The following is a 269,041-nucleotide window of genomic DNA, read 5'->3' as shown; positions in this document are numbered from 1 at the left end:
CGTCCAATCTGTCCTGCTTCCTGCAGACACCCAGTACACACAAACCTTCTAGATTCCCAACATCGACCATCCCCCCAGCTCCTTGCATCCATAGAGCCACCTGTGTCCCCTACTTCCTGCAGCCATCCTCAACCCAGCTCCCTGCATCCTCCTAGATACACAGTGCACAGCCCCCTGCATCCTCCATCTCTCGCAGTACCTAGCACCCTCCTTCCCTCAGACCCCCGGCATCCCTCCCCCTTTACACCCCAGCCTCCCCCAGACACCCAGCACCTTCCCTCAGGCACTGGGCACCCTGACCATTTTACAGAGCTCCTGGCACCACCCACTTAAGCCCATAATCCTGTCTCCGACACACAGCCTTTTGCCCAGCTCTCAGCCATCCAGCATTCATAATGTTTCCACAGAGCTCTCTCCACCCCCAAGCACGTAACCCAGACCATTTACATCTTCTTACAGTATATTTAAAAAGTGAAGCATTTGCAGCAGAATCGTCAGAATTGTCCTTTTCAGCAAAAGGACCTGTCTTTGTATCCATGCAGAAGAAAGGGAAGTGGTACTCTGGTAACCTGTATGCACTTTATTTAAAATTCAGTGTTTAATGATTTTAAAACACCCATTAACTGTTTCTTTAGCTGTCCTAATGTTTGAAGAAGCAACTTTTCTTTTTAGCTTCTATATTTTTGGATTTTTATTGCAAACCACATGCTGCAATAACATTTAAAAAGTGTGACTTTAAAACTGCTTCCACCACAATTTGAGTCAAACCCATACTGAATAATTCAGGGTTATCCTGATGTAGTTCATATGTTAACCATGTTTTTTCCAAAATAATAAGAAAAAGAAACAAAGAAGGAGGAAATCGTTCATTAAAATGTGCCCCTGCAAACAATTCTGTGAAAGCTGAACAAAATATTCTATAAAGCTTTGCCAAATATCAAAACACTACAGTCATATGCACTCTAGTTTTGTTGTTGGTTACAACACTCCTCTGTTTAGGCTGCTCCAACTCAGTAACTTCAATAGCAGTTGAATCAGGCATAAAATCTAGAAAGAAATGTGGAGTTGGGGCATCTTTGTACCATGCGAAGACAGCGACCGATAGAAAATAATCATGCAGTTGGCCAGACTCTAATAACACAGGTTCCCTGGAGTTTATAGATATTTTGCACTGTCAAGAGCACTGGTTCTCAACTGGGGGTTTGTGAGCAGATTTCAGTGGGTCTGCCAAAATAAACTGGGCTTCAGCCCTGATGCACGGGGCTTGAGGAAAGAGTGCCAACTCCACCCCCCACGACTTACCTCAGTGGGCCACTGGGGGGTGAGGGGGAGGGGCAAAACCAAATACTGCAGCGTCTCTGCAGAAGAGAGATCTCCCTGTGGCATCAGAAAGGGTTGCCTCACAGCCATTGACTCCATGAGCGGGCCACAGCTAGCCAAGGAGAGACACCACTGTGCTGCCCCGCTACATCAGCACTTTAGGGAGCAGGGCCAAATGGAAGGCAGAAATCTGGGGGGGGGCACGTGACCCTGTGTGCCTCCCCATCCCCATGCATTGCCTCTGGTTGGGAGTCTGTACGTTTGTCTATTTAAGTTTAGGGGTCCCTGGGTAAAAAAAGGTTAAGAACCACTGGTCTAGAGACTTTCCAAGGTCCATCTGGTTCACTAAGTGGCAGTTGGCAATATTGGTACTCTCTGCACATGTGCAGACTCTGAGAAGACTCAGCTAAAATCCATGTCTTCTCCCCATTGCTTCTCTCCCTTCCTTTGGGCTTAAAAAACAATAACATAAAATGCTGCATATACTGTCTGTCTTGTCTGATCTTAGGGCTTTGTACTGTCCACGGCAGGATCTTAGTGCCTTCCACATAAAACTAATTAAAGCAGTATATAGATTCTAGTATCTGTTCAAGTATTAGCTAAGCGTGTACCCAGAGGCTCCCCAAAGTTGGCATATGGGTCATAGTTCTCCAGTGTGCCAGTGTGCCTGACTGATTGTTCTGCTAAAAGGAAGTCTGAAATGAAAACAGCCATCTAAAAGAAAATTAAGTGACAAAGGTGAGTAAAAACTAAGAACATTTCTAAATTGTTAAGGTGATTTCCGAAGAGCTCTCTTCACAACCCATCTGCAGAGTCACAGCCATACATGCAACTGTAAATATCAGACCGATCAACATTTTATCTTGTATTTTCCCTGCAGGAGCCATATCAGTCTGTTTATATTGATGGGAGTTAGGAATGGGTAAAGGGGAAGTCATGATCACCAATGGCTTTTGCAGATAGAGATATAAGATAGTCCATTAGCAATACTCCTCCACAGTTTGTTTTTGTGTCATATTCACTACCTTTCCTCACCATGCAGGGGTTTGTTTTGGCTGGAACTAGATGAGCACTGTACCTTAATGCTAATTACCTTGACCTACAAAACAGCAAGTTTTTATACCTACTTGAGCTCCTGTTTGTTCTGCTGGAGGATATAGTACAGTGGGGTCTTGCTTTTTTCAGGTCAAGAATTAGCACTGACACAGGCAGCGCATTAAGAAGTGTTGTTTTGAATCATGGTTCGCCAATAACACTGGACAGAGCAGCAGCAGAAACATCAGCCTTGGATTTCTGCTTTTTCAATATGTTTTGAAGATCAGCTGAGCTTTGTCTGAGGCCATTAAGCTATGGAAATGTATTAGAGAGCGGAGAATTTGCTGAGGTATGATATTTTGCAAAAGAAGGTTAAATTGGAAGTTCATGTAATAATACAACAACATCACAGTCTCTAGCTAGCTATCTCTTTCCCTCACTGCTGTTGTAGCTGTAGAAACTCATATACATCATTGCCAAAGAGCTATGTGTGGGTGATATTAAACAATGAACAGTGATTTCCCAGATAAAAAGCTTAATTAAACTAGAGCTAAAGCTGTAAATATATATCAGAAAATGAAAAGGTAAAGGCCAGAACATCAGAGAACTAAGAAATGCAAAGTTAAAATTACACATTAAAAAATTTCTAGCAAGGAAATGCACATTTAAATAACCTTAATTGCTCACCCTTATCTTGCTCCAGGATGAATCACCTCTGTAATATAGATACTGGGGGGAAGATTTTGAGCCCCTGATAAGTGGGACTTAAAGCTGCCCTTAAATGTCAGCTGGGGATCCCACCCATGTAGCCAGCTCCTAACCTTCCCGGTTCTGCCCGGGTTTAGAGGCATGGCTGGAACATAATGGCCCATGCGGAGGTTATTCAAATAGCAAAAATGTAGATAAGTCTTGAGGCTACTTTATCTTAAGCCCCAGGATCAGAGGGTGGAAAGGTCTCCCAGTAATTAGTGTCATCAAGGTTCTTCTATATATTTCCATGTCTGTAGAAATTAATCATAGAATCATAGAAGATTAGGATTGGAAGGGACTTCAGGAGGTCATCTAGTCCAACCCCCTGCTCAAAGCAGGACCAACCCCAACTAAATCGTCCCAGCCAGGGCTTTGTGAAGCCGCACCTTAAAAACCTCTAGGGATAGAGATTCCGCCACCTCCCTAGGTAACCCATTCCAGTGCTTCACCACCCTCCTAGTGAAAAACTTTTTTCTAATATCCAACCTAAACCTCCCCCACTGCAACTTGAGACCATTGCTCCATGTTCTGTCATCTATTGCCATTGAGAACAGCCTAGCTCCATCCTCCCTGGAACCTCCTTTCAGGTAGTAAAACGCTGCTATCAAATCTCCCCTCATTCTTTTCTTTTGCAGACTAAACAAACATAGTTCCCTCAGCCTCTCCTCATAAGTCTTGTGCTCCAGCCCCCTAATCATTTTTGTTGCCCTCCGCTGGACTCTCTCCAACTTGTCCACATCCTTTTTGTAGTGGGGGGCCCAAAACTGGACACAATACTCCAAATGCAGCCTCACCAATGCCGAATAGAGGGGAATAATCACTTCTCTCGATCTGCTGGCAATGCTCCTACTAATGCAGCTCAATATGCTATTAGCCTTCTTGGCAACCAGGGCACACTGCTGACTCATATCCAGCTTCTTATCCACTGTTACCCCCAGGTCCTTTTCTGCAGTACTGCTGCCTAGCTCATCGGTCCGTAGTCTGTAGCTGTGCACGGGATTCTTCTGTCCTAAGTGGAGGACTCTGCACTTGTCCTTGTTAAACCTCATCAGATTTCTTTTGGCCCAATCCTCCAATTTGTCTAGATCACTCTGCATCCTATCTCTCCTCTCCGGCATATCTACCACTCCCCCCATCTTAGTGTCATCTGCATATATGTATATAGATAATTTCAGTACACATTCTGCTGCACCTAATGCCATGGAAAGATCTCTCTAGGGGACAATCCTATCCAACTCTCAATGAAAATGTAAGCTAAATTTTGATTCATAGTAAATCATTTGAAATGCATGACTCAGTACTTTGCCATATTGTACTATACGCCAACATTAATTTAATGAGCCACAGATTATTCAATTAATTGCTACAGTGTGGCTGAAAAAACATGGCTTCTGACAAATTCTAAATTTGCCTAGATCTCATAGGCCTGTTTGTGACCTCACGCTACTTTGAAACCCTAATAATGGCTCTGAATTCAGTGAAGTTACTCCTGATTTGCGCTGGTGAAAATGAAAACAGAATCAGGCCCCAAATGTTATGCCAAATCAAGTTGAATTACTTGTGACAGGAAATTTCAACTTTATAAGATAAAAAGGCAGATATTTGAGTTTTTCAAATGCTTGTAATTAGCTTCCTCTGCAGGAACTGTATTCTTTTCCATATAAAATAATGCCAGTCACTTTGTTAGACTATGAAGCCTTTGTTCTCCAAAGCAAAGTATGAATGTATTTGGTTGAATACTGACAAGATTGTGTCAAGTAACATTAAATAGCAATCAGACAAAATCACATGGCATTATTAAATAGTAACGGTGCTGCCAGTGCAACAAAAAAGGTGACATTATTGTTCTATTCTTCTTATATCAGAGTTCTTGCAAAAATAAATTCAGTAAACAACTTCTTTCAAATATACACAATCTAAGCACTCAAAAAAGAAAATCACCTTTAAATTACTGATCGCTTTATGAAAATGCCTATTTAACTGCCAAAAAATCTCCTTCACTAAACCCAATAATTGATTTCAATCAAGACCATCAATGCCATCTGGCCGAGGTTTTAGTCACTGTGCAGCTGGGATATCCCCTCTTGAGCAGGATATATCACTGTGCAGTCCTGACCATTTTATCTTCTTTCCTCACCTTGGGCTGGCCTGGTTTCTGGAATGCCTTCAACACCGAACAGAGATGGCTGGAAACAAAAGCCATGATGGCTTGCTAGTCTGGTCACTGCCCCAAAGAACTAACTATCTCAGGCTCCATTCCTGCAAAGATTTATTTATGTGCACAACTTTACTCATATGAGCAGTCAGAGGGACTATTCATGTGCATATAATCAAGAATGCGCATAAATCTTTGCCCAGTTGAGGCCCAACTTGAGTACCACCAAAACAAGGAAAGGGATTCACTTTCCCCACTCCCTATACACCTCTCTGGCATCCAAGGGCTGAGGGAGAATTTCCCTGGCTCAGGGACAGCACATTGCTGGCATAATTGGCTGTACAAACAAAGCAAGCCCTGATATTGGGAATGCTCTGGAGGCATGCTGGGGCAGAAGGGGCCATCTCCATGGTGCATGGTCCGTTCGAGCTTCTAGGCTGTGACCGTTGGAGCTGCTCTCATTTATGCTGGTGGCTGCACTGAACCCTAGAATCCAAGCAGCACAAAGGTGGCTTAAGGCAATAATCTGATTATGAGGAGAAAGGAAAGACAGGAGACAAGCACACCAAGACTGCAAATATGGGGAGCAAGAGGATAGTGGAGTTACCTAGCAGGAGGGAGGAGAGGACTTGAGAGGAAAATAGGCCATTCTGCTTTTACCATATGGAGTTTGGGCTGAGACATTCAGGAGATGCCAAGAGAGATGGCTGCAGATAAGAATGAAAAATCAGGGTGGGAGAAGTCAGGGGTGACAGGATAGCTTTGGGAGTCATCAGAATAAAAGTCATTGAAGCCATGAGAGCATATGAAGTCTCCTAGAGACAAGGTGTAGAAGGGCAAATGGATGATGGCCAAGGATCGAGCCCTGTGGATGCCAACAGGAAGCAGGAAATGCATGCACCCATCAAGGGCAATGTTGAAGAAGTGGCTGGAGAGGTAGGAGGAGAACTGGTCCAGCATGGAGTCAGTATTGTCCAGGGAAAAGAGTGAATTAAGGAGGATGGAGTTTCAAAAACAGGTTGTATGTCAAGGATGATGGGGGTGAAAAAAAAGAACCTTGGTCTCGCTGGGAAGATGACATGGAAACTCAATGACACAAGCAATATAATAGGTTGTGTCCCCTATTATTAAGGATGCCTGAAGCTTGTCATTCTAAGAGCCAGTTTTCAGTTGCTTATATCTTAGCTTGAATGGTTTATGTTTGGCAGAAGTTTTCTATGCCAGGTGTCTGTCTCAGGCTGAAATTTTTTGGGAAAGTTTCATCTAAAAACATCCTGCTGCTTCTCAGAATAAGTTTAAGGAAAAATACATTGTTTTATCCATGTTAAAAAAAACCACCTTAAAACCATGTATCTGAGAAACTCTAGCATCCCGTCTGTGCTTTGGAGCAGGGACTTGAAATTTGGCATGGGAGGGAGCCATGTGGGATGGTGTCATTTGTGTGAAAATCTGCCCAAATTTGCCCAAGTTATAAGCCTCTGAAAAATCTCAGTTTGCACATGCTCAGTGGAGGTTTGTCACTTTAGCAGCTAAACTTGACAGCACATACTCCATTCTTCAGTGCTCCTGCCTCGTTTAGTAAATGGGACACACTGTTCTGAGAACGAATCAGGATTAAGTAATGCCGGAAGCTGTTCTCTTTGGGATTCCAGCCTCATTTGTTGCAGAAATTGGGAGGTATTTAGTGACTGAAGCAGGGGATTCAGAAAGAGGAAAGATCGTTTTTTGGATAAGGCAGTTGAATGCTGCCCTGGAGAACTGGATTTCATCCCTACCTCTGCCACAGAGTTCCTGTGTAATGCTAGGCAAGCCATTTAAACTAAAATGGTCAGAGTTGGCCACTATTTGTGTTTTCTCGTTTTCTGAATGCCCAGCATGAGACATTTATTTTCTATCTACCTATATATCTTGTGTTTTTATATTGCCGGCTATCTGAGTGCTTTCTATGTAAAATGCATAGCAGCAGCCAAGTAGTTAGTTGACTTTATGAAGTCTCTGGCACTTCTGTCAGTTCAGGATGAAAACTCTGCTTGGGGCAGGTTTTGGTTTTTTGGTGGTTTTGTTTGTTTGGGTTTTTGAAAGATTTTATTAATTTCTTTTGTTTTGGTTGGTGAGGGTTTAGGCGTGGAAGGGACTTTCAGTGTTATACTTGATTTGCAGAAGTACTGCAAATCATAACTGCAGCTGAAGTCAGTGGAAGTTGTGCTTTGGACATATAAAGAGTTATAAAATGCTAAGAATTCTGAAAAATCAAACCCCAAGTGTCCCACATTGAACACCCAAAGTGAATGGACATATTTGGCCCTACTCTCTCTGTGCCTCCATTCCCCAGCTAAATAATAATACTCCCTAATCTCACAGGGTATTGTGAAGAAAAATTCATTACTGTTTATGAGGCACGCAGATATCTTGATGAGAACACTAAAGAAATGCCTATGAGGAAATTAAGAATTTTGTATTCAGTGCAGGGGTTGGATGTTGTGTGGTAAATAAGGCCTCCAACCACACATTGAATGAGAGGGATAAAAATAAATATTGACTAACTACTCATTCTCTAAACGAGGCAGGAGTCCTGTGGAAAATATAGTATGTAATCGTGTAATTAAAGACTATATCATAACACATCGAGTCAAGGGGGCTGAATTAAGGTTACACAGGCAACCTTAATTCTTGCATTTCCTAACTTTTGAGTGCTTGACTTTGCAACCTTAATGTTCTTTTAATGGGGGGCAGGGAGGTTGTTTGTTAGTATGTTTTGGGGTTTTTTGACGTAATTATTTATATAGTGCCAAAGGTATGACTAGTGCTTTACAGACCTGTAAAAAAGACATATCCCTGCTTCAGGGCCTAATCCTAAAACTTATTCACCCACAGCTTCCATTGTTTTTAAATATCTTCAAATAATTGATTCACTTTAATGGGAGTTGCAGTTGCTCAATCCCAAATCAGACATGGCAATATGGTAAATTATTGATAAACAAAGGGTGGTGGTGGGCTCAGGAGGAAGAATAGTCATAACAGTAAGATAAACATGAAGATAAGCTTTGTTATGCAACTTATTAATGAATGTATTATTTATTATTAATTATTATTATTTGTACTACCAAAGTTCCTAGAAGCCATAGTTGTGGACCAGACCCCACTGTATTAGATTCTTGTTGGTTCCTTTTCTCTTCTTTTGTTTTAAATTTATTTTATGCGAGTGCATTATTGTTTGAAGAAATAAAGTTGGGAAAGAGACCAGAAGTACAGGTTCATGCTCAAGGACTTCCCAGAAGAAATGAGCCGTAAGTATTCATAAGAATACATACAACATACATCAATAGGACAACATTTAATCACAGTCAACAATGATGGACCTTAAAAACTGGCCATTTGTCTCAGTTATATCTGCAGCTAGATAACCTCAGTATTTGCAGCATTCCAGGCATTTCCTCTAGCAAGTGTAGGAAACTAGAGGAAACTTAGGTAAAACTGTGACAGACTGACTATTTCCTGTAATATCCTGAACAAACCTCACTGAATTAAGCATATTGAATTAGGGCTAATACCTTAGGGATCCACTGTATTAAACATGCAGTTATGTATGTGTTATTGTGGAATTGTAGGTATTTCCATGGGAAAAATAAATAGAACAGGGGGTGACTAGGCAAATTCATTCAGGATGTCCTCACCAGAGACGCCACCCCTGGAAAGGTGCACATATACTAGTTCAAACTGGATTCTCCTGAGACCGATAGACAAAGAAAGGGTTTTTGGATAAATCACTTGGTTTTAAACTGATTCAGGGCCTTCTTCCAGATCCAGGTAATGGACAGGATCCCTGGACCATGGAGGGCCCCAATCCTTAGAGTTGGGGTAGAAGGACTAGGCCTACAGGGTGTTTGTTCTGAGCTGAAATTGTGATGAACTTGTGACCACAAGGACTCTTCCTTGGGTGGGGATTTGAAGGACTGCTCCTGTCAGAACCCATGTTAGAGCTGGGGTGAACCCTGACGAGCTTGTGTGTGTAGGTTCTTTTATTGTTTTGAATGTGTTTTCTCTGTAACGCTTTTTAACTTAAGGATAAAGCAAGCTTGCATAGGAAGTGCTGTGTGGTACCTGATAACTGTAGCAATTACACCTGTTAACCAACTCTGAGGAGAAAGGAAACAGGGATCCTGGGGCAACCCGTCTGTGCTGGGAAATACACAGTGCAGACAGGGAACTGTGCAGCCTGGAAACACCCCACACAGAAGGGAGAGAGGCACGACTCGGAAAGGCAACTGCTGGGGAGCCAGAAGCCTGAGGGCAGGCACCCTTACTGGGCCACTGAGGGGAAATACAGGTGCAGTTGCCCTGAACTGTGACAAAAACTATTTAAGTAGGTACAGGGGAACTCATATACAAATGGGCACCATTCAGGGAATGGCAAGTTCCTGCACTCTCCTATTTCATCATCATTCAAATGAGAAATGCCTCAAAGGCCACTGCAAAGATGACTGCTACAGGTGAGGAATGTCCTGGTTTCAGTGACACACCCTGTATCAGGCCAACGCTGTCTAACTGGGGTCACAGGCTAACACAACTGCTGTAACCCTGCCTAACACCAGGCTCGGGTTAAATTGACTCGGGTATCCACTAAATCTTAGGTTGCCCTGGAGATATTCAGTAAGGCTGGGGAATATTTTTCCCAAGCTTATCAATCTATTTTTTCACCTGTCAGCCAAGGTCCAGCCTGGTTGTACATGTGCTCTCAACCATTCCACTCCCTTGCTGTCAAGCACCGGCAGCTTAGCACCTGCCCCCCACATAGGGGCAGAGGTACAGCCAGTTGGAAAATGGAGTGTTTTTCCCCCACAGAAAGTGTTGACCTTTTTGTTGGAAAATTGAAAATTGCCACAAAGTGAAATATTTTCCGCCAACATTTTTTTTTTTAAAAAGCAGGTTTTGAGTTGTCCGATGAAAAATTTTGAGGGACGCCAACACATTCCACAACAACTTTCAGTTTGTCAAAAGCCCAATTTTTTTCTCAAAAACAGTTGCAATGAAAAATTTTTGACCAGTCCTAGGTGGAAGCTCCAAGACTTCACATCTTTCCATAGCCACTACTGCTTCTCCTGGCTGGCAGAGAGGTGCCTGTGATTGCCACTGGTCATCCCAGATTTTATCTTGGCCCTCCCTTCCAAATCTTTGGGGGAATATAACTCTTCCCCTACTTCCTGGCATCCAAGACACAGCACATCTGAGTTGACCTAAGATAGGAGAAGGTCAGGAGCAACTGATGTTGGAGGGCTGAGGAAGAAAGAGGCAAGAGATGGGATAAGGAAGAGGTAAGCACCAAGGGGAAAAGACTGAGGAGAATCTGGGGGAATGTGTGAAAGGGAATGAATGTGGGGGAAATAATAAATGAGGCCATGGTGAGTGGGGTAAATGAGTGCAGGGAAGAGAGTGAATGAGAATAGCTGGGTTGAATTTAGGGGTGAGTCAAAATGCAGAGAACAAATAGCTAGCGAGCATATGAATGTGACGGGTGAAGATGTGTGCTCCTAATTACTAAACTGGTGCTCTGTGAGCCTGGCATTAGCCTGGCATCTCAACTATACTGTAAAGCAAGAGATTGAACTGGCTGAGTACTTTCTACATAAACTAAGAAAAAGTGCTATGGAAAAAAAAAGAGAGCGAGAGAGACTCTTACACCAGAAACAAGGCAGCGCATGTTCCTCACAAGGCGATGTTTCTGTGAAAGAACCAGCATGGATTGTAACTTTTTCAAGCTACTAAAATATACACACACACACACACACATCTTTATGACAAATCCCCAAGCCCAGGCAGTGCTCTGGTATGCCGGCCACTCGGCTGAATCTGTGCAGAACATTATACAGATCTACAGACCCTGGAATGACAGGATTTTACAAGGGACATATACACACACAAGACCCTGAGGCCTAATAAGGCAACCCTTTCCCGTTTGTTTAAAGACCTCGTAATTTATGTTTTTCATCATCTGACCAGGCAGAGAAGGGGGTTTACTTTTATTTGTTGATGCAGCAATTTTTAATGGATGTTGGAGTCTCTTTGAAAAGTGACACACCTTATTGACTAGATAGCAACCCCAAACACCTAGCAAATGAGGAGGAAAACTCGATAGGTAAAGGGCAGACAACTCAAAATGTCTGATTCATCTTATACAACACCATATTTTATTTAACGTTCATGATCACAGAGCACTTTGCAAGAAGGATCAATGACAAGCAGAAATGAGGAAGGTGATGTTACTGACTGATTCAAAGTGGGGTGGGGAGCATCTCAATGGCTTGGAAGGAGGGGAAAGAGTGTGCCAGATAGACAAGTCAATACGAGATTTAAAAACCCCAAATTCAATGGATTATAGGACGGGAATGAAGAGGAGTGAAGAAACCTAGCAGGTAAGATACAGAACATAGCTGTGAAGTCAGGGAGGTATGGTGAAACAAATCCATGAAGAATCTAACATGATAAACTGTTTGTTCTTAACATAAGCACATTCATAAACCAATTTGATCCCCCATCCTTGAGAGAGAACAGACACAGAAAGCACATTGGAAATCATACCTGGCGATACTGACCCAGGTATAGTAGTGTGTCATATATCATATAATATCTCTTCCTAATACTCATCGTGCTAGAATACCCCAGCATTGTCATTTATAACGAAGCTCACAGTTCTTTCTGCAGGTTGAGCTGCTTTTATTTTGTAAGTACATACATGTGCTGTCTCGGATGTGCCTAGTCTGGCTAAGGGCACTTCAACAGCTCTGCACAATGGCTGCTACCAATGCTCTACAATATTTACTGTGCCACCAGAAAAAATTATATCAGCCACGAGATTGGAAATACCCTCGTGTAATAGAAACCCTCTTGTAATAGGAACTTTTAAAATTATGGGACTTAATGAAACTTACTGTCCCCCGGTGTGATCTCAGTGGGAAAAATTCCTTGTGTTTGTTTAGTCGCCACACGAGAGGAACTTTTGTGGACTGTGCTCCAGAGACCTGGGCTCAACTCTCAGCTCTGCTACAGACTTACAAGTCATTTAATCTCTCTGCACCTTAGTTCCCATCAAATGGGCATTACAATGGTGCTTTACTCCCACGCTGTGTGTGTTTTGTCTATTTCTGCCACAAGAGACAGGAACTTTCGTTGCATTTGTACAGCACCTATCACGGTGGGACGTGATCTTGCATGAGGCCTCTACATGCTACCATAACACAAGTGACAAATAATAATAAGAGCTAGGAATGATCATTAATAAGCTGAAACTTAATTTTATTTTTAAAAATAAAATCTTATTAACATGTGGCCATTCAGACACGTTTACATAAATCATCTCATCGTCACACGTCCTGGGTGCTGAGCGAGTTAAAAAAGCAGCTCCAGCATTTCTGAACAAAAATCCAACACCAGGGCATATGCTTTCAGCAGACACATTATTTCATTTTTGTGTGTGTGTACATTTTGTCACCTGGTGATTTACAGCAGACAGGTCTCAGCCCTAACAGTGAAGAATTTAAAGTTCATGCTTTCACTCTAGTATCCTGGCATCTCCTCTTGTTTTCATTCAGGATATACAAGTGCACTGGTGATTATAAGTGGGGACAGCAGATCTACAATTCTTCAAACTTTTTACGAGAAAAGAGTGCACTTTGCCTAATATGGGCTGCTAGAGGGGCTCTTTGCTTACAGAGGTAATTTTAAACAGGAGGCTCACGGTTTTTACCCCCTGCTTGATCTCATTTATTTCACTACAGAGAAAATGTAGCAAAGTAGTTTCAAGGGATGGGCTTCCCTGAACTGATGAGAAGCAACGGGTCAAGTTTGACGGACCATTTGCCTACGTACAATTTGTAAATAGTAGCGTTACCTAGAAAAGTCCAGATTCTGCTTTCAGTCACACCAATGTAAATGTGACATAAAAAGTCTGACTGAAAGCACAATTTGGCAATGGTAAAGTTGCTGGTGTGCTGAGACCACAGTTATCATGCTGACCAATGTTATCTCATTGTTTCCTTGTAGTCCCTCATTGATATGTCTGTATTCAGCTGTTATCTCTTGTCTTGTACTTAGACTGTAAGCACCGGGGGGCAGAGACTGTTTTTGCTGTGTGTTTTTAAAGTGCATAGCACAATGGGGGTATTTGTCCATAACTAGGTGCTTCTGCAATACACATAATAAATAGTGATCATAACACCACAGCATAGTTTTACACTTACGGACGAGATCCTGCAATAAGCTTCACATGGGTGGACCCGTGAGCCTGCATTACAGGAATGAAGTCTTAGGATATATAAACCAAGGATGAGATTTTCAAAGCTGACTGGAGGATTTAGCCACACAAATCCTGTCGACATCAATGAAACTTTTGTAGCTAAATCCCGTAGCTGGCTTTGAAAAAATTCAGCCTAACAGCCTTAAAATAATTCAAAATTCCAGTAGACTTTAATTTCTGGGTATTCCTGGCACCTATTTTTAATGTCACAATTTCTGGAGCACATTTCTAATCCAAACATCTGTCTTTGTCTATAGCATCTGTTTTCTTAGCTCTTAATGTTATAAAATGTTTCTCTTTTATTTTTCGGGGTTTGCTTTTTGTGTTTACATCCCAAATGCAGCTGGGAACTTCTTGGCAATATCTGATATCAGACCTTCTCACACTGTGCCAAATGTTTATTCAGTACGGTTTTGTGGAGAGCTGAAATGATAAAATTGGGTAATGTGTACAGCTCTATTCCCTGGCCCTGTACCTTTACTTTTAATAGGAGGTCAAGAAAGCAAGACATATCAAAGAAGAGATCTAGCTAATAGCTGAAACTGATCAGGAAATTAATACTTCCCCCCTAAGAAAATTTGACAAAAATGGAATATTTATTTGCATTGAAATTTTTCAGTGTTTCCATGGAAAACTTGACATTTGTTTTTTCAGGCTCAGATTTTTTTAGGCTCAGCTCATTAAATATCAATCTTCTTCAGTTATGGAACAACCCTTTTCCAACTTGAAAGATGTATTTTCTTTACCTTCAGTTCCCATCTTTTCTACTGAAGGCAAGAACTTACTGGTTTCAAAATGTGTATTGTATAAATAAGAAAATATTCCACAATAGTCTACTGTATATATTCCACCGATCCCCAGTGTATCAATAAATAAACACGCCATCATTGTAAAATTATATATACTCTAGTGTGGCTCAACATAATGGTAATGTAAACAGCAATCGCTAAGGGAAGGTTATCAGGAAGGCTTTCTGTGTGGAAGACATCAGAACATACTTAATTTTTTTCTTAGATTCATAGGCCAGAAGGGACATTGTGATCAACCTTCTATATCTCCTCCTATATCACATAGGTCATAGAACTCCCTCAAAATAATTCCTAGGGCAGATCCTAAGAAAGCCCCATCTAGTCTTCATTTAAAAATAGTCAGTGATGGAGAATCCAACATGACCCAAGGAAAATTGTTCAATGGTTAATTACTTTCATTGCTAAAAATGTATACCTTCATACCAATCTGAATTTGTCTAGCTTCAATTTCCAGCCAGCTCATGTTGTTATACCTTTCTCTGCTATATTGAAAAGCTCGTTATTAAATATTTGTTCTCCATGTAAGTGCTTACAGACTGTAATTAAGTCACCCCTTCACCTTCTCTTTGTTAAGCTAAATAGATTGAGTTCCCTGAGTTTATCACTATAAGGCAGATTTTCTAATCCTTTAATCATTCTCATGGCTCTTCTCCGAACCCTCTCCAATTTTACAACATCTTCCTTGAATTGTGGGCACCAGAACTGGACATAGTATTCCAGCAGCGGTCACACCAGTGCCAAATAGAGATGTAAAATAACCTCTCTACACTGTTAGCCAACACATATATATTAGGTGTAGTATACACCACAATAATGGGTATTATGCACTCAGTATTAATATATTATACGTTAGATAGATAAGTATTGGAAAGTTATGTTTTCACCAGCACCAAGTATCCCACAACACTTTGCAAAGCTGAAGTCAGCTTTGGCATGAGATAATAGGAAGTCTAATCAAAACACAGTATAAAGAAAGGGACAGAACAAGTAATTAAATGCATATTGCAAAGCACAACTTCTGTGTAAGGCAAATGTGTGGCAAGACAAGAACTGCTTCCTAGAAGGAAAATGTGTAGGTCTCCTTTTCATATTGTAAGGTTTTGTCATTAGACAATAAATTTGGCTAAGTTATTTGGGCTCTTGAACATTTTTAATAACAAACCCTGAGTACAGTCAAAACAATTGGTTTTACAATTAATCAATAACTCCTAGTGAGAGTCTGGTCTGTGCATCCAAGGATCGCATTAATCCCTTTGACCACAGCATGTGCTTATTCACTATGACCCACAAATCTTTTTCGGAGTCACTGCATCCCGGGACAGAGTCTCCCATGGTATAAGTATGGCCTACACTCTTTGTTCCTAGATGTATACATTTACATGTTAAAATGCATGCTGTTTGCTTGCTCCCAGTTTACTAAAGGATTCAGATCACTCTGTGTCAGTGATTCTGTCCTCTTCATTATTTATCACTCCCCCAATATTTGTGTCATCTGCAAACTTTATCAGTTTAATCGCCACTCTTTCAACCTGCTGGGTTCAGCAGAAATCCTGCACTCCACTGCATATCAGAGTAGTCACTGATTTGATGTACAAGACCAAGTGACGTGTTACCTGTGATGCAATTTGCTGGCAAAATTGGGGTCAGTGAGAGGAGCAATAGTCTAGTGGCTAAGGCACTGAGTTGGAATTCAGAGTACAGCTGGTCAAAAATTTTCCCATCAAAACTGTTTTTGATGGAAAATTGGTTTTCAACAAATCTCTCCCTCCCCCCCCAAAACAGTGTCCGCTTGCCATGGAACATATAGTCTTAAGAGATATAGGTCAATTCAAAAATGGCTCCACGGTGTTCATGGGACTTGTAGGTTCAAGTATCTTACACTCCCATTCTCCTCTGTGGGACAGGCTCTCTGACTGGACCACATTTCCTATCATGCATGATTACCAGAAACTCTTGTGATGCATCCATCCCTCACCAAGAGGGAAGAAAGGGGGGGCATTATGGGAGATGTATTCCAGCCAGGAGAGAACAGGAGCATAAGGCATTCAAACTTCAAATTCTATGAAGCACGATGGCATCATTTTGAATCAAAATATTTTGGTTTTCAGCCTAACTATTTTAGTTTCAATGAAAATGAAAAAAAATATTTTTGGTCAATATTTTCCATGGGAAGAAAAGCTCTTATTTTCCAACATGATGTATTTAAGTTTGGGTTAAAATCCCAGCTCTGCCATAAACGTCCTGTCTGACTTATAAAGCAGTGTGTTATCATTTAGACCATAACTACTTATGTTGTCTTTAAAACGTAAGAGCCATGTTCTTGGCAGGCTGCAAACATCTTGACATCTTGCCTCGTGTTGATCATCTACTGGAGCTTTTGTTTTGCCTGCCCTCATCTGTACAAATAGCAAATACAATAAAATGTTTGTTTCTATAGAGCTCAAATCCCTGCTCATACACACAAACCTCTGTAGCACAGTAAGACAGCCCTTCTGAAAGCAACAGAGTGAGATCACTCATTCCATTACTTTTAATGGGTTAGTCTGCAGTGGCCCACCTGGTGCTCATGTTGCTAAATATAGCAGGGTTGAGTGGCACCAGCAAACACATCTAATTGTCATGTAGCAGATTTTTACAGTAGATGTCTCATGCTGATTTACCACACTAGTCATTTGAAAGATAAAGCATGTACAGGATAAAAGCCTCAGAGATGCCTTACAGACGGTTCACTTACAGCCTCTGAACTTGTCTTGGAAACAGTTGGATCTGAAGCCATTGCAAATGTTTAAAATATCTACAAACATATTTATCTTAGCTCATGGCTTCAGCACTTAGTGTGTTCTGCAGTCAGAGGGAGGGCTTTTACATCTGCCTGTTGGAAAAATGTCCCAATGATCTTTCTCATGAGATTAATGTAACAGAAAATGTTATAAATATATAAATATCTTTATGCAATAGGACAAATGCATCTTTGGAACAACTCTGCTGGCTGTGATGGAGTTATGCCTGGGATAAAATTGGACCAATGTCCTTAACTGTGGTGAATTTAACTCATGGGAGTATAAATATAAATGCTTTGGGTTTAATGCAGTATGGAGAAGTAACATTAAAATAGCCCCGGTCATGCAAAAAAATCTGTTGGATCTCACATAACTAGTTACCACAAATGAATTCAACCAAGAGACTGAAAACAATGTGCTAAATTGATGACAAGGAATTAAGTTAATGGGTCCCACTCCTTAGGGTGAAATTCACAGGTTTGTACTCAAGGGTTGAGGTAAGGACTCTGCCCCACAACCGGGAGCCATGGCAAAGAGAAATTGGATGCAGCAACTCCATGACTCCTTTGCAGACTGTGCTCTGGATCACAGTTTGAATATGAGTCAACAATGTGATGCGGTTGCAAAAAAGGCTATTATCATTCTGGGGAGTATTAATGGGAGTGTGGTATGTAAGAGACAGGAGGTAACCATCCGCTCTGCTTGGCACTGGTGAGTCCTCAGCTAGAGTACTGTGTCCAGTTCTGGCACCACTCCTTGGGAAAGATGTGGACAAACTGGAGAGCCCAGAGGACAGCAACAGAAACGATAAAAGGTTTAGAAAACCTACCCTATGAGGAGAGGTTAAAAAAACTGGGCAGGTTTAGGGCTAGTCTACACTATCGCTTAAGTCGATCTAACTTACATTGCTCAGGGGTGTGAAAAAGACTCCCCCTGAACGACAAGTTACAGCAAGGTAAGCGCTATCCACACCGGCACTATGTCTCCCACCGACATAGCTTCCGTCTCTCACGGAGGCGGAGTCAGTATGCCAATGGGAGAGCGCTCTCCCATCAGCACAGAGCATCCTCACCAGACACGCTACAATGCTGCAGCTGCACCCTACTGGGAATTACATTTTGTGTGTCTGATCCTGCAGTGCTTTGGGCACGCAAAACTCACTTCAGTGGGGACCATATGGATGTAGAGGGAATAGGATTAAGCCCTTACCAAATACAGCCCTCTGCCATTTATACTCTCCCCCTGCATCAGACCACAACATCTACAGCATAGGAGGGCAAAAGGGCATATCTTTACCTCATAAAAATAAACAATCTCTGCTACATTCCTGGATTTATTCATTCTGAATAATGCTTGCCAAAATGATATTTGCCTGGGCTGCTCAGGCAAGCAATAGCTGGATCAATATCAAGTGGGCTGCTCTGACATCTTCAGTAACAATGAAAGTGGGAAGGGGATTGTGTAAAACTGGAGTGGTTCTGTGTAAACTGAAGTATTTAGTAAGAAATCATAAGATTTAACCTTTACATAGCACTTTTCATCCACAGATCTTGAGGCACTTTACAAAGACAGGAAAGTATCATCACCCCCCATTTTACGGGTGGGGACACAGAGAGGCTAAATGGATTTACCGATGGTCACTTTGTCAAGACAGTGGCAGAGTGACGAATAAAGCACATCTCCTGGCTCCCCTCCAGTGCACTAAGTCATGTGCCACACTGTCTCCCCTAACATCTTTGAAGCCCTTTAGGTTTTAGAAACTACCCCTAGCTGGAGGGAATTCAAAATAAATAATTAAACTCCCAAGTGATGTTAATGGGAGCAGTGGATGCTGAGGACTTCTGAAAACCAGGTCAATAGAGTTCACTATGATAATGTATCGCTGAGGTTGCCAGTCAGGTCCCTGTGGCATGGGTTAATTGCATTTTGGTGATGCATATGGCTGACACATTTAACTCTGCCTGATCATTTGGTAAGTGAATTACAGCTCCAAGATAACTGTATCATATCAACCTCCATTGTGATCAAATGGTTAAAGTCTCTACCATCGTCGAGCCATTCATTACCCTGTTTTATGTAAAGGAGAACAACAGGAGCTCTTAGGAATGGTGAGTAACAACCTCTTGCTTGGTTCAGCTAGCAGAGCTTCTGTTTTAGCATGGAGCTGCATAGCCCTCATTTCAAGTTAATTTTTTTTAATTGGAGTGCTCCCTGTTTACCTGCGTAGTTACACAACAGCCTCCCTTTATATATTTTTCTATAGTAAAGGTCACAGAGAATAATTCACTCGTTACTAGTGTGTCATGTGGATGAACTTGAAAGTCTCTCAGGACTGGTTGTCTCCTGCATGTTTATTTTACTCAGCAGTATCATGTCAATGTGTCTGCCTAAATATAGCTTCTGTGAAGAGCATTTGTAAGTTTCCGGTTACAGTCTCACTCCCAGTTACCTTACAGTAAATGGAAGAAAATCAATGTAATCCCCATTTCAGGCTGCATGTTACTGTGGCTAACTGGAAACTTTGGCCAGATTGAGTCTCTTTGCTTGGAAGTCCTTCTCATTTGGGACTGGGATTTGGGGGGGAATAAAATCTAATTTGATCATTTAAAAACATTCTTTTGCCTTTTGTTTCATGTGCACTGGAGATACGTCTCACAGGAACTGATGGTGCAGAAACCATGGCGCCCATGGACATGTACATGTAAATGCAAATGTAAACTGTAGATTAACTGACTTTATATTGGATTTGGATGTGACCATATCAGCAGCTTCGATGAAGCAAATTAAAAGGAGGGTTCTGATTCAAGGTAATCTTTGAATGGAAAACACTAACTTAAAGCTTGCTGTTTGTCTTTGTATATTATAGCATCCCAGTTTACAAATAGCACGAAAATATCTACTTTTAAAAAATGTATTTAGTTAATGGCATTCAAATGCACCTCTCTTAACAGAGACCCTCAGCTGACAGTAGCACTTAAGTAAAGATAAATTGAAAAATGCTGTTACAATATTATTGCAATGTTAGTATCAGTCACTGACAAACAGTTACAGCTTTAAAATGATCCATCAGATGTTATGCCACAGACACAGATGAGTAATCTAAAATAGTAAATCTAAAAATACACACACAGGACAAACTACACACCCTCTTTTACTCCATGGACTGCCATTTTTGGCCCACCGTCTATAAAATACAACTGGTTTCTCAGCTCTAATTCAGCCAACACAGTGGTCAGTAGCACATAATGATACAATGACAATTCTCACGCAGCATTGTAGAGCCCGCATAAAGGGCTTGCTGCTGTCTAATGCGAGCCTTTTCACTGACATCCGTCAGAGCTGGATCAGGCCTGACGTGAAAATCTGGCTCAGAAATAAAAATGAGGTTTATCCAAAATCTGCTTTTTTTCACTTGTACCACAGGTAACAACTGGCATGAAATTACATGGGTATGCCAATTTTAATTGATCTAAGAAACCAAAGCTGTTGCACGTTTTTTGTAAGACCCTTGATTTAAAATATAACTTATGAACCAGAAAGTTTGGTTTAGCATAAATGTTTTACCGTAGAAGATAAGGAGAGGTTGTGTCAAATTCTTAGATACTCATATTCATCTAATAAAGCAAAGAAGCCTGGTCAAAGTGCATGAGATTTTCTGTCACTTTTGCAAGCTTAGATTCCAGTGCCAAGAGAAAGAACATGCAGCTTTTAAGGATTCAAAAGCAACCTTGTGTAATAAACTTAATTGGAGCAGAGAGAGAAATATACTGTTATCCTGTGCTTCTGCAACAGAAGAACCAAAAATGTGTAAAGTGGTAGCAGCAGCATGCTCCCTACAGCAAATGGCAATACAGTACAATACCTGAGAGGGCCACACAGCGTTTCTACAGAAACCAAATCAAACGGATCTGAGCTGAGTCTTTGCTGCATCTGTTGATAAGGTTCCACACTCTTGTTTTGGCCTGCCGCCATACTACCTCCAACTATGATATCATCAGATCTCACAAGCTAAGTAGGGTCAGGCCTCATCAGCAGTTGGTTGGGAAACGTCCAAGGAAAAGCTAAGCGCTGCAGGAAGGAACACTGGTGATTCTTATGCCACCGTCTGTTCTGATCCCTAGCTGCTAGGGGGCACAGTGCTGCTGCAGATGCCATCTTTTGGCTGAGATGTAAAACCAAGGTCCTGACCATGTTTAAAGTCCCGTGGAAGAATTTTGCAAGAGTAAAGGTATTAACCCAGGAATCCCAGTTATATTCAAATAGGGTGACTGCAGCCTGCCTCCTTATGGACCCTCAGCTGGTGTAAATAAGCATAGACTCATCAGCCATTGATTTCAATGGAATGACATCAGTTTAACCTGCTGAAGAACTGGCACCATAGCATTCAACAGTGTGTAAAAGGAATTGTGCACATAGCTATCTGTGTAATCGTGTGCTCATCCTTCCTCCATTGCCTTCATTGGTTTGTGAAACCGGCTTGTCTTAAGGTAGACTGTAAGCTCTTTGGGGCAGAGGCTGCCTCCTAGTACGTACAGCACCTAGCACAATGGGCCTAGAGGTACCTTTGCAATGCAATTACAGAATAATAATACTCTTTTCAACTGTAAGCTCCAGGGACTACCATTTATGTTTGGACAACACATCGTACATTGCGACACAACCTAATGGGGGCCTTTTGTGCTACTGCAATAGAAATGTTAAATGAGAATAACAATAAATAATAATTAAGTACACCTATAAAAATCATGTGACCCTGACCCACAGCCAGAAGACTAGATTAGGAATTAGCGGTAACAGCCATAGTACTTAAAGAGTGGCTTTAAAGAGAAATGAATGAAGTTCCAAAATACTTATAGCAATTACAGTTTCCATAGTTTCTCGATGAGCTGATTCCTCCATGGACTGAGAGAGATGAGAAAGAACTGGAGGCTGTTTTAGCCTAAATGACTTCTCAACTATTTAAAATACACTTTTAGGGACAGATGCTGATACCCTTCCTGTCATCTTGCTCCAAGATCATTTCCATTTGGGTTTTATTATTTGCTGCTCTCCACCATGGGTGAAATCCTGATTCCATCGAAGTCAATGGTAAAACTTCCATTGATTTCAAAAGGGGGCAGGATTTCACTCCTTGCATATAAGTCATTTCCACATGTGCAAAGTGGTTGTCAAACATTTCACCCCCACTTTGTATTGGGGTAAATGATCACACAAGCAACAGACAATTAAGCCTATTGCCTTAATGGGGTATTACACAGGGCCAGGCACTGCTCAGTGTGAGTGGCTGTTTTCAAATCCAGACTCTATCCAGTGTTTAGGAAGTAAGTATTTGACTGGTAAGAAGTTTTCTCAAAAGGATACTAGCAAAACTGCCATATCTTTAATGCCTGTCTTACGTTAGTCAAGAAGACTAATAAAACTGGACATAGTTCCAAATAATCTGCGTGAACTGCACTTTTCTTTTGAAAATATGTACACCGCTCTATTATTTCCCCAGACTAATTCTGCCTTTGTAGATTCTTTTTCATTTTAGTAAGGTGTTAAATTGGGCTCATTTGTTCTGCCACTATCAAAAATGCTTCTTGTTTAGGTTTCCTGACACAGTCAAATCAATGAAGTTAACATTTCTTTTAAAAACTTCCATTTATCAAAGCAGTTTCCTCAACATTCCTGCCTGCTGTTAGTTTTTTCACGGTTATTTGCAATACCTCAGGTGTAGTAAAAGAATGTTTCACAATCTTCTTTGCTTCCAAAGACCTTTCTAACAAACCCTGCAATGAGGATGTAATTCATTTGATGACCTTGGTCAAAAACAAACATATGCCACATGGTGCAGCAGCTGCAAATGAGTTGACAGATTGATAAAAACATTTTTTTTTAAAACAAAAGCTAATTTTGACCATCCTTAGAAGTTATCTGCAGCTCAGTCAATGGAGCTTGCTGTTTGCATACTCTACACTCTTAAAATGTATTCTGTGAAACATACCAAATATCAGCCATGATTTCCAAAACAGGATACCTACATTTAAGATGCTCAATCCATACTTAGGCTCCTACATAAGGCCCAAATCTGGCAACCACCTATGCACACGAACAAATTTACACACACTAGTAATCCCATTGAGCTCATGAACTGACTACTCATGTGTAAAGTTACTTGTATATGTAAGTGATTGCAAAATTGGGTCCTTTGTAGCCTGATTTTCAGAAGTGCTGAGCACCCAATGTCTTCCACTGAAAATTCCCAGTACTTTTGGAAATCAGGTCACTTATTTGGAGGCCTAAATATTGGAGCCTAATTTTAGACACCCTGCTTTGAAAAGCATGGCCACAACTTCCCAGCTTCTCAGCCAAACCTTCCATTAGTTTGAATCGGAGTTTTGCATGAGAAAGGTTTTACCGACTGGACTCCAGGTTTGTAATGGGAAAATAAAGCTTAGTGATCATAAATAGAATAGAATTAATCACTATATTCTGAGAGGATGGTCGATACAAAATAGAAAGAATCCTGTCACTTCAGCATAGGATTTGAGTCGAACACTAGACCCCTTCGCTTTCCTTCTCCCCACTGTCCCACGCCTGTAAATGATTGCAAGTTAACACCACTTTCTCCAGACACAGGAATTTACACAGCAGTCCACACAGGTTCTTTGTGCCAGGAGTAATTTGAGAGGAGGAAGGTGCATGGCGGCTGCCTGTGTTCCTTGGCAGAAGACAGTTTGCACTAAAATACATGAACTATGTCCTCATTTACTCGGAGCTCCTTAAATCAACGCACTGTGATTCAGTAGCAAAATATATAACTATGGGCTTTATTAATCATGTCTATGAGAATGCATACAGCACTGACTAGAAACTCCTTAAGTCCAGTCTCAGCTTGTTTTGGGCTTAGTGTAAAACCTGTAAAGGAGTCTCTGGGGGTAGACTTTTCTTCAGCTGCTCCGAAGTCCTGGCGAGGACTCTCAAATGGACATTGCCCCTGGTGCGACTTGGGCCACACTTCTCCAATGCCTGCTTTTTGCTTCAGGAGGTCCTTCACCAGATCAAGACAGAGAAGACCCGGAGACTGTCAGTTCTGCAGATGTTTGGGATGCAATGGTTGTGTCCAGTAATTCCAGTACAGACTGTAGCGTTTCAGGCTCATGTCTACACAAAGCCAGAGGGTCCTGTCCATACTGGTAAATAGGAGTTTTGACATTAACTTCAATAGAGCTACAATTTCACCCAGAATATGATCCTTAATTTCAACTATGATTAATAAACTTTTTCTATTGCTGGCTGAATCCTGAAGTCCTAAAGCAGAGCTAACCCAAGCAAAACTCCAGTGGATGGAGAAGGATCTCAAGGTACTTTACATGCTTTCTATATAGGGATCACTCATACTTATTTGAAAAGTAGCCACTTTGGTAGTGGAAAACAGCAATAACACCGCACCATGACTTTTAAAGCTGCAGTTTCAAAGGAAATTTCAATGTCAAACTTGAATTTTCCCTCACTATTTGTGTTTGTGATGTTACCAACTCCTGAAGGGGGAACAATTAACCTGGAACGAAGCCTTGTGCAATATTTGAAGGGACTGAGTTTTCAAGGGGTTCTGACTGGATATTGTATTTATTTTTAATTGCTAGGTTTAGACCTATATTTCATAAATGAGGTGGGCTCAGGAACGTCACAGATTTTGTTGTGCAAAGTTTACCTCCAAAGCCAAGAAATGAAATTCTGCACCGCATTTGAGATAACAAAGCTGAGATTGAGAATCAACTAGCCAGAGGTAAGTGAGGGCCTGTACTAAACACAGCTGGCTCATCAAGACAATTAAAGAAATACCTTAAGCCCTATCAAATTTATGGTTGAGAAGATAAACCACAGAAGTAGCTTTCAGGACATATTTCTAATTGAGAGAAAAAGCTCAAAGTCTAAGATCATGACTTACCAGTGGAAAACTCTACATCTACTGAAGTCTGCTTGATAAGCCCCTAAGATGTAGGGATGTCAGTGTTACCACATGGACTTTGAACTTTTTTTCTTTTTAAATTGGACCTTTATATAAAAAAGGTCTTGGCTGTGGATGAGTGGGTCTGTGAATGCCTGTAGTCAAGATGACCTTAGATAAGGGAGGCAATTAGCTTGGAATCCACATCAGTGATTTTTGGGAAACAGGGATGTTTGGGAAAGTATGGGTTGTTTTTACCTAACTCTGGGACTCAAAAGAGGAAATGATGCCATGTTATTGAAAGCTTGCAAGGAATTACTGGGGCAGCCCCCAGGTAAGGCCTTTGATAAACTGCAGCAACAATACAGTTTATAAAGAAAGGAGAAAACATCTAGAGAAACCTCAGGTTGGTCCATTTCCCAGTCAGAGCATGTCCCCACAATGCTTGAGATGGTGAGATTGTAGAAAGTGAGGAGCAAAGATGTACAATTTATGACTGATGCCGGAGACAACTTCCTCACTGAAGAATGTTGGACTGGAGAGACTTACGGGAAGAATGGAGAAAGATAACCCTGAGGCCAGAGCAACTGCAGGCACTGTTTCTGAATCAAGAATGTACAGTAGTGGTGGTAGAATCAACCCACTGGGCAGGGAAAGGACTATCATGTGAATGACAAGGTTCAACAGGAAGCAGAAGAAATGTCCTTGGTTTGTTGAAATAACCTGTTGAGCATGTGTCTGAATCAGGAAATGGGGATAAGGTTTCTGTTCAGAGCTTCTTAGGATTGTGGTACATACGTCCAAGATAGTGTTCTTGGACTTAGTCTTTTGTGACAAATAAAACTACTCCTTTCAGTGTATTCATCCTAAAGAAAAGAGGAACAGGAGGACAAAATGGGGGCAGGGCAGAAGAAGGGATAGACTGGAAGATAGCTGTCTATTAGACAGTTTTGTGTAGTTCCTAAGTGGAGAGGTCAAAAACCTAGACAACATGTAGAAACTCACACCTCTTCAACAAGTCTAATTTAATTCCATATATTTTAAGGAGTTCAGGGAATGAATATAAAGTCTTGGAGCATAAGACTGAGACAGACCTGCTCCAGAACTGTGAAAACGTCATTTTCTGTTAAGAATTTTTTCACCCAAATCCCTTTCCTTTTCCAATCAGTGAAGAGAACTTTTTAAATGCTGCATTTATGCTGTATGCACTCCAGCTACTGAAGCAAGAGACCAGGGATTCATTGTAAGTAGAGGAATTCGCTTGAAGACTTGCACCAAAATGACTGAAAAAATGCTCTAAAGGACATGGAGAATTATGGGGGTAGGCCCCCCAGGAGGCGTAAGGTGGGATAGTCCTCTTTGACATCAATGGAGCTATGCTGATCTACATCAGATTAAGTTTTGGGCCAATGAGTGGAAATAAAGCTATAGAACTGTGAAAGGTTCCTCTGTGACAGCACTCTGTTGAAAATTAAACATGCACTCTCTAGTAAACCTGGGCAAATAACTGACTTTTCAACTGAATGCAAGTTCCAAGAAATAAAATATAGTATTCATTTTGGGTCCACCAAAAAATGAAATTTTTGGTGAATTGAAAGTTCTGAAAAAAATTAATTTCAGGTGGAATGAAACATTTCATTCTTATTTTGGGCATTTTTAACTGTTTTTACTAAAGGAAATTTGGAAACAAAGGGCTAGATTCAGAAGGGAACTTGGGTGCCATTCATAAAAACAGAGGAGGAAGACGTTTTTGTTGGTGGTAACCCCCTCATACTCAATAGTCAGGGCACTCAGCTAGGTCTGTCCCTTCCCAGGTGAGAGCCGTGTCTTGAGGTGGGCCTCTCTTAATCTGAAGCTGTTCTACTTCGTAACTAATTGGAGCAGAGATTGTAAATTGGGAATCCCTAATCACCAGGTTATAGAGTCATTCTTACTCTTTCTCTCTGGCCAATAAATATTTAATTATGAAACAATCAAAACATCTAATTTCAGAAATGTCAAAACGAACTCTTTTGACATTTCTGATTACTATTATTTTCTGACTGAAACAATTGGCTAAAATCAACATGAATTCGCAGAATATTTCACTTGACCCAACTCTGCATTTTTCTGTGAAAAACTTTTACCCAGCTTCCTCCCTTGCTTTGGCAGCAGATCTCCACTAGCCTGGATTCCACAATAACTAAGAAAACTCACTAAACCCTAAAGGATTAAGCTATGACTCTTGGCCAAATAGGCCTTAACATCATGGTGTGGGACATTCTGACTTCCATTAAGAGAGTGACTAAAAGCATATCATCATAGCAAATCAGCAATTTGATCTATCTAGGCATCCGAAGAAGGAACTCACCTGACCTTACACTGAAGGTGAATGAGGTTGGTGCAAACTGAAGAGAAAGAGAATACGTTCCCAAATGGAAATGAAATTTATGAAACTTGCAGATCATAGGCACCAAAGAGCACTGAAACTATTATGAGCTCCGCTTTGCCAGATGTCTTTTCAATCTGTTGGTGTATTCAAGGTCTCTCACATAGTCTCTATGAAAAAAAGACCCTCATTAAGTGGTCTAACATCTGAAAATCCCCCTAAAACATTTACAGCAAACAAACAATATTCTTGTTATTCTTAACTATTATTCGTATTACAGTAGCATCCAGACATCCCATTGCACTAGGTGCTGTACAAAGACATAGTAGAAAACAGCTTCTGCCCCAAAGAGCTTACAGTCTAAATAGAAAAGGAACCAGCAAAGGGAGGTACAGTGTGACATAACATACAAGCAAAGTGGTTGCAGTGATGGCAGTAACACGGGAAGGGCAGGTGAGAGAGAGGAATAATCAAATGACGTATATGTTTCACATGCATTTGTTATATGCACACTGTGCAGGGGATTGTCAAAGAATTCTAATGGGGTCAGGCAGCAAATCCCAATAAATGTCAATTGGATTTCGGCACCTAACCCACATAGGCTCCTTTGAAAATCCCACCCTTTATACACACACATGCCCCATTGTTTGTTCTTGTTTTAAATATCCTAATGTAAACATACACCGGGCTACATTCTGTTCTCAGCTACCCCACTGTATCTCTATGTAATCAATCCATCGCACTGGAGTTATTATACGGGTGTAATTGTGAGCAGAATCTGGTCCTTCGGATTCGGAAAAAAGAAGAGGGCCTAGAATGAGTTTTCCCCTCCCAGTTTTCAGGAAACACGTAGCTAGTCACACTGCAGGACTGGGCTAGCCAGCGCGGGAGCTGACTTTGTAGAACATTGGCTAGGGAGGAGCTGACGTCACAGGAGCAAGCCAGGCAGCAAGCAAGCTGGTGGAACTCACTTCATGGAGCAGGCAGCCACACGCTGGAATGAGCTCTTGTCCTACGGCCTTCGCTGGACTGGAGCAAACAGCCTGAAGGCACACAACAAAGGCCCTCACCAATATGCAACTGCCAGGTGCAACCCTACAAAGTCAGCTCCACTGTCAAGCCCAGGCCTGCAGAGGCAGCTCTGTACAGGGCCTGGACTCTCTGGGAGGGAATCGCACAACAAAGTGAGAGGCCGGCAAAGAACTTGTGGTGTTTCAGACCAAGTTCATCTGCTCCTCTTGCTGCAATTGGGCTGCCTACCTACGCAAAGTCCATGATTTGTCAGCTCAAGAGGAGTCATTTGCCCCAGTCTATGCCTTTTACAGTATCTCCCCCCACCCCCCAGAAATACATGTTCATGCATCATATCATGTCATTTCCAAACACAGAACACGAACACTAAACAATGCAATAGAAAACACTGCACAGAATTGCACTGGGGCAACATTATAATGTATGTAAATGAAGTCTGTCAGAGGTCGCTTTTTGGTCCTTTTTCCCAGCGGGAGCTAACTCTTATCTTTCCCTTTAAGCATTCCAGCTTGAGGGATCACACCAGGTACGTACGACATACCACAGTGGAACAGACCAGTGATCCATCTCGTCCAATATCCTGGCTCCCACAGTGGCTACTACCACAGTTCCTGCAGAGGAAGGTAAAAAAGAAAATCTTTCAATGGGTAATTATAGACTAGCCTGTCCATAAGGGGAAGTTAATGGTGTGGGGCTGCTGTAATTTATGCTGGGGGTTGAATCAGCCCCCCTGCTGCTCTTATGATCTGGGGACAGAGTGTCAGAAAACCACTTATGTCCCCAACTTCACCCCAGCTGTGCCTGGGCAGATCTGGCCTTTGTGTTTAAGTGTCTTGTTTTTGGTAGTTGGTCTCACAAACAAAGTAATAAAATGCTGAGTTCAGTGTTGAAATGTTCACTCCACTATGTACTGTATAAACAAGCTGCCATAGGAGAAATTCATGCTTTAAAAAAAAAACCCAAACCCTTTTAAAGGCAACTTGGGTTTCATCCTGTTCTCACTGAGATCAATGGCAAAGCTGCCATGGATTGCAGGGGGGAGCAAAATTAGGCCTTTGGTTTTTGAGAAGAATTATATAATTACACTGTGCAGAAAATGAAATATTCCACCATGACAGCTTCAGAGTTAAAAAGAAATAGATCTTATCAGATGCTGATCTGCCAGATAAACAAATTAATTCAATTCAATTCAGCCTCCTCTACAGTTGTACTCCTTTGTTCTGTGATTTCAAGTGCCAAATCCAGCACTTATATGGCATACATGACAAAAAACACATGCCAGTACAGACACATAAATCTGCAAATAGAAAACATATCCAGTTGTCCTGTAGCTCTGTTGTATTTGTCTATCATCCTTTAACCTTTAGAACCTTGGCTTTTATCCAGGCTGGAGAGCTACAAAAAAAAAAAAAAAAAAAAAGCACGCTCCATTTTCAAAGCTTTAACAGCTTGTAAGTGAAATGATTGCCTTTGATGCTAAAATCTCTCAGGATTACATTAGTGTATTAGGTTGTACTAAGTAAGCAGATTTAGCTTTGTTAGTTTAAAATCTCAGACTCCAAATGAAAAAATAAAAGCATTTATTTAAAAAAAATTTTCAATGCAATGTTTGCTATCTTGCTCTGTGCCTGTTATGGAATCGCTCACTCATAAGCATACATGCTTAGTCACAATCTGAAAAATAGCTCTTCATTATTGCAATATTGCAGGCTAAGCTCATTGAGTTAAGATAAATGCATGGGATGGATCCTCAGCTGTTGTGAATTGATGTCATGCTACTGAAACTAGTAGACCTACTTCAGTTTACACCAGCTGAGGTCTAGCATTGGGGAGTGATATTTGTTTCTTAACAAAGATTACATTTCTGCAGCCAATGCAAATTCCCCTTAAGACTTATGTGATGGGTAATGTGGCAAAGTCAATACCACAAGATTTCCTTATTTGGGCAAAGTTAGGGGCTTTATTGATCACCAAGTCAATGTGTGTGGGTTCCCCCCCTAATATATGCAGACACTCTGCAGTCTGACTTCTGGAAATGTGCCAGGCCAGGGAATTGGTCAAAATCCTTCCACAGACAAGTAAACTTTATCCAGAAACACAAAGCATTTAACATGTCATTTGGTGCAGTGCCCTGTGCTAGCGTCTGACTTGCCTATAGTACAGCACCTTACAATCACAGCATCTTACCTGAAGGTATCCTACTTTTTCCACATTTAAGACCGTAATAACAGAGTCATTTCTTCCATGCTACTGACAGTGAAACAAGTTGATTTTATATACAGGGCCTATTATTGTTCTCCTTCCCCTAACCTCATCTATTGTCTGTCCTTGGACAGTAAGGTCCTCAGAGCTGGGACTTTCCTCAAGCAATTGGGAAGGGACAGGCACATTGTGGGTATTACCATAAATAAATAATTAAGATCTGGTTCACAAAAGTGGCAGTGACACAATATTGGAATTAGGTTCAATTAAAAAATAAATAAAGGATCTCTTATGGAGATAATCAACTTTTTGGGAAAAGAACATATTTAAACAACAGTGTTTCATTTACAGTTCTTAGGGAAAAAGAAGCTCTATGACTCCTTTGACTTATTTCAAGTTTAGAGCATGACATAATTCAGATCCTTTAATAATTAAAAGGCTTTTGAGTCTTCTTAGCCTAAAGAATCAGATAAGCAGCTTTCAGAGTACTAGAACTCAGACTGCTGTTAGAAGGGCATTTGTGGAATATTCTTCCAGTGTTTATTAATGTATTTAACAATTTCATACCCAGATAGGAGTATTAATACAGTTGCAATGCATAAATAAATGTCTTAACATTTTAGCTTGAGGCCTTTAAATCTCTTTAAATGTAAATTTTAATCTATTATGAACCAAGATCATATATGCTCTGACTATGTGAATACATGGAAAAATTCAAAATAAAACAGCTAAACAGTTTAATTTTGCACACAAGATGCAAACAAATTCAAAGTCAAGAGTGAAACACAAAACCCATGTGAAATGCGATTCCTGATTCAAAGAAAGGGACGGATATAAACAAATTTCCTGACTTCTTTCTGTCCTAGAATTTCCTATGACCCGGTGTGTCAATGCTGGCTTTTAATGCTAATCTTATATAAAATATTTAAAAATCACAGGAAATTTACAAGATCTAGTCTGATCTAAAGCCTCTGTAATCTGCATACAGATACAGATGGCTGGCTGATGTGCTAAGTACTATATCAGTTTATAATGCTGAATACCTTTGTGCTGTACCATATCAGCTGCTGCTGCAGTAGATTGTAATACCTCCATGTTGCATGAAAGGATTGTTACACTTTTGTGACCTAGAATAATATTGTTGGTTGAAAAACAGGTTAAAGGGAAGGAAATATTTTGTGCTTAACCTGCACAGCTGGCTTCCATCAATTCCGCTACATAATTCCAATAACTCAGTGTCATGTTACATGACAAAAATCGTTTCTTTGCTAATAAAACGAGACAAATTGTGAAGAATACAGGATATTTGTTGCATTCTGCTATATTCTTGAAAAGAAGCTGTTTGCATTTGTCTTTCACGTGTCTTGTTCAAAACAATTCTGCCTGAAAAATTTCAGTAGCATTTAAAGCCATCATACAAGAGACAAGTGAGATTATTATCTCTAGAGCTTGCTGGGTCTGATTTTCAGAAGTGTCGAGGTTCCCACGGCTTCAGCTAGATTAGTGGGTGCTTCCTCTATTATTTTTTTTTTAAATAAAAAATCCTCCTTGTGGAAACCTCCTTGCTGTGCATAAAAAAATATAAATACATTATCTGGTACTAAATATTGTGTATCAAGGCTAAATTGTCAGCATCAATCCTAATTTCTTATATTATTACTTGAAATTGATCAGATTATGGTGTTTTAGACCGCTGTCCTGCAAAGAGGTATGCATGTGCTAAACTTTAAGCATGTGGTTGGACCCACTGACTAATGTGACAGTTTAGCACAGGATTGGGGTCTTAGACTACAACACATTTTACCAGAAAATAATTTTAGTTCACAAAAGTGAGGTTTTTTATTTAATATTAAAAAAATATAGTGAATATCTGGGTCTTTTTGGCCCTGAATGATCATTGAAATGGGATCCAAACTATGTAACAATCAGAAAATGGATTTGATCTCAGTCATGAGCAACCTTAATGATGAAGTGTCTGACATGAAGTAGCATTTGGCAAGAAGTTAAAAAATGGAGCAGCAGAGGCATAGGTGCTAGAACTAGGGGTGCAGCTTGAAATGGTTTCCATTCTATCCAGAGTTTACAGTTTGGTTCAATGGCTCTCAGCACCCCCAGTATACAAATTGTTCCAGCACCCGGGAGCAGCAGTTTGCTCTAGTTTTATTCTCATAAATTATACCTAACAGGAAAGCATAAAGAAACTGAACTAACAGGTACAAGGGGCAGAGGAATACAACACTGGAATCAAAATTCATTGGAAGTATACAAAAAAATAGGAAGGAAAGATGTCCCGTTGAATGCACTTGGATCTGTTTACAGACAAGTTTGTTGTGCACCATGGTGGACATAATTTGAAAACACCAGTATTAAGAACCTTAAGACATGGCAATCACTTTGGGGCCGCAGTGTAGCATTCGGACCCAACATAGGTAACTGAAAGTAGCAAATGGTATACAGAAGTTCTGATCTCACTCACAATTATTTGACATTAGTCTCTGTGGAATTACTCCTGATTTACACCGGTAAGGAAGTGAGATCAGAATCAGGCCCAGAGTACATGTGAATACCCGCCCTCCCACAGGAAAAAAATAAAAAATAAAAGAGGCAGTTGAAATCAGAAAGGGGCCACATGATGCATCACTTGTGTAACTGGAGCCACCTACTATACAGACCAGAGGACTAGAGCCCAGGGCTGCAGATGCTTCCTCACCACCACCTTGCAGCCATAGCAGAGCTCCCATCCATGTCCCTGCGGGGACTAAGCACCACAGGAAGTACGGCCCATGGAAGACCCAATTGGCAGCAGCCCTCCATGACCTCTGATTCATCCAGGTGCACTATTTAAACACAGAGAGAATTCCCGGAAGCTGTGTCTGCAAACTGACAGCACCTGTTCTATTGACATGACAGACCCTGCTCTTGGTTTCTGCTTTGGACTCTGGCTGTGCTCTCTGGCTCCGATCCATGGCTAAGCTCCTGGTGCTGACTCCTGGTTTCTGAATCTGGCTGTGCACTGGCTTGACTCCTGGCGCTGACTCCTGGTCCTACCCACTAGGCTAGACTGCCCAAATCCCAGTTGCAACACCTACAGCCACTGACACTGGTTTATAGTGGGCCCCTCCTCCTTTTTGACCCAAACCACACCCCCACTTAGCATGGTGATACAGAACCCGCCTGCACAGAGTGCTTTTACCATGCTATGTTTGATTGGACATTATGCTGCATCAACCTACACTCTGAACCCACACAGCACAGTAACATCAGACCTATGCAGAGCTCTTTAAGGACTATTGGAAGGCCCCAGGAGGTAAGAAGGAGGATCTAGGAGGTCTCAGTTTCTTTATCCTTTGTAAGAGGTTTGTGCCATAAGATGATATCTTACTCCAGAGTAGTCTGGTAAAGTGGAAATCAACACTAGTTAAGTGAACTCTCATCATCCTACTTAGAGATTTGAATTAAAAAGCTTTGTCAAGCAGTCTTGAATGATAGACAGAGGGCAAGGCACTAGGGATCAGTCATACATCACTAAAAGGCAGGACACTTTACCTTAAATTTCATCTCCTTTGTATTTTTACTGTCCCTACATGACTTTTGCAGCGAGCAGAGCCGTATTAGTAACTGCAGTACATTTACAGAGGAAAATGGCTGAGCCTCATATTAGCGTTCAGTTGTGTGCCAAATTCTGTACCAGAGTATGCACTGTCATGGTGCTCTGATCTCTGCATCAGCAAATGCTCACACAGCACTTTGAAAATCTAAAACGCTCTTTAAGAAGGTATGTACTATATTGATATATTATTCTTTTCAGAGTGCTCACCGATGAAACCAGGGTGTCACATTATACAGGAAACCAATAGCTTAAAAAAAGGAATGAAAATAAAGAGAAATAAACTAGGTGAAAAACACAAAATAGTCAAGATCATTGGTGATGGGCCAGAACACACAGAGCAGGCCAGGGAATTGGCCTGTGCTCCCTCTCTGTATTCTCTCAATTTCTGGGGCAGCTGCGCAGCACTTTGCTCCCCCACTCTAAGTTTAGAGCAGCTTGAAAGCTGCTCTAAGTTACACCAGCTGCTCCAGCCCCACCCCACAGAGATGGGGTAGAGATTTTCCAGTCGTGTCCCCTTTGCTCTGGCCTTAACCCTTACACTAGCATCAGGCAATTGCTTTGCACCATCTGAGGCTTTCATCTGCACTGGGATGAGTGTCCCATGGGGGGTTACACCAGCTCTGTGTCCAGAACCTGCTGACAGTGCAGTCTGGGGCTTGAGCTGCGCCAATGTATGCACTGACCTACAATCATAAAGAGCCTGATTTTCAAATGAGGGCTCCACTTGGTCTTCCCTTATGCACAGTTTTGCATGCACATGTGCACTATCAGATGGCTGGGAGGGCAATAGGTTTTGCTGCTTGTGCTCCAGCATGCTAGGGTTTTACCCACAGAAACCCGGTGTGTATAAAAACGGTTGATGTGGGAACATTCTGGGTGGGATTTTCATAAACTCTCAGTATCGGACCAACTCTGCTCCCCCTGGAGTCATTGGTCAGATTCTCATTCCCTTTGGTGGGATCTGAGGTAAGCCCACACTGAATGAAACTGCCATCCTTTATCACTTGCACAAGCAGGTGCTAGTGCACAAAAAGTGCAAGCAGGGTGGGAGGCAGGGTGTGTGCTCAAGGGGAGATCACCATTTGAAACTCAGGCCCTAAAATTTACTTAAAAAAATAGAGAGAGAGAGAGAGAGAGATATCAATGTTACACAGGCAGGTTTGCCCAAAACAGCAGGATGGGATTTTCAGAAGCACTCAAGTGACTGAGGAGCACAAGTCCCATTCATTGTTATATTTTACAAGGAAGAGGAACTGGAGGTGATTTAGGGCTTGTATACACTTAAACCACTACAATGGTGCCACTGTAGCACTTCAGAATAGACACTAGCTATGCCAATGGAAGGCATTCTCCCATTGGTGTAGGTAATCCACCTCCCTGAGAGGCTGTAACTAGGTCAACAGAAGAATTCTTTCATCGACCTAATGCAGAGTTAGGTTGGCTTAACTTTGCTGCTCAAGGGTGTGGATTTTTCACATCCCTGGGCAACTTAGTTATGCTGACCTAATTTTCTAATGTAGACTGGGCCTTTCTCTCCTCACTTTTAACCCACACATAAATCTGAAGCTCTTGTTTTATTACCATGAGCAATGTCCTAAAATCCCTGAAAATAAAACTTGCAAGAAGAAGCCCATTAAAAGTGAATGAGGATGTTATTAAAGAAGCAAACCTGGTTATCAGCACCACAAGTGCATTCTTCTGGGGTCAGGTGCTAGTGGGAAAAGCAGGGCCTCTTTCAGAAATCCCATAGAGATGTTTGCAGAATGACTGCCATTTGTCATAAGAACATTTCTTAAATTGTTCTTAGCTTTTTCAAGTGCCTGATTGTGACGTGCCTAGTTATTTTACTGATTAATGCACAAGTGAAAGTGTTAATCAAACATCACATCCATACAGAGTGTAGTTCCAACAAAGGAACCAGAATTGCCTCTTGTCTGGTAGTGGTGGGGAAATTGCAGCATGTTTTATTCAAGGCTGTGCCATTTTGCCATGTTAATCAGCAATTCTATTTGTAGTTTTGGCCCTTGAAACTGTTCCCTTTCCTCACATGAGCAGGTGGAGCAGCTGCAGATAGCCAGTTGGAGCTCATCCTTTCCCGTGGAGAATCAGCATAGCAGCCATTCTGTGCTCAAAGCAACTGAAGGAGGTAAAAACAACTGGTTACAAGCAGTAGCCAAGAGCAAGGCTGGTGCACCTGCCAGAGGTTCAAGGGGAAGTAGCTTCAAAGATAGCAGATGGTTTGTCCCATGTGCAAGTCACTGACAGTGACTCGGGCGCTTCTCAGCCAGATGGAGCCAGTTGCTGCTTTGGGGATGGGTTTAGAAGCCCCTGAAACTACAGAAGTGACGTGGAAAGATGGAGGAAAGCTAGATGAAATAATCCTCAAGAGGTTATATTAACAGCTCACTCCCCTGTTATATTAATTGTCCTCAAATAGTCCCATCCTGTCCTCCGATGCCAAGGTTTATCAGAAATCAGAATTCCACTTCGGAACAACGTCAAAGAAAAGCAATAATAATGTGGCGGTGGGGGAGAGGGGTAATTATCAGTCAGATCAAACAGAACATTCACATGTACAGTCAAAGGAACATGTAATCTAAACACCAGAGCTGTGCCAAATGCTCACAGCACAACAGGAAACCACACAGAACGGACCTTGTTCAGTATTTCATTACAAACCTGAAACTCAGGCCATGGTTGTGGAAAGGTCCATGAAGGTTCTGGTACTTCTCAAGTGGAGCTGGTCCAAGGTTTTTTAATGTTCTATTTATTCGTTTACTTTTGCATGAAATCGTGTTTTTGATGTAAAATCAGGTGAACCTCTGCTTTTTTTTAATCCAAGCTTCTCTTTAAAACTGAGGGGGGCAAACCCCTGGGGATCAAAGCCAGAGACATTATTTGCTTTTTGCTGAGCACTGAGCGTAACCAGCACTGCACATTCCCAAACCCATTTTCACACGAACCCATGAACAGCAAAATCGCTGGTTTCTGCAACGGAGAGTCTGAAAATGGTTACTTAGAACACCATTGGTATTGAAGATTTTATAAGATACCAAAGCCAGCTCAGGATAGGGAGTGTCTGAACAGGACAGCAATATATTGTTAAAAATCTCAGAGCATTGCTTATGACAGAAACACACTTAGAAACATTTATAAGCCAGATCTGGGAGCTCTGAATATGAGAGCACTGCAAAATGGGGCCAGTTGCTGGCTTTTCCTTTCTCCAGCATTATTTACTTGAAGCATGGTTAAAGATTCTCCAGCAATACCTTTTAAATTAAAGAATGTGACCACTAAAAAGGATTAAACAAACCAACAACTGACTTGACATGGCAGTGCAGGAATTTGTGTAAGCATCACAATTAGTACTATCTTTTTATTGATTATGATACAGTGAAATTCTCATTCCTGGCACAAACCAGTGGAAATGATAACTGCCTGTTAAGAACCTGATACAAAGACTATTGAAGTCAGTGGCAGCTAGAGCTGGTGTGAATAATTGATCTTTTTAGTTTGGTGGCTGAACTGAAAATAAAATTAAAAAATGGTTTTGGGCTGACATGAGATTAATTTTTTTTTATCCTTTCTGCAAACCGAAAAAATTAAAAAAAATAAACTCGTTTCAGGTCAAATAAAACATTTCATATGACTCAAAACAAAATGTTTTATTTTCAATATATTTTTTAACCTTTTTAAAAATAAATAAAATGGAAGTAAAATTCAAAAAGAAAAGTCTTTTTGAACTGGAAAATCAAAACGTTTTGTTCTGACGTTTTCTAAACAAAACATTTAGATTTTTTTGTTGGCATTTTTGTTTGGTTGGTTTTTGTTCCTGACTGAATCAATTCAGTGAATTTGATATGAACGCATGAACTGTTTTGATTGACCCAAATCTGCATTTTTCAGCTGGAAAATTTGGCCCAGCTCTAATTGAAGCCTTCCCATTAACTACAATAAGATTTGGATCTGGCCTGAAGTGACAGTCCTGGCTTTCAGAGGCTCCTAGAAATACATTGTACTGTTGAGTTCATCTTTGTTTCATCACTTGTTTTAACAGTAAGGATCATACAAAGCATTAAGGGCCAACCCCAAAGTAGCTGGCCTAAGCCTGAGCAAGAATGATGGACTGGAGAAGGAAGTCATCTTCCAGAGAGGTCATGGATCCACTCTGTAGCTGCTACTGAAGTCCTGGCCTCTAGGATCTTCTACCACTTACTCCACCCACTCCAGCGGAATGGAATTTAGCACAGGGTGTTTGGTCTCTTCTAAACTCTGCCCGTCAGCAGCTCACAACCATATCAATGCTGCTGACATCACAGAGGAAAAAGCACAATTTCCCCTAAACATTAAAAACCATACTACTCTTTGATCTGTGCATTTATCATCAGTCACCCTAGAGACTGAAAACAGCATAGGATGTAGTCCGTCAGTATGGTGAGACCTACTGCTACAAAGGCCAATTCACACCTGCTAATTGTTGTGAATACACAGGCAAAGAGGAGCAGGTGTGTCATGTAAACAGATTTTACAACTGGGTGTGCCTTTCACCTATGTATAGCGCCAGCCGCAGCAATACCTAGCATTGTTCCTAGAAATTGTTCTAATTGAGCAAAAATACTGTTTATCAAGCAGTTGAATAAGTGGATTCTTCTGCTGTATTAGTATTCCCCTTTTATGCAATGGGATCCAAATCCTGGTCCTATCGGAGTCTGTGGTACATTTGCCTTTGTTGTTAGTAGGACCATGTTATGTGCTGAGGCATAAGACTGAAGGGCTGAAGTGACTTTGACCCCCAGAGAAATGTATTAAACCCATGGAAAGCAATGAGGTAACTTATCTCATGGTTGTCTAGTCTAGTAGATAAAGCATTAGTCTGGGTTCTAGTCCCACTGCTACTACTGACTGGTGTGATCTGGGGCAGGTCACTTCCTCTCTCCCTGCCTTTTCCCTCTCTCTTGTCTTTTTAAAGTATAAGCCCTTTATATCAGGGATTATCTCTAATTATGGGAATGCCTAGTACCATGGGGCCCATGTCTCATTAGGGGCCTCTACGTCTATCCTTAACATAAATAATGATGGTAAAAATAGGGGGAAACTGTAGCTATGTGTTTACAAGGCATTGATAACATCTTAGGATCATGGCTAGTCTAATAGTTACATTTTGCCCTGTTTTGCAATTGTGTGCATGTTTATTCCAGTTGGATGATACACATGTCCCAGAGCCACACCATAAATATTAAAATATATTTAATACTACAACTCTGCTTGATTAAAGTTTCCTTCTTTAATTATAAATGTAACAGATTTAACTGAATAACAGAATGATGGCCAATCTCATTTTGAGCAGATTATATGAAATTTGAATAAATTATGTTATCAAAGATTTATAATAATCATTTACAAATTAGGAGGGACTATCTGGGTTTTGGGGTTTTTTTGGTTTTTTTTTTTTTTTTTAGTTTTTACTCTCCAAGGATCAAAGCTGCATGTGTGGCAACCTGGGAGGGGAAGGGGGGGGGGAAGGAAAGAAAAGAAGAGGTATTTAAAATGCAGATGTGAATTTAAAGATTGCACTGCATCACTCCTTGCTCTTGGTACTTTGCCCAGACTTGGCAGATGTAAATCTAATTTGCCCAAATTATGCATTTCTAAAAGAATACTAATTAGAGAAGCTGTACACTAGTCTCTAGAGTTGCTTTTCTATAAATATGAATCATCTATCATTTTGAAACAACTAAAACCTTTCCCATGTGTTTTCAAACCTTCCCGTTTATTTCATAAAAACACTGCAGGAATTAACAGTTAAGAAAAAGAGACATTTTAATTTTTCTTAGAATCTGAATTTCTAATGTTGAAGATGCAAAATGCAGGCATTTGAAAATAAAACAAGGTATTATTAAACTGTACCTGTTGAATACAAAATTGCATTACATCTAGAGTATGGTTTATTTTATCTCATCCACCCTCTGCCACTACTGATATTTGTGGTCAATAGTGCGTTTGTTGCACAGATATAAAATAAATACAAACAGCACAAAACTCAGAAATAATCCCTGTGGAATTAACCCCCAAAATTTAGAAACCATGTAGCCTCAAACACACAATGGACAAAAAGTGTAGGGGCCAAATCCGCAACTGGTGTAAATTGGTTGTCTCTCCACTGAAGTGAATAGCTCCACCAGCTGAGGATCTGGCGTCTAAGTAGTGAGAGTAGCTAAGGAGCCAAATCAGGAACTATAGTGAGGAAATTAAATCAGGCACATTTTCTGCCTCTCGTCCCAAAACGGTGATCGTACATCTTTGTATGTACTATGTAATGTATTATTTAGCTGGGGAGATAACGTGCATGCCAAACAACCAAGTGGTGTGTGGTTTTGTTGGTGGTTTTTATTTTTTGTCCTTAATATGGAATTAGAATATATTTTCATAACTTCTTTTTTTAACTGTGTTCAAAACTGAGAGGGTTGGATGCTCCTAACAAACAGGTGGCAAACTTGGAGCTCTACCTTGATAGAACTTGAAACTAGAAGAATTCATACTGGTAATAAGACGCCAACTTTAAGTAGAGAGTATAATTTGCCAAGGGATGTGGTAAATAGTCCATCAATAGAAGTCTTTAAATCAAACTCTAAGGGCTTGTCTACACATTAGACCATGGCAAGCTGGGGTATGACTCTACCCCACACTAGCTTTCCATGAACTGTCCCTGTGGACTCCGCTGACATTAGCAGTTCGTTAACACACTTTGAACTGGTCCCATTTCAAAGAGGACTAGATCAGCATTAACTGGCAATGTGTGTCAGCAAGGTTCACCTAGATAGTCCACAGCAGGCTAGGGCAGGATAAATTCACACTCCAGCTTGCTATGAATTAAATGTTTATGTAGACAAACCCTAAGCGATATGCTGTAGTTCAACCACAATGCCAAGCTGGGGTGATGTTGAGGGCACTTCACACCTATCAGGAGTAGGCTCAAAATTACATGGATTACAGAACAAGCGATAACAGACCTGTGGCAGAGAAGGAAAAGAGAGGAGATGAGATAAAGGGCCAGATTTCTGCTAGTGTAACCACTAACGTAATTGGACCTCCACCAATCTGCACCATCAGAGAATATGGCCCAAACTAAGGAAAAGGAAAATGTCTTTGGAGGAAGTGCTAAGCTGGGGGGAGTGGTAGATACCCTGGAAGGTAGGGATAGGATACAGAAGGACCTAAACAAACTGGAGGATTGGGCCAAAAGAAATCTAATGAGGTTTAACAAAGAAAAGTGCAGAGTCCTCCACTTAGGAAGGAAGAATCCCATGCACAGCTATAGACTGGGGACCGACGAGCTAGGCAGCACTTCTGCAGAAAAGGACTGGCGGTAACAGTGGATAAAAAGCTGGATATGAGTCAGCAGTGTGCCCTGGTTGTCAAGAAGGCTAATAGCATATTGGGCTGCATTAGGAGGGGCATTGCCAGCAGGTCACGGGAAGTGATTATTCCCCTCTATTCGGCATTGGTAAGGCCACATTTGGAGTATTATGTCCAGTTTTGGGCCCCCCACTACAAAAAGGATGTAGACAAGTTGGAGAGAGTACAGCGGAGGGCAACAAAAATGATTAGGGGGCTGGAGCACAGGACTTATGAGGAGAGGCTGAGGGAACTGGGCTTGTTTAGTCTGCAAAAGAGAAGAATGAGGGGGGATTTGATAGCGGCCTTTAACTACCTGAAAGGGGGTTCCAGGGAGGATGGACCTAGGCTGTTCTCAGTGCTAACAGATGACAGAACAAAGAGCAACGGTCTCAAGTTGCAGGGCGGGAGGTCTAGGTTGGACATTAGGAAAAAGTTTTTCACTAGGAGGGTGGTGAAGCACTGGAATGGGTTACCTAGAGAGGTGGTGGAATCTCCATCTTTAGAGGTTTTTAAGCTGAGGCTTGACAAAGCCCTGGCTGGGATGATATAGCTGAGGTTAGTCCTGCTTTGAGCAGGGGGTTGGACTAGATGACCTCCTGAGGTCCCTTCCAACTCTAATATTCTATGATTCTATGATTTATAGACAATTCAAATTGATAATTTAAAAAACATAATCAGTTGTAAGAAAGGGCACAACATGTCGCAAATGAGGTAAGTGACAGAAACCAAGCAGAACAAAGTGATCTTAGAAGTGGATTAGGAGCCTGATTTGAAGCTCATTGAAAGCTTTTGACTTCAGTGGATTTTAGATTAGGCCCTGGCAGAAGAAAAAAGGAGGCATTTTCAGATATAGGAACAAGCATTTATAGCCTCTTTAAAACCAACCTGCAAATCAGGTGAGAGATTTAAAGATAGATAACTAATGCATCATCACAAAATGATGCTGGTGCAGGAAAGCAACATGGAAGTCTATACTATAATCTCATGATTCAGATGACCCTTTCAGAATTATCAAAAGAGAGTACTTTTGGAGAGGAGACATTTTTATGTCAAAAACAACATTACTTACAGTAACTGTGGTTTTTTTCAGATGTGTTGTGCACACATGCCTCATGTGTGAAAAGCTGGACTCTGTTGGCCAGTAGTATCCACCCTACCTGCTCCCTAGATACCCTCATGCCCCTCACCTGAGGGAAGGACAGAGCAGGCCCAACCATCCCTCAGTTCTTTTGCCAATATACAATTCCAAAAGACTAGGACTCTATAATCGTGAGGAAAGAGGACATGTTGTGAAATCCACAGGGACATTTTGAAGAACCGGTTACTGTGAAGTAAGTAACCGTTCTTTCTTCTTTGAGTGATTGTCCACATGGATTCCACCCTTAGTGGTGAACAAGCAGTTGCTGGTTTGCTTGGAGGTGGGTAGTCGGAGTCCTACTTAAACAATGACTATGTAACATCTGATCTGGAAGCCTCTGCCAAAGAGCAGTGTCTTGTAAAGGCATGGCCTGAGCTTCACATAGCTGCTATATAGATTTTAGAAATAGAGACATTCTTTAAACGGGCAACAGAGGCTGCCTGAGCTAGAGTGACATGAGCTAGTGATGTGGCTAGATGGATCTCACTTGGCTAACCCATAGCACGTTATACAGCTGGAGACCCACTTAGATAATCTGAGAGGATATTGTCTGCTCCATAACTCTCTCTGCAAAAGGCACACCCATGCTAAGTGTGTTCCTGAATGTTTGTGTCCTGTCAGTGTAAAAAGACAAGTGCCCCTACTACATCAAGTGTAGTTTCCCTGAGGCTGAGTGAGGCGTGGGGAAGAATATTGGAAGATGAATACATTGGCTCAGATGGAATTCTGAAACAACTCTGAGCATGCAGTTGGAATGGGGTCTGCGAATGACCTTGTCCTTATGAAACACTGCAAAACATGACTCAAGGTGAGGGCCTGAATCACCCCTACCCTTTGAGCTGGGGAAATGGCCACTCAAAAGGCAGTATTCATAGATAAGCGGTAAAGGGAACAGATTGTTAAGGGCTCAAAAAGACCCATCAACCCTGTTAATACTATACTGAGATCCCAACAGGGATGAGACTTCCAAACTGGGGGAAAAACATGAATAAGACCCTTAAGAAACCTTATTCCTGGTGGCTGGGAAAATATGGCCTTGGATAGGAGGGAGATATGCAGATATAGCTGCTAAATGAACCCTTATGGAGCTGATGGAAAGTCCGGATTGTTTCCAGTCTAGCAAACAGTTCAGTATTACTGAAATGGGTGATGTCAAGGAAGACAGCTGATGCTGACATGCCTAAATAGAAAACATCTTCCATTTAGATTATAACTCAATCTAGTTGAAGGTTTCCTGCTTTAGAGAAGAATGTTCTTTTATCGGAGGTCATCCAGCCAGCATCCTGGCAGTCTGATGTAATGCAGCTGGGTCTGGGTGTGAGATCTGACCATTGTTCTGGGAGACTATGTTGGGTACAGCAGGTTAGGTAATAGGGGGACTTAGCTGAGAGGTTCATCAGCTCTGAATTCCAGAATTGCCAGGCCCATACTGGGGGTTATCATAATCATCAGTGCTACCTTTTGTTTTAGTTTCCTCAGAATCCTCAGTAACATAAGGATCTGTGGAAAAGCAGACAGTCATAGTGACCCAAAGGAGGAGAAAAGCTTCCATCAGTGAGCCTGGGCTTGAACACCCTGGAACAAAAAAGACGGTTACCTACCTTGTAACTTTTGTTCTTCGAGGTGTGTTGCTCATGTCCATTCCATTCTAGGTGTGTTCATGCATCCATGCATGGTTACCGAAATTTAGCAGTACCCGTAGCAGAATCTGTAGTTCCATTTAGCAGTAGGGTCAGCTCTGGGACCTTCTGGAGTCCCGCGCACTGCTGTGGTATATCAGGTGCCACCGGCCCTATACCTCCTCAGTTCCTTCTTGCCATCAACTCCAACAGCGGAGACGGGGGGTGGGTAATGGAATGGACATGAGCAACACATCTCGAAGAACAACAGTTACAAGGTAAGTAACAGTCTTTTCTTCTTCAAGTGCTTGCTTATGTTGATTCCATTCTAGGTGACTCACAAGCAGTACCTTAGAGGTAGGCCAGGAGTTCACAGATGAGCTGTTCACAGCACTGCTCTGCCAAAGCTGGCATCGTCCCGTACTTGTTGAACGATGGGATAGTGGGACGTGAAGGTGTGCAGTGATGACCAAGTAGTGGCCCTACAGATGTTCTACACAGGTATCTGTGCCAGAAAGCCTGCCGAGGAAGCTTGCGCTTTGGTGGAGTGGGCTGTGACGACCTCCAGCAGAGGCATATTTGCCTGCTCGTAACAAAACTTGATGCAGGAAGTTATCCAAGAGGAACTTCGCTGGGAGGAGACAGGTAAGCCTTCCATCCTATCGGCCACCACAACAAAAAGTTGTGTGGTCTTCCGGAATGACCTAGGGCATTCAATGTAGAATGCTAAGGCACGCCTAACATCAAGAGTGTGCCGCCACCATTCCTCTTCCAAGCCATGCAGCTTGGTAAAGAACACTGGAAGAAATATATCCTGGTTGTAGTTAAATTGAGACACTACTTTGGGTAAGAAAGCAGGATGAGGCCACAACTGGACCTTGTTCTTATAGAAGATCGTGTATGGTGGTTTTGAGGTAAGTGCCCTAATCTCAGAAATTCTTCTCGCTGAGGTAATCGCTACTAGAAAGGATACCTTCCAGGAAAACAACAGTAATGGACAGGTAGTCAAAGGCTTGAAGGGGGACTCCGTGATCCTGGACAGAACTAGGTTCAGATCCCAAGCGAGTAGTAGGTCTCAAACTTGACGGTAGAGCCTCTCTACTCCTTTCAAGAACCTAACCATCATAGAGTGGGAAAAAAACGATTTCCCGTCTATCAGAGAGTGAAATGCTGAGATGGCCGCCAGGTGAACCTTCAACAAAGCAATAGCTAGGCCTTGGAGTTTAAGATGCAGTAAGTAATCTAGAGTAGCCTGAATTGATGACAGTTCAGGCGGAATCTCTTGGGACGCTGCCCATATTTCGCAAGGTATGATGCCTGAGTGGAAGGCTTTCTGCTGCCCATCAGAATCTGTTGAACCTGTGATGAACATGGCTGTTCTTCAGGGGTCAGCTATGCAGTCTCCATGCCATCAAATGCACAGACTCCAGATCTGGGTGCAGGAGCTGACCCCAGTCCTGGGAGAGGAGATCTTGCCACCGGTGCAACTCTAGCAGGAGGGTGATTGACAGTTCCAGCAGCATGCTGAACCAATGCTGGTGGGGCTACGCCGGTGTGATCAGGATAATATTCGCTCTGTCCCTCTTGATCTTCAGCAGGACTCTGTGCATTAATGGAATGGGTGGAAATGCATACATCAGAACCCCCGTCCATTGTAAGAGAAAAGCGTCGGACAGCGACCCCTCGTCAAGCCTGCTAGTGATGTTTCTTGTTCAGCTTGGACACAAATAGGTCTACCTGGGGACAAACCCACCACTGTAAGATCATACCAGCCACCTTTAGGTGGAGCGACCACTCGTGGTAGGGTAAGGAGGACCTGCTGAGGCAGTCTGCTGCGTCGTTCTTGATGCCCGGGAGGTGGGAAGCTATGAGGTGAAAGTCATGGCTCACTGAGCAGTTTCACAGACACACTGTCTCTCGGCAAAGGGCCGGCAAGAGAGCCCCCCAGCCTGTTGATATAGTACATTGCGGCAGTATTGTCTGTCAGAACTCGCATTACTTTGCCCAAGATGAAAGGAAGGAACATGCCGCAAGCTAGGCGTATTGCCTGTAGCTCTCTTACTTTTATGTGCATCTTTCGCTCTTCCTACGACCAAATCCCTTGAGTACTGCGGCTGGAGCTCATATGGGCCCCGCACTCCAAGTCTGAAGCATCTGACACCAAAGTGATCAAGCGGGCTAATTCCTCGAACGGTATAACCTGCAGTACTGAGCAAGGGTCTTGCCACCATTCCAGTGAGGACAGAACGTGGTGGTGGTGGGGAACCGTGACCACTCGGTCCAAGGAGTGTCTGCTTGGGGCATACACTGAAACCAGCCACGACTGGAACAGTCTGAACCCTAAGTGTCCGAACTTCACCACATAAGTTCAAGCCGCCATGTGGCCCAGCAACTGCAGACAAGTTCTGGCTGTTATGAAGGGACTCTTGCAGAGGCATGTAATAATGCCGGACATGGCTTCGAAGCGAGGCTGGGGTAGAAGAGCCTTGGCCAGAGTGGAGTTGAGAACCGCTCCAATGAACTCTATCCGCTGTACCGGCGTCAATGTTGACTTTTGCTTGTTTATTAACAGACCCAGATGGTAACAGGTGATGCATACGAGGTCTATGCTGCTCCAGACCTGAGACTGGGACCTGCCTTTGATCAACCAGTTGTGCAGGTATGGATATATCTGCATGCCTGTTGCCTTAGGTGCGTAGCCACCACTGCCATGCACTTTGTAAACACTCTCGGGGCAGAGGAGAGGCCAAAGGGTAAAGCCGTAAACTGGTACTGGGAACGGCCACCACAAAGCAGAGAAAACTTGTTGAGATGATGCAGGTCTAGAATGGGCCTGAGACTCCCTTTCACCTTGGGGATGAGGAAGTACCAGGAGTAAAACCCTTTCCTCCTCATGTCTGATGGAACTTCCTCTATAGCCCCTAGGATGGCTTGGAGGCCGGTCTTAGCGTTGCCTCCATCAGAAAGGCCTTCAGTCAGATTTCTCTCTCTCCTTTTGAGTCGCAGCCTGAACACCTTACAGATCTTACACTTCTCCTTCCTGTGTGCCTCCCCCAGACACGTTAGACAATTGTCATGGGGGTCACTAAGAGGGAAGGGCTTGCTACAGGAGACGCAGGACTTGAAACCCTGAGACCGGGGCAAAGATCCCTGTAGGGACTAAACTTAACTACTAACTATTTACAGCACTTAACTAACAAAAGAACAATAGTACAAACCACCTAACGCTACTTAAGGAAACAATGGGAGCACTTGCAATAGCAAGCAGTACAGTTCCAGCAACCATCACTGACAGAAAGAAGGAACTGAAGGGGCGTATGGCTGGTGGCTCCTGATATACCAGGGCATGTGAGCGGGACTCCAGAGGGCGCCCAAGCCGGCCCCACGGGTACGGCTAAAGCAGGGATCCCCAAACTTTCAGCTCCGAGGGCCACACCACTCAGTCTTGCTCTTATGGTGGGCCTGAGGGGCTAGGCCCATGTCATGTGGGAGAGGGGTGGGGAAAGGGGCTGGGCCAGGAAGGGGGAGCGGCCACCGCGCAGCACTGCTTGGGGCTGGGAGTGGCTCCTGGCCAGGGCACTGGGCCCATGTCACGTGGGAGGGGGCGGGGCGAAAGGGGTGTGGCTGGGAGGGGGGAGCAGCCACTGTGCGGCGCTGCCTGGAACTGGGAGTGGCGTGTTGGGCCCACGTGGGAGGGGGCAGGGAGAAGGGGTGGGGCTGGGAGGGGGAGCAGCCACCGTGCAGTGTTGCTTGGAGCTGAGAATGGCACGACTCTGGCCAGGGCGCCACTAGGCCTACATGGGAGAGGGTCGAGAGGGGGGAGCGGCTGCCACGCGGTGCTGCTTGGGGCCAGGAGTGGCGTGCTGGGGCCCTCGTAGGAGAGGGGCAGGGGGAAGGGGTGGAGCCAGGAGGGGGGAGTGAGCCAGTCAAAATGTGTCAGCAGGCCGGATGCGGCCCATGGGCCATGGTTTGGGGACCCCTGTGCTAAAGGGAAAAAAAAATCTGGTAACTGTGCATGGAGGTGCGCAGACACCTAGAATGGAATCGACATGAGCAAGCACTCGAAGAATGTCAGACATTTGTTGGTCTGTGGCAAACAGATCTATTTCTGGGAATCCCCTCTTGCCAAAGCTGTTCTCTGGGACTCATGGTCTTTAGCTCCTGTCGATGGTCATGAGGTAGTCTGTCCATAAATTGAGACCGTTTGTCCCAATTCAAATAATCATATTTGGACAGCAACACTTCGTCATTAGACACGCACATCTGGAGGCTGGCAGATGAACAGACTGCATGTAACACAGGTCAAGTCTCTTTGGGCCTTTGTCCCTAGATGTAGACTCGGGAGGCCCGCACTACCTCTCAGCTGTTGAGTCCATGACAAGTCAGGCTGATACGTCTTGTGCCTAGAGTCAGTAGGCACCAAAGATGGTGACCCAGGCTTCAGCTTCGTTCTGGAGCAGTGCTCCTTCCTAGGCCTGCCAGAGGTCACTGAAGCCAGAATGCAGATGGACAGCTGGGTCCTCTTGATCAGTGTAACCTGGGAGCTGGAGGTGGAATCTCAGCTCTTTGGAGTGCTCGCGAAAGAGGGACTGATTAGAGGATTGAGATCTAGCTGCAATCTTCCTTTCAGTACCCAAGGAGGATTGTGTAGAGGAACAATTTTAGGCAGGCTTCTCTAGCAGTCTGAGTCTTTCTAGAGAAGGAGCAATATATGGTACTTCACTCAGGAATCCATCCCTTTCCTAAACAAAATACAAATCTAGTGTGCCTGTCATTAAGTGGCACTGAAGCTTCACTGGAAGAGCAAGTTTTAAACCCCTGAGATTTTGCTTCTGCCACTTTGCTACCTGCAAGAGTCCCTGTACTGGGGACAAGGAGGAGGTTACTAGTCTAAAAAAACAGAACTTGATTAAAATAAGGTAAGTGTGTATGCATGTGTGTTGCCAGTGGGGACCAACATTAACACCTAATACAGTGTGCAGAGAAGCAAATACTGCTGGCCAAAATAATCCAATCTCACTTGTATGTGGCACATGTGCACCACAAAGGGAATCTATGTGGACAATCACTAAGATAACTTTGTAATTTTGAACCCATCCCTACACTGGGGACATGCAAGTTGAATGGAAGAATTTTACAGCTGTTTTATTAAAGTAGGGGAAGGCTTTAGTTATGAAAAGCAACTCTCAATAATTTGAGGTAACACACATATCCAGTAACAAGTCCAATTACTGTGAGTGTGTTAGACCTAAGGCTTGCCATGCAACCATCACCAAGGTGACTGAGTAATCTGATCAAATGTATCTGTCAGTATTGGTTAAACCTGAGTAAATATGTTCATCTTCAGTTGGACGCAATGAACAGCTTCTTGCTATGATGATGGTTTACAATATCTTTAGTTTCATGTAGAAACTATTAATTTGCATAAAAACTGGTTACCTACCTTTTGTAACTTGTTTTTTGAGACATGTTGCTCATGTCCATTCCAAGTAGGTGTGTGCGTGCCGTGCCACTGCACAGTTGCCAGAAGGTTTTTCCTCTAGTGGTACCCATCAGGTCGATGCAGGCGCCCCCTGCAGTGTCTTGGTGGTGGCTTGAATCACCTTTATCAGGGGCAGAGCTACCCTAGATGGGTCCTTTGGCACTAGGATATCTACCATGGGGTCCTCTGACTCCCACACTTCCTCTGCTTGGAGTCCCAGGTTTTTGGCCACCCTTCTTAGAAGCTCCTGGTGAGCCTTACTGTCCACTGGTGGCAGTCCTGTAGAAGTCCCTGGCACCACCTCGTTGGAGGAGGATGACGACAACGCCCTAGGCAGCCCCAGGTCTTCCTGACCAACCGGTATGTGGCGCTCTTCTTGTGCTGTGTCACCAATCTCAGTGCCGAGGTCAAATGAGGTGCCAGACTCCACACCATACTCCACACTTACCTCAGTGCCAAAGTTGTCACCCGCTTTGGTGCTGCAAGGTGATAAACAGATCCCGGGTGATTGAGGGGCCCTTGCTTGAGAGGCGACCAAAAAGGAGTGCCTGGAAGAGGTTCCTTGGGCCTGATGGTATGGCCACAGAGTCCAAAGGGGCCATTGCGCAGGCATCTGCCACTGAGCTTGTGAGGGTTCCATGAAGGTGGCTTGCCCCATCTCCTGCCTGTAGCAGCATCCCTGAAACCAGCGCCGGCTGCGCCTGGAAGTGTACAAATCTGCCTCTGAGCAGGAAGACTGCGACTCGGAGGGCGGGGACCACAGCAGTGCCAAGTGGGAAAATGCCAGAGGCATCATGGCAGGTTTGCCGCTAGATGGCACCACACTTTGCTGTGGTGTTGGAGGTCTTAGGTTCTGCTCCTCCACTCTGGCTGGTGAGTGTAACTCCTCCATATGGCTCTCCCTTATAGGTGAGTCCATCTGCACTGGACTCAGTAGTGCCCTCTCAGGACCGAAGTCAATCATGCTGGCCTCAGTGGGGATGGTGCCCAGTGCCCCATCACGGGACACACATGGTTATCACCACTCCCGCAGCCTTTGTCATAGGCGAGCACCCTCTGTCTGTTTTCTTTCGCCTTTCGTGAGGGACCGGAGAGTGGGATCGGTGCTGGGTCTTCGGTGGCAGGGAATGCCGGTGTATGATTCTTTTGGTGCTGAGTCCTTCTTTGGCACTGTAGCCTCTCTCAGAGAGGCCAGTGCACTCTGCAATGAGGTAGGTGCTGGGTACCGAGTCCGAGGGGCCGGTTGAAGGCAGAGAGCCTTAGAGCTTTAGTCTAATACTTCTGTCAATTTTGGTCCAAGGACAGAAGTTCCTACAAATCTTGCACCTGTCTGCCTGATAGGTTTCCTCCAGGCACTTGAGGCAGAATTCGTGAGGTTTGCCCATGGGCATAGGTTTGTGTCAGGTCCCACACAGCTTAAATCCTTGGGACTGAGGCATGCCCTGGTTCCTGGAACTTAATGCGGGGGAACCCCCTCAAATGGAAACTTATCTATTTATCTAGTACTCAACTAACTAGCTCTAATCTAATCTAATCTATTTACAGGTTTGAAGGCTAGAGGTTTGTGCTAGAGGAAAAGCTTGCCAAAATGAGAGAAGGCAAAAGGTTCCATCGCCAATCACTGGTGGTAAGAAGGAACTGAAGAGGTGGCGGGTTGGCAGGGCCCTATATACAGTGCCATAGAGACGCCACTCCAGGAGGTGCCTGCATTGACCCAATGGGAGCTGCTAGGGGAAAAACCTTCCAGCAACTGTGCACGCGGCATGCACACACCTACTTGGAATGGACATGAGCAAATAGTCGAAGAAGAACTTATAGTCTCTGGATTCAGAGTCATTGTAGATTCTTTGTAGTCTTTGATTTGTTGACTTTTCTTTTTCCATTTTCCTGTAACAGGTTCTTTAGAGAAGTCCTTATTATGCAAGTTCAGAGCAATTACATTACCCAATAATGCACCTGACGCTACATTTCAAGCTCTATGCACCTTGTACAGCCTGAGTTCACATGGTAAAGTTACCAATGATCAAAATAGTGCACATCCTTTTGCTGTTGTCATTGCAAAAAACAATGCTCCCAGAATTGATCCAATGAGGTGAACAAAGAATGGAACCAAGGAGAGTCAATCTCTGTAGAAAGCAGCTGCTCACCACTGGGTTCAGATCAGAATCTGATGTAAAAACTGAAGTCCAGCATTGAAGACTGAGAGACTTGACTAGGAGATCAAAGCCCAGTTATTCTGACTGCCAAATGGGTATATGGCAACTAGTATAAATGAAGTATTATAGTGGTGGCAATGAGTGGTATTATAGGTAAAACTGTGTCAGCATTTCCATTATAAAGCCCAGATCCAACTCTTTTTTGAAGTCAATAGAAAGGATCCCACTGATTCACTGGGAGTTGGATATGGCTTAGTCTAAATCATGTTTTTCAGGGGGTTGTAATCTGGCCACACAAATTGCTCTCATCTAATGCTTGGCAAACAGGCTATCAACCTTGGATTAAACATTTTTGAGAGAAGGTTTAGAAAAAAATATTTTGTCTGTAAATTCTAGAGTGCATAAAGTTAGTAAATAAGTCTTACATCATTATGCTTGCATTTTTGTATTTTAAATTTTTTTCGAATCATTGTATTATATGCTGTAAACCAGGCCCCAACATTCTGCACAGACATTTTACAAGAATATTTTCAGATGTACATATATTTATTAGTAGTATTAGCTCCACATTACACAAATTGACAGGCTGTTGTGTAGTAACATTGAAGGAATCAAATACATATTGTGGTCACACAGCAATCTTAACAGAAGACATTAAAATCTATACAAGATACAATAATTATTTATGATTTGTATCACTGTAGTGCCTCGCTTCCCCAACTGAGACCGGGCCCAATTGTGGCATGCGCTTTACAGACTCATAGTAAGAGGATCCCTGTGCTGAGGAGCATATAATTTAAAATCTGAAAGGCAGACAGAGTGAATCTAGTGCTCATGACAACTCCAGAAACCCAAGTCCTCTGTTGATCCACAGAACAGGCACAACACAGGCAGCAACAATACAAATGGGTTTAACCCTAATGAGAAGGTTAGATTTACCTCTAGGGACAATTGGATAGTTCATTCTCCATTGACTTCTCAATAGTTAAACTCTCTTCTATGACAGCCAGCAACACTACCAGTAAGTACCAACATCGATGGTAACGTCTGTGAATTAGACACCTATCAATTTAGAATGAAACTAGTGCCACCAGCTAATTTCACATCAGTCAGTGGATACAGTTACTCACAGTTAATCACTGCAATGCATTTGAACAAGTTATCTCTATGCACAAGGCTGCATATCCTACTGCAAGTCTTCACAGAATGTCATTCCCCTCTAGTCCTCCTAGCACACATAATATTGCTAGGGTAATTAATGATTTTTTTTGTTTGTTTTTTGTTAATGTTAAGAGCGTGAACAACAAGAACTGATGCACAGCCAAGTGGTAAGATTTATTCTCTTCCATTCATGCACTTAGCAGATTCACGTAACAACTGGCCCATGTCAGATCTATGACAGAATAGATATTTTATAATCATATCCATCTGAATTAAGAGATGAATTCTACTCTTGGATACATGCATAAAGCTCCCACTGACTTCAATGGGAAATGAGCATATATATCAGAGGGTAAAATTTGACCCTAAATAATCAAGTAATTATCCATAAAACAAACAAGAAAACATTTGTACACACATTTTTAGATCTTTAATTCATTATCATTTAAAGTATTATCACTGCACTGCACAGCATTAAAACAGAATCTCTTTCAGTTGTCTATCAGTTGGTCCATCATCAGATTTAAAAATGAACATCGTTAGGGTCATTTGCAAATGTCTCATTTTGTACATGATTATGAAATAAAACTTCACCATATTTAGAAATATATGAAGTTTCTTCCCATTGGGCCTGTGCCTGAGGGAGCAGCTCTCTCTGTGGCACTGTGCACAGAGAGTTGGGAATGTGACCAGATATGTGTGTGATTTCCCAGGCCTACCTAGGCAAAACCCTGTTTGCAAGGACAGCAGCAAATACTGCAGTGAAGAAGCAGCTACCAGTACTATATCTCATACTGAGGTAGTAGCTACACTGTTGCGCTGCGGCTCTGGGGCATGTTGGTAAAGGACTTCCATCAAAACAGAGATCCTTTGCACAACACATATTTACATATGTAGAAATATTCATACAGGAGACCAACATTTGACCTGTAGGGTGAAATCCTGGCCCCACTGAATTCATTGTAGTTTTGCTATAGATTTCATCGAGGGCAGGATTTCACACAACATTTTTAATTTTAAGATTCAAAGAGATTCTCTCAGTGACCTGTTTTCTTGTGTGTATCACCTGCTCCTGCTCCAATAAAGAAGTTTTCTCTACCCATAGCTGAGTGATCCATGGAACAAACAAGAAGACATTTATCAAGTTAGTAAATCATGGTGGTCATTTTTATTTTTCCAGCAGACCTATGGCAACATTGCTTTGGAACCACATGAAACTGAAGATAACTCCCATTGTCTTAGGGAAATGCTCATCAAAAGCAAATTTCATGGAGTCCTGTAAAGGTATTTCTACAACTTCAATCAGCTCTCCCTCTTCATGCTGGCCTCCACCTTCTCCGGTTTTCATCTGATCTGTTACCTCTGCATAAAATAAAGTTTGCTTAGAACCTGTCACGCCAACTCCAGACCTGTAAAAAAAAAAAAAAAATAGAAGAAAAACTTCACATTCATTTAAGAAAAATGTTATTTCATGCCTGGGAAACTGGGTCCCGGGTCCCCAATTAGGGCCCCTAAGCAATATAAAAATAAAAATGATTAACTATTAATGGATTTTAAGTATTCTGAGTGACAATGTGAAGCCTCTTTTTAGTCATATAAAGTTAATTAAAATTGTCATGCAGAAATATTAGTGCACTTTTGAATTCAGTTCCATTTTAGCACAGATATGTTTATAGCTACATTCTGTGGCTGCACTGAATGTTTATTTTGAAAGTAGATGGAATAACTGATATAACAAATGGAAGATTTTTCAGTTGACTTCAGTGGGAGTTAGTCTGGGCCCTTATCCATAGAAACTTGCAAACAACAGGGTGAAGCTCCCCAGGGTGTTTGCATATTACATTTGCTTATTTTTACAAGAATATTTAGATTTGTGATGCTCAAGAAGATTAGGTCCATTCACAGCTGGAGTCCTCTATTCACATACTGGATAGGTACAAGAATGGATTGGCAGCATGGGATTCTTTTCTCCATCCTGCCTAACCCTCTAGCCTTGACCCAAATGGACCACCCTAAGAATGCATGCATCTGAAGTAATTTAGCCTCCCAGATAAATTTGTTATCGTGGATTTAGTTGAGGATATTTTAGATTATGTACTCTTTCTTCAGCTAGACCACTTGCTGTGTGTTATACTTCTTATGTGTTAATCCTCTATTTCTTAAGAACTATTTCATTTAGATTTTTTAAAAAATAAGAGATAAGTACATAATCCACTCACTTGGTCCTTCCAAGAAAATAGTCACATTGCAACTGCAACTTCTGCATTTCCTGTGATTACAAATGACTTTTAAAACATATTGGGGGCTGATCCGAAGACCACTGAAGCGCTGGATTAGGCCATGAATGCTGAAGAATTATCCTCAATATTATTGTACATAGGATTCTAAAATTTGTAGTAGATTAAATATTATTTATTCAATACTGGATCATATTATCTCTAAAAAATAAAAATCTTATAGCATATAACCCTCCTTACCCTATCTCTAGATAACTAAATCTCCCAGTTAATCCAAGGTAAATCATGTCCCACGCAGGAATTCAAGCCAGGCAGTATTCCTTCAATCTTTTAAAACAAATCTAATTATTTCAGCTGGACAACTAATACTAGTAAGTTTGTTGCTATATCAATAAACACAATCTTTTTTCTTTATGAAAGCAGTCTTGGGAGTCAACAAGCTGGGTTCTTTTCCTAAGTCTTCCACTGATGTGCTGCGTGACCTTGCACAAGGCACTTCAACTCTTTGTGCCTGTTTCTGCATTTAAAAAGTAGATAATGAAATTTACTTATCTTTGTGAAGGGCTTATAAGAGACTAGGATGAAGGGTGCTAGGTAAGTATTCGATCTATTCTGTGCTTTCTCTGTGTCTGAATTATTCTTCTGATACATTCCTTGGCCAAAAGATAATGTGACCTAGTGGGAGGTAGCAAGAGAACAGACTAATGGGCTTCCCCCCCTTTCTCTTCCCACTCTTCTTGAAGGATGTGACCTGCTTTCTCAGTAAAATGTAAGTAGTATTTACTGTCACTAGTGATCTGGACTTTGCAGCCATTATCCTTCGCACTCGTATCCTATTGGCTATCCTTGTATCCTATATTGGTGGCTATCACTGCAGGCTTGTCAATAAAGAAGCTATTCAGTGCTGACAATGATTCGCAGCCTTGATGTACCACTGGCACAAGATCAAATGCCTTTTCCGGACTCCCCCGCTGCTCCTCGCACCTTTTTTCCTTCTCTAATGGGAAGCTGCTTGGAAGAATAACCCTCCTCATCAAGCATCATCTCAGTTGTACATGAAGATCCAACTGGCAGAAGACACAATAGAAAATTGCAGCCTTTGAAAGCAGCAGGATTTATACACAGGGCCCATCATGCTGGTTTAATGGTTTTAATCTCATTATAAAGTAAGGTAGACCCATTTTTGTCAAGTTGCTACGAGCACCCTAAAGTTGGAATGCCATTCTAAAGTTGGAATGCCATTTTTTGTGCTAATATGCTATCAGATTTCTGTCTGCTGTAATGATGACGACACACTTTCCCTACATTTTCTTGGCATTAAAAAACAATATATTTTCGTGGAACTATAAGCAATAATGCATGGGGCTAAAAAGCAACACTGGAGATGAATCACTGATTAAGAACAAACAGGTTTATTTCAGAATCCACCACAGGCAAGCCCTTTAAGTCCTAGGCGTGTAAATTGTTCTGTAAACATGACGGTTACAGTTTGTTCATCTTGCTTTTCGTCACTGATCTCTACCCTAAGTGCTATCATCTTTTCCCTATCCTAACTCAGTCTGTTTAACAAAATTGTAACTTAAAAGATTTGTTTGCTATGCAATATTACATTGTTTTTATATCACATTTATTTTAATCCTTGCCCCTCATTTTCCTATCCCTTTCTATTGTCTGTTATCTGTGTGCTGTATGTATGAAGGGCACTCTGTTTTTCACAGTCTATAAGAGGAGGGGAGATTCTTTTTTCTTGGTGTTCTTTATACAGGTGGGATTTGTTCTTCATCAGTTATTTTTGGAGGAATTATGTTTTTAATTATTACAAAAGCATACAGTGACAGAGCCTGGGATTTGGTATTTTTAAGGAGAAAACTAAAGAAATTAAATTAATCCAACATTTATTTTTTACTTTAAAAATCTTCAGAGCCGGGAATGTGCCTTGTTAATCTGCGTAGGTGTTATGGTAAGTTACAGCACTATATAGGTGTTTAATAATAAATGAACAAATAAATAAAAATATTGCTGGTGGCTCTCTCTCCTTCAGTCTTGATTTGCTCTCACCTTAACCTGATTTACACAAATTGTTTTTAGAACCAATTCTAGCAGTTTGTTTCATATTGTATTTCATCCAAAAATAACAAGTGAGAAAACAGTTTTGAGTAGTAAAATATATCCCTTACACCCTTTTAACCTGCTTCTGAAGTTCATGACCTTTCTCAAGAAACCAAATTGGTATAGATCTGTAGTTAGACAATGAAAGCATTGGATATAACCTAGTCGGTTTGATATTATGCAAAAATCCAGTCTGCAATTCAGCATGTTTAAAAACATATGACCTTTCTATAAAAGTCCCTTCCATACAAATACTCTACCTTAATTATTTACAGGGTAATCTCTTCCTATTCTACCCATGACCTTTTACTTTTGAAATAGTTGCAGCTGTGGAAATCACAGAGTTCTCCCACCATGCATCTTTTCTTTAGTGCAGAAGAAAATTGTTTCCTGAGGCACAGCATCACGAGATTTTGTTTCTTGCCACAGTATCTCAGATAGCTTATTGATTTCACTTCAGGATATTATTTACATATATGATACTTCTACTTAGTAAACTCTGAACTCAAAATATCATGGCTGGCTGTTATTTTCAAACTTAAAATGTTTTAAAATGATGTTTGTCCTGGATCTCCTAATATCTTTCCTATACTATACTGCCCGGAATTGCACACAGTTTGGGTCGTATTTCGCCATCTATCTATTCATAGAGCTTGCCACTGAAATCAATTAAAAGTTTAGGGTAACAAAAATTTGTGGTAGGATATGATCACAGATTTATTTTGTTTGTTCTTTTCTTTGTATTCTCTCCATTCAGTTTTACAGTGCAATTTGAGCTTGACTTGAATAATTAGTTTTAAAATAAATACCTGCCTCCAAATAAGCAATATAGAAGAACAAACAATCTGATAAATGCTTTTCACTGCAGTCTATTTTACTCCTTTCTCTGAGATTTTATATTTTTAAATCTATTTATATTCTAATTCAACAGCTCCTCTCAATATTTAACTGGATAACTTTGCATACTTTGTATAATTTTACATTATCTTTTATATAATATTAAATTGACTAGGTTATGTCTAATGATTTCATTGTTTATAGATCTGTCTCAGTTTGATTTCCAAAACAGGTCATTTACTTTGGTATGAGATCAAAAGAGGAAGGAATATATTTTGCTGCACAAAAAGGGTCTATTTCCAGTGTTTTCCCTGTTGTTATTTTTTGTCTGAATGATTTGGCTTTGTTATCTTCTGATTCAGTAATATATCATCTTCTTCTCATGAATCTATGCTCACTGCCTTTTACTAAATCAGACATTCCTGAATACTGACCACTGCCATCTTTTACAATATTTCCAACCTGTCTTGCATCCTCTTGTACTCTCCCTGTCCTTAGAGAATTATCAAAAAATTGCCACCAAAAATGTTCTATTTGCTTTGCGACTTCCTATAGAATTCCCAGATGCAATTCACTTGTAATGTAATATATATAAATATAAATCTTTATAAGTCATTATAATATAGTGATTATTTTAAACTGTTTCCCTGTTGAGACATTTGCAGTACTGTACAATGAAGGTAAACAGGTTTTGTTAGCAATGATGAGATTCTGTCTAGAATTTAATTCATAAATCTAGTATGCAGTACTTAAAAGTAGAATGACTAACTTTGTCTTAAACAGTGATTCATTTTAATTTTATAAGCATTCAAAGTTCTACACATTCACATTTGAACTGGCACACAGTGACTTTTTTGTACTTTAAATTTACATAATTAAGGTGAAATTCTCTACATGGAACTTATCTATTTATAAAATGCAACTTTTATTTGGATGCAGAATCTGGTATGTAGAAAATACATAATGTCATGTTTACAAGCAAATATGGTATCATGATGGCCATTGTCCTGCAGTCAAAATCTACTCAGACATTCAACAGATAAGCTGATGACAAATTGTGTGCAGTTTTCAATTTCTTAAAACCTTTATACAGTTCTAATGTTCTAAGCAGCAGGTGCAGGAAAGAAAAAGAATAGAAGCAATTAACACAAAATTATATTACACTGTACTGTCCACAAACAGGTCTACTAGCAGGTGATCTTTCTAATTATAATACATTTTATTGTACCACAGCTGTCAACCACAATGCAATGAGGTAAAATGGATTGTATCCATAGGTTACTGTATAGAAGTAATAATGGCTTTGAAAATATTACAATGCAAAATATTAGCTCTATATTATAAGGGCTGTGTTCTTTCTTTTACACCTTCTACCTACTGTAAATGTTCACATTTGAACTGACTAAAGTTAGGCACATATTCTGATAGGCCCCTAAACAAAGTGGCCTGATTTTCTGCAGAGCTGAGTACCTACTGCTCCCATTGCGCCACCGTGTACAGTTTATTACATCCTCTGACAGAAAACTAGAGGGGGAGGGGAAGGTCGAATATGCAACAAACAGTAATTTTTATCTTGTTCTGCTGTATTTTTACATCTAAAACACTCTACAACTATTCTTGGTGAAGATTTTGAAATGTTAGAACTCATGTGAGTACTAGAAGTTAATAGATACTTTGCAATCAGGAAGAAAAATTTCATTATATTTTCTTCGGTAGTGTAATAAAACAAACCTTGAGCAGAGCACTGGGGGTGTTGCACCCCAAGAAGTTAGCTCACAGGTGAGCTTCATACAAGTTCAAATTTGAAACCATAGCCACCTAGGGATAGGGAGGAAACTTGTCATCATCTAATAAAAAGGTAATCCCAAAAGACCTGGTCGCTCACAGGACACAGAACAACTGAATTTTTTTTATATACAACAATAATCATACTGCTTTTTGCTGCATCCAATGGAATACAGGTCTTACTTTTACATATCTATAAAATGCCTAGCACAGTGTTGAAGATAAAAATAATGACAGACAAAAACACTATGCTAAAGTAACATTATTAGGGTTGCAAAATCAAGCACTCATTAGGAAATGAGTGGGAGAAGTCACTTTGCAAATGCGTTTCACAGATACTGCTGTCAGCAGAGGAATGGTGAAACTCAGAATCATGTGTTTCATTCAAGGCTCTGGAAGGGACTGTGATCTAGTGTCACTGACTCCTGCCCATTTCCCCCAAGCTTGGCCCCTTTTACCCAATTCCCTCGTAACTGTCCCTCCCACTCCTGGTCTTTTCCCTCCCCCAGTTCCAGTCTCCTTATCCAGGTATTTCCAGTCCTTCTCCCAGGGCTTCTTGCCCCGAGTCTACCTGCCCAGCCAGTTCCAGTTGCTCCTCTCCCCCACTTCTGGTTCCTCATGCAATCTGTCCCTCCCCAACCTTGAACTCTCGTCACCCCCACCGCCCTCCATCACCATCACCTAACTTTCCTGGCTCCACTGACTTCCAGTCCCACTCTTCTGCCCTGTGCTCCTTTGTTCAATCTCCTCCTCCTACAGCTCTTTGTCTTGGTCTCTTTGCTCAGCCAGTCCTAGTTCTCCTCATACACTCTGGCTCCTCCTCCAATGTCTCCTCTGCCCTCCTACTTCGTTCCCTCTGCCCCAATGATTCCAAGTCCCAGTCTCTTTTCCTAGCCAGCCCCAGTCTCCTCATCCAACCTCAGTCTCCACTGCCCTACTGGCTCCCAGCCCCCATAATCTCCCAGCTTCCCTTGCTGGCTCCCAGTCTCCTTTGAGGTCAGTTTCAGTTCTTCCCCTGCACTCCAGCTCCTTGTTAGGCCTTCCTCCCACCACTTCCTTTCCCCTAAGGTCAACTCTTATCCCTTTCTGAATTTGAGTCAGGCAGCTTCTTTCTCCTCACTGCCTGTGTGGCACCAGGGCAATTACTGAGAGCATAGAAAAGAAAAGTTTTGTGCTCTCTGTTCTGGTGCCTAGCCCGCAGCAGCCCAAAGCTGAAATGCAGGGAGAGTCATACTCAGTGCACATGGAATCTTCTGACTTTTTAGCTGCAAAGCTTCAGGAAGTCTCCAGTGAGCACATGCAAACTGTGATTTTTCAAAGGCATATAATGTGGCAAAATTCGGGAAGTTTTTCACAGGGATGGCAAATAGCACGTTTATGACACAAAGGCCAGCCCTTGACAAATGTCAAGTCCTTTCTCCAAAACATCAGGATGCTAAAGTTTCTCCAAGAAGAAGGCACCAGACTTTTTTAAAACATAGTCAAAACAACGTATGTTTCACTACCCTTGTTCTCAGAAATTGTTGAAACATTTTGGCTGTAAAAAAAAAAAAAAAAAAAATCAATCTGAGGCAGACACCCAGCATATAAAATTTCAGCCCAAATGTTTAAAGTTTGGTAAAATTATAAATAACTGAAAACAGAATCTTTATAATAGGAACTGTCGGGCAAGCTTAGTAATAGTGGGGCTACCCACCCCAACTATAATACTTAGATAGCATAAAGCTAGACTGATTATGCTACCCTGGGCAAGGGGTGACATATAACTGCAAAGCCCCCAGAGCGGAGCAGACAAATTATGTCTCTAAGAGCCATAATTCACTTCCTGTTACCTTCATGCTCCTGGACTATACCAAGAGAAGGTTACTCACCTTGTACAAGTAGCTGAGGTTCTTTGAGATGGTTGTCTCTGTGGGTGCTCCACTTTAGGTGTCCATGTGCCCTGTGCCTGAGATCGTAGATTTATGGTAGCAGTGCCCCGTTGGGTTGCACAAGCGCTGACGCTGCCTTGTGCCGTCTCCGGCGGTTACACAGTGCAGTGTGACCAACCGTCCTCTGTTCCTTCTCTATTGCAGAGTGTAGTTCATATTTATATAACTCCGAAGTAGAGGGAAGAAGGGAGCATAGTGGAGCACCCACAAGGGCAATTATCTCGAAGAACCTCAGCTACTGCACTAGGTGAGTAACTTTCTCTTCTTCTTCGAGAAGCGTCCCTGTGGGCGGTCCACTTAGGTGACTGTTGAGCAATGCCCCTCAGTGAAAGGAAGGCGTTCGGAGTTATGCTCTTGACAGTTGATAAAACCGTAAGTCCGAATAATGCATCTGAAGATGAGTGCTGTTCTGTAGTGTAGTGTTTTGAAAACGTGTGCACAGATGCCCAAGTGGCTGCTTTGCAAATGTCCATAACTGGTACATTGTTGACGAAGGCAATGGATGTTGAGAGTGCTCTTGTGGAGAGTGTGCAGGTCCCTATTGGCACCTGTAACTGGTGTTTTTGGTAACAAAAGTTAATGCACCCGGATATCCATTTGGTAGTCTCTGTTTAGAGATAGTCTCTCTTTTTGATCTCTCTGTTATAGAGATAAACAGCCTCAGTGATTTTCTAAAGCTTTCTGTTCTGTCTATGTAGAAGGCCAGTGCTCTTCAGACATCTGAGCGTGGAGTGCTGCTTCTTTTTTATTCACATTAGGCGTTGGAAAAAAAGCAGGTAAGTGGATGGGTTCATTTAAATGAAATGGGGAAGCAACCCTGGGTAAAAATTTAGGATGTGGTAACAGGGTGACCTTGTTCTTAAAGAAAATTGTGTATGGGATGTAAGCCATTAAGGCACCCAATTCTTCTACTCATCTAGCTGATGTGATGGCAATGCAGAAGGCCACCTTCATGGAAAGATATAGTAAAGAGAAAGTGGCTCAAACAGGGGTTCCATGAGTCCATGTAAGACCAGGTTGAGGTTCAACGTTGGAGTTGGGATTTTTGACTCAGGGTAGGTATTTTGAATGCCCTTGAGGAATCGTTTTGTTGTTGTGTGGGCAAATATGATGGCCCTGTCCACCTTATCATGGAATGCTGTAATAGCTGCCAGCTGTATTTTAATGGAACTTGTGGCGAGTCCCTGTTTTTTTAGTTCCAATATGTAGTCTGTACTTGTGGCAATTGAGCACAATTTGGAATTAGTTGTTTGTTGTGGCACCATGTACAGAATCTTTTCCATTTGTGGGTGTATGCCTTTCTTGTGTTTGGTCTTCTGCTATTTAATAGGATATCTTTTACCTCATCCGAGCAGGCTATTTCACCTTCTGTGAGTCATGGAGTAACCATGCCTTGATATGCAGGACTGTCAGGTTGGGGTGATGGATGTGTCCTGCATCCTGAGAGAGGAGATAAGGTATTTGAGGGAGACTTTGCAGTGGACACACCAACATTTATGAAAGGCATGGGAACCAGGCTGTCTGGGCCATGTAGGTACTATCAGAACGATTCTGGATTTGTCCCTCCTGATCTCGTGAATGACTCGGTCTAGTAGAGGTATGGATGGAAAAAAGTACATTAAGGGTCTGTCTGACTTGATGAGAACAGCATGGCCTAAGGAGTTTGGACCTAGTCCTGCTCTGGAGAAGAACTCTGGGCACTTGGTGTTTTGTGCTGTTCCAAACAGGTCTATCATAGGGAACCCCCAATATGTGAATATCCTGATATTCCCATTCGTGGTTTTGTGAGAAGTCTCTGCTTAGTGCATCCGCTGTTGTGTTCTGGCAGCCTGAAAGTTATGATGCCACTATGTTGATATTGTGACTGATGCACCAGTTCCAGAGAAGCATTGTTTCCGTGCATAGTGGGTGTGATCTTGCTCCCCCCTGGTGGTTTATGTAGAACATGCATGCCACATTGCCTGTTAGAATCCTGATTGATTTGTCTTTGATCATTGGAAGAAAGTGCTTGCATGCTTTCCGAACTGCTCTTAGTTCTAGCAGGTTTATATTGAGGCTGGATTCCGATGTGGACCAATGGTCTTGGACTGTGTTGTTGAGCAGGTGTGCTCCCTAGTCTATGAAAGAGGCATCTGTGGTGACTGTCATCGTTGGGGTCCTTCGTAGAAAAGGGACTCCTGTACAGACATGCTTTGGTTGGGTCCACCATTTTAGAGATTTACTTTGGGTGGCATTGTGAGGAGTCCGTTGAGGCTGTGCCTGTGAAGTGTGTAGACTGTTCGAAGCCACACCTGGAGGTATCTCACATAAACTCATAGACTAGAAGGTCAGAAGGGACCATTATGATAATCTAGTCTGACCTCCTGCACAATGCAGGCCACAGAACCTCACCCACCCACTCCTGTAATAGACCTCTAACCTAAGACTGAGTTACTGAAATCCTCAAATAATGATATAAAGACTTCAAGGTACAGAGAATCCACCAACAAGTGACCCGTGCCCCATACTACAGAGGCAGGTGAAACCCCCAGGACCTATGTCAATCTGCCCTGGGGGGAAATTCCTTCCCAACCCCAAATATGGCTATCAGTTAAACCCTGAGCATGTGGGCAAAACTCACCAGCCAGATACCCAGAAAGAATTCTCTGTAGTAACTCAGAGCTCACCTCATCTAACATCCCTTCACAGACCATTGGGCATATTTACCGCTAGTAATCTAAGATCAGTCAATTGCCAAATTAGGCTGTCCCATCATACCATCCCTTTCATAAACTTATCAAGCTCAGTCTTGAAGTCACCTAGGTTTCTTGCCCCCACTATTCGCCTTGGAAAGCTGTTCCATAACTTCACTCCCCTGATGGTTAGAAACCTTCATCTAATTTCAAGTCTAAACTTCCTGATGGCCAGTTTATATCCATTTGTTCTTGTGTCCACATTGGTGCTGACCTTAAATAACTCCTCTTCCTCCCTGGTATTTATCCCTCTGATGTATTTATAAAGAGCAATCATATCTCCCCTCAGCCTTCTTTGGTTAGGCTAAACAAGCCTAGCTCTGCGTCTCCTCTCATAATGCAGTTTTTTCATTCCTCGGATAATCCTAGTAGCCCTTCTCGGCACCTGTTCCATGTTTAAGAAAGATGAATTCAAACTGGGAGACCAGAACTGCACACAGTATTCCAGATCAGGTCTGACCAACCCCATGTATAACGGTACTAACACCTCCCTTTCTCTACTGGAAATACCTCGCCTGATGCATCCTAGGACCACATAAGCTTTTTTCATGGCCACATCACATTGGCGGCTCATAGTCATCCTGTGATCAACCAATATGCCCAGGTCCTTCTCTTCCTCTGTCACTTCAATCTGATGCATCCCCAGCTTATAGCAAAAGTTCTTGTTATTAGTCCCTAAGTGCATAACCTTGCACTTTCCATTATTAAATTTCATCCTATTTCTATTACTCCAGTTTACAAGGTCATACAAGAGATCTTGTTGTATGATATCCCAGCCTTTCTTTGTATTAGCAATACCTCCCAACTTGGTATCATCCTCAAACTTTATTAGCACACTCCTACTATTTGTGCCAAGGTCAGTAATAAAAAGGTGAAATAAGATCAATCCCAAGACCGATCCTTGAGGAACTCTACTGGTAACTTCCCTCCAGCCTGACAGTTCACCTTTCAGTATGACTCGTTGTAGTCTCCCCTTTAACCAGTTCCTTACCCACCTTCCAATTTTCAAATTAATCCCCATCTTTTCCAATTTAACTAATAACTCCCCATGTGGAACCATATCAAATGCCTTACTGAAATCTAGGTAAATTAGATCCATTGCATTCCTTTTGTCTAAAAAATCTGTTATCTTCTCAAAAAAGGAGATCAGGTTGGTCTGGCACAATCTACCTTTTGTAAACCCATGTTGTATTTTGTCCCAATTACCATTAACCTCAATGTCCTTAACTACTTTCTCTTTCAAAAATTTTTCCAACACCTTGCATACTAATGAGGTCAAACTAACAGGCCTGTAATTACCTGGATCACTTTTTTTTCCTTTCTTATAATAGCAATTTTCCAGTCATACGGTACAACCCCCGAGTTTACAGATTCATTAAAAATCCTTGCTAATGGGCTTGCAATTTCATGTGCCAGTTCCTTTAATACCCTTGGATGGAGATTACCTGGGCCCCCTGATTTAGTCCCATTAAACTGTTCAAGTTTGGTTTCTACCTCAGATGTGGTAATTTCTACCTCCATATCCTCAAACCCATTAGCTCCCCTGCCACTATCCATAAGCTCTTCATTAGTCTCATTAAAAATTGAGGCAAAGTACTTGTTTAGATATTGGGTCATGCCTAGATTATCCTTAACCTCCACCCCAGCCTCAGTGCTTAGTGGTCCCACTTCTTCTTTCTTTGTTTTCCGCCTGTTTATATGGCTATAGAACCTTTTACTATTGGTTTTAATTCCCTATGCAAGGTCCAACTCTACTTGACTTTTGGCATTTCTCACTTTGTCTCTACATGTTCTGACCTCCAAGAGATATCTTTCCTTGCCGATTCTTCCCATCTTCCACTCCTCGTAAGCTTTCTGCTTTCTCTTAATCACCTGTCTGAGATGCTCGCTCATTCAGCTTGGTCTACAACCCTTGTCTATGAATTTTTTCCCCTTCCTTGGGATGCAGGCTTCAGATAGTTCAGATAGATATGAAGTCTGGCATGCTTGACTACAAATGTTGCTGCTGACGTGTGCCCTAATAGTTGTAGGCAGGTTTTGGCAGATATTTGAGGGCTGTCTGTAACTGTTGATATTAAGTTGACTAGAGTGGTGAAGCGTTGTTGAGGTAAGGAGGCTATGGCTTTTGGGAGGTTGAGATAGGCCCTGATGAATTCTAGTTTCTGGATTGGTACCAGTGTTGATTTTTGTTTGTTTATTTGTAACCATAGATTCATGAAGAGGGTTATCGTGCTTTGAGTGGCCTCTAACACTTCGTATTGTGTTGGTGCCCTTATCAGACAGTCGTCCAGATACAGGAATATCCTGATTCTGTGTCTGCATAAATGTGTTGCCACCACTGATAGAACTTTTGAGAAGACCCTCGAGGCAGTCGACAGTCCGATCGTAAGTACTTTGTATTTGAAATGTTGATTTCCTAAGGTGAACCTTAGGAATCTTCTGTGTGATGGATGTATTGTTATTTGGAAGTATGCACCATGGAGATTGAGAGCAGAGAGCCAATCTCCTTTTTCTAATGCTGGAATTTTCATTGCTAATGTCATCATCTTGTTGGTTTCTGACAAATTTGTTCAGTTTTCTTAGATCTAGAATGGATCTCCACCTGCCTGACTTTTTTTATGTTAGAAAGTAATGTGAGTAAAAGCTCTTCCCTCTGAACTGTGGTGGTACAGGTTCTATTGCACCCAGCTGTATAAGGTGCTGTGCTTCCTGTTGTAACAGTTTATTGCAAGAGGGATCTCTGAAGAGGAATGGGGAAGGGGGATGGGTAGATGGGATGGAGATAAAAGAGATGGAGTAATCACTCTCTATAATTTCAAGAACCAATTTGTCTGCTGTAATGTTCTTCCAGAACTGGTGGAATGGTGACAGTCGGTCTCCAAATGGTGTGGAGATGGCATATGTTTCTGGTGTTAGAATTTCTTATTCATGCTCTCGACCATGCCTTCAAAATTGCTGTCTCGATGTAGATTGTTGAGACGTCGAAGGCTGATTTGGTGTTTGGCATCGCCTGGTTTGTCTCTGTTTATGCCTCTGATCATACTGTCTGGGTTATGCATAAGGTCAACAGAATCTCTGGGAATGATACCTGCCTTGCCTTTTTTTTTTTTCTTTTTTTTTTCAGGTGTATAGATGCCTAGTGATTTTAAAGTCTGTAAGAGTGTGGAGAAACTCATCAGCTTTTGCCACAAATAATTTTGAGCCTTTGAATGGTAGATTCTCCCCGGTCATCTGCAGTCCTCTGGGAAACCCTGAAAGATGCAGCCATGATGCACGACGCATGACTATTAATGTGGCCATGGAGCATGCAGCTGTGTCCACTGAATCAAGTGAGGCTTGCAATAGGGTCCGGGCAATAAGATGGCCTTCGGTAATGTTAGCCACGAATTACGCTTTTTTCTCTTCTGGCAAACTATCAATAAATGCTGCCATTTTGGAGAAGATTTTGTGTGTGTATTTGGATAAGAGGGCCTCATAGTTAGCTATCCTGAACTTCAGTGTTGTGGATGAATATACCTTATGGCCAAAGTGGTCCAGCCTCTTCCAGTCTTTGTCAAAGGGGTTGTCCTGTTATGGTGGTGTTTCCCCCTCTCACTTACCGCCTCCACTACCAGGGAATTCGGTGCGGGGTATGTGAACAAAAATTCATTTCCTTTGGAGGGGACATAATATTTTTTGTCTGACCTCTTGCATGATGGTGGTACTGTCACTGGTGTCTGCCAGATAGTCTTGGCAGGTTCCACGATGGCATCATTTATAGGTAATGCTATCTTAGCAAAACTAGCTGTTTGCAATATTTCAAACAGTTTTTTGTTGGGACTGAAATATTTCTTCAAGAGTGTAAGGCGGTGGGCTGTCCCTTCCTGTTCATCTGGGAAGGAGGCCACGCCCCCTCTCACTCCAGTGCTCCTGTGCGGGCAGAAAACTGGCGAGGAGAACAGCTCGTGGGCCGGGATCCTGGCCCCTTCTGCCGCTCACCGGTACTGAAGTGTTCCTAGCCCGGGCCCTCTGGCAGGGCGGGCAGGAAAGGAGTCTCTGGACCTGGCCCTCAAGCAGGGCAGGGCAAGTAAAGCAGTCTCTATCCCTATGGAGGGCGAGTCAGCGGTCTATGGCCCAAGGCAGGGCAGACAAACAATCTATAGCCCTGGACAGGGCAAGTAAACGGTCTCTAGCCCTGGTCAGGGTAAACAAACATGCGATGGCCCTGGTCAGGGCAGATAAGCAGTCTCTAGCCCTGGTCAGGTCAAACAAACAATCTCTAGCCCTGGCCCTTCCAGCAGAGCGGGATGGGCAAATAGTTTATGGTCTCCAAGGCTTCACCAGCTGCTAGGAGGCGATCACCCCGGGGTGGTGTGGAGAGGGAGGAGGGGGATGTAGGTCCTGCCAACTCCACTGTGCTCCAGCCCAGGTCCCTATCAGTGGCAGAGGCATCTGTCACTGAGTCAGCAGGGCTCCAGCTGCAACTCACTGATCCGGCTGCAGGCCACAACATAACTGGACTCCCCTGGACTACTTCCTCCCCCCTTTCCCTGGAGTACCTGGCTCTCTGGATCATCTCCGGTGTCCGGATATTTAGCTAGGGATAGGTTCCACAGCCCTTCGGCATCACTGACCGGCGGCAGGTCTGGGAACTCCTTGAGGTCACTGGCGGCAGGCAGCTCTTCTAGGTTGAAGGTGACCGGGGGCTGCTCTGGGTCACAGGAGGCAGGCAGCTCCAGCAGCCCCTCTGCAGGGTTGTAGGCGGCCGGTAGCTCCAGCAGCCCCTCTGGGGCCCAGGCCGCAGGCAGCCCTTCAGTGGTGCGGTAGTCAGACTGGGGCCTCAGAGAGTGGAGAGCAGTCCTTCCTCTCTGGCAGCTTGGGCCTGACTGAGCGGGAGGCCTCTCCTTTTATACTTCCTGCTCTGCCCCCTGCTTCTGGTGGGGTGGGCAGGGTTGTTCTGGCTCCACCTACCCAGGGTCGGGCCGTTCCTCCCTGTCCATCTCTGAGGGAGACCATGCCCCCTTTCTACAAAGGGCTATGTCGAGAGACTCTGCTACCCTTTTGCAGAGGTCCTGGAATTGCTTTACATCAGATTATGATAACTTTGGTGGAGATGGGTCTTCTTGATCAGAGACTTCCCTCAGTTCTTTAACCACTTCCTCTTGGGGTTCAGAGGGTACTTGTAGAGTTGATGTTAGTGATCTTGGTGGGCTTAAGGTTTTTTGCTGTTGTGCCCTGTATATAGCCCAGGGCAATACTGCCATTGTGGTGGGAATGGCATGGAGGGTGGCACCCAAGGGTGACCATACCAGCTGGGTGCTCGAGAGGCTGAGTGGTGGTTCAAGTGATGTGCTGGTCCTGGTCTGGATGAATGAACCACAGAGGAGTAACGGATAAATGTATTTGCCCTTCCTCTTCTTCCTCATCATCACTGGATAGTGGGGGGGCAGACCTGGGTGGAGTGGTCATGTGACTTGGTACTGAGTGAGTTGGAGTAATGTCAGTACTGAAGAGAGGAGACTCTGGTGTGGCTGAGACTATTAGGTCTCTCTGTCTCAGGAATTGCTGTGGTTCCAGGAGGGACAGTACCGATATCAGTGTAACTGGTGTACCGACATAATGTGTAGCTGTCGTCGGTGCTGAAAATTTCGTGCTGTGCACCGTTGGTATCATGGGGGCACAATTGGCTGCCACGTATTTCAGGTGCTCAGTGCTGAATGTCTTTTCGGCTCCGTGGGTACTGAGGCTGTGGGTTTTGCCTTGCCCTTAGTGCCTTTTTCGAAGCTTAGCCTCTTAGGGTCTTTAGCTCTCTGGGTACCGGCAGTACTTGATGGTCCTGGAGTATCGGAATCTGAAGCGCTCAGTGCCGACAGTACCGAAGAATTCACTTTTTCTTAGCTGATTCTCTCTGAGGTGATGTTGGGGAGTGCTTTTTCATAGCCTTTTTGGTCATAGACTCTGTAGTAGGCCAGCCCTGTATAGAAGGCTGCCGATGGCAACCATTGGCCAGGAGGGGACTGTGACTCAGGCTCTGATGCAGGTCTTAATGATTTCTCCATCATCAGGAGTTTAAGTTGAAGGTCTCTCGCCTTCCTTGCTCTGGCCTTTAGATTGTGGCAATGTGAACGCTTCTGAGGAATATGTGACTCACCAAGACAACGGACACACTGTGCATGATCGTCTGAGAGAGGTATGGAGAGTCTGCACATAAGGCACCACTTAACCCCCGAAGAGCCGGACATGCCAGGAGTTTTTCTGCCCCAAGATGGAGAGCGGTAATAAAAGTTATACTAGAGTATAAATTCAAATTAAACCTATTTTCTACTGATTTATTATTAAAAAATTTTTTTTAGGGTGAACAGAAAATAAAGATAAGCTATCTAACTACTAATTAATTCCTAATCACTAATAACTTTACACTCTCTAAATTCTAAATTTGAAAGAAAGGCACTGATAAGGGTTCCAACTCAAGCCAAAGGTGGTAGAGAAGGAACTAAGGAACGGTTGGTTGCACTGCACTATCTAAGTGCCGGAGACAGCATGAGGTGGTATCAGAGTATGTGCAACCCAACCGGGCACTGCTATCATAAATCTCCGATCTCAGGCACAGGATGCATGTACATCTAAAGTGGAGCACCCACAGGGACAACCTCCTTGAAGAAGAAGAACAGATTATTTTCCCTTTTGTTCCATATCAGCTGTGCTGGTGAGCATGTCAGGAGGGGCAGAGTGAAGGCTCTGCTCACTAACCCACTTGTCCTCCTATTACCCTCCCACCTGTGCAAGTGTGGGAAGCGCAAGCATGGGTTTGAGGAGAAACTTTATAACCTCTGACTGCCCTGTGCAGGCACATAACACAAGTTGCAATCTCATCCCCAACTGCAGTCATACTGTTGAGTAAGAAGGTGTCACTCTTACATAGTCACTTTTCTAGTCATAACCAAATTTTTAAATGTTCCTAATTTTATTGTATTAAAATAGTGGCTTCACTTATGAAAACAAATAAAAACTACATTAGATTACTGTTAATCATGTAATTCAAACTTCTACAAGAAGAAAATTCAGAATGAGCACTGACATGTTACTGCTTACTGTATGTCCAGACACCTCCCTCTTAGTTCACATCAAACAGATTTCACAAGTACACGCCTGTTGCGAGTTTGTGTACCATGATGCTTCCCAGGAACACTGCAGTGGGGACTAAAAATGGAAGGCTGCACAATGTGAAGAACTCAGCACAATACAGACCTGAAATACCGGATCAATAAATACTTAATGGAGAAATTCTATAGATCACTGAAATGATAGGACTATAATAGTGGATCTGATTAATAAACTATATGTTAATCCAGAAATCACTGAAAGAACACAAACCAGCCATTATAATGTCTTATGTCAGCATTTTGTAATGGCTGTTAGAGGGTTGATAAAGATACTATCTAGAATGCACTTCAAAAATCTGAAAAAATTGCTGTTCTTCAAACAGTGATATTGGTATTCTTGGTGTTCTCCCCACTACGTGAGTGCTCTGTACCGAGTGGTTCATTAGGAATGTGTTTGTTTGCCAGCTTCTGTGAACTCACAGCCTGCTAACTTTGCTTTCTAACAGCCGGGCTTTACTGCTACTTTAGCTCAGGCCTCATACCTGGCCTGTTATACTAGGCCTCATGTCTCAGGTTCTCACTTTCTACTACACCCACTTCCTCCTGAGGGGACTCAATGCCCTGACAGAGGGGACCAATTCTCATTTTCTGCCTTTACAACAAATACTCACGGCTCGTGTTGGGCCATCACCCTTCGAGCTGAGGAACAGTGAACAGGACACAGACACGAGTGATGCAAAAGCACTTCTCCCTAACAGGAGCTGAACATGCTCCTACTAAGGGAGCAAGAACACAGGATTTGGAATTAACTCTTTGTCTCCCACGTGCCAGTGCAGAGAATAAAAAATCCAACAACAGGCAACCTAAATACATTTTTTAATTAAAGTTTTTTCTTAATTGAAACCAACACCCTATTCCAAGGTGCAAAATAAATGCTTGAAAAAGATCATCTTTAAAGCCTCAATCCTGCATTTTTATTTATAAAAGTGAATTACTCCATCTGCCTGGTGCCCTACTTGGTGGGCCTCCGCACAGGCTAACTGCTGTGCCCATAAGGACCACAATGCAGGACAGAAGCCTTAAAGATTAATCACCACACTAGACGTATTTTATTTGGGACTAAAAACCGGGCAACTCAACTAAAAAAAATTATGTAAAATTAAAAAAAAAAATTTAACAGAAAATTTATGTTGTTTCAGCCAGATGTGAACTCTTACTATTGAGCCATAAACCCTAAAAATGTGGTTTACAATGGAAATAATGTTGCAACTTTTTTTTTTTTTAAAGATATCTGTGTCACTACAGCACATAAATGTCACACAAAATACAGAATATTGTGAACAGCTTTTGTTTCATAATTCTATAAAGCGATGTTTCTTTTAGTAGAACAGACCCCTAATCTAGCTTCAAGAAGTTGCAAGAGACAACTCCTGTGATTCACCCCCCCCTTCCAACAGAAGCGTTGCTTGTTAATCCAGCAGGAAATAACATTTGCCAGGATTGACAGCTGTGGATTTGTATTCTATTCTCAAATTAAAAAACCAATGACAGGATCTAGTTCAATAGAGCTGTCAAGCAAAAATGAAGTAAGTAAAAAACCTGAAGCCATTCTCTGTTAATTTGTACATGTATTTTGGATAATGGTGACAGATGCCTTTAACAATGCTACAGCCTGGTAGGGAGATATAATGGCAATAAGTCTGTGAAAACATTTTCTTCTGAAATTATTTAATTCTTGACATTTCTTTAATTCCAAACAGCCCAAATATATTCTCTTATTCCTGATGTAATTTATTAAAATACCTTACAATGAAATTAAAAACACATGTAAAAATGTTCATAACAGAGCCAGCAATAAAGTGATATAAAATGTATCCTAACATGTATTTCATAGAAGCTTCTTTTACGGCCCTGGTCCTGAAAAGAGATTCAGTAGCACGTACCCTCATGCTGGGACAGTCCCATCAATGCAGGATCAGCGTCCATGTTGTGCGGCTCATTTTTAATCAAAATAATGGAAATCAGAGATGGAAAAGGTCTAATACATAGGTCAGCTAGCCTATCATCCTGCGAGTATAGGATTGTTTCTTACAGTACACTTTCTATCACTCCAGCCTCTCTACATTTTAAAGCCCCAAGCAATGGGTTTTCTACTAATTCCCTTGGGGTTCTCTATTCCCCAGTCTACTAGATCTCACTAGACTAATTTTCCTCAGTTTGAATTTCATCCCATTAATCTCAGTTTATAGCCTTTTATATCTTCCTAAATAATTCCTCTCTGTTCTTGGTGTTTACACCCTCAAGCACTCATGGACGGCTGTTTCTCCAAGCTCATTGCTTTGGAAAGGAAATTAATTTACCCTTAGGCTATTCCAACAATGGTCCTTTGAAAAAGATTAAATACAAAGCATCATTTTGGCTGCTATTTACCTGTATGAAGTGATTCTCTTCAGGTTTGTAATGGGAACATCATAACCACACTCTTCTAAGACTTCCTCGCATGCAATTTCCTCCAAAGAAAGGTCTGGCTTGTCTACTATGCCAGCACAGAGTTCATAGGTCACTCCTGCTGTAGCGGGTAAGGGATCCAGTAGAGGACGCCAGCTATCCTGGTCTTTACTTTGAAAGTCTTGAGGATGGTGCCGTTCCATTTCACACATGTAAACAGCTAAAAAATGCAAAAGAAAAAACAACTGTACTTGAAAAATCTACTCTTACCATCCCCATTTCAGGTCGCATAAAAGACCCCTTATTCAAATGGAATTTCACCATCTAATTTATAACAAATCCAACTAACAAACACAATAAATCACGTAGGGCCACATTTTAAAAGGTGTTCAGCTGCCTCATTGGTGTGCGTGCAAAAATCACATTAATACATAACTTTTGCACACTATCACTTTCACACACAAATGATGGGTTTTGCATGGATACATTCTATCATTTGCACACAAAAGTGACAGGCCACAATAACTGCTCACATAAGCAACTGGAGCATGCAACATTTCACACCTTTTGAAAATCTGTTTCCACAATATATCATAAAGGTACACAAGTGCTACAAGATGTGGGTATGTGAAAATGTTTAATTGTGAAGTATTTAATGCCAATGGGGAAATCAATAGATGGTATTTAGCAAAACTGAAAAAAACTGAAACAGTGGAATTTTTGTTTTTATATTTCATTTCTGTGAAATGGTCCTTTGAACATGAGTTCTGTTAATATTGATATAGAAGTCTCATACATGCTACCAAAATTAAGTGAACTCAGAAATCTATTGTTCAAAACAACTTCCATTTGTTGGCTAATGTGCATATATGGGTTTATTTTAATCTATGCATTCATCTTTGCCGGGAAGTTGGTCTGTACATTGTGTACCATGTGCACAATGATGAGTCTTTCAGCCTGTCAACTCAGCTGTTATTTGGACAGGGTTATGAAAAGCATGTATGTTTGTTTGAAAAATCCTCTTTTGAACATATAGTTCCTTGCACAGATTATTGAGTGGAATTTGCAAAGGACCTTTTGCATTCATCTAGAAACAGCTGTCACTGTAATACATGCCTAAAGGAAAAACTAAGGGCCAGATTCTACAGTCTTTAATCAAAACTCTCACGGATATCAATGGACATTTTGCATAAGTAAAGCCTGCAGGATTGGGTCCTAAAACAAAGAAGTACTGCTAAAAATATTAGAGCCATTCAAACTTTCTTTTATAGATGTAGCTCCATTTGTCTCTTCTTTGTAAAGTTTCCCATCTTCACCCCTTTTATTTTAATAACAAATCTGATACTAGATTAGGAAAAACATTATATTAAAATGTTATAAGATATCGGACATGAAAACAGTTACTCTATTTAAATAATTTATTATAGCCAACCTAAAAACTGCTGTTTTATTAATAATCTGTGATAGTTATACCTTAATAACATTTAAATATATTATATAAGTGTAACATAGGTTTCACGTAAACAATAAACATGCACGTTTTTTTTCTAAGTCTCATTCCAAATGTTAAAGCTCTGTTACATAAGGGAGTACAAATTTAATGGACAACTATGTTCTGTTAGCAATTTTGTCCAATGTTTCTTTAAGCCTTTTAAATTGTCCCTTTCTATATTTGGTTATAAAGGAATATTACTCCCAAAGAAGCAACAGACTATTGAGGCACTTGGCTTAAGTCAAGGAGATTCTGAAGACAGATCCTCAACTGGTATAAACTGCCATAGCTCCAACCGGTCTGACAATTTACATGAGTTGAGGATCTGCCTCTCTGGTTTTATTTGTTGGATCTTACTGGGCAGATTTGGGGGAATTGTTAATGCGTTTGCTCTAACATCCAAAAATCTGAGCTTGACTCAGATGGTTAATATGGGAAAATATCCAAAATGTTTCCTTCTTTAATTGGGAAAATGCCATGACATGCTTAGTAATGTCAGATTCCACCAGTCTTGATTTCAGACAAGGCAGCTAATACCTGCAATACACACAATCGCAGTTCAGCTCAGAATTATCCTGACAAATTTCACAAAACAGTTAGGTTTTCGATCAAAAGGAATGTCAGTTGTTTGCAGTGTTGGTCCCAGGATATGAGAGAGAAGGTAGGTGAGGGAATATCTTTTATTGGACCAATTTCTGTTGAGAAGGTGGTCCAATAAAAGATATTATCTCACCTACCTTGTCAGTTTCATATGCACATGCAAATTTGAAAAAGAATTTTAGCAAACTTGACAGCCTGAATGTTCTAATATTTTGGTTTAAATCTGGTTGGTGGGCTAGGTATGGGGGTGGCTTGGTGTTGTTCAGTGATCTATAATATACAGGAGATCGGACTAGATGATCTGGTGGTCCCCTCCGGCCTTAAACTCTAAAACTGAATAATTTATTGCTTATGTAAACTAGCAATATTATCATTTCCATAAATTGTTAATTTTACCCATTCGGTGTTACACAGGCATTGTCTATATAACTTAATTTACAAGGACCAATTTGTAATCATGTGTGTGTTATAAATGTTGAATTATTTTCTTTAGAAGATGTTATTGTTGTCAACACGTCAGGTCAATAATCCCTTATAAGGTGAATAAATTGATGGGCCCCTTCCAGAACCCAAAAAAAGAGTTTGGGAAGGGTTGTCGAAAACTAGAAAGGTCTTTCAATAAATATCAGGCATCCTTTTGTGAGGCCCTAATTCTTCCCACAGGGTTAGGCCAAGACTTTGCTGTGTGAGTTACATCTCCTGGATACTGGGCCCTGGGTAATGTTTTTTCATCTTTTGGGCATGGTACAAGCATGACCACAAGGTCAAATTTGTTGGGTACTTGTTTAATAGTACTACCATGGGGGTAATAAAAGCCTTTTGGGGCGATAATAGGTGATGCCTCTTGGGTCAGAACCACCCATTTTGTTTATTATAATACGGCACTCCCTCACCATCCTTGACACAATGTTGAGATGTACACAGGCCAGAGGCAGTAGCTCCTATATAGCTGTTTTGCTTCCAGGGAACATGAAGCATTCATCATGAATCTTGATTAATGATCCAGCATCTAGGCAAGTGTTGTGGATTCTCAGAGTGGAAAGTCCTAAATATGTGAGTTCCTTTAAGTGTAGCTGAGGCACAGGGGAATCAGCTGAATTGAACTCTTACTCAAAACAAGCCTGTTCAAGTAACTGAAATGAGAGGCTTGCTTGCTCTCAAAGGAGTAAAAGTGGGAGAAAGCAGTATAGATTTGGAGAGTCTCCTGGAGTTTAGCAGATCAGGGAGGGAAGTGGTTTGCTGTTTACACTTTTGATTTCTTTTTGTTTTCACCAACTATTTGGGAGCTCTGTGAGGTAAAACATGGCTGGTAACTCAAGCCTTGGGCCACTGGAACAGCAAATACATGCAACCTACTGAAAGTTTGTTATACTTCCATCTGAAAAATCACATGGTGTATATTTATTGGTATTAACCTGAGTCTTCTCCAGTTACATACTGTTTAATTGTATCTGGAAAGATATGGTCCATTGACTACCAAAATGAATGATACTGAGAGTCTATCTCAATGGGGCATCTGTGAGGAACTAATGTGGAAACTACTACAGCATTCGTTTAGACTTTATTTTACCAGAAGAGTCAATCAGTTCTACCCTCTTCTCTGTCAGAGGAGGGATAAGTACATGTATACAACAGTCACACTTATAGTAGACACACCTAGTGATTTAAATTGCTGTTGTTCATTCACAAATTCTCAAATATCTAGAGATGTGCCATCCCCCCATCCTCTTTCTGTTGGGATTCTGACAGGGAAGCAAACAGGACAGAGAAATAGAATCATAGGGCTGGAAGGGACCTCCAAAGGTCACCTAGTCCAGTCCCCTGCACTCATGGCTGGACTAAGTAATATCTAGACCATCCCTGACTGGTGTTTGTCTAACCTGCTCTTAAAAATCTCCAATGATAGAGATTCCGCAACCTTCTTAGGCAATTTATTCCAGTGATTAACCACCCTGACAGTTAGGAAGTTTTTCCTAATGTCCAACCTAAACCTCCCTTGCTGCAGTTTAAGCCCATTGCTTCTTGTTCTGTCCTCAGAGGTTAAGAACAACAATTTTTCTCCCTCCTTGTAACAACTTTTTATGTACTTAAAAGCTGTTATCATGTCTCCTCTCAGTCTTCTCTTCTCCAGACTAAACAAACCCAGTTCTTTTAGTCTTGCTTCATATGTCATGTTTTCTAGACCTTTAATAATTTTTGTTGCTCTTCTCTGGACTTTCTCCAATTTGTCCACATTTTTCCTGAAATGTGGTGCCCAGAACTGGACACAATACTCCAGTTGAGGCCTAATCAGCGTGGAGGAGAGCAGAAGAATTACTACTCTTGTCTTACTTACAACACTTCTGCTAATACATCCCAGAATCATGTTCACTTTTTTTGCAACAGCATTACACTGTTGACTCATATTTAGCTTCTGGTCCACTATGACTCCTTATTATTAAGTATCATCACTTAATTTATGCATTTTTACAGACAGCATGGCAGACCATCCCCAGGCAATGGAGCTCTAACCCTAACATAAATACTCTGATGGGAGTGGGTATGGATGATAGCTGCCCTGGAATGTTTAACTGCCCATTTGCTCAGAAGGCCAGCCACTCTGAGTACATTCAAGGCCCTCTGTGAGCCTAATACCAAAACAGCAGGCTTTCTGGGAGGCTAGGCTCTGTAGAGTCAACAGAATCTGACATTTCCATGGAGATGGCATACTGAAGGTATCCACTTGGCCAGAATATTTAGGGCTTGTTCACACTTACCCGGAAATTCGGCAATAGTCGACGGGAGTAGTTTGCGTAACTGACGTCGACTGCTCAGCTTCCCTTCTGCACGCTGGTCACATTGCGCTGAGCCTATGCTAGTTGAGGGGGTGGACTTATTCAGTCGACTCCCTCATTGATTGAGCGGGTCTCACTGACCGCTCAATCGATCATGAAAGTGTAAACATAGCCTTATAATGAATGCTCCATTTATTCAATCTTCTCTACTTCCTTTGCTTATGGACCATCCTAATTTCATATTGCCTAGCAGCTTAATGTGTTTCTCTTATCATAATAAATTCATCCTGGAAAACATCTTTTATTACACTATTTATTACATTATTTTATTTGCAAAAATAGTTAATTTTATTATGCATTAGTCCTGATTGAAAGACAAAATGTGTCCAGCTTTGTCTTGCATAGTACTAAAAGGCTTATGTGTGCATTGAGCCCTGTGCCCTCAGCACAGGAGTGAATTTCACACAAAAGTCATTTGAAAAAAGGCGTCATGAAACATATTTGTGTTACAGCCACCTAAGAATGACTCAAAAAGAGTAATAACCATGCTAGCAGTTTCTATTTGGTTGCAAATAGAAGACATAAGGATTTTAAATAAGCATGTAAATAAACCCTATTGCTTAGAATAGGCAACAGAGTGCTGAATGGAAACATGAGCTACAAGTTACAATACTACTGCATTACACTGAACTGCCTTGTCAATCACTCCAGGCAAGTGCCAATGGTAAGACACTGCACCAGAAAGTTTCCAATGACATCTACCAGAATGGTCTTGAAACGGTCTCTTAGCAACAGAGAAAGAAAGATCTTTAATACTTTTTTTTTTTTTAGGTGGGAGAAGGGGGGGTTAAAACCAACATGCTGAGGAAATATACATCTTATTTTTAACCTCCAAAAATACATGTTGTCAGAACAATTTATACAAAAAGAATTAAATGAATTTTAAATAGATTCTCTCTTAAGGTACCAACACCTCTTACAACTAAGAGAGCCAATAATCTACCTATTACTTTGCAATATATAATAAAAACAAAAATATATTTGTGCACAGTATACCACTATTCCCTAATTTGGGGGTTTGTTTTAAATTCCCATGTATATATTGCCTCACATTAGGTAAGAGTATTTTTTTTTTTAAATAAGGAACATAAAATTTAAAGATTCAGGGCATAAGCCATCTGATAACTACCATAGGTCAAGAAGAAACTTGATTTTAATCACCACAAATATCCATACATTGAACAACTTTTAACTGCTAAACCCTTAATAGCTTGCTTCACTTGTGAGCAAAAGTGAAGCTAAAGAAGAGGATTACCTGGGCGGAACTGCTTCACCAAAAGAAAGCACTGCCGAGAAGAATTAAAGATCAGGACTGAGACACTAAGAAAGAGGGGGAAAAACAGATCAATGCACTCTGAATAAACCAGTGTGGATTAATGCAGCATTATAAACCTTACATCCCACAAATTTTATTTTTCACTATATAGACGTGTATGACATTTATTAACACTGCAATGCAACAAGTGTTTGATCCAAAATCCATTGATTTCAGTGGGTTTAGAAACAGGTCCCAAAAAACATAGGTGACTTTATCCACTCTTAAGTCACTTTGCAGAAAAAAAAGACTCAGGATATGGTTATTAATTATATCAGCAGGAAGAGCTTCCAAAAATCAAGTTATTTCTGATATCAGGGACAGATATAGGCTGTAATCCTGGAATCAAATCTTCATGGATGCACCCTAGCACTTGCAAATAGCGCCACCGAACTCATGGGCAAAAAAGTCTGCCTGCTGCTTGGGACCAATAACTACGCTCTGGCCTTAAAACAGACACCATCAAACGGAAATCTAGTTATTTGCAAAACCAAGTTATAAACAGTTTCAGCTATTTACCAGTTTTTTGTGGTTTCACAATCAAATTTTTTTAAAAAAATTCTCCCGTTTCTGTATGAAAGACTCACATGCAACTGACTAACAACTCACCATACAGGGGAAACAAACTGACTCTTCACAGAGCACTGAAAAAGTAAGGAATTATTTTTCTGTCTCTAATTTCTTTCCATTACAGTAACTTAGGTTTTACTTGTAACAACTTAACATTTTCAGACAAAAGTGTGATTTCTAAGTTAGGGTCCCTTTAAAACTCACAAAAGCAAATTTATACTACTCTCATCGTGGTTTCAGCCCCTCATTTGCAATGCCTTGATGCAGTACATATGACTGGTAAAATCATTTATTATTCCATGGATCATACAGTTTTTCAATCCCATAGATTAAGTTAATGATTAAGTTATTTGCAGGCTGTAGTCAAGTCTTCAACAATATTTTAATTATAGTTCTGATGTATATTCATTTTTATACTATTTAACCTACTAAACGAACAGTTTCTAGTAGGTTTGTTTAAACAACTACTTGGAATATAAATAACTAAAGGGACAACCAAAGTACAAAATCTTTATGAAACTTTAGCAGTATTTTAAATTTCATTTTATGTCAAAATGATCATTCAGAGCATTTCTATACCAAGAGTCAGTTATCCATATAGAAATCTATTTGAAAATAGACCCTAATGTACATATTGGGGCACTGGATGCTGGAATTTGGCTGACCCCTGTGAAAGCACACAAGAGGGCAAAGACGACTCCTCATCCAGGATAACATAACTCCAGCAACTAATGCACCCTCCCCCCCAACACATCTATAATTTTGTGCAACAAAGAAAGAAAATATGTGCCCAGTCACAAAGTCCAAACCTGGGCAAAGTGCACCTTTGCCATTACTCTTAAATCCATAACTGGGGAAACCCACCTGAAACATGCAAATGCATATAGAGCAACCAGAACGTGAACACACATTTACAGGACATAAGTGGAAATGTTCAGCTGTCATTGGAGAAAGTTGATGGTTGGCCATAAAGAGAGACTGCCTACAATGAGTGCTGCTGCTCCCATTAGAAACGTGCATTTGGCCAAGCTGATGTCATTCACAGTGCACCCACTGAGAAACTGCTCATATTTTAGATCTAGATGTTAAAATTCATATTATGGCTTCTGCTCCCAAATGTCCCTTTTGGATACTGATGGCTCCTGCCCCAGATGTCATTTGCAGGGGAATTTAAACTGAGACACACAGCCCTTTTGTGCTATTGTGCATGAATGGATATTTTTTCTGTTTACACATAGAGATACCTTCTCTGGTTGAATATTAGTCTGTAATTAACCAAATGTTGTATGTAGTCAGAAGGGCTGAACTTAAGTGTGAGGATGTAAAATATTTCAATCTGTTGGCATGCAGTATATTATATGACCTTCCACAGCATTGTTCTTCAATCATTTTCAATTTCTCTTTTATTTTTTTTGGATACTGTTGTGACTATTCTGTCCCTATAAGAGTAAATTTTTGTTTGTTTGTTGCTTTATTGAACTTCCCTTCTTTTGTACTGTGGCTTCAAGACAATGTAAGTCACCTGAGAAGTTAAATCAACGGTGTTAAGTTTGATGGGATGGTGGAGACCCCTTGAAGGATAGACTAGTCTCTGAGGTTGTGTACCTTTCCTTCCACCCCTAATGCAGGTCCAACCTTTACTTTGGCTGAGCCTCCTTAACATCTGGAGAGAAAGATATCACATTAAATAACTTGCACTGACTCAGAAGGATTAGCTATTAGATATTTTTCCTAAGATTCAATCATCTGAGATATCTATGGAACAGATGGGAAACTTAAAAACAATCTGTCAGAATTAAGGAACAAGATCAAATTAAACTGGAATTGAGTAGCACCAAGTTATTACAATTGTCTATCTCTCACACCATATTGAGAAAAAACGGTACAGAGATGCCAGAGATCTGTAGAACATTTTTCTTAATTACATTTAATTTTCTCAGGCTGACACAATTCTGAATGTAATGTTTATAACTTTTTTTAAATTATAACTGATGAATTCTAATGTTTCCTTACACAGCTTGAGAGTCACAATCTAATAGGTTAAGATTTAAATCTCTCAGAGATACATTTGCTACAATCAGAGTACAATTTGGTTTTTGGGTTTTTTCTTTTTTTTTTAAATCCATCAAAACTCATCCATGAGACCATGAAATATACTTTAACAGCTTATGATGAGGCTTTTACTTTTTTACTTGTGAAACTCCATGCCACTAAAATCAGGATATCAGGTATTTGAAAAATCCACTAAGTGGGCACCAGATCATCCAACTGGATCTGCATGGGTGGATCCCTGAACCCACAAAGAGCCCACACTCAGTTCAATGGGACTCCATGTGCATGCAGTAGCCAAGTGTGTGGATTCAGATGCAGGATCTGGCCCTCTCAGTATACAAAAACATCCTTATGTTCCTGATTTCCAAATCAGCTAAGCATATATAGAGTATTGATTTTGAAATCTGAAGATGTTTTTGGATGGTATATATATGCTTTGGAATGAGCCTAATATGTTATAAAGGAAAAACTGGAATGGTCTTTGATTGGTCAAATAATGCAACACATTTATATGCATGTTTGATGTTTCATAGCAATTTCTTAAAATGGCATTATAGTTAACCTTATTTTAAAGTAGTCTATATAATATACACTTTAAAATGATAAAAAGTAAAATCAATAAAAACAGAAACATACACAGTAAACCTTGGGAAAAATTGTTGGCTGCATAATACACAAAAGATTAACCCAGCCCAAGATTTATCTTATCAAAGCAATGACACAGACCCACAAGAACAGGAAAACTGGAGACTTTCCTTGGAATGTATGAGGCCTGCACAGAATTTAATCTGACATTAACATCAAAGACTCTAGTCTAACAATAGGTTTTGTATGCACACATGGCAAAAAAAAAAAAAAAAATGCATAGGATTTATTTTTGTTGTTCCTTTCCTGGAAAATGTAATGGCCATTCACAAGGAAAGCTCATTCAGGTGTAATGGGAAGATGGTAGCTCCCGGACCGGTCTCTATAATTTCAAAAAGAGCTACAGAATAAACATACGAAAAAAACCACTGCCCTCTCAAACCCTGTGAAAGAAGGCTACAGAAAAAACTCCTCAAAATGCTGCCAGGATCATTCCAGGAGAAGGCTGTTTGCTTTGCCTCAGAATGTGATCTCAAACCCCACAGACCACCTTGGATCTGTATCAGGGTTAGGATTCTCTACAGTGACTGTGACGGCAGCTGCCCTAAGGACTAAACTTAGCAAAGAGGGATGGTAGAAAAGTATCACAAGCTAGTACAAGTGATGATCACAGGACTGGTGGGGCATCACATGCCCCCTTCAGCCTGCTCATACCAAGTCTCCATTTCCCTTGTGGTACCCAGGAACCAAAACTGTGCAGGCAGAAAATCATCTGTTCTATGCAGGACAAATGAGTTCTGCCCAAACATAGTTCCCTCTGGGCAGGGATCTGAGTCACTGATTTTATTTTTCCATAAATGTATGAAGAATTGGTGGTGGCTTTATCATGATCTAGGTTTATTTGGTCCTGCCTCAGCATAAGGGACTGGACTTAAAATAAATGATGATGTGGACTTGGACTGTGTTTAATATGACATTTGTTCAAAGAGAGACCACTTCCTATACTGGCCTATACTGACACTTTTGTAGTACCATTCAGCCAAGAATTTTAAAGCTCATTAAAGTCAACCACGTACATTTCATACCATCTGACTGAAACAGGCAGGTATTATGCTTCCCATTTTAAAAAATGGATACATTGAGGTTAAATTACTTACCAATGGCCACACAGAGCTGGGAACAGAACACAGGAATCTAAAGTCCCAGTCCCTTGGTATAACCATTTTAAAAAAAAGTTACTTCCACATTTAAGAATCTCATTGATAAGAAGGATGTTCACTGTAAATGCAACTTTTATAACCCAAGAACTTCAGCTATAAATTTTATAACTGTGCTATTGGGCTAGAAAACCTTTTGAGTTACCACCTTTACAAAAAAACTGGCCTAACTCTAAATTCCTTGAAATGGTAGGAGCTGACATGTTTTATGACATTCCTAGAAGTAGCATCTCCAAAGAACTATATTAAAAAAAGGTAAGATCTACTGATCCAAGCACTAAGAGGAACAGAAAGTCTGCTTAGTCCATTCCACTGAAATGTTATTTTCAAGTGCAAAACTCAAATTTGCATTGCCAAATCCATGAGTACATATATTTCAGAAGTGTCAGTATATTTTTTTGGTATGGGCAAAATTTCACCATGTAGTCATTTGCTTCATAATCTGCTATCTTGATGACCTCGGTTACAGTTAATCCATAAGCAATTGCTAGCATTTACTAATTGCTTTTCATGTGTTGGAAACAAAAGCTTGAAAAATCTCTTAATGGAAGAATGGCCCTTAATGGCCCTTACGAATCATAGCAATGGAACTTTAAATGCATATATGAACAAATATATAATAAATAATAACGGCAGCTAAAAGCAGCAAGGTTAGCAACAGGATTCCCTGGAGACCAGGCTTCCATAGGAGCTTTTACTAATACTATACTATATTAAGTAAGTGATGAGGTAATAAGGGCAAAGAAACTGACCTTTCCTTAACTCTTATCAAGGCACCTCAACATCACATCCTGTAGACATCTAAGATAATCTGATCAATACGGAATGATGCAAGCTCCCCCAGTACAACAACATTAAAAGCAACCAATTACTAGTTGTTATCCTCAGACACTCATGACTATTTTACTAAAGGGTTAAGAATCCAGTAGACTTTTGAACTGATAAGGAATATGATTCTTGCAGGCCACTTGCAAATAATACACTGAAGCACATGGTGAGAGCGTTAGGCAGAATACATTACTTGGAGTATTACTGAGCATTGGTCTGAGAGGGAGAACAAAAAATCGTCGGAATTGAAAATGCCTAGGAAAGAAATACAAAGACGACATGCAGGAATAAATAGGGCAAAGAACGGAATCAGTCAGAATCCCTGATTCTCAAGTGATACCCAGTATTAAGAATCATCTTGGTACTGTCAAAAGAAAAAAGCCAAGCACAACATGCAACCACAGAGATCTTTGTAGAAAAGACTTTTCATAGACTTGATCCTGCTAGGGAGCTTCTGGATACAAAACGCGTATGTAAAATGTTTTGTTTTGTTTGGGCGGAGTTGGGGGGGGGGGGGGAGGGCATGGGAGGACATTGCCTCCCCAAACTTATGATGGTTTTTTTTAGGACTTATCTTTTGGCAAGGCCTGTGGCTGACTCGGATGGGCCTGGTGGAAAAACAAGCACTTTCGGCTTCCGGTCACGGCACCAGAAGCCGAAAGTTCAGGAAAGCAACTGGCTGAGAAATTAAGATGCCTGCTCCAGCTTATATATCTGCTCCAGACATATATATCTAACCTCCCTACCTCATGCCCCACAAAATTAAGCAGTCAAACTCTGCTTATGCCTTGATCAGTTTGAAAGGGAGCCAAGATACCAGCACCAATAAACCAGACAAGAAGCAAAAACAATGGGGAAATAAACATTTTAGTTTTGCTTCAAATATTTTAAAGCATAATCTTGCTTTTTCTTGAAGTTTTAAGACTTTGGCTTTCTTCGCTCACACCATGTCAGAAATCTGAGCCCAAATTCTGCATGTTCTTCTCCTTATTGAGTCTATTTTTTACTAAATTTAAAGATGAAGTAGCTTTGAGAAGTAAACTATAGCAAGAGAGACGCAGATGAAGAGAAACTGCATAATTTTACCATTCAACTAAGAAATGTCTACACGTGCAATTTTAGAACTCTGTCGTTAAAAATGAAATTAGAATTTTTTTGAGTTCTAACACAACCCAAAATCTGTCACATTCATAAATACTTTTTGGGGTGCAGACTTCAAATAAGCTCAGTTTATCTAGAATAACCTGTCCAAAAAACATTTTCTTTGTGAATATAAAAGAAGGCAACTGCATATAGACCTTAAGTTACTTCTCAACTCAAATTAACCCTTCATTTCTTCAGAATAATATTTGGAATTGCCCCTGAAACTTCTTATGTGATATCTGAAGTGCTATCTTCTTTCTTTTATCAGGCATCTAGTAGTTTAAGCCAGAGAAAATAGTCTTTAAATTTTTAGAAGACATTGTAATAAAGCTGGAGCCTTTGATTTATCCTTCGATGCAATTCCTTAATTTCCCAGAGCTTTAACTGTAATATAGATAGACTTGAGAATGAATGTGTGTGTGCTTGCATAATCTTTATTGGTTCGTTTAAGTCTTCTTTCAAATAATTTTACATTTTTCAAAAGGCCAACACCAATCCAAATGACTGCTTAAAATACAGCCTATCACAAAAGCAAAACTATAAGCTCCTGACAAAACCATTCAACCTTTCTTACTAATCACAGATAAAATGGATTTGGCAAAGGATTATTAGACAGGTCTAAAAGACTAATGTATTCTGATGATGCTTCCAAGCTACTTTTGAATATCGTTTAAATGTAGTTAATGTTAAGTAAACTCTGCATAAAAAGATGAGACAAGCACATATAAGAAAACGAACATTGCTTTGGAAAAATCAAAAGGAAGATTTGTTTCACTGTAAATCTAACTGTAGCAGAAAGTTGCACATGACACTATAAAGTAGGAAGTATATATTTGGTTAATCGCCAGGCAGGTGGAGAATGACTTTTAGCAATTATTTAGGATGTGTTAATAGTTCCATCAACATATACTTTTGAAATATAAACTCTAGCTACAGTACCTACTTGTTAAGCACTAAGTTATACACTATTTTTTCAATAACTCCATCAAATAATGATTTGCAGCAGAACTTTTTAAACATAAGCAGATGCTCACTACCACCCAATTCCCACATTATAAAGGAAAAAAATACAGGATACATTCAACAACAAAATTAATAAACAATTGTGGGTGCAACTTTACCTCATTACAGTGACTGAGACTGACCTGAGGATGTAATCAGGTACTTAGATAGCTAAAGCATAGCAATTGTCCTGTAACATTGCTGGCACATAAACAGGAGCCCTATCAAGTCTGGGCTGAACATCAGGCCCTAAGCATATGTTATTTGAGAATACCACAGGCAAACAAATAATATAATTATCTGGGTTGAAAGGATATGTTAACAAGTTACTTAGTTCATTCCTCTTTATAATGGTAGGAAAAAATTCATTATCTCTATATCATCCTCAATAACCAGGTGTCAAGTTTAGGATTTAATTGCTCCAATGATAGTGATTACACAATGTCCCTTGGTAGGTTGTTTTATTGCTTAACTGGTCTTATTGTTAAGAAGGTTTTCATAATATTTAACCTGAAATATTCTTTCTTCAGCTTAAGGACATTATCTTTTGTTCTTCATTAATCAATGAGAATAACTAGTTTCTGCCTTCTTTAAAATCTCTCTTTACATATCTGTGAAGACAAAAAGTAATCATGTCTTCCCTCAGCCTCATCCTTCGCATGAACATGACCAGCTCTCATAATCTTTCTTAGATATTATTTCCTTAACCTTTGTATCATTTGGGTTGCTCTCCTGTGAGCTCTCTCCAATTTGCGCGGTGTTGCTTGTTTGTTTGGGTTTTTTTAAAATATGCACTACCTTTTGTACCATCACTTCAAACATGATCATGAAAATACCTGTTGCCATAATTTGGCAAAACTGAAGGCATTAAACTACAGAGAAAATATGGTTGTGGTACAGCAGCATGACATGGCACACAGCAATACATGCCAGCCAACAAAAACACATAATTGTGGCGTATCATATTCGTTTTCATGTTATGATACGTTAATTCTTATAGAAAAAAAAACATTCAAGTGAAATTTCACAATATATCACAATACATTCGGACATAACCTAGGAACTACACATGGGATGACTTAATTCACAGACATCACCAGTGATTTGGCACAGGGAACAGGCAGAAGAAGGGTAATCTGCTCCCATATTGTGGTCAGAACATATGGCTACAATGCAGTCTCCACAGCTGGATTGATTCCAGCCAATGGGCTGGGAAAAGTGACCACAATTCATCCATGCCACTTGTGTAGTTCTAGTGACCCATCATCTGGCCTACCCTCAAGGAATGAAAGGGGTGCAGATACCTCCTAGTGCAGCTGCTCCTCTGGCAGGCCCCCTCCCTCCCCTTGCTCAAGGCCACTGTGGTACTTGGTAATGCAGAGGGGCCAGGTCAGAGCCCCTGCACTAATTTAAAGCATACTATAGTGAAATGAGTACATACCTATTTTTTCTCTTCCCATCTATAATATCTTTAAGAGTATGTTTCAAGAACCTTTTTCTCCATATGTGAGAGCAGCTGAGAAATGCAGACTATTTCTGTGGGATCTGCAGGAGACTATAGATTGTAATGCAGATTTCTTGGATTCCCTATAGACCTTGCAAATCCCTCCCTGCAAACTCTTCAGGAAAACTGTATTTTTCAGCTGTCTTTACAATACCTAAAGGATGAAGACTTTTTATTAAATATATCAAGTAACAGAGATTACTTTTGTAACCATAAAGTAAATTCAGACCTTACTGAATTCTAAAAGAAGGTGACCTTTTTCTCTCCCTTTTAAAATGTTTGGGAATGACTTCATACGCTTTTCCATTGAGAACGTATTTTTAATTCAGGAACTATAAATAAGCTACTGATTAGTGCCTTTTGACTGTTGTTTAGGATTTCGATAGCAGCCACAAGAGTACTGGTAAGAGAATGGTCTTCATTGCCTTTCTCCAGTCACATGACATTGTTCAGGGTACAAAAGATTATAATCCTGTTACATGGCAATACCCACAGACTTAAGTGGCGAATATTACAGTGACTTGAAAGTTTTTCTTTTTACATGAAGTGTGCTTTATGTTGATTTTTTTCATCTGTTTAAACCTGTGAACTTCCATCACCTTTGCTTTATACCAATTCACATCATAACAGAAAGCTATTCTGTTACTTGTCAACAACTGGGCTGTATGCTTATGTTCCAATTTGACATCTCATGGACTATTTCTTGTTCCTGTTTTTATTACTGTGTATTGACCTTAATAAATTCCTAAATTATATCTTTTAAAAAAATCTTTGATCAGTTTCAGAGAAGCTGTTGAAACCTGAAATGAACTAGGTATATTGTTCTACAAAGTTGATGAACAAAAACTGAGGTATTACATTTCAAACTCTGAGTGTACTAAATATAGCAGAATGAGGGTGAGGGATGATTTAAATGGGGACACCGATTTAGCTTTAGTGGCTGAAGATAATTTTAGTTTTATTAGTTCTGTATATTTGTATAGGCATTAATTATTCATTTGTATTATTTTAGCTCTTTATATTTCTGCTAGGAAGCCATTACACTTTTGTAAGAGGGACACTATCTAGTCCATTTATGGATTTGGGAGCCTAACTTTACTCACTCTGGGTGAAAGGCTGACTCCATTTTGCCATTAACTTCAATGGGGCCAAGTTTTGAAAATCTTGTCCTTCATTAATAATAATGAGCCTTACAAAAACCCCTGGGATACCTCCTAACTACAAAGATCTATAAGCAATGCTATTTTAGCATAACAATGCAGACCCTGTTATTTTTTTTAAAAGCAATCACTTCTGATAAAGCCTCCATTAAAGAGTATCCTGAAATATGAACAAAAAAATCCCATTTAAAAAAAACTGTGTATCTGTTTTTCTCCATTGATCTCCTGTTGATGCTTATAAGTATCTTTTCAGAAAAGAAAGGGACTGACTGACAGACAATACAGAGGAAAAGTGAAATGACTACGAATAATGTTACATGCACAAAGACTAATTGGGCAGGAATTGTCATTTACTGTATGTGCAATGGCTAACACAATGGGGCCCAGATGTAGCTGAGGCCGCTGAGCCCTACCACAACAAAAATGTTAAATAACAACAATTGAAAAAAATTAAAGGAATTTTTTAACTTAACTTCTTTCTGTTATTGTAAACTTGGATGTTATTTCTAACTATAGGATCCAATCTTGCTATGAGATCTGCTAACACTGACCCTTCTGCCTCACAATGTTTATCTTCAATGTAACTCCACAGGAGTTTGCATTAGCAGGTCTCACTGCAGGATCAGAGCAATAGTAGATTACAAGATTTTCAGATAGAAAGATGGCTTACCAGTTGCTATGTTCCATTTAATAATTGTCCGTAAGGAACTGGTAATATTGAGTAAATACATTTAAATACTTGCATCAAATACACATATGTACACATCGAACTCATGCTTATCCTGATTTCAGTAGAAGCCAGTGGAGTTCTCTGGGCCCCAACTGAGCAAAACATTTAAGAACATACTGAAGTCCAGCCCTATTCAGCAAGGAACTTAGCTTTAAGCACATGTTTAAGTGCTTTGCTGAATAGTGATGGAATGACATCTGCCTATGTGTTTGTACAATGTCTAGCAGAATGGAACCCTTATTCTGAATGGAGCCTTTGGGTTCATCCACAATATAAACAGAACAACTTCCTTTTATATTTAGTTTCCAACAGCTTTAGAGACCTCAATCAGGGACCAGAGCCTCACTGTGCAAGGCACTGTACACACACATAATCTAAATAAGTGTCTTGACTTTTAAAAGTGCTGAGCATCCAACAGCTCCCACTGACTCTGATACAAAACATAAGTTTGCAGCACTATGGAAAGTCAGGCCCCAATTTTAGAGAGCACTGAGTAATGATTCTTTCCTGAATCAGAGCCATTTTTGGGTGCCTACATATTGATTTGGGAGCCTAATTTTACATTATTTGGGTGAAATCATGACCCCACAAAATCAATAGGAGTTTTGCCATTAACGGGGCAGGATTTTGCCCCTAGTTTTGAAAATGTTGTCCTTCATTAATAATGTGTCTTAAAAAATACTCAGATTGTCCTCTAACTACAAAGATCTATAGGCAATGCTATTTTAGCAACATAACACATCCTGTTATAACATTTTGATCTTATTTAAAAACGACCTCTTATAGTTTATATCTATTTTCCCCTCACGCCACTTTTTACAGTTTATTCCTGCTCTGAGCATCTGCAAAACAGCTTGGTACAGTTTGAAATATTAGTATTCAAATTTAAATGTACAGGGACTAGCAAAGGATTCTACAGTTTAACACAGTAATCACTAATAAGTTAGGATGGCAGCTGTTGTCCATGTTAAGCTAACAAATGTTACGTGACCAGAGATGACTGGCATGACATGTGGCTGTAGCCCTTTTATACAGTCATGTTCCCAACTATTTTAAAAATGTCCACAAAAAGTCCTTTAAAAAATAATATTCTCAAGAAGTTAATGGAAAACTGGTCCTATAGTATTTATCCCCATCCAACTGTGTATTGTTTTGTTAGTATGTGCAATCTAAGATTTACATTAAAAATAATCAGATAACAAGCAATTGCCTTCCAGAAAAGAAATGTATTAACACTATGGCCTGAAGCTGGACTAGGTTGTCTGGAACCAGAGGGCAAGTATTACAGTTCCAACAATCAATTATCAGTCCAACCTTTTGTATCTACGATCATAAATCTACACACACACGTAAGTACAGATGAAGTACAGAGAGAAATCTATTCGTCCTCTAGCCAGATTCCAACTGTCAGTGTGAAAAGACTGTTACTAACCATCTGTAACTGTTGTTCTTTGAGATGTAGTCGCTCATGTCCATTCCAAGTAGGTATGTGCATGCCACATACGCAATTGCCGGAAGGTTTTTCCCTTAGTGGTATCCATAGCGCTGGCTCTGGTGCCCCCTGGAGTTGCGCTTTCATGGTGTCCTATAAAGGCCTTTGCCGAACCCCCATCTCTCCAATTCCTTCTTACTGGCAGACTCTTACAGAGGGGTAGGCGGCTGGGTTTTGGAATGGACATGAACAACACGTCTCGAAGAACAACAGTTACAGAAGGCTAGTAACCGTCTTTTCTTCTTTGAGTGCTTGCTCATGTCGATTTCAAGCAGGTGACTCCAAAGCAACCCTGTAGAAGGAGGGGTCAGAGTTCAATGCTCTACAGATTGCAGCACTGCCCTACCAACAGCCACATTGTCTCTGGCTTAATGAGTAATAGTGTAGTGTGCCGCAAATGAACTGAAGAGGCGGGGTGTCATCAGAGCCCTACATAGGGCTCCATGAAGACCCAACTCCAGGGGGCTCCAGAGCCTAACCTACAGATACCACTAGGGGAAAAATCTTCCAGCAACTGTGCACATGGTGCACACATACCTACTTGGAATCGACATAAGCAAGCACTCAAAGAAGAACTGTACTAGTCAAACATCAATCCCTTTTATCCTTATTTTCAAGTATTGCAGAGACTTTTTTTTTGATGGATCCAGATATATCTGACTTTCAATATTCATACCTTTGTATCTTCTATTTTGATAAAAATTAATATATGCAAAAGGCCTGCCTAGTTGCTGCTACCTCTTCATTCATCTCTCAAATAATTACATATGAAGCCAGTCATATTGACCACTATAAGGGTCCGATGAAGTTTAACACTGGATAATTTCCTGACAGCAATTGTTTTACCTGATGATCTCCTACTCACACAAAGAAATCCCCTCCCCACTCCTTTGACTTCCAGTAAGGTCAGTTCAATAAAACATTTAATACCTAAAATAGAGCTGGGAAAACTATTTGTAAAGAACAATTTGTTAAGTATAATTTCACCCTTATTTTCTATTCATGAATTTTTGAAAAATCTGATCTAAATTTTACAAATTTGTTGTTGGAAATTACTCAATGAATGGCTCATAAACTGGGTCTGCTGCACGTATTCTTTATTTGTTATTAGCATTACGTGAATTGACCCTTTAGTCATATAGTATTAATTCTCCTTCCACATTAGTAGAATGCAATTGTTATGGAAGCCGAAGGATCTGATAAAATCACCGGGCCTTCAATTGTCTCGGGGGGGAGCGGGGGTGGGGAATTTTGTGGAGTTGGAGGAGGTAGGATGGCAGGATTAGGGAATTTTTATGACATTTTAATCTTTTCTTTTCAAGGTCACTTGAGGTAGGCCTTGCCTGATACATCATTGCTAGATTAATTAGGCTACTGTAATAACAGGACTTGATCAGACTTAAAATAGAATTTCTCACATCACACATAAACCAAATAATTGCATATGGCATATTTCAAACAGCACTACATTAACACACACCGTTAGTGTGTACCAGCTGCGTCTACAAGGACCAAAAGTGTGCTTCACAATTCACACCCCCATAGAGCGCATTACCCCATTGTGTAGACAAAGTGTTAATAGATGTTTTAACTTCTTTCTATTCTCTGTCTTAAACTGTGGGTCTGAGAGGGCATTTGATTGAAGATGGCCAGTATTTGCAAGCACCACAGAAAAAGTAGGCCTTTAGGAGGGATCTGAATAAGGAGAAAGAGGGACCTGGCACACTGGGATTGGGACTATTGAAGATAATATCAAATGAAATAGGACACATACATAACGAAAATAGATATGAGTTCATTTGTTCAGGTTTACCTGTCATGTGTCCTCATAAAGTCCCAGAACTTCTTGGTGCCATTCTGCAAAAAGAAAATGATCAATACAATTAGTTCCCAATGAAAACTGGCTACACTGAAATCAAACATCATTTTAACAACAGTAACTTCCTTCCTTGGCAAAGCTAGCTGTATCTGAAACATACTTATTGAGTTTTGACCACAATAGTAGTGTTACAGGAACAACTATTTAATTTAATTTTCAACTAGAAACTGGAAGGGGTTGTGGAAGGGATTAAATGATCACCTACTATTTTTTAAGAGCAAAGGCAAAAATGTTGCAAACGTGTGCCTAAAATAGGCACCCACCTCTATATTTAGACACATAAATCAAAGAGGCCTGATTTTCAGAAGTACTAAGAACCCATATTTCCCAGTGACTTCAACATGAAAAATCAGTCAGTTTCGATTTAAGTATCCACATTTGGCTTAAAGGAGACTGGCTTTAGGCACCCACTCCTTGGAACTCTTTACCAGAGGATGTTGTGAAGGCCAAGACTACCTTGGAGTTAAAAAAAGAACTAGATATGTTCATGGATGATAGGTCCATCAGTGGCTATTAGCCAGGAAAGGCAGGGTTTGCTGTTTGCCAGAGGCTGGGAATGGGCGAGGGGATGGATCACTTGATGTTACCTGTTCTATTCATCCCCTTTGAAGCACCTGGCATCGGCCACTGTCGGAAGACAGGATACTGGGCTAGATGGACCATTGGTCTGACCCAGCATGGCCGTTCTTATGAACTTCAACCCTAAAAGTAAGGGGTGAACATAAAGGGTCCAGGTGGGGAGAGGCCCAGGAAAGTTTTAGCAATTAATTAAAGGAACAGTATGTGGCTGCTGTTTTTAGAGTTCCTGGGTTAGAGCCTGGAGTAGTGGGTGGGCCCAGGTTCTCCCACTGGCCACTAGAAAATGGCCTAAGCCCTGAGAAGGGGACAAGGCTTCTTTAGAAGCCCAAACAAAGGGCTGGATTTAAAGGGCCCTGCAATGGGGCTGAAGACCTTGGTGAGGGCAGACAGCTTGGTGAACTCTTTGCTATCCTGGAAGGGATCCATTTTGACTGTGTGACTGGGCTGGAGGGCTGAGCCACTGAAGACTTGCCTAGAGAAGTCAGCAATCTACCAGGTGTCAGGAACAGGAAAAAGATTGCATTACCAAACCCAGCTACTAGGAGGCACTCAGGAGGCGAGTGCCCCCCCGCCACCATCACAGATGCCTAAAGTGCAAGTGATGCATAGTCAAGAAGAAGAGATTCTATAGTAGCTATTTGTGATACATGGGGAGGAGGGAGCAGCAAAATATCCCTGGTGGTTTTGAGTAGATAATTAAGGATGTGGGCTACATAGGCATGAATGTTGAAGGAAGTGAGCTCAGTTGGTAGGTAAAGATAACACCCACTACAGACAGAGCCCTAAAGCTCCATTATGGACACCAGGGCCATTGAATACAGAATATTTGGTGGGGATTAGACAACATACACTTTGGTTTGGAGATTAAACTCCTCAACTTTGAGTTTACCAAGCTTTTTTTTTTGGAAGAATGACTGTTTGCCTACTAGCTGGGTTTTCCTACATTGTCACAGCTCTAATTATAAAACAGTTTTGCATTTCAGGAGAAACTCTCGTCTACTGTCCCCTCAATGTGTAAACATAACTCCTATTAGCACTGACAGGAGTTCCATGCATGGATCAAAGGGAGAAGACATGTCAGTGTGTAAACAGTATAATGTTGAAACAGAAATATTCAGTCTCAGTCTGTGAGTGGACAGATTAAAATTCTCATTCATTAAACCGAGCATATATCCATCCTGATTTCCCTTTGGGATAGATGCAGAAACAGATTTTGAAAGTCTGACAGAGCAAGTGTCAAATTTAATGGGATGGCCCAGTGTTTTGTAGCAAGACAATATTTAACATATTAATTATATATGGTCATCTCACAGCCTTTGAAGATTAAGCCCATCTATTGAACTGGAAACTGTGAGCTTGTAGTCATGGAATTTCCCTTCTACAGTTTATTGTGGAGAAGGTTGTATGCCCTTTGGTGCACATGACTGGGGGGAGAGCAGATTTTGGGAAGTCTACTAGAGGCCAGAGTCATCTGCATGAAGCCATGGGTCTTTAACTGGCTCCCCAGCACCAGCCTTCCCCTGCCTCAAATTGCAGTACACCTTAAATGGAGCCATGCCACTATTTATGCCCCCACTATTGTTGCTCACCCCAAGAATCCCTTTGAGGAAGGTGGATATTCCTGTTCCTGAATTAATGTTTATGAAGCCTTAATTTAAATTTAGGCAATTAATCCCTGCTGAATTGCTGAAATTATGCCTCAAGGTGCAGCAATCATCTTGGCCTCAACTCCCTTCCTGTGCTTTTGCAAATTACAGAATGTGACTGTCATGGAACACTTATGGAAGGATTCCCACAGAGCTGAGGAAAATTATACTATGGAGATGGCACCATGCTCTCCTGTGCCCCCCGCACAGATGCACCAGATTTGAATCCCCTCTGCTCATATATGCCCCATTTACAGTAATGGCCTATGAACTACAGAACTTTCAACAGAAAATAAAAAAAGTGACTCAGAAATAAAGAAGTTATCAGGATATGAAGTCCATGTTTTCTGTGAAAATGCTTTGCATTTGCCCACATACAGCTCATTCATGAGATTGTAAATACACTGAAAGCTTTACTTATTATTACTGACTTTTTAATATACAGTATCAAATCCATAAAAGGGTTAAAACTAATTTGCATTGGGTCCTTCATGGTACTGTTCATCATCATGCACTGATCAGATAATGCTGTAAGTGTATCTTGTGGCTATATCTGAACAATAATCCATTTCATACGGCCAACCTGCACCTGTCCAAATAAATAAATCAATCAATAAACATATGAAACATTCCAACATCCTATTGTTTATAGTGGCAGAAACTCAAATGAGCACCATTCACTCCTATTGTCCAAGTGTAATGTAATTTGAACCCAACTGCATGGAGTTGAGTTTCTATTGTGCAAAACGCTGGTTCTCTGCTAACAGAGTAGCATTAAGGCTGCTAATTATTAATAGCATGTAAACAGTTACCAATGGTTCCTATACTGCTTTATTTACTTTACAGTACATTAAATCTAACCAGCTTTGTCTAGCAGTAAGTAGTATCACTGTATTGATTTCTTTCCTCTGTTTAATGTAAGTTGCATATTCACAGCATAAAATGATGCACAGTTTGTACATGTAGAAGTCATTTTAAACAGACTGACTGTATATTTTTAAGTTGCGCCGATGAAGTAGGTTAATTTATTCTTTCTTCTCTGTATGTGTGTGAATAACTTGTTTCTGCCCTTGGTGGCGTTCTGCTACCACTGCTGCTGTGGAGTTTGGGTGAACCGAAACACTGATAACAATGTTCATTGTCATTCCAACAGAACAATCTTTCCATGAAATTAAAAATACATCAAACTCATTTTATTAAAACATATAAAAGCATTTCTAAAATAGTCCTATTTACAAACCTTATCAAAGAATGATCAAAATATCCCTCAGTGAAATGATGATACAGATTAATTATAACAGACTTATGCAAGTTTTAAACACAGATGCTAGGAAAAAGAAATGAGTATATTAAATCTGAAATAGATTTAAACAATTATTCTTAGATCAGGAACATAAGAATAGCCATACTGGGTTAAACTTTTCCATTGACTTCAAGCAGGCTTTGAATCAGGCCCATATTCTTTGGGAATGTTCCCTATTTTCCCTCAACCTTCATGTTTTTCCTTTCTCTCTCATGGTAGTCTCACACAGGCTCTAAAAGTATTCATAAACCCAAAAGGAAATATTTATAGCAATGGGAATATAACCACATATATACAATTATCCTTGCTTAAATTCCCAGGCAGACTGGCACAGTATGCATGAGAACTTTGCTTTTAATGATAAAAATGTGTCTAGGTAATACACTTTTATAAATACACAGATTTAGATTTTCCTTCTCTCTCTACCACACCACTCTGTTACAAGGGAAAATTTCACACATGGGTCCAAATTCTGCTGTTATCTCCGTGCAACCCTATTATGGGCATTGAACATGGGTGTAACAGAAAATAAAATGTGGCCTATTATATTTATAACATCTACCCCAAAAGTTGTGTTGCACTGCATTTTTGTATCTTTTTTATCTTGAAATATGTAGGAGAACTTGAGATATAACCAACATTGATCATGGTATAGCAGCATTTTCTTCCAGCACTTTACAAGGACATTCTAAACCAAATTTCCTAAAAACTGTCCAGTCCAGAACTAATTAGTCACAGCTAACTGTAAGACTCAGACCCTCCTTATTAAACACAGTAGAGCTGTTTTGTTTGGGAGCAAACAAGGTGGGTGCTCATTGGAGCCTTGTGTGTTAGCCCTGTTGCTTGACTGCTTTGCTACACACTGGGGTAAAATACACTTTTAAAATGTATTGTTCAAGAAAATAAAATAATTCTGTACATCTTTAAATTATGTTATGCAGATTTATTTCTTTTCTATCCCTTCCTGATATCCCAGATGATAAATGTTGTTCATTTTACAATGTAACTTCTAGTGACACCTGCTAGAAGAGGGATACGCTGCTATTACTGTTCTTAACTTAACAATGTGTGCCCAAACCTGCAGAGAAACTAAAAACACATAAAAAATGCCATGGATAAATACATTGCACAATGAACTGAATCAACTATTGGGCCAGAAAATCAGTACAGGTTGATCATATTCAAAAGGTGTTTGGTGACTTATGTGAAATGAGTTTGATGCTCTGAATTCAGTTTTCACTGGACAAGTACCAAAATCACAAAATTACAATCGCCATTAGCTGGCAGGCTCCGTACAGGCATGAAGGATTGACTGAGCCATGTAACCAAGATAGCAATTTTGCAGCACAATTGCTGGTCAGTGTGGGGAAGCTTGCACTGATGCAGCTCATGCTAGCCTGTTCTGTGAATAAAGAAAGAGATGCAGTCTTTAAGCACCTTCATAATAAACAAATACGTAGTCTGAAAGTGAAAATTAGAATTTCAAGTTTAAATTTCTTAGTTTTTATTGGAAGTTCTATCCTTGTGTGTAAATTTATAGCAGTATGTACAAAACAGGCTTAATTAAAGGTAGCATTTTAACATTTAGCATTTAACATTTAGCATTTTTAAGCTGCGGCTTGACAAAACCCTCGATGGAATTATTTAACTGAGGTTAGTCCTGCTTTGAGCAGGGGGTTGGACTAGATGACCAACTGAGGTCCCTTCCAACTCTATGGTTCTATGTTAAATGCCTTATAATTGCTAAATATTATTAGTGTCTATAATCTACTATATTATAACCCTAAACATTTAGAGATGAGACCAAACTCCTCTCTCATTTGCTCTGGTGGAAATCAAACACCAGCACCACTGAAATCAAGAGTTATTCTAAATTTCCACTGGTTTGTAGGAGAGCAAAACTTGCCATAATGTGTTTTGCATAGACTGTTAAACAATTTTGTTTCAATCACATTTAGTCAAACGCTAGTGAATTATTTGGGGCTTCTATTTTATGTGATATATTTATAATATTTAACAATCAGGACAGCTATTGGATTGAAGGCACTTGACTATTTAACTCTCTGTTTAGTCACAGGACGTTACTGCTTGCACAGATGAACAAAAAACTTCCACAGAATGTTCTCTCCTACCACTCTGCTCCAACAACAAGGGTTCATACACCATACCTATTCAACCCTTGGCTTCTTTAAAGAGGCTGACAATCAGAGTTACAGATAGTGCTGCTTAAGATGGCAGGATTTGTTGTGATGTGGACATATGTCCATAACAAATAGCCAAATTAATTCCACATACACCACAGAGAAATATTCCAATAGAAATGGTTATGTATTGTTTGAATTACAGTAGAATCTAGAGACCCAAAGACTGAGGCACTAAACAAATATAGTGGGAACAATTCCTGCCCCAATAACCTTACAATCCAGCTAGAAAACAGACACAAGTGGGTATAAACAAACAGAGAGGGTGGAGAAGGGAAGGCAAATATATTATGGTACAGATAGCTGCCCTATATGGACCAGTTGTGAGTAGTGAGCTTCTTATGACAGAACCACTGGGGTCTTCTGGTCTCTACCAATCTGGACTGGATTCAAACAAGTGATCTAAAGATGAAATACTCCATATTTCTGTAAACTATCTAGTCTTTATGAAGTTCATCATCATCATCATCATAAAGTGTGTTCTCACTGATCCACTTACTCTCTTTGCAAGGTTGTAAGACATAAGGGAAGGTAATATACCTGCTGCAAGGAAATCATGGTAATCTTTCCTGAAATAAAAGTAACTCTAAATTAAAGAGAATGAATTGCCAAATAATGGTCTCAAGGCAAAGTCAGTGGTGCCAAACCACTGTGTAGTCCCTGGTAATCCTCCTTCTAGAGTTTTAGAGCTTTGTTAAATGTAAATGATTAATGGCATTTTGCTTGCAATGTTTCACTAAGGTTTAGAGTCATACTTCTCAAATTGTATATATTTGAGCGCTCTTTCTTGCAGTGCATTTCTAAATGCAAGCAGTTTCTTCTAAAGAAAAAATCCCTTTCCATAAAGTTATCTACACTATAGCTAGTGCACAGTTTGGGCTTTTCCTATCAGGACACTTTAACTAGGCTCCTGTGAGAGTGCTCCACTTTATATACAGAACTGCCTGGACCCCATGCTAAACCACATTGCCCTCTGTGGTAGGAGCCAGTGGCAGAGCAGATGAGTGACTGTGCCTATGTGGCCAGTCTCAAAGAAAGCCAAAATCCACAGCAACAGACCCAGTTAGTTCCTACAGAACAAAATCATTCAGAATTCCCTAAGTATCCATAGGGCTGCGTTTGCCACTTGCCATGTTGATTCTGTCTGGGGTTTCCTTCAGCCATATCCATCCCTTCTGTGATGTGTAAAAGATTAAAAGAGTCATGAACTCAGTAACTGAGTGAATGCTTTTCGCCTTGTGACTTATGTGCTCCCTGAGAGGGGAAAGTGTTGCATAGAATATTCGTTTGTGCTACCCCTCCTCCAGTCCCACTATGCTGGCCATGGAGAGCTGAGTTCCCATGTACCAACAGATAAGGAGGATGCTACAGTTTAATCCCACTCCCCGCTGCATGACCCCGTTGTCTACTTTCTTCTCACTACTATGTGGTCAGCACTTCAATCAATTAAAAATAGTTTAATATTCCTTTTTGTTAGCTTGATGGAAATTGATGTAAATGTCACAATTACAGTGGGTTTTCAATGAAGATAAATCAAGATTTATAATCTACTATGGAGCATTTTTAGCCAGGTGTAATATTAATATCACCTTTATTGTTATCTGAAAATCAATATGTAGTATTTCCAATGACCATAGCAATGCCCTTGCATGCTCTCTACTTCTAGGTCAATCTGAACTTTCCATACTTTAGTCTTATGCATTTACATTTCTATGTCACCTAACTATTTAAATTACCTGTATGAATTGTTTTGCATATCATTTTCAATACTGCTTTACATAATTTAAGTAATGAAATAAAGATGCAGCAGGTCTTTGGCTTTAATGCCAAACAATCATACTTAAACCATCGTTTTGGGTGTTTTTTTGAAGGAAATATAGTTAGAATGACACATGCTGTTGTGAAATTTGTATAATCAACAAATTATATACTGAAAGAATGACACAGCAAGTCTGGACTTGTATAGATGTGACGGAATACACCCTGTATTCACACCCTGCACACTATTATTGTAATCTTTGTATAAGGCAAGTCTCATGAGGTATCATCTGAAAACTCATAATTTGCTGGTCAGTATTGTCCGGATAAAATGCGTGGCAACGTTCTATGTGAAGTTATAAGATTTCCCTGTATGAGGCTAACACATTACAAAACCCATCAGAGTTTGGCAAACAGGTCTGTTCTGAACAAAGGAATATGTGTTTTGCTTAATATGCATTTAAGCACTAAACAGAGTCATCAAACAAGAAGGGAAACAAAGAAAGCTCAAACAAGTGAGAAAAAGCCAACCAGGAACATCCTTCTGCGTAGTGAAAATATAAAAAGGAAGGACAAACACCCCAAGGCATCTCTCTCTCTCTATGTCCATTGCATTCACTGCACCTGAAAAGATAAGGAAGCATTTGTTGGACTCTGGGGCGAGGGATCCTGACCTACAAGGTTTGGTCAGTAAAACTGCTGAAAGCATGTGATGAGAAACTTTGCTTGAATCTGATATAGTTTAAGTTTGGTATTAGTAAACATCTTACCTTTATTTTTCTTGTAGCCATTTCTGATTTTTATGCCTCATTACTTGTACGCACTTAAAATCTCTCTTTCTGTAGTTAATAAATATGTTTTACTGTTATATCAGAGGGGAAATCAAATCAATATCTTAGATATTTGTATACTAATGCAAGAAGTATGGGGAATAAACAGGAAGAACTAGAAGCACTAGTGAATAAACACAACTATGACAATTGGCATCACAGAGAGTTGGTGGGATAGTACACATGACTGGAATATTGGTATAGAAGGGTACAACTTGCTCAGGAAGGACAAATAGGGAAAAAAGAGAAGAGGCGTTGCCTTATATATCAAAGATGAATACACTTGCACATTGAGATGGAAATAGGAAACAGACTTGTTGAGAGTCTCTGGGTAAGGATAAAAGGGGTAAAAAACAAGGGTGATGTCATGGTGGGGTCTACTATAGATGATCTAACCAGTTAGAAGAAGTGGATAAGGCCTTTTTAAACTATTAACAAAATCATCTAAAGCACAGGACTTGGTGGTGATGGGGGACTTCAACTACCCAGATGTCTTTGGGAAAATAATTCAGTAGGGCACAGACTATCCAATTTTTGGAATGCATTGGAGACAATTTTTTATCTCAGAAGATGGAGAAAGCAACTAGTGGAGAGGCTGTTCTGGATTTGATTTTGGCAAATAGGGAGGAACTTGGCTGATACTTTGAAAGTGGAAGGTAGTTTGGGTGAAAGTCATCATGAAATGACATAGTTCATGATCTAAGGAATGGTAGAAGGGAAAACAGAAGAATAAAGATAATGGATTTCAAGAAAGCAGACATTAGCAAACTCCAGGAGTTGGTAGGTAAGATCCCATGGGAAGCAAGTCTAAGGGGAAAAACAGTTTGAGAGAGCTGGCAGATTTTCAGAGACATTATTAAGGGCACAAGAGCAAATAATCCCACTGCATCGGAGAGATAGGAAGTATGGCAAGAGACCACCCTGGCTTGACCTGGAGATCTTCAATGATCTGAAGCTCAAATCTAAATCTAAAGCTATTAGAAGTGGAAATGAGGTCAAATTACAAAGGATGAATATAAACAAACACACAGCATGTAGGGACAAAATTAGATTAAACTAGTTAGAGACAAAGGATAACAAGAAAACATTGCATGAACGCACTAAAAGTAAGAGGAAGGCCAAGGACAAGGCAGGCCCATTACTCAATAAGGGGGGAAAGAAATGTGGAAATGGCAGAAGAGCTAAATGCCTTTTTTGTTTCACCAGCTTTCACCAAAAAGTTTAATAGTAATCTGATATCTAACATAGTGAACATTAGTGAAAACAAAGTAGGATCTGAGGCTAAAATAGGGGAAAAAAAGGAAGTTAAGAATTACTTAGACAAGTTAGATGTCTTCAAATTGGCAGGGCCTGATGAAATACATCCTAGAATACTCAAGGAACTGACTAAGCAGATATCTGAGTCATTAGTGATTATCTTTGTAATCTCATGGAAAACGGGAGAGATTCCAGAGTACTTGAAGAGGGCAAATAAAAAGGGGAATAAAGGACAACCTGGGGAATTACAGGCCAGTCAGCTTAACTTCAGTACCTAGAAAGATAATAGAGCAAATAATCAAGCAATCAACTTGCAAACTACTAGAAGGTGGTAAGTTACAGACAACATGGATTTGTCAAGAACATATCTTGTTAAACCAAATTAATAGCTTTCTTTGACAGAGTAACAACCTTGTGGATGTGGGGGAGTGGTAGATGTCTCGACGTAGTAAGGCTTTTGATACCGTCTTGCATGACCTTCTCATAAACAAACTAGGGAAATATAGCCTAGATGGAATTACTATAAGGTGGGTACGTAACCGGTTGGAAAACCATTCCAAAAAGGAAATTATCAGTGGTTTAGACATGATGGAAGGGCACATTAAGTGGGGTCCCATCCTACAGGGACCAGTCGTTGGTCCAGTTCTGTTCAATGTCTTCAACAATGATGTAGAGAATGGCATAGAGAGTACACTTATAAAGTGTGAGGATGATAACAAGCTGGGAGGGGTTGCAAGTACTTTGGAGGATAGGATTAAAATTCAAAATGATCTGGACAAACTGGTGAAATGGTCTGAAGAAAAAAAGGATAAAATTCAGTAAGTATAAATGCAAAGTACTCCACTTACGAAGGAACAATCAGTTGCATACAAACAAAATGGGAAATGACTATCTAAGAAGGAGTACTGCAGAAAGGGATTTGAAGTTATAGTGGATCACAAGCTAAATATGAGTCAACAGTGTAACAAAAATGTCTAAAGGTCTAAAAAAATGACCTATGAGGAAAGACTGAAAAAAATGGGTTTGTTTAGCCTAGAAAAGAGAAGACTAAGAGGGGACATGACATAGTTTTCAAGCACATAAAAGGTTGTTACAATGAGGAAGGTGAAAAACTTTTCTCCTTAACTTCTGAGGATAGGACAAGGAGCAATGGGATCAAGGGAGGTTTAGGTTGGACATTAGGAATAACTTCCTAACTTGCAGGGTAGTTAAACACTGGAACAAATTGCCTAGGAAGTTTGTGGAATCTCAATTGGAGGTTTTTAAGAACAGGTTAGACCAGTGGTCCCCAAACTTTTTACCCCGCATCATCCCACCCCTGTCCATGCCCCCCACCCTCCCTCACGCTGGGGCTAGGTCAGGAGTAGGGTCACAGTAAGGACTGGGGGCTGCAGCTGAGAGCAGATCCACGGTTGGGGGGCTGCGGTTGAGGCAGAGGGCTGACGCTGGGAGCGGGCCATGGCGGCCAGGGACCCCAGCAGCCAATGCAGGCCAAAGTGGTGGCTAGAGCTGTGTGCCACGACTGGGGACCAAGGCTGAGCCAGGGGCCGGATGCCCAGGCTGCTGCCGAGCCAGGGGCTGCGTGCCAAGGCTGTGGCTGAGCCAGGGGCCGTGCGCTGAGTCAGGGGGGCAGAGCCGGAGCAAAGATTGGGGCAGAGCAGCGCTGGGTGGCGCTCCTTCCCCATCCCTCATGAGAGCTGACCCGGGCCCTCCGTGGCCCACGAACGTTCCTTTGCACCTTCTAAGGGGATGCGCCCCACAGTTTGAGGATTCTGGGTTAGACAAACTCCTGTCAAGAATGGTCTAGTTACTATGTAGTCCTGTCGTGAGTGCAGGGGACTGGACAAGGTAACCTACTAAGGTCCCTTCCAGTCCTACAGTTCTATGATTATCTAATTCAGTGTGTATAAATCAGTGTCTGAATAACTATTCGAGATAATAAAACTGGCATATTATTCTCTTAAAGGAATAACGGACTTAAAATATTTTGTACTGTCCAGGAGAGTGCTGGGCAGTACAGGACATATATTTCTGGAGAGAAATCTGGGACTGGGGTGTGTTTGGGTCACCCTGCAGCATAGCCAAGGCTGGTGAAAGCCAGAGTGTAACCCAAGCATTGCTGGCAGGCTGCAGTTATACACAGACACTCAGGGGTGGCATATATACTGTTTGTGAGAGACCCAGGCCTGGTTCACACTGGGGACTTAGTTCGATTTAAAGTCCCTTAGTTCAAATTAATTACTCCCGTGTTCACACTGGCACCACTCTTAATTCTAATTAAGGTGCCTGTAAAATCGAATTAATAAGACCACCTCTGCAAGTGGCGTAGAGCCTAATTCAAACTTGTTAATTTGAATAAGTGTAAGTGTGAACGTAATGCCAGATAGGAGCTACTTCAGCAAGGCATTGTAAGCCATCAGGGTTGCCAGGCAGGGGGACATAGCTGCTCATTAGTCTGGATTATACCCTGGTATGTCACGATGGGTTGCTGCATAACAAAACTATGTAACACTTTATTTCACTTTTTAATGGATTAATCACAGCAGTCAAATACTTTTAGATTTCAAACTTATTTTTTCCTTAAAATGTACAGTTTGTACCATATGTTTATAGATGATAAAGAGCTAATAGTAATAGGTTCCAAAGAGTTCTTGTATTTCATAAACACAGTTCAGCAAAGGAATTTGTATTGAGGTTTGGGGTAATCCCAAATCTCTTTGCTCTTTCTCTGAACAAATTATTTTGTGTTATGGAGCAGTGATGTGTATTGTAACTCTGGTTTTGCTTACTTTTATGGGTTTAATTTGTGACATGAAGTGTGAGAGCCCTTCACTGTGTTTAAAACATTTTTGTATGGTAGGAGTCTCTCCACTTCAAAACCTCAGGATGGGTTCTTAGTGGGCATAAATCAATGTAGCTCCATAGAAGTCAATGGAACTATGCCAATTTACACCAATTGAGGATCTGACTCCTCATCTTCCTATGTTTCCTTTTGAAGACATGTATCAGAACTAGGAAACTTACACAATTAGCAGCCGCTTAATTAAACAAGAAAATCAATTAAGTTCATAATGTTCTTATGGAGCTTGCTAAATCTGAAAGAACAATTCAATAACCAGATGTATTGTTTACATTCTTCCGTAACCTATTTCACATACTTAAAAATTACTATAGTATGTCTGATATAAGTTTGTCCTTTTTACCCTCAGAAAACCGTACATGACATATTAATAGGCTAGTTTTTTGAGGGAGCTTATATTAAACAAGTACAGTACTCTTGACTTATCTAAAAAGACTTCAGAGTGACAGGACACCTCAGACCAGAAACAGAATTGTTTAAATCAGAGTTGTGAAGAGGCCCAAAGGCAGTCTTCACCCTCTGATCTATCTGCATCACACCACATATGCTGGGTGAATTAAGCCTCATCTTCAAAAGCAGTTTGCACAATTAAGTGCTGTTATCAAAGAACTTTTTCCTAGTAATGATTTTCTAAAAATCAACAAACTTATTAGGAAGAATCGGGAATGTGTTTCTCAGAAATATGAAGTGACAATGTATTTTTGTTTAGCATGTAATGTAAAAGTCAGAGGAAAGGGGATTTCCAAAGTTTCTCTGATTCCATTAATGGACTACTGAGAACCATTACTTTAAAAAAAATCATACTACTAACAATAGAAAAATGTGTTTTGGATGCAAATTCCATACAAAAGAGCAAGCATGCTAGAATGGTGGAACTGAGAACCCACTGGAAATTCTCTCTTATAATCGTAACATTTAAGCAACCTAAGCTATACACTATAAAGCCAATGCAGGTGAGTGACCTAGAGGTTTAAACCAACTCACTGATGGTGATTCAGCAATCTACATGAAATGAGCCTAGTTCACATCCAAATCACAAAATCTTCTGCTACAACTGGCACTTATTGACAATTATAAATTATAATGACAGAGAACCAGGGATGGCATAGATTTTGAAGCCTGAACTATCCCTAAGGGCAGTCCCACCAGTTCAGTTGAGACACATTGGCATGGCAGTTTTGGGCACGCTAATGCTGTTGTGACCTGTGCAGTACCTATTTTGTGTATAAGTAACTTGACCAGGAGCTAAGGGTGCTCTGCTCCTTACTAAATCAGGCCCAATATAATGCATGGATTTGATTCTGCATCTCACATTAGTTTGAAGCCTTTAGCCAGCTAAATTACTTTTTAAAGAAGTCATAGTATACATCACTAGAGACCTCATCAGAGGAACACAGAAAAGCACACAACATGAGGTCAGAGGCTATAAATTTTTACAACCCATATCAATTTTTCTCTTCAAAGTGAGAGTTAGTTTGGCCGGAGTTCATAATGAAACTGCAGCCAGATTGTTATAGCAGCAGAGCTTACTGTTCAAAGGTGCTTTTTTTTTTCACACTTTAGGAGGTAAAACAAACAGTTGAGAACACACATTCATTTATTCAACTGTTAATGCAATAGCTGGGCCAAGCTACTTAGTTTATTTGATACATATCAACTGCCAGTACAACTAAGATTTTTGATGTGTATGTAAAGCTTCCCTTCTAATCCATGGAAAGTTTGCTTTTCAGATACATAATTTGTCTTTTGTGTGTACCTTTCCAACAATGTAGTGGCTTAAGTTTAGTTTTGCATGTGTCGACTATTGCTATCACTTAAATTTGAATGACATAAAAACATCAGAATTGACCAGGTTCATCTTTCTTATATTTATATGCTAAATTCAGTCACATTTGTAATATAACCCTGTTTCATTGCTTTTAATAAACATTGTAATTAAAAGCAACTGCACCTTACATAAAAAACATGCTTAATTTCCAAGCAGATATATAGTAGCATATTGAAATCTATATCAGGAGTCCGGATGTGGTGCGTGCACTAAGAAACAGGATATGTTCACAGGTCAAATTTAGGACTTTCCTCACTAACATCATTTTACATCACCAAATCAGCATATAAATTAAAGTTATAACTTGGAATACAGATGTGGTTCTTTTGGGCCCATATTAACTCTGATTAATTCCAGCAAAAGCCACCAGCTGCAAAGTCACATAGTTTGCTTTGGAAAACTGTAATGATATTTAATATATAGGACAGAGTTTAAATTGTATATTAACCTTTCTAGTGTTTTGACTAATTTCCTAGGGTTTAGAGCTTGGTTGCAAACAGATTTTTACCCCATTTTCATAGTTGCATGACTTTCCTATACATTTATTTTTGGTGCTGACATTATCCATACTTGCTTCCCTCCGCAACCCCTACCCCCAAAAAAATTCTGAGCAAAATACCTGCAGCTATTTTTTTTATTTCTGCAAGGATGGATCAGGGAAAATTACATCCTCGTTTAAAAAATTTCTAGCCACAGATTTTAGACAAAGCTAAAGAAAAACAGCTGAAGTTTGAAACTTGGTCTGGACATAGTACTCATATGAAACAAGTATTCATAAGGAACTTTGCATAGTTTGAAATAAAAAAAAGATTTAAGAGATAACCCTTTGAAATCAATGCACTGAACATGTGATTTAGAACAGAGTTTCTTTAAATTTACAGGGGCACACTAAAATACAAATCTATTGCATATGTGTGGCACAGTTAGTTACATGTGCATTTGCTTTACAATTGCTTTTGCATTTGCTTTACAAGCTCAGTTGCTGAAAGGCTGCAAATCAAGGGACTTTCAGCTATTGCCTTCATTCAGAACCTCCCTCTTCCCACCCTTTATTTTTTTCTTGACAATAAACAAAAAATTAAATACAGACTAAGATTATTTCAATGTCAGTTTGCAAGATTATGTGCTCCCCCCAAAAAAAACAAACAAAAAACCCACACCAAAAACAGGAATTTTCAAAAATTAAGATTGCTCAATAATGTAAAGTCAGTCCCATTACATGTATGAGAATTTTCAATTTTTTTGCCAAGTTAAATGTCAGCATTAATACTAACCTCCACTGTTACACACTGTGGGCCCGATATTGCAAGTAGTTAAGCAAAAGCTTAATTTTTTAGTCAGTTCAATAGGACAATGCACATGCATAAGTTAAGCATGTTCTTAAGTGTTTGCGAGATCAGGGCCTGTGAAAGGCTGAGGAAAATGCCTGTGAGTATCTTTAACAGACTTTTGGTGTTTTGTGCTCAATCTTCATGAAGATTGCCTGTAACCAATCACGGTGAGCAGAAATGATAACCAGGAATTCTCACATTAAAAGCAAACACTTAGTCCCTTTCTGCTCTACAGAAAGCAGCAGGCAAAGTACTGAATCTGTTCTGGGGTGGAGGATTTAAAAAAAAAGTTTATACTTTCCAAGATTCACAGTGGTCATCTTGTCTGATCTCCTATTTAACACAGGCCATAAAACTTTCCTAAAATAATTCCTACAGCGTATGTTTTAGAAAAACATACAAGCCGAATTTTAAAAACTGTCACTAATGGAGAATAATCCACTCTTGCAAAATTGTTCCAATGATTACTCTCACTGGTAAAAACTTACACCTCATTTCCAATCTGAATTAGTCACTGGATTGTTATAACTTTGTCTGCTAGGTTGAGGAGCCCATTATCAAATATTTTTTCCCAATGTAGGTACTTATACACTGTAGTCAAGTCACCTTTTAACCTTTATTTAAACTAAATCGATTGAGCTCCTTGATTCTCACTATAAGGCATGTTTTCTAATCCTTTTATCATTCTTGAGGATCTTCTCTAAACCATCTCTAATTTATCAACATCCTTTTTGAATTGTGGACACCAGAACTAGACATAGTATTCCAGAAGTGGTCACCCCAGTGCAAAATATAGAGGTAAAATAACCTCTCTACCCCTATTTAAGATTTCCCTGTTTATACATCCAAGGATCCCATTAGCTCTTTTGGCCACAGCATTGCAGTGGGAACTCATGTTCAGCTGATTATCTGTCATGACCCCCAAATCATTTTCAGTCACTGTTTCCCAGGATAAAATGCCCCATCCTGTAAATATGGCCTACATATTCTGTTCCTAGATGTATACATTTAGCCATATTAAAATGCATATTGTTTGCTTGCACCTAGTTTTCCAAGATGAAAAGTCTCATTCTTATTAATCTCTCCTCAGATGGAAGCTTTTCCATACCCTCTAATAATTTTAGTGGCCCTTTTCTGTACTCTTTCCAATTCCAATACACCTTTTTTGAGATGGGGTGACCAGATCTGCACACAGTATTCAAGATGTGGGCGTACAATGGATTTATAAATAGGCAATACAATCTTTTCTGTCTTATTATCTATCCCTTTCCTAATGATTCCCAACATTCTGTTAGCTTTTTTGACTGCTGCTGCACATTGAGTGGATGTTTTCAGAGAACTATCCATGACCACAAGATCTTTCTTGAGTGGTAACAGCTAATTTAGACCCCATCATTTTATATATATACTTGTGATTATATTTTCCAATGTGCAATACTTTGCATTTATCAACACTTAATTTCATATTATTGATGCACTAGTCGTAACTCCCTAGTTAAAATGAAAACTTCTGACTCAACCTTAACAGGAGCTTAAATCATTTTATTTTGTAGAAATCTTATGGAAATGGCAAAAACAAGAACCAAGACAAAGAATACGAACTGTGAATATTTGAATTTTTCCTGGTAGCTTGAAGAAATTTAATTGTTACAGGGAGAACAAGCATGCAAAAATCAGCCCCCTGGAAATTCTTTTTTAACTGGATTTCTCACTTTTCTTTGCAACCCTTTTCCAAGAAGTCTAACACACTCTGAAACCTGTTCTTTGTCTACATTATTGCTCTTCATGTGCTAGTTGCCCAATATATGATTTATATGCTAATAATATTTGTCTGTAGAACATTTTTTAGTCCTATCAAAAATACATGCACCAAGTTGAACTCGCTGGCATGCAACAGACAGGAACTCACCCCTTTTAACTTATTCTTTAAATTCCCATAACATTTACTACCCTTATTATTGCTTAAAGTCATGAATCTCAACTAAGGCTGCTGTCAAGTATAGCTACTGAACAATCTCCCTCCCCATTTTGTAAGTAAGCTAGCAAAGGTGTATGCAAAATCACAGCAGGCAAAAAATCCATGTAACTAACATCATCAAGGCAAATCCCAAAGAGACGCTACCTTCTTGCACATAGAGTGTGATTCAGATCAATCTTTAGTTAAGTCCTTAAGATGGACTGTCTGGATATTCAATCTATGTTGAGTGGCACTAATTATATTACCCTCCTTTAATACTTATTGAGTCCATTATCTTGCATAGGATAGATGTCAAACTGATAGGCTTACAATTACCCAGGTCATCCCACTTATCCTTTGAAAATATTAGCACATTAGCTTTCTTTCAGTCTTCTTGAACTTCCCCAGTGTTCCAAGACTTATTGAAAAATCAATATTAATGGTCCTGCGAGCTCTTTTTAAACTCTTGGATGCAAGTAATCTGGACCTGCTGACTTTAAAATGTCTAACTTCAGTAGCTGCTGTTTAACAATCTCCTAAAATAACACTCTTTCCATTCCACTAGTACCATATGATACTACTACATCATCTCTTTTTTTTTTTAATAAACCAAATAGCAGAAATATTCATTGAACACCTCTGCCTTTTCTGCATCATTATTGATAATTCTACTCTTCCACCTAATAATGGATAAATATCATTGTATTTTTTTTTATTCCTATCTACTTACACTCTTTCTTATCCTTAACTCTGCTGGCTACAGACTACTCCTTGTGTCCCTTTGCTTCCTTTATCAATTTTCTACAATTCTTAGCTGCTTATTTATATTCAGTACTATCAACTTTCCCTTTCTCATTTGTTATAGCTATTATTTTTATAGCTACCTTCATTTTCCCTCTAAACCAGGTTGTTGGGGTTTTTTAATCAATACAGCCTTCTTTCTCAATTTGTGGGATTGTGGCTTTTTAGGCATCTAGTAAAGTGTTCATAAACAATTCCCAATCATCATTCATATTTTTCTAATTAAATTCTTTTTCTCACAGCTAATTTAACTCATAGCTGTTTTCAGCTTTGTGAATCTAGCCCTTTTAAAGCAGCAAGTATATATATTATTGGTCTGGATTTTACTATGTTAATACATTACAAATGTGATCAAGTCATGATAACTTTACCTAAATTACCATTAATTTTTAGTTCTGTGATCAGTTCCTTTTTATCTGTGAGGACAAGGTCTTATATAGAATTCTCCTGTGTTGGATGCAATGCTTTTTGAATTACAAAACTGTCATCTATAATATTTACAAATTTTAGAAGTTTATTGAACACGTCCACAGTGAGCATAGTAAAAAATAAAGATGTAGGGTAACATTTTCAAAATCTCCTAAGTCCCATTCACTTTCATTGGAGCTTAGGGGATTTGGAAAATTTTACCCACAAAGAATAAAATCTCCTGGGTTCTTTTTAACAGGCATTTCTGTATCAGGCTATGTCCACACTAGAAACTATGTCTACACTACAGACTTTACAGTGGCACAGCTGTACCATTTCCCATGTTGCTACTCTATGCTGAAAGGAGAGAGCTCTCCCATCGGCATAATTAAACCACCCCAATGAGTGGCAGTAGCTATGTTGGTGGGAGAGCATCTCCTGCCGACATAGTGCTGTCCACACCGGCACTTTTGTCGGTGAAACTTATGCTGGTCAGGGGTGTGGTTTTTTTCATATCCTTGACCAACGAAAGTGCTAGTGTAGACACAGCCCCTCAGTCTCTTCTGTTTCCACTGGCAGCATGCTCATTCTTGATGCAGAACTAAAGAGTCAAAGAGTGCCCTTGGAGAATCTCAGAATAGTGATACCCAGTGACAGAGGAAATCATTTTACACTTGACATAACACATCAAGGCCTGCCATAGATAAAGTGTAGAGTGAGAGACAACAGCAACTATCCACGCAGAAGTAAACAAAGACAAAGAGACCACAGTGAAACAGAAGCCTGTCTACTTTATAGTCCGAGATGTGCGCTCCCCAATCAACACTGTCTTCCCTTTTAAAGGAGTAATCTCTTCAGAATCATAGAGTTGGAAGGGACCTCAGCAGGTCATCTAGTCCAACCCCCTGCTCAGAGCAGGACTAACCTCAGCTAAATCATCCCAGCCAGGGTTTTGTCAAGCCGCAGCTTAAAAACCTCTAAAGATGGAGATTCCACCACCTCCCTAGGTAACCCATTCCAGTGCTTCACCACCCTCCTAGTGAAAAACTTTTTCCTAATGTCCAACCTAGACCTCCCCCACTACAACTTGAGACCGTTGCTCCTAGTTCTGTCATCTGCCACCACTGAGAACAGCCTAGTTCCATCCTCCCTGGAACCCCCTTTCAGGTAGTTGAATACTGCTATCAAATCCCCCCTCATTCTTCTCTTCTGTAGACTGAACAAAGCCTAGTTCCTTCAGCCTCTCCTCATAAGTCTTGTGCTCCAGCCCCCTAATCATTTTTGTTGCCCTCCGCTGGACTCTCTCTAACTTCTCCACATCCTTTTTGTGGTGGGGGGCCCAGAACTGGACACAATACTCCAAATGCGGCCTCACCAATGCCAAATAGAGGGGAATGATCACTTCCCGTGATCTGCTGGCAATGCTCCTACTAATGCAGCCCAATATACTATTAGCCTTCTTGGCAACCAGGGCACACTGCTGACTGCTGAATGATGCACAAAGGGTCAGACTCTGGCTCTGTCCAATTTATACCTCTGCAGCTTTACTCTGTTGACTCTCCTGGGGCTTCAGGGGTGTAATATAGAGAAGAAACTGTGGATGCTGAAGGATAAGACCCCTGCTCAGAGTCTGATCCAGAGCTCCTTTAATTCAGCAAGTCTTTCCATTGATTTCTATGGGCTTTACTGGAGGCTCTCAGTGCATTTGAGTGGGGGTAGCTAAGAACAGCCTGGCAAGCAGCAGCAATGAGAACAGTTTGTAGAGTGAGAAAATCAACCTTAAAATGATCAGTCCCAAGGCAACTACTACACACATTTAATCTCTTCTTTCATTCCGTCTTTGCTGCCCAGTGTCAAGACCCTCATTCAAGAGAAGGGAAGAAACTGTCCTTTCATCATTAAGCCCACTTACTGTGCCATCCAAGTTTTACAGATCTGCAATGGCTTGATCACATGAGGATGGAAGTAGGAAAACAGCACTGAACACAGTAAATCCATGGGCTAAGCTGCCACTAACACTTTAGGAACAGGTCAACAACAACCATTTATTAATATTTCTTATTCCTTTTTATTGTCATTTTGCTAATGAATGCCATGGTTTCTAAATGGGCCTATTTTAAGAATTCTTTGTCAACTGCTCTTTCGAGAAGTCTCTCTCGAGGTCCTAGCTTTCTCCCAACTGGTCTCCCTTTATTCATCTCCCATTAGCCCAGTCCATCAATTTAACCTAAAATGAACCAATCAGCCCTTAAAAATTCCAGGGCTTGCAGTCATCCTTTGTCTCCCTCTCAGTTACCTGGAGGCAGCCTTGGTGTGGGGCTGTTGCCCCTCTGCTATTCCAGTCTGCTTTGCATCCCCATCTCTTTCTGTTCTCCTTCCTTTATAGTTGGGCATGTTTTCCTTATTAGTTCCAGTCGTGAGTGCATGCCTCCATGATTGGCAGTTCTGGCAGATGTGCTGGGATGGGGTCAGCCTGGTTGCTTGTAAGTGGGGAAAGACTCTCCTCTTCCTATGCTCAGTAAATCCCATTACATATTCACCATTCCAGGCTGAGGCCCAGCCTTGTCTGACAAAGGCTCCTTCTCTTGACAGAAAATCAGCATTGCAATGCAAACTTCCTGCCTGCTGTTGTAACGAGAAGGCAAACGATGGCAACAACAGGCACCATCTCATGATCCTTGGGTTTGTCTCTTCCAATACATTCAGCCTGCACAAGAGAGCATGATCGGTAACTAATGTGGATTCATTCTCCAAAAGATAGTATCAGAGGTTCTCTATTGCTCACTTGGCAGCCAAGCATTCCTTCTCTATCACCAAGTGTACCCTCTCTTGAAGAAAGAGTTTCTGGCTGATGTCTACTATCAGGTGCTCTTCTCTATCTACATTTTGGGAAAGGACCATACCTAGCCCTATCTCCAATGCATCTGTTTGCAATACAAATTCCTTCTCCAAGTTTAGACTATATAACACTGGGTGTCTGGACAGCATGTCTTTGAGCTCTTGAAATGCCCTTTTGCATCTGGGTATCTGTAAGACTCATCTTGAGGCAGTGTCCTTAGCTATCTTGGTTAGTGGGGCTGTTATGATGGCAAAATGCAATATGAACCAATGATAATAGCTGACTAGACATAGGATGGACTAAACTTGCCTTTTGGTGGTGGGAGTTTCATATGCCTGTAAGGCATGAACCTTATCCACCAAGAGGTGGACTTTTCCTCTACCGACCAAGTAACGGGCTTCCTGTTTTCCTATCATGCACTGGCTTGGGTTAGCTATTAGCCTGGCTTCCCTCAATGTTTGGACAATGGTAGCTATTTTGTCCAGATGGGAATCCTTGCTATAAATGGCTACATCCTCCAAGTATGCCACTGCATATTGATTATGCTGTTGGAGTAATTGATCCATCAAAAGTTGAAAAATAGCCATTACATTTTGTAATCTGAAGGGTAAGCAGCGTTCACCTTTCTGAGGTCTATATAGAAATGCAGTAAGTTGTCTGGCTTTGGAACCAGCACAAAAGTACACCTCAAGTCACTTTGGAATTCATCTATTATCCCACGTTCTAACATGGCCTTGAGCTCTCTCAAGAGCCCATCAATTTGGCAGGAATTGGTTGGAGTTCTCGTATTACTTTACCTGGTTCCATATTAATGTGATAGTGAGTCATGGACATCTCCCTAGAGTGGGCTGAGAATATCTTTGTGAAAGCGGCCCCCTGTTGGAGTCCCTGTTCCTTTTGTTTTGGTTTAGGTTCTCTCCGAGGTGTATTGAGCTTTCTTTCAGGGAATTGTTAATTGGGAGTCCCATTTTTGATTTCTCAGGATATGGCATGATGAAGAGACTTTCAGTGGCTTTAGCAAACTTACATGGTAAATTTGAGGGGGGTGGGGGCGTTCCCTCCTAGTTGTCTGATTAAATAGTTCATGGTTCCTACCTTCTTTATAACCCTCATAAGGGCCTTGGCCATCAGCTTTGATCCACAGCTTGGAAGAAGCAGTAGAACTCTGTCACCTGCCTGAGAGATGCATAGTTGCATTCCTTTATTATAATGTCACTGTTGTTGTTCCTGTGCTTTTTTGAGGTTTTCTCTAATATAGGGCTCTATGGCCTCCAGTCTCACACATAACTTTAAGACATATTGTACAAGGTTTTCAGCTCTTGGACCCTAGCTTTCCCATATTTACCACACCAGATTTAGTATGCCTCTTAGCTGTCACCTATATAGCAGTTAGAATGGTGAAAACCTTGTAGAAGCCTGCAGTACTTCCCTAATGGTGAAGAGTAGGACTATGAATAATTGATCCCACTGTCAAGAGCCCATAGTAATAAATTTCCTGAGACTTCCCTTTAGCATCTGATTAAATCTTTCCACTAGACCATAGTTTCTCAACCTGTGGTCCGCATACCCCTGGGGGTACGCGAGACACAGGCAGGGGGTACGTGGCAAAAAACCCAGTGAAGGGAGGCTGGCGGCAGCTTTCCGTCTGGTCCCAGCTCCCAGCTGGGAGCCCGGCAGCAGCCACCACGTCGTGCTCAGTCCCAGCTCCCAGCTGGGAGCCCGGCAGCAGCCTCCTGCGAACTGGGCTCACAGCTGGGTGGCTGCCACCTGTGCCCTGGCCCTGAGCCGAGACAGCCTACCATGCCTTGGCTTGAAGATGGGCAGCAACTGCCTGCTGCATGCCCACATCCCTGCGCGTAAGCCTCCTTCATCCCAGCTCAGAGCAGGTGGCAGTTACCCACCTCCCGGGCTGGCAGCTAGGCAGCAGCCACCTGCAACTTGCCTAGGTGGCAGCTCCCCTACCCGGTTCAAAGCCCAGTGCCCAGTAAGCCAGGCAGTGAACCCAGCGGCTTGCCCCATCATAGAGCCGGGCTCTACCCGCAGGCTTACTTGTCAATTTCACTGTTCTAGCTGGGCAGTGAAATTGACAACTATGACAGCCCCAGATTTTACCAATAAAAAAATCTCAAGGGGGCTCCACACAGTGTGATTTGCCCCAGGCCTGCACTCCCCTAGGGACGGCCATGGGGAGTGCTGCTATCCACTCTGGTGGGCTGCTAGTGCCTGCTCAGACCTCATAAGTTCCCACCTGCCTGAGGAGAACACCACGTGACCCTGCCATCAGGCCATAGTGATTGGCTGGCGTTGACCTTTGCTCCTATATGGAGGAAGGGGAGGAGAAAGGAGGGGAGAAACAGCAGGGGATTTTGTGATCTGCCACAGCTGCACAGCATTGCAGAACTCAGAACTCTCCTGCTTTACGAGAAATGAAGTCGTCCAGTGGTAAAGGGGAAAAAGATTGTATTTTTCAGACTGGAAAATTGAGTGTTGGGGTACTTATTAAAATTTTCAGAAGCTAGGGGGTACTTGAGAAACACTGCACTAGGCCATCTGTCCGCAGATGGTACACAGATGTACATAATATTTTTACCTTCAGTCACACAGATCTCTCATCAGCCGGGACGTGAAATTTGTTCCCTGATCAGTCAGGATCTCTTTGGGAATCCCTTCCCACATAAATACTCTCTGCTGCTCATTAGCAATAGCCTTAGCATTTGTTGACCAGAGTGGTATGGCTTTTGTGTATCAGCCAGCGTAGTCCAAGATAACAGGTATATGCTGGTTTCTGGAGGCACTTCTCTAGGAGGCTTATAAAGTCGATGTCTATTTGTTCAAGGGGGATCTCCACCAAGGGGAAGAGGTACTAGTAGAGCCCATGGGACTCCTTTGGGGGCTGGTAATTAGCATTCAAGCCATGATGCACAGAAATTCTCTACTTCTTTGAGGATCCCTGGCCAAAAGTATAGGACCAGGGTAATAGACTTTATCTTATTCTTCCCAAGGTGTCACACACATAGGATTACATGTGCTAGGTATAGGAGCTCGCAATTGAAAACCCAGGGCAGTAATCATTGTGTCTGAATCTCCTGCTCTACTTGTCCTGATCTACATGATAAAATAAGGCCATTTTAAAGGCAAGATGAGGTTCTACCATGCCCTCAGAGGGTCTGTCACTGCTACTTGCTCAAAATCTCATAGTTTATTTGCTCCATGCAGAAATCCTAGAAGCCTGTTAGCCTCTTCGGGGCTGAGAGGTTTGAGAGGGGTTGTCTCATTTTGGACTTTCCCACACATCTTCTGCACTGGATGGACTACAGTCTGTGGTCTCCATTATGCCTATGGAGAGGGTTGCCTCTCACGTCTCTTTCCTGTCTATCTACTTCTCTCTGTGACTTTTTCCTTCTAGGCTGGTACATAAGTAGGTTGGGATCCTTAAAAGGACACAAAACCCCTAATGTTTCTTCTGGAGTGTCTACTTCAGGCTCCTGTTTTAAGGGAAACTTCTGTAAGAGTTCTAGAAAATATGGCCAGTCTGTCTAATTTCACTGGGTAGGGTAGATCCGGAGACACACATACCTTCATCTGACCTTGATCCTGTCAACAGTAAATTTTACTATCATGCTGGGATACCACAGAATATCTCCATGGATGCATTTAATGGCAATTTCCTCTTCTGACAACTTCCCTACTGTTCCCACTAACTGCTCCCACGCAAACAACTGGTCATACCCCGAATCTATGAAGGTCAGTGTTTCTTGGCCATTCACTTCTACTGGAATATCGTGAATTTCTCAGGGTTTTTGCTAGGACCTTGTAATTTCCACACCTCCAAAATTACATTTCATGGAGGGGCAGTTGCAAAACTTGTGTCCCTACTGTCCACAGGAGTAACAGACTATCAAGTGCATCCCTTGTCTTTTAGTGGCCTTGTCATTGTCTTTCCAAGTTTAATTGAACCCTTGTTCAGTTGTTTGTGTGGGGCATGAGGTAAATGGATTGTTTAAAGTTGTGGGCCTGCTGTCTCAAGGGAATCTTACCCACAGACCGTGAGAGGGGTGCTTGTCACCTCTCAGGCCCAATGACCAGCCAGGTGTTTGGCTTTTCTTGGGGTTTATCCAAAATGGATCACCCTACCCTTGGATACTCTGTTTCCTTCTCCCATGTATATGGAGGCAGCAGAGGGCCCCCAGACAGTTTGTGCGGTCATGTAGTTCCCATAAGGCAGGTGGCATCCGCTAGGGTTACTAGTCGGTGTCTTCAAATCCAGTCTTGACCTGCCAGTGGAAGAATCTGTACAAACTGCTCCATAACTATGTGTTCCGCTATCTGGGGTCCCATTTGACACTCTGGCTTTAACCAATGCCAGCAAAAGTCCTTTAGTCTTTATGCGATTGCCTGTGGCTAGTGCTTTGGAGGCCAGGTAACACTTGTAGCAGAAATGCTGACAGTAGGTTTCTTCATTTAGACCTAGCTAATCCAATATGGCAGCCTTCATCTGTTCATAGTCCTGGCCCGTTGTGTCTTTAAATCCCCTTTATGCTGCTTGGGCTTCCCCAGTAAGGAATGGAGGGAGCTGGATTGCCCTCTACATTGCCATTGACAGGTCATGACCACACTTTCAAAAGTTACCAAGAATGACTCCGTCATCATCCGTCGTCATCTAGGGAAGCGTCAGGGTCGGAGTGGTTCCCTGAAATGCAGGATGCATTCCCTGTAGTAGTAGACTCTGAGGAGTATCAGGTATCAAGTCTGCCATCCATTGCAACAACTGTTGCTGGTGCAATGCCATCTGTTCAAACAGTTGTTGCCTCTGTTGTTGCTGTGCTTGTGAGTCAGCCAGCCAGCCATTGCAGAAACTGATTCACCTCCATAGCTCTCGTGTATGTATCAGCAAAAAATTAAGAGGTGCTTTGTTGACTTTTTTTTTTTTTTTATTTTATTTTTTTTGAGCTTCTCTTTTTTGCAGGGACCTTTAAAGTCAGTCCTTCTTCTGGTACCACATTGTCAACTGCTCTTTTGAGCAGTCTCTTTAGAAGTCCTAGCTTTCTCCTAACTGGTCACCCTCTATTCATCTCCCATTAGCCCAGTCCATCAACTCTATCTAAAATTAGTCAATGAGGCTTTAAATTCCAGGACTTACAGTCTTCCTTTGTTTCCCTGTCAGTTTCTTGGAGGCAGCCTGGCATAGGGCTGCTGCACCTTTGCTATCCCAGGTTGTTTTGCCTCCTTATCTCTCTCTGTCCTCCTTCCTTTATAGCTGTGTTTGTTTTCCTTATCAGTCCCAGGAAAGGGTGCATGCTTCCATGATTGGCAGCTCCCAATCAGCTGTGCTGGTGTGTGATCAGCCTGAGTTGCCTGTAAGTGGGGAAAGATTCTCCTCACCTTTATACCTATGCTCAGTACAGGTTGCAAACCCCATTACATCTTCCTCAGCCAAAAAGTAACTATCAGGGAAAGAAACAACTCCTTCCATGCCACTGTTCTATAATCTGTTTGAAAATATTACTGAGTTGCATTCAAGGGCCATGAGACAGGCGGGTAATAGTACTAGTTTCAACAGCAATATTACATTTTCATTGTAGCCAATAAGCGCTGTATTGATTTAATCACTTTACTATATCAACTGCAGCAGAATGTTTAACTGGGAAAAGCGTGGTGTTTGTCTGTTTAGTCATGTATTATTAAAAACTGGATTAGGAAACAGTATCTGATGTGTGGATTTTTCATAAGTCACACAGTTTTGTAAATTCACTTGTAAACAGTCAACATACGATATGTAAATGTAGTTATTAAAATGAATGTTTGCTAATTATTATTTAAGTCCTGTAAGAGACTAAATATTTTTGGATACAGAAATCAAGTCAATACAGGAATGCAGCTCAATGAAATATGCCTTGCATCAAATACAGATCTGGTTTTGGCCAACAAAGAACAAGTAGTAACAAGATTAGCAAAGGTTATCAAGCAATACACAGACTCCTGTAGGTCCCTAGTGAATTCCAGTGAAGTTGGGAACAAAGCCAGTTGCTGCACCTAGATGTCTCCATGGTGCAAGGAAGGCAGAGAAGGCTGCCTGCTCTGCTTTAGAACCTCAAGGGAAGTCCAACCAATCAATTCTACACCACATCATTTTATAGAGAAGGCTTAGGAACCTCCAACTAACACTGTAGCATTCTGTACATCTCCTCAACAACACAGGCTACTGCACGCACATCAAACCTGTCCTCTGCTCTCTACACTGGCTTCCAATATACTAGTAAATCGAGGTCTCAGTTCTTATCTTCAAGGCATTCAATGACCTAAGCCCGGCATACTAAAAGAAGTCTAAAGTTCCACAATGAAGACCATGGTCATCAACTCTGCTTCTCAGGCACAGTGGACCTTTCTACCATGAGGGTAAAGCTCACCATGCAGGAGATAAGAGATTTCTCTGGGGACCGACAAGGACAAAGTCCACCAGGAATTAAGGACCGTCACTAACCTTCAACTCTATCTGCAAGGCATACTTCTTCAACTTACCTACTCTAACACACACACAGCATGCACATTTGAAAAAAATAAAAACAAAACTCTCAGGGAGATGATGAAAGAGAAAACAAACCACAACAGACAGATGTTCATCACATCATTCAATGCAGTAATAAAAGGCACTCACTTGGTATAGAGATCTGGGCTGTACAAGTGCCTATATAGAATAGAGAGAAGGAGATCACATTGGCAAAATGGTCACTAGCTTTTAATTTCCCTCTTTTTCACTTTATCATTGTTTAATAAAAAGTATGTCAAAACAAAATGTTCTAGTTTGTCTTTCTTCTGATGAAACATTTTCCCTGATTAGGCTATTGCCAGTTTTAAACTGCTGGGTCTGATAAGATGATCTTTAAATTTTCTCTCATTTAACAATGTTTACATTGGACCATTAATATCTCTTTTATAATATTAATGCTGTGCATACTGGTACATTGGAAACTCTTAAAGCAGTTAGTAAGATCAGTGATAAATATCCAGTAAGCAGTTATTCTGATCATTCTTTTGGACTGTGATGATGGGTTTGCTTCTGCTCCAACTTGAGAGAATGTAAGATTCTCATGGTCCTGCCATTGACTTATCTAAGCACTCCAAGTCAGTCAAGTTATTGATCAAGCTTCAAACTATATAAAGCATCCATGGAATTAAGTCTTTTAAAAAAAGAAACATAAATCTTGCAGACAAAATAATCTAGCAGACACTCCATTTTAAAAAAATCACATACATGCAAAGAATTGAAAAACCTCCATTGGTAGAATCATCAAGAGTTAAGTCTTAAGATAGCGCTGAAAGCTGCCTACAATAGTTCACTTATTAAATGAATCTCAATATTTTACTAATGCCATTATTGTTATAATGCCAAAAGCAAAGAGTCCTAAGTGCAGCTGCATACATAAAGAACAACTATAACAGACCTGCCAGAAAACAAGACTTCCACACATACTGTTACTCTATGTTGCTGCTTCAGACTCAATATGCTTTTAAAAAGCCATCAAACAATCACACAGATTTATGCTAAAACTAAAAGAAAACTGAACCAAAGCCAGCAGTTTTATTTCAATTTTATTATATAAAGGTGATTTTCAATTAGTTTGCAATAAGTTAAAAGTACCTTTAATAGCAGAAGCATCTGTATATCTTATAGACTTCTAATAAAATAATTATTGAGCGTAACATTGTTAGTAACATTATTTAAGAAGTTACACTATTTATTTTATTTTCTCCAAGTGTTGAATTAAAGCAAACGTAAGTGTACTTTCTGGTCACTCCCTAAAGACACTGATGATTCCAATGGCAACAATTCTATATTTGCTTTCTGAAAAAGAAATCCATTAGCTAAACTGTTTTGGATTTTGCCTCAGAAAGGATTAAGTAAAATCGTGGCTCCATTGAAGTCAATGGCAAAAATCCCATTGACTTTAACAAGGCTAAGATTTCAATGAGTATAAAGTAGACTGTATAGAATATATAGTAAGAACCTCATGTTTTGGACCTTAGTGCATTACACTTCTGTTATACGAAGTAGTGTTTTTTAAACAATACGAAGCTCCATAAAAACATCCTGTTTACTACTTTTCAAATTACGTGTACCTATTCCCTAATGATAAAATACCTACTAGGGGTAAGCAAGTTTTAAAGGTTCGAGTTACAACCACAGAAGATCTGTGGATTTCATAATTAGTTTCACACAGATTTTCAGAATACATTTAACACATCTTGATGGGGGAAGGGTGGGAGAGAAGTGATACTTAACGATTATGTTTAAGGTCGAATACTGGATAAAGTGATATAATTTGTAATATAGATAATTATTAAGCTACTAATGCTAAATGTTACCGAACTCTCAGTAATCTAATTTTCAACAAGCTGCCTTCCTATTTCTTCCTCTAAATATGAGACTGCCTGTCACTGAAGTCCTTAAAGACTTTTTACTATAATAATATTTTAGGACTTTCAATACCATTTCTATTTTCTTTTTAACCACAGAATGTGCAAAAATCCACTCACTGCAATGGCTAAACATCAGGTTACTGACAAGAACTTTTTTTTTAATTAAGAAAAAGTCTGTGTATAAATGAAATAAATCACTTCAGTTGCTGAAACTCTACAAAAATCTGTGAATTTAGATTGAAACCACTTTATAGGAGACTTTTTCAATTGAAGTATGAAGCAGGACTAATGAATAACATAATGCAACAGGTGTTTAAATGCTTGCTAATAAAGTCTTCCACAAACCACTGTTTTCATACTGTAGAAAGGTATTGAAAGGCTTCTGTATTAAATTATGCTTGTTTAATAAATGTATACAATGATCTTGAGCAGCCTTACACTCTACAGTATCCATCTTGCTTTGAAGCAGAAGGCTGACTTTTAAACTCTCAGTGTAAGTGTTATTTTCTATATGCATTGAATCCTTTTTTCTATTCAGAAGGTATCAGCTGTATTGCTCTAAAACACATTATGACATCCAGAGCACAATTTTTTTTGAGTGGGGGAGGGTTGAAAATGGAGAGAAGCAGGTTCTACAGAAAATTTTTACAAGGTTATTTACTGTGTTTGACATACACAATATCCATTTGTGTCTCAAACAGAGTACACACACACACAATATATATTTTATATACTATATTACACACAGATGAACAACAGCTAGATATTTAAAAGATACATAGATATCTGAATTTGTAGGTTCAGATATCTTCAAAGACATCTTTGAATATATGTAAAGGGATTTTTGAAAAGCATATTCATTTGAGATTTTATTTTGCATTTTTAAGGTTTTTTTTAAATACATGTCCTTCATTCATGCAAATATAAAGAACTCTAAAACATATAAAAGAATTAAAAAAATATGAAAGAGGTACTTTTAACACAGCAGATGACAAGCCATTAAGCTTTCACCTTTGAGTAATTATGATGACTGTGATGTCTCTTTTATATCTCCATTTTTTAATTAGAATCTTTAATGTGTTTAACAAGCAATTCTTCCATCAATCTTTTATGTGTTTTACTTGTAAAGCAATGACAGTTTGTAGTTCAGTCTCCTTAAAGTTCCAGAGAAACCATTTTCCACTCACTTGCTTTGAAAGCCATTAAAATAACTTGATGAAGAAAGCAGCAGGGGGCTAATGGAAGCCAAGGCTTAGTAACAATCTTTAGATTTCCCCCTAAGACTTTCTCACAAGCCATTCTCACAAAGATCCTTAAGACCTTTCATCCTCCTGCCCTCCCCCACCATGAACAAAACCAGTACCCATGTGACAGATGCAACTGGGAGTTCTTCAGATTGCGGTGTTCGGTCCAAATGTAATCATGGGGTTGTGTTGGGCACTGAAGCTAAACAGTACTAAAGCATACTTGGATCTGTCTAAGTATGTCGTACTGTGTTCATCGCCATTGTATCTGAGCACCATTTTTTATGTTACTACTCTAATATGACTGGAGTACAATTCTTCTTGTTAGTTACAGCTTCTTAGGAACTCCTGGAAGAAAATGTTTAAGCTATTGCTCCACTCAAGATACAGTATATACATTTTGGCCACAGGAATGCCTACTCTCTCTGCAACAGAGCCTTGGAGCATGCATCCCAGTGTTCCTGTTACAGCCCTTGGGTCCTTTAAAACTGGGAGGTGTAGTTGCAGGGCATATGACTAGGAGCAAGCATGTGACCTACAGGATACCAGATATAAGACTTCTTGTCTCTAGGACAGGGGATAAACATGAGAGACTCAAGGTCAGGGAAGTTCTAGTATGGGTTCCTCCATAGTAGCTAGGAAGGGGCTAATAAAGGGGAAGTGTGTGTCCTCTCCCCTCCCAACTTGGTAGAAGCTGGGAAAGGCTGGGGTGATTAATATCTAATATTTCAAGTTTATTTGCATTTGTTTTGGAACTCTTGTTTGAAAATAAAGCCAACCGCAAGGAAAGGGTCCTGGATGCACAGTTGTTCCCCAGTCGTTGAGTTTGCTCGCAGCTCACACTCTCACATCTTCCCAGTGTCTATCCTGGCTTAATGAGCCTGTAACGCCTTCTACAATCTGGGGAAATATTTCATTTAGTGGGACAACTGCCTAGAAGTTTGGAAACAAGCTTTACTGATACCCTCTCTGGGTACCAGCATATATTTCACACATTTCTTTTTATTTGATAAACTAATACATTACTACAGTTTCAACTTTCAAAAATTTTTTCAGGCCTCAAATGAAAGTGGCAAAAGTACATGACTCAGCATCCAGTTTTATTAGAAGCTGCACAAAGAACATATTTGCCAGTCACTGGCTTTGGCTGACTGGCTATAACATGAACAGAAGAAATTAATTTAGCAAGAAATGGCAACAAAAATAATAGTTTTGTGGTGCAAAAAGCCACACAGTTATTCTGAGGAATAATTGTAGATATCTGTAGCATGCCCCACCACCGTGTTATGTAGGTACCATATACTGCAAACAAATTAAAAAGCATCAAAGCACCATGTAAAATAACCACGACTTTCATCTCTTCATCATTTTAGGCTGTCAAAATAAGTACCTGTGATATTATTATTGGTTTAGTAGTAAGTTTGCTGCATCTTGTTAAAAGTATCACTGAAGAACAAACATTTAATAAAGTCAAAATCAACTGCTGTATTCCCTCCCTTTCTGCATTATTTTTCAAACAAACAGGAGTCTTCCTTTTTTTACGGAAGGGTGAATCTTTCCCACATTTATATTTAACATTTTCAGGGAAAGAATAGCCCTCACCTTTAGGAGTTTTGCCCTCATTTCCCTATAATGTATTCAGCACCACTCAGCACATCTGTCCTACCAAATCCTATTTCCTGTTCTATTCATGAGGCTCAGCAACCTGGAGCTTTAGTGATTGCTGCCACACTTTTCCCATGGCCTTCTCACCTCTCAACCCCGGCCTCCCCCCTCCCAAGGACCCAGCTCCCATTGTTTATCATCTGTTCTCCCCTGCTGCAAACTGCTGTCAGATGTTCACTTATCCCTAATCTTACTCACTGCCTTTGATATTCTTTCTAATCCAACAACCTGTCAACTGGGGCATCAGCCCATGTCCAGACCAGCTGCTCTGTCACAGGCCTCAAAGTTCCCTCTCAGCTTCATGAGACATTTAAATGATTTTGACACAGCAAGCAAAATGTGAAATAGATAATTAATGTTGTTTTGATCAATGATCACGGCTTTCATGTGATGTTAGTTGACCACTAATGAAAACTAAGCTTTAGTTTGTTTAAACTGTAGTATTATTATATTAACAAGACCTCTGTCTATGTTTAAGGGACAACATGTTGGAAGCTAAGTTCTTGGAGACCAAGGAGTGCTGCTTTATTTAGCTATAAAGTATGAAGAAAAACTAATTCACTCAAAAATTTAAGTCAGTTAGTTATTTTACTTAGTCTGTTGAATGAAAAAATACAATGTCCCTGTTGTGCTAAATCATCATTTTTACATACATTTTCAAATTATTTGCATTGAAAACACTAAACGTTGTGGCTGAAAAAAGTAAAATATGCATATTAAATATGACAAGCCACTTAAGTAATGTCTTATTATTAAAACTGTGTTGTCCAGCTACTGTAGTACAATTACTATGTGCTATACTCATATCATATAAACCATCACCATCTGTTTTTTGTCTTTACATTTCACACGATATTCCCACTTAGAGAAGATTTTATAACTTCCATAACATTCAAATCCACTATAAATGTTTGTAGACTACTGTTCATCATTTGTATTAAAACATACACAATATGTATACTGCTATATGCTACACTGCTTCCGAGGACAGAATTTTTTGTACTAGGAAATTATCTCTAACCTGAAATGTATTTTTTAATCTCAATTGAAAAATTACAGATATATACTGGTATATTTCTCCGAACCAGCTCAATTTATTTTAAAAAAAAAAAAGTGTCATAATTTAAACAAAACCAAATTAAACAAAGATTGTACAAAAAATGTGATGAGAATACTACTAGGGATTTTGGTTTTTATTTATTTATTTATTTATTTATTTTTTACACATCAATTGTAATAAATATCTGCAACATTAGATTTGTAAAATGATTCATTCTCTCTAGATCTGGTTATTTCCATCCTGGGGCCTTTGTACATGGGGACACTCAAATATTAATTTGAATTAACTAAAGGTGTGAATGTAAAGTGGATTAGTTAAACCTCATTAAACCTGTGTGTACACTTTCAGCATTTAAGTGGCCTTAATTTGGTTTCATTTAAGGTATGTCTACACTACACCTGCTATAGTGGAACAGCTCCGATGCTGAAGTTGTGCCACTGTAGCGTAGATGTGTGTAGATGCTTCCTACGTTGATAGGTTTTTCTGTCTCTTTAGTCAATCCACCTCTCTGAAACGTGATAGCTAGGTTGACAGAAGAATTCTTCCATTGACTTACCATGCCTACCCCAGGGCTTAGGTCTACCAAATCCTGGTACTAAGGGCACTACATTTTTCATAGTTCTGAACGACATAGCTAGGTCGATCTAGTTTTTAAGAATAGATAGGACTTAGTTTGGAAGTGAATTAAGATAAATCGAATTAACACCACTTTAATTTTGAATGAGAGTATCCACACAGGAGTTTAATGCAGTTTAACTAATCCATTGAATTCACACCTTTGGTTAATTTGGATTAATTTTTCTATACACCCCTATTTAGACAAGCCCTTAGCAATCATTATTCTGAAGTGGAATAACCTGAGCTAACCACAGCATAAGGCTGAAGTACATTTACTAGCACTCAACTGTGCAGTCATTTCACAGTTATTCTAAATTTTGAAGTCTGATCTGCATAAGTGCCTGGCTGTTTCTCAATAACCAAACACAAGTTCCTGTGCTCTGGCTATTAATGGCCTTTAGCAATGAAATCAGAACACAGTATTAGCTTAATTAATTTATTTCTAAAATGTAAATACACTTGTAAAAACTGTATACAGAGAATGTATATTTTACGCTTGAACCTACATTACTGTAGTTATTAGCACCTTTGCTACTGACATCAAAGAGCACAAAGTGAATTTCTGTTCTCTGATCAGCTGTTGCCCTCATAACTCCACTTCCATATATCCACAGCAAATAAGGCTACCTCAGTTTCTCACTGCTTTCCCAGCCTATTATTCCCCCCAGACTCTCAACTCCCACATATCCTAAAAATCCTGGTTCCTAAGGAAAGCTAATTTTCCCACTAAACTAACACAAGTACACTTATTTTGTAATTTGAGATTGCTCCCTGTTTGTAGCTAAGTAACATGAAAAATGATTGGACTACATTTTATGCAGATTGCAGTCTCTTACATGTGGAGGTTGTCTTATTGTTCTGTAAAGTGCCTACCATTCTCTTGGAATTATATAACTAAACAGCCACAATAGATAGAATTCAGTTAATTTATTTCATTTGATTGAATATACAAAACCATTAGGAGCACGGTTCCTAATTTAAAATATTTACTGTTAAGAGTTTGTTAAAATTAAGATAAAGTCTATGCTTAACTTAAAAAGCTTGAAATTTCTGTCACTGCTAACCAATCTCTACATTCCCAACCATCATCTCTAACTGTTCCTAATCTATTTCACACTAGGAAGAGATGCAAGCCTGACGGCCCAAGTGTGTTGAATGCAAAAAAAAAAAAAAATCTTCATTACAGCACCACAAATTACGTTTAAAAAATCCCCAAAAAACTTGTCATTTTCCTTTTATACTACTTCTCTGACTTTCCACGTTTTCTTCATATCTTTCCTTCAGCAACTCCCAACCACATTTCACACTAAAATAATTTTGAAATTTGAATAGCATTACATCAGAAGTATGTGGCAAGGCCATGAAGAGGGCCCTACCAAATTCACGGTCCATTTTGGTAAATTACACCATCAAAGCATTTTAAAAATCTTGAATGTCATGGTTTCAGATATTTAAATCTTAAATTTCATGGTGGTGTAACCGTGGGGTCCTAACCCAAAATGGGGCCACAAAGGGAGGGGAGGTCACAAGGTTATTGTAGGGGGTTGTGGTATTGCTACTCTTACTTCTGCACTTTCTTCAGAGCTGAGCGGCCGGAGTGTAGTGGCTTCTGGCCAGGCACCCAGCTCTGAAGGCAGTGGAACTGCCAGCAGCAGTGGAGAAGTAAGGGTGGCAATACCGTACACCATGGCACCCTTATTTCTGTGCTGCTGCTGGCAGCAGTGCAGTCACTACTATCTGGCCACCCAGCTCTGAAGGCAGTGCAGAAGTAAGGGTGGCAATATCACAGCCCCCACTACAATAGCTAGATTTCACCGGGGAGAGCAGATTTCATGGTCCATGATGTATTTTTCATGGCCACAATGTTGGTAGGGCCCTAGTCATGAATAGATCCAAGTCCCCTGAGTTCTAGTCCCAATCCTGTGCCTTACCACCATTCATCTAAAATATAGCGTATGCTCAGGCTGCTCTGAAAACTATAACTTCCAGTTTCCTTATGTTTATGCATATTAACTGCCATATGTCATTTCAGCCATAATACTGTCTTAATTTTTTGTTTTGCATTTAATATTTTCATAAGTGCTAAAAAGGGTAAAGGAACTCAGAAAAATACTGCAAGAGAACTAACGCAACCTTAACACAATTGCTTTGACAAATGAACTCCATGTATTACTTGGAAAGTTACTTCCTACTACTGGAGTCTTTGAAGATTTAACAGACGAGTGTTACCTGTTTGAACAGGTTACTTAAAATTCTGTTTATTACTTTTACAGCAGCATTTTAATTGTCAAACTAGAAAAGAATGCTCTGTGTTTACAAAAATGCAGAAGGAAGCTTCAGAGAATGTTTTAGGCAACTGGGAACACTCATGTAAATATATAAAAATTATTTCTGAATGTGGAATTAGTTGGTACAGTATAATTATATATATATATATATATATATATGTATATATGCTTTTCACCTTCAAAGTTCTCAGGCCATTAATTAGGCCCCAATCTTGCTTTCCCTGCATGGAGCTCATTGGGTCTTAATCCTCACGTCCCAGCGAGATAGGTAAATCTTAAATCCCATTTTAAAGTCGTAGAAACACAAAGACTAAGGGGTTTGCTCAAGGCCACAGAAGAAGTTAGAGTCAAATCTCTTAGAAATCAGGAATCCCAGTTCCCAGTCCACTCTTAAATTGCACCCAACTCCCTTATTACATGGGGCATTTCCTGCTCACTATACAGTACACAGTACACCTACAATATTCTCTAAAAAAAGCTTTTAGAATTTTAATAACTTTAAATATGTATTCCCTTAAAACTAAAGGAAAAAGGCCACACATTAAAAAGATTTTTTCCCTTTTCTATTTCATTTTTATGTACTGAATGTTTAACTCAAAAGTGAATGACTGGGAACATTAGTTAATCAATATAGAACAAAATGACAAAGCCAAACACTGAACCATCTGAAGCTCTGAAAATAGAGTAAAGCTCACGTAACAATAAAAAAAAAGTTTCCTGTTACAATTGCTCCCCTTGTTTGATTAAACTTCACTAGATCCTAACTGGCAACATAAAAGAATTTTTCTGGTTTGTCACAAGAACATAAGAGCTGCCATACTGGGTCAAACCATGGTCCATCTTTCCCAGTATCCTGTCTCCAACAGAGGCTTGCACCAGAGCTTCAGGGGGAGAGTACAGAATAGGGCAATTACAGAGTGATCCACTTGTCTTCTATTCCCAGCTTCTGGTAGCAAGAGGTTTAGGGTCACCCTGAGCATGGGGTTGCATCTCTGACCATCTTGGCTAATAGCCACTAATGAAGTTTTGAATTTATCTAGTTCTTTTTTAAACTCAGTCATACTTTTGGCCATCATAACATCCCATGGCAATGAGTTTGAATGTCCTTCCATCATTCACAGAGATGCTTGTTTGCCATTCCACTCTAGCACAGGCTTGAACATTTATACTGTGAAATTTAATTGCAATTTATATTAATCTAGTCTGTGCACTTCCAAAAGTTCCTTGACAGATCACATATTTACAATTAAATGATAGGAAGCAATGATAAAAGCTGTCTTGTCAGAACAGGCTTCTAAAACAAAGCCTGTATCATGGAGCCAGTATCTGAATTAGGATTATAAATCAAGAGATCCTGGCTTTCAGTCATTTGCTTAGCACAATAGACCACACCACTCTCTTTAAAAAAGTCAAACCACTATGACAGCACAATTTTTCTGCAAATGCTTACAGGAGATAATGGAGAATAAGAAATAAGTACTGAATAAATGTACTACAGTGAAGTGAATATAGTTCCCAAGGGAAACTCGATTTCTGAAACATAACAGCATCTTTCTGCATCAGATATTTTTGGTTACATTATGAAAACAAGCAAGTTCAACAATAGCTTTTGAGCACATTTGTGGTCCTACTGATTTAAAACTAAAAGTGGTCCAGCCTGCATGGACACACCTGCAGTCTAAATTGTAATTTAAGTAATCTAGACAGTGGTTCTCAAACAGAGGTACGCGTACTCCAGGGGGTATGTAGAGGTCTTCCCCGGGTATATCAACTCATCTAAGTATTTGTTTCGTTTTACAACAAGCGACATGAAAAGCACTAACAAAGTCAAGTACAAACTAAAATTTCATACAACTTGTTTATACTGCTCTACATACTATACACTGAAATGTAAGTACAATATTCATGTTCCTATTTATTTATTTTATAATTATATGGTATATTTCAGTAATAGTGTGCTGTAACACAGTGTCTACATCGACCTAAGTGCTAAGCCTCTCGGGGAGGTGGAGTTACTAGGTCAGTGTAGTGGGTGACTTACATCAGCGGGAATAACATTGTAGTATAGATACTTACAGAGTTAGGTTGACACAAGCGCCTTACATCAACCTAATTCTGTAGTGTAGACCAGGCCTAAAACAAACAAAAGAAGGGATAAAAGAATGAAATAGAATGAGGTAAAGTAACTTGGCATTGCTAATTTCTGCAGTGGCTGGGTTCTGCTGTATTTGCTACAGCGATGGAATTGCAATAAACTAATCATAGAATCACAGGACTGGAAGGGACCTTGAAAAGTCATCTAGTCCAGTGTTCCTAAACCTTTTAAGTAGCAAGTACCCCCTAATGTCTGAAAATTTTAATAAGTACCCCAACACTCGATTTTCCATGGGCTGAGTATAGAAGGCCGTGATATGACAGATGTCAGATCTAGTGTGGGTAGGGTTACCACCTTTACACCAGGGGTGCGCAACTCAAGTATGCACCTGGGCTAGAGGTGATGTTGGCCAAACCTTGGAGGCTTTGAGCAGCATGCCAATGCTGGGGAATATAAAGCACCGTGCCAAATTTTATGCCATAAAATTGAGAGGAGGAAGGGGTGAGAGAGAGACAGGGAAGGAGGGCGAAAGAGAGAGAGAGAGAGACAGTAAAAGAGGGTAACTGGTGAATTCTGGGGCTGTCATAGTTGTCAATTTCACTGCTCAGCTAGAGCAGTGAAATTGACAAGTCTTCTGGGCACTGGGCTTTGAGCCAGGGAGGGGAGCTGCCACCTGGGCAAGTTGCAGGTGGCTGCAGCCTGGCTGCCAGCCCAGGAGGTGGGTGACTGCCACCCAATCCGAGCTGGGACAGAGAAGGCTTCCATGCCGACTGGGACCCAGGGATGTGGGCAGGCGGCTGCTGCCCGTCTTCAAGCTGGGACGCTGGAGGCTGTCCCTCCGCTCGGAGCCAGGGTGCGGGTGGCTGCCGCCCAACTGCGAGGCCAACTCATGAGACACAGGAGGGTGCCACATGCCTCCTATCTAGGAGATGGGGCCAGCCGGGGTGGCTGCCGCCCGGCTTCCCCAGAAGTCGGCAGCTGCCACCTGCCTCCCCTTCATTCTGTTTTTCCCCGGGTACCCCCTGCCTGTGTCTCACGTACCCCCAGGGTACGCGTACCACAGGTTGAGAAACTATGATCGAGTCCAGTCCCCTGCACTTATGGCAGGACAAAGTATTATCTAGAACATCTCTGGTGTTTGTCTAACCTGCTCTTTAAAATCTCCAATGATGGAGATTCCACAACCTCCCTAGGCAATTTATTCCAGTGATTAACAATCCTAACAGTTAGGAAGTTCTTCCTGATGTCCAATTTAACCCTCCTTTGCTGCAATTTAAACCCATTGCTTCTTGCCCTATCCTCAGAGGTTAAGTAGATCAATTTTTCTGCCTCCTTCATGTCCCCTCTCAGTCTTCTCCAGACTAAACCAACCCATTTTTTTTAATCTTCCCTCACAGGTCATAGAATATTAGAGTTGGAAGGGACCTCAGGAGGTCATCTAGTCCAACCCCCTGCTCAAAGCAGGACAAACCTCAGCTATATCATCCCAACCAGGGCTTTGTCAAGCCTCAGCTTAAAAACCTCTAAGGATGGAAATTCCACCACCTCCCTAGGTAACCTATTCCAGTGCTTCACCACCCTCCTAGTAAAAAACTTTTTCCTAATGTCCAACCTAGACCTCCCGCCCTGCAACTTGAGACCGTTGCTCCTTGTTCTGTCATCTGCCACCACTGAGAACAGCCTAGCCCCATCCTCCCTGGAACCCCCTTTCAGGTAGTTAAAGGCTGCTATCAAATCCCCCCTCACTCTTCTCTTTTGCAGACTAAACAAGCCCAGTTCCCTCAGCCTCTCCTCATAAGTCCTGTGCTCCAGCCCCCTAATCATTTTTGTTGCCCTCCGCTTCACTCTCTCCAACTTGTCCACATCCTTTTTGTAGTGGGGGGCCCAAAACTGGACACAATATTCTAAATGCGGCCTCACCAATGCCGAATAGAGGGGAATAATCACTTCCCGTGACCTGCTGGCAATGCCCCTCCTAATGCAGCCCAATATGCTATTAGCCTTCTTGACAACCAGGGCACACTGCTGACTCATATCCAGCTTTTTATCCACCGTTACCCCCAGGTCCTTTTCTGCAGAGCTGCTGCCTAGCTTGTCGGTCCCCAGTCTACAGCTGTGCATGGGATTCTTCCTTCCTAAGTGGAGGACTCTGCACTTTTCTTTGTTGAACCTCATCAGATTTCTTTTGGCCCAATCCTCCAGTTTGTTTAGGTCACTCTGTATCCTATCCCTACCTTGCAGGGTATCTACCACTCCCCCCATCTTAGTGTCGTCCGCAAACTTGCTGAGGGTGCAATCTACTCCATCCTCCAGATCATTAATAAAGATGTTGAACAAAACCGGCCCCAGGACCGACCCCTGGGGAACTCCGCTTGTGACCGGTTGCCAGCTAGACATGGAGCCATTGATCACTACTCGTTGAGCCCTATGCTCTAGCCAGTTCTCTATCCATTTTATAGTCCATTCATCCAACCCATACTTCTTTAACTTGCTGATAAGAATACTGTGAGAGACCGTATCAAAAGCTTTGCTAAAGTCAAGGTATATCACGTCCACCGCCTTCCCTACATCCATCCTCATCATAGAAAGCAATCAGGTTGGTCAGGCATGACTTTCCCTTGGTGAATCCGTGTTGACTGTTCCTGATCACCTTCCTCTCTTTCAAGTGCCTTAAAATGGATTCCTTAAGGACCTGCTCCATGATTTTTCCAGGGATTGAGGTGAGGTCATATTTTCTAGACCTTTAATCACTTTTGCTGCTCTTCTCTGGGCTTTATCCAATTCATCCACATCTTTCCTGAAATGTGGTGCCCAGAATGAGACACAATAATCCATCTGAGGCCTAATCAGTGCAGAATAGAGTGGAAGAATTACTTCTCATGTCTTGCTTACAACACTCCTGCTAATATATCCCAAAATGTTTGCTTTTTTTTGCAAAAGTGTTTCACTGTTGACTCATTTTTACCTTGATCCACTCTGACCCCCAGATCCCTTTCTGCAGTATTCTCTCCTAGGGAGTCATTTACCATTTAGTATGTGTGCAACTGATTGTTCCTTCCTAAGTGGAGTACTTTGCATTTGTCCTTATTGAATTTCATCCTATTTACTTTAGACCATTTCTCCAGTTTGTCCAGATCATTTTGAATTTTTATCCTATCCTCCAAAGCACTTGCAACCTCTCCCAGCTTGGTATCATCTGCAAACTTTATAAGTGTATTCTCTATGCCATTATCTAAATCATTGGTGGACCTCCCTAGGTCAATACTGAGACTAGACTGACCACTACAGTACATTTAGTTAGAGAAACAACTGCTCTTTGTACAAATATAAACCTATTTGCAGAACACATTCTGCAGGGAAAACATAGCACGTTAGGGTAGCGGATACTAATCTCGTTTTACCATGTGCATTCTTTGTATTGCTGAGGGCTCCAATTCTCAGGGATCATCTGAAACTTGATTCATGTTTATATCAACATTATAAGGAAAAGGACTTCCTATTACCACTTCCATTGCTTCCCACATGCAGGTGCTGTAAAGTTGGCTGTACATGGCAGTTTCATAACTTTTGATGGTCTAGACAATCATCCAACTTTACTTCAATTACTGCAGCTAAATAACTATGATTTTGCATGATAGTACCCAAGAAGAGAGATCCTGATTAGTTAGTATTTGGAGAGATCTGCAAAAAAACCAAGTTGCTGCAGACAGAGGGGTTAGTGATTAAGCACTAGTCAGTACCAACCAATCCCCAAGCACTAGCAATAGGGAATACTGTAATGTAGTCTTTCTGATGAGAGATAAAACCCAGGTTCTCTGAGTCTGACCTCTGCATACATAACCACTTGCAGTCATTTATAAAACCCAAGGGTACTCTTTGCAAAAGCAGGTGTGTTTTGGCCAATTTCCAATTTATATCTAAAGTACCACCTTCAATTTCAATCAGATATGGTATCTGCCTTCATTTCCAGTCCCAAACTACTATGTAGGTTGCTGTGTGCTGTTAAACAGCACAGCAGCTGCGCTCTACCTCAGAGGTGACTGCATGTCAGTGGTGGGTAGGTCAAGTCAAGCGGTTCCTGTTTACACAGCAAGTGTAAAAGTACTTGGGGATGAAAGGTGGTATATAAATGGGCAGATTCATATAAAAGATCATAATTATCATGCATTATAAGACAACTACTGCACTCTTCAGGGTAATATTAATGCTGCTACATAAATACTGTACCACAAATAATCACCATCATGAAAAACCTGCCAGAGAAGAAATTGTGATGGGATACGCGTGCCTTGTTCAGCGATTAGAAATGATGTAGAACTAAAAGTCGACTCCCCCGGTGTTTTTTAAGCCCCTTCAGATGTCAGTTATTCCCAGCCCTCCCCACCGCCGGATTTCTGACACGTGTAGCTGCGAGAAGGGGACCATGCACAGAGAGAGGGGGGCCCAATGTCCGCAGGTGCAGGAGTGGCAGGGACGCGGAAGGGGAGCGCAAGAGAACCTGAGTGGGCCTGGGACCCCAGGGGCAGGGAAAGATTTAGGATGGGGCTCTACTGCGACGGGGGCACTGCTGAGCAGCAAGAGGCCTGGTCCCACGCCAACGGCGCCAGGGGCAGGGCAGGGCCGGCCAGGAACCGGCAGAGAATAGGGCGCCCCTCCCCCACGGGCCAGGAGGCCAGGCCCAGGCCGCATTTCCCGGCACAGCAGCGCTCCGGCGCGCGCTCCCGGACCTCGGCCCGGGCCGCATCCCGGGCTTTCGCCCGCAACAGCTGCCGCCCCACCTGCCGCAGGAAGCGGGACTCACCTGCCGGTAGCGGAGCCTGAAGGGCCGCAGGTACTGGGAGGAGCTGCAGGGCCCCAGCTCCAGCTCCTCTATGGCCTCCATGTGCGGCAGGAGCGCCGGCCTGGCTGGCTTCGGAGCGGCGCCGGGAGCCGGGGCGTGGCTGCGGGCAGCCTCCGGGCGCTCACCCCGGCCTGCAGGGAGTCAGCGCGGAGCCGCGCGCGGCCCCTGCGCCAACCGTCCTTGGCTAAGGCGGAAGGAACCTTCCTCCCCCAACCGTCTAGCTAAGGGGGAAGGGACCCCTCCCTCCCCACAACCCTATAGCTAAGGGGGAAGGAGCTTACTCACCCTTCCCCCCACCAGCCAGGGAGAAGGGAGCCCCCAGCCACACATGCAGTGGTGAAATCCTTGCCCCAGTGAGGTCAATGGCAAAAATCCCACCTCACCTCACCTCACCTGCTGAGCTTTCCAGGCCCTCTGTCTTCACTGAGTAGGGGCATGTCTACACTAGGGAGGTATGCCACTGCCCTTGCCCTGCTGCAGTGTAGATGCTGCTTATGTTCACGGAAAGGATTGTTCCATGACTGTAGGTACTTTTACCCCCAGAAGAATTCTTAGCTGCATCTACACACGGGTTAGCTGTGGCATGCAGGGGTGAATTTTCCGCACCTCTGAATGATGTTGCTAGATCAAACGAAATTTTAACTAGAGCCGAGACTTCACATGAGTACTCCCACTGAAATGGCCTCGTGCTTAAAGTGTGTGTGTGTTTAGGGGATCAGGTCCCAAACATTCACATATTACCCCCTGAAAAATATATCTCCACCCAAAGACACAACGTGTCACCTTCCCACAAACATCTCCTCAAAACACACACTGTCCTATGCACCACTGATTTCGTGTCACTAAAAAATAAAAATATGTCTCTGCACATTTTCCTTGGATGTAATCGCTGTGTCTCAGGATACATTGGTTTTGACCATTCTAACATAGATATATATCTTGACAACGTATCTTTTAAAAATTGCCTCTGTCTCTTGCTTTCCTTGATCTGTGATCAGAGTTATGAATATCCATATCCTATATGTAAAACAGGGATGTAATAGAGACACTCGGGAGCTTCAATCTTATACTCTTCTGGTTCACGAAATGTCGTCTTATATTTATTTGTGAAGTAATTTTTTTAAAATTGATGTTAAACTTTAAAAATTTTTAAATTTAGAATTTTTGAAATCCAGATAGATTTTGTCACTTTTGTATAAAACTGGAAACACAGGCCCTGAACCTGCAAAGATTAGGGCACATGTTGTGTTTAACTTTAAACACTAAGTATAATGAGAGTATACATAACATATTGGGAAATACAATCAGTAAACCGTAAGATGTAATTACCTAATGAAAATTGTAGCATTTAGTTAAATAAAACAAAACTATAACCCATGTCTGTGTCCTTAATTATACATACCCAGTAAAAATATAGATAAGAAGGTGACAAGCTATCCTTTTGTATCCAAATGAGAAGAGCAAAAAGATAATTACAGCTCAGGTCCTGCAATTGAGAACACTTGCACCCATTCAGAACCCCATTGACTTCATTAGGATTTGTGGGCAGTTACAAGGGCCCACTCATACAGATCCAGTTGCAAGGTTGAGGCTTAAAGTACTAATCCTGCAAACACTGCTCTACCAAGCATAGATACCAATCCTGCAACTACATCTATGCAGGCCAGCTCATGTGCCTGTACAGAAATCTATAGACTTCATGAGGCTCTAAGCAGATGCAGGGATGTGTCCATGTGGATACAACAGTGGGATCAGAGTTATAATGCTTACTACAATGAATAATACTACTGAAGTCAATGGGGCTATTCACAGTAGTTGGCAGTATGCTTGGTAGAATATGTTTGCAGGGTTAGGCCCTAATTCAATATCCTACCCAGTATTTCCAAACTCAAACATTCAAAAGTCATAAGTGAGGCCTGCAAAAATCATGAGGTTGTTTTTTAAAATCATGTTAAAAATAATACATTTTTGGGCTCTTTTATTTGCTTTCTGGTATTTGAATTTTCAGGTCACATTTTCCAGCTTTCCTCCTCAACCACAAGGGCTAGACATTTATTTTTTTTAAAATTGAAAGCTGAAATTCTCACAAAATAACATGACTCCAAAAGCTGGAGTTTTAAGGAAAAAAACACCACTTGTGGTAAAATAGCAAAAAAACAGTAATACTACTGGTAAAATGTAACACTTGTAAAATGTGTTGTAATGTGTAATGTTGTAATGTGTTGTAATTTAATTACAAGATTTATTTAGCCAAAATCCCATTGCCAGTTAGCCAAAACGCTACATCTTATAACTCAGTAGACTGTACATTTCATGCCCCTGACATCTTCACCTGAGCCTGCAATAAATTCTGTTTGGGTACAGGTGTCCTCTTAAACAGAGTTTATTGCAGGGTTAGGCCTTTTGTCATGAAATACGATTATTTTAAGTATTACCAACACCAAAACCAAGACTTATGTTTTAGCCAATAAGAATGAATTACGCAAATGACCTAAAGTCAACTGTATAATTTGCTAGTTTACTTCAATGTCATAATCTGCATAACTGCCTTTTTAACCTATCTCATTTATTACATTTTTGTAAGTAATAGACAGAAAAATTGATGATCTTGGATGCTTCAGTGCAATGCAGTGGTTAATATATATACACATTCAATCAATCAATAATAAATTCAGAACTTAATTTCCAATTTATCAGCCTTTTTATATGCTACAATGTTGTGATGGTGATTGTGGAATAATGACAAAACTTTATCAGTAATATTACTTGTCACTTGTACTATACAGTGATTTTATTTTAAAGCATTTTACAAACAGAAACTTTTTTTCCCCTTTATCTCTATTTTGTCTTATTTTTTCTTTCTAATTCTAAGGAGATCTCATTGATCTTATGGCCTATATACTTTATAAGAGTGCCCCATATTTACTCACTCTTTTTATTGTTGTGCTTTGGAATTGTAAGCTATTTCAGTGATACCATCACCTCCAATTAATTTTATTTTAATTTATATAAATATATTTATAAAACATACTATCTGAAGCCTGTGTGATATGTTAAAAGGGTTTACATGGATGACGCATGGTCCCCACTAAACTATATATCATCCTTAGACTCAATACCTGTTGGCAAATAAAGAAAAGGGCCCTTATACAATGCTTTTGAGGTCAACAGGTGGGTTTCTGATGCTTTTGCAATTATGGGCTTGTGGTTCATATACAAGACTGGGAGTCAAGAGAGCTAGATTATTATATTCCTAGTTCTGTCGCAGTCTTCTGGCAGATTCTGAGCTGATGTAAATGGTCATAACACCATTTACTTCAGTGGCACTATGACAGTTTTACCAACCAAGGGTCTGCCACCCTGTGTGAATTTGAGACAGAAGGTAGGGCCTAGTCCTATTCCAATTGAAATCAGTGGCAAAACTCCCATTGACATCAGTGGTGCAATGAAATGTCTCTCAGCCTCACTATGCTCATGAATAAAATGTAGATAATAAGACTTGCCTACAGTGCAAGGCTGTTGTGAGGCTATATTTGTTAATATTTATAGAGGGGTTAGGGATCTTTAATTGGAATATGAACAAAAATATTATCATTGTATTTGTACTTGCTTGCAAAAAAGGCTGAATCTATTTATAGGGTAATTCAAAAATACATTTTTGTGAACATTGAGTAATCTGTTTTGGAATAAAAAAACTATAACAATATTTCAAAAACTAAAATATTTTCATATTCCCTGAAGTGTAAAAGGAAAGGTAAATAAAATTTCATTGTTATTAAATATAAAATATCCTCTTGTTGCAGTATTTGCTGCATGTGAAATGGAAGTAACAGAAACACCAATCTTCTCTGGTAGAAGAATAAATGGAAGGTTTATTTTATTAATAGATTCCAGTGTCAGAAGGGACCATTGTGATCATCTAGTCTGACTTCACTATTCCCGTCTACCAACAATGTTCTTATTAATCATCCCTCTCATGTTTTTTTAAACAGATCATCATTAGATTTGATGGTCTGCTAGTTTTACCAGGAGTTTGGCTATCAACACAACATAAGTCGTGGTTCTCTTTGATGTTTTCAATACTCCCAATACTGATTTAACACCATTAGGTTTTTGAACAATAGAAGCTCACAATTTGTCATGATCATTATCTCTGTGATTTGTGTTCACTTTCCATGCAACTTTAAGGCAGATGTCTGTGTGCACAACTATTTGGCAATCACCACAGAATTCAAACTATTTTGTCAATATATTGATTGCAGTAGGGCAATATTCTAATATGCCAGCCATCTGTTTCTTTTTGCCTTCTAATCTAATAGTTTTTTTACATCATCTACAAAGTTTATTGCCATCTCGTATATTAATAAGAACCCGACCAATATGACTAAAATGAAGGGAGTCTTAGCTATCATAAAATTTACTTAGCGATAAATTAGGTGTCATTTATATTACAGAACAGTTACCATCAGTTCTAATAAAATCTTAATCACTTTGTCACTCATATTATGGGACTGAAAAGTATTATATTTTAACAAATATATGTTGTAATGAATAAACAACAATGTATTAGTTGATTTACCTGGATTATATAATTTGAAAAACATTGGGTTAAATTAATCCCTGTTATAACTCTATTTTCATAAATGGAGTTACACTAGATATGAATTTGTCCCTATATATCCCTTTTGTCAGTATAATCTTCAGATCATTCAAAACTCCAGGGAACTGTAACGAAACTTTTATTTTAAAATTATTTCAATTTTCCCATCCCAGCTGGAATATAAACACAGTTTAAATGTGCAGTAAGTTTACAGTATCACTGTTCACTTATATTAAAAAGTACAGGGTATCTAAGTCTGTTCAGCCAATCAGATTACTTTGCTAAATAAACTTTCTGATCCCACTTTACATTTTTGTTTTGCTTTGTTTTCTTTTAGAGAGATATCATGGTGTATAAAGGATTGCTCATGCCATTCTCAGTAATGTACAGAAAGCTGTTGGAATTTTAAATTTTAAAATACATATTTATGACTTGTGATAATTCAGAGACCAAATCCTGCAAATACACATTCCTAACTTTATGCATGAGTGTTCCTATTGAAGTAAATCATCTTTGATGATAAATGGAAGTTAGATGGAAAATATATTTTGAGTAAATTCTCACTGTAAAGGCCATATGGTTTTTGGAGTTGTGGAATTGTTGTAATCCAAAGAAAAGGAAGTCTTCTGATAAGGAAAGAGGTTTACAATATTCTTTGTGAAGGTACTAGCTGAACTAAGGATCTAATGAACAGAGACTGAGTAGGAGACTTTTACAGAACATGCTCAGAGTTAGCATTATGCAGGCTGAAATCTGAGTTAGAAAATGAATAGAAAAAATATGCAGAGTACAAGAGCTATGTGTGGCTTGAAAGCTTGTCTCTCTCTCTCACCAGCAGAAGTTGGTCTAATAAAAGATATTACCTCACCCACCTTGTCTCTATTAAAAATATGGCATGAGCGGCAGAACTGGTACAGAGCAGCTGGGCTTGGGTTTCATTGAACTTCTTCATTAAAGGGTTGATTGAGCCTTTGGGCTCAGCTGTGGGTAGGAGGAGGTATGTAATGTTCCTGGCCCAAGAGCAGTGCTGGGAAGAAACTGTGATTTAGAGTCACAGTTCATCCCCTAGTCCCACATATTCCTTTGGAGGATGGGAGGAGAGAAGTAACTTTCTGCAGGCCTTAAAAGGATGATGTTTACTTTCCCCTTCCCCCACCCATGTTGTGCTTGGCTAGCTACTTTGGCCATGAAATTGCAGGGAGTGGAAGATCCTATCCAAAACTACACCTCACTATCCACCCACTTGCTGATAAGGGGGAGTCTCTGGGAGCATGGGCTGCACTCTGCACCAGACCTGGACTCAAGGCCCTAGTAGGCCAAGAAAGAGGAGGAGATGAGTTTCACTTCCCCATATGTGAGTAAAACACACAAGCTAGTTGTGATTAAGAAAATTCTGTGGACCTGTAAATATCAATGTGCATATACCTCTTCAGCTTTAAAACACCATCTCTAAGGGGGGCATACTCAGCCTGAGGGGAGGAGGAAGTGACATATGGACATTTCCAGCCACTACAAGACCCCTTTGCCTTCTCTGGACCAACTTTGGGGGCTTTGTAGGGAAGTGAATCCATTCAGCCAGCTCTTGGCTGGAAGAAAAAGGCCTTTCATATGCAGTTTCTGGGAGGAATAAAGGGAAAAAACTGGAGCCATCTTGAAGGATTTGCATTTGTACCCCCCAAATGCCACTGATACAACAGCAGACATATCGATCAGACATTAGGTTTGAATAACTACTAGATTTAGTCCTCACCAGAGTGCCTCACTCACTGTGTATGTAGTAATGCTCAAAAGAGCACAGCATCACAAGCACTTCTCTGTCATTTGGCCAGTAACATTGATTTGAACACAGCAGAGTAAAAGAGACAGTGGCAAGCACACTAATCACAAGTAAGCTTTGAGCGTGGTGTAGCATATGAGTCTGGGCATGGGAATCTGCATTTGAGCGCCTGAGTTCTAATCCCAACTTCTTCCTCGGCCTTGACCAAGTAACATACCCAGTCCTAAAACATACTGAGCACCCCTTAACTACCATTAGTATGAATGCCTTGCAGGTCAAGATATTTAGCCACTCAGTTTCCTCTCCTGTAAATGTGTATCATACTACTCAGTTATTTCACAGAGATGCTGAGGGTTAATTAGTTATTATTATTTGTAAAGTGATTTGACAATAAAACTGACCATTGTAATCTGTGATTCTGCAAATGTAGACAGGAAGGATGCTCCTGTGGATAGAACCTAGCCTGGGATTTGGGATACCCCCGTTAGATTCCCTGTGTAACCTTGGACAAATTGCTTGGTCTCTCTTTATCTTAGTTCCCCATTTGTAAGTAGGAATAATAGTGCTTTTCTTCTTCAGCGGCATTATGAGGATACATGCATTAAAGATGTAAGGTGTTCAGATACTTTAACTTTGATACTGGGAGCTACATGAATGTCTAAAATAGATGTGTTTAACATTGATTTCAATGGGATGGCTCATATGCTTAAAGTTAAGCACGTTTAAATGTTTGCAAGATCAGGGCCTTAGTTTTTAATTTGCACAAGCTACACAATGAATTGTTTACATGCCTGTGAAATATGTACTGTGTGTTATCCAAGTATATGTTCCATTGTTAATCCTTTTCCCAAAAGTTTGTTCAGGAAGAGGTCAGAACAGGCAGATTGCAATTTGCAGTAAGAATTACATTTCTTTTATTATCGTATTTAAAAGCAAAGCAGTGTATTATATGCCACATTCCTGGCCAGTCACATTTTACATCTAACTTTCCAACTGCTTTCCCCATAAGCTTTTTAATTTACTGGGCCTACAAATTAAAAAAGGAAAAAAGAAATAGGACAGACTGTGGCACTATTGTATATATATGTAGGAACTGCCTATTTGTTACCCAGCTCTTTAGTCCCAGTGCAGGAAAATATCCCATTGAAAATGACAGGAGTTTTGCCCACATAGGTACTGGAGGATCAAAGAACTGAGTGATGTGACTGCATCAAAAACAAGTAGGCAATGAAAGAGGGGTGCAGGCATGCATTTGTCCTGGAGGGGACATCAAGAAGATAGGAGTGGGTGGGAGGAGAGGAAAGGAATTCTTCCTTCTCTCCCAGTAATTGCACCTCTGGAACCAAGGGAGTTTTAGGAGGGACTTCCGAAGCACCTCTCCTCACAAAGATAAAATCTCAAAATCAAAGAAGAATTCTCTCTTTGTGGCAGGGACTGTGCTCTTTGCTTAACACATTCTCCCTCTTGCAAAGCACAGTGTTTTATGGTGCCATGTAAATCACATTTGTTGCCAGGAAATACATCTAAACAATAGTATTCTTTTTGTTAAGCCCCAAAGTGTGCAGTTTCAGCAAATTCGGATCTCACCCCATCCCAGTGCTCTGCACGCTGTTGCTCTGTAGAGGGCCAGGTTGCATCATTATAAGAAGTGTCTGTTTAATAACTGTTTGCTTTGGGACATAATGGGTCTTGCTGCTGGGGAACGTTTCCCGCGCTAGATATCCTGCTGCCTCTGCCCTTCTCCCGCCTCTGGCAGCTGCAGGGCTTGAGTGTACCCCACCCATCCACACCTGTGTGTGAGTGCAGTGAGTCAGCGCAGCCCTCTGCTATCTGCCTCAGCCCACCTGCTCAGGCAGCAAGCAGCCTGATGTTTACCTTGGACACAGAGGAATGTCCCTTGCAGCGCACCACTGAGCTGCCCATTTCATTCATGCACAATGACAACTCAAGGTTCACTTTAACTGCAGCTTTTTATTTTGTTTTTAACTCTAAGAGTGAAACGGTCTCTCTACCTGTCTCTCACTTGGCTGGCAGGCAAGCAATTACATAGGAAAACCATGTCATTGTGATCTGGGCTTTCCTTGTATGTCAACTGAGGCCTACGCAGTGTGGTTAATTCTGGTGATTTCATTTGGTGTTTTTCTCAAAGCCTTAGCTCCTGGAGTCATGTGATTTTAGAAAGAAAGTACATTTCTAATCCATATGGTTGCAGAGAAAAGATGGAAAACATAATCCCTAAAAGATCAAACACCAGAAGCTGAATAAAAAGGCTAAAAACTATCTAATTTTTTAAAATCTCATGATTTTAGGAGATCCTGACTCATGATTTTTGAATACTTGAAGCTGGCAATACTGAAGCATCTCACTGTGTTTGGGGCCTTCTGTGCATAACAAGAGGCATCTGCTAGAACAGCTTTCTGGGAATCAGACACAGCTTCTTTCCCTAGCTCGTTTCAATAAAGGTGCTGCTCTAAAGCTTGCTTACCGAAGTTTACCCCTTAGGCTGCTGTTGAAAAGCATGCCCAAAGCTGCCAATACCTAGATTTTAATTATTCTGTTCTGGGGCGTAACCACCTTAAAACTCAAGAATCATGTTTACACAATTCCTCTGGCATTGTAAATAGAAACCTGGAGCATCCTGGATTTGTTTTAGTGGTGGTTCTGGTGATTTTATTTTTTTAAATTATTTTAGTTTGTAATAGCTGTTTCTTTTCCATTATCAAGTACAGGATCAGAACTCAGCAGTACAGTACACACCATTATATTTCAACAACTTCATAGGTGTCTAGTCCTGCTTACGTTAGTCACATGTCTAATCCCCATCAGAAGAGCAGCAGGACTACTCATGTAAATATTTGCAAAATCAGGTTCATAGGAACTGGAAGCTTGAGTAAGGCAGATAGTATGTGTGGCCTTTGCCATGTATGACATTCTGAGCTGCGCCTGCTTTAGCTAGAAGAATAGTGCAGCCTGACCTTATTTTTATGTTTGGGCAGTTTAAATTCATAGGATTTAATCAGCATACTAAAAATGTGCCTTTTTAAAATAAGCAAAGACCGTTTAGTTCCCCATCCTGCAAAGATTTATGCATATGCTCAATCTTAGATGTCAGTAGGGTCCTGCTGATTTCAAATGAACTACTCAAATGCATAAAGTTAAGCAAATATCTTTGCAGAATAGGGGCCTTAATTTGTCCATCAGTCCACTGGGAATGATGCCTGATGCAAAACTGATCACTATAGTACATATGGCTAAAATTCTTATACCAAATGAGTTAAGAAAGAAGAAGCTGAAAGCCATACAACATAAATATAAATATTGGTGTTATTATACAGAAAAACTCAATCCTGCTCAAATTTATCAGAAAAAAAATGTCCTCAACATAAATATATATTTCAACCAATCAATCAAATCATTTAAAGAAATTATTTAATAAAATAATATGACAATTTATAATATGATACTACCTAGGTGTAGGGAGGGGAAAATATAAGAAGCAAAATCCGATTACTGTATTTATCATGGCTAAGTTTTCTTGCTTTTTAGTGAAAGAACAAAAACATAGCTTGTGAAAAACTAAGAAGCAATATGCATGTAAAATTCAGATGCTGTTTTAATGATTTTAATGACTATCCAGCAAAGGTAGCCTGCAGTTATCAGAAGAAAATTATTACACGGAAGACTTGTTTTTAAACAAACACCTCTCTAATGAGAGAGAAAAGAAAAAAGATAGAACAGCTTCTTTTTTAATTTTGTATTACAGCTAGAGGACCTCACTGTACTGGTCACTGTTTAACCACAGGTTAAAGGATGGTCTCTGCCGTTAAAATATTATAATCTAATTAAGACTAAGACACAGGCGAAGGTAACACACAGAAAGAAGTAGCAGACTAGGGTGCCTGTGTTTTTCCAACAGTGATGTTGCAATTGAGAGTCAACATCAGAAATAGAAGCTGCATTTTATATCTCTGCCGTTCTTTTTCCCTCTCCCTTTTGTATGTGTTTGTCTTGTTTTATCCAAGGGAGGGCAAGGGAAACAGTAATGAGAATCTGCATTTCTGTTGACCAAATGTGTACCCAGTAGAGGTGGGTGGAGAATGATAAAGACAATGGAAGCTGGCATCACAGGTGCAATGGGAGACAACAGAATACAAGAATGGTTAATAGGAAGGGGCAAAATTGTGAAGCAACTTGAAAGTAAACTCTGGAAGCTTGTATTTGATACAGTGGGGAAATGGAAGCCAATGGACGTACTTGGTAAGGAGAGATATCATGGTCAGAATGATGGGCCTGGAAGATGATCTTAAGAGCAGCATTTTGAATGGACCTGTTGAAGTAAAGTGAGAGTCAGGAAGGCTAGAGAGGAGGAGACTGCAGCAGACAAGACGGGATGAAAATGATTGTGATTTGGATGAGAGAATGTTGGCAGTGTGGACAGAAAGAAAAGGCTGGAAATATTATGGAGATTTGGACAAGATCTGGATTTATGAGCTTGAATGACAGGAAGTAAAATGGTGTGGACAGTGATGAAGAAACAGAAAGGGATGAATGGGGAGAGTTTGGGAGAGAAGAGAAGGAGTTCAGATTTGACCGTGTTAAGTGTAAATTGGCAGGAAGGCATCCAGGAAGAGAGATTAGACAGATGGGCCAAAATACAAGACTAGACTGAAGGAAACAAATTAGGAGTGATGTGGAAGCTCTGTAAGTTGTCAGCAAAGAGATGGTAGTTAAAGCCATGTGAGCAGATAAGTCACCTAGGACTTGCTGTGGGAATGAATCAGGGGTATGTACTGAAGACTTGTCTGTAGGAACCCTGCTTCATTTGTGGCAAAAGTTAGAAGATGTGCACTGAATGAGGCAGGGATTGCTGGAACAGAAGGGAGGGTCTCATGATTAAAGTAGTTGACTTCAACTGCTGCTATGGAGAATTGGATTCTATCCGTCTGCCATGGAGTTCCTGTGTGATGCTGTTTTATGCAAGTCACTTAAACCAAACATTTCGCGAATCATTTTCTGGATACCTGACTTGAGACCCTGGGGTCTGATTTGTAGATGTGCTGAGTATTTACAGCTGCACATGAAATCATTGGGAGCTGGACTTTGACCATACAAAGTGCTATCGGTCTGGCTGCGCTGGAGCCATGGACCCACGAGACACTAGGGAGGCCAGCTCAGGGGCAGTCAGCCCTGGAAGCCTAAGCTCCCCATCAGCCCACCCGGTGAGCTGTCAAGGAGCTGGGCAGGTAAATTGGGCAGGAAAAACCTGCCTGGTTTCTGGAAGAGTTTTATCAAAATCAAACCATCTCTGTGAGACAATGTACTAACTACTCTGAAAAACATGTCCCATATGGGGCACCCAAAAGATGGCTTTGCTTAGTTTCGCATACATGGAACACCCACTTAATCCATTAGACTGCAGCCTGTTGAGGACAGTTGAGCAAGACTGCCAAGCCACCGTCCAGGGGGTTTGCGTCAGAAGGGGGGGTGCACTCCCACCAATAGGGTGTAAGTGGTTTTAAAGCTACAGGGGTCACCAATCTTATTGCATTTTTGCTAGTACTCGTTCTGAGACCCCTGTGGCTTTAATAATAATGAAGTCAGCTGCGCCGAGAAGACATCTCCCCTTCACCCGATCCAGGTAATATACATTATTTTAATATCAACTTCTAAAAAGTGACTATTATGGATTTTTACTACTTAGCATTTTAAATATATTTAATCCATGGTCTAAATATGTATGTGCATGAGAAACTGTAACAGCTCACACATAAGCAAATCAGGGAACCGCAGGAGGAGATGGTTTAAATGTACTGGATGCATAATATATATTCATTTTTAATTACTGCCTAAAGGCCCAATCCTGCAGTCAATGAAACGCTGTGTGGAAGTAAATGTCTGTGCTGATGGATCCATTGCAGGACAAGAGTCTAATTAAGTATTTCTCTGACAGAGCCATTCTGTTTTGTACCTGAATTAGCCATTCCAGTCAATCAGGTTAAACCAATAATACACGATTACTCATTTCTCATAATAACAGTTTTCTCTCTTGTTTTTACATAAGGAAGGAAAGGAAGTTTAAAGTGAATGTTGCCATGCTATCCTTAGGTCACATTTGACCAGATTCTGATCTCATTTATCCTAGTGTCAGTCCAGAGTAACTCCTTGAAGTCAGTGAAGTTAGTGAAGATTTGCACCAGTGTAAATGAGATCAGAATTGGGACCTGTTTTCTGGCCTTGTCATGACAGCAAGAATAAAGGTTGGAGTGTCCGTTACTGAATTGCCTTGCTTTGCTCAGTTTGTCACAAAATGAATGTATTTTAACCCTTTTCACATTTTTATTTAATAGAAGGAAACTTTGATTTTTTTTTACAGGAATATAAACATTAAAAGTCATTTTTCTTTTACACATGAGTTAGGAAGCATAATTTACTTGAAAGGACCCTATTATATACTCAGCATCGTATTTGTTTACCCAATTGAATAGAAGTGCATTTGCTTCAGTTTCAAAGTTAAGCCAATAAACATTCATCTTTGTATTGTGGCAGCAGTGTTTGACAACTGGTTTGGGCAACCTATTTCAATATGAGATTATTTTATGGCACTGGCAGAGGAAAGATTCCTAGTTCATTTTCACTCTCTCACTCCTACTTTTGACATAACTTGGATATTCAGCTATAGATGCTGAAATCATTTATTATAATTTAATCTATAGTACTACTATGGCCCCCATTTCTTCTGTGGGAGGACATAATGGAAGAGGACAGAATCATTTTTACTTTCTAAGTCATTTGCAAATCAAGCACAAAATTAAGTTCTCTGAGCTAGGTCATTTGTTTGTTTAATTTGAAAGATCTTTGTTAATATAAGGAGTGTTGTCTGTTTTTTCCTTAAGACTGAAAACAAACAGCCTCTACCATGGTGTAAGAGCGAATATTTGGTGCTAGGCAACTTGAGTAAAGTATATCCCTTTTAATGAGTGGTTCCTCCCTTATCCTGCCATTGTTGTCATACAAAAAAAGGGGGTGGGTGGGTCTGCCCTTTCCCATTGTATAGTCACATTTTCCGAGTTCAGCCAAAAGGATTTTAAAAGAGCTTTTTCTTTTTTTGTTTTAAACAGATGAACTTTGTCGTTTTGCAAACCAGTGAGAATATTCTTAAGTCAAAGCAGTTTTTAATGTTTTGCATACTGGAAAACTGCTATATGTAGTGTTTGGCCAAACTAACAAAGGAGGAAGATGATAATGATAAATGATAAATAATATGGTGGGTATAAATGTAATATTGTGGCTGGGACATCTGGCACTGGGTATACACATAGGTGCTGGAAGTAGGAGCGTTGGGGGTGCTCCCGTACACCCAGACTTGAACTGGTTCCTTTATATACAGGGTCTACAGTTTTATTCAACAGCTCTCAGTACCCCCACTATACAAATTGTTCCAGTAACCCTGGTTGTAAACTAATAAATAATAATAATAGTAATAATAATAATAATAATATAATAATCATTAATAATAAGTGTAATTCGATTGACTTTAATGGGGTAGCCTTATGCTGTCTGGGTCAAATTTGTCATTGTCCTGCCCTGCGTGTAGTCACCATCATAGTGCATTTTGGGCGTAAAAAAACAAATCAGAAGTACTTTGCACCTTGCACTGGCCTTAGTGACGACACAAGGTGAAAGCCAGTAGAGCAGTGTTTCTCAATTGGTGTTCCCGCGGAACCCTGGGGTTCCATGGGAACACTGTTAGGATTCCGCGAGAAAGTGACATTGCGCTGCCGAGAACAGCTGTTCTCCGCACCGCCGAAAAAGGGAAGATGTCTCGGATTTTTCGGCGGAGGGTATCGAGTATGAGTGTAATTTCCCCGCAGAGCCTAAAGGGTTGCATGGGGAAATTTAATTGAGAAACGCCGACCTAGTTCTTTGTATATAATTTGCTTATTTTGACTTTTTTTTTGGCCCCATATGTAAAAATACTGTTAAGAGTTTGGGGAGGTTCCGCAATTATTTATCGAGTTCAAAAGGGTTCCGTGGCCAAATTTAATTGAGAAACACTGCAGTAGAGGATCAGGCCTCATCTTGGTCTGAAACTGCCCTTCATTCTTTCAAGGTTTTTCTAACTTGTTTTGATTCACCATAGTCCAGCTTCTCTGAGCCAGTTGATCTGTGCTCAGCTCAGGTCTACTGAGGGAGGAGCAAATTTGGCATTGAGCCATCTTTGCCATTTTCCAGCCCTGGGGCTGACAAATGCCAGCTCCAGTCCACAGCACAAGTAGAGAAGCCCAGCCTCTAAAATCCTTAGTCATTCCTTGCCTTGATTACTGCAGGTGCCTTCTCTTTTGATCCCTCCAATCTCCCCTGGTACCTCAGGCTATAGGTGCATGTATAAAGTTGATAAGATGAAATGTTGCTTCTTTTTAGCCTTAAAATCTCCTTTTTGCCACCAAAAAAGAAATACGAAGAGGTACCTCTCCTCAGCAAGGCCCCCCAAAATTGAGTTTCTAGGCCAAGCCATTTTGAAGATATGGGACCTCATCCTCAGTCCTATTCCATCTGCTTCATAACACCTAAATCAATCTTAAAGGGCCAGTAAAGATACTTGGCTGACATAGGGTTGCTGTGGTGGCTTTTACGCCACTACCACCCGTTCTCCCTTAGGGGGGATGTAGCCAGTGAAAAGGAGATATGACGGAGACACCTCTGTCTTTGGCCAAACCCTGGCTGCAGGATTGGCTCATGTGGGCTTCTGGCAGCCAACATAAAATAGAGCAGTCCATAGGACAAGGATTTGAGAGGAATGGAGGAATTTTAAAGATGTTATAGAGGAAGAATGGACAAGATCTGGCAAAATCCTGGACATGGTTAGAGAAAGAGACAGCAGTATCAAATATGACAACTAATTAAAGTGGCCAGTTGACAGGGTGGGTGTCGAGAGAGAGAAAGGAGGATTTAGGAAGCCAAATAGTAGTTCAGTTTTTTCCATGCAGAGGCAGAGATGACTGAGGAAGATCCAGAAAGAAATATCAAAGCTATAGGTCTAGACAGATTCAAAAAGTGAGGTAAAGAAATGGACTTCAGTTCTTTGGGTTCAATACAAAAGCAAGGCACCGAGCCATCATTAATTTTTAATATAACCAAAGGACCAATAACAGCTAACGCTCCCTGAAAATTCTAAGAAGAATGTGACATTTTTGACATTTCCATTGAAATGGACTTGTTTGTATATTTTAAATAACAGCGCCCTAAACATTGCACTGCCTTTACTAGTCATCCCACCCGCTTCTGCCAGCAGCACAGCGCCACTGGAGGAAGTGATGGTGGGAAGTTTTTCAGAAAGAAAAGAAAAAAAAAAGCCGAGTGCAAAGAAGTCCTTAAGGTGTCACATGAAGTCTAGTACATTTCCTTTTCCTAGCAACATCCAGACAAGAGAGGGTGAACATCTCAGGCCAGGGACTTGTCTGCACTAGCAAACTTCATAGCAGTAATTCAAAGCTGGTAAAGCTCCACTGGTGGTAGAAATGGTTGAAGCTGTAGTATAGGCAGGGGTTCTTTTGGGGTGAGACAACATCATGGTAAAAATGTCTGACTCCTTCCTGTGTTACAGCTCCTGCATTGCTGCCACCTGAGGAATTGCACCAGTAGGCAATTACACACTATAGGAGTCTTCATAGTGATTATAAAGGTCTCTGAGCCCTGCAGTGCAGCAAAACAAGATGTAGAAAAGTTCCAGAAGCCAAAACAACATCATGTTTTAACGATGGCTGTTTATTACTGGGTTTCTCCTTAGATAGTATTTTGCACAAACGGTTCCAGATTATACCAGGTCTATACTGCGGAGTTAGGTCGACGTAAGGCAGCTTACGTCAACCTAATTATGTCAGTGAACACACTACAGCCTTGCTCCTGTTAATATAATGTAACTCCATCTTTATGAGAGGCATAGGGCTTATGTTGGTGTAGTTAGGGTGACGCAGTGTCCATGTTGACACTGAATTACTTACATCAACTGTTGGCTGTCATTCTTGTCAATTTCTTGGCTCCATGCTTGGGTAGCTATGCTCCCGCAGCAGGGAACATGGAGCCGAGAGCCTGGGGGGGCAGCCAGGCTCCCGGCAGTGGGTAACAGGGAACCGAGAGCCCAGGGGGCAGTGGGGTTTCCAGCAGCGAGCTGTGTGCAGAGCTGAGAGCCCAGGCTCTCAGCCCTCCACACTGTCTGTCTGAAGTCGGTGGATGTGTCCCTGGTGAGTATGTGCACCACTGATAAAAGGAGGGCAGTGTATACTTGAACCACTGCAGTCATTACCTAACATAGGTCAACTGAAGTTTCTAGATAGACATGCCCAGAGAAGTAGAGTTGCATCATTTCATTTGACACTTGCAAATTTTTATACAGAATGACTATCAAAATAGTTTCAACCTTTTTTAAAAAAAAATATCATGGGCTAAGGCTAAAATTCCAACTATACACAGTACGTTTTGCTCTATTAATACAATGCATCAAGAAATCCTGACTCTTGGCATGAAATAGTTAAGTTACAAACTATTGGAAACTAGAGTCATAAAAAAACTACTTGCTTTGATCTTGTAGTTAAAAAATGATTAAAGTATAGAATTGCGTGTGTCAACATCAGACCTCCACGCACAGACAGATGTAAAGCTGTTGGGAAAAAGAAAAAGGTGAAAGACATCATAAATACAATAATTCAGAAATCAAGCTCCTTTGTTTATTTCAATGTCTTTGAAATTAAAGGTAAAGTTTGTTAAAGTCTATTTGTAACACTAGATCTAAGAAGCCTTCCCCAAGATAATTCTTCCTACGTACAACCTGCAAGCTAAAAATTACTGAAAAGAACTAGGGTTCTGGATAGCTGTCTTGAAATGTTTCCTGTAAGTCTAATAAATGAAACAAATCTAGAACAGAGAAAATCACAATTCACTGAATTTAAAACTTTGCGAGCATCTCTCCCCTCCTTGCTTGAAGTGACCTTTGCACACCCTCCCCTTCTGTGTTGCAAAGAGAATGGTCAATAGTGTGCAGTAATATAATATAGTTCACAAAGATTCGCTCTCCTCTCTCTTCTCTTCTCTCTTCTCTAACTGTGAACATATGATCATCTCCCAGGCACTGGCGTTAAAGGAGTACTATTTGTTAATTTACTGTTGTGTTATGAGCTGAGCCACTGATTTAGCTAAATGTTAAGGAAAACAGATGTGTTGAGTTGGGTTGATGGTCCTGATCCTGAAAGCAGCAACATGCAGGTTGCACCCTTACACCAAGGTGGAGCCTTATGAAAGTCAGTGAGGTCTCTTATGTTTGCTTTACCATTTTCCAAACAAGTGTAAAACACATCAGAAAATATATTAGCTTAGTCTAAAGACCAATGTTCATGGCATCCTTTCATCCCTGCTCAGGCAGGCTCTTTAGGTGTTTTTGCAGAAATTGGAGAGCCTATGCAAAGGTTGTATTTGATCTTGCAATGTCCCTGAATATCTTTAATAATTTGGTTTCTTGATCTTATTACGGTCCTCAAGCCTTACAGTTCCACTGTTTGAGAGAAAAGGAGAGTCTTATTTTACAGGAACTCAGTGATTCAGTGAAATCAAGCCTTCAGATCAGGAGGGATTTTAAGGTTTAAGGACCACATATTTCAATATTGTTGAGAACAATATTCAAAGTTTGACATTTCTGATCAGAAGTCATAACTGTGTTTTGTTACACAGTGTGTAATGGTCTTGCAATACAGACAAGGAAAACGCACAGCATCATCCCTGTGACATAAGATACAATGAGAGAACACCACTACAAAAGTCAGCTTTTTGGAGTCATCTTTTATTTACATATAAATGAACTATTTTTTTCACATGTGCATTAATCCCATGTTTGCATGTTCCTGCTGTTACTATCATTAACTCCACAGCTGGTTGACTGTCACTCAAGTGTAAAATATTCTCCGTGTTGTTTTTAAATAAGCAGTAGGATAAATGCTACTTTCTGTCTCTCAGGCTACGTCTTCACTGACAGCGGCAAATTTGCTGCCGTCAAATCGATTTCTCTGGCTCGACTAAGCGGTCAGTGAAGACCCGCTCAGTTGATCCAGAAATCGACGTATTAAGACCACCTTCTCAAGTGGTGCAGCGTTGCGTTGACGGAGTGCAGTGAAGACGGCGCGCAGAAGACAAGCAGAGAAATCGACAGGAGTTACACAAGTTTTTTGCGTAGCTTGCGTAACTCCCATCGACTGCCGCTGAATCTCGGAGGTAAGTGTAGACAAGCCCTCAGTGTTTTGGTACATTTTACCCTTCCTGATATCAAAATTGTGCATGATCCACCTGACGTTGAGAGTAAAGAGAGAGACATGAGAATCACCACGGCTCTACAGCCAATAGAGATACATTTTTCATTCTAATAGGACCTACCTGCTATATGAGAAGGTACCTAGAAGACTGTGTTGGGCAAGTTACATAAGCCTCCCTGCACTATAGCTTCCCCATCTGTAAAATGGGAGCCGTACTTACTTTCCTGAAAGGCATACCGAAGGGCTTAATTAAATAGTTACAATTTGTAAAACATGATGAGATCCTCAGTTGAAAGGTGCTTTAAAAGAACAAAATATTATCAGGGTTTTAAAGCACCAGGCTATGCCACATCAAGGTTGCAGCTTTCAGTACAAGTAAATCAACATGAAGGCACACTGGTATCCGTTCCCTTTCAGAATGTGTAGAGCTCTTGTGCTGGGTCCATCTCTGGTGCAAATTAATTGCACCTCCTTGTTCCAGGGAGAACCAGGGCTCTGGAATCAGGACTCTCTTCCAGGGCGGGACAAGTGGGTTGTCTCCAGCATCATTGTTTGGTGTGGGCTATGCCATTTAGGGGCAGCTTGAGCAAAAAACGTAAGCACAGTCTTAAAGTTAAGTGTGTATTTAAAGTGGTCACCTGAATTGACATGCTCTGCTGAGTTAGGTTTTAAGCTCTGGCAATGGACACATATGAGCACTGCTAGGAGAGGCTGCTGAAGGATGCAATGAATCGGTGCATCTTCTGGCCATGCCCCCTCTCCAGTCAGCAACATGCCCACACGCATGGATTGGGTGGGTGGAATAATGATTGCCCACCTCCTCGCCCAATATAAAATGGGTAAAAGTTATTAGTTCTCCAGAAAAAGGAAGGGATAAGGAGTTCTCCAGGCCTCCGTGGGCTGATCAAAGGTGAGGAACATGCTCTCCTGGCAGAAGACTATACTACAACTACCATGTACCCCCATTGTAAAAGGAAAGTTTTAGGCTGTCATTTTTAAGGGGGCACCTAACTCCCTTAGGCTCCTTTGAAAATTCCAGCCTAATCATCTGATCTATTCATTGTTAATTTCAGACTGTTACAGTGCCCCTTGGGTATTTTTACAGCATGATCACTTTATCATATATAGGTATTTGTTTAAGGGCCAAACAATTTGTGACATAAATAAATGGAGCCTCTTTAAATTGGAAGTGATAAAGCGCTTCTTGGAATATGCTGTTTAGGATACTAAATCCTTCCACTAATAGTAAATGCCTGTTTATTATTTCCCGTTGGGATGCTTGGCATGGGGTTGTTGTAACAGTAACATGACACCTACATCTGCCTGCTTGGGAAAAAACACATGGCAGGAGAAAGGGAAATACTAAATTTCTAGGAACATACAAAATTAGAAAAAAGAAAAAAAGTAAAAGCCCATATATACACGACTAGGAGCACATTTCAATGCTTAAGAGAATGACATTTCTCTGCCACCAAAACTATATATATATATAAAAGAGAAAAGCTGTTCCAAAACAACCCCGCAGCATTCCTTATATAAAGGCAAACAATCTTTTCTTTAACTGTTATTTCCTGCATTTGTGATTTTCATTGAAGGGTGTTTCAGGATAAGACTTTCCGAACATAGGAAGAGAAATTTTGTTTTAATGGCCTTGGCGCCTTCTTGAAAAAAGTTACCCCTCCTCTCCAAGGCCAAGAGTAACTATCCTGTCAAATAACCATGATTGAGTTGGAGACTAGTCCAACTGGAGCTGTCGAGACTTGAATAGTGAGAAGAACTTTCCTTAGGTAACATTTGTTAAAAATCTATCCATATTCTAAGTACCATCTGTTCAAACGATTCTGTCTTTGGAGGGATGTTTTAGGCTAAAGAATGGAACCAACCATGAGTTACAAGGAGTTTTTTTGTTTGTATGATATGTGATGGGGTGGCCTCCGTGCTCCCCTGGGCCGAGCGCTTTTTCACTGTGGTAGGACACAAAATGGCCGCCCGGGACTCCCACTAGTCTCAAGATGGCGTCCGTCTCTCTTCGGACCAGTCTTCCCGCAGGTCTTCGCAGGCCGATTAGTGCCCTTGGGACCTTGGGTTCTAGGGTTTGGGGGGTAGGGGGTGTCCGAGCCCGCCCTCTCCTTCGGACACCAGCCCAGAGGCCCTGGCTGACAGCAGGGGCTGGCTGCTGCTTTAAGGAAATGCGCAAGTCTTTTCTCTGGGCTGCTTCCCTACCCTGGACCCCATCGGGGCTAAGTGGCCACTCCACCGGGGAAGCCCCCCTGCTTTCCTCTGGCTTCTGCCACTCACTGTTCTCCTTCTCCTTCTCCTAAGCTCCTTCTCCTTTTCCTTCTCCAAACTCCAACTCCAACTCCTCCTACTCCTACTCCTACTCCTACTCCTACTCCTACTCCTACTCCTTAACTCCAAACTCCAAGAGCACACTGCCTGGCTGGCAGGGAGCTCATATCTGCTCCCAGGCAGTGCTTAATGGGTCTCAGCTGGCTCTGGCCTCAGCTGACCCTAATTGGTCCCAGCTGGCTCTGGCCTCAGCTGACCCTGATTAGCCTGGAGGGAGCCTTGGGCAGCTGCTAGGGGAACAGGGCCTTGATCATTCTTGGGCTAACGTAGCGCCCTGCTACCACCCTCCGGTAGCCCCTGTCACAGGTATCAAAATAGGTCACCCATTATTAAGCTTCATCTATTATAGTGGTTTCCAAATTTTTAAAGGGAACTATCAATTTACCAGGCTAAGGGCCTGCTCCTCCTCCATTTACACCACGGTAAACTACAGTGAGGATAATTAACCATCAGAACAACTTTCCAAGGGATATGGTGGATTCTCCACCATCTGGAGTCGTTAAATCAAGAATGGATGTCTTTACTCTCAACCACAGGTGACTGGTCTTGATGCAGGAATTACTGGGTAAAATTTACTGGATAAAATTCTCTGGCCTGCATTATACAGCAGGTCAGACTAGACTATCATAATGGTCCCTTCTGGCCTTAAAAATCTATGCATTTATGAATTGATGAACTCCAACGATGCCAGTGTGTCGTCCCGCAGCCTATGCTGGTGTAAGTGAGAGCAGACTCAGGGTGTGTCTACACTACAGCTGGAAGATGTACATTCCAGTTCCAGTAGACATACACACACTAACTTTGATGGAGCTAGTGCACTAAAAATAAAAGTGTTGCTGCAGCGGTGCAAGCCACCTGTAGGGGTGCGGGGCTTGTCCCTCCTTGTCAGTCCGTGAGGGAGGACATGCCCCTGCGCTGTCAGACTTGTGCAGGCAGGCTCGAAGCAGGGAATTAGCTCGCTCTGTGACCCCGGGTCCTGAGGCAGGGCAGGGTAGGGATGAGCACCAAACACAGTCTAGGGGCCAAGATAAAGGGCTGAGCATCAAGCAATCTAGGGCTCAGGTCTTCAGTGGGGGTACCTGAGATTCTGGGTCATCAGTCTCCCCAGGGTAAACGGCTAGCAGCAGCCCCAGCAATTCCTCGGTGTCCAAAGTGGCAGACAGCTATGGCAGCTCCTCGGCATCCCTGGCAGCTTGGGTTCATCCTCCTCCTCCGACAGCTTCCTCCCAACTGAGCAAGAGGGCCTGCCCTTCATACTTCCCCTTCCTGCCCTCCACTCTGCGTCTGGCAGGGCAGGCATGGATGCCTTGGCTCCGCCCAGCAGGGGGCAGGCGTGGGTGTCTGCGGGTCTGTCTCAGAGGGAGGCCACGCCCCCTCGCTAAACCACCCCAAGTACCAACCAAAGGTCTCAGACAGAATCAGACTCCGGGGAGCTAAACCCTGCCTCTGCGGCAGCTACACTTCCATTTGTCGTGTGCTAGCCCATCTGTGCACATGGGGGTATGTCTACCTAAGCAGCAGTTTACACCTTCTAGCTCTGGTGCAGACAGGCCCTGAGATTGTTCAAGCACGTGCTGCCGCACGTTCATTTCATTTCAGTGCACGCTCATCCAAACTGGAGCGTGGCCTGTTCCGCATCCAGTCTCAACTGCTTTTCAGGTGCTGGAGTGTGGCACAGCCTAAGTTCTATTGTGGGGACAATCCAGTGTGGGGGGAAAACCAGAAGAACAAACAAAACTCAAGGTCCACACAGCGACTTGCCACTAACGTAGAGAGGGAAGCCAGACATCTCACATCACTTTCTCTCAGATGTGACTCCATTGACGTCAGCAGATTTACTTCTGATTTACAATGGTGCGAGGTCAGAATCAGGCCCGTTACATCTAACATTCAAAAGACTAAAGTTTCAGTGGTGTTTCACACACCCGGGGGCTAAGATCCACCAAGCTACTTCTCTATGCTATTCACAGAGAAGCTTGAATTTTACCATGGATTAAAGTAGATTAAAGTACCTTTGAAAGATTTATCTGTTTGTTCACACTCACATTTCTCTCCATCATCTGCAACTGTCTACAGTCTGCATTAAAGCATTAGGGGAAGTAGCATAGGTTAGTTTACTGGGAAGTCAGAGTTCTAGCATGGTCTGTCATTAACCTTCTATGTGACTTTAGCAAAGTTACTTTACCTCCTGGTGTCTCTTTCTTGTCGATTTAGACTTTAAGCTCTTTGGGGCAGGGACTGTCTCTCATTAGGTGCATGCACAGTGTTATTAGAGCCTGGCCCAGCGAGGCTCTGATCTCAACAACAATCATTAGAAAATTAGAAGTAGTGTTTACTGGAATAAGGAGAGCCAGTGATTCAAATCCTTTATAGCAGCTGTCGATTTTGCAAAATAGTGCCAGATTATGGAGCCTTTACTCACACTGGTGAGCATTTAAATAATCTTATTGGTTTCAGTGAGGCTGTTCACACAAAGAACTGCACTCCAGTGTAAGCACAGCCCAGTGTGGATTATTACTACAAAACTGATTGGGGGAAATGGAGGCTCCACGTATCCTTTCCCAACTGATTCTCCACTCACTGCTACTGAATTCCAAATCTTGTTCGGCTTTTATATAGCATAAGAATCTCCTCCATCCTGCTGCCTCCAGACTGACAACTGTTTCATTCCATCCTTGAAGTAATAAAGGAAACATATGACTGCCTTGTAATTCTTCCTCTCCTCAAAGTGAATGACAAGGTTGCACGGCAGTCATATGTTTCCTTTATTATCCTTTTGTTTGAAGAAAAAGGAGTTGCACCTGACTGGGACTGTGGACATTTGACTAAACAAAGACGTGTTATTTTAGAAACAGTATAATTAAGAGGAAACCAATAGACAGTCTTTTTTTCCTCCGGTTGAGGGGCAGCGTCAATGAAAGATATATTTAGTTATGAACTATGCAACTTGCAAAAGGATGTCATCCAACTGACCAGGAAATAACTCCTCCCGCTCCCTTTAGTTTCTAATAACATGAACCACAGGGAATGTGCACAGGGTCATACAAAGTTGGAATGCATGTGATGAAAGGTGTAACTTGTATTTCTAAATGTATGTGGGGGAAAAGAAGTGTGTGAAAATGGCAATTTTACACACAACAAATATGCCCCCAGTGCCACATTCCGATTTACATCTGTTCAGTTTAGTGAGAAAAAATACATTTTAAAAATACTTATACTCCTGTCAGTGCTGCAGAATTATCACCGCAGTAATGAGTGAGCTGGATTCTACTTTGAATTGTGCACCACAGTTTTAACTAAACTCCAACTACAGGACCAAGTGGTATGGTTAAATGCAGAATAACCCATTGCAATTGCTGTTCCGTTATATATTTATGGCTGTGGCTGATGCACGAGGCATTTAGAAGACAGCTTGATTTTTAGATCCCAAGGAGAGGTTGCAGGGCTGGAAGTTGTACTTGTAAACTGAGCTAATTTGAGCTAACTTTTTGTCCGCAGCAGGAAAAATTGATAACATCGTTATGCCTGAATAGAGAGAAACTGGTGATTTTTTCTGTGTGATGTGCACTGTTTTAGGTGTTTTGGACATCATTAAGTGTTGCAAAAAACCCAATACATGGCGGGGAAGTGAAGAGGAAACTGATTTCCAGTGTAGGATTTTATTAATGATTTGGGATTTTAAGCAGCAGTTTTATTTTTAAATTGAACAAAATATTTCACTTTTCTATGATCTTTTCTGCCTTTCTCCCCCCAGACCCTATCTGTAGCCTGTTATAAGGGGTCCTGAGAAGCTGTGGAAACAATTTCACCAGCCTATCTTTACGAGACGAGTCCAGGGAGCACCAATGAAAATACAATTTCAAATGCTCATTGTGTCAATCAAAATTTGCAGTCCTTCTTCCATCAAAACTCCCATTGAGCACAAAGATTAGGAAATTAGGGCCAGATTATGGCCAGATCCTGCCCAAGTAGACAGGTGTATGGTTTAGGGGTAGGGAAGGAGGACACAAGGAGCTGTTACTTTCTTATATCCCTCTACTGTGTTTAGCCTGATTATCCTTAGCGAGAACAGTTCCTACTATGGACACTAGCTATCAAGTGGTAAGGGCAGAGCTGCAGTCACAGAGTGGTTCCTATGCACTTCTCCCCCATCCAAGTGGGCCTGAGACATGGACTGCAGGATTTCATCTGATGCAGCCTCATGTCACGTGGCCATTACTGCATCGCCGTGCCTCAAGTCTGCACATGCCAATCACACTTCTAAATATTGATTTGGAGAAATACAGGAATGTAGCACACACAGCTGAATAATTATTACATTATAAAATGGAAGTCTGGTCTGCCCTAGTCACTGAAAGCATCCTGATCCCCCTACATGTTAATAGCTAATGAGCTCAGGGGAGCCATCAAGGCAAGGCTAGGTAGGAGGACAGCTTTTAAATATTATGAAACATTGCAGGTTTTTCAGATGCAATTAACCAATGATAAAATTCTAGTGGGCGAACTGTCTGCTAAGAAAGAACAGAACAAATAAACATTAGTATGTCAGTGACAAATCACTGAGAAAAATGTTGTGTCGGGAGCGTCGTCCAGCAGAATTACAGCAGCAGGGGATCTTTATTAGGAGACACGTAAATCTGTGTCCGTTATGGCATTTTTCCTAATCTTGTGTTGCTCAAGCAGAAAAGAAGCCTGTGTAGCAGGACCTAATATGTTTGTTCTAACGTAGGTGTGGTTTCATGTAAAAAATACAGTCATTCTAAAGCCAAGGTAGAATGCTGCTGGCAAGTTAAAGTGGTGCATATCTCAGTGCTTCAATCTGCTCCGAGCAGCTTCCTGTCACCATCCGCCATTATGTATCAGCAGGAAATTACACTTTTATGAGTGATTTACTTCTAAACAAACACCACTACACAAACAATATGGTATTGAATTTGGTTGTTAGCCTTTTAAGTATTACTGTGAAAGATTGTAACAGCTGTCTAAGCTGATAACTACCACCTAGGATAAAGAATGTTGTCAACTGAGTTATTAGTCAATTGTTTAACTAAATCTAGCTACATCTCTCTCTCTCTCTTTCATAAACTGTAAATGTTACAGTTTCTTTAAACAATATGGTTTCTTAGGACAGGCATATAACTAGTTCCTTGGGTGGAAACTTTATGGGAAAAGGATTGTCTCAGAATTCAGATCACACTTTTTTTTTGTTGTTGTTGTTGTTTTGCTCTTATCTCATTCATGGTGGGAAGAGTCTCCAATTAGAGCGGAAACAAATTTCCACGTAGCTTTCTAGACATCGGAGATGGGCCCAAACCCAAAGCTTGGATCCAGAGACCACTGAACTTTAGATCCAGATCCGAACTTAACAGGAAGTTCCTATTCCATCTTACACTGGCTGGGGAATGGGCAAAGTCAATATCTATCTATCGATCTTTAGTAATTATTGTGGTTGCTACGTACTCCAGATGAACCGAACCAGATGAACTGCAACTTAGAGGCAAGCACTGTAGGTGTTTCAGCAGCTAGATCTTGTAGGTGCTAGTCCTGGTGGGTCCAGGCCACTACTCAGATACATGGCAAAGGGAAAAGGTGTTTTACTAGGGCTGGCAGGAAAGGGAAAGACCGCAGATCCCTAGGCACAGAGGTTTAAACAGTTACTGTTCAAAGTGAGCCACAGCGGTTCTTGTTTGAGTCCCTGAGCCGACCAATCAAGAGTCAGGGTTCTTCAGGCCTAGTGCCTGGGGTGTCCTCTCCAGTCCAGCCTCTTTCAAGCAAATATGCACCAGTGGGTTTCAAGGCCAGGTTCAGCTAGTGACTCTCTTTGGGGCCCCTCTACCCAGCCACTGCTGCTCCCCCATAAGTCCCACACAGACCGGCACCCAGCTCTAATGTCCAGCACTCCTAGTCTGTTCCACATCGGCTCAGTCCAGAGTTCCTGGGGCTTCTCTCCAGCTCCTGCTGCTATGTGTCTCCCACTCCCCATCCAGAGCCCAACCACTTCCACTTACCTGACCAGATGGGAAGGGGATGTGCAGTGGGAAGAGGGCTGATGGGAGTTGTAGTCCCCTGCCTTGCAGAACCATCTCATTATCTTGGATATTTATAGAGCCTCCATCACCATGGTATCTGAGCACCTCCCACCCTTCAGTGTATTCATCTCAAAGCACCTTTGTGAGGTAGGGAAGGGTTATTATCCCATTTTACAGATGAGGAACTGAGGCACAGAGACATTGAGTGATTTGCCCAAGGTCATACAGGAAGTCTGTGACCAGGCAGCAAGCTGAACCTGGGTTTACCACATCCTATGCTAATGCCTTAACCACTGGACCGACCATCCATTTAATAGATCTGGTTTGTATCCATTTACTACAATTCTTTAATAAAGAATGTAGCAATTGAGCCTCATTTACCCTGACATTGGGCTTTATCTTGCAACGTGCTGAATGCCTCAGCACCCTTACGGAAACACTGAGCGCCTCACAAGATCAGGCCCATAATATGTGAATGAAGTGGACCTTGCAAAATTCTTTGTTTTTGTATAATTAGGACTTAATTCAACCCCAAACTGATTCTTCCATGTTCCAAAGGGTCTGAACCAAAGCCCCATGCACTCAAATGGAGCTTTTCCACTGACTTCCATGGGCTTTAGATCTGTCATTTTAAAAGGCTATTCCCATGAATGCAACTGTGTAATGCCAAACTTGGCATCTGAAGAAGAGCTCTGTGGAGCTCAGAAGCTTGCCTCTTCCACCAACAGAAGCTGGTCCAATAAAAGCTACTACCTCACCCACCTTGTCTCTCTTGTACCCTGGGACCAACATGACTACACAGCACTGCAAACTTGGTTTTATGAAGTTGCAAAAATCAACCCTTCTGTAGGGATGGAGGTTGCTCCACTGCATAGAAATGGTGATTCAGAATTACACGGAAAGGGCCACATTTTGCTTTCATTTGCTCTGGTATAAATCTGGAGTAACTACTAAGGTCAGTAGAGTGGCTCCAGCCTTACACCACTGAAACTGAGAATTTTTAATGGTATCTATTTAGAGTCAATAGTGAATGAATACCTTTTATACATACAAATTTATTCTATTCAATCATTCCGAATTACAAATCCTTTCATGTTTTCTGGCGCTGTTACAGTAACGCTTGCCATGGTAGCCTAAAACAAAAATGAAATGTTTTAATATTTTGGGACCAGAATTTTTGCCTTTTGTTGAACAGTTTTGCTGAGCTTTATAAATCAGCTAATTTATTTACCGCTCAGTTGATATTCTTGAGATCGATCTGTATCAAAGACTAATGGCAGTTACACATTCTCATCAAATTGCTTCCAATGACATTTGTCCATATCATGACAAGATCTAACAATATCCTTAAGGGACCAGTCCTTTTCTGGGCTTCTATAGTAATTCAGCTGGTAACTGCCTGAGTTCAAAAGAGCCTGACATTTCTGAATTCAGGTATGATCTCCAAATAAAGGAAATCTGATCTCTGAGCTTTGTCCCATGAATAGTTTTTCAAAGCAGTTCCCCTTTGCCTATGGTAGCCCTTTGTAACAGAAAACCTTGACTTTAATGAAGGGCTTTTATTAGATCAAGCTAATATTGCTGTCTTCATCTTTGTTCTTTTAGACAAGGACAATTTTGAAAATTAACATTTGAGCTTAAAAAAACAAAACAAAACAAAAAAACACACTGGTCATAATGTGAGGGGCAGAAAGCATAGAAAATTCTACCCGGAGCACAGGCTCTTCTTTTCATAGATATGTGTTAAAACAAAACAAAACAAAAAAGGAAGCTTACAAGCCAGCCCACAAAGCTTTTATAGAGCCTGGTGGGCATCATGAGCTGCCTCTGTTTGTTTCCTACCCCTATCTCAGCTCTCCAAGATAGCTTTCTTTAGTATGGGCCTAATTATCTTAGCTGGTTGGCTGAGGCAGAGATGCATATGGGCCAAGAATGCTCATTGACTATTATCCAGCAGTCTGAAGATTGATTCTGATCTTCCCTACTTTGTGTAAATTAGGAGTCATTTCCTTCAGCTAAATGGATGTAAAATGGTCTGAGATCAGAATCAGGCTCTTTTACTCTGGCAAACCGCTTCCTGAAGTTCTAGCCCTTCTCACTTAGGATTCTATAGGGCAAGATTCTTTCCAGCTGTTCTTCAGGTGTGCCAGGAGTATGGGAGGCACAAATACAATCATCGTGCTCCATAGAGTGTAGGGATTGCCTTTACCATGTGCCAGGAGGGTTTAATCTTGCATCATTGAAGTCAATGAGAGTCTTTCCCCTAACTTCAAAGGGAGCAGGATGGAGCCACAAATGCACAAGAGTATTTATAAACCCACTTCTTTACTGCTCAGGATGTGTGTTTGGAAATGTCAGTAATTGCTCACTGAGCAAGGGAAAACCCTCTTCTAGAGACAGTATCCCTGTTTGGGTCTGACCTGAAGTTAGAGGAACTGCATGAGTGTGAAATTCGTTAGCACACCGAAAAGCAATAATCTTGTGTACAAAACTGAAATGGACCATTTCTCTGAAAAACTTGCTGTGTAAAACATGCCCACCCTTTAATGCAAAGCAATAATACAATGTTTTAAACCAGTTTAATGACCCAAGAACAGCAGGATGAATGAATGAACTTGTGTATGCTTCACGAGTGACTTGATTACTGCCAGCTCACATGCCTGTGCTACAGTTGTTGTAATACATTAGAATTTGAAATAGGATGTTGTTAGCAACTCTTTGCATGGGGTGGAATTTGAATCAAAAGCCATAAGTGAACTATGACAGCAAAAAATGAAAGAGCCATTGCTTTTTCACATGGCCTGTTTCTTTTACTGCCATTAAACTCAATCAATAATTAACCTATGGTTTAACAGTGCTGGCCATTTCATAGCAAATCAAGTAGAAAAAAATGTTGTATACCTGAATAAATTCCTAGAAAGGTCTCTAACATGCATAAATAGATTGAGATGTAGACTATAGCAATTAACAGACACATTTCTACTAAGGACCTCTAAATTTGCTCTCACAATTTTGCATATGCAATAATTTCATCTCCAAAAAGATAGAATTTGTGCATGCAAAAAGCATCTGTAGTACAAAGTGCAAATCAAGAAATTAAGAATGTCTGACTACCAAATTAACATGCATCAATCCTGTTTGCATGCCCAAGTTTTGGGAAGGCATCATGTCTCCTTGTATGGATAGGATGGCATTGAACTCACTGACAGTATTCTTATCATCAAGTTAAAGAAGTATGGGTTGAATGAATGGACTATAAGGTGGATAGAGAGCTGGCTAGATCATCGGCCTCAAAGGGTAGTGATCAACAGTTCGATGTCTAGTTGGCAGCCAATAACAAGTGGAATACCCCAGGGGTCGGTGGTGGGCCCGGTTTTGTTCAACATCTTCATTAATGATCTGGAGGAGGGGGTGGATTGCACCCTCAACAAGTTTGCAGATGACAGTAAGCTGTGAGGGAGTGGTAGATACGCCGGAGGGCAGGGATAGGATACAGAATGACCTAGACAAATTAGACGATTGAGCCAAAAGAAATCTGATGAGGTTCAACAAGGACAAGTGCAGAGTCCTGCACTTTGAATGGAAGAATCCCATGCATTGCTACAGACTGGGGACTGACTGGCTAGGCAGCAAAAAAGGACCTGGGGGTTACAGTGGACAAAAAGCTCAATATGAGTCAACAGTGTGCCTTTATTGCCAAGAAGGTTAATGGCATATTGGCTGCATTATAGGAGCATTGCCAGCAGATCAAGGGAAGTGATTATTCCCCTCTATTTGGCACTGGTGAGGCCTCATTTGGAGTATTGTGTCCAGTTTTGCCTCCCCCCCCCCACTACAGAAAGAATGTGGACAAATTGGAAAGAGTCCAGAGGAGGGCAACAAAAATGATTAGGGGGCTGGAGCACATGACTTACGAGGAGAGGCTGAGGGAACTAGGCTTGTTTAGTCTGCAGAAGAGAAGAATGAGGGGGGATTTGATAGCAGCCTTTAACTACCTGAAAGGGGGTTCCAATAAGGATGAAGCTAGGCTATTTCAGTGGTAGTAGACGACAGAACTAGAAGCAATGGTCTCAAGTCGCCGTGGGGGAGGTCTAGGTTGGCGATTAGGAAAAGCTTTTTCACTAGGAAGGTGGTGAAGCTCTGGAATGGGTTACCTAGGGAGGTGGTGGAATCTATATCCTTAGAGGTTTTTAAGGCCCGGCTTGACAAAGCCCTGGATAGGATAATTTAATTGGGGTTGGTCCTGATTTGAGCAGGGGGTTGGACTAGATGACCTCCTGAGGTCCCTTCCAACCCTAATCTTCTATGATTCTATGACAGCACTTAATGAAATAATAATAATAAATAATTTCAGATAAATATTTATCCAGTTTAGATTGCTTTTCTCTTCTTTTGCACAACAGCTTCATATGGCAAAGATACACTTCCAAGCCACGTTATCCGGAGAATACTTAGACCAATTCAGAAGATCTGAATTGTTGTCCTCTTTGTTGTCTGCTGTGTTGTCCACCTAAATAGCGGGCCATATCCTCCACATGTATAGCTCAAAAATCAAATGAGTTACACTGATTTCCATCAGCTTAGGATCTGGCCTTGTGAGTGCAAAGTTAAAGGTGGGGGTGAGTTGCCTTTGGAAAATAAGCCTTTTGAAGATGAATTTTTTTAAAAGACTAGAAGCGATTCCCTCTTATAAATGGTGCACACATCTCCTGTGCTCATAAATATCTATGCATCCTAACAGGAATTTCACAGGTAAGTTATTTGTCTCTGTGCCTAATTGCTATTCATATTCATAGTTAGTATATTTGCAAACAAGGTTTTTGCAGGTACAGTGGTTGCACATACATATTAATAGTTTGTCCAATTATGCTAGAGTCCATGGTGGATGAAAAAACTGATTCAATTTATTCAGTGTATTTTTGTGTGGTCAATCTTATTTAAGAATAAAAATGGCTAAATTGATTTAGCTAAAGTTGTTAAGAAACCAGGTAATTATTATTTGTATTATGGTAGTGGGACTTGGAACTTCATTGTTCTAGACACTGTATAGGCACAGAACAAGAGACTGTACCTGCTCAAAAAACCTTACAATTTAAATAAATCAAGCTACTAAACCAACGTCAGCCACCCTGATTGTGAAAGAAGAGTATCCACAGACAGACTTGCACGGAAAGAATAAAATCAGTTTTAGGAAGTTGATAGAGTTAAATTAGTGTAAGGCTGTTTGTAGATGATGCCTATATTTGAAAATTTGTCTCACTATGCTGGTATATTTCAGAAGCCCAGCTGTTTATCAAATGGTCATAGAAAAATAAATAAAACAGCCACTCTTAGCCTGATTTAATCCAATTTATACCAGGAGTAACTTCAAAGTCAGTGGAGTCATAATAGTGCAACAATGGTGATGAGATCAAATGAGATCAGATGAGATCAAAACTACGCCTGTTTCCCCTGATTCAACTCAGCTTACTCCTGATTTTATACCAGTGTATCCCTAATGAAGACAAAAGACAACAGTGTCAATTTGGTGTGATCACATTATAGGGACCTCTGAGTTGACAGCCATTATGCAAAGCATCAATAGCTTACACGATTACTGAAAAAAGTCCTGTTACAAAACCAGAATGGTGACAGCTTGGGAAAATCTTTTTTATATGTAGTAAAAAGCTTGTTCAATTCATTAACCCAATGGTAGTTTAATTAGTCAATGGAAAAATTAAAAGTGGAGAAAAAATTAGGGCAGCAGGGAGACAAAAATAGAAATGTAAGAAGGAGATAGTTAAAGGATAGTGAGAAGAAGAACATGTTTCTTAATTACTTTGCTGGCACTCTCTCTCTGGGATCTCTCTTCCAAATCACTCTAAGCTAAGCAACTGTCACCTGCAGCTTGCTTTGCAGATGGATTGGTAGGGGCACATATTCAACTTTACATGTTTGGCACACTTACAAAGTGTCTGGTGATTGATTTTGTATTTGCTAGCAGCTAGGCACTGCAGAGAGATTATCCGTAGTTATATACTTATTATTTTTATTTATTATTTTTTCAATATTATGGTAGCAACCAGAGACCCCAGCTGAGATCAGAGCCCCATTGCAGGAGAACATTGTAAAAATACAGGGTGAAAAATTGTCGTCGACAATCCCTCAATTCAAGGATGAGTGCTATCACGTATTTACATATTAGTCCTGAGATGATTCAGGAATCCAATCCTGGAACTACAGATCCACCTGCAATAGGTACAGACATTTAGCGGGTCAGCTGCCTGCTGATAGAAAGTTCTTTTTTTTTATCCTTCCTTCTCTCTGTCGTTTCAGTTTCAATGGCAAGGCTCTTCTCCTCGAAGCGGGCCACTGTCGGATGGAGGATATGGTGCCATTGAGGCCAGTTGGTGGCTTGCTCCTCCCAGCTTATGATGTCCACATCAGTTTTCTTAAGATGCGCTTTCAGTGTATCCACTGACCGCCACTAAATCTCTGACCATAGGCAAGCTGTGAGTACAGAACTTGTTTTGGGAGACTAAAATCTGGCATCTGCACACAATGTCTAGCTCAGCCTAGTTGGTGCATAGGAGTCATTGCTTCAGTGCCGGTGACATTGGCTTCAGTGATGATGCTGGTATTAGCGTGGCGATCTTCCAACTTGATGCGAATTATCTTCAGGAGGCATCATTGTTGATACCTCTTCAAACTCTTATGGTGTTGTTGGTAGGTCACCCAGGCTTCGCATCCATAAAGGAGTGTAGTTGTCTTATAGACCTGGATCTTGATGTCCTCCCATAGGTCACGATCTGTGAGAATGTGTCTGAGCAATTTCCCAAAGAAAGCACTTGCACACTGGATTCTGCGCTGAATCTCAATGTCAGTTTTTGCATTTTGAGAGAGTTGGTTACTGAGGTAGCAGAAATGCTCAGCTGTCTCTAACGTCTGTCCCTCAACAGTAATTTGTGATGGATCATGTGCAAGGCCTGAGGCAGGCTAATAGAGCCCGTTAGTCTTCCTGATGTTAAATGAAAGTCCTAGGCTTTGGTAGGCGTGTGCAAAAAATCCAGTGTGGACTGATGGTCATTCTCAGTATGTGGAAGGATAGCACAAACATCAGCATACTGCAGATCAATAATGGACACCGTGAGGATTTTAGACTTCGAGTGGAATCAAAGATTAAACAGCTGCCTATCCCTTCTATATTGTATGTCAACTCCAATGGGGAGATGGTCTTTAACAAGGAACAGATGACTGCTAAATAGATGGAGAACAGGGTTGGGGCAATAAAAGAACCTTCGTTAACCCCAGTTTTGATGACAAAATGGTCTGTCTCCAAGCCATTACAAAGATAAGTAGCAATAATCTGATCATGAAGAAGCCTTAGGACCTTAATAAATTTTGGAGGACAACCAAATCTGGCAAGCACCTTCCACAGGGCTTCACGCTTGACAGAGTCGAAGGCCTTCATTAAATCGATGAAGGCCATTACAGGTCCTGATTTTGCTCCCAAGACTTTTCCTGGATTTGGCAGGCAATGAAGATCATGTCAATTGTCCCATGAGATGGTCTGAAACCACACTGAGATTCCAGTAATATTTCCTCAGCAAAGGGAAGAAGTCAATTTAAGAGAATACGAGCAAGAATTCAAATGGTGAAAAATAGCCCTTGCTCCAAAGTGCTGCCTTGTCTTTCCTGAGGAATTCACCAACTAACCCAGATCTGGTGATTTCTGCCTTAATAGTGCTGGGTAAGAGAGCCTCACCAGATTTCCTCAGCTGTGCTGCTGCCTTCTACGGTTTCAGCAAAAGCTCCTGCCTATCTCCAGGCTGCTTCTCCATAGTCCTTAGAGAGCAGTGAGTGGCATATAGAGTCCTTGCCACTGGGACACACTGCTGCCAGAAGAAAAGAGCACCTTTCTTCTCTCTCTCCAGTTGTGTCCCAGCAACATAACCCAGCATTTTATTACGCCCCAGTCTCAATCTTTAAATGCAGTGCCCAAAACCCTCACATAACTGAAATACTGGTGATTTTGTCATTTCCCCTTGCTCACCAATAGATGCAGTCAGACAGCTCCTTCCCCAATGGAGCTCCTGTCCATTTAGTGTTCCTATGCAGCGCTGGGCCACTATTCTCCCTGTTCACCAACAGGTGTCAGTAGCGAAAGCCCTACCCTTCAGGCCTTCAGGCCACAGGGCTTGCACCACTTTTGACAATATTGCATCAATCCGAAGCCCACTGAGCATCTCGAGTGAAGACTAAAAAGGCAGCTAGGAATCTGTGCCATGGAAAAGATGACCAGCCTTCTGAATCATTTGTGTATGAGTTATCTGGACACATGGCTGCCTTTCATCACTTATGTTGAAGCCAAAAACTGGATTATGAAGCCAACATGCTTCTTGAAACACCTCTGTACGTTAAGCTCTTATGAAGATGTGTACTTAATATCCTCCATGTCTTTTTGAGCCATGTGACCATTTCTCTCTTCCTCTTTCTCTCTCTCCCTCTCTCTCTCTCTCTTTTTTTTTTTTTTTTTTTTGTTACTTTTCTCAAGACAGTCTGGATATTTGTCTCCAGAAGGGTGAAATCTTGAGGTTAGACATAAGGAAGAAGTCCATGTAGTCCTGTATAATGTTTCACTAGTAAATAAAAGCAATTCTGCCTGTGAGGGGGCATGCCCTCATCCTATTAATGAGGAAGCTAACGAGCCTTTCTGGGCTGAGCCAGCACTAATTAGACACACCTGCAGGGCTTGCTCTGCCTGGAGGGAGGAAGCTTAAAAAAGGACAGCCCCCCTCCATCCCAGGAAGGGGTGACAGCTAGGAGAAGGCTGTTGTGCCTCTGAGACAGCTCGTGACGAGGTTGGATCTGCAAAGAGGGAGACAGTTGCAGACCCTGCCGCCCTGAGACTGTCTCGCTAGACACAAACTAGGTGTTACAAAAAGTGGGGGCAGGGTCTAAGGACAGACTCTAACCCTGACCCTGAGTATATAAAGCCTCCAGGGAAGCCAGGCCTTGAAAGGGTAACCAAGAGACTGCCCAAGAGAGCGAGTACCTTCTTTTCTTTACTTTAATGCTCCCTGGGAAAGAATTTTGTTTGGAGAGACTCTGGTATACCCAGAGTAAGGGAAGGACTCTGAGTGCCTGTGAAGGGATGCGACACAAACCATGGTCTAACAGGGCCTTAAGAGGCCCCACCCACAATATTGCCACAAACCCACATTTCCTTTTGAAAGTTATTTAAGCAAGAACCCGCCCCAAGTGGAAATAAGGACAAATATCCAAGCGGCTGTCCTTCCAGAAACCAAACCATTCCTGGTTAGGAAGTATGGAATCTAGAATAGCATCATCATCACCATTACTGGGGCATTCAAGTGAATAGCAATGGCACTATCATTTCTTTGGTTTGTTGTTCATGGAGCTATGTTGATTTACATCTGTTGAGGATCTGGCCGTGTAGATTTTGGTCTCCAACAGAATTTGGCAGGAAAAAGTGCTAAAACTTGAACATCTAACAAAAGAAATATTTCCTGGCACGCCTGGGCAGCCCTGACAGTGTGTGGAAAGATTTGGGGACTTGATTTTTCCACGATCTTGCCCCTTGTGGAGTCATTTCCACCTATACAAAGCAGACGTAAAGTGCAGAATGGGAATATTTTCACACACACTTTGCAATCGCTTTCAGCCTCATTAGTATATCCATTTTATGTTTTAGAAAGCCTGTGCACTCACTCCCACACTGCCTGCCTAACTTAGTTCAATTGTCAGGTTTGCAATCTGTCCCGAGTAAGAAGTGCGTAGTTGTGATGTCCTAGGAAGACAGCAAGGACTGCGTTGTGATGGTAAGAATCACAACTCAGCCTTTGGTTTCCATTTGTTCCATCAGGGGTGTGCTTTGCATCAGCCTCCAGGAGCAAAGGTTACTTCCCCTTCCACATCAGCTCAGCTGTACCGCTTGGCGCAGAGGTGTATACAGAATCAAGGCTCTGCCCATTTCCTATCCCTTCTCCCCCACCCCTGAACGAAAGGAGGAGTATCCCCCAGGATGCTGCTCTATTTCTAGAATGTGGGTAGGCCACAGAAGGCAGTAAGGATACTCCTTAAGCACTTTTCACAGTCTTACTCCCCATCGCAGGCACAGAGAGGGCAAGATTATCATTCACTCTACCTCTAGCAATAATAGATATAATAAATGATTAATTATGAATAAAAATTGTAATTAAAATCCTACTTAGAGTACAAGTTAGGTGTGGCAATAGGCAGCATATTCTTCAAGGGGAATTAAGGGTCTAGAGAGAGGGAATAAATTAATTGTGTTTTCAGAAAAGTCTAATTACAAATCTTCCACAAGAAGGTTATATGCCTCAGCATTGTTTTTCAATAGCTCAGCTTTGCTCTACAGAGAAGCATGCTGTTTGATGATCACAGCAGATATGGCCATGAGACTTATCATTCTGGGTTTGAAGTTCTGCAGTACTATGTTCCAGGTGATGGGTAACTTCCCCAATTGTTTATGTTAGTTTCCATTACAAAAACTGAGAATATTTAAATCCATGGTCCCAACTGCATGGCCCTGTAGACATAGCCATAGTTAAACCTGGAGCCGGTTCAATACCAATTGGTTCAAGGATCACTTTACCCCTCCCCTCAACCCATGTCCTGCAATGAGTCCATCTTATAAGTGGGACACAGTAATTTGGAACTCAGTGACACTGAAAAGGATTTAGAGGTAATGGTAGATAGCCAGCTGAATATAAGCTCCCAGTGCGACGCTGTAGCAACCATGATCCATGGATGTACAAGCAGGGAATATCAAGTAGGAGTAAAGAGGTGGTATTGTGTATACGGCATTAGTGAGTCCATCACTGGAACAGCGTGTCCAATTCTGGTGTCCGTACTGCAAAAAGGATGTCGCCAAATTAGAAAGTGTTCAGAAAAAGAGCTACAAGGATGATTTGAAGTCTGGAAAACAGCCTTATGAAAGACTTAAGGAGCTCAATCTATTTATTTTATTCAAGAGAAGTGACTTGTTCATGGTCTATAAGAAGGGACATGGAGAAAAGAGGATAGTAGATGGCATTAGCAAAAAAAGCCATCACAAAATCCAATGGTTGGAAGCTGAAGTTAGACACATTCAGCTCAGAAGAAAGGTACACATTTATTAACAGTGATGATAAATTAATCATTGGAACAACTTATGTAGGGGAGGTGGTGGATTCTCCATCATTTGAAGTCTTTAAATCAAAACTGGATCTCTTTCTAAAATATATGCTATAGCTCAAAGAGATGTTGATGCAGAAATGACTGGGTGCGGTCCTATGGCTTCTGTTATGCAGGAGGTCAGACTAGGTGATCATAATGGTCCCTTCTGGGTTCAAAATCTATTAATATGATTTACGCTAGTGGGAGATCAGAATCAGGCCCTCTATACTTATGTCCTTTAGACCTGTGTACTCAGACATACTAGTCCTGTATGCACTTAGAAATATATATTGTCAATATTCCCATTACATAAGTACATAGGAAAGCCAAACAATGATTTTGCCGTGTAGTGTACAAAGTCACTTATCATTGGATGTAAGACATTCACCAGCCTTGGAAATTAAGATGTGGGCAAGACAATTTTAAACCAAATTAAAAACACACAAACAAATAAACAAAAACACAACCGACCAACCCAGGTCTTGTTTTACATAGATATTGTAGCTATTCTGTCAAAATGGGTACACTGAATGGGTATAGTTAACCCAACTACCAATAAAAAGATAAAAGAAAAAACATTACTTGTGTGAACAGATATTCCATTCAGATTTAATGGGTAAATACTGATAGAACCAGTAACATCTTTTGTACTGGTAAAAAGGAATATTTAAAATATACCAGACATGTTGAGTTGAGCCCAACATTCTACGTGTACTTTAAAAGATTATTTGGAATGAAGTTCTCTTGAGCCCAAAATAAAAACAAGAAAGAAAGAAATGCGCTCCACTTCTGACTTCTTCAACTGGTTTCTCATGTCAAGAATGAAATCATTTTCACTAACTCATTCTGTAGTGACCTCTGCTGGGTAAGGGCAGGAGGTGTAATATTTCTGAAGATACCATTGCATAATGGACACCAGTAAGCGCTTTTTAATCAATAGTTTTATCTGAACCTATCACTTTACAGTCACTTTCATTAGTGGGGAGTCATCAGTGCTGTGCAACACAGTTTTACAATTGCAGAGCTGTCATACAAGTGCAAGAAGTTATAGGGGGCATAAGGTGACAGTTAAATAGAGACAGTGAAATCTGATTATTATAGACCAGTGGTTTTCAATCTGTTGTCTGCAGACCCCGGGGGGTCCATAGATTATGTCTAAGATCTCCAAATGGGTCTGCATCTCCATTCAACATTTTTTAGGGGTCTGCAAATGAAAAAAGATTGCAGACGACTATTATAGACCATAAAGAGGTGTCAGATTATCCAAATCTTTCTCAACTATTCTGCCACCACAGGTAGCTGGAAGTTAGCAATTATTATGGATAGTTTAAGGATATCGTTAACCTTTTGAAACATTAAGGGACAACATCTGACAATGGAGATCAAAAGTTTATGGGGAATTATTATTACTCAACATATCAAAAAAGGTGCAGCTTGTTCTTCTGGCATAGTTAATTCTGCTGTTAACCAACATAGCTCCATTAACTTCAATAGAAGTTATGTTGACTTACACCAACTAAGAATCTGGCCCCAAATATCTGAGCTATGATTGTCCAACAGCACCAGGTTAGCTTTGGCCCTTATTCAAATTCCTAGCAGTAAACTCACTGTTGCAACTTGCCTTTTTATATCTGGTTTGTGTGGGATTTTTTTTAAAGCTTGTTTTTCTTTTTGTGACCACCATTAATCTTTTCCATTTCAGAAACCTGTTTTGTTTTGTGAACTCTCTAGTAATCAACAAAGCCTTGTTTACTTGAACAGTGCTGAGAGCAGTATAATGTTCCTATGTACAGTATTTCACTTGAACTCAGATGAACAGTGCAAAAGAATATACTGTCACAATAATTTACATCTTGCATGTTAGTGACAGTGCCTAAATTTACATAGCTTGTGATAAGCATGAAACTCATAGCTAAAGGAGGGGATAAATAAAGCAGAATTAGATTATAAATTAACACAAACGGTCATTTAAAATAAAATTCCAACTAGGACTGAGGGTTTGTCTACACACAAGTTGCATCAGGGTAATTTAAATCACAGGGTAGTTTCAAAACTGATTCAGTTAAAATCTGGTGCAAAGCCCTTTGTGGACATTCATATCAATTTAAAACTGGTTGTATCAGTTAAACTTGCATCTATAAATTTAAAAGTGGGTATATGTCAATTTAAGAGTCCGCACACAAAGTCACACCAGTTTAATTAAATTAAGCTAAAAAGCATTAGTTAAACTGGCTCAATTGTGTGTGTACACCAGGTCTTAAATTAATCCAAGTAGTTACACTACCTCTATTTTTCAGTAAGCTGTTCTAGGGTGAGACACATGGCACTTTGACCTTTTGGCAGAAGTTAGAAGCAAAACTGAATTCATGGAGTACTAAAAACAGCTATCCTTACTCAACACATGTTCATGATCCAGTGACATTAGCATGCTACCCACCTCAGAGAACCAGATCAAATGGGGAATGTTTACTAGTCAACTAATGTTGATTAGAGATTAGCAATGCTCAGTAAACCATGATAAACTCTAGGTATCCCTTGTATATCAGTGTGTGACAAATACTAGCTTCTTAGAAAAGTTCTGTCGTTATTCTAAGGCAGGTATCTGGAAGAGACGAAGATTTTTAAGTAGTCCATTCCTCAGAGGGTGTGGCCTGACTGGAAGAGATTGTGCCCGATTCCTGCATAGATTCCCTAATGGAGAGGGGGTGCAAGGCATCTCTCTCATTCCACTGTATGCTTCACACAACAGCCAAGCCATGACTGCATTCCTTGAGCATACTGTACAGGACTAAATGCTGGCAGACAGCATAAAGTAGCAGAAAGTCATGACCATCTGGATCCCCATACTAGCTAGTACACCCTCCACCAGCTGTGCTCCATCTGCCTATTGATGAGTTCCCAAAGTCACTGTGATTCAGGAAGATGTGATTCCTCTTTCAGCTCTCACTGAAGGAGTGTGGCTTTTGCCTCCAAACTACCTCCAAGATGACTCCAAGTCACAATAGACACTTTTGGGAATAAGCACAATATTTGTCTTACACATAGCTCTTTGGAAATTCATTGTACATGTATTGTCAGCACCTAGTTGCCAAGCCCCATGTACTGGGGGGGAAAAAGCCATCATCTCAGCTGCCTTTTCCATTTTTCATCTCAGATGGCTCGCTGTATATTACCTGCATCAGTGACATTCTCATCTAGTTAATGCTCCTCCTCAGGGAACAAGAATGAATGTTACAGTTCTTCAAGTTTTTTTTAATGAACTCTTGGGACTAAATCAACTCACCAGGCTACAGCTGAGTATGCAGTAGGATTCCATAAATCTTCTCCAGTCTTACTGGATGTGATTCTGAACATAGTATCACCCTGGGCATCTCTAGTCTGAGTAATCATTTCAAAATGAGCTTCTTTAGCCGCTAGGCCGGTAATCAAACTTCGTGTTCCATTAGCAGCTAGCCATAAAAATATCTTTGGTTTCCTATTATTAGGAGTTCCACTTCATAAACTCCCATAGGTTAAGTTCCCCATGGCATTTAGAAGTTCTTGATGTATTTTCCTGTTCTGGTTCCCCTAACAGTATTTCCTTACGGTTCAGTAGCCACACCTGCCCTAAAATGACTGATCTCTTCTAATCTCATTGATATTCTTGCTGAGGAAAGAATATTAAGTGGCCTCTTAGTAGCATCTTAGGAGCATTCCATCAAGCGATGGGATCCGTTTCAAGTCCTCTGCCCAACTTTAAATACTGGTGCTGGTCTTAAGACCTATATCACCTGATAGATTCTGTAGCAGATATCAATTTGTATCTGCTTGTTAGATTGCAAGGGTGGGAAATCCCAACTGACAGTCACTGATTAGAATACAAGGAGTACAATCAGAGTAAGTGAGTAAGTGAATGTTACAGCCTTTGATTAAAATTCCCTTCCCCATTAATGCCCTGATCCTGCAGAATACATGTCAAGGGAAGTTTTGCCATTGGCTTCAATGTGAATAAACTTAAGCCCTAGAATCATGGTGAAGACTCTTATGTGATAAGAAAAAGGAGTATAATTTCACCTTTGAGTAGAAATAATTTTGGATTCAGATAAAGACTAGGAAATAGTCCAAAAATAAAACTGAAGTTTAATATTTCTTAGGTGGACTTGTATCCTTATTAATCAGACAGCCAGTGATATATCTGTGAATTATGTAATTAAAGCTTTAATCTTATTAAGAACTGGTATGTTGAGACTTCGTGTGTCATAACAATGTTCACTCATTCAACAGCACTGAACTGACTGGCTAAGCCTGGTAACTTAGTGTCTATTACACTGTAACTTGTGCCATTCGAAGAGTACACTTCATACTCACATTGTATAATATGGACTTGATTTTTTTCTCCCTGAGCTAATTCTCTTTTTATTTTTAAATCAAGCAAGTTAAGTTAATTCTGGAATATTTAGGGAAGCAAAATAATTGTAAGAAGTCATCAGCAAACCACATTTGCCCTGACATGCAGGCAGAAAGCATGTTATCACAATTACAGTCAGCGCAAAATGAGGTCAGATTATAGAGGCCTCAAGCATGATTTTGAACAAGATAACTCATAGTGGAGATTAGGTGTTTAACACTGAGGGCCAGTGATGGTATGATTTTAATGACTCTAAAACAACACTGCTACAATAAATTGAAATGCTTGTCTATTTCAGGGTTTGCGAAGAAACTAGCATTTCAGGGCAAGTGAAGGAAGGACTTTCTGTTCAGTTTTAAGCCTGGATCCAACAACGTGCTTAAGAGCATGCACAACTAAGCATGTAGAGTTGTCCAGTGGTTTTGATGGGATTACTCGTGTCTAACGTTAGGCATGGCTGAGTGCTGTGCTACAGCAAAGCCTTAATCTGAGTTTTTTGCAGTTCTGCATAGGCACACTGGGAAGAAGGCCAAGGATTCAGGGATCCTTCTCCCTTGCTTTAAACCCCCTGCAGGACCCAGGCACGTACTGACCTCGGGCTTGATCCTGCAAATTGTGTACTGCCTGAAGCACAAAGCTGTTGCACTTTGGGGTAAGCATAAGCAGGGCTTCTGTTTGGTACAAGGTAGTTCAGCAGTAAGCACAGTCCATCCCATGGAGCCAGACTCAGTCTCAAAGCTTTTCTGCACCCCTGGCATTACTCTAAAGCAGGTAGGGTTTAAAAAAAAAAAGCTGGTCTGTGGGTGCAGTTTGGGCATGTTTGAGGAACAATGGGTTAAAGCATGATCCTCTGCATGCAAATAAAGTGCTTAACAGCATGTTACCCTCTCTGGCTTTGATCCTACTATCAGGCAGAGGTGTCTTGTAGCCATACACAGAGATCTCATTAATGCAGGATCAGGTTCCATTGCACTTCCTGTCCTGCTTAGCGCTTTTCTGCACTTTTCACTTCTGTCTAGTACTTACCTGCATGCCCACAATACTGAACTCTACTGCTCCCTGGAGCAATAGGCTGTGGGTTTATGGGCCTGAATTATTATGTGCCTTGGTTCTGAGATGCCAATGGGTTGTGGCCAACAAGTCGTCCGTCGTCCCCCCCCCCGTGCCCTCCCCCCAAGCCTGATAACACCTGGCCATAGGCATAGATCAATCCACACTGACGTAGCCACAATTTAATTTCCCAAATTGGACTTTAGGCCAGACATGATGCCTAATACCACCGCTTCCCTTTCCCAGAGTGCTATGGGACACAAGTCATCAGGACTTAGGTTTTGTGCCTCATCTGAAAAGATTGCACCTGAAGGACCCAGACACATACGGTACAATTGTACACTCATCTGGCTTGTGTATTGGTACAATTGGTACACATACGGTACACTCATCTGGCTTGTGTATTGGTACAATTGGTACACATACGGTACACTCATCTGGCTTGTGTATTGGTACAATTCTCACTGAAAGGGAAGTGGGTCACTCATGGAATCACCCACCTACTGAATCAACAGCACCACTTCTTACAGCATCATGCCATAGCAATTGTTAAGTTAGAATTACTGCTTAGAGATTACTGTAATGCCCACTCTTAGGGCTGTACTTTAAATCCAGCCAGAAACTGGAGCTGGTACAAATGCGTGGCATGTTTACTAAGAAACATATCTTGGCAGCAGTACATGACACCAGTGCTCTTGGATCCACACTGGCTGCATATTGGTTTCCAGGTGAAATTTAAGATATTAATTTAGTCTTAGAAGCCCTAAGTAGCTTGGAACAGACACATATTTGAAGAAATGCCTCTCTTGTCACACTGTGCTGCCATAGTTGCAATCAGTGGAGGTGCCCAACTTGCAGCCTGTTGGAAACACAAGAGAGGGAGGGGATGGAGATGTTCTCTCATTGATTGGAACCTCCTCGCCACCATGATTTGAAGTAGCTGGAATTTGGATATCTTTATGGCATATGGCGAGGACCATCATTTACTTCAATTTGTGGGAAAGAAGGGCCATGATAGAAGCTGAAGTTTATGTGCAAGATGGGAGAATTATTGAGCTTGGACTTGACTGTGTTTGGCTATTTGTGTTTTTGGGTGGTTTTACTTTGATAGACTGTATGGGGAAGGGGCCAATAACCTCTACCAAAAAGGCACCGATCCTAGGCTATAGTTCGAAATAAAAAGAAACGCAAAGAGTAAAAGGGACATGTATAAAATATAGAACTAGCGAAATTCCAACAAAAATATTCATTGGCTATAATAGTAAATATTGCTGTTACTCATGAAATAATTTACTTAGCAAATAGTATTTGACCCATTTTAGAGTGTTGCAAACTGTTACTGATGCTCTGAGATCTATGGATGAAAATGGTTATATAAGTGCTAAGCAGCATGATATAATGAAGTATGCCTTTAAGAGATGTCTATGTGCCCAGGCTTATGCCCACTGATGTTAACAGGAGATTCCATTTGACTTCAGTGGGTGCAGAATTGGAGCCTATGATAGGACTTCCACCTGGAGGACTATTGTGGCGTATTGATTGCAGACAGCTTCCAGTGATGTATTGACTAGTGTAAAGCTGGTGGTAGTCAAAGGATGTTAAATTGCGTGTAATCATGAAAGCTCCATATCTGCTTATCTAACTGAGTCATGAGTATCACTCAGAAATAGCCCATCCCCCCATGGAATCCCAAATTTATTGCTTTATAGTAGAAATGATAAGTCTGCATGGACCTTTGGTTGAAAGACCAATGGCATAGTATGGTATCCAGCAAATTTGTATTGTACTACACTAACAGTTCACTTAGATCTAGTATTTTATCCCTCTGAAAGGCTGAATTCATTTTTTTTATTAATAACTGCTATATTACCTTTGTGCCTCAACTCCTAGGGCTTTATTTTCAAAATCTAAAATAGCAAAACTATTGTCAGTTGTAGGTTGGTGACTCAGAATGATATTTTCAAAACTAGGTACGTGAGGTTGGGACTTACACTTCTAAGTCACAAAGGTGCTTTTGAAAATGTTATGCCTAGATAGAAACTAGGTGATTTTGATGTCAGTGGCTACTGGATCAAGCCATTTGGGACCTTTAAAAATCATTTTTATTTATTTGCCTAAATATGGAATTAAGAATATATCTCTGGGAATCCAGGTTTTAACATTTTGCCTTAGGTGCCGTATTTTCATAGATGAGTTTACAGCAGCCGTGCAAACTTGCCATGAATCTATACCAGTTCAGGCACAAAACCTTCCTTTAAAATGAGATGGATTAGAATTTATTCACCAGTTGAAAGAAAATATGTGCCCTAGGTGAACAGAATTTTGCAGGGCTGGGATATAGTCTAGTAAGACTAACTTTTAACATTAGTATCACCTAATTTGTAAGAAGAAAGATAGATTTGTATAACTAGAATCAGAAATGGTGCTAAAGAAAAATCACTGCAGAAGACCAGAGAATGGACTCTTATAATAATATAGTGCAAGTGGAATTGCTGTTTTCCTTTAATAGCTGCCTTCTTCATTATTTGTTTATATGGTGTCTGGGGTCAAATTCTGTGTTGGTGTAAAGTTAATGCAGCTACACAGTAAAGAATTCAGTTCTAGTTTTAACTGTTGCCTGCCTGTATATGCTTTTTAATTCAATAAAATGTCTGAATTAAAAAAAACCAGAAAGGATTCACTGAACACAGGCCTGGATCCTGTCATTGGATCCCTGAATCTGGCTATTTACAATGTTTTGCATCTGGATCCAATTGCAGATTAGGGCCATGCAGTATAAATTATTAGAGACAGGGCAGAAGGGATACACTGGATTTATGAACAGAAGTGGTTCAGATTTTGCTTCCTGCTAAAAGCCATATTCAGCCAGATCATAATTTTTAGGTGGGGCCACAAGAGACAAGAGTATTTGTTCAAGGAAAAAAATAAAAGCTTCCAGTTGGTGTCATAAAAAATGTTTGTACATGGGAGTTTCAGTAACCAAAGTTACTGAGATACAGCAATGATCTGAACACTGATGTGATGTTGGAAGGCAGGATTAAATATCTCTGTACTTGAAAAGGGAATGGCCAGCAAGAAATAAATAAAAATAAATACAAAAAGAAAGGGGTGAGAATTCAAGTTGAAATGAATATAATACCATGGACAACCATCTCCCAGTAGAACCTAAGAAGACCTTATTATTAACTGAAATATAAAACTAACTAGCAACTACAGGTGAGCTCACTGTAACGCAACTCCAGACCGTAGAATATGTTTAGGTTTGGCAGAATCAATGTTTATTATTAAATATTTAAATGTTCACAGTTGTGGGAAATTATGCGGGGTCAGACAATAATGTACTGACAGACACTGAGAATAAAAAATGGAAGCCTTATAAGGCATTAAACAAATTGTTATCACATATCAACATATCAAATAAATATCCTTAAATAAAACTTCAATACATCTGCAAGCAGCATATTTCGCATTTTGCCTATCTGTAAATTTAAATTATTATTGATTTAAAATGTTTGTTCATCTGATTGTGTGTGTGTTGTGGAAACATTTATCAATAAAACCTAATTTATAATAATTTATAATAAAACCTAATTTGTAAGCCTAAATATAAGACCATAAGAACGGCCATACTGGGTCGGACCTATAGTCCATCTAGTGCAGTATCTTGTCTTCTGACAGTGGCCAATGCCACGTGCTTCAGGGGGAATGAATAGAATAGATAATCATTAAGTGATCCATCCCATCAGCCATTACCAGCCTCTGGCAAGCAACAATTCCTACCTATCCTGGCTAATATCCATTGATGGACCTATCCTCCATGAACTTATCTACTTCTTTTTTGAACCCTGTTATAGTCTTGGCCTTTACAATATCCTCTGGCAAGGAGTTCCACAGATTGACTGAATTGTGTGAGTTGTGTGAAGAAATACTTCCTTTTGTTCATTTTAAACCTGCTGCCTATTAATTTCATTTGGTGACCCCTAGTTTTTGTGTTATAGAAGGGGTAAAGAACACTTCATTATTTGCTTTCTCCTCTATCATATCCCCCTTTTAGTCATCTTTTTTCCAAGCTGAAAAGTCCCAGTCTTATTAATTTCTCCTCATATGGAAGCTTTTCCATACCCCTACTCATTTTAGTTGCCCTTTTCTGTACCTTTTCCAATTTCAGTATATCTTTTTTGAGATGGGGTGAGCAGATCTGCACGCAGTATTCAAGATGTGGGCGTATCATGGATTTATAGAGGCAATACAATATTTTCTGTCTTATTATCTATCCTTTTCCTAATGATTCCAAACATTCTGTTAGCTTTTTTAACTGCCGCTACACATTGAGTGGATGTTTTCAGGGAACTATCCACAATGACTCCAATACCTCTTTCTTTAGTGGTAACAGTTAATTTAGATCATCATTTTATATGTATAGTTGGGATTATGTTTTCCAATGTGCATTACTTTGCATTTATCAACATTGAATTTCATCCGTCATTTTGTTGCCCAGTCACCCAGTTTTGTGAGATCCTTTTGTAACTCTTTGCAGTCTGCTTTGGATTTAACTATCTTGAGTAGTTTTGTTTCATGTGCAAATTTTGCCACCTCACTGTTTACCCCTTTTTCTTGATCATTTATGAATATGTTAAACCTGTGTAGAGAAAAGTGTGGAGCTATTTGGCAGCAGGTTGAAGGATAGGGATTGATCTAGCTGTTGGAAAACAACATCCTCTCACTTGATATGTAATTCATCATCACCTGCTCTTAATACTAAATTATAGTACAACTGACAAAATTTACCAAATGTTATGGTAGATTCCCAGTAACTGGAAATTTATAAATCAATATTAGGATGTCCTTCTAGAAGCTATGATCTTGTTCAGACAGGAATTAATTCAAGGAAGTCCTATGACCTGTGTTATACTGGGGGCAGACTAGATCACTACTGTGGTCTTTTCTGGCTTTATAATCCATGAATCTTCCTAATTTTGACATGCAGTTTTTTGGAAACAGAGCAGATATGGGATCCAATCATGCAGTGAGTGCTATGTAGATGTAGGGGTCCGTCCACTCACACATTGTAGCAGGATCTTGAACAATCAGGTCTAGATGTGGAAATCCCTGAGAGAACATCAGTATAAAATCCTGTGGTTCCATTTCAATAAAGCCACTCTTCAAAGTGGGCCCACTCTAATAATACTTTGCTCACAAGACAAACTGAGTTGAAAGCTTGTGAAACATTTTCATCATTAAGTGATTTATTTTGAATCCGATGCGGTGTTTCACACAAAGCATGCCTTTGTTTAACAGAATGAAAAGATTCTCCTTTTCAAAGAGTCATCATGGGCAAAGATGATTTTTAAAGAGACTTGGATAATATTAAGGAGAATGAAGGATTTCTCTAGTTTGTGTGTTTTTAAATAGGATCTGTATGGATCTCCAAATAACTTTTCTGCATCCTACACTCACATATGCCCAGCTAGTCCCTCTTGGGGAGCACATCTCTGCAAGAATCCCCTCAGCAAGATATCTATACACACACACACACATTGTCGCATCATGGGAATGACATTTGCCTCCTCACTGAGATGGCCACAAGGCCAGGCTCAAACCCAACAGGTTTCCAAGGACTCACGCAATTCCCAGAGGAGCCATGGGAGGGCGGTGCTATCCACACAGAAGCCCTGGACCTCCACACTGGGTCTGGATCCATTCCTGGCAGTGTAGCTTTATTGGACCTGTGGTTGTCATGCAGTAGTGAGAGTATAGCCTTAGTTGGCTTTTCCAGGTAAGCTTTGTGGGGCTGGAGTTGGAACAATGTACATATCCCACGATGGCCCTGCCCTGGGCCCACCTCATCCTCTCCTGCCTGCCTAGTCTCCAGACTCTCATCCTAAATTGACCCAAGGCCCAGGGAGCAGCCGTTCCTGAGTCCCGAAGAGGATGGGGGTGGTATTGTGGCTGCAGTTTCACCCCATTTCCACTTGGGAACGTGCACCTGAGCTATCAGTCTGAAGGGGTGAACCCAGTCCATAGAAGTCTCTATGGGACTACGTCTACACTTGCCACCAAATTCGGTGGCAGTCGACGGGAGATACGCAAGCTACGTAGAGTACCTTGCGTATCTCCCGTAGACTTCCTAACTCCTGCTTACCACGGTGTCTTCAGTTCTGCTGCGCTGTCAATGCCCTCCCATTGACACAGCGTTACTCCAACTCGCGGAGGTAGATGAATAGCGTCGATTTCCAAGTCAGTTGAGCAGCTCTCCACTTCCGCTCAATCGATCCGGATAAATCGATCTGGCAGCGGCAATCTCCTGTGTCAGGGATACAGCTAGAGAAGAGGCCATTTCATTTCTTGCCCTGTGGCGGGGTGTACAAGCCCCACACTGCTCTGGCCAGGCTTAACCCCATTCTGTGGGCTGAGGAGGCCACGCCCCTTCAGATCTACCGGGCATGCTCCACCTGCAGCCTCAGCACAAAAGAGAACAGCCCATCTCAGTTGGGGCAGACCGCTGAGGAGAGAGGATTCCCCTTGCAGGCTCTGGTCCTCGAGCGGGCAGAGCCCCAGACCACGCAGGCTGAGAGCACTGCAACCCAGACGGACGCCACAGTGCCCAAAGGAGGCCCAGACGGAACAGAGTCGCCAGGAGCTGCAGCAGCTGACGACCGCAGAGACCTGGGAGAGCTACGGACTTCACCATTGGGGAGAGGGTTAGGCAGTAGGCCAGGGGACTTAAACTTTACTACAGTGGGGGAATTGGAGAACTGGCCAGTATGTTTTGGGAGGATCACTGCTGATTTGGTGCTGAGCACCCCCTCCACTTCCAGGGCCCTGGGATGGGGCTCAGAGGAGCAGGGAGGGCCCAAGCCCCCTACCTCGGGGGCCACACACTTCTGGCTGGTGCCCCACTCCCCCGACATACCAGTAAGCCACAATACCCCACAGAGAAGGGCTGCTTTACTGACTCTGGCCCTTAGGTCCCACTGCCAAGACCGAAGGGGCCTCTCTGCTGACTCCAGCCATTAGGCCACACAGCCCAGACTGTAAGGGCAGCCACATTGACTCGGGTCACTAAACCAGACTACCCTGAAACGCAGGGCGGGAAGTTAGACTCAACCGCCGGGTGTACAAGCACTGCAAAATGCCCCACGCCCCCCAAGTGTTCCTTAGACACATTTGAACCAATAAGCAACATTCCACTTTCAGATACCAGTCAGTGTCTGTCTGTACTGCATATCTCTCCCATGCCCAGCTACTGGAACAGGAGCTGTCTTAGTGCAGCAAGCAAGGGGTGTCCACACTCGCTGGAGTGACACACTGTCACTGAGAACAAGGAAACTGAAAATGTTGCTGACTGTGGCTCAGTTTGTCTCATGGAAAGCATGAAAACCTTTGAACATCCTGCAAGGCGCATCTCTGTACAGCAGCCCTTCGGCATTACCATTTAATCAGGTAGGTTACAAGATGCAAGCAAGTAGAACATAAGGATATTTCTTTCTTAGCTACAGTTGCTTAATCGGTTTTACTATTTACATAATTCATGGCTGGCAAATAATGAGGCTGCTCTTAGAGAGTAGTTTTTGTGCCCTTTTTACTTGCCTGCCCGTCTTGCAGGTCCCTGATTGCACATCAATAATGCATTGGAGGAGATGTGTCATTTCACATGAATTAGTTAAAAGGTACTTCTTGGGTTTCTGAGTTGCTGTACGCTGCAGTTCCATTTACAGTATGTGGTGTTCCAGTCCATCAGAGTAAAGACAAATATTTTTACATGTGCAGGATACCTGATAGTCCAAGCAAGTTCTATTTAACTTAGCTAGCAAAAGACCTCATTAAGAGAACACATTTAAGTATATTAGCCCCTTTGGGTTAGTCTACACAACATATTGGAGCCGGCTCCCAGCTTGGGTCAGACTTGGGCCAGCGGGGCTTATGCTACCACTTTAAAAATAGCAGTGTAGACAGTGCTTTGAAGTTGCCCCTCTCACTCTGAAGCTGGGATGGGGTGAGTTCCCCACACTAGCCCTGCAAGCGCTGAGTTGGGCCAGGTGGGCCCAATCAGTTAATTAGGCTGTGAACAAGGGAGTTTTGGGCGGAAGGCAGCTCATTAGAGAGAGATGCTCACCTGTGCAGGAACAGGCAGGGCCTATCAAGCCAGGAAGCTGGCTACAGACAAGGGCTGCTGGAACACAGGCAGCGGTAACTCCCTGGCAGAAGGGTTCTTGGAGCTGGCACACCCAAAAAGAGACAGGGCCTCTACCTCAAGAGCTAATTCCCAAAGTGACCAGGAGGAGGCACCAGACCAGAGGCGAGTGGAGCACCCTATGACAGACGCCAACACCCCTCCTTAGGCTTCAAAGCCCAAGTGCGAGCCGAACTCGCAACTTCAAAGTGCTATTTTTAGAGTGCTAGCACCAGCCCCGCTAGCCCAAGTCTGTCAACCCAGGCTGGGAGGCTCGCTCCAAAATGATATAAAGATACACCCTTTATTCCCCCATTTTTTTTAGAGTGCTTGGCAACTAACTATCACCCTGGAGTAATTTTTGCATCCAGCTTTGCTCAGGGCAGGTGAATAAAGGCAAATGATTTCAGCACAGATAGATAAGTTCACACATCCTTGAAGTAGACCCCCTCAGTCATGACTCAGTAGATACGGAGGAAAACTTGTAGCTGGCCACACTTGTTATGTGATCCTCCTGGCAGGTTTGTAGACACTAGCACAAAAGGACAAGGACGGAAATCCACTACACGGGCACAAGACAAGGAAGAAATATGTGAAAGTGCGACTTCTCTGCACTGAAGTACTGTCTGGGGACCACGTCCTCAAGTGCTGTAAACGGGGGCAGCAGCTTCAAGGGAGCTGCACCCATTTACACCATCTGAGGATTCAGCCATGTGACTTCACCGGTTTCCAGTGCATCCATTTCCACAGCCAAACCGCTGGATACACTCTGGTAAAGGGATGGCCGCACCAGCTAAGAATAGAAAACATGACAAGGGGCCCCATTCCTCTGACTGAGAAACTGTCTATAGCTATCTAGTTGGCAGAATTTAGATGCTTTGTAGCTCTCACAATCCAATTCCATCAATCAGCATCTTGCCCTTTTACAAAGGCCACCCAGTTCAGTACCAGCTGTGCAAAAAAGCTGTGTTCATCACAAGCAACTGGACTGCATAAAAATGGGGTGACACGGCAAATAACGAACTTAGACAGAGCGAGCCAGCTCCTTCGTCCTCCCCTGGCGGCTTTGCATGGTTGCTGCAGCACAAAGCAGTCACAGGCAACCTACCTGCCATTTGAGAATTCTCTTGGCACAAGAGAAGCCCTGAATGGCATACAGCCACGATAGCGGCTCGTGCACCATCCCACCTTCTGGCCCCTGGAGGTCCCTGAGAGCTGTAGCAGCACCTCAGGGCTGTGAGCGGCAGGCGCAATGTAGAGTAGCCCCAAAGGCCGCTGCGCATTATGCCGAGGGACTGACACAACAGCCCCAGGATCGAGGAGAGCGCTATCTTTCTACAGCCCCCATGTGACTCCTGACGGCACTGGGGACATAAAAGCCAGGTTAGAGGGTATGGCCAAGTCTCATTTTCCAAAGAAATGAAGATGGAATCGGAGTCATTGGACCGTGTGATGCCCTCCATTTTTAAATAGAACTCTCCACGGAAATTAAATCATAACAGCAGTCAAATAACCCGTCAGCACAGCTTCCATGTGGTAGGTAATATTGACTTCAAGGCCCAACAACCAGAAAGTCAAAAATATAAAGGAAACCATAATATCTTTGTACATCCCCTTGCAGACATTCATATTAGTGAAGGCTTGGAGTAGAGAGAGCACAAATCAAAGCCCTTTGAGAAGGAAATTTGGATACAGAACCTCAGCCAATGGCACCAGTGCTATTTGGTGTCAAATCAAAACCTCAGTTCTGGTCTTCATCCTTGAATTTTGGAGTTGTCCAGACTGGACCCGAATTTTGCTGCTCCAGCCCATACTGGGTTTGGAGTTTCAGATAAAATGCAGATACTTCTCTGAACCTGCTGCTCTACCCGGCCCAAACAAATACTTTGTCTGAACCTCAGCTTGCTTTTGTCACTGCAAACAGGTCCTTGAAGATCCCCAATTCTCAGTGGCCCTCAACAGGCCTCCTGTGTCCTGCCTCTCCAGCTCTTCCTTCAAACCACTAATCTGATGGCAATCTGCCATGGGGTTTCATTGCTGACACAGTTTCTTCTGGGCTCTGGTTCTATTCAAATCTAGTGTGGTTTCTGGGTCAGACATAGCTGGGAACTCGTTGCCCCCTTGGCCCAGGGGAAAAGCACTCAAGACTTGGAGACAGTAGATGACCCAGCAAAGTAGCCAAACCTACGGCTTCCTTAAGATGGATATCAGTGACTGTATGGGTATGGCTATGCTGCAATCACAGGCTGAGAATGCGGCTTGAGTAGACAGGCCTGTACAAGTCTGCCTGGAACCCTGGACAATGACTCCCGGGGCCAGCCTGTGGTGAAGTGTGGAATGCTGCAGCTTCACTGGGCCAGGACCTGAGCTAGTTAGATTTAGGCTAGCTTGGGTCTGTCTACGTGAGCTGCCCTCTCACCTGGTGACTGCAATGTCGACATACCGTAAGAGGCCTTGAGTTGGGAGAAAGAAGGTTAAAAAACACTTCTGGTTTATTTCTGGTCAAGAACTGGGCTGATATTCAAGTTGGCTCAGATGTTTTCCCAACAACAATTCTCTCCCAATTTGTATAAATTACTTATAAATGTATAGAAAGTGTTGGGAGAAAAAAGGGAAACATTATGATCTTTTTCCCACATTCTTCCTGTCCCTGACTCCCACCCAGAATTTTAAAAATGGCAACCGGCTTTACTTATAAACATCCGAAAGTAATCTCCTGTGGGCTTTATCAACAACACTGCCCCACTCTGAGTGAGTGATGGTATGGGCCTCAAGATTTTGTACAGTGGATGAGCACAGCAATGTCTCCATGTTGTGCACTTAACACACTCTTGTGTGGAGTGCTTAACAGCTCATGAGGAATCCAACTTTTGGATGTTGACTAGCTAAGAGGCATAAACACAGCCTCTTAATATTTAGCGCTTACATAGCAATTTTCATCAGTAGATTAGTAAAATAGGTGCTTTACAAAGGAGAATCAGTATCATTATTCCCAGTTTACGGATGGAGAAACTGAGGCACAGAGTGTTAAAATGACTTGCCCAAGATTACCCAGCTGACTAGTGGCAGAGCCAGGAATAGAACCCAGGAATAGTACGGAGAACACAGACACTCCCTGGCCCAGAGACTCCATAATCTATGATTCAGTTAATACTCAACAGGTGAATAGTTGGATAAAGGGGGAGGGGGGGGGGAAGGGTAGGAGACAAGTGCATTTGTAGGAAGTGGTCTCAATACTCACACAGGTAGATACTAGCTGAACCAATGGTTAAAACACTTTAAGAAGTTTAGTCCAAAAATTATATAGTTGCTCCTTGTAAGCATGATTCAAAGCACTTTAAAAGTCAGTGGAAAGATTCCCATTGATCAGGTCCCACAAGCTGAACTATTCACCTTTAAGTTTTAATCACTAGCTATTCATGAAACATTGAAAAAAGAAAGTCTCAGTGTCACTTTTCTGGTGAGGATGTTCCAAATATGAATCAAGCCTGATTCATCTCAGACCAGAGTAAATCAGCAGTAACTCCACTGAAATCAAACTGGTGTGAGATCAGAATCAGGTCCAGTACTGATTTTTTATTAAGAGACACCTTATTTCATGTTGATAATGCAAACCATTGTGGCAAGGGAAATTGTCAGAAGAAGGAAATAATAAAAAATTAGGACCCCTAACCTGCAAACTCATGAATAAGGCTCCCAATGCTCTGAACCTGAATTTGTACAAGTACATATTATCTCAGTATATGTTAGATCAGTTTTGTTGCAGTGGACACTAAATGTAGAATGAAGAAACTCACTAATACGTACATTTAATTTAAGCACACAGATTTAGATTTAGAAAATCCAAAAATAGGTCTGTAGACTCTTATGCCAGGTCTATACCACTGAGTTTTGCCAGCATAGCTATGTTGGTCAGGCATGTGAAGAGGTGTGATCCTGGACCGACATAGCTGGGGCATATAGATGTAGTTATACCAACATAACTGTGCTTTTGCTGGTATAGCTTATTTCTCTCAGGGTGTGTGCGGGGGAGGGGAGCTTGCTGGAATAAGTTATACCATCCACAGTACAGTTTTGCTGGTCTGCGCTGGACTCACACTAGGAAAGCTTTGCCAGTGTAATATACTAGTATTGCTATACCAGCAAAGCACTCCTAGTCTAGCTTTGACCTTAGAGAAGCTAGAAAGTTTGCATATTGTGTATTACCCCTTTCTTACTGTCTCTTCTGAATAAAAAAATGGTGTGGAATCTAATTTTCTCTCTGAATAAAACATGCATAAAGATAAGACAAACAAGGATCCAAAGACCACAGCAACTACTTCCTTGTGCTTCTTATTATTCAGCATCATGGAAGCTCAGAGATAGAGCAGCCTAGAAACCATCTGTCATGGAGCGGCTCTTTATTCAAATGAAATCAACTGTGAAGTAATCATGCTTCTCTTTTTTATTATCCCTCCTTCCAGTGGACTTGATTAAACTCCAGTACACGGTATGCAAACAGGCTGTTGTAAATTTGTGCTCTGAAAAAGGTGAAAAGAAAGTGATCTGCCCACATGCCCTAAACTTTTTCATTATATACGCAGACAAAAAGGAGAGTGCATGCCAGGCTGCATAAACAAGTTTGCCTTGACACAGACGGTGCCTATCTCACACAAAGGCCAAATCTACTGCATGACACTGTGAAAGAGACTGAGGAGATGCTATTAGTTTATTAGCTAATATAATAGACAGAGTCGATAGTGAATATGTTGGAGATCACTGCTTTAGAAATGTTTATCAGCATATACTTTAAACATCTGTAGCCTGCAGTGATGATCCAGGATTTTGTAGAATTTACTCAACATGGATATAATTCTCCTTTCCCTTATACTGGTGTGAGTTAGGAGTGACTCCATTGTAAGGCTAGTGTGAGAGAGATTGGTAATCAGGCCCAGTCAATCAGTCAGTCATTTGCTGCTTTGTCTATTCTTTAAAGCTTTCCTACTCTCTGCACAGATGGCCACTGTGTTCTTGCTCTGTTAGAGGGGGCCAATTTTTTTTTTAATTCCTGGTAACTCAGACAAAATGGTTATTTCAAGTAATAAATCTTAGTCAGCAGGTTCTTGGTGATTCGGAAAATACTTAAAACAGACACTGGGTTTGCCTCAGGAGGTTCTACTTTATGGTTTTTTGCTGTTTGTGTAGAGTTTCACCCCTGCAAGTCTAGTGGCTAGATCAACAGGAGACCTGGGTTCTAATCCCAACTCTGCCACTAGTTCAGAATAGGATCTTGGTCAACCTCTGAATGCAACTGGTCTGAATTTCCTCTCTCCCCACAGAACAGGCTGGGACAGGAGCAGGAGTACTCTGTCAGACCTACCAGGCTGCAGGGAGTATCCCCAACAAGGTAGCAATGTGGAACAGAATGGCATGGCTGCTTTCAGTAGGAACCTGTGTACCTGCCTTAGGGTCACCTGGTAAGCCCCTTGTTTGTGAGCCCTTAAGACTTGCAAGTAATTATCTCAGATGGTTCAGAGCACTCATCTCATCCACCCCCATCCCCCCACACATCAGGGGTGTTGTGTAGCTTCGTAAAGCAGGTTCAGATTTCGTGGGATTTCAAATCAATTTCAAGTTCTCGGTCCTTATCTTCAAAATGCTCCGGGGCTGGGGGCCTGACTATCTAAAAGACCATCTAATGCTCCAAAATGAAGACTGTGGTTGACAACTTGGCTCCTCGGGTGCAATGGAACCCTCAACAAGAAGAGTAAAGCTTGGTTGCGTGGGAGACAGGGGTGGTCTGTGAGGGTGGAAAGAGCTCCCCCAGGAGCCAAGGACCAGCACAAACCTCACCACTTTCCCCTCCAAGTGCAAGTGCATTTCTTTGCCTTGCCTGCTCTAGCATGGAAAAATAGCAACCGGCGTATTTATAAAAAACAAAACCCTACCAAAACAAGATCTTCCACTGCACCCTCTTCTCCCTCTGGGCAGAGGATGAGAGAACAAAACATGCAACAGATGTACAGTCACATTGCTTAATGCTCTACAGGAAGGAGCTCAGATACTATTGGTGATGAGTGTGGTATAAGAACCTATACAGAACACAATACAATGTTGCTATGGAAGTGTAAAGTATTTTTGTTGTTCAGTAAACGATCAATGCGATAGCTGCCCCAATTTCACATGCTGGGCCAGATTCTCAGCTTTACTTCAGCCACTTTTTTAACCATGGATGGCACAAATCAGTCACAAAGCCAGTTTGTCTAAGCTCCTGAGGATTCCCTCAGCACAGGGCAACAGGTGTGATTTTTTTTAGGTCACATAAGCTAACACGTATTTAAAAAACCCAGCAATCTTTTTATCCAAGTGAAGACATGGCCGTAGAGGCTAATGTGGCTGGAGACTGCTGGGGTATAGACAATGTAACTTGCCCAGGTCACATGGGGAGTCTGTGGCAGAGCCAGGCACAGAACTCGGAGCTCCCAAGTCCCTGTGTAGGGTCTGAATCCCAAGACCAATTTTGGACCTATCTTTAATATTTATAACACTATAAAATAGTTACATTGGGCTTAGTAAAGATATAGTGCTAATTTATCCCAGAAGTCAATAGTGTTACATCAGTGATGATGTTAGCTCATAGCATATACGTTTATTATAAAAATATGGTCCCCAGTGAAGTCAATGGTGCTTTGAATGGGCACAAGGTCCAGTGGATAACTGGGTGATCCAACATGTTGTGTATGCTTGTGTTAATTAAAATACCCTGCAGCATTTCTACAATAACATAGTGCTTAAGTAGCGATAGGGTAATCTGAGTTAATATTTAACTGAAATGATATGAGTGCATTCATTATTTGTATTTATTTGGTGGCACACTGCAGAAATTTACTAGTTAGCATATAGTATTAGTTAAGAGAACATAGTGATGGAGGATAATTTTATTAATCTCAAAAGCATGCCTAGGCTGCAGCTTCTCTGAGAATAGCATGTCTACTGTCTCTGCTATCAGGCAGAGACTATTAAATTAAAGATGCAGGACATAGAAAACAAAGTCATTTTTCCCTAGCAGTACATCGAAAACAAAGGTCGTTTCATAGCTACATACATGTGCTGAAATTCACATGCAAAGATTTATATCTTAACTTGAAGCACTATCTGGTTTTATGTACTAATGCACACCTTCCTATGTCTTGCAGAGGCTTATGTTTTGTTCTCCACTATATACACAAGCAGAGGCAACCCACACAATCCAGCAACAAAAAGTCTTTCCACGTGGAATCATATCTCCTATGTGTTTATTGTCTGGAGTTTACATTTAACATGAATAACCAAAATAAATAAATTAATTAAATAATAGCATTTGGAAACATCCAGAAAATGAGAAGACCTGTTTAGGTTAAAGCAAAAGTCAGTCTGATGTATAGTAGTGTGCAAGCTTGCTTCTTCCTGTATCTGCCTGCTCCCTGCTAATCTCAACTCACCCTGCTGCCAACTAGGCCAGCTTTTATATGGCTCACTCACACAAGTCCCGAGCTTCTGATTGGTTCATCACGCTGGGTCTGATCCAACGCTCACTGAAGTCAGCGGACATCTTTCCATTGACTTCAGTGGGCTTTGGATCAGGGCCTCATGCCTCTCTGCCACATGTTGATGTGTGGTCTCCTAGAGAGAGTTAATTCTGTTTGGTCCAGGTTACAGCAGAAACTCTGCACGCAGTCAAGGTTATAGGGCCTTATGAATGCTGGAAATGCACAGCTGCTGGATGGTCTGTGGGAGAGGGTTTAGTGTTTGAATAGGAAGCTGAAGAATTTTCATGCCTCTTTAAGTATCTGAAAACAAAGTTTGAGTGTTGCCTTTTACTTTTTAGTGTATATATACCGGGTGAAATTATTGCTCATAAAAGGGAGTGACTCAGAGCACTGGCATGAGCTAGGCACAAAGCTGGGAGGCTCTTCGTAAACATCCCCTCAGAACTGGGACAATACACGTCACTCGTGACCTGAAATATTCTGTTATCCCAGGCCTGCCGTCTCCCTTGAGCAGACATTGCCAGTGCCCAATAGCAATGAACCAAGAGGCAGTTTTATGAGCTGTGCAAATGGAGTTAGGTAAACTGAACTTAAACCTGCAAATTAAACCAAGTTTAAGTCCAGCTTGTGGAATTTACCATTGTTCCTTATTCTATTTAAAAATATGGAACAACTCTTTCTGTCTGCTCTTTATAGACATTACTTGCCCTATGAGCTCTCTGCTAAGAGCACAGGATTGCTCAGTTTCAGACAGCTGTGTCCTCTTCTCCAGGGTAATGCAGTGTACTGCATGCCTGCCACCCACCAAGCAAGTTTTCAGTAGTACTGGGTTTGCTGTAGCAATGGCTCTCAACCCTTTTTCATTTGCAGACCCCTAAAAATTTTTGAATGGAGGTGAGGACCTTTGGAAACCTTAGACAGTCTGTGGATCCCCATAGGCCCCTGGACCACAGGTTGAGAATCACTGTTCTATAACACCTGTCGCTGTACTAAGTTCCCCCTGAGTTTTATCATTGACTTTAATGGAGCCAAGATTTCCCCAGTTGTGCGCTCTTTTGGGATGAAAGCTGACAAATTAATGCCTAGTGATATGGTATATTTAGCACATTTATGATGGACTTAAAACATCAATCTGATCATAAGCCTGTGAGGATTCTGCCTGAAAAAGCGAATAGCAGGACCTGCTTCAGGAGAGTGAGCAAATAAAGACTAAATACAAACTGCCCATCCATTACAAGTCCTCCAGCCCTACGTCATAGCTCAGATTTTTAAGATTAAGATCAAATTCTTCATTTTCTAGAATAATTTTTTATTTGTGTGACAGAGCCCCATGGACCCTCCATTTTGCCATGGTTTAACATTTCACCTTTACCCTTGGAACCACAAAGTACAGGCCCCATCATTCTAGCTGCAGGTAATACTGCCTGTGCAGAGCCATGCAATGCTGCTCCTGCATCCTGCGGAGTGGTCACTGTTAAACAACAGTGAGATACTTCCTCTGTCATGTGGCAAACGAATTAAAATAGAGTAGCGTGGATGACACAAGCTGCTGGTGCTTTTTCTCCACCTTTGCTTCTCATGGCTTAAGTAAATATTTCCTGCCAGTTTGTCTGAGAATTTATATTAGATAATTTTTCTGCTGGGTAGAAAGAGTAACAATAAAAATTCCAAACACTTGAGCTATAATTAAAACCCATTATAAACTGGAAAAATGAACCTCAGGCAAGAGCACCATGTGCTTAATCCAAAGACATCCTGTCTTTGCTTGCCTCCAGTTTTACAAGGTCTTCAATTGACTGGCGAGAACATCCAACAATCCAGCTGGTAGGCTAGGTTTATTTATTTACAGTGGTATTCAGAGTCACCCTGCCGGTGAGCTTTCCTTGCTCCCTCCCTATACCTTTTCTGTGTGTGTTGAGACACCATTAGGTTGCATGTGGACTTACTAGTATTAGCATGGTAATAAGCAGCACAAATATTGGGAGCAAGTGGGAGCAGCAGTGATGGTAACTGTGTGGAAAGATCTCCTTCGGCAATTGGAAAAAGATTCTACACATGATTCAAGAAGGAAAAAGTGTTAAGCATGGACGGGTGTGCATCCTCCTAAGAGATCACTGTTTAAGCAAGCCCAGATTTATAATTGGAAGTAATCAAAAGCATGCAGTGGGGGAACGTTTTGCCATTTCTGGAATTAATAACAGCTAAAATTAAAACATGTGTGTTGTTGATATTAGTTGCCACCATTTTGGTGAAACATTTAGGGGTGTATAAAATGTTTCAGAAAAAAACTCCAAACCTGCCTGTAGCTCAGCCCAAGGTTGGTAGGAAATTTTCTGCTGAAACTGTTTTTATCATTTTCTTTTTTTAAAAAAACCCAAACAAACCCAGAGAATAGGGTTTTAGACAAAATGAAATTTTTCACAAAAAGTTTCTGCTTTTCATGGAAAATCTAGTCTTCTACTTTAAAAAAAAAAAGTAGAAAAGAAAAATTTTTCCAAAAAAACCCTTAGTTTTCAGTTTTTGAACAAAAAGTCAACATTTTCCACTGACTATTTTGCCAAAAGCAATTTTTTGTTTCTGTCAAAAATTTTCACAAAAATAAACCCTATTTCCTGACCAGCTTGACTTGGCTCTGTTCCTGTGCAAATCAAACCCAACTTTTTAACAGGGGTTTGATACACTTTAAATATCTTTACTCCCACTCAGCTGTCTCTCTCACTCTCCTAGGCCAGATCTCTGGCTCTTCCTGACAAGAGGACTGCAACCTGACCCATCTCCCTCTTGACCCCTCCCCCCCCAGCTGTTCTTATTTCATTTCGCTTCCTGGGGTCTAGTCAAAGTGAGATTATTTCTTCCAGCCTGTCCCCATAGCAAATGAACAGGAGGAACGTCAAAGATGTTAAAAGACAGCAAATTTTAAGCAAATAAATCAAAGTTGTACTTTATGTAATACACAGTCAATGTGCAGAATTTACTGAACTGTATTTTAAATAGGACTTGATTATTTGATGATGACTGATAACCTGAGAAGCTGCAAATGTTCAAACCATGACATGAGAATAATCAAGTCCTTTGCTGACCAGCTGTGAGGTCATGACTTAAACCAGCATATTAAACCAAGATTAAGTCCAGCTTGTGGAATTTACCATGGTACCTTATTCTATTTAAAAACATGGAACAACTATCTCTGTCTGCTCTTTATAGACAATACATGCCCCAGGGGCTCTCTCATATGAGCACAGGATTGCCCCAGTTTCAGGCTGCCATGTCCTCTTCTCCATGGTAATGCAGTGTACTGCATGCCCATCAGCCAACCAAAGTTACTGCATTTCAGTAGCACTGTATTATCTTAGGGTTTTCTATAGCAGTGGTTCTCAAATGACTTTCTCCATGTAACATTGCCCAATTGCCTGGGTTTCTTATGGAGGCCTTTCACCTTTTTCTGAAGAATTAACTATCAGCCCATGCAGAAGCTCACTGAACCAATGGTCTTGCCCTTTAAGGTAGTTCCTTCCCACACGATTACAAAAAAAATATTCACAGCTTAATGCTGTTCTAGTACAAAACTACCTGAGGATTCTATTCTATGTTCTTATTCTGCCATGCTTCCTGGAAGATTTCAGTACATTAGATGTTGTCTCTCTCGTAGGGGAAACATCATGGAGCATCATAGGACGTTCAGCTGAGTGGGAAAGGTGAAAGAGATGAGGAGAGGGGGATGCATTTATTGGAAAGGGGAGATCAGGGGTATGAGTCTGCTGGGGTGGGCAAGGTCTATTTTTACTTCTCTGAGAACATTTCTTTACCTCTCTGTTATTGGTGTTGAGATGAGAGTAGAGAAAGTCTTCAAAACATAAAGACCTGAAGCTTGTTTGACTGATATAGATCTTCTAGAGTTTCTCCTATCACTAATTTTTTCCCCTCCAACAACAATATGAAAGAAATTCTCCATTCCCCTCCAGCAATATGAAAGAAGCCCAGGATAATGAGGTCTAGTTAATCCAACTGTGGCATGTGTCCACAATTCCCTTCCTGTTTCAAATACAAACCTCCATGTGCTTATTGCATTATTAAAAATGATAATACTTGTACATTTGTTAAGAAAAGTAAAGACCAAATATTGCTTGCTTTACCCACTGAAGCCAGTTGCATTTACTCATTTGGCCCTAAAGAAGGGAATCAGAGAGAGAGAGCGAGAGATCACCTCTGGAATGCATTCCTGATTTACATAGGGAAATCAATCCACAAAGTTTGCACTGAAATCCAGGTGCCCTGTAACATTGGATGGAATTTTCTGTTGAAAAGAACGTATGTTTATATAAATAAATACATATGCAGAGACAGTGGCAAACAATTTTTTTCCAAGGTATAATTCAGCTTCTTCTAAAGTAGGGATTTGAGGAGACCTTTGATAAAAGTGTGTGAATTCTTCATTACAAAAGATGAGTCAAGGAAAGAATGTGCAGCTAATCCAGATAGACCTACAGGCAGGCTTTCAAAGACATGTTCGTACAACTGCCTGAGAAGTTACCAAATGGATGCCATCTCTTGAATGTCTTTCACAGCTTCACATCTGCCTTCAGTAATCACCATGGAAATAAGAGGAAGAACTTGCTTATGGGGGTGGGTTGTAGCTTGAAACTTATGCCTTGTTTTCTGTACACTGCACCTTTATTTTTTTTAAAAACTGTGTTGGCAGAGAGAGCAGACATTTTGTTTTCTGAGGTGCTGCAGCCTGTGACAGAGAAGCCCCCCTCCACACAATATTCTCACATGGAGACTTCAAGGCAAACCTCTTACAGAACTCACAACTCAGGGAGAAGTGGCAGTGAAGGTGGCTGACAGTGGGATCTTGGGCTTTTAGAGCCTTTTATGGTGCTCCAGCCCCCTTTCCTGGAGTACAGGGACCAGAGTGGGACCCAGAATCTCACTCTTCGCTTTTGTTGTTACGCCCCTTTTGCTTAATAGAAGCCCCCAACTTTATTGTCGTATTTTGCTTTTTCTGTATGGAAACTTATTTCTTGGGAGGAGAGGGGGGTGTTTATGGAACAACATTTATATTTCTCTGTACAATGCATTTTTTCCCTTGAGAAATTTCCCTTATTAAAATACAACAGTAGTCAATAGTAAGAGTGCCAATCACTGTTGCAAGACGCAGCATCAGTTATTTACATCCCTTTTCAGTTCACCATATCCATCCTTAAAACCACAAACTCAAGCCTCATGAGAGTTTCCTCCCCCATCTCATCATCCACAATGCACCAAGACTGCAGTAGAAGACAGATGTCAACCTCAATGGCCCCTTTCAGGGCCTCAGTCAAAGACAGCACTCAAAATAGTCAGTTTCAATGTGGAGGAATTCTCTGCAGAGAAGGCTGACATTCTGTATGGCATGAAAGCCAACACCATGTACCTGCAAGTGACAAAGAGACAACAGCTCCAAACATCCCTGGTGGGCATATTGCTGTGAACATCAAAAGCATGATAATTGTATGTGACAAAAGATTGGTGAGAAATGCTGCTGTGAAAAACATGGGATAATGAAAGTTATCATGGTTGAACTTGACCAAATAGCAGTAGTTTCTGTTTACAGATACCACCAGCTGAAGTGTTTGCATGGCCACCTGGCCTTCTCTGATCAACAGTAACAACAATGGGGAAGAAGTTGAGAAGTGGGCAGCAAATAAACAACTGGATCTTGCTCTATGACTTAAAGGATAAAAGTACCTTCCAAACCACATGTTGGAACAAGGAGAGACAAAAAACAGGTGCATGATCTAAGAAACCCACTTCATGGACACATTCTACCACCCAGCAAATTGAAATCCAGAAACAGGCCTCTGAAAATCCCTTATCCCAAAATATCATTGTGGAAGACTACAGAGTAACAAAATGGCAAGAAATTGATTGTCCTGAAGAACCTGGTTCCTTCATGACAACTACCTCCAGACACTGACCTCAAATGAAAACATTGAGGTACTCTAATTGAGTGAGAGCTAAAAAGCCTGGTGACAATATGGGGTCATTCCTCAGCTTCCACTTGGTCAAATGTGAATGTGGAGAGCCTAGGCAAACATTTGAACATGCCTGATGCAGTGCCCTCCGTCAACATCCTGTACTCCTGAGGAACTATTTGAGATAAGCGATAACACCTAATTTTGATGGTGGTTTTTGAGTGATAAGCTGTGATGATGACATTCCATAACTGACATCAAAAACACAACCATCATCCAATTCAAATCATTACCATTTTATCCTGAATTCTTCCTAAACACAACACTACACTCTAGTCTTTCCCATCTGTTCAACCACATAATTTCTGTTCTAGGCCACAAGATTGGAGTTTGGGTTGTACATCTGCTAGTGAACATGATGCAGGCAGTAGGTGTGTTGTGACTGGTTGAAGGGTACTGGTGTATTTGAAGAGGTGATATGAAAGGAATATTGTGTTGGCTGGGATCCTGGAGCCTTGGCTAGAGATTTGCAGATTTGTTTGTGTTGGTGCTTAGTGCATTCGAACAGTCTTAGTTCTTACACAGTGTAGTTTTCTGTATAGATCTATAGCTATATATATTTCCTCCAAGTTAAACTTTAGTCATTTCTCACCGCCTCTCTTTAACGCTACCCACTAACCATTTCCATTGAGACTGCAAACAATTCAAAACTTTAAAGCAGCCTTCAAATACTTACTTAAAAAAAACCCGCCACCACCCTAGCTACAATTGTTTATTTCTTACCTCCAGATGGTTATCCCCCGCACCTCCTCCTGAGCCTGCCCCTCAAATTGTCCAGGTCTGAGGTGCAGGAAGAAAGGTATTTCAGTCCTGGACTAGAGACAGGTTTAAAGGTCCTATGTCTCATGACCTTTTAAGGCATCAGGTCTCAGCCCAGAGGGGGCAGAGGGGATCAAAACAGGTATCATGGGGACATGATCCCTACTCTATGTTCCTGTTACAAGGCTGGGTGCCTCCCAAGCGCCCCCTCATGGCCTGGGTGGCTCTGAGGCTCCATCTCAGTTTCTTCACCACTTGGGGCTTCTCAAGCAATAACTCCACTAGAGGCTTTCTTGTGGCCAAAAATACCCCACCTTGGGGTCTGGATTTATTAACATAATTCATACCAGCCCCAAAATATAGTCAGTGAACACAACATTTAATCAGCTCTGCCAATCCCAGGGCCCTTTTTCAGTCCCAGCCTGGTTTTTAATCAAGAAGCTACTCCAGCCCCTTCTAGCTAGAGTCCTTCCCTGCTCTTCTCAGCAGGAAGTCCCCACTCTTCTTACCTGTAGTCAATTCTTCTCCAGGAAAGGGTGAAACATCCTTCCGGTACTGTCTATTCTCCAGCTTTGAAAGTTCAGTAGTCAAACCCCTCTGTTGTTCCCCTGGCCATCAGCCTTCTTCAGCCCTTTTAAAGTGCCCAGCCCGCCCTGTGATACTTACCCATATTGCTAAATGGAGGATGGGTCCCAGAATGAAAAAGGTTGAGAACCACTGCTTTAGATTTAATAATGTGGGCTCTCTCACATTGGGGAGGTGGGAAACACCCTTTTCTGGTGCCATACACAACATTTGTTTCTAGCCATGGTAGATGGTGAGATATTAGAACGTAAAAATCACAAAGGTATGGTGGATAGTAAAGATATTTTGGGGTATTTTTATTTATGTATTTTATTATTATTATTATTTGGAAGTTTCTAAAATACGTTAGTTGCAAGTTTGCTTCTCCTCTATGGGCTGTACAATTGTACTCCCAGTACTAAGTCATCCTGGTTTTACAGGGTTATGAAAAATGGTACCTTTACAGTATTTTAAAATCCTGGAAAACATTTCCAGAATGGCATCGCTCTAAATTTTGTAACATAAACAATAGTGCAGTATAAAGGATTTATTATTACTGGGACCTACCAGGGCACAACCCAGACTAATGAGTAGCTATATCACCGCTGCCCTCTAACCTGGGATGCCCTTTACAATGCCTTGCTGCTGTATCCTCCATCCTGGACTGCTCACAAACAGCCTTCAGCATGTAAGACACTCCCAGCTATGTCTTTGTGTATGCTGCAGCCAGCCAGCCACACCTTGGGTCTCACCAGCCTTGGTTATGCTTCAGGGGGACCCTACCCCATCCCCAGCCCCAGATCTCCCCCAGAAATGTGTGTTCTGTACTCTTCCACCCTCTCTTGGATAGTATAAATATATTAAGTCTGTTATTCCTTGAAGAGAATAATATGCCATCTTATTATTTTAAATAGAGTACCCAGATACTCCAATTTAAACATACTGGATTAGATAAAGCATTAAAACAAGTTTATTAACTACAAAGAGAGATATTTTAAGTGAGTGTAAGTAATGAGGCATAAAAGTCAGCAATGATTATAAGACATATAAAGATAAAACATTTACTGGTGCTGAGCTTAATAAACTATATTAGATTCAAGCTAAATTTCTTACCACATGCTCCAGTAGATTACTGACCAAACTCTCAGGACAGGATTCCCCCACCCTCTTTCAAAGAGTCCAATGGCTGTTTTCCTTTGCCTTCTTAGATGCAATGCCATAGACAGACAGGGAGAGTGGTGTCTTAGGTGTCTGCCCCTTCTTTTTATAGTCCTGTCCCCCCGTTGAAAAACATTTCCAGCTGGGAGCAGGGCCACAGGCAGTCTGGTGAAGAAAGGAAACACCATGCTGTTTCTTTGCTCAGCTGTAGATTTTTTCCCTTGTCCCCTTCCTTGCCAAAGATTGACCACTTAGCAGGAAATGGTACATCAGCCTTGTTGACACCTGACTGAGGCATCAGCTTGCCCATTGTCTCTGAGGAACTGGTTTAGCCCTCTCCAGTCTTACCTGGGAAACATACTTCAGCCATGTTTTCATCTTTTGTTCATAACTTTACATATAATGTTGCTATGTGAATTTTTCCCCATGGTATTATTGATCAGCAAGTTATGAGTTTTTAAATGATACCTCGCAAGGTATATCTTGTACAAACATTATTACAGTAGTGTGTAGGGTGTGAACACAGGTGTATATTCAGTCACAATTACTCATTTGGGATGAGCAGCAGGTATCCCACAGAGCAGCTGATATCTCACCACTGTATTTTTTTAATGGGCCAAATCCTGATATCTTGATAGTTTTAAATCTTTATATGAAACTGAAACTTTGATGAGAGTTTTGCCTGCTTTAGGACTATTTAAGAACGGAGGATTTTGCTATATATTGTTTCTGAATTGTGAAGCAATATGTGTATATTACAATACAATATGTGTAAGCAATATGAAAGTATCCCATGCCTGTATGATGTTGACAGATCAAGATTTTTACTTTATGGTAATATAAGTACTAAATGAAATCCAGAATCAAACATACAGATCTTATTGCTAAACAATAACCACACAATCAGGGAACAGAGCGAGCCAAAAAACGCCTGTGTCAATTTCATGTATTCAACAGATTGTGGGAGAGAGAGTACGGACTAAGCAGTCTGTTCATACTAACATTAGTTACCATGGAGCAGAAGAAGCATTTTTGAATCTCCCAAATTCCCGCTAAGTCAGTCATGAAGGTCAAAATGCGTTCTCTGCTTTTATGAGAACAGGAAAGATTCTGTGAAGGTTTTGGCTTGCTACTGTCATTTCTCCATAGAAAGAGAGGGCCAAAATTCATTCCCTTTTAAAAGTAATGGGGACTATGCAGGGATAAATTTAGCTATCAATTAGCAACATTTCAGCTGAAACCAAACTACAACATCATAAACCTGGAAAAGTGGGGAGGAGGGAAGTATTTGGGGACACTCTTACCAGGGAAATGGGAGCAGAGCCTTGGGAGTTGGGCAGAAAGGGGTGTGCTACTTTAACAAGGAATTCTGGGTATACTCTTGGGTAGCAACGTACAGAGCAGCCTCTGTGAGCTGACAGAAGCCAGTGGTAGAGCCAGTGGTAACGTCAGATAACGCCACATGTCTTTATCCTCCTGGAGAGGAACTTAAAGCAATGGCAGTTAGTGGCAAAAGTGGGCAGGGGCTGGAGGGGTCACATAAGAGAATACTTCAGGCCAAATTATAGTCTCAACACTACCAGAATGAATCTGGAATAACTTCACTGATGGCTGAAGGTTTGGCACAATCTAAACTCATTTGGGCCCTTTTACAGTGATGCATTACAGGATATTGCCCCAACTTCCAAACCCAAGTCTGTTTTTTTTCCTAGATCAACAGAGAGCCACTGGCCTTTGCACACAAGCATCTTTAGTGGCATCAACACCAGAAGATTGGAAGGTGGCAATTTCTGGGGCATTAGAAAAGGTACCATCAAAAATAGATTGTGCGTTACTTCTGCACACTAAAAACCAAATAGTAAGCTCCTGGGCCATGTTCTCTGGTAGACATGCATCTCTTCATTAGCTGAATGCCACAATAACACTGAACTACAGCCATAAAAGGGCCGAATTATTATGTACATATGCAACTTTTTGAACCCTGTCAACTGATCAAGCCAGTGATAGAATTCACTTGTCAAACACACAGTTCTTGGTATCTGCAAAGCTGCACAGTGCAGATATTCTGTATGTGCAAAGCTGTGCACATTTGACTGAATGGCACAGGCCAGATCCTCTGCTGGTATAAACTGGCATAGCTCCACTGAAGTCAGCTGAAGTCACTGAGGTTCTGGATCCATCCTGGGGGCTCTTTGAATATTTGGCCCTTGTCTAAAACATAAATCACTCTGCCCTTTCTGACCTCTTCTCCCCAGCCCCTCCTAACCCCTTCATCCCTCCTCCCTTCCCTTCTCTATCCATTTAGCTTATCCCTTCCTAAGTAAATTCACCCCAAGCCCCTCAAAATAATGGACCTAACATGCAGTTTGATGCCATGACATCATTCGCTCTGTTTGTGTGTAATATCCCTTCCCCCACCCCATATCTGTCTTGTCTATTTAGAGTGTAAGCTCCCTGAGGCAGAGACCATCTACTACTCCGTGTTCATGCCTAGCACAATGGGTCCCCGTTCTTGAGTGGCTCTTAAGCACTGCCATAATAAACACAATTAATAATCTTCTCCCTGTTCTCAGATAGACAATTTTCAAACCTTAACCCTTTACGTCGGTGCACATGCCACTTGTGTATTTCAGGGGTTCCTTGACAGCATTACAGTGCAAACAGTGCACGTGTCAAGGGACCTCAAAATATATGACGTGAAAAAAGACCAGTGTACATTCAGAAGGCGGAATGGGGCCCAGCGTATTTGAAGAACCCTGGCTTTAACTGAAAGGTCAAAGGAAAATGAGTAATGAACTAAGCCATAAACAATGCAAAATTCAGAAATGTTTCGGGTGTGTAATGTATGTGGCTGTTATCCTCCTTCTGCCATTAGGGTCCATAAATACAATGTAAAGGAAATGTCCTTTCATCTAATATTAACAATCAGAACCAGAAAAAAGACTCTTGACCTTAACATGAACAGAATTCAAATGAGTAATAATTTCCTCCTATTTTAAAAAAGCTTTCAATAAATTTATTGTTTTTAGTTTTCATAAGGTTTGGCTGGTGTGCTGGGAAAATTGGTATGTGCTTATCAAGCTTATCCACATATAGGCTATGAGTTAATGGAAAGCACTCCAAGCTGGTGCTGGCGGTGATAGAATTGTGCTGATACATACAGTGTTTAAGGGTGGGTTATTCTGTATTTTCTCATGCATTGCCTTTAAATGCGGATTTTTTTGTGTGTGGGAGAGGGGGAAGTGGTTTATAAAATTGGGAGTTTGCGTTAGCTGAGATTTAATTGCTTCAGTCTCCTTTAGATGTTTTGAATAACTTTGGAAGTAACAATGCACAAAAGCCCAGGAAGCAATCTGTGAAGCAAGCCATTACCCTGTTTTAAATACTTACTTTGGCCAAACTTTACAGAGTTGGGTGTACAAAGTTAGGCACCAAGATTTCATAGTTAGACTCCTAAATAAAGTCGCCTGATTTTTCAGAGACATCACATATCCACAACTCCCATCAAATTAATTGAGTCCTCAGTTACAGAGGACTGGGCACTGGAAGAAAACATTCCCCAGGGACACTTTTTCCTATAACTGCTGGGATTCATGAACCTTTCTCTGAAGAATCTGGCATTGGCCACTGTTGGTGACAGGTCACTGGACCACTCTGGCCATAGGTCTGATTCGGCCTGGCAATTCCTTTGCTCTGGAGTAACTCAATGAAGTACCCAGTCTATATGAGAGATTGGTCTAACACTGAAGATTTACACCAGTGGAAGTGAGAACAGCATGTGGTTCATAGTGAAATGAAAGCAAGGCCTTTAATTTACCTCTTTCTTTTTAGCCAGTGATTTTCAAAAAGGTAACAGATTGTAGATTCCAGTGGCGTACTGAAGGGAGGGCGGGGGAGGGGAGGGGGGGGAGCAGGACCTCGGAGGAGGAGCTGCTCCCTGCTGTTGCAGGTGACCAGGAGACACTGGGCTTTGCCATTCCCGGCGGCTGCGCCGACCCCAGCTCAGACCTGTCGGCAGGCGAGGACTCCTGCTGCGGATGGAGCAAGCGTCCTCCCGGCCCCTCAGCTCTCACGCTGGGCGCAACACCAGGGAGCTACGGGGACCCCGGCCACGCAGAGACCAGGCAGCCAACCCAACAGCTGGGCTCCGGGGCAGATCCCGTCACACCCCCCCACACCGCTGGGCAGCCCGAGGGCATCTGCCCCTGTCACTCCCACTCCCCGCCGCATTCGCTGCCCCCACAGCGGGGGGAGGGGAGGGGAGGAGAGGGGGAGAGCAGGAAATGGGCCCACAGACACCCCCCCTCATGGGGCGCAGATGACAACGATGGAGGGAGGCGCAAATACAAGTATTGGCCCCTGGACGCTGGAGACCCACGGTACGCCACTGGTATATTCCTGAACACAGACCAAATCTAACTATGGACCACAATGCTGCTCTTAGTGGCACTGTTGTCAATCCACTGTAAATCCTTGGGGTCAAGTTTCGATGTAATTTATATTTGTTACTTTGAGATCAGTGCAGTTGCTATAGATTTATACAGGTGTAACTGAAATCAAAATTTGGCCCTCTGCAGTCAGAGCTCAAGGTTGCAAGATAATTTATGCAAACTGCTACGTTTGCTCACGTGGAGGGTTACATATCATTATTATTTATTTGCAGTGCCATAGCACCTAAGGGCAAGCAAGGATCAGGGCCTTATTGTGTTAGGCTCTGCACGTACATGCCGCAAAAAAGAGAATCTTTGCCCCAAAGACACAAGTGAGTGAATCAAACAAATACAGGGATAAAGGGAAGGGGGATGATGAGGTAACAGTAAAGCGAGCCAACTGCCATACAATAAGCAAGAGGGTTAATGACTATTGCAGTTATTTTAACAAATGCTTAGAATCTTTCCTGCCTTGCACCTTGTGTAGTCAGTTATTCCTATGCAAACTGGTTGTACAACACTACTAAATCACTTTTCTTTATTCTACTCTGCATAGGAATATTCAATATATGAAACACGTACCACTTTGGAACTGATGGGGAAGTGGAGAACTTTACAGGGTGAAATACTCTGTTGGATGATTCAGAGGGAAAAGAGAAAGATGCTCAGTTTACAGGGCCAAAATCACAGCCGGTGCAAATCAGCTGAAATGGTGGAGTTAAGCTTATTTACACTAGCTGAGGATTTGGCCCACAGAACCAAATGATGGAGACTGTAAAGTTAATACTGTAGACTGAACGTACATAAACAAGGACTTAGAGAGAGCTGTTTTTCTAGCACTCAATTTTACAATGTAACTACATTTTTTCCTCAGTTCCTGCTTATTCTTGTTACCTTGCTGCTTCTATTTTCTTAAACATATGCTGGAACTAGGGCCAGACCCTCAACTGATGTCAATCAGTGAGGTTCCGCTGAAGTCCAGTGGAATTATTCTAATTTACATCAGCTGAGGATCTGGCCTATGAATTTTACAAAAGTCTCCTTATCTCAGAGCCATTGTTTAAACTTCATGTTTATATAACAGCACAAAGACTTACAGGTTCTGGCTGTATTACAAAACCACCGTGTTAGCTGAACCAGTTATTTAAAAATGTTTTCATATAAATTTAGCATGTTTTCCATTTCAGTTCAAGAGTCAAATCATTTACACTGGGCAGGGATCCCTCCCTACTGAACCATTTAACTGTATGGCTGACCACTTTGGGGAGTGATTTTTAAATCATCACACAATTTTGCATACAGAGGTCCTTCTGGCCTTATAACCCATAACTCTGTTATCTCTGTGGGAATCACTCCCATGATCTTCAGCCTTATCTAATGTACTTGTTAAATGCAGGACAAGAAAAGGAGGTTAAATGTACATAACTTTCCTATTTTAAAATCCTATCCTAAAAGTCCAATCAGGCAAAAGCTTAAAAAAAAGTGTATCTTACCAACATATGAAACCTACCCTGGTTATTATTCACAAAAGCATATTGATAGCGGGAATGCAGCAATGGAAATATGGAGGGTGGAAAATCAAAGGATATGAGTTATGAAAATGATATATGAGCGTTCACGTTAATAAACTGTGAATCACCATTGGGAGTTAGGAGTAGGCTTTACTTTGGAAGCAGAAGGCTTCTAACCATCAGAGGAGTGAAGTTCTGTACAGTCTTCCAAGGGGAGCAGTGGGGGGCAAAAAACCTAACTTGTTTTAAGACTGAGCTTGATACATTTATGAGTGGGTGGTATGAGGAGATTGCCTACAATGGCATATGGCCCATCCACACTGTTATTAGCAAATATCTTCAATGGTCATAAATGGGACTCTAGAGAGAAATGGTTCTGAGTTCTGCAAAGAATTCTTTCCTAGGTGTCTGGCTGGTGGGTCTTGTGTACATGCTAGGGTCTAAATCATTGCCATATTGAGGGTTGGAAAGGAATTTTCCCCACGGTCAGACCTGGATTTTATTTATTTTATTTTTATTTTTTTTGCCTTCCTCTGAAGTGTGGGGCACAGGTCACCTGCTGGTTTGAACTAGAGTAAATGGTGGGTTCTCTGAAGTCTTTAAATCAAGATTTTAGGACTTCAGTAATTCAGCCAGAGGATATGGGCCCACTAGAAGAGCAGGTGGATGAGGTTCTGTTGCCTGTAATGTGCAGGAGGTCAAACAAGATGGTACCTTCTGCCCTCAAAGTCTATAAATCTATATGTTATGGGGAAAGAACTAGAGGTGGAATGGTAGGGATGGATAAACGAAGTGTCTGAGGAGTGAGAAAGGCGTCTTATCTGAATTAGGGAGAAGAGAAGAAGGAGCAGCGTTAGTCATGCACCGCTCCATAACTATTCAGGGGAGATTTTCAAAGGCACAAAGGGCAGTTAGGTTCCCCACTCCAATTAAAAATAAACAGGAATTTGCCTAATTCCCATTGACTTTTAATGGGAACTGCATATTTAACTGCCCTTTGTGCATTAGAAAATCTAATTCCCCGCCCCAGTTTATAATTGGTATTTGGAAAAAAAATATTCTTGACAAAAATGAAACCACCGTCTTTTGGCCTAAAGTAAACTTTACAGCTCTTCAAAGCTGAATGTTGGTACAGCCCAAACTGTTGAGTTTACATGTGCTGGTTTGAAGAAGTGCTGAAGATATATGGGGAGGGAGGATTGCCTGGCCTGGATATATCTCTCGCCATCATAATGAACTTTGAAAACGTACATGGACTTAATGTTTAAAAATATTATTATGCAGTGAAAAAGGATGGCCATATTCAACTTTAATATTAAATATATGTAATGAATCTGTAGATTTCCCTCATACTTCCAAATCCCAGACCACATCAGCAAAGACAAGCTGAGGAAGATGGGCAGTATATGGTTTGATGTTTGTAGACAAGGTGATTAAACAAAATAGTTTGAAAGGGGGGATGATATGATAGAAAGTTTCTTAGTGTTTACCTCTCTTACCCTGGTTTTGGTAGACAGAAATTGTAATGTTTTGATACCACGTTTTTTCTTGGCATGGCTACTTCCCATAGGCAGTAGATCTATAACTAAGAAATAATGCAGGGGGAAAAGCTTTGACTTCTGTATGTATGCAGCTTGTAAAAAGAACTGTACCAGCATAAGTAACACAGATTTCCTTCCAAGACCTGATCGCCTATGCAGTCAGTCACGGAGAACTTGAACAGCTGTTTGTATATAATAGCGGCATCTAGTGAATCCCAACAGAAAGCTGAAGTCAACTATACTTCTTCATTCTCTTATAAAAGTGTCCGCTAAACCAGACTCAGTCCCAGTTATGCCAACATTCCAAGCAATGACTGCATGCTGAAAGCAGATATGTAATGGAAAAATGCCTGTGAGCAATGCATTCATTAGAATGAAAAATGAAGAAATAATTCTTTGGCCTAGAACAGAAGGTGGGTTATTGTGGAGGCAAGATAGTGTGATAACTCTGAATGCTAGATGAATAACACAGATGCAAGAATGGTGTTATTTGATGAGATCCTTAAGCAGATGGACAGTGTTGTTAATTAAAGGGCTAAGGATAAGGTTTCCTAAATTTTTTAAAAAAGTAATTGGAAGACAATTACAAAACCCCCAATCTTCATATATTAGGTCTCTCAGAAGGCCTGGTGAATTGTCTAGACAAAAGTTGCTAACAAATCCCCCTATTTAGCCCCTGTAAAATAAGGAGAAACTGAGCAAAGTAAAGATCTGGACTTGATTATTACTTTTTAATAATTTATATTGTGGTAGCAGTCTGCGGCCTCAACATAGGCATGCGCAGCACATTTCATTAGGGTGTGCACCCAGGGAATTTTCATTAGGGTGTGCACCCAGGATCTTTATCAGGGGCAGGCGTGTCGAACTCAATTCCACTGGCGGGCCACATTTAAATTTCCCACCGTGTCCTAGCCTCCGCTGAGAAACCTCGCGATGAACAGGATTTCAGCGGCAGATCGCGGCATGCTCCCATCCGCGGCAACATTTAGTTTAGAGTTTAATTTACTGCTCAATCACATAAAAGTTGAAACACAAAAGAAGGGAGAAACCTTATCTATTAGGGGAACATTTTCCTAGATGTTCGTTTAAAGCTAACCAAAGCACAGTGCTGGAAAAACTGCAGCCTCAGTTTCCCAATCTGTAAAATGGGGATAATAATACCTACTCACCTTTTAAAGCACATAGAGATCTGATGACATGATGATAACATAGAGTGCTGTGTGTCATTATTTAAAATCCCCAAATTTATTAGTAACAATGAAGGGTAACCTATATATGCTTAATGACACAGAGCTCCCAAAAATCAAAAATATTATGGGCAGAGGGTGAAAGACTACTTGAGAGAATAATAGAATCATTTCAGCAAATAAAGGAAGCTAATGTATGAGGAAAGCAGTGATTTTTCTATGACAGAACAAAAACAACTGGTTAATGACACTAGCCTCAGACTTGGAAAACCCAGGATCAATTCCCCACTCTGCCACAGATTCCGTATGTGACCTCGGGCAAGTCACTTAGTCTGTCTGTGTCTCAGTTCCCCATCTCTAAAAAGAACAATTGTACATCCTTACTTTACAGGTTGTGAAGATAGATACATTAAAGATTGTGAAGCGCTTTGAGATCTACTGATGAAAAGTGGTATATAAGAGCTCGTTGTTATTACTATATTATATTACCTATACTAGCAGTATAAAATGTCAATAAAAAGTCCACTGGCAGCTAAAATGTCAGCCATAGATTCATATGCAGGCATACTAACCTTATAAAGTGAACATTAAATGTGAGTCTTTATCAGTAAAATTTCACTTGGCCTTTAAAACAGATAAAAGAAAACAGTATCTAATTATCCTGTGGAACACATTGGCACGAGATATCCTTGAAACCAAGAGCTTTAGTATAATTAAATAAAAAAGGATTAGACGTTTGTGAATAACAAAGACACCCAGAGTTGCATTAGACAGTTTGATTTTGCCACCAGCGTAAGGACCAAGCTCTGGCCTTAGAATAGCCAAGGTTGGAGTCTACGGATGAAATCCTGGCCCCACTGAAGTCAATGGGAGTTTTGCCTTTGTCTTCAGTGGGACAAAGATTTCAACTTCTGTGCCTAACTATACTCTCCAGTTATAATGGGGCTTTCTAGGAATGTGACAATCAGCGACTGAGAAATATGTCCATAGTGTTGCCTGACTTTACACCTAAACTTTAGTAGCTCCTCAAAGGATGGTCTGTAGGAGTCAGAAAGGGAAACAATGCAAGTCAGATGAGGTTTAATTTAAAGTTGGATATATTTTATTTGACCCATCTATACATTTTTATGACCTGCTAATTCATGGGAATGATGTGATACATTTATCTTGCCACATTTCCTCTCTCATTAAATGCTGGGTTTAATTGTAGATCGCTGAAGTCTTGGGGAAAAATTCTCTCATCCACCATGAGAGTTCTCTTCTCCTATTATGCACATACAACTCCCATTGGGTCATTTGTAAACAATAATTTAAGCGTCCCAACAGCCACAGGAGGCTAGTGTAAGTATGTAAGCCTCTTTTATCTCTTTTAGAAGGGGTAAACTGAGGCACAGGGAAGTTAAGTGACTTTGCATAAGTCACATAGAGTTGCTGGCAAAGGTAGGAAGAGAAGCCAGGAGACCTGTCTGCCAGGCCTATGCTGAAAAATATAATGAAAATGGAGACAAGATAAAGACGTGCAGAGCTTCTTATCTGTATTTTGGTGTCTTCCCCCAAATTAGTAATTACTGCAACTGGAGTAGTAAAAAGGGAAATGCTGTCAGAGCCTATTTCACAACTTTAGGCAAAAACAACATATGAAAAAAGAACTCAGTTCACTGCATTGAAAAAAAGCAACTCTAAGGATATGTCTACACTACATGCATTACTGCTAGGCCACTGTACTGCTGTGGTGTAGACACTTACTACAGGAACGGAAGGGCTTTTTCCATCATTCTGTTAAATCTATCTCTTTGAGCGGCATAGCTACATTGACAGAAGAATTCTTCCATCAACCTAGCTGCATCTACAGTGGGGGTTAGGACAAACTATGTTGCACAGGATATGGCATTTTTTACAGCCCTGTGTGAGATAGTGCGGTCAACCTATGTTTTAAGTGTAGACCAGACCAATGCGTTATGTTTAGGTTAGCCCTATATCCTGCCTTTTGCTGGTGCATACTGATTTCTCATTCTGTCTCTGCCAGATCTAGACTATTGAACAAAGGGATAAGAAAATTGCCCAGTTTTCAATTCTTATTACCATAAGCGCTAAAGGAATAGCTGCTTCCTCAATTCTCCTGAGTTTGGCTCCTGCCCAGAGGCTGCTGTCCTGGTTGAAAGTTGATAGGCTTGTCCAGGGAGGCAATCATAAGCTCTGTAGTAAAATCATGCAATGTATTTTGTGTGCACATGGTAAGTGGAGATGGGTCAGATGGCTGGCCTGTCATCTGAACACTGGCAAACCTGGTCTGCTTGCAAGAATGTGAATAATGTGGATACTTCCAGTGGCTCCCAGCAGCACACGTCATTCATTTTAGCCGGCAGATCAAATGTGCGACCCACATAGTGCACACATATATAGTTATACCAATGGAAAAAATATGCATCAGTGTGTTAAGATTACTTATTAGATCACTCAGCTATCTGAATAGTGGAATAGAATGGATAGAATCTGTGATGACTTCTAGCAATTTCAATATTTATTAGACTATGGAAATTCCTGCTGGAAAATAAACATCAACACAGGCAGCCAGTAATGTCCCTAAATCCTCGTAGCACTATTGCAGAAGAGTAACCTGTGTGACGGAGCCGATTGACGCGTGATAACAGCATTCACAGCCTCCCTGCCAAGTGATCAGTTATTGGTCCTGTCAATCATAGAGAATTTTTATGAAGAAATAAATCCCTAAGCACTGTCACTTATGTAATCATATCTGCCTATCATCTCCCACCTTCCTGTTACCCCTTGCTCTGTACAGGCTCCATCCAGCAAAGTATTTAAGCATTTGCATGTGAGTAGTACAGATGAAGTCAGTGGGATTATTCACATGCGTAAAGTTCAGCATGTGTTTTTCTGGACTGGGGCCACAGCGCTCAGAAAATTTGTTCAATCTAGCCCCAGATATGGTGCATTTAAAAGGTGCATGTTCTCTCCCCTTATGTTTAAATGAAACTATTGGATCACTTCTGTCATGAAAATGTCTTGCTGATAACGACCGTGCATTATTCCACCTTGTAACTAAGATTTATGTCTTCATATTCGGGCAGACCTGGTTGTCTCCTGGCATGAGTAATGCAATACACGATAATGCTGGACAATACAGTATATAACAAAGCATATTCTCATTCCGTTCTTAATTTCCTGAACCCAGTTATCCCCAACTCAGCATACATGCAACAGTCACTGACGTCGAGTTGATGGGAAGAATGTTTTTGGCCACTGGTTTCTAGAGATGGGCTAAAGCCACAAGTGTTGGACCCAGATTTACTGTCAAGATTTCGAGGTGTTCCGAGCAGGTCCATCGTCAAAGATGACCAGACCCGGTAGGTTGCCAAGTCCTGAAAGTGCAGAGTATTGCCCCCCATTACAGAATCTATTGGCTAATCCACTGGAAAATCGGAAGCATTTCAAATAAGCCATTGTTTTTAGTTATCTGACAGCAAAACAAATATCTGAAATGTCTTAAGGGGTGCAAAATATTATTTTCACACTAGAATATTAAAAAAAAAAAAAAACCAGCCAAAATTTTCCCCTTAACAAACCCACCATTGTGCCTAAAATAAGTATGAGAAATTTCAGCTGAAACAGTAACAGTTTATATATACAGTAGACGCTCTTTAGTAGCAACATATGGATGCCCTTTTGCTACGTTGACCCTAAGCTGATGTTGCTGTTATGGGGAGTGTTGTCTGACCAAAGGCGTAGGAAGAGTTAAAAGTATTTCAGAAGGAGTGGGGCAGCCACATTGTGGTGGGGGAACCGAGGGCTAGGGGAACCCCAAGTTTGAGGGGAATAGGGCAGGGGAACCCCAGGTTTGGCAGGGGAGCCCCCAGTCGGCGAAATGGTTGAGCGAGCCCAGTGGCCGGGGACAGGCTGAGGATGCTCCTGCTGGCACCTCCATGCCCCACCCTGGCGAGGGAAGGCTGGCTGGGGAGGGCACAGTGCGTGCGTAGAGTGCAATGGGGAGGTGGCCACTAGCACGGAGCAGAGACAGGAGGGGGTCAGGGACTGGTCAGTGCCCTGGGGAGGGAGGCCCCCCTCTGACCCCACCCCCCTGCAAAACAGCACCCCCACCCCCTGCCACCAGCAAGCGAGATGGAAGAGACAGCTCAGTGCACAGAGGGGGGTTCCCAGTATTCCCTACTGCAAAGTGGCAACACCCCCGCCCCCTGCAAGCCAGAGGCTGAGGAAGGGAGGAGGAAATACTCCAGCTGCGCCTTTGCTGCTCCCCCGACCCCAGCTCCTCCCCCCCCCAAAAACCTCTCTTCCAGCGCCTCCCCCAACTCCCTCCTACACATGCTTTCCATGCAGGCTCTGTCAGGCCGGACAAGTTGACCATCCTATGCACCCTGGAGCTGTACTGAAGGGCCAGGATTGGGAGGGGAGTGGAAAGATGCAGTTTGGGGGGGGGCAACGCCCCTACATGCGCCCCCCCCCACCCCAAACTCTGCCCCTGGATGTGACGTCACAAATGTTGCTCGTATGCGGTAGCTGTGTCACTGTTACCGCGTGGACAATTCATAGTCGGGAAAGTGTTCTCAGGGGAAACGTTCGTATTTGTTACTGGGACGTGAGCGGACACAAGCAAGCCCACAGCTGAAGGCCACACCCCCAGCCTAAGGGGCGGAGCTACTGGGCTCGGGACTCAAATAAATACAGGGGGCAACAAATGAGAAAACAGGAATTGGTGTGTGGGTCAAAGGTTCAAAATTAGGGAACCTGAAGGGGACACGGAGTAGAGAACCCTGGACAGTACCCACTGCTCCTCGAAGGTATCCAGGGAGCCAGAGGATGCGGCCCAGAGGAATTCTGCTTGGATACGTGAATGAATAGAGGACTGGAAATAGGCCCCACAGTTGCAGAGCACCTGTTCAGCCAAAGTCCACTCCCTGGTGTTATAGATGGCCATTTTGGCCATGGCCAGGAGGAGGCTGATTAGGAGGTCTCGTGACTTCGTGGGGCCATGGACAGGGTATGCAAAAATCCGGAGGTGTGGGGAAAAGTGCAGCCAGACCCTCTGGAGAAGGCTGTGGAGGAGCTGGAAGAGGGGCTGCAGCCTAACGCATGGCAGGTAGACGTGTGCCAAGCTCTTCCTCATGCCACAAAAGGGACAGGCATCGGGGATAGGGGTGAACCGCGCCAAGTACACGCCCAGGCTCATGGCTCCATGAGGAGCCGCCAACTAATATCCCCGGCAGGTTGTGGGACCAAGGTGGAATTCGGACTGGCCCACTGGGGTTCCTCCCCCTCCACAGATGGCAAAAGGTCCCAGCACTTCTCCCCGCCCCCAGGAGAAATGTTGCTCGTAAGAGGTGGTTGCTTTTACAAGGTGTTGCTGCAAACAGGCATCTACTGTACCTGAAAAAACAGGATCTCACCATACCGGGAAAGTGTCTCGTCGTTTACGAGTACAGCATAACGTCATGATATTGTGGTAGACTCACTTATTAGTGTTTATATATTTTCATCCATTTTTCCCACCGGAGAAGAATCAGCACAATTCCCTAGAATGAGCATTTAACACCCGAGTCAATAACGCAGTGCTCCAGTTTTCTGCCATTGCAGCCCCTTTTGATGGCAACGGGGTTACACGAAACTGGAGAATTGCAATGGTGAGTCAGACCCGGAACTGTGTATTTCCCAGCTGAGAAATTCCTATTGCATTTCAGTGAGGGCAGTATGAAGTGGGACAGCGCGTTGACGGGTAGAGTGCCGAGGCGGGAGTCAGGGCTGTGCAGTGTGGGCATAAGCGCCAACTTTGGGGGTGCCCAGGAGCCCCAGCATCCACAGAAACAACACAGTGGGTGCTCAGCACCCGCGGGGACGGTCGGGGTGATCAGCTGTTGGTGGAGTCTGCCGATCAGCTAGTTCACTCACGGACTGTGGCTGCAGTTTGTCTTGCCCCACCCGCCTGGCTGCCAATTAGCTGTTTGATTTAATCAGGTTAAATCCATCAACTGTGAATTGTTGTTTCCCTGGGCGGCGCCTCCTTGTTCCCCACAGGGCAGGGCTGAGACATTCTGACCCCAGGCCCCTTGGGGCTGGAACCTCGGCTCCAGTCTGGCAGCCTCAGGGCAGGACCCAGCCAGGAAGAGGGGCCAGGGCCCAACTCTGAAGCCATGCCTCCCTTGCTCCCCACTGTAACAAAAAAAAAGAGGCAGTTTAAGGGGTTAGGGTTAGGCCGGTCACTAGCACACAGCGCCACCAGCCCCTGCTGCTCACCTGGGGGCCTCCCCTCCTTCTACCTGCATTAATTTGTGCCTCCCAGCCAGCATGGGCGTGGCTGCAGCTCCCAGGCAGGCTCCCTCTGACCCTAGGCTGCCAGGCAGCAGGTAAGTCCCAGAGGGAGCCCGGCTAGGCTAGGGTTGAGGAGGGGGTGGGGTGATTTGGGGTGGGTGCCCCGAGCCCCAGCCTGCTGCCTCCTGACCCTGCCACCCCTTCCCCTCCCCACAGTGCCTGCGGCAGCAGGGGCAGGATCAGGACTGTTTCGGTGGGGCTCATGTCCCGGCACAGCCTGCCACCTCATGCCCCCGCGCAAAACAAAAAGTCAGCATGAGTGTGGGTATTGGGAGGCTTCATCTCTGGCCCCCAATATCCACACTGTCCCCCTGCCCCCTTCAAAAGTGTCCCCACCGACTCCAGACTAGTCTGTGCACTGTCTCTGCATCATCCTCTCAGTTCCTGGGCCTGCAGGTCCCATGCCGTCGCCTGCCTCTCTGAGGAGAGGAGAGCGGAGGAGGGAGAAGCGGGCTGTGCTGACCAGGCAGAGAGAGGTGAGACAACGAGACGATGCACAGGGAATGAAAAGATCATCACACAGCTAGTGCATGGTGTGGCTGGGGTAATGATTGCCAAGGAGCCAGAAGTAGTGGAGGGGGAGAGCTGAGCAGTGGTACATAGGGTGGCTGAGAAATAAACCGGTTTTTAAAACCAAGGAATTTAAAGGCCCCCAAACTTAGGTAACCCCGAGATAAAGTTGCCTCGTGCTGTCTAGTGCCCTTCCAGAACTTCACCCTCTGAAAGCCAGGAAATACAGAGTTAAAGTACACGCCACCTCTGCAACGCAACCCTCTCCCTCTGCCCTCTTTGAGCTCTGCTCCCGCACGCCAGCAACACACATACTGGCACTCACCCCTCACCTACGCTGCAGAACGCTCTGGGAATGCAGCACGGGAGCTCTGTGGGATAAAGTCTGACGCCATTTCTTGGCTACAGCATAACTAGAGTTACGTGCACCGGGCCCGGCGTAGGGAATGAGAGCTATCTACGTCAGACTACGCTCGCACAATGTGTTTGTTCCAGATGAATCACCCATGCTTGTGACCCCTTCACCCTTCCCCACCCCTGCCCTGCAAAGTCTTTCTGAGAGACTGCCTTCATTTATCGCTTTATAAACTCTGCAGACCATTGCTGTGTCTGGCACCAGACTGCTGACCATCCCCAGGCCAAGAAGACACCCTTGTACACGGCTGTAGACACAACCTGAAGTGAGACATACTTGCCCTTTCCACGTACACATGCACCTCTCCTCAGAACAGAGTCACTGCTCTGCCAAGCTGGTCCAACTACTCCCTTCGCCATTCAGTACCGCTACACCTAACCCGGTGAAGGCTGTCGGAGCGCATGCAGACATTGAGATCTGTGGACCACAACAAAATAATGTCACATTCTCAGAGAACTTCCTCGTGTCTACTAATTATGGCATCCCTCCTCCCCCCCTTCTCTTATTGACCATTCCAAGAAGCTATTGTCAACTCTAGGGGGCAGAGCTGGCGTATACCTTAACTTTGTATTCCTGGGTTCTGGAAGAGTATGAGGCACCACTTGGCAAACTTATCTCTACATTAATAACACGATCTCCCTGGGTTTTGTGGCCTTGTGGTCTATGGCAGTCAGCTGACTCAGCATTTTGTGTCAGCCCACGGGAAGGAAGAAAGCGACAGCCTAATGAAAAGGAACCTATCCTGTTGCAACCCTAATTTTTTTTTAAAAAAATATTGCCAAGAATAGATATAAATTATGGTGCCCTGGGGCACAGGCACAAAGTGCTTCTTCTTTTATGTAACTATTCATTTGCAGATGGTGCCAGTTGCTACCTTTGTCTGTCTGGGTCACAACCTCCTCATTCATGTGAATGAAAAAGTGAGCGGTCCTTGTACTCTACCCTGGGAAATGAGCTCCTGGACCCATCAAGCTGCTGTCATTATGCTGAATGATATAATAGCGCTCTCTCTCGCTCTCTCTTTCTCCAGAGAAGCAATTCCATGGTCTGCTCTGTTGCTTCTCTTCCAGTACACTGGGTGAAGGGTCTATATTGTAATATTTTTCCTGTTTAAAATATTTTAATTCTTTTTATTAATTTATTTCCCCATCTCTCTTACCTTCGTTTGTACAAAGGAGAATGCCTTTCACTGTGCTTTGATCTCATCAGATGCCCAGAAGACACCAAGCACCCAATTCTGACCCCAAGACTCCCACATGTAGCCCCACTGATGTTATTTCCATGCTTTGCAAACTTCTTTTCTAAGGGCTAGTTGCAAACATGAAACACTGGCTGAGCCGTGAGAAGAGGTCCTAGCAGGGGCTAAGATCTGGGCAAGTATGGTTAATTTGGTGTATTTTTGCCCTAATGGTTTGTATTAGCCTTAGAAAAAGGGAAAATGCCTCTGACACGCAGGAATCTTGATGTTCCCTGATGCCCCTCTAGCAGCACTAGTTTTTCTTGAGTTGCTCTACTTATGTAGTATGATCTGATGCATAGTGAATTGCATGGAAGCCCTGCACTGACTTCAGTGGGCATTGGACTGGTCCCACAGTCAGCACTCATACAGTCTCACTGAATTGCCTATAATTACATTTTAAGACACTGCATTTCTAGCATGCACTGCGAACTCTGCATTTCAATCTTACCAGGGAACTTGTAAGATTATTTCTTTTTTAATACTACATGTACCAGAGTGGGTGACTTATTTTTTTTCTTGAGAACATGTTGCTATCTTTGGCGCCCTCTTTTGTTCACATTTCTTATTCTTCATCAAGTGCCATGAAACATTCATCAACTGCTGCAATGTTCCACACTTTGGGAACTTATTTATACGCTTGATGGAATACATCCAACCTGAGAGTCCATGGGATTTACCCAAAAAGCTGACATTTGCTTCCTGACAAATACACTGTTCCACAAAATATATTAACATGAATTTTGGCAAGTACAAAAGACAAATGCTGACAGCCTTATTACTTCCTCTTAATATAAATTATACAACATTAAGAACAATTATCTAAGAACTGTACGGGAGATTAAGGTTAATTAATGTCTAAGGGAGACATTTTTCTGAATACTTGGACTTCTTAAGCTAATCAGAGTTGTTTCCCTGTTTATCTTGTCATTAAGGGACTATTGTTTCACAATATATTGTTTAAATGCTATCAGCATAGCTTGCAGCTTACCAGCTCCTGGTAGCATTGCGTAACATGCCCAGTTCCAAAGGAAAAATGTCCTTCAGTAAAGACAGTGGCCTCCATATAATTCAGAAGATTCAGGAGAGTGATTTATACAGAAGAGAAGCCATAGTAATAACTAATTATCAACAGCTTACATTTATACAGCTTTTTTTATCCTGAGGGCTCTCCAACTCTGTACAGACCTTACCTACAGAGATCACTTTATTCACCTACGAAATGCATCTGCCTCTGGGGTGGAACATAGGAGCTGATTGACAAGATACAGCAATGTTACACAACAGCTTAGGACAGAAGTGGAAAAAGTATTGTACTCAAATGAAGCTACAAGAGAAATAGATAGATAGGCGGAACACAATTTGTGTTTTAGTCAGTACACCAGGGCTTACACACCTGCTCTTTAGAGAAATGACCTTGAATGGTTAATAACCATAAGTGGTCAGGGCATTAGTTTTATGCCTCCCTAGAAAAATGACAACCCAGCAGTCCTGTGGCTCCATAAAATCACAGTGGTAGATAATGCTTTGGAGCAATACATTGTGTCTGTGCATTGCATAAATGCAGGCATTCAGTTACTAGTGCAGGAGTGACTGTGGAAATGCTAAGATGCAAGGTCCTACGAGAATACCGTGTTAAGTCTCTGAACATGCCCAGTAGGAACTAGATGTGTTCAGAAACCTGAGCAGACTCAGCCCGAGCAGTGTACATGCAGTTAATAAAAAATGCTGTGCCTTGTCTCCTGACAAACCTGACTGTTCAGTAACTGTTGCCAAGTCCAGAGAATGCATCTGCTTATGCTCCTGATTGTTATTTAATGAGAGCCTTGTGTACCCATCACCAGAGAATATATGAGTATATTCCAAAATATAGATGCTTGTGACAGTTTACAGTATGTGACTATTTCATGCCAATAGACCTCTTTTACTAGCTTGTACCTGTAGCTTGTACACTGCGGAACTGTTTCGTTCTAGTCATGGGCAGGATCTCTTCTGTGAAGCAGCATGGCCTAAGGGTTAGAACACGGCTCTTTGATTCAAGAATTCCTGCACTCTAATCTTGGCTCTGCCGGGGACATACTGTGGGGCCATAAGCAAGTCATTTATGGCTTCATTTTCAGAGGTGTGGGTGCAGAGCACCTTTAGACAGCAGATCTCGCTCTTGCAGTTTCAGTTTTCCCCTTTGCAAAATGGGGCTAATAATATTTGGCTACCCCAAGTGGTCTGATATAGATTAATGAGTACAATACTGTATTAGAGCTAAGTGATAGTCTTACATATTACCTAAGTAAGGATAATGCGCGATTTAGTGCTGTGATTGGAACACTAAACTACACTAAAGACTATCCCATCTGTTTATGGCATCCACCTGCTGGTTTTTGTCATTTAATTAGACTTTAAACTCTTTGGGGCAGGAACTCTCTTTTTATTCTATGTGTGTAGTGCCTAGCACATTGGAGCCCTGCTCTGTGAGGGGCTCTCTGAGAGTAAAACAGATAAAGGAGAATACAGAAGAGACATTGCACCGTGTATGGAGACCTGCCCGTTTCACAAGCTTGCTGTTAACATTGCTCACTTATGTTTGTCAGGCCCAAAACTGAGTCTGCAAAACTATGCACCAAAGTGATTTTCTACGTGTCTCATACATTAGGGTGAATAAAGTAAATGTGAAGCCATTGTTCTCTCTTGGGTTGCATGTTTTTAAAAAATGGAATATGCATCACATGCCAGCCCTCTCCACACACAATTAGCTAGCACAGTAAAAACAAGCAGACAAATCAATAACTCAGAAGGGCTTACAATTAAAAAAAAAAAAAAGCATGCTTCAACTGAAAATCTTTGACATATTGATTTAAAAGGCCATCGGTGCTCATCTGAACTAGCAAAGGATGTGGGTGTTTGATCGAGAAAGATCCATAGTTTATGGCACCCATGATAACTTTTCCCAGATGATGATCAATATCACAGACTTAGGTATAGGATAGAAGAAATACAAGGTCACTCTCTGAGAACCAACCTACTCAGTATTAGAATTTTGAAGTGATTTTGCTTTACTCAGTTGCCTTCTTCTGGGCTCTTGCTTTTGGAGTGTGTGTGCACACTTATTACTATTATTTTTACTCCTTCACTGCAGATCTAGTTAGAATATTCTAGTCCCCATAAGGATTCCTGTTTTTTCTCTCTGCTCTTTTTGCATGTGCTAGCATGTCTGTTTGTATGGCAGGGAAAGATCTGCATTGCCATGATAGATGCGATGCCAGGAAGAGTCAGAACTTGCCATGCTGCTTAAGTATGAAAAAAACCCACCAGTTTTATTTACCTGTATTGCATAAGACCTCCCGCCTAGTGAGACTGGGCTGCAGTACTGCAAATGGGCAGAAGGTGGCAATCGAACATCAGCTTTCTGTTCTGCTGCAAGGACTGATCTGCGGTAGGAACAATCTGGTTAGCTGTGACCTTGGAAAAGTGGAGCTGGTGAGGCGGTGATGCTCTCATTTGCTTAGTGGTGGGTGGCACGTTGGCCCTCCCTGCGGACTATATGCTCCGCCCTATTATCCTGGGAGCGCTGTGGTTCTTTTTTTCAGGTAGGCCATTCCATTGGGAATAAGGGCAGCCCCCAGCTGGGGTGGGCCAGGAGCTCCGGTCCTGCTCTCCAGCAATGCAACAGCCAGAGCTGCTCTCCTCCTTCCCCGGTGATGCAGCAGGTCACCAGCAGGGGAGCTGCTGAGCAGCTGCAGCAGGTGAGGGACAGTTCACAGCAGAGCTGCTCCTGCGGCTGCAGGGGAAATGGTGGGAAGGGCCCGCAGGGTCGCCACCTTTGAGATGCAGAAAAAACAGCTATTGCCCCCTCCCTGCTACCACCAGCAGCCTGACCCTCTCACCCCCCGCCAGCCCCAGAAGCCTGGCACCACTCACGCAGACCACAGTGCAGGTACGGGGCTCGGGGTGCTTTGACATCTTTTCCCTTCCCTGCCCCTTGCCGTGCTTCCAGCCCTAGTCAAATCCACCAGCAGCTGGCGAGGGAAATGGCCCCACAACAAACCCACCTGCCCCCTTCCTCCTCTCCCTAGAGAGCCTGGCTGACCCGCTGAGCATGCCGGGAAAGAGGGGACAGGCCCATGGGAAATCTCTGCTGAGCATTTCCTCCCCCGTCAGCCTCGGGGGGTGAGGGAAGCAGGGAGAGGGCAGGACGCCCCGGCACATTAAATCTTTTCACCAGCAACCAGCAAGGCAATACAAAAACCGGCCAGGCCAGTTATTAACCTCCCAAGTGGCAACCCTAGGAAGGAGCTGGAGAAGTGGGGCCATAGCAAGGGCTGATGCAAACACCTGTCAGTCTAAAGCCTGCAGGGTGCCGCTCAGGGACGAACACGTTTGCCAGCCATACACGAATGCAAATCCTCTTCCTAACGCAGTTGCTCTCAAGGGCCATGGTTTAGAGCCTTGTTGGGCACGACTGGCATAGGCCACGGAAAAGCAGACCAGGTATCTGAGACTAGTGTGGCAGCCCGGTACCTTTGGACACATTATCTAATAGCTCATGGGGTTTCCTACCTGCCCAGTGATAAAATCCCACCTGGAGCCTTACAATTCTACCTGCCGTGCAAGCAGGGGGGATCCCGGTCACCAGAACTCAGTGTTATTCAGCGGAATTCCCCCTGCAGAGCCGGAAACTCCCTTGTAGGACAGGTGCAGTTTGAAAGCACCACATCTGTATCCCTAACCCATTTCTTCACCTCCTCACCCAGGCCAGACTGAGCAGAGCCAGAGCAACGTCCTGACCCTGCCTATCCCCAGATGCTTGGTTACATACCATCGGAGCTACATAAGCCCCTGCGGTATCAGTGACAATGCCCGTGCCACCATCCTGCTGGCACTCAGCCAGAATACCTCACAGGAGGTTGTCGGGGCTGCCAGATGTGCACCGGTGGTCCTATCGCCAGGGGAGTGCCGGCTGCTGAGCGTGCCCTGCTTCCTGGCTCTGGAAAGCTTTGCTAACACATATGAGCAAATCCCCAGCTGAGTGTAACAGTAGGGAAAGGCCTTTTTCCAAGTACCCATGTGCTGACTCAGTCAGGGCTTTCAAGACCGTGTGAAGCACCTTGAGCACCTGGAGAACGTGGCCCTTGGATGGTTCGTGCCAGTAACAGCCCACCCCAAACCACGTGGGGATGGATCGTGGCTTCTGAGCGACAGTGTGGAGCTCCCAGACACGGTGCTCGCCTGCTGACGGAAGTGAGTCCTTGCACCTGGAGGCAGCACAATCCAATCCACTCACGAGGCTGGTGCAGAAACCTTCTCCCCGGTGCTCCGGACCCAGTGCAGAGAGGGAGGCAAGGCCCTGGCTCTCAGTTATGGGGAGAATGGAAGCAGACGAAACCAGGTGTAAGGAATCCTTGTGCGTCCTAGAGCACACATAGAGTGCAGTGACAACTATGGTGTGAGCAGCCCCTCAAGTGTGGGGGAAATCTCCTGCTTTGCTGTGCCACTCACAGCCTAGGCTTAGAGGGCAAGCACTGCAATGTGCACTAATAATATCACCACCTTGTTGTTACGCAGCTTCGATCGCCAAGCCCTTCAAGAAGAAGGGCAGGATCATTATCCCCATTTTACAGGTGGGAAAACCGAGGCACAAGGCAGTGAAGCAACTTGCCCAAAGACAGGACTAGAACCCAGGTCTCCAGTCTCGTGCTCTACCCATTAGGCCACCTTGGGAGGTCTTCAAGAAGGGAAGACTGGGATAATAATGCACATGCTTCTGGCGCCTCTTCTCATTGCAAAGCAAAGAGCTCAGCATGGCTGCACCTTCAGTTCTGTAACTCAGCAAAGGAAAACAGAAGTGGAAAACTGCTCTCCTGGGCATGTGCATCTCTGCCAGTGTGCAAAACTAAAAACTTGGTTCAGTGTACCTGAATTACGCCTACAGCTCTGGATTTTGAGGTTTTAGCCAGCAGAGAGCACACGCTCTTCATTTTGTAAGAAACTCTGTTTGGCATTTCAAATTAAAAAATCTCTGCCTTAGGAGGTGGCTGTAATTGAAATATGCCTGGAAATCAGCTAGATGAAGTCAAAAACCGTGTACCAACTGGCTGTGTGTTGGTGTGGATACTCCATGAGCACCGTCCTACAACGCTGTTGTGATCTGCAGTGCTGCAATTTAATTACACGTTCCATGGCTGAAAATCTTTTCACAGGATTTACTTTTCATAAAATTGAGAAAGTTCCAGAGCAATGTACTTATGATTCAAATGTATGCAGATAATTGATGCTTCCTGTGGCTTCCAGATGGTCTAAAAGGAAAATTTTATATCCCCTTGATTACTGCTGCAAGCAAACAGAGAAAGAGATTTAGGAAGGAAATGGGGCACTTCAGCCTGATATAAGTGTTTGCCTACAAGGAGTAGGAATTCCCAGAGAGATCACAGAATCTAGACAGGCAGAGACCTTCAAGGTCATCTGCTCCAGCTTTTCATCAGTGTGGCTGCTGTCACTTCTGTCCAGTGGGCATGCATGGATGTGACAGAGCCAAATCTGGCCTGTCATGAGCACTTTTTACGTGACACCAGAGATAAACCTACACTTCAGTGATACTCAATTGCTGCATGGATTGGAGTGTCTCCGGGCACGTTGTTCTTGTAAAATATTAGGGGCCTATAATAGCCTCCGCCTGGCAGGAAAGTCAGCAAGGTTTGCTGTGCAGGCACTCAGCTGTAGTCTTCCGTTAGGAGGTGGGCTTTGCGCTGGCTGCCCCAATGCCACGGAAGAAAGCAAGAGTCTGGCCTGGAAAGCCTCCACTGCCCTGTTATCCACAGGGGCACAGTGCTGTTTGTGGGAGACACAGCCCTGCCTCCTTAGCCGCTCTGGCGTCTGCAGTTCTGACAGCTCCTTCCACCGCCCCCTCCCCCCGGTCATTGTTCAGCTCCAGAGGTGTCCTGTTGCCTGGGACTCCTCTGGCCGTGGGTGCCCTAGATCCCGCCCTTACAGTGTGGTTGCAACAGAAATGCACCTCTCTGGCTGTAGCCCATCTCCAGGGAAACGTCCACTGGGTGCAGGCAGCAGGTGGATGCGGTGGGTGTGTCACATCCCCCCCCTTAAACTCACCGCCGTCCCCCTGGCTCTTTCCACCTGCTCATCACTGGTGATTCCTACCCACGCCCTTTGCTGAATCAGCTTCCAGTGTCTTCTCGTGTGTATTTTAGGGCCTCACCCAAAGCCCATTGAATTCACTGGAAAGGTTCGCATTGAGTTCAACAGGCTTTGATTTTGGCCCCCGAGGCTGTCGGCTCTTTGGGGTGGGGAACATACCGGTCCATGTTTGTAAAGCAGCCCTGGAGATTCGCAGCAAGAGCAGTTTAAAGTAGTCACAGAAAAGGATTTTTATATTTAAACACGTGAGTATTTGGCCTGGAAGTGTTTGCTCACCCAATCAAGGAACAGAAACAATATCATGTGACTTACCTGACCAATCGCAACTAAGCAATGCAGCTCAAATTCTGAAAATTGAGCATCAAATAATCACCAGCTGCTCATAAAACACAATTGGAAAATGAATTAACGAAATACAGTCAGCCAACGAAGAAATTTGAGGAAATAGCAAGCGGATCATGGCTATTCTCTGAGCAGAGAAAGGATAAATTCTTTGGATAAATTCTTTGTTGTGAATGTTTCATTCAGCTCTGCTCACAATGAATCAGCTGCATTCTGGATCAGCCCACAGGGGATTCTCCCTCGGTGCAGCCTATTCGGGGTTTAATGCTATAATACACAATAATAATAATAATACTTTCCATTTCCATGGGCACTTCAACTGAGGATCTCAAAGCACTTTAAGCCGCACGACAGCTTCGAGAGGGAGGAATGTCACCCATTTTAGAGAAGAATAAATAAAGTCTCAGTAACATGGGATGGTTTTTTGGACTCGTGGGATATAGTACGGTCACAAAGAAGGCTGTATGATTCTCATGTCTGGCCTAACAAGTATCATCAGCTAAAAACAATGGGTCAGTTTCCACCCTTTGTTTTCACTTGTGCAAATCCTCTGAAGTCAATGGGGCAGGAAGTCTTTCTGACCCATGGCATTTCTCCTTCAGCCAAATCATTAGTTTTATATTGCTTTAAATAGCCAGGCCTATCTGGTCACAGAAGAGCACTTGCATTTGCATATTTCCCTGGAGACGCACGGGTGGGCGGGAGCAATTAACATCCTTTAAGAGCTTTGCACTGTTATCCATCTGGGCTCTGCCCATCCCTGGAGTGCTGCATTTGCTCTGTTAATTGGGGGGGTGAACGTAAGAGGTGCTGTAAGGTGAGTCAGGCCAGTGTGAAGGGCTGCCCTGAGTTCCAGCCTTCCTGGTTGCATCCATGAATTTGAGTTTCTCTCTTGTATTTGACTGGAGATGGCTTGAGGTCCGTAGCAAAGCCCCTGGATCATTTAGGCAGATTCCCACTGCTTATCTTCCTGGCCCTGTGTGGCTCAACGGCAACTGCTAAGCCAGGCTTCATTAAGAGGCTTCTAATTTAATAAATTTGTGACAAGAGGGTGACTTTTTCATTGGCGTCTTTAGCCTCCATCTCATTTGCTGCTTGCCCTCAATTTTCCTCCACCCTATTGCTCTGAAAAAAAGCAAGGGGCAGGGCCAGTAATTGCCTCTGCTCTGCCCAGGCTGCCTGCAGCTCCCTGACCCTTTGGAGACCTAGCGGAGGGGAGAAGCGGGGACTGAAACTGGTGCTCAGCCTGGCTCACTACCTCCACAGGGACAGAAGAACAGGGAGTCTCCCGGACTGAGAGAAGCGGGTGGAGGGAGGAAGAGGACACACCTCTCTTCTTCTCACAGCTGCTTGTTTCCAGCAGGGCCAGTCCTGACAGGCAGGGCCCTGGTGAGTTGGGGCTCCCTCCTCCAGCAAATTCCTGGCTGATCACTGCTGAGGATTGCCCAGAGAGGGGTTTATAGCAGTGCTGTGTTGATGGGAGATGAGTGCTTACCATAGCTAGATGTTATGCAGAAATTATGTTAGGAATGTTTTTAGAGGGAATTCAAATGTTTTCAGGAGAAATTTTTGGGCCCCGTCTCATTCAAGCTGATATATAAAATAGCATCAGTCTCCAATTCGCTGATTATAAAACCATTATCTGATTATTATGGATCTCCCTAAAGGCCTGTACTATCACCTATAGTTAAAGATGAGCTGGGGGCTTCCACTGTAAAATCCTACTGTTAGATAACTTTTCTGAAGAGATTAATTTTGAACTGAAAATTTTCTGTGCTTAGTCTCGGCCTGAAGTTGAGAAGTTCAGCAGCTCTGGTTCAATCATTTGTGATTTCAGATTTGAAATCCGAAATCACAACTGATTCCACCTGAAATTTGCATATGTGCATGGCCAAGCACTACTGATGCTAATCTCCCCCCCTTCCGTGAACCCCATCTTCTAGCAAAGGCTAGTGGAGAGACACATTACTAGATCCACTGATCCAGTCCAGCTTCTTCCTGCTTCCCAAAATGGGGCTATATATGCATGCAGTCCCCATGGTGCTTGGTCTGGGTCCTTCGCTCATGGAGGAAGGATCAGAAAATGTCACTCAGTTACTGATAAAGTCAGAACAGGTAGTTGATACATTTAAGATAACACGGAATCTCAGTGAACGCAATGGTGGGGGGTGGAACACAGGGAAGGATTCCATCTCTTGGACCGGATTCATTTCCTCTCACTACTTGAATTGCTCACATAGTCAAAAGAAGCATCAGTGGTGGCATATGTTTCTCAAGAAGCATATGTTAATTAGCATTTTTGAGCGTACAATGTATTGGTTTGATTAAAGATACTATGGGTGGGTACTACAGTGACTGTCCAGCTATGGGAGTCCAACAGCCAGGACAGTCTGACTTAGAAGATTCTATGAATTACTCATCTGGATATCAAGGCATGAAATATATTGGTGGTTACTTTTTCCTCGTTCCTATTGTCAGAGAGTTATGGCTGTGGCAGTATCATTTTCGCTTAATCACAGTTAGTCGTTTGGGTTCCTTTAATTAAATCCAGATCCTGATACTCTTACTTACGTTGAGTAGCACAGAAGCCAACAGGACAACTTGTGGAGTACAGGGTGACTCCGCATGAATCTGGCCCTTGGGGCTGAGAAAGCATCAGTTTTGCTTTTAAAGTGCCATTCCCATGACAGTACTTGCTATTGCATTGCTTAAACAATAATAAACATATTTTTCCATCTTACTCTTTCATTTTTGATCGTCTTTCAGACTTGAACCGTGGTTGGTTACAGCAATATTTCCCCCTTTTGTAAAGTGTAGCAACAGCTCAGATGCTACAGAAGTTAAGCAGACAACATTATGCACCTGATTCAGCTAATTAACAAAAGAACCCACACTGTGCATGTAGTGTTTGCTTCCCACTGGCTTCTGACATGCTGTGCCTATCAAAAGAGAAGAGCCGATATGCATAAAGAAATGACAGAAGCCTTGTTGATTGTGTGGACTTTATAATAAGTGGCACTTTACATGCTGGAGCTCAAGGTCTGGAAATAACATGGGCAGCCATTATGCATGTGTAGTGTGTCACCTTGCTGCAGTGGTATGGAATTTAAGAGGAGGAAAAATATACATAACTGCTCATTGGCAAACAAGGTTAAGTGATTTCTATTAATAAGTCAGCGTTTTCCTACAGTTACCACTCCATGTTATCTGCAGTTATTTCCTATGCCAGGTATAAGACGGGACAATGGTATCCCAGTTTCATGGTGTGGTAACCCTACAGTATGTTAACTTTTCCACAGCATCCACTATCTGTCCTTTTAATTCACTTTGCATCATTCTGGAATACGTGCATACAAAACAAGATTGTTGGTTTCTGGCGTACGGGTGGGTGGAGGCTAAGTATGAATACAAGGTGCAAGGGCTATGTATATAACCGTATTGTCTTCTCCAAGCGTTCCAAAATCACATCTGGCCCCAAACCATCCTGAGATGATAGGGACAGCATATGCGAAGCAGTGCTACATGCACAATGTGGACTTTTATTCATTAGATAAAGCTGGGTGCATTGTGTCTACTTAACTTCTTTTATAGCAGTGAGGTACTACAAGGCTCTTCCAGTAGGAGTAGTGGGGGCAAACACCCTAACAAGACTGAAACTTGGGATTTCTGCTTTACAACAAAATTTTGGCATTTTGAAGTTTGGTTTTGTTCTGAATCACAATGAACCCATTTTTTTTTTTAACTTCTCATGAACCAGGAATCCTGCTATTATTTTGCTTTGGATACACTGCCACCTGGTGGTGCTCCTGAGACTGGCAGCTGCTGGCTGAAACATACTTGTCAGTTTCACTCTCACTGCTGTGGGCAGCCCAGGGAGCCAGAAGTCTGGAAGCCATGGGGATCCGCACGGTGGAGTAGTTCACATGGCAGAGCTGTCCTGGGGCTTATCCCGTTCCTGAGAGCCCCCAGGATTTCCAGACTCCTTGCTGCAGAGCCAGGAGACACTGCTCTGAGACCCTAGCAAGATCCAGTTATCCCAGGGCTACCAGGTTCCCGGCTCCATGTCAGGAAGCCAGGAGTTGAACGCCGGTTAGAGATAGGTCTTCCAGGACTTCCAAGCTCCTGGCTGTACAGCAGAGAGCCTGGAAGCCCTGCCATGGCTACGCTGCTGTGGAGTCCTTAGCCCTGGGGCAGTCAGTATGGCAGGTGAGCTGACAGAGGATCCAGCAGGTTTCTGATGGAAACCTGCCTGAGATTCAGTGCAAGTTCATCTCACTTTTGCAAGCTATATCAGGTTTGATGAATCAGCATTTTTAATGACACACAGTTTCATGGGCAAATGTTTTTACCAGCTCTATCCAGACGGTCCCGTCAAATCCTATGTCCCATGAGTTTGTCTTGAAAGATTTGGGGTTCTTTTTGTTTGTCTTTGGGGGAGGGGGTCACATTTTTCAAGCTTTTCTCTGTAGCCACAAGGGCCAGAAACATACCTTTTTTAAAAAAATAAAAAAATAAAAAATGAAGGCCCTGATTCTGAGGCAACAACCTGGACTCTAACAACTAGGGCACTAAGAAAAACATAAAATATTGTGAGACTGGTGATAAATCAGAAGAGTTAACTTGGGCACAGTCCTATGTACTGAGTAGTAGGCGCAATTCCTCAGCATGTCTGCCCCTTGTGGTCAAAGATCTGTGTGGCAAATGGCCATGTCTGAAAGGCGATGTGGATTTATGGCACTCCTTAGCTTGCTGAAGGGTGCTTAGCTCCCTGAGTCTAACTATAAGGATGGTGCAGCACTGGAACAGGTTAGCTAGGGAGGTTGTGGCAGCCTTGTCACTGGAGGTGTTTAAGGAGAGGTTAGGCACACACCTGTCAGGAATGGTTTAAGTTTACTTGGTCCTGTGTCCAGGTGCGGGGCTGGATTCAATGACCTCTCAAGGTCCCTTCCAGCCCCACATTTCTGCGATTCTATGCTCCCTTCTTTCTCCCTCCTACTACCAGGCAGGAGAATTATTATTGATTATTAATGCTGTTTATTATTTATATTAGCGTAGCATCTCAGAGCCTCAGTTATGGACTGGGACCCCTGCTGCCCATAACAGCAGCTTGGTTATTAGTGCAGGATTGAATTCACCTGCACTCTCTGTCCCGCCCATCACGCTACTTTGTACTTACGTGCCTGACTCTCTGAACCTGCACTGTGCAGGACAGAGCCATAGGGGGTTAACATTATGTCTGGCCTTCTACCCCAACGAGGAAGCTCCATGGGGTGAAGTGGCCCTGCCGTGCATTCTGGATCTTGCTGTTTCTTTAATTACCATATACTTTCCTTCAAAAGCGTGTCACTTAAAGATAATGACTCCTGAGGTTATTATCTTCACCACGGATAGGATTTGATTAGACACCAGATGCAGAGTCTGTGGATATTCAATAGGCCTGTAATGGGTACAAGGCTTAGGCCTGGTTTAATAACAATGGAATTTCCCATCCCATGCCATCCCCATAGAAGCTGAGATGTAGGACTGGCAGCATCCCATTCCTTCCTGAAAGCTCTGAAACATTCCTCCAGCTACTGACGTTGCTCAGGGATAAGGGCCGGCTCACTAAAGAACAATCTGAAGCTGAATGACAAAGTGCTAGCATAGTCAAAGTGGATGGACTTAAATGTACACCTGCCACCGTGCCTGGGTTTCAAAGAGCATGCATGCACTTGCTTCATCCAAGTGCTTGTTAACATGCACGAATCAAGCCAAAGTGTTGAAGGAGTCTCTCTGGCACTAAGACAGCAGTAGATGTCTATTGAGCACAGGGCATCACGATGCTGAAAAGTGCAGATGGCTACCATACATGGGTCTCTGATCCAAAGACAATCACAGACCTCATTAAAGACAATGAGTGTGCTAAGTGCCCTTCTTTCAAGTTCAGTGGCAGGAACAATCAAGCCTCTTCCTATAGTGAGGCAGCTGGAAACAATGGAGGCTGTAGGGTGACCAGATAGCAAGTGTGAAAAATTGTGACAAGGGTGGAGGGTAATAGGTGCCCATATAAACAAAGTCCCAAATATCGGGACTGTCCCTATAAAATTGGGACATCTGGTCATGCTAGGAGGCTGCCACTCAAGGCATAGGGGTGCATGGCAATGCCTGAGTAGATCTAAGCTGTGTGGTCTGACGGTTTGCTTTTTGCAAGCTGTATATGTGTGTTAGAGGCAAAACCCAGAGAAACAGTTGTGACTCTGAGAAGAAGCAGAGAGAGCCAGAGCTTCTTAGTACAGAGATCGCTGGAGAGACAGACTTGGGGATTCCTGAGCAAGGAAACTTTTTGCTGTTTGTTTCTACTGTGTTGAAGGAAAGTCTTGGAAAATAAACAGGATTGCAGCAAAGAATAAACCTGATTCAGACAATTGATTTCTCTTCCTAACAGAAACAACCCTCGAGGCCTCAGATATTGGCTAACCACACAGGCTAAAAGAGGCACAGGCACAATTAAGCTAATCGATGAACTGTGAAAAGAAAAACTAAAAGAAGAACTTGGCGTGAATGGAGAGACGATGCTGACCTCCCCCCTCCCACCCAACCCCTTCTTGCCACAGAAAGAATGAAAGAAACTGAACTAGCTGGACCAGCAGGGCCCTCGTTTCCCAGTGTGTAGCGCCTAAGCAAGGTGCTTGGTCCCAGAAGTGTGCTGGTGCCGGGATGAACACGCCAGTCTGAAGGATGCGCATTACAGCAAGATGTGAGCAACTGAAAACAGGAGCTTAAAATGCTCACACTTCGGCCACCTAACAACCATGACTATTGCCAGAATTCCAGCTGTACCTTTTCCAGGCTGGAAGAAAAGCTCCATGCAGCTCAAAAGCTTGTTTCTCTCTCTCACCAGCAGAAGTTGGTCCCGCAAAAAAACTATTCCCTCCCCCACCTTCGCTCTCTATTATCCTGGGACCGACACAACTACAACGCCTACAGCTGTAACACTAGCACATACCATTTATGATGGTCTTTCTTCCCAGCTGCCACAGGCTATCCTCTGTGAGATGCTAGCATAGAAGCACTATGTCAGCATACTCTGTATTGCCTTCGAATCGGCTGCCAGGTCACCTGTCACGAGCCAGAGGCATATAGACAAGGCGCCTGTGGTACATAGAAACTGGGCAACTGCAAACCTGAATGGCAGCCGTTTATGTGGTTGGACGCCTTGGACAGTGAAACCAAAGAACATCAATGCCACAAGCCTAAAAGCCACGTCTGCCGATAGGCATACCAGGGATGATAGAAAAGCAGACAAGTTAATGGGGCCGTGACAGAGTGTGACGTGCAAGTTGAACTCCGTGTGGACATGGCAGACACTGTAACCGCACAAGCTCTCCAGGCAGCTGACCTGCCCAGGGAAAGATGTTTGACACCTCACTGAAGGTCTTACACTATGTCCACACTCTGCTACACCACAGCTATGGCTACAGTGTAAGCTGGGGAGGTGGAGGGGCATGATTCTCCTGCTTATGTACACACACCCACGCCAGGTCTCATCGCACTCACCTCAGTACGACTCGCGGTGCAGCCGTGGTGGTAGGATGGGTGGCGGTAGCGGAGGTGTGGCAGAGCCGTGCTGAGTACAAACCCTGCCTCAAACTGGCGGGTATGTGCTCAGCTTAGCTCAGCAGTGCCTCTGCTGCGGCTTTCCGTGCTCCCGCGGCTCCTGCTGCTCACGCTCGTGCGAGCCCCGGCTAGGTGTACGTGCGAGGGGAATCACACCCCTAGCTCGTAGTGGGGGAGGCACTGGTTTCAGGGACTAGTGCGGCTGGATTATGGAGTCCCACGTCCCAAGGAAGGGCATTGGAGTTAGCCCAGGGATGTGCTCTAGAGCTGGGAACAATGGACTAGACTTTACCCAGACCCAGGCTTGGACACACGTGAGCCCCCGCAGCAGAGCCCACTCACAGCAGACGGGTGACCCTACCGTGGGGTACCAGGGCAGCTGGCTCTGTAGCAGAGAAGCATGATGAGCTGATATTCATTGGGGGCCTGACTAGCTCCCACAGAAATCAACCAGGGTTTTGTTCACTGACTTCCCTGAGTGCAGCCAGGGCTGGCTCTTGGGGTGGGCGATGAGGGCGGTTGCCTTGGGCACCGAAAACATACCACTGTACCACTTAGCTTCTTTTAGGGAGGCAGGGGTTGCGCTCCACTCTGAGTGGCCAGCTGTGTTTTTGTTTGTTTTTGCTCAGCTGCTGAGGGAGGAAGGGAGAAGCAAAAACGTTTTCCATCTGGCTGGCGCCCTGGGCTCAGGATCAGGTCCATAAGTGGGAAGTAGATTGAGGGTGGTTAATTGAGAACGCTAGAGCATTTGGAAGCCGGTACTCAGATCTCGCCCTGGGATGAAGGCAAAGAGCGTGAGTAACTGTTAGCCTGAACTGGTCTTGTTTTGAACAGTCATGTCCTCACCTGAGCCAGAATGCTTGAAAGGCCATAGCTGGTCCTTTTTCAGACACTGAATCCACAAAGGTGGAAGGATACTGTCTTTAGCTTTTGACATGTAATATGGTCTGCTGCTGCATGAAAAGGCTACAGCTGTCTTTGCTAAGAGCTAGGTTGCTTAACCAGTTATATGTCAATAGGTATGCCTTCATCACATTAGCTAATCAGTCAGCCACCCCTGTCTGTACAGAATGTGCAGCTCTGCCGGTTCTGAGCTGTGCAATGCTCCACCCGCCCTGGATTCACAAGGGAGCCATTTCTCCAAGCAGAAAAGAGGCAACAAGCTGGTAAGAAGGCTGCTATAACTGACGATCAGTAAATCATCCACCTGGCCTACATGCACATGTGCAGTTACCTGATCTGCTGGAAGTTTCTCAAGCACATAATGACTAATCTTCAACAAGTTAGAACCATGCTTCAGATCATGCTTTTCAGCAAGTTGTTTACCCACTATATTACATTCAAGCTATTTAAATATTGACAGATTGGCTAACATCCAAATTTGATCTGCCACCATTAACACATTTTCACTGTTTCAGTGCTTACAAAAGAGCCAACATGTTCCCTGGCAGTCAAGTTTAATAAGTATGCAAATCATGATTTGTGCTTATAGTCACGCTCTTTTCTGGTACATGATTCAGAGTGCCAACTTGGCACTCCCTTTCTGATAGGAGATAAACAGAGCTGCAAGAATTAGGATGATACAGAATTTCTTTTGCAAACTGCACAGGTTTCAAAATGTATGCAGAATTCTATTTAATTCCTGTTAACGCTGCACTGTGGATTTGACCTAGGAAACCTTTTCTGTTGTCCTGCTAATCCACAGGTCCTTGTGCCAGAAGATGTAAACAAAGGGGCTTTCTACTTTTTTCAGGTCACACTTAACTCTCAAGCTTGGATCTTCAAATAGCTAAGCTGCTGCTTTCTCTGTAATAAAAGAAACAAAGTTCTATATTAGCCGTGGGCATAGATACTTTAGCACACAATCAAGCAGTAATAATGGTTAGTTTGCACGTTATATAATATAGTTAGAATATTTCCCTTCTGCACACTATTTGTCAGTGATAGCTATCTCATTTGTGTTATGATATATCACACTGCACTGGTAATTTGAGAGGAAGAATGGGCCTTTGGGTAAAGCACTCAGGAGATCTGGGCCTGGCATTGCCACACATCTCCTCTGTGACCTGGGGCAAAAATTGTACAACTTTGAGCAGGTCATTCAACCTCCACGTGCCTCAACCCCCCACATCGTCCCTATCCTCAAAGGGCTATTGTGATGATACATGTACAATGCTTATGTGGCACTCGGGTATTACGGTAATGGAGATCATAGAAGTACATAGGCATACAAGATTATACTAGATGATACTAGGGGAGATCAAAGGGAAAACTGCAACTCTCTTCATGTTACAGGCATTTCTTCCTTCTCCTTTGTTATCTGCATCTGACTCCACACTAGTTAAAGTGACAGTTACTGTTTAAGTTCCAAGGAATTCATCTTTTATCTCAATTTACTCTCCTTTGAGAGTATTGGCAAAAGGATTGGTAAGTGTCATTTGTTGTGAATGTAAAAGGCATTCTCTCCTGCTTTTGAATATGGATGTATCTGATCTTATTTCAGGTCACACAAATGGATGATTTGGAGACTTTTTGCTGGGTTCCTGGTGATTCCTTTATAATTTTTATTATTGTTATTCTCATATGGAGAATTTTAATGTGCTGCTTGCGCTTCAGAGCTCATTTTTTTGCTTCTTTCATTAGACTTCAGTCTCTGCAGCACAGATAGTTATGCTCGAAAAGCCCTCATTTACAGCAGGACGATTGGTGCAGGCTCTCCACCTCCATCCGCACACGCCTTCCCCCTTGCAAGTTGCAAATACCACCCACCTAAGTTTTTTCCTCTCTAGGATACAGTCAGTGGTTCAAAGTAAACAGAAAGAGTCATGTGAATCCAGGGACATCTGTGCTCTGAACCACAATCTGCTCCGAGCACAGAGCTGTCTCATCTAGCTCCACTTTCCTTCTGGAGTTTATAAGGCAGCTGAAGTTACCTGCCTGAAAGGTGCCTGCCATCTCGACCTCCCAGCTGCTTAACACTTTCTTGTCTGAGCTTCTACCAAGCAGCATAAAAGAGGTTCTCTCTTGCCCTCGGGGGGGCCACTGTCCTCCCACTACCACAACAGGCAGTATATCCTTTCATAACTGTGTTCTCATAACACCAATTCTCACTTGGCAAGTTCACAAATGAACCAGAACTAGACAATCTGGTACTTGGGAGCCAGCCCATTATTTTAGGTTTATTTTCGTGTTGAAAATGCCTTGACACTAGATGTTCTAATGGTATTTTGAAGATCTGAGAAACAGCTTGTTGTTGTGGTTGTTATTACATGTGATCGTCAGCAGGGCAGTCAGTAGATGAAGAAGGGAATAAGGGGGAGAAGTAGGGGAATGGAAGAAAAGTGGTAACTAAGGATAGGCAAGCTGGTCAGGGTCCTAGTCTAGGAGTAAGCAGACAAGAGTTTATGTCCCTACTTTATCATACACTTCCAGAATGACCTTGGTCAAGTCATTTAATCTTTTGATACCTCAGTTCCTCAACTGTAGAACGGGCATAGCAGCATTTCCCTGTGTTGTAAGGAGATAGGCCTGTGTGCACATAAGGAGTTAGGTGTTGCGATGCTGGATGTCACAGCATCTAACTTGAAGGTGCCTAGACAGTGACTGCAATTCGCAAAGCCTGAGTAAGCCACCTTTGCCCCCTATACAATGAATGGGGAGAGACCAGCACCTTAGAACGCAATTTACAAAAGCCACCATGCTAGGCAGGGAGCCACTTAAGCTAGCCAATGGGAGATGCTGATCAGACAGGCATGTGCTAAGCCGCACCCCTCTCCCAGAGTTAGGTACCGAATGCCAGGCTGTAGGGAGGCTCCTAGCTCTTGTTCAGGCTCTGTGTCAGTAAAACAGTCTGACAGAGGATTTCTCCAATCACAATGTTTTTGACTGTGGAATGCTTGCTGGAGCACAAAATAGGTTTCACAGAAGCTCGTGAGGGGAGACAATGCACCTGAGCCAGTGTCTGAGCAGGTTACTATTGTCAAGGGCTGTGCAAGAGGAACCAGGGCCGTAGAACTGAAATGCATCCTTGGTAGATATCTTTGGGTCAATTCCAAACCCCGTTGAGGTCTGGGGAAAGACTCCAAGTGGACTTTAGTAGGCTTTTGATCAAGCCCATAATCCCTTCCGAAGTGGGATCCGTTGGAACGGGGCACAGACTAGCACATCACAGCCCATTATTTATTACAATCTGTCTAGTCAAGGAAGTGGAAGAGTGTAGGATCTCCACAAAAAGCGACAGTAAGAGGGGAGGGCTAGAAACACATGCTAAGATTTAGACACAGAACTAAGATATTTCATCAGGCAGAATCCCCATTTCGGAAATGTTAAGGGCATAGGAGTTACCAGATTTACAATGGATATTTTAGAGTTTTTAAACCCAGAGGTTAGTGATGAGAAATTGTATCCAGAACTTGGAGTATGTACCACAGTGTGAGCAAACTTTAATCAGAGGAAGCATTTCTCTACATAGTCCAAATATTCAATAGGGCACAGTGGTGCAGGAACAATATCAAAGCTAAATGCTGAGTTAGGCTTTCATGTGATATCATCCCTGATTTTGGCAATCTCTCGTATGAAAGCAAATTAGCATCTGAGACTCATGGGCCAAAAACAATGTATTTACAATGGAAATTTCCTTCATTTCCCTGAAGCATCTCGTGAAGGCTGCAAGTCTTCCTTTGAAGGGTGTCAGACTGACGGATGGCATCACTTTGAGCATTATGCAGAGAAGCGAAGCAGAATTGAGACATCTAAGAAGAGTGGGCACAAAGCTCAAGTGATGCCGTGGCATTGTCCACAAATCTAGGAACAAATTCTGTTTGCAGAGCTCACTAGATGATTTTGTTACAAAAGCTGTATATGAGTCTAGTGGGGAGGTGCCAACTGAGTCTTGTTCATGGGTGTATTGGGTGTTAGTGTGGTGGTGAGGGGAGAATGGTAAGTAGAACAGCACTGGAAATCCTCTACTCACTTGCAATATTGGAAGGTCCTGGAGGGAAAATTTTAGTACTTCCCATCCTCCATGATCAGTGTTCACAAAATCAAATGGCTATAGACTCTTAAGCTCTTTGAGGCAGGGACTGTCATTTCATATGTTTGAACAGGGCCTGACACCACGGGGTCCAGCCTGGTTGTAGCCTTGAGGTGCAACTGCAGTATTATCATTAATCATATTTTATTTAGTGTTTGTAGTTCTTTGAAGTGACGCTCAAAGTCCGTAGTTCTTTTAACTGTGAATATGGAGAAATTTCTCTGGGTCCGTTTGAAAAATGGATGACTTTGCATTGTGCGCTATGAGCTATACTCCATTAGGTAATTTAGCCTGTGAAGTTATGAATGAGAGGAATACCCCATGTTACTGCAGGTACAGTTAGCACTATTTTTTTTAACAACCAGTGCCACCGTTTCATAGATTTTTAAGGCCAAAAGAGACCATTTGATTATCTAGTCTGATCTCCTGTGTAACACAGGCCAAAGAACCGTACCCAACTAACTCTGTATCTAGCCCACAACTTCTGTTCGATCTATAGCAGTGGTTTACAACCTTTTTTCATTTATGGATCCCTAAAACATTTCAAATGGAGGTACGGATCCCTTTGGAAATCTTAGACATAAGTTGAAAGCCACTGTTCTACGTCTATGGGGTCTGCAAAAGGTTGTCGTTACCATAGAATAGTGGTTTTCAATCCATGGGGATCTACGTCTAAGATTTCCAAAGGAGTCCGTGACAGACCCCTGACAGGCTAAAGTTATCTGGATTATTCTCTTTACCATTTCTAAATATTGGCACAACGTTAACTTTTTCCCAATCCTGTGGAATTTCCCCAGTATTTCAAGATTTGTTAAAAATCAGCATTAATGGTTCAGATAGCTCCTTGGCCAATTCTTTTAATATTCTTGGGTACAAGTTTTCTAGTCCTGCTGATTTGAGAACATTTAACTCTAATAGTTGCTATATAGCATTCTCCCCAGTCACTGATGGAATAAAAAGTTTTCTTTATCATTGTAAGATATGAATACATCATTCTGCTTTTTTCCAAATACAGAACAGACACATTTATTGAGTATTTCTACATTATGACCTATAGTTTTACCGTTCTTATCTCTTATTGGACATTGCCAGGATTTCATTTTTTCCTAATGTATTTCAAGAATTCCTTCTTTTGTCCTTACCCCACTGGACCATCAATTTTTCATTGATAACTTTAACCAGGGCCCAAGCATAATTTTTTCAGGCCCAGTACAAACTTGTAACACGGGCCCCCTCCCACACACCCACCACAATCCCTCATCCCATACATACAATCTCATGAGCCATGAACATTTTTTTCCTCATGGTAATTAGGGTTGCAGCCTGGGCCGGGCCCCCCCAGGGCCTCCAGACCCCAGTAAAGTGTTTCTTTCCCCCCACCCTCCACCCCATGTGGGGAGCCCTGGCTTTAACTTCCCTTCTCAGTTTTCTGTTGCATTTCCTAAATGCTGATTTGCACTCAAGGCCATTAGCTTCCCCAGATTCCCATTTCCTGTATATATGTTGTTATTTTAATTTCTGCTATGACCTCCCCTTTTAATAATGATAACTGTTTACCTGAAAAATTACTTCATGATTTCAGATTTTTTGGCATCTAAAGAAATATTCTTAAACAGCTCCTAATTATCATTCTTATCATTCACATTCTTGTGTTTAATTTTTTTCCTCTCACTCAACTTTGCTCATGATTGTTTATTGCTTCAGAAAACTGGTCTTTTAAAAACCTCGAATGTGTATGTGTATATATATATATTAGAACTATATTTGGTTTGCACATAACAAATGAAATTCTGTCATGATCACTTGCATCTAGACAACCATCCGTTTTTAGTTCAGTGACCAATTAATCTTTATCCATCAGAATGAGGTCTAAGGTGGAATTACCCTAAGTTGGTTGCAATACTTTTTGTATTAGAAAGTTATCTAGAAATTTTAGCACCTTCAGAAATGTTCAGCTCGTGGCAGCATGAGCCCTCCACCATATGTCCCCTACATTGAAATCCCCTAGGATGCAATTCTTCTTTCTCCACATTATACATAGCTGTTTAAGGAGCTGCTTGTCCTGTTCCCTTGTCTGGTTTGGTGGTTTATAGCAGACCACAGATTGCAGTTTATCAGAGAGTACATTGATCCATAAATATCCCTGTCCTTCTGAACCATCAATAACTCTAGGGCATGTCATGGTAACTTTAATGTAGATTCCTCCCCCCTTCTGCCCACTGTTTCTTTCCTGAACCGTGTTTCTAATGATTTTAACTTTCCAGTCATGTGATTCCTACCAGGCTTCAGTAATACCAATCATGTCAAATTCCTTTGCATAAATGAGCAATTCCAATTCCTGGCTTCTAGCAATAGCATGCAGGCAACTGAAGATTTTATTCTCTTTTCTTCCCTTGATTCTTTACATTTATGCTACTTTGAGTTCAAGGTATATGTTTAAACATACACAGTAGCCCAGACAATTAGCACCAATACCCTTTAGTACCCTTTAGATGCTAGTTTAAAGCCCTCCTGGCTAGCATGTTACACAGAAGACTGCCCCCTCTTCAGCTGAGACAAAGGTAGTGTGAGGCCTCCACTTCCCATAGAAGGTGGTCCAATGTTCCACATACACAGGGAGTGTAAACCCTCTGTTTTACCCTGCTTACCTAGCCAACAGTTTACCTCCAGTACCTTCTGCTGTCTATCTTCTCTCATTCCTGGGGCAGGAAATATCTCAGAAAAAAATCACCTGAAATTTCCTCTTCTTCAGCAATTTTCAGAGATCCCTGAAGCCTTCAATGAGCCACAGTTCCTTCTGAAGCAGTGTCATTTATTTATACCAATGTGTATCATACCCAATGGATCCTTGCCTGCAGTTGGCAGAATCCCATTCCGACCATCAATGACATTCATCACTTTCACTTCAGGAAGACCACACACAGTCCAGCTGTCCTTTTGTGCCCTGCAGAATGTTTTTGTCCACTCTTAACTTTGAGTCTCCAGTGAAGACTGTCTTGCTTCTTTGAATGTTGTGTGGTGTACCCCTGGGCACGCTTGAAACCCTCAACAGTTACTGCTGTTATTTTCTGTTCTACGAAAAAAGGAAAACTGGGGCATCTCAGTTTTCGCTGCAGAGTAACTTAGGAAATAATGACTTGCTAATGGCAACCACAACTAGCCATCACATGAATAGTCAAGGAATCAATTTATAAGTATAATTCAATTTGAAAGCAAATGGAGTATTCGTAATATTATTGATCTGGACTCCATGTGCACTCAGAATTCTGACTTCTATATGGGTGAACAAAGAATGCTAGGTCAGGTCCTAAATTTGTATACAAAAATGAGGATATTATTCAATAAGGTCCTGATTCAGTAAATCCCTTATGCATGTGCTTAACTTTAAACACATATATAGTTCCAGCAGCATCCAAAGGGACAACTCGTGCCAAACGTTAAATATGTGCTTAAGCAGGAGAACAAAAAATATTGATCCACTACAACTTTTAGTTAATAAAAACTTTCTAAGAGGGAATGTGGTGTGTGAAGAAATACATTAGAATCAAGGCAAAAGAAACATATAATCATTGACTGCTTGAATCGGAAGAAATCAAGAAACTACGATACAGTCTGATCCAAAATCCACCAACATCACTGGAAAGACTTCCATTGACTTAATGAGTGTTGGATCAGGCCCATCCTCCAGAAGTGCCATGTGGCAAGAAATCCACACACTCAATGCATAATTGGGGAAAGTTTTGAGGAAAATATTTTGAAAGAGAAGAATCACTGTGAAAAGCCTCTCTATATTTTTTAAAAGTCAGTTAAAGCTGGAACCATGCAGAAACTACAGTGTCTTCACATTTATAATTGGGGAAAACAAATGTTTGGAGAGGTTCTCCTCCAGGTTGCATGTAAAGGAATCCTCTTCCTTATCTGTGGTTTGAACAGCTGCTATCTTTTCATCTTAAAGCTTCTTAGCTCTTCAAAGCCTTGGAACATAATGTGTTGTCCATCAGATATTTACACCAAGAATTATATATATTATGTATACACCAAGAAATATATTGATGATATATATATATCACCAAGCTTTTTGTGTAAAGCTATATTCTTTTTGTAACCAAAGTGTTTGGTGCAGGGTCAAGCCTAATAGGGTTACTTGTCTTCTTCCTAGTCCTGTCTGTGTCTGACTAAGAGATGTTAGGGTCTGCTGCTGCTGCTGTTTTGGTTTCTTCCTTCATTTTCACTCCTTGACAGAAAGAGACAAATGAAAGAGAAAGTTGTCCGGAACTCAGAGTGTGGTTAAAACCAAAAAGACCTGTATGCTCAAAATCAATATGCACATTAAGGCATAAGGAAGGACTGCAGCATCTGAGAAGTCTAAATCAACAAACCAACCAAGTGGTGTTATGAGGGCGCTGGCAGTGTGGCAACAAAAAGGCAGCAGGACATCTGGTCCTTCAAAAACAGCCACTGGTGCAGAGCTCTGGAGCCAGCCATTAGCGTAGTGTATCAGAGAGACCCAACAAGCTACCATTGGGTATTTTCTCTAATACTTTAGCTGTGTCACTACAGTCCTTGCACTGCAGGGGCCAAATCTTTCAAAGATTTGGGCATATGCTTAACTTTAAGCACATAGAATAGTCCCATTGAATTCAAGTGTGTAAAGTTAAGCACGTGTCTGTAAGGCTTTGTCTCCATGAATATTTAGTTCGTGGCAAACTCGGGTGTGACTCACTAGCCTGCCCCAGAGTAATTGTTCACCTAGACCCTGCTGACACGCATTAACAGTTTGTTAACATGCGTTGATCTAGTCCTTTTTGAAATGGGACTAATCAAAGTACATTAACAAACTGTAAATATGCATCAGCAACGGTCCACATGAAAAGTTAGTTCAAACCAGGCTAGTGCAGGGTAGATTAACACCCCAGCTTGTCACTAACTAGTTATTCATGCAGACAAGCCCTTAGTCTTCACAGGACGGGGTCCAAGGATAAAATTCTGTCCCCAGTGAATTCAAGGGCAAACCTCCCATTAACTTCATTGGGGCCAGGATTTCAACCCATGTACGTAAGTTGCAGTTTGCAACGTATTACAAATAGTCTCCACGTTTCTTTGAATAGAAAAAAAGGATCACACCAGGCAGGATCACACCAGGCCTAAGTAATGCAACCACACCCAGCTGCAATACTGATGTGACCGAAGGACCTCCTAATACCAATGGGGGGGGGGGGGGGGGAGCACAGGAATCTTCTGATTCTGGTATGTACATTTTGGCTCACTAGAGAATATCATGGGATGTCGCAAATAAACACTGGTCATCAATATCCTTGTGAAATGTACGTACAGATAATATGTAAGGCGTTATGTATGTATACTGAAAACATGCTCTTAAAGTCTGCAGCCAGGTATTAGTCACCAGCCACGGTGAAAAACAGGTTTTCTGTCATACAAGAACCATTTTGCCATCTGTTTACATGTAAATTGCATATTGTATTGTTCACAGTGGGTTCCCTACCACCCGTCTGAACTGACTGCAAATGAAGGATTGTAAGAAAAAACTTCAGAAAGAAATGATCAGGAAGAGAGCCTTATTGTGAGATGCGTATCAAAGGTTTGCTTGCGTATATTTGGGGGGACAGAGAGAATGCCCAGACACCCTTCACTGAAGGAGTAAAAGGACCCCACTTTTAATTAATGTATTTAGCTGTCCACATCATGCATGCATGCTTAATAATAACAATACCTTGTATTTATATAGCATCTTCCCGCCAATGATCTCAATGGACTTCAGAAGCAATAAATAATTTAGTATTGCAAAACTTCTTTGTGAGTTCAATATTATTATCCCCCACACACTATCTTTTTCTTTCTTTTTTTTTAAGACAAATGGAGAAACTGAGTTGCTCCTTAGTCCTCAGTCACCTTGATTTCTTACTATTGATTTCAGTAGGACAACTTGCCGAATAAAGTACAATTCATCTTAAGAAAGGGTAGCAGAATCAGGTCCGAAAGGATTTGCCTCAACTTTCGGTCAAAACTGGAAACAGAGACCAGGTCTTTGATCCTTCCACCGTCTTTCTTCTGATCAGAAGTTAGCGTGTGGATGAGCAACGCAGTTCAACAGAAGCCCTCTATCCATGTGTTGGCTGGCTTGTGTTAGCCAGTCCAGCACTTTCACAATGTCTTGTGCACAGCCTGTGGGGTTGCCATCTCAGACCAATCCCAGCAAGAACCCATGATTTACCAGCTTCTTGTCCTCTTCTTGTAAAGGTAACTGGTGATTCTGCGAGACAGTCTGTGCATTTGAGGCCATGCTATGTAGCAAATCCCACTGTTGAGTTCCCTACCTTCTATGACTGTTTGCAAGACAGGGCATTGTATGGTTCAGCGTCTTCACGCTCTTCCATCTCATCATTGCTGAGAATACTGTTCAGGAATGAGTGGCTGGTGGGCTATGAAATACATGCTGTTTTTCTTTTAAAGGGACGGGTAGCCTAAACACATATAAGAATTCATTAATATTTTCTCCTTCAGTGCCTAACTGCGGATACTTTCCTGCTGAAAAAAATTCTCCCGCAAGAGCTCCAGTTGCAGATTTTCCTAAATTATGCATTCACCTCAATAAGCTTTCCCATGCCTCCCCAAAAAGACATTACAAAATAGCAAAAAATAAAAGTACCCAGCTAATTTGCAGAAGTACATTATATTCTCTGGGTGCTGCCTAACAATTAGTGTCATTCTGTGTGCTTCTCTCTCTCTTTTTTTTCTTAGAGACGCAAATTCAATAGCTGTTTCAGTTGAATGGGGGGGGAGGGGTGGCAGCTACATGACCCAGATACAAAACTCAGTTCAAGTATATTTTCAACATTGCTACCTTGGCTTCTCGCTGAAAATCTGGAGCTCTGCATGCAGCCAGCTGCAGTGGAGTTGGGCAGCTTGAGATAAAGAGTTGACGGCTTGATAGAGGTGTGACATTGAGGGCCAAACTGCAAAGAAAATGCCCATGGCTACTACTCCGTGGACGGAAGACAGGAGAAGAGAGTAGGGATGGACAAACTGGTTCTGAAAATAAACACCCCACATTTTTTCTTTCACCGAACAAAGGAAGGGAAGTTGCTTGAAGCACCGAACCGGGAGATGAGGAGGGAGGAATTAGGTTCTGCTCCTTGATCTGTCATATACGCTGGGCTCAATCCTGGCACAGCTGAGGGGGGAGGAGCTGACTGTAAATAGTCTGGGGGTGGAGGCCCTGGGGTGGTTTTGGTTAGATTTTGTGCCCTGGAGGGGTGGGGCCTGCCTGGCAGTCACCCCACACTCCTGCAGTTCCTGTGCTGTGGGGCTGGCTGAGTTTGGTTCTGAGCTCTGCGTGTTGCAACCTCCGGGGTTGCAGCACTGCCTGTGTTTGGCCCCGCCCCCCCTGACTGGGCCAAATGTGTGTGCGTGGAGTTGTGAGCTGGCTCACGGGGTTGCAGTGCCACTCACTCAGATTTGGCCTATCCAGACTGCCGTGGTCATGACGGCTGGGCCAAACCTGAATGGTGCTGGGACCCCAGAGGTGGCAATCCCTGGAGCAGGGAGGCGAGCCCAGCCAGCCCCGTAGGACAGGAGCCACAGGAACTGCCACGTGACCCTTTGAAACATTCTGGGGACACAGTTTTGGGTCCTGACTCCTGAGTGGAGAAATCCTGGTCTAAACAAGCTCTCGGCCTCCTTTCTGCCTCTCTCAGTCGTGGACCAGAACTGCCTCCAACAAAACTTAGAGCGGCCTTACTTTGGCTGCAACCACTGGCGCAGAATCTGGCAGAGGGCCATGTACTTCACCCAACCCTTCCCTGAGATCCCCTGCTCTTGTCCCTCTCTATTGAGAGCGTTGCAGGGTGGCACAGAGCAGCCTGTGCTGGCTTTGTCTCACTCCAGGGTTCCCCAGTATCCAGGGGACTACTTGTCTGCCTTGCTTGGCCAGCTCTCTGGCTGCTCTTCACTGTACGAGCCACACAGAGCTGCTGAAAGGTGTCAGGGATTCAGCCCTTCACGTATAACCTTGGGTAAGACAGAATTTTCAAATCTGGGTCCCTTAAGGTTAGGCACTTAAATCTCTATTTAGACCCCTAAATACAAAGGACTAGCCTACAGCGGTGCTATTCACCAAGGACTCTCCAAGGTCCCAATCCTGGAAACGTTTATTGACTTGGCTATTACTGCCCGCATGAGTTCACTTAATACGTGTTTGCAGGATCAGGAACACATCGTGGAGAAAGAGGGAGGAGAGAGCAGCCGAAACATCTTGGCATGAGAAGTAGGGGATCCAACCTACACACTGCGGCTGGAGAAAGACAGAATGTGCAGTATGAACTTGTCACTGGCAGGAAAGTTTATATCAGAAGACACGCTCTAGTTCCACCATAAGTTGTTGGATTAGAGGCCCTGAGTCCATATTAGCCTCTCCCCACCACTTTCAGCCACACATGGCATGTATTCGTGGAGAAAGAGGACATCCTGGAACATCTTCATGTTAGCATAAGGTAGCTGGTGCATTTTAAAAATATCCATAAGGTAGCACTTCATGTGTGCAAATGATAAATAAAAATGTCTTGTTCAAAAGACTTTTTTAATAATGAACCAGCAGTATTCTAATAGTATTAAGCCACCCAGGCTGTGTTTCTTTCTCTATTAATACATGCCTTCGGTTGGTTAAGGCCCCCATCTAGCAAAGGTTTTAAGATCATGTTTAACTTCGAATCAGAGCCTACCCATGTGTTTACTCCAATGGGATTACTCATGTGCTTAAAGTGAAGTATGTCCTTAAATCCTATGCTGAACAGAGGCCAGAAATGTGCACTACTGCTTGTGTCTCCTTATACAGCTAAGACACGTAGCAACCAACAAATAAAGCAGGTCCTGGAATGTGTTAAAGGTACTTTTTTAAATCTTGCCAACTTTTTTTTTTAAAACCAAGTTTGTTTTGAATATAGTTCTACAACTCTGGAGAAAATCATATTAAAATGATTTAACATTTCCTTTCATTCAGAAATTACAATTTGCAAACTAATTTCTTCTTAAAAGTTACATTCATCTGGTGTCTTTGCATCTGAAACAGTGCATGCTTCCAGAATCACTGTTGGAACAGTGGATTTGCAATGTACTGACACACTGAAGAGACAATGTGCTGTCTTCACCGCAGCTATGTGAAAGCATTATAATTAACACCCAGGATTTCTCTTTGTTACCCTTAAAAATATGATTTATTTCCCCTCCCCCCCCCCCCCACAACCTGAAAGAGGCTCCAAGGTTTAGTTGTTGCCCCAATCATATTTTTATATTTCCGCCCACATGAACGACAAATACAGATAATTTAAAGATACCCTTTGATCCTCTGCCAAAACTTGTATAAGTAGCAGTTCATAAAATAACATGTTGCTGCTGGTTTGTGAGAAGCAGGGGGAAAACAAATTTACAATAAAAATCTGTAAATGTTTGTACTCTGGCTGTGACATGTCCATGAAAAGAAATTTATAGATAACCAAACCTTCCTTTGTAGCTTAAAAACTATAGATTTGCCAACTTGCAAAAGTTTGCCTTACAAGCTATTTAAAAGCATAATTAAAAAAAAAATCTAAACGTCCTTAAAAGTTAATCAGGCTCATGAGCCGAGATTGAGCATTAGAAAAGTTCCTGCTGAAGATTTGAATTGACAGTATGCAGAGACACCTGGTTTCCTTAAAAAAAGAAAAAGAAAGGGGAAAAAAAACCACACACAAGCTGTCAAAATGTCAGGCATATGCTACAGTATAAAAGGTTACTAATAACTGCTCACATTCCTAATGGCAAAAATATAAATGATGAAACTAGCTGGTAGATTGTGTTCACGTTAGATGGGAAGGGGACTGAGCTAGAGTCAATGGGAGTCTTCCCCTTGACTTCATGTGGCTTTGGAGCAGGCCCTAGAGTACGAGGCGCTCTGTGGAGCAGTCATTCCTATGTGTGAAGAACGCTCCTGATTACTCACAGAACTTTTCAGAGGCTGGTCTAACAGACAGGGCATTGGATTAGGCTTTAGGAGAGCTGGGTTCAATTCCTGACTCTGCTCTGAACTTCCTGGGAGACCTTGGACAAGGCACTTAATCCATCACGTGTCTTATTTCCCCATCTGTGAATTAAGGATAATACTTCCTTCCCTCAATAAAATTAATTAATAATTAAGAGGTGCTTGGATACTATGGGTGTGAGGAGTTTATAAATATCTAGACAGACAAATGTTACGCAAGGATTGTGATGGAACAGTAATTGAGACTACATTGTGTTGACAGCCAAATGGTAGCGCAGAGTAGACAACTTCTCTTTTGATGGCCATAGATGCACCACGTCCTCTTTTGTAGCAGCTATAGCCCCTTCACGTCTATCTTTTATACAGAAATGTAAGATAATAAAGATGAAACAGCATCCAAAGCCACACAGGTGAGCTACCAAGTGCCATTAATGAGCAAATGTATCTGTATATATTCCCACCCCACACCTAAAATACGTGTGTTTGCATTGTATAGAATAGCAGTTTGTGTATCATTTTAATACGCTCAGCATCTAAGCAGTGACATTCTGTCACCACCAGAGGATTTGCCAGTTGCTATAGTGCATTTTATTGAATGACAAACTACAGGATTTCATAAAACATCTGCAGAATGTCACGGTCTAAGTTGCTGTTCACCTGTGTTTCAGCTCATTCCTTCTCTTTGGAGTGCACATGGTACATAAGAAGCCTACCTAAACAGAGAACAAGGGGCCCGATGAACAGCAAACAGATATAATTTATATGGAAGTAACATGAGAAACTGCCTTGCAGTCTTTCCCCCATAAACAATGTGTCTTTTAATGGGTTGTTTTTTATCTAACTGTTGTGCTGAAGCATCTTGCAGCAAAATTCCTTACCATGTCACCTTGGTTATGGACTTATAGCAGTAAAGGAAATACAGCCTTGTGCAATGCCATCTTCAATGTTTAAGGATTGCAATTCCTTAAGTTGTAAATTAGACATCTGTTAAAATCTGATTTTCGCTGGGGGACGGGGAGAGGAAAAGGAGAAGGAAACAGCTACAGAACTGGCTGAAAACTTTCAATGCTCAAAATCTTGAAAAAACAATAGTAACTCAATTTCCAAGATTCCCAAAATTCCCATTTTGTACTGTTTTTTTCAACCACCCATTAAATACCTAGTTGATAAACCTCAGTAAATATGCTTGTTAGGGGAAATGGGTGGTTCAATTAATAGTCTAACAGGTAACTGAGCCTTCATTCCTTGTTGCCAGTTCAAATCCATGCCACATTTGCCATCCTTGAAAGTTGTCACCACAAGTTCAGTAGCTTGTTGAAATGAATGTGTGGCTTTCATTCCAATTCCCAGTGGTTACAATTCCACATCACAAGAGCCACTAACTGACTGACACCATCACTCATGGCATGAGAGTGGCCCAGGATAGAACTTTTCACTCTTCAGCTCCCTTTGGTCTCAATTTAAGCACACTGGTATGGCGGTGTGGGTGAAGCCTGCACTCTGCCTCTTCTATGGGGACAGGATTCATCCCTTGAGTCTTGTTTTGGTGACTTAAATGGCACTGGGACACTGTCCTGGCCCTCTGCATGCAATGGATTTCATTTTGGATGACTCGAGGACCACAGCATCCACAGTTGTCAACTGTGCAACTTTTGTGAGAGCTAAACATTTGCCGGGCAAGCTAGTATTTAAGTAACCGTCTTATCAAGCCTAAATTAAATTCTATTTTGAGATGCTTATTTTGCTGATCCAAATGAATAGCCCGGTTTTAATGAGCTGTGTGGGTTTGAGTGCCAGAGAGACTAGTGCTTGTGGAAGTTGCTAACCCACAGGGATGGACTTAGAGAGCCGCCTGTCCACCAAACAACTGCAACAGGGACGACAGCAATGTAAGCTTCCCCTTGCTCAGCTGCCAGCAATGGAGCTGGAAGGGCCATCTCTGCTGTGATGTGCCCTCCACGTTTATTCAGGCCTTGGCCTCTCTGCTAAGGCTGCCAGCAACAGCTATAAACTGGATTCTGGGGCCTGCAATGTGGGAACTAAGAGGGATGAAAAGAAAAATTCAGTATTATTCTCAGTCAAAATAATATTTAGAGTGCAGTTCCATTCCGCCCTATGTACTCTGTACAATGCAAGCAACTATGGAATAACGGCATTGCCTTTCCCACTCCCTCTGTGTTCAGCGTCGGAGCACCTCATTACGGGGGTGCTTTCCTGCTCTTTACTCCTGTTCACCCTGCAGAGCCAAAAAGAGCTGTAGAAAAGGGAGCTGGATTTTATTCCTTCTTTAGCATCCTCGGGGCTGTGCTCATTGCTCACCATGCTGAATGAATGTATTTTCTCACTGTTTCCTTGTGCTCCCCCTGGCCCTTGCGGTGTCCAACTCTTGTCTTTTGTTTTACACTTAGATCGCGAGCTGATCGGGGCAGGCGACATCTTTGTGTTCTGTGTTTGTACAGCGCCTAGCACGATGGGGAGAGACAAAGAGAGACATTGTCACTGTCAGTTGGCTTCTTTGCGTGTGAAAAGCCTATGTTTCTGATTATTTTTTTTTTAAATCTAAGAAGCGTCCTATGAGGTGTCCAGATGTACAAACCCTCCAGGCCACTGTGACTGCTGCCTTTCAACACTTGACCTCAAATTCGAACTTTGGCTCCATTTGCTCCTGGAGCTTTTTAATATTTAGATTGATGTTATTATAGCAGCCAAACATCTTGTCAGTCTGCCTGCTGCTTCCAGCTTGTTCCTGTCACAGCAGTCTTTGCTTCTGGATTACATGAGTGCCGCAGTCTACCCACTGTATTCTTCACATCAGTGACGTACAGGTTATCAAAACCCTCCTATTCCCAGCCAGCTGAACCTATGGAGCTCCAAGCAAACAACAGGCCTCGGCAGAACAAAACAAGGAGGAACCCAATGAGAAGAAAAAAGTCAAACATGAATCTGATCTCTGCAGATTCACCTCAGCCCTACTCTGGTGATACAGCTGCTAAAAGGCAGGGCCCTTTCCCTGGCATTATCCTACATAATCTCCCTCTTTACTATCTTCAAAGAAAGTAAAGAGTATTTTCCCCTTCCACCAGACTTCTGTGGTCATCCTGTGTACTGAGCCCTATCAGCTCCTCCATAGCCCACTAGACTAATGACACATGCATCAGTGTGATCATTTAGAACTGCTGTTTACCTGGGCCCTGATGTTCTAGTTATGGGAATTTGTAAACATTTGAGAGCAGGCCAGTTCTGAATTGTCTGAATCACACTGCATGTCAGAGGACTTTCCACCAGTCTCTAATGAAAGTGATCTATCAGACTTTTGCCTTGGCATTCCCTTAATTGGCATAGATAAAGAACATTTCAAATCAGGGACCCTCCCTCCAATGCAAACGGAAATCTGCTCTGCCACTAACTCGAAACTTCATTTCTACTTCTCTGTAAGACTCATCATCTGTAACAGGGGATCTCACACTGTGGGCTGTTGACACTGGTGGTCTACTTGCTGGTGGTCACATGGTGTTGGTGCCTCCATCTTGTTTCCATCTGCTAAACCTCATCAAAGGACAACTCGAAATACGTTACATTCTTTCCTACTGTTACTTGTCCATGTAAGGAATTTGTCTAGTTGCCACAAGGATGTTACATGGCTGTGCATAGGAGGGGAGGCAGCCCACATAATCTTGATTAAGGGGGAGGTGTCCACAAGACAGTCTATCTACTAACATTTGGTCCATGTGCTGAAAAAGTTTGAGAACCCTGATCTATAACAATAGGCAGGGAGCTTCACTAGATTTTAAAACCTCAGGCCAGAATGTCAGCTGGTTTAAATGAGTATAGTTCTATTAGAGTCAATGGAGTTATAGAGAGACAAGGTGGGCAAAGTAATATCTTTTATCGGACCAGCTACTGTAGGTGAGGGCACGTCGACACTTACCATGTTGCACTGTCACAGCTGCACAATGCAGTTGTGCTGCTGCAGCACTTTAATGAAGATGCGCTTTGTCAATGGGAGAGAGCTCTCCCATTGGCATAGTTAATCCATCTACCTGAGAGGTGGTAGCTATGTGAGCAGGGGAAGCTCCTCTCGCCAACACAGTGTTGTCTACACGGGAGGTTAGGTCGGTATTACTATGTTGCTAAGGGGTATGGATTTTTCACACCGCTGAGCGACAAAGTTATACTGATATACAACTGTAGTGTAGACAAGACCTGAGAGAGACAAGTTTTTCAAGCCACACTGAGCTCTTCTTCAGGTCTGGGAAAGGTACTCTGAGCATCACAGCTAAATGCAAGGTGGAAGAGATTGTTTAGCATAACTAGTTAGCACATATTGTAAGGGCCATTCAAGGTAGAGTGGCCTGTTAACACCAAGGCAGTCACAGGACAAAGAGGGGGGTTGGTGGGTTACAGATTGTTGCAATAAGTCATAAATCCAGCATCCCTGTGGAGCAGTCCAGGATTTTTCGTGTCTAGCAGAGTTATGAATTTAAGTTCCGAGGCTCGTCTTTTGAAAGTGTGCAGGTTTCCTTAACAGGCCCCTCTACCTTGAATGGTCCCGTAGAACACGTGCTGAGCTACTCATGCTAAACAATCTGTTCCATCTTACCTTTGGCTGTGATGCTCGGGAGCTCCTTTGCCACATGTGAATGAGGGCTCTGTACGGGCTCCGGGGCAGCTGGGACCGCCTCACCGGGGTCACCGGTGGTGCTGGGGTCATGCGTGGCCCCAGATACTGGGCCGCCAACGGGTGATGGCGCTGCCGCACCGCGGCAGTTGAGGCCACGCTGGAGTTGCCATTTCGGGTCACCTGGGGCTGCCACACCGGGGCTACTGGCGGTGTTGGGGTCATGCGCGGCCCCAGCTCTGGGGCAGCTGGGACCACCGGCAGGCCCTGGAGTCGCATGTGGCTGCCTCTCCGGGTTGGCTGGGACTACGTGCAGCTCAGGCCACCCGGCTGGTGCTGGGGCTGCTGGTCAGGACTCTCGGGTAGCGGGGCGTACTAGGGTGTCCCAGTTGGACCTTGTAGTGGCCTGGCTCTGGAGTAGGGTGGGGTGGGGCTCCTCTAGCTGCAGTGGGGGATAGGGGAGCTCCATGATGGCGAAGGAGGGGGCTGGAGGGGCGTGGCCTCAGACAGAAGGGGAGGAGCCCATAGGTTAGCCTCCCCTAACGGACGGTTCACCCGGCATCCATGCCGACATGGCTACAACAACACTGCATACAACAATGGAGCTATGTCAGCTTAACCAGATGACAATCTGGCCCTCTGTTTCCTCCTATTATCAAAGACTATTTGAGTGGATTCTTCTATTGCATCTCTTTCTGAAAAGAAGAATTTTATCCCTGGTGGCGCAGAAAAAGGAACTAGTTTAAATCTCTCTTGTTATGAACCCCATCATTGTAGTACTGGAGTGCCTTTATGTAAAGCTAGTGTATGAATGCTGTATAAAGCTATGACCACTCCTAATAGATCTCTTGTGTATCCAGGATACATAGCTGAGTCTGTATAGCATAGTATCAAATGAATATCTGAACTTTACCCTACAGAACTGTCCCTCCTTTCTATTTTAAGAGCTGTGTGACTATGCCAGCATATTGTAGCTGTTTTCCATTGTGATTTTACACTACACAGACCAAGGGTACATGCCATTGCTACCACACACTCTAGGGCACCCCACCTTTACCCTTCTGTGGGCAAGATGTGGATCTCAAGACGTAACCTGTTTAATTTAAGCACCCCCACCATTTCCCAGTACTTAGGGCTCCTACCCTTACCCAGTTCCTAGGGCTTAGAGTGTAATCTTCTGGAGGTCTGCGGGGCCTTTTACCAGTGAAAGAACCTTACACAGTAATATCTTTAACCTCAATATATTAACAGTTAGCAAAACAGAATACCACGCTAAGCATACAACGCTCACCACTCCCAGTAAGGCAGATGAACTTTTCCTGGTGGCCAGTCTGGATCAAGTCATCCAAGGCTCCAGCTTCTGCACAATATGATTGACAAGGTGTTGAGGTCTGGCAGCTCTGATCTTGGGCTGTGTCCTGGAGTTACGTTCCAAAGAACTTTCTTTTGGACCCCAGTTTATATAGTTAAAACGTGAGTTCTGCTTAGCTATACCTTAACCAATCATTTTACTGAAGTATTATGAAATAATTCTTTGACCAATCATAGAATCATAGACTATTAGAGTTGGAAGGGACCTCAGGAGGTCATCTAGTCCAACCCCCTGCTCAAAGCAGGACTAACCTAAGCTATATCATCCCAGCGAGGGCTTTGTCAAGCCTCAGCTTAAAAACCTCTAAAGATGGAGATTCCACCACCTCCCTAGGTAAACCTATTCCAGTGCTTCACCACCCTCCTAGTGAAAAACGTTTTCCTAATGTCCAACCTAGACCTCCCCCACTGCAACTTGAGACGGTTGCTCCTTGTTCTGTCGTCTTCCACCACCGAGAACAGCCTAGCCCCATCCTCCCTGGAACCCCCTTTCAGTAGTTAAAGGCTGCTATCAAATCCCCCCTCATTCTTTTCTTTTGCAGACTAAACAAGCCCAGTTCCCTTAGCCTCTCCTCATAAGTTCTGTGCTCCAGCCCCCTAATCATTTTTGTTGCCCTCCGCTGTACTCTCTCCAACTTGTCCACATCCTTTTTGTAGTGGGGTGTCCAAAACTGGACACAATACTCTAAATGCGGCCTTACCAATGCTGAATAGAGGGGAATAATCACTTCCCGCGTCCTGCTGGCAATGCCCCTCCTAATGCAGCCCAATATGCCATTAGCCTTCTTGGCAACCAGGGCACACTGCTGACTCATATCCAGCTTTTTATCCACTGTTACCCCCAGGTCCTTTTCTGGAGAACTGCTGCCTAGCTCGTCGGTCCCCAGTCTATAGCTGTGCATGGGATTCTTCCTTCCTAAGTGGAGGACTCTACATTTTTCTTTGTTGAACTTCATTAGATTACTTTTGGCCCAATCCTCCAGTTTGTTTAGGTCCTTCTGTATCCTATCCCTACCTTCCAGGGTATCTACCACTCCCCTCAGCTTAGTGTCATCCGCAAACTTGCTGAGGGTGCAATCTACCCCATCCTCCAGATCATTAATGAAGATGTTGAACAAAACCGGCCCCAGGACCGACCCCTGGGGAACTCCGCTTGTGACTGGTTGCCAGCTAGACATGGAGCCACTGATCACTACTCGTTGAGCCCTATGCTCTAGCCAGTTCTCTATCCATTTTATAGTCCATTCATCCATCCCATACTTCTTTAACTTGCTGATAAGAATACTGTGAGAGACAGTATCAAAAACTTTGCTAAAGTCAAGGTATATCACATCCACCGCATTCCCTACATCCACAGAGCCAGTCACCTCATCATAGAAAGCAATCAGGTTGATCAGGCATGACTTTCCCTTGGTGAATCCGTGAATCCTAATATATTGTGAAACAATTCTTTAACCAATCATACCCCACCACCATAGTGGATTTAAATCTTGCTAAATTAGTTATGCAATGGAGAGAAACAATCAAATAATCAGTCAGAAGCCATACAGATGAACAATAGAGAAGTAGAAGAGTTCCAAAGGGGTAGCCATGTTAGTCTGTATACAGCAAAAACAACGAGAGTTCTGTGGCACTTTAAAGACTAACAAATTTAATTTCAGCAGGCATAAGCTTTCATGAGCCTCAGCTCACTTCCTCAGATGCAGTAGGTAGAAATGGGTAACATATAGGAGGCATCATATACATATACAAGCGCATAGAGAACAATGGGGTAGGTGGATAAAAGCCAGGTACTTGAGGTCTAACGACAACCATTGAGTAGGAGGTGAGAATGGGTGATCAAAGCAATTTACCTCTTGTAATAGAGAAGTAGGGACCATAAAGGCAAAACAATAGAAGTATCGACTTCACAATCACGACTGTTGATAAGCGATTCCTTGCCAGACAGAATGCTATCAAACAAAGCTTTCTTTAAACATCTTAAGATCTATTTCTTTGTCTGGTGATGGTGGGTACTATTAGGACAGGAACATCTTCTTAACAGCCCGATATTATGTTGTTTGGATGCAACTTAGATGGAATGTGATGATGTGACTCTATGGTTCTTAGCTCATGGCTGCTGCTGTGATAATGTGCCTTCTGCTGCTTACTGCAGAAAAAGGCCTCAAACCTTACACCATGGCCATTTACTAAGTACAGTCTGTAAGTCAGTGACTGACTGATTTGGGGGAGAAGTGCAGTAGACAGGGAGGAAGGTAGCAAACACAATTTAGGGAGAGAAAGGAACAAACATATGGGGCTGCTGTGGGAGAGAAAGAAAAGAGGAAACAGACATAGAAAATAATGCAGGAAAAGACACACTGTGTTCAATTGCTGGAAAAAACAGAGAGGAGATAGTGGAGCAAGCCAGGAAAGAAAGAAGGCATGAAAAAAAGCACAGGGGATGCAGTCAGCTCTGCTATTACAGTTGGCTGACAATATGGGGCAGTCAAATCAAAACAGAGCTGTCTTATCTCTTTTCATTTCAGGGGGCAGGGCCTTGGGTTGGGTGATGTCATGGGTATTTTTCATCTTAGTCGTTGGCACTCTAAATGTTAGGTGAACTTGTCAAGTCCTGTTCTAAACAGCTTAGTGCCTCTGGCTTAGTGGCAGAGAGAAGTCCTGGCATCATCAGAATCTCTCTTGGTGGAACGTCCATTCCAAAGTCACCAATCCCTCCACACAAGTGTCAAAGAGATCCTCATTCCACAGACCAACCACTCTGCAAATTCGTCAGCAATATATGCACAACTTAAAGAGTTCTCCTCTCATTCTGTTTCAGAAACAAACTCTTTCCTCAGACCAAGGGTGGGATTTTTGTTCCTTGCATCCATTCTTTACACAGTCATCAGAATCTATCCACTAATACTATTTCTTTAAAGAAAATTTTGTTATAGTAAAGTTAAGGTGCAGAGACTGTATCACTAAAAAATAACCCCAACCATTAAGAAGTCAGGAAATTCTGAGTAAAGGTTTCAAATCATGGAATTTATATTCACAGCAGTCAAGGAAAACAAATATATAATTTCTTCTGATTTAGCATGAAGTCCAATAAACAATGTTTCTCTGGAGTTCATATATTATTGATCATGCAAGCTATATAGACATCTATTTGTTAAAGCATGATTGATAAATTAGCAGGAGTAAGTCATCACTCCGTGCAAGGCATGGCAGAATCTCTTAAACTGAATTTCAGCAGAGGAAGAAGACAGTGAAAAGTCACTCATATTTTGGTCCAAGCCAGGAACAATGTTATAGGCTAAATCTGACCCCAAGCAAGTCACACCAATTCTCTCCCTCTATGGCTGAATTTTAACTATTACACTAACGCAAATCAGCCTCCATCAGCAAATGCGCTCAAGGCCGGCTCCAAATCTTTACCGCCATGTCATTTGTTCCTCCACCCCCCCAGATAGCATTTCTCATGTATATTTCAGAGATAAAGTTTTGTCTCTCATCAATTCACTGACATAGATGTCCCCAGTGCAGAATTTCTAACATTTACAATACTGTGCTGTACATCTTTGCCTCTCCATGGTGCTGCTCTCTCCTTGCAATGAAATAAGTCAATCTCTATGGGCAAATTCCCAGCCTTAGGTTATATACTGCAGCTCTTTTTATAAAGATGCAACAGAGAAATAGAGCTGCAATGGATTCCAGCCTCTGGTTTTTTTTATTATTCACGCAAATGTGAATCACTAATCAGTATCCACCTTAAATCACCATTAACATCCGGACTAGCTTTCTTTCTCTATTTCTCTAGGCAATCAGCCCAGCTGGTTCCCATGGGTACTAGCAAAATAAATCCCTAAGAGACAGATCCAACATTTCAGTCTCAGGAAGAAAACTTGTATTACAGCCCTATAAAACATCAATCAGCAACTGGCAATGTTCTTTTCTTCACCTGTACCAGTCTCAAAACTCTGCATGATCTGCATTCCCTCCAGCTGGTAAGTAACCTAATTGAAATATTGATCAAAATAGAAACCATGCTCGAGAATTTGCACTATTACCACTAACCATAATTTAGTCGTGTCTTGCTACTCACAGTGACAGACTAAACCCACTGCAAGTAAAGATTACATCAACAATATTAAAAAATGGCACAATGCACACCCTGCTATTTCTATCATCTCATGCGAAGTGAATATAGGGCCAGATCCCCAGCTGGTATAAACTGGCATAGTCCATTGACTTCAACGGAGCTACACCACTTTGTGCCAATGGGGCATCCAACTCAGAATGTGTAAGTGACAAACGAAACAATTATGAATCTGTGGCTTCATTTTCTTTACTTTTTATATTTGACTCAGAGCCAATGTCTGCCCCAGATTCAGGTTCTCATGCCTAAGCCCCTTGCTCCTAAATTCACAGTGGTTTGTTAATCATGCTTTCAATGGAAAATGAGGGACGAGCATACAGCTGAGCTGCCCAGCTATTCACAGGGCTGCAAGGACAGAAGCCTGCCGAGCAGCCAAAACCAAGGTATATTGTGTTAAAATTGATTTTATATTAATTTTTCATATCTGTGAGCAAACGGTCAGCGAGAGAAGAGATTACTGACCACAGAACTAGACAGCACATCACAGGTTTTTTTTCCTGTAGATTTATTTTGAGAGTGAGCAGGTCAGCACACACACAGAGAGAGAGAGAGTGCGACTAAAGGATGATTGACATGCTGAAAGGTAAACAAAGATTTGCATTGCACAGGAGGCTACTGCTGTTTTAGATGCTCCTGGAGCATCTAGCAATGCTTTGTGTGCAGTGTCAGCTCAGGATGAGAGGCTACAACTTAGTGAAATGGCAGCCTCTAAACCTGAATCCCCGGACAAAAATAAAAATAAATAAATAAAAGAGCAGCACTGATGTTCCTGACTGGGAGGTGCCAAGTCACAAAATGCCAATTCTTGCCAAACTGGGGAAAAAAAGAATGTTAAACTCAAAGCCTTGCTCGTTTCATTTGCTGTTCTTACCCGGTGCGTTTTGGGGGGAGAAGCAGCAGTTTTCTTTACACCTGGAGTAGGAACAGAAGGGAATGTGGAGTGGGAAGACGCACTCAAGACCGCAGTGTTTTTTGCTATTCTGCTCGGCAGCATGTAAGCAGACAGAGCGAACTCTGCAGGTCTACGCACTAATTAGGTGTCATTTAAGCGAGCGGTGCATGGGCCTTGTACTGGCCACGTGCCTAGGGATGAATTTCATCCCAGACAATCAGATGCAGGCTACATGAATGCGCTGCTCTTTGTACGTAGGGAGGTACTCCAGATTGCCTTATGGTATCTGCTCCATATGATTTCTATCCAATACCATCCTACCATGAGAACAACAGAAGTCTAGCTTATCTGGCTTCTATTCTATATTCCTTTATTTTTAAGGTATTTCTTGGCAAATCCTCATGTGCATGAAGTTAGTACTGGATCTTTCCTCCCTTCAGAAACATGAAAATGTTTTCCCCATCTCTTTGCTTGGCCAGACTGCCCAGTCATTTTTACTACTACGTTTCTGTGATTCATTTTTAAATGTGATGTACAAATGAGGGTAGAAAGAAATACAAATTGATGAATAGAGGGACACTTGTGCCATTCTGAATAGTAGTTCAATGTTTTACAACTAGTTTTTAGAGACATATATAACTAGATTCCATCCACTGAGTCTGAATATCAGTACCAAACCTGCCTTGCTTTAAAGAGAGGCTGTGGGTCTGAGAGGAAAAGGCACTGGACTGAGAGGAGACATGATGAATTTTATTCCCAGCTTTGCCACTGTCTTGCTGCGTGACCTTGGACAAATCACCGAGGCCTGTCTTTGCTGCAAGTTAGCATGTGGGAGTTACTGAATTCAAGTTAGCCCAGTTTGATTGAGAGCAATCACGCAGAGCGATTGGATTAGCAGCACAGAGTGACTGGATTAGCTGTGGTGAGTTATTGCAGCTCAAGCTGCTGTACTCTGACAGCATTGTTAGCTCCAGCATCAGCAGCACTTCAAACCCCCGCCCCTCCCTCCAAAAAATGAACCATCCACAGGCCAGAGAACACCACTTAACTCAAACTAGAGGTTTGTGGAAGCAGGAGGAGGGGCAGGAGTCGAGTCAGGGGTTATAACTCAAGCTAACTATATGGGGAAGACACTCAGCCTCTCTGTACCTGTTTCCCCCTCCCATTGTTGTTGCATTTATTTTGATTGTAAACTCTCCAGTGACATGGTTTATAGTGCCTAGCACAAAGTGGCCTGGTCTCATTTGTGTGCTACTATAAAGCAAATACATAATTAACTTTAATATGAAAATTGGGGATTTCTTCCCCCACCTTTTTCCGTCATCTAACTATCTCAATAGCATTTAAAAGAAAAATTTCAGTCTTTGGTGCAGGATGTTGAAAATAACTTAAAGTACAAGTAAGAGACAAATATTTTGCTTTGCACAATCATTGACTTATTTGAGAAAAATCTTTCCCATCCAGTACAGTGGATAACCAAAATGCTATTTCATTTACAAGTCTGTTTATCAGATTCTAATAAAAGATTTTTAAGCTACCAGAGAAACAAATTAATTAGATTTCTCAGTAATCGCTTCTTTTAGCTGCAGGAAAAGAAAAACATGAGCGCTCAGTATGTTATTGAAGTTAGAAGAATGTTGAAAACAGGCCAATTGTCCTCCTGGAAAAGCTAAGAAAGTCTCTAGGAGTCTCATTAGTAGAAAATATGCCCTTTCATGGACTTTTCACTCAGAAGAAATGCAAAAACAAGGACAGTCTATTCAAGATCACAAATGGGACAGAAGCAATTTTATACACTTATTCCTCAGAGCACTCTGGATTATGCACAGTGCTTCAAGACTTTGCCAAGCTACACATTTTTGGCCGTTAGCAAGATAAATTATGAAACGGTAAAAACTGTACTTTTTAAACGTAAGTAAAAAATCCAGTTCTCTTTTGAATAGCTACTTCACTTGATGCCTGAAAATTAGACTGTGTTCAGTCGGTGCAGAAGGATTCTGTAGGTGGAACCAGTTGCTGAAAGGATATTTACATTTCTCAGCTGATGGCGAATAATACCTAGAAAGAGACTCTTTGGAAGCGCACAAGGCAATGCTGGATTCTGACTCAAACCATGACACAGCAATAAAAACTGGCACTTACTAAGTTTTCTTGCTACATGGCATACAGTGGATGCTTTATAACCCAAGCTGACTGTGTGTAATTAAATTGAAGACAAAGAAGCCACTTCATCTAGAGGAACACACATAGGACTGGAAGAACCCATACATTTTACATTTGTCCAATAGCTCACCATAATAGGACTTTATACTTTTATAGCAATTCCCAAACTTTCACTGGGTAGGCTGTACAGCACTACTGTTATGTAGGTAAATAATATTGTCCTTATTTCACAGATAGCAAAAACAGAGGCTCAGAAAATCTGGGGACCTGATTCTGCAAACGTTACCCATACCGACTAGTGGGTCTGCAAACCTTATCCACACTGAGTAGTACAATGGGGCTGCTTGGATGAGTACTATTCAGAGTGTAGAATCAGGTTCTAAGGGACTTGCTCAAGGTCATAGAGGGAGTCAGTGTAAAAGCCAGGATTAGAATTTACCTTAACTGACCCCAGTGTGTTGCATCTTTTGCTCTTTACATAGCATTCATAATATGAAGGAAGCACATGGGCACAGAGGGGTTCATAGCAGTATGTTTGCTAACTAAACACAACATGCCAGGCCTAGCAATATGCACACACTGCTTCTCTGGCAGGGTTCTGGTGGCTTCTGAAATATAGAAGAAAGTGAGGGCTGACAAACTGTTTGAAAGGACACTACCCAGTTCCTATTCACTACATAGTGCTGTGCCTAGTTCACAGTGTCCACCAGGCCAATCATTCAGTGTTTCTATCCATAAAATGGGGGCAATGAGATTTAACTATCATATACGTATGTAATGAGGCCTAACTACATGGGCAAAGTGGCATGTAAGCAGCTGCCATCCCTTCCTGCAAACCACTTTCAGGCCCATGGCTCTTTTTCCTCGTAGAGATGGAGGTTGCAAGATGTGACACTGTCTGGATTAGGGATGATCACTTATAATATTATTTAACATCAATATTGCAAAATTACAATACTACGCACAGGATAGGCCATGTCAGGTACCATCAGAAAGGTTATAATTTTCCAAGTATGATAATATTGTTTATGTGTATGTGTCCTATTTGTATTGGAAGTTATGGATATGTTTGCTGTATCTGTATTTGAACTTGTGTGGTGTTTCTGGGTGACACCCCAGACAGGATGGCAGCAGCAATAAGATGCTTAATGGCTCATTAAAGGAACTCAAAGGTACACTAAACTCAGGGTTTATACCTTATGAGTCACCAGGACTTGCCCAGGTGACCCTGGACTCCATCTTGTTTCTGTGAATTTCCACAAGCCTCATGGGAAAGGGACATAAAAGGCAGCTGCTCCATCCCATGTTGTCTTCGTTCCTGCTTTCTACCTCTGGACCAACTTACCTGCAACTGAAGCTGTGAAACAAAGGACTGAGACCCATCCAGCTACTGGATGTACACCAGAGGTACTATACAAGCCTTCAGACTCCACAATTCTCCTGAAAACCTGATGTATATGGATTTTCAAATAATTTGTATGCATCTGATTGCTTCTAATCATATAACACTTCTCACCTTGTTTGTTTCTTTCCTTTTATAATAAACCTTTTATTTTTAGTTACTGAAGAATTGGCTGGCAGCGTGGTATTTTGGGTAAGATCCAAACTCATATTGATCTGGTACTGTGGCTGACCCTTTGAGGTCAGGAGAACATTTTGGTAAAGGGTTTTAACAACTTATCCCTTTTCAGGTGGCTACCCTAGGCACAGACTGGGTCACATAAGCCACCCAGCGGTATGTCAACACTACCATTAAACATCCATGGCTGGCCCATGTCATCTGACTCAGGCTCATGCTATGGACTATAAAATTATGGTGTAAACATTTGGACTCAGGCTAGAGCCCAAGTTCTGGGACCCTACGAGGTGGTCCCCAGAGGGTCCCAGAGGCCAGTCTCCAGCCCAAAGATCTACACTGCAATTTTAACACCCCCATAGCCTTAGCCCCATGAGCCTGAGTCAGCTGACATGGGCCAGCTGCAGGCATTTAACTGTAGTCTAGACACGCCATTAGTGGCCCAGCCTGGAGAGATGGTGCTGTGGACAGGAGAGCAGTGAACGAGA

The 269,041-nt window shown here is 42.0% G+C and overlaps 1 protein-coding gene and 1 long non-coding RNA gene across 4 annotated transcripts; one reads left to right on the top strand and one right to left on the bottom strand.

The window, feature by feature from the left end:
• Nucleotides 1–52,602: 52,602 nt before the first annotated feature.
• Nucleotides 52,603–138,852, bottom strand: NUDT14 (nudix hydrolase 14). Of its 3 annotated transcripts, none has more exons than XM_067554942.1 (5): nucleotides 138,590–138,852; nucleotides 94,737–94,780; nucleotides 80,581–80,645; nucleotides 74,382–74,619; nucleotides 52,603–54,647 (listed from the first exon to the last, which is right to left on the bottom strand). In XM_067554942.1, the coding sequence occupies exons 1-5, from the start codon at nucleotides 138,668–138,670 to the stop codon at nucleotides 54,407–54,409; spliced, it is 669 nt and encodes a 222-aa protein (XP_067411043.1). In that variant the 5' UTR covers nucleotides 138,671–138,852; the 3' UTR covers nucleotides 52,603–54,406. The 3 variants fall into 3 exon arrangements, with proteins under 3 accessions (XP_067411043.1, XP_067411045.1, XP_067411044.1); XM_067554944.1 differs by lacking the exon at nucleotides 138,590–138,852 and adding an exon at nucleotides 138,029–138,041; XM_067554943.1 differs by lacking the exon at nucleotides 138,590–138,852 and adding an exon at nucleotides 102,821–102,861.
• A 5,563-nt stretch (nucleotides 138,853–144,415) lies between these two features.
• Nucleotides 144,416–197,780, top strand: LOC137157719 (uncharacterized). The gene is made up of 3 exons (XR_010921210.1): nucleotides 144,416–144,582; nucleotides 195,789–195,926; nucleotides 197,646–197,780. It is a non-coding gene; the product is annotated as an uncharacterized lncRNA (long non-coding RNA).
• The last annotated feature ends 71,261 nt before the right edge of the window (nucleotides 197,781–269,041 follow it).

The sequence above is a fragment of the Emydura macquarii genome, unplaced genomic scaffold, assembly GCF_026122565.2.
Source record: "Emydura macquarii macquarii isolate MOO-44397 ecotype Brisbane River unplaced genomic scaffold, CSIRO-AGI_Emac_v2 contig_1551, whole genome shotgun sequence".
NCBI lineage: Eukaryota > Metazoa > Chordata > Testudines > Chelidae > Emydura > Emydura macquarii.
The sequence above is the reverse complement of the archived record's forward strand: the minus strand, read 5'-3'. Positions and strand labels throughout refer to the sequence as shown.

Excerpts from the sequence above, each read along its gene's own strand:
- NUDT14 (XM_067554942.1), bottom strand. The coding sequence starts at position 138,670 with ATGGAGGCCATAGAGGAGCTGGAGCTGGGGCCCTGCAGCTCCTCCCAG. Across the intron at positions 80,646-94,736 it reads TTTATGAGGACACATGACAG|TGTCTCAGTCCTGATCTTTA; the intron begins GTAAACCTGAAC and ends CCTCTTTCTTAG. Across the intron at positions 74,620-80,580 it reads GGTGAAGCAGTTCCGCCCAG|CTGTTTACATGTGTGAAATG; the intron begins GTAATCCTCTTC and ends TGCATTTTTTAG.